The sequence below is a fragment of the Siniperca chuatsi genome, linkage group LG11, assembly GCF_020085105.1.
Source record: "Siniperca chuatsi isolate FFG_IHB_CAS linkage group LG11, ASM2008510v1, whole genome shotgun sequence".
Classification (NCBI taxonomy): Eukaryota; Metazoa; Chordata; class Actinopteri; order Centrarchiformes; family Sinipercidae; genus Siniperca; species Siniperca chuatsi.
This window is the reverse complement of record NC_058052.1, coordinates 11,405,164-11,633,182: the sequence shown is the minus strand read 5'-3', so window position 1 is coordinate 11,633,182 and position 228,019 is coordinate 11,405,164. Positions and strand designations below refer to the sequence as shown.

At 40.5% G+C, this 228,019-nt stretch overlaps 10 protein-coding genes and 1 long non-coding RNA gene across 33 annotated transcripts; 8 read left to right on the top strand and 3 right to left on the bottom strand.

Moving 5' to 3' along the window:
- Positions 1–4,359: 4,359 nt before the first annotated feature.
- sft2d1 (SFT2 domain containing 1) lies at positions 4,360–17,149 on the top strand. Its single transcript, XM_044212990.1, has 8 exons — positions 4,360–4,667; positions 5,419–5,505; positions 6,637–6,719; positions 9,575–9,656; positions 10,110–10,145; positions 10,245–10,303; positions 13,191–13,220; positions 15,520–17,149. The coding sequence occupies exons 1-8, from the start codon at positions 4,602–4,604 to the stop codon at positions 15,557–15,559; spliced, it is 483 nt and encodes a 160-aa protein (XP_044068925.1). The 5' UTR covers positions 4,360–4,601; the 3' UTR covers positions 15,560–17,149.
- A 1,258-nt stretch (positions 17,150–18,407) lies between these two features.
- Positions 18,408–20,105, top strand: prr18 (proline rich 18). Its single transcript, XM_044212989.1, has one exon. It carries the CDS (start codon positions 18,618–18,620, stop codon positions 19,383–19,385), a length of 768 nt encoding a protein of 255 aa, XP_044068924.1. The 5' UTR covers positions 18,408–18,617; the 3' UTR covers positions 19,386–20,105.
- A 143-nt stretch (positions 20,106–20,248) lies between these two features.
- Positions 20,249–33,675, top strand: si:ch211-130h14.4. 5 transcript variants are annotated; one of them, XM_044212984.1, is made up of 14 exons: positions 20,249–20,924; positions 21,071–21,180; positions 22,987–23,106; positions 23,383–23,538; positions 25,894–25,974; positions 26,122–26,260; positions 26,355–26,463; positions 29,542–29,638; positions 31,917–31,988; positions 32,092–32,195; positions 32,398–32,458; positions 32,734–32,873; positions 32,980–33,082; positions 33,160–33,675. In XM_044212984.1, exons 2-14 carry the CDS (start codon positions 21,094–21,096, stop codon positions 33,214–33,216), a joined length of 1,326 nt encoding a protein of 441 aa, XP_044068919.1. In that variant the 5' UTR covers positions 20,249–20,924; positions 21,071–21,093; the 3' UTR covers positions 33,217–33,675. The 5 variants fall into 5 exon arrangements, with proteins under 5 accessions (XP_044068919.1, XP_044068917.1, XP_044068918.1 ...); XM_044212982.1 differs by having other exon boundaries at positions 21,046–21,180; XM_044212983.1 differs by having other exon boundaries at positions 20,249–21,180; positions 32,986–33,082.
- A 562-nt stretch (positions 33,676–34,237) lies between these two features.
- tbxtb (T-box transcription factor Tb) lies at positions 34,238–38,516 on the top strand. Of its 2 annotated transcripts, none has more exons than XM_044212987.1 (8): positions 34,238–34,588; positions 34,716–34,980; positions 35,128–35,262; positions 35,428–35,489; positions 35,567–35,649; positions 35,771–35,947; positions 36,296–36,425; positions 37,504–38,516. In XM_044212987.1, exons 1-8 carry the CDS (start codon positions 34,383–34,385, stop codon positions 37,772–37,774), a joined length of 1,329 nt encoding a protein of 442 aa, XP_044068922.1. In that variant the 5' UTR covers positions 34,238–34,382; the 3' UTR covers positions 37,775–38,516. The 2 variants fall into 2 exon arrangements, with proteins under 2 accessions (XP_044068922.1, XP_044068923.1); XM_044212988.1 differs by having other exon boundaries at positions 34,239–34,588; positions 35,588–35,649.
- A 4,724-nt stretch (positions 38,517–43,240) lies between these two features.
- Positions 43,241–43,786, bottom strand: LOC122884951. Its single transcript, XR_006380012.1, has 2 exons — positions 43,647–43,786; positions 43,241–43,522 (listed from the first exon to the last, which is right to left on the bottom strand). It is a non-coding gene; the product is annotated as an uncharacterized LOC122884951 (long non-coding RNA).
- pde10a (phosphodiesterase 10A) lies at positions 43,518–99,856 on the top strand. Of its 6 annotated transcripts, none has more exons than XM_044215478.1 (22): positions 43,518–43,779; positions 74,825–74,956; positions 84,570–84,598; positions 85,810–85,933; positions 86,819–86,868; positions 86,986–87,126; positions 87,498–87,653; positions 88,553–88,603; positions 89,137–89,195; positions 89,502–89,553; positions 90,131–90,273; positions 90,550–90,642; positions 90,973–91,159; positions 92,149–92,291; positions 92,577–92,660; positions 92,755–92,905; positions 93,041–93,196; positions 94,052–94,221; positions 94,340–94,451; positions 94,658–94,738; positions 95,869–95,957; positions 97,346–99,856. In XM_044215478.1, exons 1-22 carry the CDS (start codon positions 43,707–43,709, stop codon positions 97,443–97,445), a joined length of 2,376 nt encoding a protein of 791 aa, XP_044071413.1. In that variant the 5' UTR covers positions 43,518–43,706; the 3' UTR covers positions 97,446–99,856. The 6 variants fall into 6 exon arrangements, with proteins under 6 accessions (XP_044071413.1, XP_044071412.1, XP_044071414.1 ...); XM_044215477.1 differs by having other exon boundaries at positions 43,647–43,779; positions 94,049–94,221; XM_044215479.1 differs by lacking the exon at positions 43,518–43,779 and adding an exon at positions 63,562–63,992 and having other exon boundaries at positions 94,049–94,221.
- Positions 99,857–103,016: 3,160 nt separating this feature from the next.
- On the top strand, positions 103,017–107,356 carry LOC122884947 (uncharacterized protein C6orf118-like). Of its 5 annotated transcripts, XM_044215489.1 has the most exons (11): positions 103,017–103,138; positions 103,633–103,865; positions 104,061–104,267; positions 104,478–104,600; positions 105,385–105,444; positions 105,903–106,027; positions 106,132–106,193; positions 106,468–106,652; positions 106,868–106,921; positions 107,046–107,107; positions 107,203–107,356. In XM_044215489.1, the coding sequence occupies exons 2-11, from the start codon at positions 103,635–103,637 to the stop codon at positions 107,243–107,245; spliced, it is 1,152 nt and encodes a 383-aa protein (XP_044071424.1). In that variant the 5' UTR covers positions 103,017–103,138; positions 103,633–103,634; the 3' UTR covers positions 107,246–107,356. The 5 variants fall into 5 exon arrangements, with proteins under 5 accessions (XP_044071424.1, XP_044071422.1, XP_044071419.1 ...); XM_044215487.1 differs by having other exon boundaries at positions 103,633–104,267; positions 104,478–104,552; XM_044215484.1 differs by having other exon boundaries at positions 103,633–104,267.
- Positions 107,357–108,738: 1,382 nt separating this feature from the next.
- pla2g12b (phospholipase A2, group XIIB) lies at positions 108,739–111,984 on the top strand. Of its 5 annotated transcripts, none has more exons than XM_044215493.1 (4): positions 108,934–109,554; positions 110,108–110,196; positions 110,342–110,507; positions 110,646–111,984. In XM_044215493.1, the coding sequence occupies exons 1-4, from the start codon at positions 109,104–109,106 to the stop codon at positions 110,762–110,764; spliced, it is 825 nt and encodes a 274-aa protein (XP_044071428.1). In that variant the 5' UTR covers positions 108,934–109,103; the 3' UTR covers positions 110,765–111,984. The 5 variants fall into 5 exon arrangements, with proteins under 5 accessions (XP_044071430.1, XP_044071431.1, XP_044071428.1 ...); XM_044215494.1 differs by having other exon boundaries at positions 108,947–109,554; positions 110,108–110,184; XM_044215497.1 differs by lacking the exon at positions 110,108–110,196 and having other exon boundaries at positions 109,422–109,554.
- On the bottom strand, positions 110,824–121,881 carry oit3 (oncoprotein induced transcript 3). The gene is made up of 9 exons (XM_044215483.1): positions 121,728–121,881; positions 118,506–118,880; positions 118,279–118,389; positions 115,985–116,107; positions 115,752–115,874; positions 114,355–114,515; positions 113,751–114,163; positions 112,400–112,499; positions 110,824–112,253 (listed from the first exon to the last, which is right to left on the bottom strand). Exons 1-9 carry the CDS (start codon positions 121,783–121,785, stop codon positions 112,095–112,097), a joined length of 1,623 nt encoding a protein of 540 aa, XP_044071418.1. The 5' UTR covers positions 121,786–121,881; the 3' UTR covers positions 110,824–112,094.
- Positions 121,882–123,803: 1,922 nt separating this feature from the next.
- mcu (mitochondrial calcium uniporter) lies at positions 123,804–178,597 on the bottom strand. 3 transcript variants are annotated; one of them, XM_044215491.1, is made up of 9 exons: positions 178,406–178,597; positions 155,419–155,529; positions 132,544–132,607; positions 130,524–130,694; positions 130,077–130,181; positions 129,738–129,898; positions 128,903–129,106; positions 128,020–128,136; positions 123,804–127,826 (listed from the first exon to the last, which is right to left on the bottom strand). In XM_044215491.1, the coding sequence occupies exons 1-9, from the start codon at positions 178,520–178,522 to the stop codon at positions 127,746–127,748; spliced, it is 1,131 nt and encodes a 376-aa protein (XP_044071426.1). In that variant the 5' UTR covers positions 178,523–178,597; the 3' UTR covers positions 123,804–127,745. The 3 variants fall into 3 exon arrangements, with proteins under 3 accessions (XP_044071426.1, XP_044071425.1, XP_044071427.1); XM_044215490.1 differs by having other exon boundaries at positions 155,419–155,532; positions 178,406–178,595; XM_044215492.1 differs by lacking the exon at positions 155,419–155,529 and having other exon boundaries at positions 178,406–178,596.
- An 11,136-nt stretch (positions 178,598–189,733) lies between these two features.
- Positions 189,734–224,714, top strand: micu1 (mitochondrial calcium uptake 1). 3 transcript variants are annotated; one of them, XM_044213994.1, is made up of 14 exons: positions 189,739–189,983; positions 195,472–195,636; positions 197,811–198,006; positions 201,062–201,224; positions 203,958–204,001; positions 207,663–207,674; positions 214,314–214,319; positions 215,093–215,207; positions 217,400–217,482; positions 217,994–218,194; positions 219,762–219,899; positions 221,403–221,511; positions 223,559–223,648; positions 223,846–224,714. In XM_044213994.1, coding segments are annotated over exons 1-14 (1,485 nt in total). In that variant the 5' UTR covers positions 189,739–189,981; the 3' UTR covers positions 224,007–224,714. The 3 variants fall into 3 exon arrangements, with proteins under 3 accessions (XP_044069932.1, XP_044069929.1, XP_044069931.1); XM_044213996.1 differs by lacking the exon at positions 207,663–207,674 and having other exon boundaries at positions 189,741–189,983; XM_044213997.1 differs by lacking the exons at positions 207,663–207,674; positions 214,314–214,319 and having other exon boundaries at positions 189,734–189,983.
- Positions 224,715–228,019: the final 3,305 nt, after the last annotated feature.

Here is a 228,019-nt window from a genome sequence, read left to right as displayed (position 1 = left end):
AGCATCCTCCTTTGATGAAGAGGATTGTCGGAACAATTTGTAATTGTTGTGTTTTCAGTAGCCGGCCACCCTTGTGTTTGCTAACTCTTGTGTATGTAATTTCTGTGTATTTAAGTGTAATTAAAATGAAGATTTCTAATGGCATACACATAAAAAGCCAAGTCAATGACTTTGTCCCTCGGGAGAACAGTGTGACCCATAGTCAAAAGCCTCACATAACTGTATCTCCTTTGGCACCAGTAATGTTCTTGATAAAGGCAAGGCAACATTATGTAGCCTTGACACATGACACAGGTTTTTATCACAAGTTATGCTGAAAGATTATATTCCATTCTGAAATTGAAAACATGGCACTTAGGCCTACTGGATTGATGAAAACCTCATGTAAAAACAAGGCTTTTGCAAACTTTAGACATAAAACCTTGAGGCATTATCCGATCCGTGTCTGTGAAAAAATTTAATTTTTAAAAATATTTTAAATTAATTACTTAATTTAAAATATTTGTAAGATGTTTTACTTTTTTCCCTTCAAAAAGTCCTTAAAATAATTGTTTGACATCCAGTATATTTTGTATAGGTTATATAATGCTAAAATTATGCTTGGAATTAGTCAAAACACTCTCTGCACAAGATAAGCTAGTAAAACTACCAAGCAAGGTCATGTCAGGAAGACAAGAGCTAAGTAGCCTACTGTACTGACAGTGCTGCCAACTGTTTATTGCCTTGTTGTTATATTTCCACTAGATGGCGACAAAGCAACAGAAAACCAACAGCAGGGAGCATAATATCAAAGTTGGGTGTGTGAAACAAGTAAATAAGCTAAAACAAGCAAAGAAACACTTAAAGAACGATTTTCAGACCACTGATACAGATTACTTATTTGCCTGCTCAAGCTTTAAAAGATTTAGTAGGCTATAAAAAGGTATATATATTTAATATGTACATACTCCTCATACTTAATGCAACCACAAGGGGGCACAAGCCAGTGTATTCTTGTGCCAGTCCCAAGTCTGGATAAATGCAGAGGGTTGTGTCAGGAAGGGCATCCAACGTAAAACACATGCCAAATTAAAAATGCGAATAGTGAAAATGACTTCCATACCGGATCGGTTAGGGCCTGGGTTAACAACGATCGCCACCGGTGCTGTTGACCTACAGGGTACGGGTGGAAATTGGACTACTGTTGGTCAAAGACGAAGAAGGAGAAGAGGAAGGTGTGTTCATAGGCAGAGAGAGAAGAGGAAAGCTAAGAATGTAGGACTGACAGTAGGGACTTTGAATGTTGGGACTATGACAGGGAAGGCTAGAGAGTTCATTGACATGATGCAGAGAAGGAAGGTGGACATACTGTGCGTCCAGGAGACCAGGTGGAAAGGTAGCAAGGCTAGAAGCTTAGGAGCAGGGTTCAAGTTGTTCTACCATGGGTCAGATAGGAAGAGAAACGGAGTAGGAGTTATCCTGAAAGAGGAGTTTGTGAGGAATGTTCTAGAGGTGAAAAGAGTATCAAACAGGTTGATGAGTCTGAAGCTGGAAATTGAAGGGGTGATGTTCATTGTTGTGAGTGGTTATGCCCCACAGGTAGGATGTGAGTTAGAAGAGAAGGAGAAATTCTGGAGTGAGTTAGATGAAGTGATGCAGAGCATCCCCAGAGGTGAGAGAGTGGTGATTGGTGCAGATTTCAATGGGCATGTAGGTGAAGGAAACAGAGGTGATGAGAATGTGATGGGCAGGTTTGGGCTTCAGGACAGGAACGCAGAAGGACAGATGGTGGTAGACTTTGCAGGAGGATGGAAATGGCTGTAGTGAACACTTTCTTCCAGAAGAGGCAGGAACATAGGGTGACATATAAGAGCGGAGGTAGAAGCACTCAGGTGGACTACATCTTGTGTAGACATTGTAATCTGAAAGAGACCAGTGACTGTAAAGTAGTGGTAGGGGAGAGTGTAGCCAGACAACACAGGATGGTAGTGTGTCTCTGGTGGTGAGGAAGATGAAGAGGACAAAGGCAGAGCAGAGGACGAAGTGGTGGAAGTTGAAAAAGGAAGAATGTCGTGTAGTCTTCAGGGAGGAGCTGAGACAGACTCTGGGTGGTCAGGAAGTGCTCCCAGATGACTGGACCACTACAGCTAATGTGATCAGGGAGACAGGTAGGAGGGTACTAGGTGTGTCATCTGGAAAGAGGAAAGTGGACAAGGAGACTTGGTGGTGGAACGAGGAAGTTCAGGAGTGTATGCAGAGAAAGAGGTTAGCTAAGAAGAAGTGGGACACTGAGAGGACTGAAGAGAGTAGACAGGAGTACAGGGAGATGCAGCGTAAGGTGAAGGTAGAGGTGGCAAAGGCCAAACAAAGAGCATATGAGGACTTGTATGCTAGGTTGGACACTAAAGAGGGAGAGGTGGATTTGTACAGGTTGGCCAGACATAGAGATAGAGATGGGAAGGATGTGCAGCAGGTTAGGGTGATTAAATATAAGGATGGAAATGTATTGACAGGTGCCAGGAGTGTGATGGGAAGATGGAAGGAGTACTTTGAAGAGTTGATGAATGAGGAAAATGAAAGGGAACGAAGAGTAGAAGAGGTGACTGGTGTGGAGCAGGAAGTAGCAAAGATTAGCAAGAGTGAAGTGAGGAGGACGTTGAAGAGGATGAAGAGTGGAAAGGCAGTTGGTCCTGATGACATACCTGTGGAGGTATGGAAGTGTCTAGGAGAGGTGGCAGTAGAGTTTCTGACTAGTTTGTTTAACAAGATCTTGGAGAGTGAGAGGATGCCCGAGGAATGGAGGAGAAGTGTACTGGTGCCAATTTTTAAGAACAAGGGAGATGTGCAGAGCTGTGGCAACTACAGAGGAATAAAGCTGATGAGCCATACAATGAAGTTGTGGGAAAGAGTAGTGGAAGCTAGGCTAATGGGCAGAGGTGAGCATTTGTGAGCAGCAATATGGTTTCATGCCTAGAAATAGTACAACAGATGCAGTATTTGCTTTGAGGATGCTGATGGAGAAGTACAGAGAAGGTCATAGGGAGTTGCATTGTGTCGTCGTAGATTTAGAGAAAGTGTGTGACAGGGTGCCGAGAGAGGAGCTGTGGTATTGCATGAGGAAGTCTGGAGTGGCAGAGAAGTATGTTGGATGTGGTGCAGGACATGTATGACAGCTGTAAGACCGTGGTGAGGTGTGCTGTAGGTGTGACAGAGGAGTTCAAGGTGGAGGTGGGTCTGCATCAAGGATCGGCTCTGAGCCCCTTCTTGTTTGCTCTGGTGATGGACAGGCTGACAGATGAGGTTAGACAGGAATCTCCATGGACTATGATGTTTGCGGATGACATTGTGATTTGTAGTGAGAGCAGGGAGCAGGTGGGGGAAAATCTAGAGAGATGAAGGTCTGCTCTGGAAAACAGAGGAATGAAGCTTAGCCGCAGTAAGACAGAATACATGTGTCAATGAGAGGGACCCAGGTGGAATGGTGAGGTTACAGGGAGCAGAGGTGAAGAAGGTGCAGGACTTTAAGTACTTAGGGTCAACGGTTCAGAGCAATGGAGACTGTGGAAAAGAGGTGAAGAGGCAAGTGCAAGCAGGTTGGAACTAGTGGAGAAAAGTGTCAGGTGTGTTGTGTGATAAAAGAGTATCAGCAAGAATGAAAGGAAAGGTGTTCAAGACGGTGGTGAGACCAGCGATGTTGTACAGCTTAGAGACAGTGGCACTGAAGAAAAGAGAAGAGGCAGAGCTGGAGGTAGCAGAGCTTAAGATGTCGAGGTCCTCTTTGGGAGTGACGAGGATGGACAGGATCAGGAATGAGTACATCAGAGGGACAGCTCATGTTAGATGTTTTGGAGATAAAGTCTGAGAGGCCAGATTGAGGTGGTTTGGACATGTTCAGAGGAGAGACTGTGAATATATTGGTAGAAGGATGCTGAGGTTGGAGCTGCCAGGCAGGAGGTCTAGAGGAAGACCAAAGAGGAGATTTATGGATGTAGTGAGAGAGGACATGAAGTTAATTGGTGTGAGTGAAGAGGATGCAGAGGACAGGGTTAGATGGAGGCACATGATTCGCTGTGGCGACCCCTGAAAGGGAACAGCCGAAAGGAAAAGAAGAAGAGATACTCATCATACTTATATCAATTAGTGTCTACCTGCTTAGTTTTTTTAAAATAGTTTTTAGTTTTTCCTTTCAACCCCTACTTTGAATTAAATATTGTAAGGCCCCAACATCCAATCACACCCGAAATGCCATCACATTGTCAAGACAGTCCGAAAAAAGTGCAAATTGTTGGTTATTTGGCTCGTTCGCAGTACGTTTTGCAATGCCATTATTTCCGATAGCACTGAAAGGCAGCAACAGTTCCGAGGAAGTGGGGTTGGTGAAGCCTTCACACGCTGATCTGCGGTCGGTTATTCAAACACGTCTCCAGCGATTAGGCCCAACATTGGCTGCGGACAAACCGATTCTAAGTCAGCACAGTAAGCACCGTTCAGGAAGCCAGGAAGTCAAACTTGGGCACTACACTGCGATCAAAACTTGTAGACATAAAAAGCAGACGTACAGTTTCAAATAACGAAATCCGGACTTCCTTTTTTCTGACTACTTTGCTAGCTAGCCTCCAGCGATGGACAAACTTCGTCGTGTGTTAAGCGGCCAAGAGGAAAATGAAGAGTTGGGTCTCACTGCACAGGTAGCTACTGTATGACAGTAACGTATACGCTCCTAATGCTAACGTTGTGTAACTTGATAAAATTCAATAACAGAATAGCACTGTGCTGGTTTCGTTTCCTGTCTGAGACTCAACGTTGCTGTACAGATACCTCATATTAATATGAATGTGGTTTTATTTTCTTAAGAGTTAAGTTAGTATTAGCTAGCTGTTAGTACAAATGGCAGTTTACGCTAGGTTAGCTCTGTAGCCTTCGCTAGACGTTAGCTTACCAAACAGTTTCATAATCGTGTTTCTTTTCGGTGTCTTTTTTTTAGCCCCGTTTCAAGCAAGCTATCATTTTCTTCTGTCGGCATTTATTTCAACTGTATTTGTTTTTTTATTTATACTTTTTACACGCGTTCACGATGAGGAGGAAATGAGGTAAGGTGCTGACTTGAATCCTGTGTGTTTTTACTTGATGGTAACATTACTTTTTCCACTCTGGTAAACCACAGTCTCCCATCCTTTTAGTTCGGCACCTCTTTACAGATTCTACTTTACAGTTTGGTTGTATTGGTTAATTTGCCTAAGTTCAGTGTACTGAGTAATGTTCTGTGCCTTTAACTTAGACCTGTCCTGTGTGTGTTTTGTGTTTTTAAGATAATACTGTGGCTGGATGTTATCTGCTTCGCTCCAGCCAACATGGTTAAATCATCAGTAGGAAAACCAGTGGGTCATTTCTGTAGGTCATTAGGTTTGTCTTGTGACATCCTCCCATTGTTCTCACCAGGTCCTTGATGCCAGCTCTCTCAGCTACAGCACCAGGGTGAAATGGTTTGTCATATGCTTCGCTGGAGGCATCCTGTGTTCAATACTCGTGAGTGTCTCTGCCTTTTACGTTGAAAAGGCAGCTTTTATGTTCTGTCTGACTTTATACTGACAGTAGGAATTCAGAGAAAGCAGAGCATACATAACCGTGTCAGTAGTGTTAGCAATGGTCCAAGTTAGTTTTCCTTGTGCTGTGTTTGGTTTGTAGGCACTATAAAACTCTCAAGTTAACATGGCTCAGCACTATTGCCATCAGGACAAATTCCTGTTCTCTTGGACTTGCAGATTAAAGTGATTGACACATGTCAATTACTTAATTAACGCATAAAGGGTGCTTGATGTCAGGAAACAGCTGAAAGTTTCAGTTTGTAGTGTGTAGTTTGCAGTTCAAATGACAGGACGTCTTGTCACAGGCGACACTTGCTGACAACACTTTGAAGCCACAGCATAGTGATAATTCACACTGACAAAGCCCCAACACAATCTCAAAGTGTAGGGCTGGGTGAAGAAATTCACAGAGTTGGGAGATTTCTGCGCATCTGTCAACAAACAACACATAATCTAAAGTATCTTAATGTCACTTCCATTCATATATTTAAAAACACCTACCTTTTACCCCTAAGCCACGGGGGCATCCCACGCTCATTTTTCTGTAGAAATACGCAGTGTAAATAATTTGCTCCTTCCATGAGATGCAGTTATTAGCTGCAGGTTATTTGAATGTCCTTACAGCCCTCAATAAATTACAGTGCTTAACATTAGTTGCTGCATCTTCTTAAAAGATTCATTCATAACTGTGTTCTCTAAATGTCACACCTCCCATGGTGAAATGCATATTCTGTCTTCTTCACTGAAAGTGATCCAAATAGTGAACATGTATGTAGATTATAATACCACCTAAGCAGAGATTCTTAAACAAAGCTTTATGGTATTTTGGCACTAGGGGGAGCCCATTATGTTTCATTAAAACCATAGGACAGCCCACTGAATTCCTTGTTTTTTTTGTTTGTTTGGTTTTTCCAAGAAAAAAATAACATAAGATATAAGCCTTCAATCTTTTAAAGTCCGGGATTCATTTAGCTGCTTGGTAAGACTATTTTCTGTTGTCTTTTACCCCTCAATTAAAGTGTGGCAACATTATTCTGTGTAGCTGAGAGAGACTATTTTACTGTTTTTACAGGGTACAGCACTGCTCTTCCTTCCAAACGGAATCAAGCTTTTCGCCGTCTTCTACACACTAGGGAATGTCGCAGCTCTTGCCAGGTAAACCTCTTCAGTCCAACTGAATTTGGCAGGGCAGAGAATTGTAAGGCCGTGATATATTTCTCCAACTCGTTCTCATTCCCAGGTCGTCAAATACTGACATTTTGTCACGCTCCTTGGCATCTCATACAGATGCACAAAGTACCCTTTAGCGTCTGTACGAGACGCACCGGACTTTCAATTAACTCCACTGTAAAACCACTTGACAGGCTCATACACTGAAATGATTTTGCCTTGATGATTGCCACACTCTTTTACAGTCATCATTTGCACAGCTACACATTTCTCCAAGGTTTGCCTCTATGCTGTTTTATAAAGAAAACACATCAAGTACTGTAGTCATGCCTGTCAATCTTCCCTCTGTGCACTCATCACCTGTGGCTCAGAGTTTGGAGCACAGTGCCTGAGCAACCATGAGATGATATCATTCTGATTTATTGACGATAAACAGTGGTGACTACTGGTTCTGCTCCAGATTATAGGATTATCTAAAATGATAATTTCCATTATTTAATCAGATTAGCTTTAGTATAATTATAGATTTTTACTACTATTTAAATGGTAGAAAAGGTTTCAGTTGTAGTCATCTGGACACTGTTTTCAGAATCAAGACGTTTCGGCTCCCATCGGGAAGTCATTCTCAATGTTATGTTTTCAATGTCAATTCTCAATACTATTTAAATGAACAAAAACAGAACTTAGTAAACCTAAGCATAAAATCTGCTTAGTAAAAAGGTGGAGTGAGAATGATCTAACCTGCAGATGCAACTTTGTTTGGGAAGCAGACAGTTAATCACCACATGCATGACAAAAATGGTTTAGGCAGCCTTACCTGTAAATAAGGGTTTGCACAATTTGATGCAACAGAGCACGCATTCTAATCGCAATGGGTTAATATTGCACCAAATTAAGTTTATTTAATTGTGATCTTGATTATTATGCCATTCATTCTGCAGCTTATTTGTATGTCTCTTGAAAGTCAGTAGGAAATGATTAGGGATAAAGAGATAATTGTCAGTGGGAGCAGACTAGGTGTCTGTGCCTAACTGTTTGTTTTCCTCTCTGTCTCTCCAAGAAGACCAGACATTAGTGTTTGCTCTCATTATTATTTGCCAACCTAAGTTTTGTGTGACAATATATTGAGTAAATGATGTCTCCTCTGTATAGGAGCATACAAGATTAATTCCTTCCCTATAGTTTATAGTTCTGGCAATCTTAATGTAATGGTTAAGTAAGATTAGAATTTTATTTTTTCTAGATATAAGCGGCCTACTGGATTTTACAACATTATGGATTATTTAATCCAGACAATCCCAAGGTCTAAATCTAATCATGTCTTTGACATCTTTGATAGACAGTGAACCATTGATGAGGGTTTTTTCAGACAGGGCAGTCTCTATTTTCAGGTATCATATGTCCAGAAGGTTTAGATGTGTCAAGAAACTAGGTCACCTTCTGCTTTCATAGCTCAGGTTACTGATTTAAAGAAAGAGAGTGTCATATTTTAAGGAGCTTAAACCAGTCTTCATCTGTATGTGACTTTGACTGCAAGAAGACTGCACGGAGACCGTTGGTTCCTTCACTTCACCCACAGTAGGAACGTTATGTCAAAAATAGGAGTCATTGTCATAATGGGTCACATTCAAGTGAAACAATAAACATATCTCTAACATGCATTAGGTTTTTTTTTCTGTCAATAATATAACCCACTTTCAACAAGCAGTACAAGTGTTTGGCTTGGCTAGCTGACAACTTTCACTGTTTAAGTCACATTTATAGACAGATTATCTAGACATTGGACAATACAGCATTAGTTTCATATCAGTAACGGCATTAACAATGGTGTCATCCTCCTCCCCAATCAGCAGTAGCAGCGTGTGCATGGTTATCATTAGTGACTCTGTCACATTGAGCAGTTGAAGAAAAGCATCCATCCCTCTCAGCAGACCAGTAGAAAGAACCTGCGTCAACACAGACTGCTCTCGTGTCTCATCTAACAGATGTGACATTACGCAGACTCCCTCTACCCACTCAGCTCTGCTGAGCCCAGAGCTGCATGCCTCGTCAGCGGGGGAAAGCCTTTGTCTTGTTACATTTACTTACGTCACGCATGCATCATGTAGGAGGTTTTAAATGTGTCATCATGGTGTTGGGCATGAAATATTTACCCCCTAATAATTGCAACATGTCGTGTAAATTTGATAATGGTGGCCACACAATTCTGATGTCACACAGAAGACATTTGTTTGTGTGTATGTACACAAATATGAAGACTATTCTAAAATCCACCTAGACCAAGAGTATTCAATTTCTGATGTTAAAATTATGGAATAGACACACATTTCCGATTTATAATATTGAATATATATGGAGGCATTAGCTGAACAGACAAAGAAAAGAGTGCCACTGTAAATGGGGGTGCCCTGGTATCTCACATGGTAGAGTGCACGCCCCATGTAGGCTGAGTCCTTACTGCAGCAGCCCGGGTTCGAATCCAAACCGTGGCCCTTTGCTGCATGTCACCCCCCCTATTTCTCCCACATTTCGTGTCTCTCTTCAGCTGTTCCTATCAAATAAAGGCAAAAGCCCCAAAAATTGTAATTACTAAATAAATAATAATAAAAAAAACTCAAAAAAGGTTTCAACACATATACACAAAGTCTTGGTTGCACTGTTTAATTGGTGATCCATGGAAAGAGCAATGAAAATACACCACAGTGATGAATGCTTAGCACCTGATATGAAGGCAAAACATGATCACAATAATTTAATGGATTAACATTTTAAACAGGTTAATGTGCCTTTTTACTGATATTTAAAAAGTATAACTTGTCTGTTTCTTTTTTGTTCTACAGCACCTGCTTCCTTATGGGACCACTAAAACAGCTGAAACGCATGTTTGAACCAACAAGACTGATAGCCACCATTGTTATGCTGGTAAATGTTATATGTTTTACTGTTATTTTGGACCTTAAGTTGATCCAGATGCTTCATTGGATATTTGTGTTTCATCTTACTGTATATTGGAAAGTAGTCCATACCTTGTTACAGTAGGTGTTAGAAGCTATTTTCTTTCTGAATCCTCCTTGACCTGAGGCCACAGTGCACTTACATGCCATCTTCTTCTGCCTACTCTCGAGGGTGTTATAGGTGTGTAGCCTTCTGACTTTTTCAATCAAAGATATGGTACTCCTCACCTTGTCATCTTAAAGGATTGCAAAGATAAAGTAACCATTGTTACACCATTGATATTTTCTGTTCGCAGATTTAGTGTCTGTTTGGTTTTAATTTTACATTCCCTGTGAAATACTGAAAGAAATCAAGTGTCAGATATCAAACGTCATTCTGCAAGCATACAAGAAGATAATCAATCTTTTCCTCTCCCGCCAGCTTTGTCTCGTCTTAACGCTTTGTGCAGTGTTCTGGGTAAGTAGATAATACATAGTTACAGCCAGCTACAGTCTTTATTGTTTTAGTGCAGTGTTTTCAACTATTATAATAACCGTTTTGTGTTTTATTTTACAGTGGCATAAAAAAGGGCTGGCTATCATTTTCTGTATTCTGCAGTTTTTGGCAATGACATGGTAAGTGTGACCTGAGAGTCTCATCCATCTCTCCACTGTAGTACAGTTGGCAATTAATTTACTCATCACTAACACCTACTCAGATGAAGCCGTCCGCCCATGATAGAGAACTTTGCTCCAGCTGCTTTGGCGTTGAGTTGAGTTAATCACGCTGTTAATGCTTTAAGATGACTGACTTACTGCTATTGGCACGTGCACAGCTGAATCTATAAATGGTTAAACTTACATGGTCATTGTCACACTGCACATTCAACCACACTATAGCTGAATTTTTTTCCATTGTTTCAGAGCAACATATCTTATCAGGATAGTTCAAGCTTAGACTACTATAAAGAGTAAATGTCATGCCATATAAGTGTCATATAATGATAATAATGCACATATAATGCAATATGAAAACTTTGATCAGATTGATTTGCCCTAGTTTCAGTGACATATGCTTGACATACATGTTGAGTCAGCCATGCTGTAAGAAGACTGGTAGGCTGCCAGGCATCATGGTAGGTCAGTATATTTTTGGCCTGTAGAGGAAGAGGTAGTGCCAGGATCAGTGTGGACTTAGTAGACGTAGAGGCAGACAGGTATTATCTATATTATATACACACAAGACAAAGTGTCTTCCAGCGGTCTCTGGGGTCACTAGTACTACTAAAATAGGTGACTGGTCCCAACAGAATACATGGCACCTCAGGGTCTTTAATTAGTTTGATACGTTTTTTTATAAAGTATGTAAAATAAAGACCTGTCTTCCACTTATTGTATGGAAGGTATAGTATGTTAAGCTATGTAAGTGCTTAATGTCTACTCTTCGATTAATTTACAAGATTTTATTACAGTATCCAAAGGGTTATTTGTCATTTCATCTGCTTTACTACACTTGTGTGCCCTCATATCATTTCCCATTTCTGTTTTTTACACTGCCTAGTTTAACGTAAACATGGTTTTGCCATGATATTTGTGTTCATTAGGGCTGAACCATTTGATTTGTTGATCAAGTAGTCTACAGAAAATTGAACAGTTTTGATAAGTCATTTATGAAGAAAAACAGTCTGTTTTCTGCTTTTCTCAGTTGTATAATATTGTAAGTCAAATATCTTTGGGTTTTGGACTGTTGGTCTGACAAAACAGGACATCAGAAATACTTTATTGATCCCTGAGGGGAAACTCTTTTGCTACATCACCTTTGGCTCTGGGAAATTGTGATGGGCATTTTTTTCTATTTTCTCATAAGAGTAAACAATTGATAGATTAAATGTAAAAATATTAGACTGAATCCTTAATGTAAAAATTGTTCGCTGCAGTCTTAGTGTTCATGCTAGTTTTAAATTCAGAGTCTTAAATTTGTTTTTCTGATAACTCAGACTAGCTGATTTAAGAAAAGAGTACATATAGTCATAAGGTCAGTGGGGTTAAGTTCCAACATAGCAGTGAATAATAAGACCCTGTGAGTGATGTGTATGGGCATGTCAGGACTTGTATGTTCATTAATTTGAACATATTTGCACAGTAGTAACAAAAGACTTTCAGTGTGTGAATGTGCATGGAAACTCAAACCCCCTAGCAACTCAGGAGGAAGGGAATGGACAATTTCAGTGCATCACTGAGCAGAACTGTGTCAGCCTCATAACTACACTGCTTTTGCACCTACATGTACATTCACTTCCGCTCTGCCTGCGTTTTCAGAGGCATCACCATGGCAACTACAAGTCACACATCTCGAGCTCATTCTTAACAGACTGGGGGCACAGTGCACTCCCACGCAGGCACTCAGACGTCTGTGTGAAGGTGGTTCTGTAATAAGGCACCAGCACTGACCCACACACAGAGGTGGGCAAAGGCCAGTCCTCAGGCTGAATTCTGTGAAGTGACCATATGACACCGACTCAATATAGAGCGTGGCAGGCTGTAGGAAGTTTAATAACAACGCAGCCCTGATAGCTTTTAACTTTCTTAATTTACTTATTTAGTTTTGACACTTAAAACATTCACTTGAAAAATGTGTACAGTTCGTAGAGCAATTGTTACGGCTCTGCTTAACAGGACAGACGAGGGTTTCCTGCTAACTGGTGGTCAAATAAGATGGCGGTCGTGCTCAGGCCTGGGCTACAGTTAATCATTCAACTGCTGTACCAGATTCCTCACATATTTTAAATATATTAGGTGTTTGATCAGGGGCTTTTTGTGCTAAACTTCAGCTTTAATCATTTCCAGTACAGGATGTCATTTGTTGTACTTACTTACCAATCTGTCTAGAATCATTAGTGCAAAGATTACAGTGTATCCAATTCATTCACAATTACGTTGCTAAATCCCCTTGCTGAGCGACATCAAAGACCTTTCAGTCCAATGATTGCTACTTGGTGTGGAGCATTTAAACACATATTTTACATTTTGATGTGTTTCTCATCAAAAAGCCATTATTATACTGCTATTAAGTCCTAAATCTATTTTAGGTCATGTGTTCTTTGTGGTGTTTTTTTTTATGCTTTTAATCTTTAATTTCTTAGACGTCACATCATTACAAACGTACAGATCCTGTGTGCAGTAATTTACATGACATCTTCAACTGTCTATGTTAATGGTGAAACTCTTAAAAAATGACGACTTGTTTCAAATATTTCACTGATGTGGTTGTACACAAATTCCAACTTTGAAGCCATCTGAGGGGAAACCAACGGGAAACATCCCATTCATTACATAATATGAAATACATTCTAATAGTAATATTTTTTTAAATATCTTTCTTCAGCTTGTGTTTAGTTTGACTTGCTCAGTCTCATAATGTTAATACTTTCTTCTATGTATTTAGTGTCTTCTTCTACAGTCAGTAACTTGTCATTAACATAAACGGTCATTGTCCTGATTATTTTTTATTTTTCTGTTTCAGGTATAGCATCTCTTACATTCCATTTGCCAGGTAAGACAACATGATTATATGATTTATGTTTTGTCTGCATTGACCTTAAATTGATGTACATCTGTCCTTTGTTATGTTCAGTTGTATGTGTTGCTTACTGAGTTCAGTCTATCTATAAGTGCACACCTCTCACTTCAGCCACTTCTGAGTAACCAGGTGCTGTCAAAAGAGACCTTAAATACATTTTCAGCTACCATTTATATCTGAATACTGCCCTGTCTACAAATGACACTGTTCTGCCACACACAACAAACTGGATGGAATACTATGACTGACCCTTCAATGAAAACATGTTTTCATTTACCTCTAAACCCTGTTTGCCTCCACCATATGGCTGTAATCCCCCCTACGACTAGTGCAGGCACTTAGTGTCAAACAAATGGCGGCTTGTTGTTCCACACTCCCCTCTGCTTTAACCCTGTGACGTTATTTGCTTCATCCATAATATCTAAATGAAATCATTTCTTGTGGAATAATGCTCTTTCAGCCAGATTTACCAAAATATTTCTCCCCCAATGTAGCTTTTACATTACTTGAGATGAGCTTATGTTAAGCTTTTAGGGTTAAAGCACAATGCAAAATTTCGATTAGATCTCTTGCATAAAAGATGATACAAATCTCATAGTCACATAATAGTCTTTCTCACAGGTTACTAGCTTTGTCTTTATTGTAGATAACGCACAATATAACAGTACAGAAAATACTCCCCTATACTCAAACGTTTTCATCTCAAATAGTCCCATATGGTGTACCACCTCAGTGCTTTCCCCAAGCCAAGCATGAGGTGTGACGTTGTTTTGTCAGTCCAGCTGTAAGCAGGGTTATGTCTCATTTGGTGAGGTCCAGAGCCCCCATGCAGCCCCCCCACTAAGTGCCTTGTGTATTTGAGCGACCCTATAATCCATCCTGACAGCTGAGAGACGTCCTATAGCCACCCTGAGTTCCCCCTCCCCCAACCCAAATGCTAACAACAATACAAGGCTGAGACAAAGACCTTTTCCCGTGACACCCTTCCAAAAACCAAATTCCTGTGGAGAAATGCAAATTTGACTGCTAGTTTTTGGACTGACTATTGAAATCCTGATGATCACATATTTATTTCTTACTCCTTTGTTATTATATATATCTATTTTTGTCAGCACATCCTTGTCTTCTCTCCTTAAGCTTCTTACTTAAATCCATTTTTCATTTAATTTAGATTTGATCATTTAGCTCTCTGTTGTTTGCCATGTTGTTACGGAGCAGCAGCCTATTTTGATCACATACCTCTATCCCTCTGAGTGACACATTAAAAAGCATTAGACTGCAGTCTCTCCCTATTCCGGTGTGTGGTCAAACAAACTGATGCCTTTCTAGCCACAACACCACATGGCCAATGGACTTGATCCTTTAATGTATTTTACCTTGCTGCCTATTTATAACCTCTCACGCCTGCCAACTGAGGTACTAAAAGCTGCTGCATGTGCACTCCCCACAGTGCTTTAAGGCTACTGTTGCTCTGATATTTAATCAGAAATGGGGGGAAGTCTCTGAGACTGATCATTTATTCATGAAGATTTTGGGGAAGCAAAAATAGCATCAAGCCTCAAGTGAATATATAAAAACAAACCTCAGGCTGTATTGAGGAAGAATGTGAGGATTCTGGTGTTGAGTGTTTTGTGTTTATACACCAGAGGAACGAACCAGAGCATTTGAAGGAGCAAGTCTCCTCTCTGTCCACCAACTCCCCCTCCTCCCTCTCAGACTACTTATGATCCTCCTTTCTCCTTTTAACCTTGACGGGTTTCACACCTCCTCCACCGAAATTTGACTGTGGCTGCAGGCGAAGTCTGCATAGCAACACACGGATGGCAAGAGTAAACGGTGTGAGGGGAAACGGAGCAGGCAGCGACGATCTGTGGTTACCATAGTGATCACTCGTATTGCATCATCCCTCAACATAGGGTACCTGGAGAAAAGGGAGCCCCCATCACTCTGAACATGTGGCGCTTCCCCGCCAAAACACACTCACTTATTCATGACGAGCCCCACCCAAATCATCGTAACAAAGGATGGAAGTGCTTTTTTGTCGCTTTTAAATATTGTACGCATGACAGAAGTTTGCCTCCGCTGTATTTATTTTTTCCTGGATAATTTTAGAATAACACTCAAGCAACATTCCTTCATTCCTTTTTCTTCTATTTCTTTTCTTCGTTTAATTTTTTATAATGCTGGCTGTTATTTATTTATTTATTTATTATGTTATTTAGATATTTATGTTATTTAGACACTTTCTTTCTTCTGTTTGTTTTTCCTACAGGGATGCTGTGATGAAATGCTTCACAACCTGTCTGAGTTAGGACTCCTACAATTTAATGTGAAGACTGGTCCTAATATGCAAACTGAAAGAACAGTGGCTCTGTAAAATATACATCTATGTTGTTTATACACTATATCTCCAGATTTTTTCTATGGCTTTTTCATACTGTGAATTCTCGCTTTTTAAGTCTAGCTGAAGGTCTATAACTATAATCAGATTATAACACTTATCACTCTTTTGCTTTTGATGTGAGAGACATGAGTGCTTTTAATGTTTAATATATTTAAAGATATTCCTATGTTTTCAGAGGATTTTATACCATTTAAGTGCAGGGAGACTATTTTGACTTTGCTATACATTGTAATTTACAACACGAGTGCCTTTATTTTTTATATATATATATATATATATATATATATATATCTCAACAGTGTGAGATTCCATTTTCTTCTGGATTTTTAAATAGTGCTCTGACTTCTTACACACAAACATTATTAATACACACTGTCTTTCTGTTTTCTCTCTGCATGAGGCACTTATGTATAAATTTTATTTATGATTATTTTCCCTTAGGCAATTGAGGAATCGCTGTATGTTATCCACAGCTCTTTTGAGGTTTTTCCAGAGATTTAAAAAGCTTTTCCAGAGATTTAAAAAGCAGCTAAAAAGAGCTGTTAGTCTTCGATGTGTATTTGAACACACCTGCCCCCCGCAGCTCATCAAATTACATTAAAATCGCTTCTCCTTTTTAAATTAGATTTCCTGCCAGATGTAGCAGAGATCCAGTTAATTACGCTTTTCTGAGTGTTGCGGTTTTGACATGACCTAATAACCCAGTATAGCTTGCACCAGGTTCCCTGTATTGCTTCGGCATGATGGCATAGCCTTTGAGGATGCGGTTGTCATGACAACCTCCTCCTGAAGATTCATAACCTCAGCCTTCCCCCATCTGTGGTGCAGTTGTTCACATTATCCTGATGAGGAGGTGTGTGTTTTTTATTTTATAGAACACCTTGGACTGGCAGTCTCTCCCCAGATTTTAGTTTAAAGTGAAAAAACTATTTTAAAACCATTTGTGCATCAATAGCCACATAGAGAAAGTCCCCTGTTTCCCTATGTATTAGCTGCAGGATTTGCTCAAGGTTTAACAATCATGCCTCCAGGTTTTCTTTCTACTTGATGCTACTAAATAACAGCATTTCACTTCCTGCTGTGCAGCCCCCACATAGTTTGATTAGACGCTTGTATAATGTGGCGGTGGATTAGCATGGACAAAATCTCCCCTCAGTACTACTTTTTAAACTAACTTCGCAGAGACCCAGCAAATCCTTAAGCAATTAATCTTGGGGATAGAATAATTCTGTTGAATGAAGGCAGTGTGGTTGTTTTTGTGATCGGTTTTCTTTGCCCACCATTTTTGGATTACGTCCAAAGTTTGAGGATGAAGGGGGAAGCACCCTGACCTCAGCAATCTGTTAGAGTTTCCCGACTGTTTCCTCTTCATTACATCTAATCCATTGTTATGTCAGAGAGACGAGGGATCCCACGCCACAACAACCACTGAAATTAAACAAGTCTGTGTGTCCAGTTCATCGTGTAAAAATGAATAAATAACTTGGCCTGTGCTGTCCCGGGTTGTCTCCTTGCCATTTTTTTTATTCCAAGAGTGAGTCAGTGGACTGTTGGCCTAAATTGATTTTTGGTTTTGTTGGAAGAATACGTTAAAATATTCAGCTACAGAAACACAACTCTAGTCTCATTGTATAGAAACACAAAACATGCTTGAAAGTATAAACAGTCATGAGCCTAATGTTACACATATATTCAATGTTATTTCCTGTTTTTAAAGCAATTAATTTGTACATTATAATGTAAGCTATTTCTAAAACTTACACTTAAATTCTACTAATGGTAATCACTAGAGCAACTAAATAATAATCAGTTGAATGACTCTGGTAAAATGTTTGTGCTGTAAAATCTAAACATCCTCAGGCAATATCAAATAAACAGTGTAAAAACTATAGATTTGGAAGCAAGTATTGATTTCCTCTTATATCCTACACTGAGGGAAACAAAATCACATTGAATAAATTGTGGAACTGTCTGGGTGAAAGTGCAGATATCAGCAGAAAGGAAGAGAAATCAATATTGTGGACCATTTGTATATTCCCCCAGATGTCTTTCATAGCCTACAGGGCTCAAAGAACAACAACCGACCATATACATCAGTTAATTTGACTTTTGAGACTATATTGACTGACTGAAAGGATAAAATCCAACTGCATATCATTGTGTCAATGACATGTTTTGTTAGTTCAAGGACAGACAGGGACCACCAAGAACCAAACGGTATTATTACCACGTGTAATGTGTAGGGAGGTATGTTCACATCTCTAAGACTACTGAAGAATGTGAGTTACAGATGGGAAATGTACATTTTGTGTGTTTCTCAACTTGTCGTGGTCCAGACATGTTTACAGGCTCTGTAAACAAGTGTTTAAGTGCTTAGTTAAATGCTGAGTTTTTTCTGCTTCATTTCCAATTCATTTGTCTAATTATTAAAAATAGGGGGAAATGGGTCACATTTGAGAAAACCAGATAAACCCACACCTGTGGCTACTTGCAAGTTAAAAATATATCCATCTGGTCAATATACCACAATTCCTTAAAGATTGTTGATATTTTTAGCCTATCTATTAAACAGTTTGAGTATGTGTGTGTGTGAACTGGTCCAATGCCAGCAGAGAGGCGCTGTGAGAAAAGATGAGGGGAACATGAGGTGGATGTGGCTCATCGCTTGAGGAAGTTATTGGAAATGAAGAAATGACATCACCACAGTTTTTTCGTGGCTTTGTTTGGTGCTTCTCCTGACCACGCCTTCCTGCCAGCTCGATCATAAAGCAGCCAGGCTGTGTGTGTGTGTATGTGTGTACCAGTTGAACTCCGGTTAGTGTGGACAACAGGTGTACTACAGCCTCTCTCCACCTCGCTGTTGGATAATGCCCGCAGAGCGCCGCTCGTCGCTTTGCGCAGGGCTTCCTCATCTGCACTTTGGACATTTGCACGTTTTTATATCCTGATCACTTCCAGCCACAAAAATGCCTTTTCCGCCCATCAGCCTCCACCAGCGGATCTCCTCTCCTGGCAGGGAACTATTCGGGAAAAAGAAAGCCAACGGAGTGCCTCCTCAGTCTGAGCTCACCAGCAAATCCGGCAGAGAGAAAGGGGGGTCCGATAAGGAGAAGCAGTCCACTTCTTGGGCATCGGCGAATTTAAGGAATTTGGGGCGAAAAGCCCAGCAAGAGAAGAGTAAAAGCTCAGCTCAGAAGGCGGGTGCCGGTCAGGAGACCCAGGGAAAGGGCTCCTGGCTGACGGTGACCAAACCTCAGGACTCATCCGAAGGAGTCAGGCGCTCCAGCTCCATGGACTCCACCAGACACCTCCACGGCAAAGAGGAAGGGAAGAAGGAGATTCAGTTTACCCTCAGTCTCACCCCTGAAGCCATTCTTGTCATCCAAAAACGAAATCTAGAAAAGCAGATGATGGCAAAGCAACAGAAGTGTTGCGCCTCCGCGGACTTTCGGCACAGGCGAGTTTTTCCATCCAAAAAGGCGCACGGAGTGTCCAAGGGCTGCGCTCCTGTCGCCAAAGTGGAAAGCGCAGAGCAGGACATCACCGCCATCGTTAAAATATCTCTTTTGAATGATCAATACAAGTACGATGATGTGGAGTATGAAGAAGAGGATGGAGACGTGGATGAGACTGTTGTGAGGAAATGTAAAGAGTGGCTCAAAGGGGTCGAAAACGCCGCTGCTTTGGGAAAAGTCGACAAACTTTCTGCACTCCCGCACCTTAAAGGCTGCTGACACCTGACTTTTGATCTTTCACTTTTAGACAGCAGCCTGACGAGAGGATGGACTCGTGAAAAGTGTGCACCGATGTAGGCTTGCTGCAATGGCATCGTATTCTTAATTAATTTGAGTCTTGTAAATTAAACGTTTGTAAATGAGGGGAGAACATCCACTTGTGTCCCGAAGAATGTCAGTTTGTTTGGGAATTATTTACTAAAACACTAAAAAAAAAGACACTTATTCAAGATAATAAAAATAGATGAGTAAATTGCATTGGGAATTTCACTCGCCTCAACAAAAATAAGATTTTAAAGCTTAATTGCAGCCTGTGGTTCATCCAACAGTGTTTCTTATGGTTCACAGGGACGTGGCTTTGTGAGTTTAATGCCTATCCAATGTTTTGTTGAGGTTTGAACTGAATACCTTAATATTCTCGTCCTTTGCACGTGGTTTTTGTTTTCAGTGGGGCGCCTGTGGACTGGCAGAGGGGTTTGCGTAAAGGGACGCGAAACCATTCCTTTGTGTTGGAGAACAAAACGCTGTCAACGGATTTATATGCTCCTGCTGCTGAAACCAAACTGGACCGTTTATGTTTCCTCTAATAAGAGGGTTATATCCTTTGTAGGGATTTATCAGTGATGTACAGTATTTAATATTTACTAAATATTTGTACTGTCAAACGTTTTCTCAGCTGATGATTTTATGCTATTTGAAGTAAAATGTTTTTTTAAATGATGCAAGTGTCACTGACCCTTTAAAATCTTTTCTGTTGTGCCGCTTGAATCATTCTGTTACATGACGCTGATTGCATTTAGGTTTCTCTTACACCAGTTCCCAGACGCTACATGTATTTTAAAGGCTCTTTGTTGCCACTGTAGCTACCTGGGGCAATTTGGGCATTAGTGTTCTAAGCTTCTTAGATTTCCTGTTAAGCAGGGTTGACCAGTGTACTGTAGGGCCCAGGTGCATGACCCCCCCACCAGGAAATTACCTCCTGTCTGCTTCACTTCTGTCATATCAAACAAAACAATGCATGTGGCTACTAGATAAGATAAATAATGTTGGTACCAAAATCTGGGAGATATTTTCACCAAAAGTGAAAATTTGAGCTGAGAGCTTAATCCTGACATTTTCATATGGTACTCACTGAGCTACAAAGAAGCATGTTTTTATAATGAACTTCAAGTGAGAGAAATTGAGGGCTTAGAAACAAACCAGTTTGACTGTTTTCAGCAAAAAACAACAACAACAACAAAACATTAGAGTAAATAAGAAATAAAGCCTTAAAGACACTTCTTTGTTAGTCCACTTCAGTTGCCTTCAGTTTATTGTATTTATCGTTAAACCAGTCAAGGGAAACTTTGAACTCCATGCAGGGTCACAAACATATTTAAAATGTGTGTATTTGTGTGTACAATGTGGAGGTTTTGTATTGTTCTGGGTAACTTGGTAACCAGAGTTTTACTCAGAGCATGGTGCACTTTAAAGCTACAAGTTGGACAGAGGAGTTTAAGACATTACAGTGTGTTTGAAAAGCTCACACGCCAACAACTGGTAAGCTATTTTTGAAAAAAGACTTCTACTTAGATCCTCGGGTAACATTGTCGTTTGATATTGATGCCAAATAATTTTCACATCAGCAGTGTGGATTCCTACGTTTCTTTTTTTTTTTCAGTGATCCATGCCTGTTTTCTCTAAAGGTTACCTCAATAGTGGATCTTCCATGAGATCTAAGTGCAAAGACCTTCATCAATCAAGCACTCTGCCCTCTGTTCCGGATGCACTCTTATTACCTGTTGCTGTCAGAAAGGTATTTTAAATAACCCACTCATCAGCACTGAGTTTCATATATTATTCTGCTGTTATCCTCTTAAATGGCATTTTATTCAGGAATGGATAAACATAGAGTAATTGATCAGGTGTCAAATATGTGTCCTAGTACAAGTTTTTATTGTGGTACAGTACAGGACATTACAGTTTTCTTCCTTTCGTCAAGTAAGTAAACAAACAAGCTGCTAGAATAAAGCAGTTTGTCCTAAATAGATGTTCCCACTCAGTGTCACAAAGTGGTTTTATTGTGGCATGCAGACTGAGATCGTGGCTGAGCCAGTACAGTGTGTACCAAGACCCGTTCGGTTCTCCATGGCCCCTGTGATGATATTATCTGCTGGCTCGGTGACTGAAAGTTGTGTAATCCTCCTCTATTGTGTCATTTCAATTGTGGCCTTGTTTATGTGCCTCTCTCTGGTATTCATTGCTGTCTGATTTAGGCCTGAAGCCAAGCTATTTGTGACTGTGTCTGTCCTGGGGGTGAGAACTGTGTTATTATGTCTGAAAAAGCTCAAATACTTGTATTCAATAGGAAAAAGTAGAATTTAAAGGAGCAGGAGCTGGCAACAGTTGAGACGTCGGCTTGGTTACTAGTGGAAACTCGTTCTCCAAACTTCCCTTCAAGGTCTTTTTCATTTGGAGTTGTTAACTCCACCACCCCATGCTGTAGGTCTCTCTTTTCAGCTCTTTTAATCCTCTGCCACAAACTGTCTCTGTGTACACCTCCAGCATCTAATGTCTTTATTTTCTATTTTTGTCTGCAATGTCTCAGTTTCTGATCAGCCAATTCCATCTGCCCTTCTCTTTTTGGAATTAAAAAAAAAAGAAAAACAAGGCTGCAGGCTTCTGTCCACCTCACTGCAGTATCATGATCGCTGTCTAGCAGAGTGACGCGGTACAGCAGGACAGCTGCATTATCCTCCACTGATTTATAGTGGCAGGGAGCGCAGATGGATGCTGCCTTCGCCCCGTCACTGACACTTTGCACACAGCAGTGAGAGCAAAGAACTGCAGGTCCCTTTGCTCTGCCACGACAGTATTACTGTAGCAACGGAACTGATAAATCTTGCGTTTCCAGCAGCTTTTGTGAGAAAAGACAAAGCAGACACTTCCTGAGCAGACTCAGCCCATAAACTTTAGTAATGCGGTCATTCAGTGGCAGCCTGTTAAGGACAAGGCATTTCCCAGGATCAGGGCAACCTCAGAGAGAAGACTCAGATCAGAGTCCTCACATAAAAGCTCAAGCATGTTTTATTCTTCAGTTGAGGGTTATATAAGGAAGCATTTAGCTCCATGTTTTTATGTGGAGTTAATGTTTTGGCATGCATGCTATTACCCCCATTAGCCTTGCATTTTTTGGTGACATGCTCCACGTTTTGCATTTCTTTTCATCTTTTCTTTTCTCTTTATACTCTTAGTGGTCTTTGCTGGGACAAGTCAACATTTGCCTCAAGATGCAATAGTCCTCAAAACCACCCTCTGCGACATCTGTTGGGTATCAGTCTTCATCAGGATTAAATAACAACACGGTTGCCCAATGATATGCTTAGGGCAGATCACAGCCTTACAAAATTAGGTGAAATAAGGTGAGGGCTTTGAAGGTGGGGAGGTGGGCATATTCCTCCTGCGTATCTTTTGGGCATTGCATGAACACAATGTCAGATCGTTGTGTGGGAGGTTGCTCTTGGCAGAGAGGGATTACCAAAAATGCATTCTTTTTTTAATCTTCAGGCAAGCTGACTGATTCACTCCCACAGCATCTAAATTGAGTTTTTACTGTTGATAGGCAGGGGATGAAGTCAAAACCGAGCCCCGGAGGAGGAAGGCAATTCAAGACGGCAGCCCAGACCCAGACCCAGACCTAGACCAAGAGGCCAAGGCCCGGCGTCAGGCTCAGCTGGAGCAGGTTGATAAATACTAATGCTATAAGACACTTTCATATTCACTAAAACACTTATTCTGCTGCCAGTCATCAGCAGAGGAGGCACAAAAATGCAGCGAGAGAGCAGCGTACAAAGAAATATCCACTGATCTGTGATCAGTAATCAATAATCTCATCATCTCCTTATCTGTAGTCAATACTGACACACTTCTCTCTGCCTCCATACTCAGGTGGTGCTTCCCTTTAGCTCACTTCCCTTCAGCTGGGGGGGGTCCTTCATTTTCTTTGTTTATCCTTCAGCGCCATCTAGAGGCCTACAGGAACATGCACCGTCTCCGAGATGCTCTCCATCACCGCTATGCTGCCCTGCTCAAAGACAAAGTCCACTCACAGAGATTACTGCTGCAGCAGAGAAATGACACAGCCAGAGCAAAGTCAGAGAATCAAACTAAGCAGGTAAATCATTACATCTTGATGATTTGCAGAGGTCATAATCTGTCTGACATTCACATTTAATGGTTTCAAATGAAAGATAAGCTTTTCTTTCTTTGTAGTAATCTTATTGATTACATATTATATTCTTTACTATATTAAACTCTTAAGATTAGATACCTTAATCGTTGCTGTCCCTGATATCCCTCAGCCATGTTGAGCTCAGCCTGCAGAGTGTTATCACACCATTACTATCTACTACAACTTGTGGGGGCAAACATCTGCTTTTGGTTTTAGGTTTAATAATTTGCAATCAACCAAAATACCAAAAACCATCTGACATTAAATTAATTGGGGTCTGGGGCCCCTGGGGAGTGGCCTGGTTGGTTATCCAGTTTTATCTATACTACCTGTTCTTCTCTCTGACACACACTACACCAGCAATTACGTTCATCCATGGGACAGTTTTTTCAGCATTTTTCATTGTGGGGCCATTTTACAGGCACATTGGAAATGCAGGCCTGTATGTTTTCAATATGTTTTGTTTATTTCTTTTAATTAATTTAAGAATAAAATTGTTTTTTTTTTGGGCGGGGGGACTTTATCTTAGGACAGATGTACCATTCTGTACCATTAGTAAGTGAGGCCTAACAGACTTAAAGGAGCTGATGTTAATACTCATGTGGCATAAAGTGACTCTTATGCAAAGGTATGCACAATAAACAGTGGTCGACTTCATTTATGGTTGAATTTAAGTACTGTTGTTGCCGTAGAAAAACAAAATGGCATCAGCACATAATTTCTGTCAGACTGCCACCTATTTGTGTGTTTGAAAAACAAATCTGTTATTACACAGGCTAAAGGTTTGGAATTATGACTGTGTTTGAATTTACGCAGTAACTTCAGCTTCAGCTAGTCCGGGGGCCAAGTATTTCGTTGGAGGGCCGGATTTGGCCCACAGGCCACTATTTGCCTACCACTGCACTACACTTTGTCTGGGCTCAAATACACAACCCTGCAAATCAAAGCCTCTCTGTTTTGACTACAACACCTTCACTTTCTCTTTTACTCCTCAAGTGACATGCATGTCATTAAAACAATTAAAACAGCTGCAGTTAACAACTTAATCCTGTGAGTCTTTATGTCCTGCACAGTATAGGCAGTATAGTAGGTTAACACTTGATGAATGTGACTTCAGTAGCAACTATTGTATGAACCTCCTTTAGTCAGATGTTAACTTACTACAGATGAAACAAATAATAACCAATCGTTTTTGGTTCATCCTACGGAAGTAAAGAAAGGCTGTAATAATTAGAATTTTATAAGCAACAGAATACCTAATTGTGAAATTTAATCACCAGTGAATTTATAACACTGAAATATTTTTTCGCGCCCACCCTAGTTTCTCCTACACGCTTGGAAGGGGAGGGTGATGCAAGCAGTATTCAAATGGTTGCAAACTGCAATTTCACTGCTAGATCCCACTAAATCCTACACACTGGACCTTTAAGATTACTTAAAGTCAAAATTTTTAAATGGCACCACTTGAAAGCACCCTCTGGAAATTTGAAAGAGAGGAATTCAAACCACAAAAATTCAGATAAAATAATATTCAAGTAAAATACTGTATGTCAATGCTGTGAATTCAGTGGTATTTAAATATCAACAATAAGTGTTTGGTAATGGTGAGATTTCACAGTTACATATTTAGTTATTTATAAGATTCAAATGAACATGGCCTTTTTTTACTTCCATAAATTCTTTCACTTTTAAAAAAATAATTGAATTTCCTGTTGTGTGTATAAGTCTCTTTCTACTGTAGCTGCTGTGATTGACTTTGATTTTGACTGTCTTGTCTCTGTTCTGACTGGGTGTGAAAAGAGCAATAAGCTTGAGAGTGCCTACAAAGAGGGGGTCTAACATGAGAGAGATCCTGTCTTATCTTCCCCTCCTGTAAAAGCTGAGTTTCTTTAGGAGGATGTAATTGTCCGCTCTAATGACTTGCACTTGGTGGGGGGACAAAGAGAGCACAATAAAGAACTTTAGAGGCCCTCCAGTTGGAATCCTTTGCTTCAAATTGCTGAGCAAATGAAACTACCCGTTGTTTCCCCGGCTCGGATCGAGAGGCTCTGTCATAGACACAGAGGTGAGGCAGAACCAAAGCAGGCAAAGGCAAGAACACCTGCTGGGGCCTAATTGGTCCTTGCTGCAGTTAATGGCTTCCTGTGGCTGCGTGTTTACTTCTCATTTGTTCTGTGTGCTCTGTTTCCCAGCCCCTGAAACAAGGGAGGTTCACTTTGAATCTCTATTCCCACAACTCTCTGTCTCTGTTCTTCTCGGAGTGTCTGTCTGCCTCCTTCTCATTTCTTCTTTACTCAGAAACAAAAGAAGTTGGCCTTCTCCAAGCTGCAGCACAATGACTCATACCTGAGGTCCCTCCCCAAAACCAGCTATTACCTGGTAGGTTTTGTCCCAGCACCGAAAGTATGCTTGCACCAAAAAATGTGAAAAGGACACATGACTTTAATCCGTTCTGTCATTGATTTATATTTCATCCCTCACTGTGACATTCATTAAAGTGTTCTGTCACTTTATCTCTTTTCACAGATCTTTGACCTCCAGAAGCAGTTAGCTGAGCGTGGACATCTGAAAACCCACCATGACTTGGAGAACTTTTATAGGTCAATCAAATATAGCCATCACCCATCACAGCTACATAAAAGTCTGGAGGCTGTCAGGAAAAGGAGTTACGTTACAGTTTGATATACAAACTGTCTTTCTAGATCTATTTTTGAGAAACCATAGATGTGACTTTGTATTTATGTATGTAATGTTAACAGTGCTGGAAAGCAGATGTGCAGCTGATTTGATGACCCAATACAAGACATCAGAAAAACATCCCTGCACTGCTGAAGATAGAGGACATGACAACGACATTTCTCATTCCAGGTGGAGACTACCTACACTGTAATATGTCTGTGTTTGTTTTAGATTTTCTTGAGTATTGACCACTTTGTCTCTTTATTCTGGATGCTTGTCCAGTGCTAGAAGTTACTTTGTGGCTTGTTCTCACTCATCTTTCTCTTTAAGTCACAACCAAAAGACCTGTTTCATTCGTTTCATTTTTTTCAAATTACCATTATCTCTGCTGCTGTTGATTATGAAACCTGTAATATTCAGTACTTATAAAGTAATAGTTTGATATTTTGTAAAGTAAGCTTATTCGCTCTCTTTCCGAGTGTTAAATGAGAAGATTGATACCACTCTCACATTTGTCCATTAAATATAAGGCTACAGCCAGAAGCCAGTTAGCTTAGCATAGCATAAAGAAGTTATATTGAGTGAAAGTGAAAAAACGAGTTTTCTGGGGTTTATGTGCTGGACTATAAGCTAAGGTAACTTAGATTTATTGTACAGACATGAGAGTGGTGTCAATCTTCTCACCTCACGCTAACTCTCCGCAAGAATGCACTATTGCTTTAAAGTGACACAATGTATAAGTCTTAAGTTCATTTTAGTTAGCAGCATAAAATATTCATCTGGCACCAAAATGTTTGTCAAATAAATTGGAAGACTCACAGTATATTCTGTATATCTGAGGACCTAAATGTCTGAGGTTTTATGTGTCAAAGATACAGCTGGTGTTGATGGTGAGCCTGCAGGGAGATGGGACTCAGCTGCAGAGGCCTCTGGTCTAAAACTGTTAGCACTCTGGATCTCTGTTTGCGCTGCTTTTAAGAACAAACACTGACTCCATTGGAGGCTTGTTTAGCATGGAGCCTCCTGGAGGAGAAAGCTGATTACTCACGTAGAAGTGAGATGACCAAACACAATCTGACCCTGCTGTTGTGGAGACTCACCTCCTCGGATGGTTGCTTTGACTCTGACAAACATCATCCAGGGGAAAATGTCATAATTATGTCCGCTACAAAAGAGATATAGCAATTGGGCCAGTGGTGTCACTTCATGCCAGCACTGCGAGCAGATGTTGAACTGTTTGGAGAGTTTCTTCTCATTTAAAGTTTTATGGGCTTCCAGGCAAACAGCGCTCCATTTACCAAAAAGTGGCAGAGATAATCTGAGAGTTTGTGTTTCCACTCATCACTAGTTATACAAGAATTTTCCCTGTTATCAAAAATAAGTTAACTACATATGCTTTAGTTTTCAGAAACTTTGAAGATTTTGCTTACACTTCAGTTGACACTGAAGTGTCAACTGAAGACTGAATGTCTTTCACTTTATACACTTGAACTGACACTAATTTCTTTCAGGACTTCCACTTCAACTGACACTTCTATCTAAATTTTTCACCTAATATCAACTGACATTTCATCTCCTTTCAGCACTTTCACTTCAACTGACACTTCAACTTCACATAGTACTTACACTTAAATTGACACTTCAACTTCATCCAAACTGAACTGAAACCTCAGCTTCTTTCAGCACATTCATTTTAACTGCTATTTTAACTTCTTTCAGAAATTGTAGTTCAACTGCCACTTTAACTACAACTTCAACTATTTCAGTATTTCAACTATTTCAAATGTTTCAACTCCTACATTTTAACAGCGAAAACTCTTAAAAGCTTCTCTTTCTTCCCTTTTTCCCATTGTGAGGGCTTTCCGCCATTGTCTCTTCTTATCATAACACACAACAACTGGCAATTAACTTAAGCGCTGTAAATTCCACTACAAATTTCACAAATTATACTGCACTACTGTTTTTACTTTTATTCTAAAGAAAGTAATCTCCAAGGCATGTTGTTCAGATCCACTTGCTCATATCACCCTCAGTGTCCTTTGTGTTTACATGCTGTGAATGTATAACAGAACAGTGTTGGCCACTGTCAGCCTTGTTGTTAATTAGGGCTGAACTCTGTTTAGAAGGAGCATGTATGATGTAGTACGAAGCTGCCACCGTGAAACAGCACATTGGCTTGGGGACATTAGGAGCTTGGTAAGAAGATGAGTGAAGGCTTGCGCTGACAAGTCCTCCATCAGTGTGAAATCTCACCGCTCCACAGACAAACATGGCGAGACAGCGCACCACCATTCCCCCCAACCCAGCTGTGCCATAGGCACATTCCCCACATCCATAAGAAATACCCAAAATAAAAGCAATTAGAGCTGAAGCCAAAATATGCAGTCGGCAAAGTCCTTGTTTATGTTTTAAGTAATGAGCCAATTCATCCAATCTGTCCTGCTTTGTGGCTATTTATATATTTATTATTAGCTGCTATGATTTATTGGACAGTTGAGGCAGTAATTTGCTATCTTTGTGGCCATCTGGTCATCGTCTCTTCAACATGTTGAATTTCAAGTATGCATGACAAGTCTGCAAAATTAGATTGACCAGAACATACCATGTCTATTACTCTAAATTGACTTCAATGAGTGGAAAATGTACATAAGACAACGCTGGTCTAGTTGCCTCTTATTTTGTAGGATCCTGCTAGGCAACATTTTCTTTTCATATTCAAGCTTCAACCGTGTCACCTGTCAACATGTCAGCACTAATATTGTATATATATGAGTGCACAGGTCCACATCCTCATTCCTCCACCTGCATCCTGTGCAACTCATGGGGTTTGTATAGATCTGTTACCTGCTGCACTGTCTTGTGAGTAAACGCTGCCTTGCTCAGGAGTCCTCCCTGGAGCCAGTTTGCACTCAGCAGCCAAAGTGTGTTGTCACCCGAGTGCGCAGTGTTATTGGGTGTGAGCTGCACCACACTATGGCTAATCTTGAGAAGTAGCACACCATTAGGAATATATTAACAACCCGACATTTTGTGTGCAGGTCACACATCACAGTAGCAAGCAAGTTGACCAGACAATGAAGATGTTTTTGCACATTTGTAAAAGGTTGACACAGTTTTCTTCAATCATTATGGTTAAAGGTTAAAGTAGGATTTCCTGTAGATTGCCTTTTGTTCTTCCAGCTGTAAAATTGACTGATGCGTGTGTGTGTGTGTGTGTGTGTGTGTGTGTGTGTGTGTGTGTGTGTGTGTGTGTGTGTGTGTGTGTAGGTTTTTAGAGCGAGGGTCTGGTTCAGGGGAGAGTTTGGCGGAGCTGATCTTCGGTGGCAGCCAGGAAAAGGATGAAATTGAGCAAATGTTTCCCAAGGTTAGTGTCAAAACCACAGGGGCAGTAATCCCACTTAACAAGGGCAGTCAGAGGTAAACACACCTGGAGCAGTGATCACCCAACTGCCTCCTCAAACCAACACGCATAAACCCACACTGATAGAATACACTCCGCAGTAATATATATTACTGTGGGCTTAATAATACATTTTCATTCTCTTTGTGTCAAGCTTTCTCAATTTTCTCCCACCATGTGTAAGTAACATCGAACACTTAAAAAACAAAATATTAAAGGAATAGTTTGACATTTTCTGAAATACGCCTATTTGCTTTCTTGTAGAGCGTTAGATAAGAAGATTGATACCACTCTCATGTTTTTTTGCTAAATATGTAGCTGGAACCAGCAACTGGTTAGCTTAGCTTAGCATAAAGACTGGAACCAGGGGAAATCACTAGCCTGGCTAAAAAATACACCAGTGGAAGACCAGCACCTCTAAAGTTCACTAATTGACATGTGTCAAGAAAAACTCCCACCATGCCTAACCTTAACGCAAAGAACAGACAGAAGACTTGTTAAAGATTATTGATTAAATTATGACATTTTGGAGAAGGCAGAAAATTAATATTAAGTGATAGAGGCATAGAGAGCCTTATTTCCAATCTTTACAGTGATACCACAGATTAGGCCAGAGGCTGGTAAAGAGACTCAGAGAAAAAGTGAGAACATTGGAGATGTGGTTATGCTCAGGTGCTGAGGTGAGCATATACAGACAAGCATGCAGGACTCATTTTTCTCTCACCTCTGTGTCAAAATGGGTTTGAGCAAACAGAGGACGAGTCTGGCTGGAGGGAGAGCAGGGGAAGGCAAACAGTGGTCAGACAAGACTGGTCAAAGCCAGCAGGCATGCAGGAGCATTACTCACTCGCAGCTCTGTACTGACTCTCAGATCCTCCACTGCCGGAGAGGTCTGTCAAACCTATATACACCCTTAGGGCGTCAATCCAGGGTTCAGGCTTTGGGTGTTTGTGAGGCACCTACAATACATACTGTATCTGTGGGAACTGTGGTGACATCAGGAGACCACAACCACCAGACTTGTTGTATCATTCCAATAAGTGAAGTATTTTAGTTATATTTAGTTATAGTTCTCTGAATTATCGTTTAGTTGTCCTGAGGCAGGCTGTCTATTCACCTAAAAGTGAAATAATAAATTGAAGGATAAAAGTCTCTGATGTGCCACCAGTCTGCTGCTCTACTTTCTTGTTTACCTCACAACTCTCATTTTTTAAGTCATATTTTGTTTTTTGTTTAATCAAATTACATTATATTGTCATGTTTTCCAAGTATTTAATCAACTACATTTATGCGATAAATTAATGAGACCGAATTAAAGGACAATACCAATGTTTCTGCATCTTTTAGCCCATTTACTACAAATTATGTATAGTTTATATGACTGCCAACTGTTTTCCAAAGTGCTTTAGATATTTCAATGTGTTTTTTCACAACTTGAAGGTTGCCACATGGCTTCCATTTATTTCAATATAAAAATCAGCTAGCAGAGACTTGTTTGTCTTTGGTATTAAATCACAATGAACATCATAGACACTCCTATTATACCCAAAGGTATTTTGTTGTTGAATAGAAGTTTAGATTTTACAAATCAATCTACACTCATAAACTACATCATGCAACAATGCAGAGCTATAAGTACAATTAAAGCTGTTGACAGTATGTTGACAGTAACATCATAACTTCAGCAAGTTTGTGTCTCGTAACTTTTCATACCCTACTGGGTCAAACAGAAACCAGTAGTGGCCTGGAAGGTGAGAATATCAGAATAAAAAATCCAGTACACAACATGTTATAAATAAAATGACTTAGTAGTAAATGGATGAAAACATACAAAAACACTATTGTGGTCCTTTAAGCTTTAAAAAAGAATCAAAGCAAAGTGAATACAGACTTGAATGTATTCTCTGAGGTTTATTTGATGTTCACCTGCATTTTATCCTTTGATGATAAGGGGATTGGCCTGGGGGAATCTAAATAGTACCATATACATTAATTCACAGTGCTGCAGTCCCACATCAGGAAGTGGCTTAGTGTGACAGTTAGCGCTGGGTGGGGTGTTAGAGGAGAAGAGAGAGGCGCCAAATGGGACACTGGGACTGTGGGAAATGACACTGGCTATGACACCTCTGACTTTTACACCGCGGTTACCTCAGCTCGTATACACGGGGATGTTTCTTTTTAAATTACAAAATGATTAATGGACAAGGAAATGATAGATGAATGTAATATGTGCCACCCACAGATTAAAGCCCCCACATTTGCAACCCTACAGCCTAACTTTATGAGGAACTTCCAGAGCAAGATGTCTGATTTGGTAGGTCAGCCATTAATATTGCTTCTTGTAGTTACAGAGTGTGGTAGCCCAGCACAGAAAAACAGAGGGAATTGCTCATGTTTACTGCTTTCTCTCAAACCAGATTATCCCTGAGATCCCTGAGAAGAGCAGGAAAGCAGAGATTTACTTGAGACGGCTGAGACAAATGCATGATCTTTGTTTAACCAACATGGCTTTTTCCCAAAGGTTGGTAATTCAGCAAACAGGCAGACACATAAAGGAAATGATACACTGACATGGATAATTTAACCTTTTTCTATAAAGTCAGATTTTGTTTTAAGTAACATTCAGAACTAATGAGGACACAAGAGATCAGAAGGAGTCTTTCAAGTGCTCTGTAAACTAAGTGGGGTTTGTTTTTCTCTGCTTGCTGTGAACTCTGGTCCAGACTACTGGACAGGGAGACAGACTCACTGTGCTGGCAGGAGGAGCGAAGCGACCAAGATTTGGTTAGTAACACAAACCAGCCACAACACAACACAACACAACACCACAGAGCTCTATGGAAGCTAACACGTAGCTGTCACACACTATCTGCCTTTAACGTTTATTTTTTCTTTAGAAGACACCATGGCAACAGGTCACACCGAATAAAATTACCAGCATACAGTAGTTATTTGTGAGCATGACACTGCTGCGCTATATGTTTGGTTGTAAATCAGTTCATATGTTTCATGAATTGAGTTATCAGTGAGAATTTTTTTCCGTTCTTGTTCTTCCATAGGTGCTTCCAGGCATTGACTCGAAACAAAGGAAGACGAGCCAAACCAACCAGCCACCTCTCTGCTCTCCGAAACAGCCAAGAACTGTCCAGAATGACCGACCTTCATGTCCCCAACAGCTGAGCAGAATGACCTCGGCCAGGTGTGTGAAAACAAACATTCATAACTTTATTTTTTAAATTTGTTTGTTGGAGACAAAAGACTGATTGTCATTCGGCATTGTGTGTGTGTGGGTGTTTTCTTGGCAGCCACAGGCACTTTGAGACTCTGGTTTGGGACACAGCAGTGTGCTGCCGTAAAACACCTGATCCCTTATCCATTGAAGATGTGTGTCAACAAAAGCATGTAGAGGTAAAATTTCTCAGATTTAATTCATTTTTGTAAAGCTTGTAATGTTTTTTTAATATAATATTCTGTTCTCTCTTTAGATATTTGACCGGGGGTTTACACTATGGAGAAACTACACAGAAAACACAGATCACTGAAGATATCACCACCACACCATCTCTTTATGTGGAATATGTGCAATTATTATTGTGTCAATTACCTGTAATGTACATTTTATGGATTCATTAATGTGTCTCATCTGTGACAAATACATTTTACTACCTTCTTTTACATTACAACCATGTGTTTTGTCCCTGTTACACTGGTTAACTACTATTATATACTTTTATACTGTCATAACAATACTACATAACAACTATTCTATATTATATTTTAGTAATATTAAATTATTTTAATATATCATATGTGATTTTAGTTATATATACATTAAAGTCCTTATACATGTGTAGGGTTTCTGAAATACAAGTTAAGTTAAACTATTTGAACTGAGATAAGAACTGATGTGTGATGATGATGATGAAGATTAACAGCCAGCAGTTTGTTCTTTTAAGTGACACTTCAAAAGTTTGTAATAAAATTATTATGGGTGATTATTATGGGTGTGGTTGTTACATATGAGTGTAATTTTTCCTCTTAGCATGTTAGCATGTATTTATGTATTCATTCATTCATTCATTCATAATATTAGAAGAAGTTCTTTCATCCCCTAGTTGGCACAGTGTTACCCCACTAACACAGGACTGAAAAGGGTTTCAGGTGTCTTGAAAATGTCCTGAAAACAGTCCCAGTCAGAACAATGTATCAACATTTAAAGCATTTATCATAAAAATTGGGCAACATTTCACATTAAAAGTTCAATAAATCAGAAACAAATCTGGAACAAAATCTGAGCCTTCTGGGTCCGGAGACCAACCGTGGTCAGCCTGCAGAGGTTTGGTTTCTGCAGGTGCGGCTTTGATCTAAGTGTCAATATTTACAGGTTGATGTAATAAAGTAGGTTAAACTGCTTTATTCAAAACGCTGCCATCCTGAGGACCTCAATGATATGGCCGCTCCCAGCCAATCGGTGACAAGCCCGCAAAGATCAAAGAGGAGATGAGCCAACCATCTCTGCTCCAAACACCCATCCCGAGATGGAGCTTCTCTTCAGCCTATATATTTGGGAGCTGCTCATGGCTGTTCTGCGTCCTGAGATAACTGAGACACAAGAAGAAGACAGAGATTCTGGAGCAGATTTCGTTTTGGGTTTTTTTCCAATAAGACCTGTGATCACAACTATTCAGCCCTGGAGCTGTTAGATAGGATGGCCACAGGCGCCGGCGAGTGTCCCGGGAAGGCCAGTCAGCACCGGGTGGACCACCTCCTCAGTGCCGTGGAGAGTGAGCTGCAGGCCGGCAGCGAGAAGGGCGACCCCACGGAGAAGGAATTGAAAGTCTCCCTAGATGAGAGCGAGCTTTGGCAAAAATTTAAGGATCTTACAAATGAAATGATAGTTACAAAGAATGGCAGGTGAGCTTAAATTCACACAAACAGTATGTAATATGAGATAGATGGATATATTGTATATATATATATATATACAATACAGCACTTTTAAATATGAATACAATTATTTGTATCATTCTTTATTATCAAGGCGCATGTTTCCGGTGCTGAAAGTGAACGTGTCTGGATTGGACCCGAACGCCATGTATTCTTTTCTGCTGGACTTCTTATCTGCGGACAACCACAGGTGGAAATATGTGAACGGGGAGTGGATCCCTGGTGGCAAACCTGAACCTCAAACTCCCAGCTGTGTGTACATACATCCGGACTCTCCAAACTTCGGGGCGCACTGGATGAAAGCTCCCGTCTCCTTTAGTAAAGTCAAACTCACCAATAAACTCAACGGAGGAGGTCAGGTAAGGAGATTTAGCACTTTCTTCAGATTAAAAACAGTTCAGTCTCTTCCGTGTTCTTTACTAAATTCTATGCTTTAAATTTCAAAATAAAATACATAAGTCAGGCATATGAAATGACCATCTTCGTGTTGATCTGTTGTTTTTCAGATAATGTTAAATTCCTTACACAAGTACGAGCCACGCATCCATATAGTGCGGGTTGGAGGTCCCAGGAGGATGATCACCAGCCACTCTTTCCCAGAGACGCAGTTCATTGCAGTAACAGCATACCAAAACGAAGAGGTTGGCAATCAAATATTTTAAGATTAAAAAACGTATTAAAAACGAATGACACTAAAATTAACGTAACAATAATGTTTCTTGTATGCGCGCAAAATGCGTGCGTAATTTACGCACAGCACTTACGCACAGCTTTTAATTATTTTTTGTTGTTGTTTATGTTTTCAGATAACTGCTCTTAAAATAAAGTACAACCCTTTTGCCAAGGCCTTCCTAGATGCAAAGGAGAGGTAAGAATACACATTGTTTTCACAAGAACATTTTATTGATGTCTATGTGTAAAAGTTCAGTTTAACATTATGTCAAGTATATCATCAATCATTTTCAGAAGCGATAACAAAGACATAAGAGAAGATGCCAATGAAAACCAGCAGTCAACTTACTCTCAATGTAAGTATTGTATATATATATACATATATATTTCATTTATTCATCACATTTCATCTCACACTTTCTAAGCTATATGGTGCTCATATGGTTTCATCATGTCTTTTCTCATCTGGGGAGCCAGTAGGTGGTTGGTTTATTCCAGGCACAGGCTCTCTCTGCCCTCCTGCCAGTCCTCACAGCCAGTTTGGGAGTCCCATCTCCCTCTCGCCGTCCCATGGCTGTGAGCGCTACTCCACCCTGAGGAACCACCGCTCTGCCCCTTACAGCAGTCCGTACGCCCATCGGACCAACTCGCCCAGTGAGTGTCCTCCTCCACCTTTTACTTTCATACATCCAGGACCACTTCCTCCCTGGCTATTAACAAGAAACTCAAACAAATGTTGCTGAGCGTGGAATGTCTTGCATTCCTCTGGCTTTTGTGTGAGTGGAGCCACAGAGCTATAAATGGTTGAGCTTCAGACGAGGAATGTATGGAGAGAATATTCACACCTTTAACTCATACTGATATCAGAGGGACAGGAAGTCTTGAATCATACTGAGAAAACAACAGGTTTAGTGATACATATTTTGCTTTCTGACAAATATGTTTGAAACAACTAGTGACCAGTGTACCTACTAAACCCCAGTGCCTCTGTTTTTGTTGCAGTCAGTTACTCCGATAACTCAGCCTGTCTGTCGCTGCTCTCAAGCCACGATAACTGGTCCAGTCTACAGATGCCAACACACTCCAGCATGATGCCCATGACCCACAATTCCACGTCTGGTACCAACTCTAGGTTTGTGTAGTTCCTCTTTTTTTATTATTGCATCAACTCAACACATTACAGTACAACTCACAAAGACAAAGAAGTTGATTGAGACAGAGAAAGGAACTAAATTAGAAAAAAAACTTAGGATGCTTTGAATCTTAGGTGCACAGTTCTCGCATAGCTTGTGCAAGCAGTGTCCATTTCTCCATGAATATTTCCCTTTTCAACTTTTTTTTAAATTGCAGAACAGGAACAGAACAACTGTGAAAAGTTACAGGTAACAGGGCATTAGGAGATTTAGGTATCACAGGTGCAAGTTGCGATGGAATAATAAGTTAAACATAAGATAAATATACAAGCGGTAAACTCGATAATTATGGTGAGAAAAGAAAAGACGAGCCATCAGGTAAAATAAAGCTTGGTTATATATTAGATGTTTGTGGGGGGGAAAGAACTATAAGAGGCCAATAGTTTTATGCATGTCTTGTTTTTAAGCAGAGTTGAGTAAGAAATCTATTTATGCTTAAAGAATGAGTGACATTTGGTACACCTTTCAGCTTTGCTTGCGTAAAAAACATTTTGCCATCAGAATAAAACAAATTAACCATGTACTGTATCTCTGAGGCTAAAGTAGTATGAAGAATTTACTTTGGAAAACAAAAAAATGACTGAGATCGTCCCAAATTTCAAAGTTTCCTCACAAGTAAACAGCAGATGAATAAGGGTTTCATCATTTCTTATTTCTGCTGTGAACTTCATGTCATAAAACATCTTAACGCTTTCTCTCCAGGAGACCACGATCCTTTTTTTTTTTTTGCTGTTGAATTTAAAATCCTTAAGAGAGCATGAATCAACTTATTGTCTGAAATGTTTTTGTGTATTTCTTCTTAATTCTCCATCTTGTCTTTTTCGCTGCACTTTATGCAAACATTGGCTTAACATTCTCTATCTAATGTACTGTAACTCATTAATATATCTCACAAACTCAACACACTTTTTAATTAGTCATTAATGGACAGCATTTTTTAACTTTTGCATGAGTAGCATTAATAAAACATCCTAAGAAGAGATGAGTAAGAAGTTTTCTATCCGTGTCTCTGCACAGTCAGTACACCAGCCTGTGGTCTGTGAGTAACTCGCCCCTGAGTCCCGTGTCCCAGAATGGGGGGATAAACAACAGCCTGAGCTCCCAGTTCCTTCGAGGGTCCAGCAGCCACTACCCCAGCCTGTCTCACTCAGTCACAGTGCCCTCCTCTGGCTCTCCCATGTATGACAGCGGCTCAGCCACAGAAGTGCACGACATGGCTCAGTACGACACCTCTCCACACGGGCGATTACCTTCAGCCTGGACTCCTGTGACACCTCCGTCCCTCTGATGGAAGTGTCTCTGCAAGCTTGGAGAAAGACGGCCATGAAATATTGTCTGCAGGATGTTTCATCTGCTGTAACTTAAAGGAACAATCAACCCCAAATTTAATAGATTTTTATTTGTTTCCAAATCAAATTTCACAGGCAAAAGACTGTTTTCAGTTAAGTTCTTCACAATCCAAAAATGTTTCACTTTCCGATTGGTAGAAGCAACACTTTGAGTTCTTGAACTAACCCTTTAAAGATGTATTTTGGTCTCAATAAATTACCTACAGTTTCTATGTTTTTAACTTTTAAACCACAAAATGAATATTTTTATTTTTCTTTTGGGTTGATTTTTCCCTTAAGCTCATCAAATATTTTTGGAAAAACATATTTATAGTTTGTGAACTAAAATCCATTTTAACCTGCTTATATTAAGCATAACTCCATGATATTCACAGCAATAAGCACATGAAATGTACAGCTGGAACATGTTCAATGATAAACATTGTTTATAGTGTAAATGACAAAGTAATTGAGGTTTACCTTGTAAATAGATAAATGAGGCTTTTTATACCACAATGACGCCGTTTGAGATTTTATGTTCCAGATTGTTTTTAAAATGAAATGAAAAGGGGGATCTAATGTCGATACTCTGCTATGCAGATGACACACAACTTTCCATATCATTAAAAAAACATGTTGAGGTCTCTCAAAAGGCTGTTTTTGAGTCCATATACCTGACATTAAAAACTTGAATCTGCTTTACTTCCTGTTGCTCATTGCACACTACACTGCATTCATGTTGTTGTTTAAGTTGTCCAAATTCATCCACCTTAGTCACAGTAGAGGAAAACTACTTTCACAGTTCTTTTTCCATTACCATCGTGACTCCACAATGAGAAATTCATGTGATCACATGAAGCACCACATGTGATTTAATTCACTGATAAGTGGGATGAAACCAGAATTCTGGCCTATTTATTTCAGTGTCTGGCTATGGACTATCCTCCAGTGGCCATTTTTTAAATTATAATTTGCATAAGTGGTTCACAAAGTCTGGTCCAGGGACGTCCAGGGTTGCTTTAGATTAATGGAGGTCCCCAGCAACATGAGGGACAGTTTGAGTTGAGTGTTCTTTAGTTCCTTGGGAGATAAAATTGGGTCAGTGGTCTAATTGCAGTCTCATTAGCGGCTCTTGATTGAATTTCCATCATTTGTACAGAACTCTCTTGTTTAGTCGAAAGCACCTGTTTTGTTTATCAACCTACCTCCCAAAGATATTGAAGGCCCACTCTTAAAGATTCTCTAAAACTCATCTTATAATACCAATTGCTGCCTTCCAATGCTTGTTTGTTGGTTTTGTCTCTCTTTGAAATGAACATTCACTCAGCTGTTTGTGATTAAATGAGCTGTACTGGTGACGCCTCTCTCTGGCAGATGCTGAAAAGAACAAAACAAATAGAACATAACCAGAAAATGCACTTTAAGCTAAAATTAACTTGATTTTCCTAAAACAACACACTGCCTTCATCCTGTATGGTCTTAACATTCCTTATATCACACTTGAAATATAATTCTGTGTTCCTATTTTTCATTTCATCATAGGCTATTCCTATTTTTTTGTGACATTACCCTCAAAATCTGCAGTAAAAGTGTCAGCTAACTCTGTGCATCCTCCTGCTCCCTTTTTGAGCGTAGAGAAGGAGTATTTTGCACACATGGGTGAGGAATTACATCTGTGTACATCTGAAGGAGGGAGTTTGACTGCTGGGACTGTATAGACTGTGTGTGGATGTCAGGGTGAGAAACCCCAGAGATCAACACTCAATTTTAGCCCTCTCACCATGTTTCCATTCACATCTCCCTGACATGAGGGCAGTTTTCTCCTAAAGGATATTGATGACACAACTTTTGTCATACTCAGTTTAACCACCTGAGCTCTAAAATTCTTAATATACTTACATATCTTTTAATATATCTATTATTACTTGAAGCCCTTAGTCAGTGATAAATAAGATTAACTGTGTTTTCATTTGCAAAACAACTTCCTATTTATTAAAATTACAGAACTGTTCCATCCCCCTTTAAGTATGCATAGAGCTTTTTAGCACCAACCTGTCATAGTACAAGCCCAGGCATGCATTTTGTTAATTAGGTGTGAAAAATGTATTAAGTCTTGTTAGTACTGGTATGACTCGAAAATGAAATTAGGACATACTTCACTGTGTTTTTTCGTGTTTGACCTACGTTATTGAACTGAAACCTTTGACATGTATTTAAAGGTTTTCTAAATAAAAATGGATTCACAAAAATATTTTACATCATTTACTAAAAAATAGTTTTATTATAACTTGTGACCAACAACATATTCACAACTCAAAAGGTATGACCTTTTCTTAATCCTGATACCGTATCTTTAACTGTAAGGGTGGACTGCTCATTTTGTAAAGCTGTTGTAAGCAAGATAACTACAGATCTCACTTAGTTGGATAGCAGCTGCATCATTGAGTAAACTACCAAAACCAACGAGATACATCTGAAATACTCACCACTTCCTGTATGGACACCCACCACTTTGGATCTGGGCCACCACATTACTGTATATTTTTATATATTGTGTACATTTGCATTTGCACCGTATTGCACCTTGATGATTGTTTTACTCTACTTTGTACTGCAACTGCTGCACAACAATTTGCCTTGGGATAAATAAAGTTCTATCTTATCATATCTTACATTTGCAATATCAAATGAGAAGCTTCCCTAATTTTGGCCTCAGAAGTTATACCAAGCTTGCTGTCACAGCAGTAGAAAAGAATCAGACCACCATAGGAATTTCTTGCCCTTAGGTGAGTCTACAGTTCCTGCCTCCTTCACTACAACTGGCCATGTTAAACACAACCATTGCCCTAATCCTAAATTTAGCCACCTATAAACTACACCTAAACATAACCATATGTTTAACTCAATTCAGGGCAAGGTAGTCTCTGAACCCATCAGACCAGCTTCCCATCTTTTCCTGATGTTTTGCTACTACACAGGCGTTGGCTGTCAATTAACTTTTCAATAGATTGCAAAACCACATGCATGTTAGCTCAAAGTGTTGCCCTCAAGCTCAGGGCAATAATCCAAGTCCTGTTTGGTGTCCCAGCTGGTCTTAAAGCACAGAACAAGCATTGTCCTATTAAATGTTATGAAAAGAAAATCTGTCAGCGTATTGTTTTACGTTTCGGCTCAAACCACAGCCAAGTAAGATATGGTTTTGTCATTTCTTGCAAGATTTCATTCACTTCCAGTTGTGCAGGAGATTGTTTTGCAAAATTATGACCTTTTTTTTCATCTTTTTTATTATTATTTTGGTTTGTATTTGCACTTAATTAAGCTGCATATAGGTGATTTCTTTACACAGTTACACAGAGAAAACTCAACAACATTAATATGTGCAGAGTATACGGTATTTGAATACTAAGACACAGAGTGACACAAAGTGCAGAGCAGTTGAGCTGAGAAAGTGTAAATAAAGGCATTATGGCTGAAGTGAGGCCAGAAAACAGACACAAGAGCCCATTCAGCCCAGAAGATCAAGGTCAGTGTGTAAAGACATCATGACATCCTCCCCCTTGTACAGGCAGCAACCACGGTCTGACAGGAAGGAACAGACATCTAATCCGCTAAATCAGTAACACAACTGACTGCTTTACTCATGTCTCTGAGCATCTCACTGTCAACCCAGCGGATGTGTCTGTCTGTAAGGTTAATGTGTCACCATGTTTGTTTACTATTGGCTGTTTGTCTGTGTAGAGAGATATTTTAACTGAGTATTAATGCATGTCAGTGTCAAATATATCGATACAAACAAGGTGGATTACCTCTCTGGTGAAAACACCAAACAAAGGGGGACTACTTTCTTTGTTTTATCCATAAATAAATGTAGGATCTTTATAGGTTTATGTCCATTGCTGTTGTAAACTATAGCAAATGTAACAGAAAAATTGAAGGAAAAAGCATCATCACCATATTGTGAGTCAATTAGTATGTCCTATGTCCTTTTCTTATTATATGAAATAATATTTAAAGCAAGAAAAGATAATGGGACGTCTATCAAAAAAATCTAAAAAGCCATGAAGGCAGGGTATTTCTCTAAGCCTAATAATCCCATTATGATCCCAATGAAAAAAAAGCTCTGTCAAAGCAGGGAGCATTGACGCAAGCATGTCTTGACGTCAGTAGCTGCAGTGAATGAGGGATGGGGGGGGGGGGCGGAGAGAGGGAACGAGAGAGAGAGAGAGAAAGGCGTGTTTGCCTTCAGAAAATACCACGAAATACCAGCGTCATTGCAGCTGTAGCTTTTTGCAAGAAACCCGCCGCGGATGTGCGCATAGACGCACAAAAAACAACCCCATCTTTTTTAATTTCAGAGCTATTCGCCCTGACATAACAGTGACACATTTTGGAGAAACAGTATAGTTGCTGCACTGGAAATCTAAACCAGATGTAGTAAATGGAATATGATCCCCTGACCAGGGAGTGTTCATAAATAAATCACCATATGAGAGAGAATGAAGAGAGAGAGGAGGGAGGAGGGGGGGGGCTCAACTGGTGTCAGGCACCTATCTGTGACTCTCCTGAAAGGAAAAAGAATGTGTGAAAGTAGAAGTCAGTGATAATCTGAGAAAGTCTGTGCAGTTTAACTAACTAACTGGATATCTCTTAAAACTCCCCAAGCAAACACACACACTCCTCTGTTGCTGTAGTGTAACAGGAGTGCTGATTTTTCATTCTCCGGCATTCAGAGCCGATTCGACCGGAGGGGAAAACTACCATCAAGCAATTTGTAAAGCCAGACTGGTGGCGTCATTGCCTCCTCTATAGTACGCGCAACACCACGACTCTCCTGCTGCATTTATTCTCAGCTTATTCTCAAGTTGCTCTGTGGCTCCCGCACACTGAAGTGAAAGCAAAGCTGTTCGTCCAAGACTGGTCCTCATAACACAATGCGTGTTTGTTCGATTTTTGTTACTCTGGCACTTGGATTAGGAGGTTTCGCGCAAGAAGTGTCACAGACAAATAGAGTGTTTTCTACTCGTCGCTGGATTGATGGTGTTGTAAAAGAGAAGGTATTGTACCGCGCACTCCCCCTACACTACTTCTGTAGTACAGTGTCTCCAATTTTACGCTGGGGAGGAATCCTCTCCCCCTTCACAGATGTTGCCGGAGAGCATTTTCTACCCGAAACTTAGTGCGCAGCTCAAATGTTGCCAAGGGGACACATGCTTTGGTGTAATTTAGCGGGCAGACCACGTCCAGATAATCTCCGTTTACATTGGCCTATAGTACTCTTCAAGATACCCAAGATTTCCCGTTGTGTCGGCTGTGCGTCATCCATGCCTGATTAGACTTGTAGTCTGACGTCGCCGGGTACCATTCAAGCAAGACACCTCATACAATGTTGAAAATCTAAATTGACTTAAAAAAAACACCATCCGGACTGACGAAAACCACTTTTATTATTAAGACGTGGATCAACAAGTTGCCTCCAGTGCGAAATTTCTTTCTGAGCGGGCTTCAAGCATAATCCGCAACGCACGTGATCGACAAATCACTTCAGCCGCAAATATTTCTCATTTGTCCAGAGAAATAAGTCCCGGATCCTCCGTGGAGACACATCTTGTCCGATTACGGCGGGAATCAGGAGGGGACCGGCTCCATGCCTCGCTGCGTCTCCAGATGCTCGGCTGGCCACCACATGGTAACTTTGCGCACACAGCACGCTGGAAAGAGGACATACAGAGAAGGAATCTGAATGAATGAGACTGAGATTTATTCGCATTTCTCTTCTCGCTTCCCACAGACTGTTGTATGTGTTGTGTATCCCGCTGGTTGAAGGTGTCTCACGTTATCAGCAGATATCGATTCAGCGGTGGATAGATCCATCACTCGAATAGGGAACAGCAAATGTCGAAGAAACGCAAAAGTCCTGACGACCAGGACTTTGAGGAATCTCCGCCTGCAGGATGCAGCGACCAAGGTAGGAGTCATGCTCAGAAATGACAATCTGAAAGTTGAACCGTTGCTAGAGTGCAGGTATGTGATATCCTCAGGGACTGTTTGATGGATTCCTGTATCTTCTGATATTTCCACAGAGCATTTTTGAGTAGGAACCACGGGTTTATTGCAAAGTCAGAGGCACCAAGACTTGGTCATACCCTCAGAATGCACAGCCACTATAGATAATGTATTAACTCTATGAATGCATGCAGTATTAAACCTGTATAGTGACATGACCATTTTGCCATGCAATGCAAGTATTTTGATCCCTAGAAAACAATCTTGTGTTGCTGCTGATTACTTTTTATAATCTCTCATCAGTTCCCAGTGGATCACATTTCTGTGACATTAGGTTTGGTTGCAGAACAGACTTTCATGTTCAGCTACAGAAGGAAGTATAAGAAATGCAAACTGTGGCATCATCAGAGTTATAGAGGCTGAACTCAGCTTGGTTGGTAGTATGGCTGTCATCACTCAGGCAGAGAAGGACCTGTTGATTCAGAAAGTGGATTATATATATATATATATATATATATATATATATATATATATATATATATATATATATATATAAAGTATAATGGTGATTCACCTAGATTAATATTTCCAGTCCCGTTGAAGGTGGGGTTGATTTATTGGTATGCATTGTATGAGTTCAGAGGGATAATCATAGCTGGATCTATCATCATGGTATCCCTGGCGTGCACCCAGGGGCCCAGCATGCTAATGGGCCCTTTTATGTGCACAGAGAAAATAAAAATAAACTGTTGCTAAATGCTGTGGATACAAATGGCAACCCAGCAGCACAGAACAACCGCTCCATGAACATTTCCACTGGTAAATTCAACAAAACACATTTTCTTTAAATAAAAGAAGAGCCATGATTGGCTCCAGGGGTGGGTTTAGACACTTGAATTTAAGACTTTGGCACAGTTTTAAAGAAGAGGGGCACATTTGTAAATTAGTACAAATGTGTTAAGACTCAAATTTTAAGCCCTGGATCTTGGTAATAATAAACTGTACATTATTAATTGTTACATTGTTTATTCAGTGTAATAAATGAGTGCCAAATAAACAACTCTTTGTGTCTCTGTGCTCGTTTTGTGTCTCTTTGTGGTCGTTTTGCGTCACTTAGTTGTCGTTTTGTGTCTCGGTGTCACTTTGTGGTCATTTTGTGTCTCTTTGTGGTCATATTGTGTCTCTTTGTTGTCGTTTTGCATCACTTTGTGGTTGTTTGTGTCTCTTTGTAGTTGTTTTGTGTCACTACACATACTGTAACAAACTGTGTTGTTACAGGTCAGGTCCCTTTCAGATTAAACACCCGGGGGAATGTGGAAGTCTTAATCCAGTCATGGGGATGATCACAGGGACTTAATAAAAAATGAAAATGTGGGCAAATTGTTGCAGGATCATTGGATAGCAAAAAAAAGCCAGTATAAACAAAAATCAGTCCTGTTCTTGTCCTGTCCTGTTATGCTTTACTTTCCTCAAGGTGACTGTGATCTGTGACCTGTGTGGTTGAAAACACTGGTTCACCTCATCCTTTAGTTGGAAATTCAAGCAATCCTCTTTTTAAAGAGGCAGCTTTTGAAATACCTCGATCGGCAGTGTGGCTGTTATTATGCTGGCAAACACATGACAGCAGTTGTAAGTTCAAGGCCAAGAACAGCATCACCTTCAAGCAGAGAGTCGTGCTTGCTTGCACGAATAGTGCTGTGGCAATGGAAATGGCTTACATGAGGACTAGACATGTGTGGTGTTTCCTTTGCATCACATTATTCAAGTTTAAAATTCATGATCACATATGATCATGAAGCTGCATAATACTTTTCCCTAATTAAACATGTAAGCACCATTTCACTTGGTTTGTCTTTTACTTTATATCTCTTTTTAAAGACTAAATCACATTCATTTTATATCTGAAACTTACTGAATTTACTCTTGTTTCGTGCTACATGACACCTTCGAAATGCTCACTTACCTCGTTTTTTGTAACTTGAAAATATTGATCCTTTAAGACCTCAATATAAACTCATAGATGCAGTGCAGGACTTACTGTAATCATTATGGCTTCCTTAGGCCTGCAGACTTGTTTGTTTGTACTGAAGATGTGACCTGTTTGCATCACAGTCTTTGGCTCTGTATCTTTTTGGGCCCACGCCCAACAGAGAGTTTCCCTTGGCTAACACAGAAGGAGAGCCGGGCGCTTCCTTCCCCGACTGTGCCTGGCATCTGTGACTACTTAGGGGGTACACACCCACTGAACCCCTCCCACTCAAGATTTTGCCATCCTGCAGGATGGCAGCAATACATTGTACAGTACGGTGTCAAAGCAAATCCATCCATCCATCCATTTTCTACCGCTTGGTCCCCGTTAGGGGGTCGCGGGTGACTGGAGCCTATCCCAGTGACTTCGGGCCTTAGGCAGGGCACACCCTGGACAGTGGCCAACTCGTCGCAGGGCGAACACACTCCTTATTGGGAGGCAGGAGCTGTAGCCGCTCTGCCACCGTGCACCCCTCAAAGCAAATCTAGATTTTTAAACCAAGTTAAAATAGAACTGTAGGCTTTTTGTACACAATAAGGAGTGATTTGTGAAGGAACCAGAGAATATACTGTAACTGCTTACAAAATCCTTTTTTTGTAAAAATCAGGCAGACGTGCATAATCTTTTGCTTATCTATAGTGCATCTGCATCTGCATTCAGTCAGCTAAATGCTTTAAACAAAACCAAAACAAACAAAAAACAAAAATTAAATTAAAGTTAAACCGTTTTTTGATGCCATCATTTGTCCAAACTAAATGGTTGCCGTTACAAAAAGCAGAAAAATACAATAAAGCCATGATAGATTTGTGCATCATGAACAGAATCTGAGAACCAGCACCAGTCACTATGGTGCCGTCACTGTCGCTGCTCCATTCACTGTCGCCTCTGAATGCTCAAGCTCGTATTTTCTCATGGAGATCGTTTTTGTTCGCTCAGATATCCACTGTGAGGCCAGGAGGGGAGGTGTAGAAACAGGGCCATTGAGAATCATATCAAGACCACAAAGCGTTTTTTGTCTTGCCTCTTGGTGTGCAGTCTGGACCTGTCGATTACAGGGCCACTCCTGGGTGCCCCCTTCAGCCCCCCACCCACCAACTGCCACCACAGCTGGTCAACAGCCTTCAGCTGTGCAAATAATCAGCTCTCTTCCATTACTGTAAGACACCAGAGCAAAGCTAGGCATGAACCTTGATGTCTGAATGTATTGCTAATTTGAATAGTTTTTTTCCCATTGTTCCTGGTGAAGTGGCAATGTTAGAAAGTCGAGCAGTAACAAGCATTAAGGTAATAAAGAATGTATATAGAATATATACTATAATATACTGTAAATATGAAGAAATATTGAGATTTCCAGCAGTAGAAAATAAAGCCATCCTACAAATAAGAATAAAAAGATACAAGAGGTAACTTATATATTTGTTCTTAACTAAAATGCATGGCTAAATTAAAACAGCACTAGTGGGTGCGGCAGAACAACCTGCAAACACAACATTGACACATTATCACCGTATAAAGTTGTTATGGAACAAACATGTTAACAAACAGTTTCCTATTTGCACATCCAGCCGTTACACAGTAACATTATCATTCATTTGTAATCATGTTTCTGGCCACCCAATGAATGTAAGACAAATATGCACTCTCCTTTTAGCTCTGTTTTGGTCTCCGCCAACTCCTGAGAAAAATATCTGGCTCTTTAGCTGCAAAATGCTCCACTTTCTTCACCAGTTGGACGCTAACTTTATCTTTATTAGTGCTTTTTTTGCTGATTTTAGCTGCCTGCTGCTGATGAAAACAACTCTGAGGAGAGCGGTGAGAGTGAACCAAAACAGTTAAGTCGCAAAATCAAAACAATGAGCTGAAAGATACTAAAGTGCTTCATAGGGAACTGCAGAGTTTGGTGTTAATTCTTGATCGAGCAACCCCTTTCACATTACAAATTGTAATTTAATCGATTGTTAATATAAAATATTATGAAATATTAATAAATATAACACCTTTCACACTGCTTTATTAACAGGTCAATAAGACCAGCAGAATTGTTTTTAAAAAGGGAATTTATCTCATCTTTGTAATCTTTGTTTTCACGCATCAGAACCTTTAGTTGCCATTTATAATACATACCGATAAAATAAACAGACAGCTCAAAGCAAATCTCCACTGTAACAATGATGGTACTCCCACCTCATTAACAATACATCAAGAAGAACATTACAAAATGGCCTCCACTCGCAGGAACAAAAAGGCCCTGTTCCTATGAGACAGGAGATCAACACGGTCAAGGCCAGTTAGAGTTTGTCTTTCATTTTGAATTCAGACTGTTGAAAGAATACTTCCAGATCTTGTGGATTGGTTTGTCCTCATAGATTAAACTGAGGGGCAGCTCGGCGTCACACACCGCATGGCTTTCCAGCGGTGCACCATGTGTGTCTCTTTAGCATGGCTTTGTGCCCATGTTGCTGACAGACTGTGGAAGTGCAGCAGAGGCTTGCAGGGCTGTTTGCCACTCTTGTGACGACACAGAGCACTTAGTGTATAAACCACATGCAACCTCACACACATTCAAACACACATATCCTCATGAATATTCTTATCCATGTCCTTCTGTGGGACTATGTTGAACAGCAGCTTCAGTCTATGAGGGCCGTAGCTGCAGACTGTCTTGAACAAGCCTAACTTGTACAAGAATACCACTTAGTGGTCTTTATGTGTATTGCAGGTCACAATAGTGTACACAAATGTTTGCATGAGGAAAGAATAAAACATTTCTTCATTTAATCATATTTGTTACATTTTTAAATTTATACCAAATGTTGACTTTTGACCTCTCTTTAATTTGACAATACTTATCATCACTCCATCAGTGTCCACAAACAGACAGACAGACACTAGGTGGGGCTAAAGTATAAAGATGAAATGCAGGGAGCCTCGTCAGAGAAATTCACCATGGTGCACACAACCAGTAACTCTGGATTAACATATTTCTTTTTTTTTAATTATTATTATTATTTGCAGACTTGGTAATAACTGCTGAAAGTTTCCACAAAATTATAGATTGATGCGATCCTCTAATGTCAAAAGAGGTTTCAATATCACAGTTTTTTTTCTGAACTAGCAGAAGGCAGAAAAATAATTCCATTTTATTTTTTAAGTGAAGTCATTGTTGTTACATTACACTGAGGTTATTGATTTTTAATTTCACAATTTCAATTTGACTGCAGTGCTGAACATGGTTAAGTCTTCTCATTACAACTGTGGATAGAACAACTGGATTATTATTATAAGATACAATAAATCAGTAAAAATGTTACAGCTCTTGAAATATGGGGCATAAATATTGGGCTATAGTTTCAAGTTGAAGTGTAAGTAAGGGACAAGGTGTGCGTGTGTGTGTGTGTGTGTGTGTGTACGTCAGTGTGTATAGGTCATGAATGGATTGTGTCCATGTGTTATCAGTAAACAGGCAGACCTGGCGTCTGGCCGCTCGGCCGTCTTGGCCTGTTCTGATGTCTGCAGTGCAGATAGATTGACAGGCCTGTACGTCAGCACCCATATTTCTCACCTATGATTCATACTGACTTTGTTTGGCTCCTGATGAGGGCTGCAGGCAGCCAGCTACCACTCGTCCCCCCAGCCACTCCCCGAATGATTTGTGCTCAATATGAAGCTTTCTCTCTCTCTTTTTCTCTTTTTAAAAGCATTTCTTTTATGACGGACAAAATTGATTTATATCAACTCATAGAAATAAACGATAAAGTCAGCTACATTTCATTGACTCTGTTTTATTCTTGTATCAGTCACTGTGTTTTCTCCCCATGTAGCTTCTGTTAACACTGAATGGAACCAAAAAAAATAAAAGATAAAAAAATTAAATTTAAGCATTTGATTATTTATTATTTTCATATGAGAAACACAATGTTTGTGTGTGTTGTATAACAATGCAATTAAGTTGTGCTAATTACATATTTGTTAAAGAACTGAATTGTACTTTGCACAGCTCTTGCCCAGTTTTACTCATATTGTTAAAATAACGTTGTTGTTCTCTGTCCATATGACATAAAACACATCAACAGGCTGTGTGACATCACTCAGCTGTAAGTAACGATCCGACTGTGTGTTTGCTGGTTAAAAGGCTTCCGTTTGGCCAGGATGTTGTTAGCATGTTAGCTCAGAGATCAGCACGCGTGTGTTCAGCCAGCAGAGTGGTAGCATCTATATAGCACTGAGGGAGGGTGTTTGCCTTTTGTAAAGCCAGTAGTAACTCATCGTTGTGTGTGTGTGTGTGTGTGTGTGTGTGTGTGTGTGTGTGTGTGTGTGTGTGTGTGTGTGTGTGTGTGAGGTAGAGAGCAGAGTGATGGTTTGATGGGGAGCTGATTAGGTCATGGCTCATGTCTTCTTGCTTGCGTCATCACCTATAGGATGTGACTCCTGCCAGCAGAGCTGCAGCTGCTGCTCTCATTGTTGTAACAGTGTCAGAAGCACACAAAAAAGCAGTCTGAATCATGTTTTAGCTGACATATTGATTAAAAAAAATCATCACACCAGCAGATCTGAGGTGAAAAGCAAAATTTCCCTGAAGAAAAAAATTATTGATCATTAGCTGGAACAATAGAATTAATATTTTTACATTTTCATTACAATATTTGAGACTATCTGTTTGTTTTTTATACATGATCGCACGTGACTGCACTCATGTGCACATCTGTAGAGACACATTTGACCTCCTGTTTAGCCTGCAGTTTTACAAGATTGCACAGTGAAGCGTTTTACATGGCTAAGTGACGTCAGCAAAGCCAATGAGCACTGTTTGGGTTTTTTCTTTCCCCTCTACAGACCTCTGACCACATGCTCATCATCATAGTCATCCTGTAGAATTACGGATGTGATAATCTAGGTCAGAAGTGGTGCCAACAGAAACACTGCCCGCTAATCTAAATAACCAGGATTTGAGAGATGCGCGTGTGTGTGTGTGTGTTTTGGGCTATGTGTGTGAGAGAAAAAATTATAAAATATATGTTTTTGTGAATTTATTTCTGCATTTGTGAAAGATATAAGGCTGTTTACTTAATTTTTTTTTTTATAATTTTTTTTTACCAAATACTCCAGTAAATCTGCATTTTGGGGGGAAAATCTCTAATTAATCAGTTAATGTTTAATTACACTTCAGAGCCAATCCTCAGATATACTACTTAATACTATAATAATATAGCATAAATAGAACGAATAATATAATCTGGACCGGTTACTTTATTAGCAGAGCATCCTTTGATACTGACACAAGACAGCCATTTGGTTCCTCTGGAAATATTGGCACTTGCATCAGCTATCAGGCTATATGCTGCATTTGCTTAAATACATAAACATTAGCTTGATGGTGAACAGCTTGATGTTATATAAAGTGCAAAGAATAGTGTATGGAAAACTGTTGCTTTATGAGAAAATGTGTTTTTCAGCACTATATTTTTTTTCAGAAATGTGAATTCAGAGTAAAAATACACATCTGCTGGTGTTAATTTAATTGTCATTGAATGGTGCGGTATATGTCTGTAATGCACATAAATAAAATTTTACAGCGTGTGTGTGACAAACGTTCATGCAGGCATAATTTGTGCCAGCTCTGTGACGTAGAGGACATGAGGCCCAGGCGGGTGCTGTGAGTGGCAGTAACAGCGTCTCCTGCTCGAGCCTGCCCCATCTCTGACTTCATTGGCTCCAGCTCTGACGCAGATACACCCACCACCACCCCTCCCTCCCCCTGCACACTTCTTTCATCACGTTTTTTTTCACCCATTTAAAAAAAAAATATTTTTTTGATTCATGTGCTTTCTGCAGATCCTTTCAATGCAGTGCTCCACATAGCTCCACATCACATATCTGCACCACCTGTCCGCTCTGAACGTGCTTTCTCTGTTTTCTCTCATGCATTGATGGAAACCTTATCAACATTTCTTTCATTTATTTCTCGCCATATTATCCACGTTAATCCTCTTTTGAATTTAATTGTGCAGCAGGTCTGAATCACAGTGAGCCACTGAGACCATTAGAGGTGTTATACGGTCACATCAAATTTGTCAACATGTGGCACACAAGCAGAAGACAGCTTCCACTGTTTCAGTCAACTGCTGCATTAAAACTGTTGAAATGTACAATGAAATATGCTCATCATGGATCACGTCATTACATTTTCTCCACCGGCTGCACAGTGTGGTTTAGTTAAGCGCAATCATGTAGTGAACAAGCTTTAAATAAACAAAATATTGGAGAAAGATAATATTTTTTTTGTAGGGACTGTGTTAATTTTGTAGCTTTTTTCAGGGTGCATTTGTCTCATTTACAATTTTTCCAATTGACAAACTAATAAAATAAAACATTTTAAATTGAAATAACTAAAAGCATACAATCCAACTAAAACTTTACTTAGTGGTGTCTCCTTAATATGAAGAAACCCCATTGCAGTAGATTAAAAAGCCAGGTCGCTAGGTCTAAAGGACTGTATTTTTACAATGTACAAGCCATTTATGATACCATTTGGCACAGTTGTAGCACAGTTGTCCACATTGTCTGTTAACAGTGTGTCTGATGCTCTGATTTTAGGCAGAGGAATTCTGGTAGTGCTCTGAATTTATTAACGCTTCATTTTGCAGTCAGAGTAAGCTCTGCTGCTCAGAGTGCTGCCTTACAAACCTACATCGCTAATGTTTGGATGCTTTTTTTACTGTCTAGAGTGACCTTCTTCAGGTTGCAGTGATGCACAAGAATACCCATCAGCTCCCAGAGGTGCTTCAGTTTGGCAATTAGCGTGAAATGAAACATTTATTTTTTATTAGAGATGTCATTCTTTTGGTGCTACACAGTACAGTAATTACTAGGTTACAGTAGTAACATTTCACCACTCATTGTTGAATTGAAAGAAATTGTAGAAATTATAACTTATAAGTGATATATTGCCTGATGTCAGTTATAGGCTGCTTTTATTTGCTTTTTTCCCTACCCTTTCACATCTAAGATTTCTTTTTCAAACCAGTTTACTTCTCAAAACACAAATAAATACTGTTTAACACTGCAATTAGACCTAAACAACTACATTCTGTATGGTAGGAATAATGGCATGTAAACTTTTATTCAAATAACTAAAAGATCAATATTATGACAGGTAAAACGCTCTAAATTAGATGGCTTGAGATATCAGAAATGTTAGTTATATTACAGACATACAACAATAAATAATTTTTTGAATGATCAGTCTTTTACATTGGAGCACTATAACACTAGTCTTTTTTGGTTTTACACCTTTGCCCTTTTCTTTACCATTTATTTTCCTCTTTTTCTCTGAATGTAGAATAGCCATTTTCTTTGCCCTGCAGTCTTTGTTACTATTAAATCCCACTGTTGGTCTTGGGAGAGTGTAGACAGCCATGTGCTTCCAACAGTTCACATGGAACGGCTTCTTTTATCTTGTTTTTTTTTTTTTTTTTTTGTAGCTCTGGCCATCAATTCTCTTGGTCACGATAACATTGTACTCACCAAGTTAATTGCTGCAGTCTGGGCAGAAGTCTTACTGAGCAACAACCATGAGTAGTCTCTTGCCCTGTCAGACTTCACTATAGCAATGTCACCACATTCCTAGGTCTTAGTAGTGACTTTGGTGACTTACGGGTGCCAAGTCCAACCAGTAAGAGTAGCTAAAGCAGTGAAAAGGACATGCTCATTCACATTCATTGATCATTGAGTCATTTTCGAGGGATTATATTGTGTAATGACCACAAGTGTCAAGATGCTACTGGACCTGTGCTAAAATACTTGATTTAATATCAAAGTTCTTTTAAAGTGGGTTAAGTTAGATGTGGGCACCACATCTGCACATCTGCTTTCTTGATTAGTACATTTGGTGCCAGAAGCAAAGATATCATATGTGGTAATTTTGCAAGAGGAGTATTGTTGCTGTTGTTTTTTGCTTGGGCTTGACTGACTGAACCATTGTTGCTTTGATCAGATAATTGTCAGACTTGACTCAACTTCCATTACCCACCAAACAGCTACAAAGTCCAACTGTACAGGATCCATTTAGTTTAGCTTATCAATAGAATACATTAGTGTCACGTTACAGCTGTTCAGAAAGATCTGTTTAACAATCTGTCTCCGAAAGATGTACATGTGGAAGAGAGACTAATGAGACAGTGTCTAGCCTGAATTAGTCTCTGGTCTTTACTGTATATGGCCTGCACCAAATTGGGTTGGATTATCCAGTTAGTCAGTTCAATCAGTCTGCATTAGGGTGACACAGGAGTGAAATTTCACTCCTGCCCCGTCCCAATCCCATGACAGAGTAAAAAAATATTCTGTTCCTTCCCAATCCTGGAAGAATGATCCCATCCCATTCCCATGTTGTGTTGGGGTTTTTTAGGCTGGGGTAGTCTTTAGGAAATGCAATTATTTTGATTTGATGTTTGATTCACCACCACTGGCACCTTACATTTCGCAAAAGAAGTGATTTACAACCTGTTGACACCTGTTTTACAAGTGTATCTCTGAAGGACATTCGTCCCCGAGTCAGTGGTGTATTAGCAAGTACAAAAGCACTGTGTACTTTGTTTTGATAAGTGCTCTATAAATAAAGTTTTATTATTATTATTATTATTATTATTATTATTTGATAACTACTTTACACGTCTTATAAACAACATACAGAGTTTTAACACCGTCACCCTCAGAACTGGTTTAAAACTTCAGACTTGCCCGAAAGCTCTGTCAGTGTGATCCATGGATCATTGTACTTTACTCTGCGTAAGAGTAAGACAGGAGCAAAAAATAATTTAAAAAAGACAATAGAATGACTAGCATTATGTTCAAAATAAAGAAAATAGTGTTTATTCATATTAGAACCGTATACTTATATATAAAAAGCGACCTATTGTTATTATGATTCTCGTCCCGCCCGCTCCCGTTGACTTTTTTTCCTGTCCTGTCCCAGTCATGTGATGAATAGTGAAACTGACTCCCACATCCCACAGGAATCCCATGACCCACAGGATTCCCAAAAAAATGTCAGCCTCTAGTCTGCATGTTGCCCGCTGAGACAGTCATGCAATTTCATCATTCCTTGTCCTTAAACTCTGGAGCACCATTGGCTGATAGAGGGTTCAGCTCTGCCACTGGGGCAACACAGCTCTTAGCAAGAGGCTTGTCATACTGGAGATGCTGGATGTGTCTTCCTTTGCCTGCTGCAAAAGAATCTCCATTTTTGTTATGTGTCTAAGGTATCTGCAGAGGAAGCAGAGCAGACAGCAAAATCCTATATCACATAATACACCATAATGGAAAGAACAGGACTGTGTTTCAAATAAGATCATTTAATCAGCTCCACCCCATATGAAAGTTAGGACCATCATCCTGCTCAGGTTCTCTGAACGTGCTGTTACTGTCAGTGAGTCCATAACAGGCAACCCTCACCAGACCAGGCCTGTTTCCTGTTGACAAACCAGTGCTGCACCTCTTCTGGAGGGACATGCAGACAGCTGAAAAGCAAAGTTTTATTAGTGGACACTTGCTCCTGGGGACACAACGTGTAATCCCTGCTGTGTAATCTACACAGTGCTTTCACTGATGTGACAATGCTGGCAAAAAAGTCTGCCTGTCTTTAATGGTTCCGTTGCACTGGACTCTTAATTTCCTGTCCCCATGTTCCACGCATGAAAGGAAGTCATCCAAGATACAGCCGAGTCAGTACTTGTGGCAGCTGTGCAGGCCACAAACTGGGGGTTTAGGACTATAAATCTACTGAGAAGATGCTCCATTCTCAAGCTCATATGGACTCATGGTCCCCATATGGTAGACTTTACTCTGGTTCATCTGCAGCTGGACAAACCAGCTACTAGAGAATGGATTATTTTGGCCTATTTCTCATCAGTTCCTCACCGGTTGAATAGAAAATCATTCTGGTTGAACTCAACAAGTGTTTCGCACTTTAGCAGGGGACATAGGAGAAAGAGGTTAAGTTAACTGAGACCAACCTCTACTTGCTGTACTCACTCTCCTCTCTCCTCACTGCAGTCAAAATCATCACAAATGCTAAACCTCTTGGATATGCATGGACAGTTATAGTGGACCCAGATCAGATCCCTTTGACACTTTTTTAAGGGACTTGTTTGTACTTACCCTGGACTAGATGGACAAACCAGGACAGTGGCTGTCCAGGTAACCTGACTGATGCACCTTCCGCATCCCCCTGCCGATAAAGATCATGGTCATGATTTTGATAATCCAACACCCTCTGGATGAACTTTCTCACCAATTTCAGCAGAAGTGGAAGGCTGTGAATGGCATTGTGGTGACATCACACCAATTCATATGCACCCAGACAGGCTGAGTAAGGAATAATCTCAGGAGACATGTGATGCAGAGAAATGCCTTCCCACCATTGCATTCATGCAACAGCGACAAAGGATTGATTTAGCTAACAAGCTACAAGCTAATGATGGGAATACTTTAGCACACTGGCAGCACAAAAATAGCGAGCAGATATAGATTTTTGATTATCTCATGTAAAAAGGTAAAATTCCAAATATACAGTATAAAACCTTCTACAAAGTATTTTCACTGTAAAACCTCAGTGTATTTTACGACATTAACTAATTTGTATACTTCTATTTATGATAACTGTATTCAAAATATGACAACATTTAATTTCATATTCATCCCCTGCTATTTTTCTTCTTGCTTTTGTGACATCTAAACACACACACATAAACATACAAGTTGATACTCTTTCAATGTAATGATCCATAGGTATTTCTACCCATACAGGCCAAGATCAAATTAGACATTTTTTTATTGGTGTAGGATTATTTTTTTTTTTTACAAGAACACAGCAAAGACCACAGTAACACAGACTGTATTTGGTCACAGACAAACAAACTATGTTACATAATTTGCCATAGACAATCTCAGAAAAGGTGAGAGGAGGAGAACGAGAGAGAACAATGAGATTAATGGCTCTGATGTCCCAGTGATGTCTTAGAAGAAGAAGAAAAAAACAGAAAGAGGTTCAGAACATTGAGCGGTAAACAAAGATGTCATCTTTTCTCCCGGGACTGTGAGGATGTCTGAGCGAGCAACAAACCTTTCCTCTGGGTATGTCTAATATACTACAGTCTGACAGCAGTTATTCAAATCGGCAATTATTAAGATGACAGAGGGCAGGTAACGATGTGCTGTGATTTGTATTTCCATTTACTTAAATTATGCACCTAGCTCACATTTGTCCTAATGGATCACAGTGCAATGACGTCCATTGACGTCACATTTCAGATGATCCGCATTGCAGTCGCATGCAAATTTGTGCATGCCAGGCTTTGTGTAAATGTGGAACTTCTTCTTTTTTTTATTATTGCATTTTCCGACAAATAAGAGTAAACAGAGGCAGTAAAATGCTCATTGGTTGTTGAACTAGTTGCGAGCCAAGCTGTGAAGATGTGCATAACTCCCTCAGCCCCCCAGGGACCCTGTATTTTCATGGGCCTGCCTCTGACGTCAATGCTCCGGCTGTCCTGTGGATTGTCAGAACAGACTATTCAGTTGGGGGGAGGGGGCTGGAAGTCTCTGTGGTGTGTGTCTGCCGCATGTGATGTGTGTGTGTGTGTGTGTGTGTGTGTGTGTGTGTGTGTGTGTGTGTGTGTGTGTGTGTGTGTGTGTGTGTGTACCTACGTAGATGTAAGTATGCTCCTGTGTGTACATGTGTTCATGTTTGCGTGTGCTTGCATGTGATCTGTAAATGTTTCACTTACATCTGGGGCGTGTGTGTGTGTGTGTGTGTGTGCAGCGTGCAAAAAGCTTGTACAGTGCCTTGAATCAGAAATGTGCTTAAGTGGATGAGGTCTGTAATGTGGGGGTAGGGGGTAAGGCTGTGTGTGAACAAGCGCACACACATCTGAAGATGTGCAGCTCTTATGTTGGGAGACAGAGGCCGTAGTCATCAGGAGGATGTTTGCTAAAAACAGCCGAGAGGGGAGAACAGTTAAGCGTGGCTGCCGGCCACTTCACTCTTCAGTCAGCTGTTGATCCCCCAGCAGACAATTGCAAAGCTGCTCTTTCACCAAACAGCCATAGGAACCTGTATGTGACACACACATCCCATATTAAGACAGATGAGATTACAACTTCTTTCATCATCACCTTTTTGATTTCCATAAATTTCCCTGTAACACACATGCTATCCATTCACAGATGGATATGGGATTTGGTGGCAGGATAATGTTGACAGAGAAAAGAGTGCGCACTGCCTGTCTAAATTGATACAGATCAAGCTGGAGAGAGCCCTGGCGGACATTTTTGAGGTTTTCTTGGGTCTGTGGTGCTTAGTTCCTTTATTCCAACTGTATCCAAATAAATAAAAAGATACTGTGACGCAGATTTAGCCACAAAATCCATCTGTTGACCTGTCTGTCTGCCTATGATCTATCCTCTCTACTGTAAATATATTTTTCTTACATTATCCTCAGTGCTGCACAATCAACCTGGACCAGTGGTGGAATATTACAAAGTACTCAGTAGTATTTACTCAAGTACTATACTTAAGTACGGAGGGAAATATTGTACTGTTTACTCCAATTATTTGAGAGCTATAGTAATTAGTTACTCACATATTAAGGTTTTACATACAAAACATATGATGAGCTTATGAAATATTTTTACTTAAATAAGGCATCCTAATACTTCTTCCACCACTGCCCAGGACAGTATCTTTATCAGAATATTTATGTCCGGAGGAACACACTAAATTGTGGAGAAGCTTTACAATTAATATACAGAATGTTATATTGTGATTAGAATATTACTGCCATTGAAATTAAAAGTAATAGGAAATGTATTTATCAAAATCTTAAAATGTCATGGTCACAGTAGCAAGTTGATCAACTAGTTCTTTACTTGCCCACCAGAGATGCCAGGCGGCTCCCTAACAACCAACCATGTGCCCCTAACAAAGTGCTTTGTACACTTAAAATAGTACAGGAAACATCTGACAGCTCAAGATTTGCTGGGATCATTCTGTTGCTTTTGTATCTTTTTCTAGCACAAGACTCCTGTGTCTCATATACTATACATATTCAAACAGAACACATACCATTTTTAATTGTGTGCAAAGGCAAAAAATACAGCTTTCTGTGTAGATAAAAGCATTCATTTAGTACAAGTCATGTTTGGCTTTTATTTTTTCTGAGAATTTGTGTCAGTGGTTTAGGTATATTTCATACCAAGTGGACTAATCTAAACACAGTTGAAATATCTGCATGATTTGACAGGTCAAGCTGGTCAGTTATAAATATATACATAATATATATATATATATATATATATATATATATATATATATTTATATTATAAAACATAAAAACGGTTGCTCTGCCGCCTCAGAGAACCGTGGATCAGAAGGGTTCACTGGTCAGTCACAGAGAGTTCAGGCATCCCTTGTGATCTACCGCATTTCCCTATAAGTTCCTCATCCATAACCGTCTCACATAAGCTCATAAACTTCCAGTTTGCAGGGAACGCTTTAAAGCATTTGTTTTCTATCTAAATTTCCGTGCATAAGCTACTTGATGTGCAGGGAGGATACACAGAGGTGAGCCCTGAAGGAGCTGACAGAGCTCTCTGAGCTTCATCAAGTCAGAGCTTCGTCTCATTAGCTGCTATTTTTGTTGTTGTTATATTTGACAACTATTTTACAATCTCCTTTATTTATTCTCAGAAATTCAGAATAAAATATCATTAATGTTAATAGGATTAAAGCCATGAAAATACGAGTTTTTATGCAGATTTTTCAGATCAAAATGTTATCTAAAAGATGTGTGTCTATCCTCAAATAAAAGGCTGACAGTGTGTTGCATGTTAATTGTTTCATTTCATCTAAATGGCTGCATTTATTTGGCTCTCCCTTCAGCATCACCTGCATTCAACCTCCCAAATTCCTGGGCAACAGAAAATATTATTAGATTAGTATTTTAAATGAACAGATGCAATACAAGTACACCTAAAAAGAATCAAAAGACATACATCATACATGTGAAACAAACTAGTGTTACTGTAAGATGCAGGTTGTTTCTTCATTTAAGGGCTTTTCTCGTTGGGCTAAAATGGAAGGAAAAGCTGCCAGAATGTGTCAGAGAGAATCCATTATGTTATATGTGACCTCTGAATGGACCAGCTGCTTGAGTGTAGGAATGCCAGTGATTGATAGCGCACATGCTGACGTAACCCGCCACAGCTCCCACACCTCTCTCTCTCTCTGTCTCTCTCTCTCGATATGATAAGTATGTAATGCTGCAGCTGTGAGGGAGTCTGGCACACTTTACGCTGTATCATGTTGCCGACTCAGAGCTGTTTAGGTGCCCTGTGAGCACTGATAACGCAAGCACACATCTACAAAGGTTGTAGAGATAGGGAGCTCACTTCATTTGGAACCTGATGTGGGATCCTCACTTAAACTATTCACACAGAAAGAAAAACAGATTAGCTATTTAAACAGGAATAATTTACATGCATGTTGATTCTTGTTGACATTTTGTGCATTTAATCTGAACCAAGATCTTTAAGTTTGCTGTATATTATGTGTAGTTTTTTGATGTATGGCACAAAATTAGTTCCATGTCAGGATTGTTATGCTCTACCAATGTCCTGTAAATGAATTATGTGTCTCCTTTCTACATGGATATTATTAGTGGAAATATAAACATCAGTGGTGATGCATTCCTTGGCTAGCTTTAAGGCAAAAACTGTGCAGTTAACAGGAACTAAATGTGGCCTTAAAGATGTCAGAGAAAGCTGAAACTGACACAGGAAATCCTTTGACCAACACTTGAAATTGAAAATAATAAATAAAAATAAATAAAATAGCATTGGGGTAATTCTGTGGTTTAATATCTTAATTGTGCCATTTTCTTTAATCCTTGTAGAAGCCAAATGATTGTTCAGCATTCTTATAATTGTGCATCTGTGTATTCAGCTTCTTTTGTTTTTTCTCCAGATTGTCTCTCCAGTCAGTGCAGAATGTAAAATGTTCATCTGGTTGACCTAAATTGGAGGTTAATTTGATTAGTTTTGTTATTATCACTATGGGACTGGATATTATTATTATTATAGGATTATAACTCCACAATTCTAGTGAGCATGTCTAAACATTTCATTTGCACTGCAGTCTTTGCAGTTATTTGCTAAAGAAATGGACTACATTGATTTATTTTATCATGCCAATTCAAGGCGATATTTACAATTATAATTTATGTAAATGTACGATTGAGTTCGCCTGGTGAAATAAATCAATTGAATACATTCCTTTAGTACATGCAAGTCTCTGCAGATATTTGAAGTCAGGAGCTGAAATATCAGCAAAAGGCAGAAACACCAGTCTTATTTACTTCAGACAAAAGAACCTCATGTAAAATCTCGAGCTAGATAAGACACGAATTAGACCTTGGTACGATCGATGTTTAGACTGTCCCTGCTTGCTCGCTCACTCTCACACATGCACACATTGTTTATGTGTTTTATGTACATTAAATAAGCTTTTCTTATGCTGCAACCAATGAAAGTGTGTCTTTAATGTGTGACTTTTTTTTTTTTTAATTAATGGTTGTCTTGTTGCCTGGCTTTAAATGAAAGGCTGATCTGAAAGAAGGTGCTTGTTGGACACATGCTATTCATAAAATTTGTTTTGGTGATACCCAGCCAAACTCACAGACAGATCCCTGTTTTTAACTCACTCTCTGCTGAGGAGGCCAGAGGTCAGGGTCGGCTCTGGCACCTCAAGAGCAGGAAGGAATTCAGTGCCTTGCTAAAGGGCACGAAGGTGAGACAGAAAGATGCACCTTTTCAGTCATTATATGCAATCAGGAAACAGTAGTGTGTCTCCGGAGAGAGAAATGTGGACATGTGGCTCGGCCCTGTCACTGCCCAATCCGCACCGGAAACCCAATTTGTTCTATGCATGTGGGGAAATGCGACTACTTCCTATCGGGAGTATGTCGAAGCAATTTACAGCAGTTTCTGGGATTTAAATAAATCCGTACCGGCGGGTTTCCGGGAGAGGAAAATCGGGAAAGGAAAATACACTACAAAACAATACAGATAACAATACAGGGAGTAATAAAGAAAAAATAAAATAAAATAACCAAAAACACAAGCAGAAATAAAACTGTACAATGTAAAAAGATACATAATACAGAAATCAAGAGAAATAAATAAATACAACTTTAAAAAAGTGAATAGGCAATATTGCAAACCAACTTAAAGGTGGGGTATGCGATTCTGTAGAAATCTAATACAATGACAAATACCATGATATATAGGGAACAGTGACCCTGCAAATAATGTAACTAACGTTAGCTAGGTTGTGGGTTAGCAAACTGTTGCTACAGTTGCTGCCACTAAGCTAACAGCCAGAGAGGACGAGACAGTTTCCCAGAGCAGCACAGCAGCTCCAGACAGCGATACTCACAACTCTCCTGCTGCTATAGCTAACAGCACAACAACAGCATATCCTGGCAAACTAGAAAATAAGCTAAATGTCCGTGGGCAAGTAACTTACTGATCCTTAACAGTTTTATTTCAGACCATAGCAGTAAGCTCCGCTGTGCTTGAGCTTCAGAAATGCTCAAGTTTACTTAAAATGCTTTACTGCACTACTTGGTCAATAAAAGAGCTAAGCTACTGAAAAGATAGCCCACCACTTGTGTTTTTTGAATGACGTGGCTGATATTAGCCAACATAAAAGCACAGAAAGGTAGCACGACTGCTCTTGTTTTATTAACATTGATTGTGAAAAGATGTTTAACTAAAATTACGTGGTGATCAATACAGAAATAAAAGGAATATGATGACACAAGGCCGCTGAAAGGATCTTTTTTGTTTGTTTGTTGATGTCACATCAAACAAAAAATCCTGCACTTGTGGAATGGATGTGTCCTAAAAAATGGATCTGTCGTAAAAGAGGCTAAATTCTGCACATGCGCTGTGCACAGTAGACCTACTACAGGGCACGCCTACTACATGGTATGCTCTCTAAACGGTCGCTGTTTGGTTAGGTTTAGGTACCAAAACTACTTCTTTAGGTTTAGGAAAAGATCATGGTCTGGGTTAACATAAGTAGGTTACATTAATCCAGGAAGTTATCTCAGGGGATGTTTCATGTGTTTCATGTAGTCTGCGAGACTGCAGATAGACCCTTCTCTTTTATGCAGCCAAATTCAGGAACAGGAACAGCACTTCAGCAGCGTCAAGAGTGCGCTTTCCAGACGCGTCAAATACGCAAAAACAAGGACGACTTACCCTTAAAATAAATGTGTTCGTTTGTAGAAAAAAAAAGTTGATGGATGAATGCAATATTTGGAAATATTGATAAACACTTAATTTTTTAGAAGATGACACACATTTTTAAGCGCTCTGTCATGGCGTTTGGTGTATGTGAATGTTTGCATTAATATCTCACATCAAAAATGTGCATAAAGGCCCATTTAGCCATAAGCACCAGGACTGTACATCTGTTTAAAGGAAATTCCTGAAAAATATCGTGTATTCTACTTAAATTGTTAATAAAATAGCATTATGTTCATATCAGTATAAGGCACCCTAAACACAGCGTTGAGCATTGTTGGCTTTTATTTTGAAAATTAGAGAGGAAGTCGTGCTTGATGGTTGTGGCTCACTTGACACGGGCGCGCTCCTTTCTCTCTCCCCCGTGTGCGTGTGTGTTTACTCCCATTCTCTGTGTCTGTGCGTCGTCGTCTCCGCTCCCCCAGTCTGCTGCTGCACAACCACAACGGAGCCACCACGCCGAGGAGGCGGGCCGACTGTAGCTACACCTCGGCCAGCGGTGCTGGGTCATAGCGCTGGTGGAGGGGTTGGGGGGGTGGGGGGCAGCACACTGCTCTTCTTGCTCTTCCTAAACCGTGCACAGCCTGGAGCATTGAGGACACCATCACCTCAACGCGTACTGAAACAGTTTTGTTTTTTGCCCAGACGCACCAACTTGCAGCTGCAGAGGCGCGCTTTTCTCCGTGGCTCCTCTCTCCTTTTGCGCTCACAGTCCGAAATGGAAGATGGTCCGTCTTCAACAAGCTGTTTCAGAAGGTTAACGGACTGTTTCCTGGGTGCAAGTAGGTATTTTTTGACTAACACTGTTAAATTATAGAACAAAAATCATCGCTGAAATTTACGCAAAAATACGCTTTGACTTCCAGTAACAGCAGTATAAATCGCGAACCGCTTCTGCAGGCGTACGTTATTTACCCCTGAGTCTACCCAACTTTATGAATGACAGATTGATAGCTGATCTAGATGGGTGGGGACTTCATCGGAGGGGGACCTGGCAGGACTGTAATTCGGAAAATGTAGCGTGTGTCTCTACAGCCCTTTTTAATAAAATATATAGAGCGGGCTGATGAATCCCATCTCGGATTTGAGTTGGTCCGGTCTGCCATGGAGGGGACCGTCAGCAGTGCTGCTGCTGCAGTGAGACATGGCATCAGAAAGCGAAGCGAAGTGTACTTGCGCCGGAGTGAGGAGAGAAAGTGTAAATACTGCTCACTCCTCAAGTACAATACATCTCAAAAATATTCCTGTAGAAATGTGAATTCAGTGTTAATATTCCTATAGAAATGTGTATATTGTTTTAATTACAGGCCTACTCACTACTATTTTTCATATTTATTGTAATACTCATAAGCTATAGCTACTAATATTAACATAAAATTCAGAAAATTCTTATCCCGTAGCTGTGAGAAATGTTTAGTGTCCTACTAAAAATTATGATGGCTTTTATGTCAGCTTTTATTTTCCCAGCACAATATGATGTCAGAGAGTTTAACATGATTTTTATTGATAAAATAATTAAATATATTGAGAAATTGGTGCCAGCATAAGACAAAATTTACAGAAAGTTTAGTGAATGCATTTGCAGTTTTTTCTGTCATATAATAATATCATCTATATTCGCCTATAATATACTTATATTTCCTTAGTGTGTCTGTGCTACTCAGTTGTTAATTTACAGTCCCTTGTTGCATATTTTATCATTTTATCTGGTTTTGTATCTTTGTAAAATTGCTGTGGGAACTTCTACTTTAGGAATTATTGTAATTTATCGTTTCTGTGATCGTCATTTAACACTCTCTGTGTGCCACATGAATAACAGTGGTTCCAGTTATTTCAGTGGCACCTCAAGTGACCTTTAGTGGCAACCCTGTAATAACAAGTTAGCAGTTTGGGGCCTGGGATACTGAGTGATGCCAAAGTACACACATAGCAGTAAACTGCAGTCATGGAATGTATTACTGAGGTACAGTATTTAGGTATCCCGCCCCTCATACTGACCACAAAAGGACAAGAATTTCAGATTTCACACTTTTTGAATTTACAAAACAACAGTAGATGTTGGTGGCTGCTACATCTACTGTAGGATGAGCTGAAACGTCTTATACTATTTTTTAATACTATAAACAAGTAATTCACAAATACGTTGACCTGAGAAAAAAAGTTCATCATCGACTGTCTGCTTCCACTTTTGCTATAATTGTCATTATGCGTGAGTATCATAGCTCACATTTATGCTGCTCTTTCTTTTTCAAATGTTGTACAGCTGTCAAATAATCTGGGTTAAATGTAGGATTAACTTGACACACTGTTTCCCTTCTCACTGCATGTTTCCCGTGTGACTGGTTTGAGATCAGGGAATAATTTGATTAACAGTCACAAAAACACATGAACATACAGTATATATTTCTGAACTGAAGTCATCATCTGTGCCGCATGTTTTTATAGCGCTGTTTACATAGATTGCTTTCTACAAATATTAGACATGTGATCACTTTAAATGTATCCGACACATAGGAGTGGAGGTGGTAAAAAGTGCTGTTTTGTTTTGTGGCAACTGCTGGCAGGTTTATCCTCCTATCATTGCTTGTCCTTTCTGAAATGGGACTGGTTGCTGGACTGTCCAGCAAATCCAGTCTTTCCCTGGAAAGACAGACTCCAGTTTGTAAAGACAACATATCTGGTTCATTCACTGCCTTGTTGCTCCTATAATTCTAAGCAGTGAGTTAGTCCTGGGATATTATAGCTGATTGTAACCTCACGCTGTGGGAACATATACATGCACGTGTGTTTGTGCGCGTTGTTTGTGGATATTTCTGGACAGTGTCGGAGGTCAATCTGGGTCAGCCCTAATGTGATCTCTCAGGCATTTTTAATCCCAATTGGTTGTCGACGAATTGCTTAACTCAGTGAAGAAGGCTGCATTGTCAGGCAGGAAGTGCTCACGCTGGACATTTCCTCTCTCTCTCTCACAGTGAGGACTTCTCTTAGCATGCTCCCTGAATATATAAAACATATAGTGCGTGATATGATTGGAATATAAAAATTAAAGCTTGATTGAAATTTGAATGGCTAAATAATTCCAGACTGGGCTGCACGCATGCCAAATAGCCTCTCTTTGTGATTTGTCTGCAGTGTTTATTTAAACTCTCAGGAAATTCAAGCAAAAGAAAATTAGCTTGTTATGCAGTTTGAACCTTTTTTTTACATCAAGATCTGTGCAGGACTGGATCAGCGCCAGGGCACAGTGCGCAATCTGAGCGGCGAAACAGATGACATTCTCCTCAAGGCGTCCGTTGACCTCCTCGTCAGCTTGTCGTGGGTTGGTATCTGAGGGGATGGGAAAAGGCCACATGCATGTAGATTTCTTTACAACTTGTCCTCGTGTCAAGGCTCATAAAAGAACACGGCACTGGAGAAGATGCAAGGATCTGTGGTTCTCATTACCGGGTCCCCACTGGCCCCTCTGCAGAGCGGCTGCAGAGTTCAGCATCTGTCCAGATGTGGAGCGGGGAACATGACCCCTGATCACTGATGTTGCCCTGGGGGTACAGCGCTACATCAAACCACTGGTTTGGGCGAGATGCTGACTCCAAGGCAGCAACTGCAGGTTTACTGTCGCTATCAGCGCTGTTGTAGGCTGTGTGTTTTACCACCTCTGGCTGTCGTTCAGTTTCCTTTCACTGAAGGAAATGCGCAAGAAAGTTTAGAGTTTATAACTTTTAGTTGAAAGTAAAGGTTAACCTGCTGTGTGTAACTGCAGTCAGAGTGTTACCGCTTGCCTGTGACCACACTATTAGGCTGTGGATCAAGGGACATGCCTTATCTACATCTCACTTTGCCATTTATAGCCCTGACTCTTTACGTCTAAGGCCCTGGACCATGGAAGCGGAAATAATGCAAATTACATTTCCATGGAAATCTCTCTCTCTCTCTCTCTCTCTGTGTGTGTGAGTGTGAGGTGTGAGCTTGCATGTTTGTGCAGCGGTGTTTGTTTTCGCCATGTGGGGGCGTGTCTCTGGAAGTGATGGGACTGCAGTTAAAGTCCAGGGTGAAACTGCATCTTCATTTGACACCTTTTCACTGACTGGTGTATTGATTTAGCTGCATCGGTCACCTCACCCTTTGCTGCTGTGGAATGTAGGGGGTGTGTGTATATGTGTGTGTGTGTGTGTGTTCACCTGCATATGGACACACACATACCCAGGTTCACAGGCTCGATGAATAAATGTGAGCAGTGGGGAGAGGAGTCAAAGCGTTTTCATCTTCAGTGTTCGCTCTTTTTTTCCCCTCTCACTGAATGTCAGTGTTGGGCGCTGTGCTCCATCCCTCCCATAGATAAGATAAGAACCACATGCTCTTCCCACCTTCTGGCAAGGGAGTCCCAGGCGGACCTGCTGACGCACGCACCCTGCAGACCCCCCCCTTTCCTGCCTCAGCCTCAAGTCAGGAAAGTGAAAAGTAGTACCTTGGCAGCCTGCCCTTGACTCTCTGCCAGAAGGAGTGCGCTTCAAGAGAAGTGGTCTTTTCCCTTTTTCTCTCATGTGCATTTTTCATCTATGTGTTGCAAACGAGGAACATCTTGCTCACTAAACATCGGCACTGCCGGGGTCGGCCTCTGCTGCTGACATTGCCGTTCGACATCGTCTGACACGAGCGCTGCAGACACACGGTCACTTCTGTTCAGGCGCTATCACACAGATAGCTTACTGCTACATGGGAAATAGAGATGAGGGATGAACATAGGGTGGAGCCGGTTGTTGTTTTTAGCAGCTCTTAAAATGTTCCTTTATCTGCATATGTGAGTTTATTGTTTCAATTAAAGCAATACTTTCCTTCGGCAGTCCCTCCAGGAATTTGGAGTCTTACATAGGAAGAATTAAAACATTCAATCAATCCTCATATTTGATAGAGCTTGCACTTACGTCTATCCTTGCAGTATTTCAGCAAAAACAAAAACTGCTACCTGTTCTTGCCTTGAAGAAGGTCTCTGACCGAAAGCTTGTTAATTTAAAAGATTTTTGCGCAGATTTGAGTGTGTGGATGCTTTTTTTTCATTGAGTTTGATAGTCTATAGCTCCAGCACCTCAGCTAAGTCTGATACCAGGTGAGCGGTGTTTGTTTCTCTAGCAAAAACAAAAACAAAATATTGCTAATGTATCCATTAATAACCCTTTTCTGCATAAAACACGATTAATAAATAACTACCAGGTCAAATGAAGACACACCTCACCCTCAACTACAGTAACCACCTTCCCTCCAACTGAGTCAATGCCTGATCAACTTTCTCTCAGCTGAGAAGCCTTGTTAAACAGCCCTTACCCTCAGGTTGTGCAATGTCTATTGTTGGGAAAGAGTTGTGCATGAGTTAACCTGACAGGCTATATTCAGGGCTCAAGGTTTGTGAAATATGTTCAACTTCGTAGCTAGCTCATGAACCGCTCACGTTTATTTATCAAATATTTTTATAACTTTTGAAGACAACTTTTATTAGATGTAATTACTTGTTACGATTGTCATGGATTTCTTTTACTAATCGTAGTCTTCCAGCTAAAAAGCTAATTTTAGATATTTGAATGTAAAAACACCCCCGCAGTTTATGAAGAAATTACACAAAAATGTTGCACATTGCAGCATAAACTTTAAGAGCTGCTGCAAATGAAATGCTTTTGGGCTCCAATGATTACAGTAGACAACAGTTTTGATCATCCATTACTGTAATTGTTTAAAGAGTAACTCAACACCAGGCAGAAGTGTGCTCTGTTGCACCTGTAACCACACCCAACACTGATGTCACGGTGTCCTGTTGTCCTGGTGTACGTTTGTATATCACTGCAACAATGTGAGAAGTTTTGTACTGTCACAAAACAGACAAAACAAACACCAAACCAAACCAAAAAATCATTTGACAGATTAATCAATGATAAAAATCATCATTTCACTTAAATTAAAGTGAGATCCTTATGGGACTGCTTTGGGTAAGAAGCATAACTTGTGATATGTGGATGAGTTTTCTCTCATCACAGAAACCTTTAATGAGAGATTCCGATTTTAAAATAGAATCCTTCAATTTAAAAAAGCCCAACGTCCAGCGCAATCACCATGTCTGTTCCTCAGCTCTCAGATGAAGACTGAAGTGATGACATAAAGCGTGGTGTTGCATCAAAACTGTGACAGAGAAAGGCTGTGCAGGCTTAAATCAAGCAAAATGTAAATGGTAAAATAAGGACAGAGATGTCAATGCAGAGAGAGAAATGAGGCCTTGCTTTACAGGGGTCTCTTTTCTTTGCCTATCCTCTGAAGGAGGTGTAGCGTCATAAATACTCTGGGGCTTTCCATTGATAAATGTTGACCTGCAAAGTGTCTTATTGTGACTTGTGACTCATATATGATACCTTACCACAACTGACTCGGTATCAGGTTTCAATACTGATGCTTGTTTCAATATGTTTCAATACTTTAAAGTTGCTATACTAATACAAAGCATGACAAAATATTTATTGAATGCGCATTTTGTTATACGATGGAATGAATTACTTACAGTTTACAGCATCTCTACAAGCCATTTACTTTTCCATATAAAATCAGACCATGCCTAATTGATTTCCTTAATAAAAATGCTCATAAACATGAATTGTAGCTCCCAACAATTAACAGTTTTGAAGCTTTTCGGGATGTTTTGATGCCTGAAATTCCTTATTAATACCCCAAACTGGTGCTGACACAATACAGATACCCAGCCCATGCCGTCTATTAAAAGCATTCCCCGTCAAACAGGAGCGTGTTCATACTGAAATTTGGATGTGAGACCCAGACATACTGTGACTGGTTTGGCCTTCCTTTCCCAGTCCCAGGGCGTGGTGTGCTGTAGTCAAGATAAGTGTTATGCAACGATACCTCACTGCATGAACTCAGGCTTCAGTTTTTACACAGGAAGCCCGAGTCTGAGTCAGGCACCAAAATCTCTGCCAACTGGGCTTCAGCCACTCACAAACATGCTGCACAACAAACTGCTTCCCGCCTATATGTTTGTCTGAATGAGCAACTTTGTTTTGACTCAAACTCATTTAAGCACAGAGGTGGGAAGTAACTAAGTACATTTAATCAAGTACTGTATTTAAGTACAATTTTAAGGTACTTGTACTTTACATGAGTATTTCTATTTTATGCTATACTTCTACTCCACTACATTTTTAGAGGGAAATATTGTACTTTTTGCTCAACTACATAAAAAACACGATACATGTATGAAATACAACACATTGTGAAAGACTGAAGCCGTGGTTCCCAACTTTTTTTGTTTGTGACCCCTCACAAAAAGTAGTGTCTAGTGGGGACCCCTTGTCACGATTTAGATGTCGAGAGAGAGTTCCCTTTAAACTTCTCAGATGGTTTCATTTAAAAAACAGTTAGAGGCCCAAAGAAGTAAAATTATCCAATATATCACAAAAAACAGCAAAGATTAGAGAAAGGTCCAAATTATGAATGCAAATTAGTTTTTTCCTACCTCATTAATCATCTTACAACCTCCCAGATTTATCTTGTGACCACTGGAGGGGGCCTCACCCTTAAGTTGGGAACCACTGGACTAAACAACCTAACTGTATATAAAGTAGATATTATAGCTCCATCTCCACAACAGCAACAGTAAAATGCTACTTCTGCATCAATACAACAGTGTTAACAAACTAATAATGTCGTATATAATAATAACAGTGACGGGATATTTTTCTGCAGAGCAAGTACTTTTACTTTTGATACTTTAAGTACATTTTGTTGATAATACTTCTGTAGGATTTGAATGCAATCCTCTGCTGCAGCCATTGCACAGCCTACAGTACACAGACAATTTAATGTTGTAAACATGGGAAGACCTAACTCCTCTAGCAAAAGGTTTATTGACTGGCTCAAGAATTTTAAAATGTGACAAATCTAAAAAGAGCCTGTTAGATGATGACTTGAACTTATTTTGTTTTTACATTGTGATGTGTTTATGTTCGACGTGTCAGACATTGTGTTTATTAGAATCAAATCAAAACCATTTTGTGCTTATCTTGATGACGCCATTGTCTTTAACAGCATTGGCCCCAGTGCGAAGGAAAATTTCACTGAGGTTTGACTAAATAAAAGAAAAAAACTCGGGTCAAACCAGTGACCAAGCCATTGCTTCTGCCACAGCAGTCTCTCTCTCCTGATTGAGTGAGCACATGTGGTTCCCAGTGGGGTTAACCATTCTGGACCACAACATGTGGGACAGATCTGGCTGCACCTTTGATTAGACGTCGTAGTCACAGGCCCAGGACACTGACGCATATCCCACAGCTCTGAGTGTCACTGCGGTCACATTAGGTTGAGCCGGGGCTCGAAGGATTTCAGAAGGAATCAGAGGGAAAGTCTGTAAGGTCGGCAGAAAGTAGCAGATTTGTTCAGAAAAAAGTGCATCAATCACCATCAAGCTGCAATATAGTGGCTGTTGGGTCATTCCTCTGGCTTCTTTTTCCACTTTACATTTACATTTTTTCCAATAACCAGTGATTTCTTCTTAAACTGATACAGATAAATACATTTAATGTGTCTAGCTGCCACCAGTGGAATTGACCTGAACTAAGTGTGATGCTTAGAGCAGATGCAGACATTGCTTTATTAGTATCTGTTTTAAACTGCCTGCACTCACTGAAAGAAATGTCTATGTCTGTCTAATTTATTTCAACAAAATATGTAACATTGATATAACACTTTCAAACATCTTTGCTCCATCATTTACTGCAGAGCAAGTCGATCCCTGAAGTCTTTCCTGTCATGTGCTCTGCCTTCCTTTAATACATCATAATATTGTATTACATTGTCATATGTCTTCACTGTAAGCAATCAATGCATCGTCATAACATAGTTTTATAGGATATGTCTGGTCTGATGTAGGTTATTTCTCTGTGCAATAGCGCTCCATTGTTGCACAAAAACTATTACAAACACATCACTGAGCCACACTGTTGCACTGGGTGACATGTTCCTTCATTACAATGAACATGGACACTGTAGTTCAGTTTGAGTCAATCCCAGAAACACCATCCTGCTGCCTGAAATAATCACTGGAGCACCAATTGTGTATTAATCCACAACTGAAAATAGTCCCGAACAAATGCACTCTTAACTCCTGTTTGAATAATGTTTGATAAAAACTACAGTGCCCAGCTGTTTTATTTTTATGAAAGCGTATATTTGTAACCTGTTTTTAGATTTATGTCTTCAGTAAGAACAAATGGGCCTTGGAGCTGACAGCCACAGGCAGGTTGGGGAAGTCGAAAAGTATTGAAAGAGACATTGCTGGTTTTGGTCTTTTTATGTGACTTGTTCACAATAACAAAAATATAGAATATGGGCAACCTTATCGTTTAAGCAATTGTTGGCCTGATAGATACCAGATATATTGTGCTCCCTACTTATGATGTTAGTACAAAATTTGAATTTGGTCATACGTTCATTTCACATTCTTCTTAGCCAAAGCAAAGGTTAAGGGTTGAGTTAGGGGTCAGAAATAAAGAGTGGCTGTTCTAAAGAGCCATGGTTTGCTTTTTCTTTGCCAATAAGGCTTCACAAATTCTCCTTTTTTACAAATTATTTTTGCTAGTGTGAGCTAGTAATTTTAAGTACAGGGTTGTGCCCAGAACACAATTTCATCAACCATTATATGCCCACTGCAAAATTCGAATCACTGCAGTTTGTTTTTGCCCCATGGAAATAGGACATTTGACTATATTTGTTCATGTGCACACATATGATAGCTAAATAATTTTTAGAGCCTGTCGACACAAAACTTGTATTCATAAATTGATACAGCGTCCTTGTTTTTAGTGTCACTAATCACAGTGCCTTCTTTGTATTTCAAGTAGGACAAAGTCGTAAGGGTTTTTTGCAGCGCTCCCAATTTACTCCTCTTTGTGTGTCTTTCTGTCCCCTGCAGCTCCCTTCACCCCCCCTTAACTTTCTCTGATTTATTAAGCCGTATTCTGCCGATGTGCGTCAGAGCTGGCCAGGAGTCTCGTGAGGCGTTCCGCTCCTGAAGATCTGTGTCTCGTGTCTGGACAGCATCAGACCGCAGCGTCCTCCACCCCCCAAACTTACCCCTACCTCTGTTTGCCTTATTTGCCTGCAACCACAAGCCTGCTCAACCTACACACACACAAACCCACACACACACACACACACACACACAGTGAGCAGATGATCCATTGTAACAGAAGATCAAATGATTTGTTCTGGGGGAATAGATCAAAGGTCGTAGATAGCTGCTCAGACTGTTTACCAGAGTCAGGAGCACTTTGATTCTAAAATTAAATTCAAATTAAAAGTAGAAGTTATTCCTCAAATCCAAGTTTTAAACACTTTTTATAGACGTACAAGAGTTACCTGCAGCTGAAGTGGATGCTTCTAGCTCCTGCATCTGGTTTTATTTTGTCATCTGGCACAACAGTCGGGTGAGTTTGTGCCACCTTCCACGTACAGTTCTGTTGTCCACAAGTCTGTAGCCAATCACTACCCTGATATCATACAGGATTTCAGACAGACACCCCACTTAGTAATATTTTCATGGAGAGTGTGTGTATGTTTTTGTGTCTGACGGCAGAACACATGCCTTCCAGCTGCATGTCCTCCTGTGATTCATGCTTGAAGGGAGTCTACACAGATGCTGCTGATAACCAGACATTTCGTGAGAAAGCAGTATTAAAAAAAAAAAAACGATCAGGGCTGTCTGAATACAGCAGCCTTCTTTCTACTGTTATCTGATAACAGATACATTTACGGTGTACCATGCCATAAAATATAAATTTAGCACTGGCATAGGATTTGTTTTTCTTCTCCAGGTAAAATTATTTTTGCATTTCATGCAGCGTTGAGTTCGCAGTCTCATGACGTTACAAGTCTTTGTTTTAAACACAGTCCATTTGCATGAGTGACCTAAACATGATGGTTTCCTAATGCATCATGACGGCTCTCGGACGCCAGCGGGTGTATTTAAAACAACTTTCCCTTAACGATGGTCTGGCAAATGGCTTTTTTCCCTGACAACAAAGACAGTAAACAGCAGCACTTAGCGAGCTCTCAAGAACCTAATTGCCTATTAAGCACAATCGAGTCCTCCTTTATCCTGCTGCCTCTGTTGGGGGCTCCTATCCCTGGAGACACAGATTTACAGTAAACATAAGTGAGCTAGCCCGGCTATCTGAGAGCTTTAGCTGGGACCTAGGCGCTGCTGCTGCCACTCTCTCCCCTCACAGTAAAGAAAAAGAAATGACCTTTGGCTGTTTCTAGCCTGTGCATTTGTTTGGGTGACTGTCAGGAACACTGTGGGCCTTTGGCAGCGTGTTATATGATATTTATGATGTTATGACGTTTAAAGAGTTTCCCCTCAGGGATCAATAAAGTATTTCTGATTCTGATTTTGTTCTTTCCATCCTCTTATATACTTACTATACTACTTACTATATACTTTTCTAGCATTTCCATGATTTTGTGCAACATCTCCCAGCGTTGTTTTTTTATTTTTACACTTTGCTTAGTCATGAATAGAGTTGTGTAGTGCGTGACCTAAAAGACGTTTTGTTTCTATGCTCTTTAGGCTTGACAGATGAGAAAGTGAAGGCCTACCTCTCGCTGCACCCGCAGATGCTGGACGACTTTGTGCTGGAGAGTGTGAGTGCAGAGACGTTGGACAGATGGCTGAAGAAGAAGACCAGCAGCAGGCCTGCAGGTATACCCACTCCCACGCACACACATACACAAACATGGAAACACACACACGCACACATGCTGCAGCTCTCTGGATCACTGTGACATAATGATTGGATCAGCGGATTTCAGTATATTGACGCACAGTTGTAATTTCTGCAATATTTTTCTTTGGTTAAATGTTTGTACTTTTTAGCTCACATAATCCCATATGAGTTCCCGACTAGTCAACCACAAATACAGGCTGCCCTGAATATCTGCAGCCACGTCAGTCGTTTGCTTTTATTGCGCTGAAAAATAAAACCTTTTCTCTTAAAGACCAAGGGATAACCAGAGCCGAGCCGAGTGTGCCTCTGTGGGTTGTATTTATTATCCCGGCCATTTGCAATACAAATCACTCATCTTCACATGTGTCTCCTTTAATCGTCAGTGTGTGTGATAGACAGAAGAAAGGGAGAGGGAACGGGCATGTCGGGTGTTTACGGGTCATTAGATGTGTTTGAGCGGGCCGAGTTGAGTCTGTGCCGTGTGCTCCATACACAGCGGACTGCTTCTCAGACCAACCGCATCCATCAAGGGCCCACAGGGCTGGCACTCTGCCCAGTCGAGCTGCTGACGTCAGAGGCGACCTCCAGAGACATGCAGCCGGCTGAGGGGGCCCAGGGAGGGTAGAGAGATGAAGATGGGGATTGTGCTGGCTCAGGGTGTGGGTGTGTTGAAGTGAAGGGGGAAACTGGCGGAGGATGAATTTGTCACATTTTGATCTCTCAAATCTGAGCCTACATTTGAAACAGTTTCCTGTATACAGTATATATGTGTATGTGTCTGTGTGTGTGTGTGTGTGTGTTTAGGTTGAAAGGTACCAAATAGAGGCCCTAATGTTAATCATTCTTGCAGGCGCCAAGTAGGAATAACTAATTTCACCCATGTAGTTCAAGTCAGAGCAGATGAAGCCTGTAGAAAGCCGAAAGCTGATTCACAAAACTTAATCACAGAGCAGAAAGGCGAAATACTTTCGGCTTATGTTTCTGTCTTTTTCATCATATTTATCATATGAGTCATGAAACTAAATTCCCTCAGTGCAAAGGTCAAGTTTTATCAGCTCTTAATTGAAAACTCCAGTTTTCCCATGCTTTTTGAAGACTCAATAATTTAAAGAACCACACGAACCATTTTGTTTACTACAAATTACTTATACTTAACATGACTGCTTTTTTCAAAGCAGGTTTTAGCATTTAAGATTTTAAATTTGTGTTTACCTCCCTTCTATTGAGCCACTGGTTTCCATTTATTTCAGGAAAATCAACTTGTAGGGACTTAAAACTGGTAGCCCACCACAGTGAACAAAGTCAAAGTTATCATTGCACAGAGACTCAGAAGTCTGCACTGCGTTACTGCACAGCCATAACATAAAACTGACAAAAAACAAAAGCAGACATGATGTTCATTATGACGGATCACATGTTTCAAGCAAGTTTAAAATTTCAAAGTTGATTCCCATTTTGTCTGGAAATGCATGCTAACCTCCTGGAAGGGAGAAAAAGTCTGAAGTGCTATGCCATGTTTTGGAAAGTGGTCAACAGTAATGCAAACTATATGACTGATCCCCTGATAGGTGTAAAGCTCCAGGTAAAATGGTTACACAGTGGAGCATCAGAAACAATACAGCACAGCACCCGTGAGCAACATCAAGTAATTGAACGGATATAAGAGTAAATCACATTTTTAGCTTGTCAACAATGTTTTTTATGTGATGACAGAATATCAGGGACATACTGCAGCTTTTGCCACGTTGTAATGAACAGCTACAACACTTGTACATCTAGTTATAAACAGCATTTGCCAAATTTGCCCACCTGCATACCTCTAGTTCTGATAAAGCACCATCACTTACTGATGAATGTAGGTCATATGTAGGTATCTAATATGCTGCGCTCAAAAAATGCCTGTCAGTGAATAGCTGATGGTGCCCATAATAATTATAATAATAATCCTAATATATACAATAGATATTACACAAACGAATCTCAGACCAAACTGTTGGTGATTGAGTTGCATTATGGGTGTTATCCTTTTTTTTAATCCTGTTTTATCCATTGTGAGTCCGACAGTGTTATAGGAGTACAATGCTAAATCGGTGGAGTACTCTTTTAAAGGTACCCCATGGAGTTTTCTTCTAAACAAACAAGGTTGTATTTACAGTATATTCAGTGTTTCCCACTAAAAAGTAATGTTTGTTTGCGTCCTTGACGTCTAACAAACATGTTGAATGCATTCCCTTCCTCAACCTTACATTGACTTGATGTTGAGTGTTAGTGTATATATATTAAAAAATACAGTAACAGCGACCTACAGTAGCCGTTTTGACCATTATGTAAAATATTATTAAAATTACATAGTATATGTAGTCTGTTTTGACCACCCAAGACTCACACTGGGCTTGCTGAGTTGGTCTTGTTAGATTACTTCACAAAATGCAGGTATTGAACAATGTTCAGCCACTAGCTCCGTGCAGCTGGGCTCTTTAGCTGTGCATGAGGCGACCAGACTCAGAGTGAAAACATCAATAATCAGCCATGTCTCTCTCCGAGGTTGATTTTTACATCGCATCAGTAATATCACTCTAAGTCCACTTCCTCTGTTAGACCACTGTGAGCAGACACTTAGGCACCACTCTGAAGCCTCTCTGTGTCTCCCTCTCAGTGGCTGTATCCACTCAAATGACAAGCACTGTCTAATTTCTGGTCCATCACACAGGCTGAATGGTCTCTGTGTTGGGATGATGGCTGGAATCTGACTTGTAGATTTATTTGACACATTTCTCCCCTTGTTTTAAAGAAGCAGGACTTTTCCTGTTTATATTTGTACTGATAAAAGTAGCTAATTTATTCTAAAGATGTATTTCTATGTCCATTTTTGAATGACACTTTTTAGAGATCAAATTGATCTTATATTGTTTATGAGTGCAGCAGCAGCAGGACCTGTCATCATGTGATCATCACTGAGATAACCACTGCTTCCTGGAAGCAGTCCCTGCAGCCAGTCCCGTTCTCACTTATCATGTGATGTGCTACATTGGATTACATAAATCAGTTTGTCTGTACGCATACACGCAAGTGTGTGTGAGTGTGTGTTTGTGCAAAGGTTGTGTTACAGCCGGTAATTCCAGAAAAAGCTTCACATTTGCACACTTGTTATTGCATTGAATCTGCTGTGTGGTAATATTACAAATGTGCCTTGTCACAATAACTGAATTATAGGTTTCTTGTATTGTTCTCTTGTTTATTACTTTGCTTCCTACAGTTGGATTTATGTATCAATATTAGGCTTCAGCTTTCAAGGCATATGTTGGTGCGTCACAACAGAGAGATACAGCAGCCTGTTAGTGAACACAGTGAGCAGAACACGATTTCCCAAAACCCCCGCTTATGTCATTTGACCATCTCACCTCTCTAGACCACTGCCCCACTGGCAATATTTACTTCACACCATACACTGTCATGGGGTAATTAATAAATCCCAAACCCTCTCATCCAGAGGCCCCTCATTACTCATCTGTGCCTTCTGCAATGTATACACACACACACACATGCACAGTGTATATGTAACAACTGTGTCAGGCGTTTTAGCTTCTGCTCATACAAACAGAGTTGTGGGTGAAGGCTGGATAAAGTCTGCATTGTGTTAAAGTATTTATTGTAGTAGTTATTGTTGCTATAATTGTAACAATGTACAATGATAATTTTTTTGTATTTTCATGCTTCCTTTGTGGATGTACACTTTTTACATTTTGTGTTTCATTCATATTTCCTCATTCCCTAAATTTGTGAACAAGGATGAGCCGTTCAGATACAGTATAATGTGTCAAAATGACATTATATCTGAACTAGGTCTGCAACTAACTTATTTTCATTGCTAATTAATCTGTTCACTATTTTCTTCGATTAATCATGTCAGAAAAATCACCATTTTGTGTTTTCAGAGCCCAGGTCACAGCTTTAGATGACTTGTTTTGTCCAAACAACAGCCCAAATTCTTAACATATGCAATTTAATGCCCCTTATATTTGAGAGGCTAGAAGACATTTTGAATTTTTGGCTGATAGATAACTTAAGTGATCAATAACCACATTTTTCCGTCAATAAATCGGCTAATCACTGCAGCACCAATCTGAACAAAATCAGTATTGTCAGTAATACTGTCAGTATTCATGACGAGAACATCATTCACAAATTTGAAGTGAATGAGAACTCTGAGTGAGTCTGCAGCCTTTCTGGCCCGGGCTCCAGAGGGCAAGAGTTAGGCCAAGCTGTTAAGCAGCTGATACTGTTTCTCAGATGTGTTTAGACGGCAGTCGCAAGCAGACAAAGATGTGCTTGTGTAGCAGAACCTCATACCGCCACTGTGATAAGAGAGCTGTCTCACCTGCAGGGCTTTCCATCAGGAGGGAGGAGGAGGCCCCCTACACAGCGCTCAGTGGATCCTGTTTGAAACACTGGGAAGAAAACATTCTAGATTTGTCTGAAATTATATAAAAGAATTAGATGCCAAACAAAGTTTTTGTTAAAAAGTAAACATCTTTGCTCACATTAAAGTATCTTCTGAATGCCAGAAAATATATTTCTCAAAGTTGTTGATAATTGTCTGATAAACTGAAAATAAACTACCTGACAGTTAGTTAATCCTCTCTTTAAACAGGATTTAAAGAGTGGCCTGCATACAGATTAACATGAGCAGTAAAAAAGCTGTGTGGAGATGTGGGAGCATGGCACAGAAGAAGACAACTGCTGCTTTTGGCAGCTGCACGTCCTCCATGAGCAGGTTGATGCAGGACGACCACTAGGTCGACAATGTTGACCGCTGAGTCACTACTAGCTGGCCGTCCTGGCGGCAGATCAATAAAGCACCCATCAAGTATCGTGCACATTAGATTAAGCTGACTGAGGGATTTTTCCCCAGTGAAAGGTCTTAGCGCGGGACTGCTGATGTGTTCTGGGTGCTTCTTCAAATCATTTAGCACCATGTCTCATCAGCTGTTCACCAGAGACATTTGTGCTTGTATGTGAACTGCAGGCTTTGTGTGTTGGTGTGTATGTGCTTGGGTATGCGTCTCTCTTCTTTGACAGCGGTTTCCAGAAATCAAAAGAGATAAGACTGCATGATTATGATACAAATTATTATAATTTAATATTATTATAATTAATTATAATTATAAAGATTTTTTAGCTACATTATATATCTATATTAATCATTATTTGTTCCAATTTCAGTTTATTGTTATTATAAATGTTATCATTATTATTATTTATTAATTGCACTTTGGTACCTTAAAAGATTTAAAATGCCACTTCTTTTCATGCAGTATTTATGGAATCAATTCATCACTTTATGAATTTAAGTACTTGTCAGCTGTAACAGCAGTAGATCTAGTTTTCATTCTTGCAACCATATCACGCCACTGTAATGTAGAAAGTGCAATGTGAATATGAAAAAGATACACAAAAAAGGGTATGCAAACTTGTCACAGCGGGTCCAGAGCAAACATTGATTAAACTGATGAGTAGTTATTGGTTGAACCCACACAGAAATCCACAACAACAGTGGGGGGGGGGGCTGCTCAAATGCTGCTACACAAATGTCCCACACTGACGCAAGAGCTTTCATTACATCCCATGAAATCAATATGCGCAAATAATTTGCACAGATATTCTTGTGTGGTGTAAAAGGGCTTTTACCCTCTTGCTGTTATTGTGGTGATGGAACTAGAATAAAATTTTACATCCAGACTTAGGAGAGGGTTTGTCCTGTCTGACGTCACGCTCATCCATTTATTTTAACTTTGCTGTTTGTTCTGTTTTTCCAAAAATGGTCCGTGAGAGTGTTTTCTCTTTCCAGCCACAGCTGCCTGCTCCTCTGTCTTAACTGTTACATTGGTGCAAGATGCACATTAATATTCTTGGTCTTGAGCAATGAGAACAACTAATGTACCACAACAGGACTTTCTGTGAAAGTAAGAATATAATAAACAACTTAATATTTTAAAACATTTGCTAATAGCATGCACAAAAACAAAGGAAACAACAACCATGCAGCCTTCTCATTCTGTTGACAAAATATGTGAATGTTGTTATTCTTAACATTTTATGTAGGATGGCAGACAGAATCCACACATACAGTACTGTATGAGTTGATCATATAAACCAAACCTTCAAAAGGAGCCATACGCACTAAACACTGGTTAGTGAGAGTAAGTCAGAGTAGCACGTATCCAGAACTGATACCTGCCAACTTAAAGCTAAACATCCCAGTGCTGCACACCTGACAAACATTTGAGGTTGGTTGTTCCAGTTCAGGAAACGTTTGAATGGAGTGATGAAGTTACTAGAAGAGGTCTGTTCAGCCTCTGCTGGTTTCAAGAGTTGCTAGACAGTTGTGTTTAGTGTTCACTGCTTAGTGAGCAGGCAGTATATTTTCGAAGAACATGTCGGCCCTCTCTTCCTGTGTTTACTACTGGTCTCTGTCCTTGTGCTAATGGCTGACCACATCGTGTGGTGCCAAAAAACACAGAGACATGCACACACACTTGTACACATACCTTCCCTCTCTGCCCTAGTGGTAGCTGTATCCTTAGGGTCAATCCCCAGACATATACCTGATGAAACAAAGATGTTTTTGTTGCAAAACAGGACAGGCTAACTGTCAGTTTTATATATTTTGGAGCCTATTTTATGTTATAGGTGCTGGCTGTACAAAATGGAACAGTCTACACATTTTCTCACCCACTTACTTTTCGTCAGCAAGAAACAAGAGCATAGCCAAACATACAATACATACAGTATATTCAAGCTATTTTCTGGTTTCTAGGAAAACCAGGAATATGCGAGCCATGCTGGACCTGCACCTGCTGAACGTGTGCATGGCCCTGCATGTTTATTTTAAAGAAACTACTGGAACTGGGCAAAGCAGGCAACTGGTTCATTTGCTTGCAGTGGTTCCCAGGCAGGTTTTGCATTTCACCACACAGGGTATAGCCTGCAACCATTTCCTCCAGGCCATACTTTAAGTATTTGGGGGACCCACAAGCCCTGGCAGAGGGAATACCTCTGGGAATGGGATCTTGTGTAGGACTGAGGGATGTGATATTGATTTATGATATATATTAATAATAATATTTGTCTTTTAATATGTAAAACAAGAGCTTAACACATCATGTTAATGTTAAACATTTTTGTAGAATCATTTTGTTGCACATCATTTTATAACAAGATAACATCATATGATCATCATCATCATCACCATACTATTTTACTGATATGATATGATGTATCAGTGTTGGCACTACAATGCCTTGAAACTGAATTTTCCCTCGAAGGATTAAAAAAGTATACCTTCTTCGTTTCTTCATGTCAAGAGGTGGCTCTTCGGCACACCAACAAGGACTGCACCACCTTATTTAAAAAAGGCACCAAGATCTAATATCATTCATTGTGGATAACACTAATAGTAATAGCATGTTATATGTTTGCAGTTTCTGCAGTTGCATCACCTGACGACCTGGGTGTTTGTGTTTTTGTCTACTTGCATTTGGTTTTGAACTGTCAGTCCTGACCTATCTGCCCCCCTCCCCTCCAGTAAGCGAGAGAGGTGCAATGCCGCTTGTCCCTTCGACAGCCAAGCTTGATACATCAACGATAAGCAAATAAAAATAGTCATGCAGTTAAAGTGAATTAAATGTGGCAACTGTCATTTGTCTGTTATTCATATTTCCTGTTAAATGTTAATGTGTTGAATTTAGGGTATGATTAGGTTTAATCCAAAAATCAGTCAATGACTCTATCATAGTGTTTGTGTTAAAATGGGTGGTGTTAAGCTGCTCTCTAGTATATATAAATGTTACTTTCTAACAGGTAATAGGCCTACTGTATTTGTAATTTGTCCTTCAAAGAGGTTCATGTCAGAATATTCTTGGCCTCAACAAGTCATAAAAAAAGATTCTGTCTGTATTTTTCCATTATTCAAAGGGGTTTGAAGTCTTTTTCAAGTGCAGCTCTCTGTCCTCTGATTGACGTCATGCCCGGCCAGGGGTTCACTCTAAAATAGCTCTCATGGCTAAGTTAGGAAACTCATAGCATACTGGAGGAATGTTTAAAACAACAAACAATGTAGCTGGCTGTAATTTCTTTCTTCACATGTTCAAAAGAGGACCAGCTCAAGTCAGCACTTCAGTAGAGCCAGCTTTTTGCATGGTTTGATAACATGAAAAGTTACCAAAGAGCAGTTACTGTTCTCGTGTGCTGTTGATGCATGTGTAACGAAGAACCGCTTGAGCTGTGTGAATGGTTTTATCTTCATCCCAAGTAGCACTCCGAGACCCCACTCCCAGACTATAAGTCCAGAAACTGTTATGATTGGCTGATGCTTTCATTATTATCACATACTTGAGTGTCTACGTCCAAAGACGATAGTCGTATGTCTACTGTCTCTCCAACAGCCTGAAATCACACCAGGAATTTGCACTCGAGGCCACACAATTTTGCACTTGTCAAGTTAAATTAATACCTCTTAATTCTGTTTTAAAAGGAACATACTTTAAGTAAATGTCTCCCTGCATCAAAGTTAGATGAAAAATGCTTCCATAACTTCTAAATAATGTATATTAATGCATTAAACACTGCATATTTTTTGCATTTGCTCTTTTACCATTCACCTGACTACTGTTGAGAGGACAACATATGGTTTTGCTTACTTGCTGCTTCTGGTGTTGTGCCTTTGTAATCCATTGGTGCACGAAAGCACTGCAGAGTATCCACCCAACCTTCAGACAGCCAGGTCAGACTTCTGTGTGGCTCACCCTGTTGCTTTTCAGCTTTTTAATGCAGACAATGTTGATTGTGCTTGTGTGCTCTTTTTCAGCAATGACTGCCCTTACATTTGCATAGTTACACAGACTAGGCTCCCACCATTTAACCATTTAATTAAGTATTTTGCTCAGTGGCACATCGGCAGGGGCTGTAAGAATGGAGTTTTCACAGACAGTCTAGCATCAACTCACTTCCTGCTTTAATTGCTACGCCAGCTTATTAACACAAACAACGCTCATATCAAATCCTATTCACTAACCGATATTAATTAACAGCCACTGTGGCCACATATGATAATTAATTGTAAATGCCAAAACATTGTGTAACAGCTGGTAGAAGAGTCCTCAAGTCTGCAAACAGACTCAGTGATGTCAGCTGCAATGTCTATCTCAAGTTTGCTAACATTAGCTAACATTAGCCGCCATAAGCTATACCAGACCAAGTAAGCTAGCGGCAACATTCCTTCCAAGTATATTGAATACTGCAAGTATTTTATTACTCATGAATTAAAGTTTAAATTTGTATGTATTTTATCTTTAAGTTATATCGTCTCGCTTTAAGCTGTCTACTTGTAACTCTATCTACTCTGTAACCCCTACAGAACTAGCCAGCTAGCTAGCTACAATGTAGTGGCACAGCAAAAAAGTCAACGTTTGTACACAACCTGATTCTTCATGTCTCATCCACCTGTTAAGAATACCAGATCTGATCCTAAAACAGAATCTTCACTTTTTTTCAAGTTGTTTTTTAACATTGTGATTTTTCTCTTTACAGATGACACGTCCGCTAAAGAAGTCAGCAGGGTAGGTTTTTGCTTAATTTTATATGTACATATTTATGTGACACATGAAGCTTCACTTTATAGTTTCACGCATTGTAGATAATTTATGCCTTTATTACCTTGCCCCCTAATTCCCAAAGCTAACCTTAGTGACTAATTGAGTTCTTAGAATGGACACTGTGGCTGAATTCAAGGACAGCACAGAACTCAATACTGTCCTTCAATAACTGCAAAATGTCCTGGTGTACTTAATTAAGATGCAGATTAACTATGCTCTTTGACAACAGTTTTGTTTGTCCTTGTGCTTACTTTCTTTAGAACAGTGCCATTGTGACTTTGTCTCATTGACTTGAAAAATATAAAAAGCATGAAAGAGTTTACAACATACCTGTGCACTCTTTGGTAGGATGCAAGTGATGCTTGTGATGTTAACACTGGACTTGTGCAGAAATGGCCAGGTTCTGTGAGTCTTAAGGTCAGCATCACATAGATAATTAACAAGAATAATGAATGTTTTGCTGCATTGGACACTCGTCACGTATGACACAGTCGGCAAGAAAGTTATGGGAAAGAGTAGATCCCCTGTGCTCCACATACGTATGTTCACGCCTTTGTCATCTTGACACCATCATGCCCCTGGGAGGCCGGGTGTCAGTACGAGCAGCAGGGCCCTGGAGCCGGGTAGAAGGGACTTCACACACATACACACAGAAAACAAAAACGAGGGCCACTCGACCCCTCAGTGCGTCATCTATACGTCTGTGCAAACAGGATGTGGGAGGATAGAAGGCGTCCTGTGGGGGAGGCTTTCTAGAGCGCCACTCTCCCTGCCGTCCTGTCCTCTCTGCAGGCGCAGAAAGAGACGGCTCTCTGGCTCCGTACAAGGCAGGAGGTCTGCCTCTTACATAACCACACGTTTAAGCTCAGGCTGAGCAGCAGAGCCTACGAGGGCTCTAATCAGAGCTGTGGGGGGAGTGTAAGGGTGGGGCGGAGGGTGATGAATGGCTCTGTCTTTGTGAATGGCAGGAAGATAATCCCCTTTCATTCAAAAAATAAAAATCTTCTCATTTGAGTTAGTATCTAGCTGCTGCAGTAACATTAGACTGGGTGCAGTACAGAATGCAGGTTGTTGTCACGTTTTTTCTTTGTCGTAACACTTGCTAAATTTTGAAATTCAATATCAGTGTTTATGTGAGGCTGTGGAGTTGCAATTTCCGTGTGTCTTGCGTCCAGCAGTACCAGGACTCAAATATGCAGGGTGTGGTGTACGAACTCAACAGCTACATGGAGCAGCGTCTGGACACTGGAGGAGACAACAAACTCCTGCTCTATGAGTTGTGCAACATCATCAAAACAGGTAAAAGTAGATCCCGCTTAATGATCACTGAGAACATACAATTTTTGTTTTGGAGAAAAAAACTGATAATGACAAGTGTTTGTATAAACATCTTTCTATGAGACAGGGGCCAAATCCTCTAAATACTTTTGCTGAAAATTTGTTTTAAGAGGAGGATTTGCTGTGATGAATAACCCAAGAAGAGAGTTTTGTAAATTTTAGTGTACTTTTCTGACACCAACTGAATTGCCCACTGTGGTGAACCCCACCCATATGCTGCTCCAATAAGAAAAATAAATACATAAAATAAGCAGTAAGCATTCATAAATGAATAGTTCCCAGATCAAACAATCTGTATGATTTTAGAATGTTTCTTAATGGGGGCCAACAATTGAGACAAGTCCAGGACTTCATCATTCTAACCCTGTCAAAGTCTGATATATTGCATTTTATAAATATATTAGCATGTCATCAAAGAGTCAAACCAAGGATCATTTCACCCAAACCACACTAGTCATTAACTTCTTGATCATCTGTGTATTCACTGATGCTCCACCGGTCTCTCTGTTGTCACATTGTATGATAACATGACCTATATATCAGTGTGAAAAGGGACTGGAAAAGAGGACTGGGAATGAGATGAACTGGATGGCAGTCAAAACCCTCGGTCAGAGTGCCCTCGTTGTTATGTGGGACATTGTTAATAGATTGTTATTAGATTGCAACTGGACTGTTGTCACCTTGTCACACTTTACCTTTCAGGTATACCTGTCATTTATTGTGGGACACATCTATATGAGAGAATGTAACATGGACATACACTGACAGCTAATGTCAGTTGTTACTGGACTGGATTAAAGCACTTGCACTACACACACGTGACCTGCGTGTCTCTTATTTCTACAGCAACAAAAGCCGATGGATTTGCACTTTACTTCTTGGGAGAATGCAACAATGTAAGTGCAGAGGACATTTGCTGGATACATTTTATACACTAATGCAGTTGTGTGCATGTATTTTACTTTTTTTTCATTTCTGTTTCCCTCTCGGTTCTTGTCTATGCTTATCAATAGAGTTTATGTATGTTCACTCCAACGGGGGCCAAGGATGGCCCTCCAAGCCTCATCCCCTCCGGCCCCATTGCATTTGGGACAACCATTGCCGCTCATGTTGCCAAGACTCGCAAAACACTGCTAGTAGAGGACATCATGGGGGTAAGGCTGTTGTCTTGCAACCAGTACAGATTTAGCCATGATAGAAGAACTCTTAGAACACTGCATAGCTGTGATGTTTGATTACAGATCTCTTTTTGCCCTCTATATATGTTTAATTTAATCATCCATGCTCATCACCACCTGGTACCTGCACTCAGCACTGTCAAGCTAAAAATATAAATATACTTTTTTCTATTTGAATTCATGGGTACTTGAAATTCTTTAAGCACATACGCATGTGGCAGACATTCTGACATTTATCACACTATAGCTGGTGTAGAGTGGCAAACACAGCTTCAAAGACAGAAATGTTTGCCCTGCTACACTGACCTCTATTGTTAAACTCCTGTGCACTGACCTGTGTGTTGCAGGACGAGCGCTTCCCCGACGGCACAGGGCAGGACTCAGGGATCCATGTTCACTCTGTCCTGTGCCTCCCCATCCTCACTGCCATCGGGGACCTCATTGCCATTCTGGAGCTGCATCGGCACTGGGGCAAGGAGCCCTTCAACCTCAGCCACCAGGAGGTCAGTCTGACCCAGACAAAACACACCAAGAGTGGAAGGCTGGAGCAAGGCTCACAGAACTACAGTTAGCCTGGTATTCACCTTAATCTGGATCTGTTTAAGATCTCTATTAGATTTGTGGGCTTCAGTTGATTGTGAAAATATTTAATAATGCTGTATTTTTGTCTCCAAGGACTTTCTACTAGGTGCTAATGAAATAGATTCTGTAAAATGGCAGTGCAATGAACTAATTACTTACAGTAACATACAGGTTGCTCAAGCAAGTATAGTCACAGTGAATAAGCTTTAAAGATTCACATTCAGAAGAAAGATTTAAAACTTTCCATGAACAAACCATTTGTTGACAGCATATTTAAAATTACCTTTGTCCTTTTTTTAATATCTCAGATATTTTAGCATCTTATATATTTGAAAACAGCTATTGGAAAGGAGGTGAAAGTGAACCAAAACATTAAAGTTGCAGGCTGTAAAACCAAAACAATGAACTGAAAGACGCTAAAACTCTGTAGAGCTGAGGGGAATGGCAGAGTCGCATGATAATTCTCTGTGGTTTGTCACTAAGAGCGACCACTTTAACATTAAATACAGTCATTTGACCCATTTTTCATATAAGCATATGTATTAGTGAAGCTTTAATTTTGCATTGCTTAAATTTTAATCCATAATATTAAACATGCAGACTCAGTAGTGTTACCTGTGTGAGTCTGCGTCCCCAGAGTGGCTCTGAATCTGTAGGCTAACTGGCTCTTCTGTGATTATGAGACTGATGTGCAGAACAGATAATTATATTGAAATATACAGTACAAAAGAGGAAATGTGATAAGAACTGATTAAACCTTGAAAATGTGTGATAACTTGTGTTGACTGTGATGGGAGCTGAGGTTCACTTTCTTTTCCAGGTTGCAACAGCTAATTTAGCATGGGCATCAGTTGCCATTCATCAAGTACAGGTGAGCAAACTTCCACAGAGGACTGATTTGAATATAAAATTGCACATTGTAGCAGACATACTATGCTGTAACACTTCATTAAAGACTTTTCTGGGAACAAGGTGAAACCGTCCCACTTATTATGATCTTGGTTGACTTTGTTTGTTCTGGTTCTGCACTGGTGTTTTTTAATGGGGAAATCCACTGTGTACAGGAACTGGGTTGTCACTGGGCCCAGTCCAATCAACTAAGCCGTAGATTCAACAAACAGCTCCCCGAGGACATCATTACACCCCAGTGCTGTTTTTATACGAACAGTTAGCCAACACCTCAGAGAAGCAGCGTCCCACTGCAGCACTGGCCACAGTGGACCTCTGAGCCTCAGCGAGCAGTGCAACACTGTTGTTACTGAAACTCTTGAAGGTGGCCCACAGCCAAGTGTGTAGACAGCAAGTTGGTTTGTTTACAGTACATGCAGGATGCTGTATGTGTTCTGTGAGAAATGTGTGATATGTGTGAGTGCCAGGTCATGACCTATTTTTCTTTGTTTCTAGGTGTGCAGAGGCCTCGCCAAACAAACTGAGCTCAATGACTTCCTACTAGATGTGTCAAAGTAAGAGCTGCTGTTGGGACAGTTTACCTAACACTGAGTTAATGCTGATGAAAACATTTTAAAAGTGTATCTACGGCATGTTCTTATTTTAGTCTAAGTATAACAAAATTAAGATATGGGGTTTAAAGTGAATTAGTGTCTCATCTTTTCTCATGTCAGGTCAATGGTTAAATACAACGTTTTGCTAACACAGTAGAAGAAATTACTGCATTTTAGCCAATTTAGCTTTCATGTCTTGAATGTGAACGTCATCAGAGCTTCCCATTTGTCAAACATCTCAATGCGCCATTTCTTCTTTTCGCACAGAACATACTTTGATAACATTGTGGCAATAGATTCTCTACTTGAACATATTATGGTGAGTGTGATTTCTGCATGTATGTGTTCATTCACATTGTCTTCAAGGCTACACATCCTGGAAGTGTGTGTTAGATTATGTGTGTAGAGTAGTAATGTTGCTGTAATACAGATACACACAGGACATCTCGATACCTGAGGGGCACTGCTAATATTTCTTGACAATACTTGCTTGTTGGCATTAATAATATATAATAATAATAATAATTATAATTATTCGGTATCAGCATAATAAATTGATAGACATGCTTAAAAACATGTTTAGACTTGGCTCAACCTAAAATAGGAGTCTTCAGCTTGCAATATTTTTTCCACTTTGCAAATCTAAAGCAAATGTGATCTGGATGAGTGTAAAACATGATTTTTCTGTTTCTTTTACTAAAACCCTCCTCTCTGTTTGTATGTATTTTGTTGCCTGACTGTGGTTTCATCTCAGGTCATTCAAGTCATCTGGTTCAAACACTGAAATGAACTTTAATGACCTGTTGTTATACTGTGTGTGTTTTAATTCTCCACATTTAACTGTTCCATCCAAAAGAAGCAATTAAAACTGCAGTGTCCCTGGTGCTTTTTTGCAGATATATGCAAAAAACCTGGTGAATGCGGATAGGTGCGCACTCTTCCAGGTAGATCACAACAACAAAGAACTGTACTCTGACCTGTTCGATATTGGGGAAGAGAAAGAAGGCAAACCTGTCTTTAGGAAAACCAAAGAAATTAGGTGTGTAAGATTTACCCTTTTCTCTTACAGTGTGCAAAATAGTATACTCATTTAATTTTGATAGTGTCTGTGTTCTTCTTTGATATAAATAAGTCTCATAGTTTTCAGTTTATACAGATTTTCATTGAAAAATACTAGTTTATTTTGAAGGAGTAGAACATGGATTTTCATATTATTGATTTATTATTGATTTTTAAAGCAGATTTTCACCCATCTACCCAGCACCAGCAGTCCACAAACCTAACTCTTGTCCTCTCCTCTCCTCTCTCCCTTTAGGTTTTCTATAGACAAGGGAATAGCTGGCCAAGTGGCTCAGACAGGGGAAGTCTTAAATATCCCAGATGCCTATGCAGACCCACGGTTCAACCGGTAAACTCCAACAGACTCTACGATAATCCATTTTTACTTGTCTTTTCCGTTATATATCATTATCAACAATCTAATTAACCTTCTTGAAGTTGTGCTATGACACATCCTAGACAATTTTTCTTTAGTTGACTTTGCTTATTCTCCTGTATTTAGGATAAAAATACTGTAGTCATACTCCTACTCATTGTAAAGGCCTTCAGTGTAAACCAGAAGTTAAGACGTAAACATGCTGCTCTTCTTCTGTATGGTTCACATTATAAACTCATTTAAACGAACTCTGTGATGAATGTCAAACTGTTGTCTCATATGTTTGTATGTCTTCCTTAACAGAGAGGTGGACCTCAAAACCGGTTACACCACGCGGAACATCCTGTGCATGCCCATCGTGAGCAGGGGGAGCGTTATAGGTGTGGTGCAGATGGTGAACAAGCTAAGCGGAAGTGCCTTCACTAAAACAGATGAGAACAACTTTAAGATGTTTGCTGTCTTTTGTGCTCTGGCCTTACATTGTGCAAATGTGAGTAAACTGAATTAGTCTTCAAATATTTAAACGACTAACAGATCTTCTCCAACAGCAAAAACATTCTCTTTATATCTGTCTGCACAAGCCTGCTCTTTATCTTTTGCAGTGTAGGTAGATTACGTGAAGATTATATAACACTTCATGGCCATGACTACTCAGTTCTGATTGGTTTCTTTTCAGATAACTGCACCTTTGACGTAGTGGCCTCATCACCGTCCTAAATTCATACTTATAGCTGGAAGGCTTGTTTCAGCTGTTACTAGGCTGCGGGTTTCCCTATTTCTCAGAGTAGTCATTTCATTTTTCTGCCCAAGGTTGACAAAGATTGTGCAAACAGCTTCTATTTAAAGTGCGCATTGCCCCAAAATGTGAATAAAATCAATTTTTGGCAGTGATGATTATCCCTTACATGGAACACACAGACGTTTCATGAATCATGCTAACTCTGGAAGCTTGCGTTGTGTGGTCTGTCTGTCAGAGCCTCTCCTCTCTGTGGGGCCTGACTCACCATCATCTCGTGCGACAAACTTACGCAGGAGCAGCGTCACAAAGTTGGTTTTAAAATTGATGAGGCATGTTAATATTTTAAGACAAGCAGTCTGCATCCGTCCACTGACAGGATTTATGTTTAGCTGTAATTTATGCCTCACGTCTCTAGGAAACTCACTTCGGCCAGCATCTGATTTATGGTGATTTATGGTGAAAGGTGTGAGGCTTGGCGCATGTACCTGACTGTCTTATTCCTGCCTGCCTGTCTGGGAAGGGGACAGGGATAAAAACCAGATGTGGAGACGCACAGATAAAATATGATGCAGGACTTTTGCGGTTAACTTAACTTTGTCTGACCCTTTTGGAAATTCCAACAGTGATACCTAAAGAATTCAACAGAAGATGGTATTTATAGCACTGGAGTGTTCAGTTTCTCTCTTGACATTTTAAATACTAATTCCTGTTCTGTGATTTCCCTGTGTATCTCTCTGCAGATGTACCACCGGATCCGGCACTCTGAATGCATTTACAGAGTGACGATGGAAAAACTGTCTTATCACAGCATCTGCACATCGGAAGAATGGAAGACCCTTACCCAGCTCAACCTACCTGCACCCATTTATAAAGAGATCGAAATGTGAGTGCCCCTTTCAGGTTCAGATTCAAAGCTGGTTTTGGTCACTATCTCTGCTCGTGACCCTGAATGTAGTTGGTCTATAGCCACTTGTCTCTGAAAGGAATGGCGACAGAGTCCAGACCTGAATGAAGAAGCTGTGATGTGGTGGGGGAGGGGGGCATACACAGTGCAGGAAGGGACAGTCAGTTTAACACACCCAAACCTCAGAAGTCCCCTCATCTGTCCCTCTGTGTGCTGTAGATGCTAATTTAAGACTCTCCTCCCATCACTTCCTCCCTTCCGCAGGTTCCACTTTGACATTAATCCCTTTGAGGAGATCTGGCCTGCTGTCTTTATCTACATGGTTCATAGCTCCTGTGGAAAGACCAGGTAAGGTGTTACTGGGCCATGACGATGTCAGTGTCAGTTCTTCATCAAAGCTTGGAATGATTAATTGTTAAGCATACTTTCTTTCCGTCTGTAGCTTTGAGCTGGAGAAGCTGTGTCGGTTCACCATGTCTGTACGGAAGAATTACCGGCGTGTGCCCTACCACAACTGGAAGCACGCAGTGACGGTGGCACACTGTATGTACGCCATCCTGCAGAAAACCACTGGGATGTTCACAGAGCTAGAGGTTTGCTCCTTACTGGGTCTGGGTTTTACTGCTTCCTGACAAAAAGAAATTCAATTTGAAAACAAGATTAGCATCTGGGGGTCCTTTTTGATTTCAAGATTTTTTTTTTTCCTGTCTTCGTACTCTGGTTTACAGAAGAAGGGTCTGTTGATAGCCTGCCTGTGCCATGATCTGGACCATCGGGGGTACAGCAACACATACCTGCAAAAGTTTGACCATCCGCTGGCTGCTCTGTACTCCACCTCGACCATGGAACAACACCACTTCTCTCAGACTGTCTCCATCCTACAGGTAGAGCTCCACTATGCAGAACTTACTGTACAATTAAAGTCAACATTTTTTTATTTATTGTCTTTTAAATTCTAATGATGAAATGATGTGTTTTGCATAACATGTTTTGACCTTTTCATTATGTATGCATATCTCTGACTTGCTTAAAGACGTGCAGACGGTGGGCAAAAGAACGGGAATACCACATGCAAAAGAATCACCGAAATTACAAAATAATTCAGCGTACAGCAGCAAAGGGAAGATGTCAAAAATGATGTCATATGTGGACAAACTTCATCAGCAAAGCAGAAAGCGCATCACAATTTGAAGCCTACCAATAAAGATAGATGGCCACGTAAAACATAGTTGCCAGACACTGCAAAACGATGCCCTCAGATTTTGCCAAAACACCTAGCTTCAAATACTCATATTGACCATAGAGCAGACTTTTAGAGACTAAAACTGCTTAGATAAAAATCAACCCGAATTTAATTACATTTTTAGTTTTTAATTTGTTCAATAGCTGTTTTTTCTGTGTAAGAGAAGCACTTAGTCTTCACATTTATAAAAACATTTTTACTTTCTTCGAATTTGCATGCATGCATCCTGTAACTGTATACTTTAATTAACATATAATTTATTGAAAACTAATGCTTACATGCACACACACTCACACACACTGTCAATTACAGATCCATTGAAAGGATCATAGTTTAGTTCTGAGTGCCCTCTTGTGTCCAGGATCTGCTGGCAGGTCGTGAACCTGAGATGGCCTGAGATGAACGTGAGATTACAACCTGTTGTAGTCTAGCTGAGCTGAACGCCTCATAAGTGGAGCTTTTGCTTTTTTATTGATCTCTTTGTTTCTCATAGCTGGAAGGGCACAATATTTTCTCCAACCTGAATTCCAGCGAGTACGAGCAGGTGCTGGAGATCATCCGGAAGGCCATCATCGCCACAGACCTCGCCCTGTATTTCAACAACCACCAGCAGCTGACGGAGCTGCTGACCTCACGTGCGCTTGACTTGAACAACCACACACACAGGTCAGGTCAGGATCATACCAGGTCTCATAGCGTCACACAGAGAAACGTGGACCTGGTGCACATAAACAGCACATTGAGTTTCTCCACGCGGCTATAACAAGACTTTGCTCCCCTCCAGGGACCGTGTGATTGGTCTGATGATGACAGCATGTGACCTGTGTTCTGTCACCAAGAAATGGCAAATCACACGACTCACAGCCAACGACATCTATGCTGAGTTCTGGGCTGAGGTACACTGGGATACTGCTGGAGTTTAAACAGTGTCATGATCGTGCCTCCATTATTACAGTCAGACCTCTATTAGTACTTGTAAATGCTGCCACACTTAGCCGTCCTACAATTTGTAAAGCACAAAACAGTGTCATATAGCGGTCAGAAGGTTTGCCACAGTATGCAAAAATAAAAGGAACTTTCTCTCTTTATTTTGTTCCTTCAGGGAGATGAGATGAAGAAGATTGGGATGCAGCCGATTCCGATGATGGACAGAGACAAGAAGGACGAGGTTCCCCAAGGCCAAGTAATAGCAGCACTTTTACTTATGTGTCTCTAACCGTGCTTACTCTCTACATCACACACACACACACACACTCAAAACATTTTTGCATTCTGATGGTGTAGAATAACCACTAAAGGTTAGTAGTCCTTTTCAAAAGGTTTGAGAAGAAAAAAATAAGGAGAAGAAACCACAAATGCCAGGGCTCAAAAGAGTACGGGAAAATGCTGCTCAAGTAGGATTACCAATAGTTGACTTACTGTGTAAATAATGTCTTGAAATCAAAGATAGATAGTGTCTCTATAGCTTGAGATAAAAATATAATTTAGTTTTAGCATAGCTGTATTTTTACCATTCTCATAGAAATAACATACACCCCTACAGAATGCTACTGTATGGGTATATGCAGTTTAATAAACATTGCAAACTGATAAATAATAAGGGTTAAACTATTCACCAGAACAATGTTTGACCCTGTGTAACCATATACATTTTAACAAATGCTGTGCCTGCCAGGAAATCAAATCAATTAGCTACTATAGTCATTAGAGTAGTTTTAGACAATAATAGCCTGATAAAAATATTGTTATAATAATGTCATAATAGTATAACAATATAATAATTATGTTTTTATTAAGCATAATGACCTTGTAAATGTTTTTTAAATAGTAATACAGGTAAAACAACAAAAAACCCACATTAAGAGAGACTTACTGTCAAGCACCTACGCACCCATAGTCAACCCCACAGGTTCACTTAAGTCTGTTTCGTCTACCCTCTTGCTTTCAATTAAACTGCCATTTTAAATACATGATCTAAAAAAAAATTTTACCCATTGAAACAAATCTTTTGTGGGAATTTCAGAATTTTTGAAGTAGGTTTTAGACCCCAACACACTGGGAACACTGTTTCTCATACCCAAAGGATTAAAGCCTCCCCCAGATACCCCATTTCACAGTCTTTGGTCATAAATAAGCTATTATCAGCACATCACAGACAACAGAGAAAATTAAAATCATGAGATGTGTGTTGCATTTCTGATTGTTCCTTAATGTATGACATTAATTTATCATACTGTTTCTAAAAATGTTAATACAAATGTGCTTCTACTGCCTAATTATATCTGTTTGTTTGTTTTTCTGTCTTTTTTTAAGGTGGGATTCTACAATGCTGTTGCAATTCCATGCTACACGACACTATCAGAGCTTTTCCCTCCATCCAGTCCTCTTTTAGAGGCCTGCAAGTAAGTATTCAAAGCAACAGTTTTAAAGTATAAGGGAAAGTCTCGTCCTCCACTGTGTGCTATGACCAAGAAAGATTTTGAGGTGACAGAGAACGTATCTAGGATATGTGTTTAGGAATAAAAAAATAACTAACTGTATAATTGTAGGTGTTTCTTGTGAAATAGGTCAAAAACACAAAACAATCAAAAAGTTACTTTACATAATATTGTCATGCTGATTCCACATCTGATATGGTCAATAAACGCACTGACAACAGCTTGAAGTGCAGCAAGTGGTGTGTATGCTGGCCTCATCTGACCAGCAGCAGTTGGCCAGACAAATAAGATTAGAAGTAATAAGGAGTGTGTGTGTGTGTGTGTGTGTGTGTGTGTGTGTGTGTGTGTGTGTGTGTGTGTGTGTAGGAGCGTTCCAAACGTTCCACTGAAAATACACACAAAACACACATGCTACTGTGCTGATATTGGATTAAACAAACTTGTGCTATAACTGTCTGACACATTTCAATATAGAATACAGTGTATCTACAGGAAATGGTTGCTCTTGCTAACTTGGTGTATCAGTGTGTGACATTGTGTGTCTGAACATTACATGTCACATTCGATAAGAGTCTAAGAATATATTTATGTGTGTAGTTTATGGTTGTTGAACAGGATCATATTTCACATTTGCCTTCCCTCCTGGGGTAACCCGCTGGTTTTTAAGACGCTATGACCTTGATCTGCAGGGAATGCAAACAAAGTGAGCAGTGTAATATTTAAGCTCCGGCTGTACATCAGCAACAGGCTCTGGGTGGGCAGCAGGCCTAGACCCTGCAGAGTCCGGCTGCTTGTTGTGGGATCTGCCACAGATGTGTATGCTGCATCAGGCTGGCTAATTGAATGGAATGGCAGCAAAGGGCAGCACTCTTTGCACTCGTATGTCAGACTTGATTTCAGCTTATCTTATCTTTTTTTTAAGTTCTGGCTCTCTCTAATAATATTATGTCCATACCATTTGTAACATCAGCCCCATCAATAGCTACAGCGGTACATTTAATTTTCATTCAAACAAGAAAACTGAAAATTGACAGCTGTGGATAAGTAACAAATATACATCTGATAATAGCTTAATCAAATCAAAAGGCAATTATTAGCCTAATATAATTAAAGCAAAAAAACATTAGACAATTTCATCCAGTGTGTTTTTGTTTGATATAACCATCATAAATACTTTTGCCCTTTTTATTGATGAAGTTTTATTCATGCTGACATGACTTTATCCTGTTATTTCAAATTCTAAGCCATGTCTTTGTAGTAAGAAATGAAATGTCTGAGTTAGTAGCACAGCCTTGATTATAAACCCACAACTTGCTGAGTCTCTATCTGATGGAGGTTCTTTATGTTTGCAGGGAGAACCTGGGCCAGTGGGAGAAGATATCACGGGGAGAGGCGGAGGACATAGTGCCCAGCCAGCCTTGTGATTCAGGCCCTGTCAAAGTGGACAACTGACTACCAAAGGGGTTGCTGGCCCACCAAAGGAATACAACCGGAATCCTGCCACGGACCTGGAACTTTGTAGGGGGAAGAACCCACATCCTGTGTTAGCAGGAGACGGATCAGCTAAAGGCAACTTGACTTTGAAAACACACGGTTACCTCATTGGGTGACGGAGGTGTCAACACTGACGGTTTCACCGATCCCAGAGACTGACAGACAGCCGATGGGGAGGGACATCAACCCATCACCCTACATCCACTCAGCTTGGGAATTCATTTGGTAGAATGGACTTGTGCCATTTTGGTTGTGTTATTTTGGCTGTTTTATGTTATTTTAAGATTTTTTTTATTTTTATTTGAGCTGATTCTTTTATGGTCTTGTATTTGCAGAGGCCTTACTCTGAACCTTTCACAGGCTAGAATATGTGAAAACTCGTTGTCGGTTCAGGCTTTTTTGAAATGGTACAGTTTGCCTTTTGTGGTAGGTTTATTGTACATGCACCACTTCAGCAAGGTATTCCCAGACAGAAGGAATGTGTAGAGCAGATGTATGGTGTAATGATGTTAGAATGTTTTTTTATTACTTTTTGAGCAAAAATCCTTTGCAGTACTTGAATAAAGACATACAGCCTATTCTATGTGGAGATGGCAAATCCCCCCGCAGCATATTCTACAAAACATGGATGAACTGTGACGAGAGGAGTTAAATAATGTCGACACATGTGAACACAGTCACAAGAGAGTCACAACGTCTCCCTGAAGTGGACCCCACAGCACTGCCCCCGGCCCCCCCTGGCATTTAGGAACCTGCTGCTTAGTACATCAGCTTTCTTCTGATTAAAAGGATCTGATCCCAGGCCAGCAGTAATAATGTTTGTAGGAGATGCACAAATAGCATCTGTTTCACATGAGGTATAGTAATCCAAGACTGCATACTTTTGAATTTCCACTCAAAACATTTTTCACGCCACTATCACATCATAAATTATTGTACAATGCAATCTGGTTCCTCCTCATTAATCAGTAATCACTTCTACAGCCATGAATAAAACACAAGTAAAATGAGGATACTGCACAAGTTGGCAAAGTGTCTCAGCGGATTATAAAGATTTGTTTGTTTGCAGTGGCACAACAAACTTTGTACATGTTGAATACCTTATGTAATGTCCAGACAGCGCCCTGATTTATTTACATGGTTGAGGCGTGATGAATTATTGAGGTATAAATTAAATAAAAGGGCTGAATAAGTCGTAGCCTATACAGTCTCTTTTTGACATAGACGAGTGTCCTTTCTGGTTTAAAGCTGTAGTATGAAACATTTATGACACTGAACACTTTATCATTTTGCTGTTGATGCCAGGCACAGCAGCTTAACAGAAGTCTCAACAATGGTCGGCTTCATATTTTCCCATTATGTCAAACCTGTTGCTAAAGTGCATCATGTGTCTATCTCTGGGATTGCAACTCAAGAATGTTGGCTGACTTTTTGCAGGTGTGTAACGGAAGTTCCCCTCATATCCACACCCTGTCAAAGGAAATAAATCATCCTCCTTTACGCTGACTGTCCAACATCATGCAAGGGGGTACAAATGAGTTTCCGAGATCTTCCAAAAGACAATAGTTTTGTCTGAAACTATCATTCCAGTGGACATTGTCCCTCCAAGACTGAAATTACCGCTCCAATTATTTGTTTTACGACTGGTACTGTGGCCCTCGCTGGTGTGAATGTACATTTTGATGAATGTTTTGTTGATTGCAGATCCTCGGTGGTGGCAGTTTCCATGATGTGCTCTGTCTTACTTTTCAGAATTGCTTCCAGTAAGCTTCAACCAAGAGCAACAATTAGCATGCACCTAAACTGAAGTTTATATATAATTTTTGCATATACGATAATAGGTGTATACTGTGTACAATCTAGGAGTTAGTTTGTACAGACTGAGATGTATGCTCTGATGGTGCTAAACTGAATGGCAGTTGTGCACTTTCTGACTGGGTGTGTACACTGTGTGTTTGTGTGTGTGCATGTGTGTGCGTTAGAAAGAGAGAAAGCTTTTGAACCCCCCCCAACCCCACCTGAGAACATGGTTAAGTCCATGACACTGCACTGTCCCTTCTACTTTTCAGCACCAGTTATATCCCATTGTCTGCACTATGTTTAGCTTATGATCTTTATCATTATTATTGATGATTATTATTATTGCTATTATTACTATTGTTATTTTCTTAATTAGAGTTAAATTTAAATTAACTTATATTTTTTATACAAAGAAAAATGTTGGCCTTTTTGTTTTGTACAAAGTAAACATTAAAATAAACAAAACGGTCTAGACATGTTACTGTTACCCAGAATAATTGCGGAATGTCTCAACTGTAAATGTAAGAGCAGTAGCCCAAATGACTTTTATTAAATACCTGAAAAATACACTTCTGTGCCAGATCATTCTTTATTTCATGTTTGGATTACCTATTACCTATTTATTTGCATTTATTCCACTCTTAATGCATACTATTTTATCAATAGATCTGCAGAGTCAGTGACAGTGTTGGGTGACAATGCATCACTCCTGATTGGTCGGCATGTTAGTGCACTTAATCAGGTCCATTTGTTTAACTATCCCAGAGATCGGGGGCCAGGGTCAATTGGTAATGCATTTTATGAAAGTCGCAGTTGTATGCCTCTGCCAACCAGTCAAGTTGCAGTTTACATCCATGTCTGTCCAGACTCATATAATATATGTAGTGAATAATTTGAAGGAATTGAATAAAAGGTATAAAGTCTATTTTTTGGCTAAATAGAAGTTATCACTGTATTGATGATACGTATGTATGGTTCCAGTGAATATACATTGTTGAACTGATTAATGAATTATCATACATGTATTGGCTAAGCAGGTACACGTGTACTTGATTACTATGTAAAGATGGATTGTTATAGAGTATAGCTACACAAAATGTGGTGCTTTTGTTTCCTCCTGGCATTTTTAGATGCCTCTCTATGGGCTGTAGGTGGAATTCACTCACTCACTGGATCACGATTAGCTAGACGCACTCCAATTCTTTCTTAAATTATGGCTAAAAACCTATTTTTAGGTCAATGATCTTGACCTTTGAGTTACAAGTGTCACATATTTAGTGTCAATTCAACTCTTGAGTTATGGCCAAAAATGTGTTTTGTGACATCACACTGACCTTGACCTTTGACCTTTGACCACCAAATTCTAACCAGTTCATCCTTGAGTCCAAGTGGACGTTTGTGCCAAATTTCCTGAGATATCGCATTCACAAGAATGGGACGGACGTGAGGTCACAGTGACCTTGACCTTTGACCACCAAATTCTAATCACAGACGGACAGACAGACAGACAGACAGACAGACAGACAACCCGAAAAAATGGCATCTTCAAAATTACTGGCAATGGTGAGAACATAATTTCTAGCTGGACAAACTGAGACGACTGCGGCCTACTGGACATACTGAGTAATGTCTCACCACCCCATTAAAATTACACAATAATGTAAAATAATCTAAGAAATTTGTACCATGACATTGGCCCTATTTTTAGCCTGCATTATTAGTACTTAATATACATTAAACGGTCAAACATTTCACCATTCTTACCTATCTCAAATCATATTTTCTGGTAGGTACAATTTTATAGTCCATTCATTATTGCCTTTTGAGCTGTTCCTGCTGCCATCTTGTACCATCCTATGATCAATGGAAATACACTGGGGAAAAAAAGACGATTTTCTCAGAAATCCCTGCTGTACTGTATGTCTAAGTTTCAAATTTTCATTTGGTGGCATGCTTGGATCTGTTGTTTGGGGTGGCATGGAAAGTGTGTTTAGCAGTGTATATGGGGCGATATTATTGTCTTTGAATATAGAATATCATGAATGAAAATCTATTTTTTAACCCTCAATAAGCATTTTATATGATACTATTAATTACAGACAATTCCGAAATAGCAGCTCTTCAATAAATACTTGCTCAGTGGAGTTACATCTTTTTATCTGAAGGCATTCAAGCCACAGAGGTGATTCTTTTTGTATTTACATTTTATTACTTTGAAAATATTAAATTACCAATGGAACAATAAGTCATCTATGTCATCTAAGTCATCTCTTTTAGCTCTATAGGTTCTAAAGTCATAATCACTGACCCTGTAAGGAGATATTATCAAATTTGTTATGTAATGCATAAATCTGGAAATTAATCTTTCCTTTTCACTGTCATCAGCAATGCATCCTCAAACTTCTGGCAAGTAAACTTCTGGGAGCTTCTTCCATCCTCCGCTGGATTATTTTATTTAACATCATTACATCAAATGTTAATGGCGGACACAAGGATGCAGATGAATGTAAACTCCATTGTATGGCCCTAACTGTTTCAAAGAAGCATAGCATGTTAGACTGTCTCTTCCCTCATACTCAGCTTTGCCATCTGGGTGCTTTCCTATTCTGGCAGTTCCAGCCCTGAGGCAGAGTTTCACTCTCCTTCTCCTCCTCCCTCTCTTTTGCTCTGTAGACTAATCTCACCAATTTGTGTTTGCTTGCACACAATAACCCAATTATTGTGAATAACCAGATTAAGATAATAGTTTGGTTAAAGCATTTACAGCAGTTTTGCAGTAACCAGAGTTCCCCAAAAACCAAAGTTTACACGATTTGTCTGGTAATTGGGTTACTGTGTGCAAGGATTTGTGGCAGCCCACAGGAAACATTTGAGTGTCACAACATAAGAACACCTGAGGAAATAGGGGGAATATGTTGGAGTCCATTGTTTTCCACAGTAAAGAATTTACAGAGCACAGCTCTGTTATTTGCAGGGTTAGAAACCACCTTTCAACCAGGTCACATAGTTTTTGTTTCTGGCACATGACTAAATTCAAAACACTCGTGCCCAGTCAAATGATGAAGTGTTCACCTAGGGGTGTTTGTATGGCATAAAAATTCTGATAATGAGCTTAAACATTGTATTTAGGCTGTCATAGGACTCCCCAAAAGAAAAGAAAAGAAAAGAATAAAACTGTTACCTGATTAGATGAATCCAGCTGCCTGAACTTCATACCTGCTATCACCCACACATATCTTCTCTGGCCTGATGGGTAATAAAAACTTATTTCTCTTTTTGATGCTCGTTTCTTTGTTTTATGTTTATTGACAGTTTGCAAGAAAAAAAAAACCCAGAGGAAGGAAAACATGGAAACTAAATAACTAACTTTATCAGACAGTGATACTAGCCTTTTCTCTTTCACTTGTGTAATCACTTGTAATGACTGATATCTTCATTTCAAATACCTAAACAACAAGTTATTATCAGAAATCATTTTATGAATAGGTCTCAACTGTTTTGCAGTGACTTAGCTTTGAGCTTAGCAAGCTAACGTTAATTCCTGAATATGTCAGTGTTTATCATTATAATGCCTGGATTTCCAAAAACATGAACTTCCGCGCACAATGTGACAAAAACTTTTCATGGTCGAGTACTGTCTGCACTGTACTTCATCTATTTGCCTAATTATGTACAAATGAGCTGTAGCACCTCAAAGCTCATGGGTGCGATTATTATCAAGACACTGAAGGCAACACAAGCATCACGCGCTTTGGTCTCCTTGGCAACCGAGTAAAGCGCAGACTGTTGTGGCCATGAAGAAAGTTTGTTTTTTTGTCGTGATTCCGCACAAAAGTACAATTAGTTAACAGGTGAGGTTATTATTTAGGGTTTCTGTATGTCTGTTTTGTTCACATGCTTCAAATGCTTAATAGCAATAAATTAAAGTAATGCAAAAGGAAAAATACTAAGAACTGTTGGCTCTTTGCTAGGTTCCTCATAGTTGTGGCAACCTAGCTAACTTTATTTGATTTGTCTGGATTTACAAAATAAATAATAGTTTTATGTTGCTTTACCTCAGTTAGTTTTCACAAAACAACGACAATTCTTATTCAGACACCAACATTGCTGAGTTCATTGTTATTCACCTATTTCATGCCGTTTAATTGTGAAGCTCTTTGGATAAACGTGCTATATAAATTAACGCAGTTTGTTTAATCTCATTTTTGGTTAAATTATTTAATGGGAACATCACAGTTCTGCTGCATAGTACAGGAAATGTATTGTACTTGAGGTGAGGTTAAGGTGATTGCACCTTGTGTGTCTTTTAACAAACTTTACAATAATAAGTTTTGTGCCTTCATAGCCATGTCCAGCAGCTGTAAGTCAAAGCCTAGGTGCTTTGGGAGCGACATCCACAGACTGCTGCTGGCTGCTGAAGCTGGTCAGAAGGCTGATATCCTGACCTACTCCTCAGGTCATCTGGGGCCCCGCAGCCTGACCCAGAGTCAGCCTCACAGGGAGACAAAGCAGTCTTTTTGGAGGATGTCTCAGAGTCAAGAAGAAACCCCTTTGACACTCCAGCAGACACGGACAAAGGTACCGACCTATGTAAAGAAGAAAGAAATGAAAGAGTCTCCCTCTGAGTTCTCCACTGGTACAGCTTTAATAGAGTCTGAAGTCTTGAGGTCAGGACAAGCTCACACCACTGATTGCTCATCACATGCAGACAGAAGAGAAGATATAAGTCTACCTAAGATACTTTATTGTTCCTCAAACTCTTTGCCGGTACAGCCAAGAGCCTTTTCCCAGAAAAAGTCTAACTCTTCATCTGATCCAGAGGGGAAACAGCAAGTTTGCTCCACCCACTCTGACCAGGAAGGCCCGAATAATGAGGGCCAGCTAAAAACAAAACAACGGTTTGGCAGGCAAGTCATAGCCAAGCAGGACCTCTGGGCTGGAATAAATGTTGCTGAAATGCATGAGAGGAAACTACAAAAGGTGAGAATGGTCAAACAAACCATAACATCACACATTCGTTTTGTAATTGCACTTTTCTGAATTTTCAGGCTTTCTAATATTTCCATTTTTCATGAGATGGCAATTCTGAAATGCCTCGTGCAGAAGGTTTATGAATAAAGACATGCACAGACTCTCACGCACATCTTAACTTGCTAACATTGTGTGTGTGTGTGTCCCTGTCATACCCAGGAGCTAAAGAAGCTGTCAGCGCAAAGCTGGCCCAGCAGAGACCGCCTTGTGGTGTTCAGTGACGTCTTTGATGATGTATGTGAAGGCTCGCCAGTATTTGGACGCATCCTGAGGGAAATTAAGGTTTTTCCATTTCCTCTGTACCCACTAGCACATTTTTAGCATGTGCCGTCAGACGTATTAGAGCCAAGAGAGAGTGAGTCCCTGGTGTAGCAAGCGGAAGTAGAGCAACCACTGAAACCTGGTCATGATACGCCAGGGAGCAGGTCATTAGAGGGCAACGGTTGGATCGGTGCTCATTCATGAGAAATGTCTTAGGGTCATGCAAGTTCCGTTTTTGCACACAATAGCTTTGCTCACACTGTCAGTAAAACTGCTTTGCATTTATATTTTTGCATTGCAGTATTAGTGTTTGAGCATTTTGCACATGACCAAAATTGAAATTAAATTAAATTGATAATTGCTTGACATTCATTTGTTGCAATGTGAAGACAGTGAGGTTGACATCATGTAGCAGAAATCTTGTTATTGTTTAACAGCATAAAACTACAGGAATTAGTACTACACAAACACACTATGTACATATAATTTAACAGTGGCTAAAATATCACAGTAAATTGGAAAAAAAAAATATTGTTTGTTAATATTATCACCTAACATAGCTGGATATTTTATACACAACATCTGTACCCTGGCAGTCGTGTTCATGACTCATGATGTCTACAGTTCCCATCATCAGCTGTAATGCAGTGAAGCTTGTGTTGATTAAAATAAAGCCATGTGAAAAGCCCTCGAGCAGTAAATTGAAGTATATGATTATTTCCACAATTTCAGTAAAGTTTTGATTGATCTACCAAAAAAACAGCAAAATTCATAGATAGAAATAATGTTTCCTTTTTTCTTCCAGACAGATTATGATTTGTATGTCAACCACATGATGGCTTCCCAATCATCACTGCATGACATGGTAAAGCACACTGCCCATAATGTATTCATTATAGATGTAAATAAGAAGAAGAAGACCTAATATGTAACTGGATTTTTTAAAATGCAAAATCATTGTAATGTAACAAATCTGCACCTCACAGTTCAAAGGGTCAAAGGTCACAGGGCCTGTCATTTATTTTCATGGTAATTTTAGGCTACATATCCAATAGGAACTGAACTCAGGACTGCTGGCAATGGGATCTTTTTTCAATGGAAAGAGTATAACTTCATGTATTTCTGACATAGCTGAATATGTTTATGGGGCCCAGAGAGTTGCATATTACAGATAATGAAACTTTCCACAGAAGAGGATGGAGCCTCAAATAGTTTTGCAATAGTCACAAAATAAGCATTTCTCTCTCCTCTTTTGAATTTGTGGCTAACAATATCTTTTAAAAAGTATTTTATCTTTTTGTTGTTGTTGTTGTTATGTTACAGTCGCAGAATACTTCACATGAAGATCTTGGCAATGGCAAAGTAAGGGAAATGGAGTTGGAAGATGCTGAAAAAGAGGTTTGCAGGCTGGAGCAGGAGGCCAGAAGAGCTCTAGAGGAGAATATACGGTACTGCAAGGATCTTTCTAACAAAAAAAGTATGCATATTTATATACTGTACATTCTCATTAGTTTAAGCAAGTTTGTTCTCTTTTTTTTTTTTTTAACCTCAGAGTCCGAAATGAATTACAGAATGTTCCAGCTATCATAAACCCAGAGGACATTGACATGAAGAGTAAGTCTCAAGACTACATTGGTATATCTAATAACTGGTAAACCACAACAAAGCATTTGCTGCAGGGCAACAGCTGATGCTAAATTTAAAATCTCTGGTGTGGACAGACTGAACAAACAATCACTTTGTCATGACAACAGGCATAAAGAGAGTTTTGTAGTTTCAGTGAGTCAGCTGTGACTTTAAAATCCCTGCAGGTGTGAGTATGTACAAGAACTGATACATCATTTGCCACTATAGTGCGTTCATGTTAGGCTCTTTTGTGTTTGGACAGATGCATCTCTGTCAAGGCTGCAGGACAGAGGGACTGCCATCGGCTGCACCAACTGTGTCCAATCCAAGAGGCTTCAGGTGTTGAACACGTGGAGGGAGATACAACAGCTGGAGGAGGAGATTAAGGAGAAGCTGGTGTCCACTGTTACAACCACAGCCAATGAAAGACGCATCAAGGACCTAAAGGTGTTGTCTGCTTATCCTCACATATTTTCTGCCACTTGAGCCCTGTTCCACACAAGCTTATGAACGGCACAGCTTCACTTTTACATCATAGTGATCATCCATTTTGCCTTTGCTCTCTTTCAGAAATTAAATTAAAGCAGGAAGTGTGACTGGTGATTGCTAAAACTGCATATGGCTGCAGTTTTTAATTAGCATTTTTTTCTGTTTGCTTCCAGACAGAGATAATGAGACTGATAGCCTCAAATGACCGTCTGAAGACCACCAACAAGGCAAGGGACTTTGACCTTTTTCCTACCATATCATCATGTTATTGAAGTATTACAATATATTAAATGCATGTCCTGCTATGCGACAGTGGGTCATGTGATTTTTACTCTGTATTTTTCCCTCAAGGATCTGAGAAACAATATCAACATGGTGCTGAACAGAGAGAAAGCAAGCAAAGCCATAAGACGGTACATATTATATTGAACATACTGTATATGTAACACTTGACTAGGAGACTTGTGACTCCATCTTACTTACTGCTGCTTTCCTGTTTTAACACTAGGATGTTGTGGGACGAAGCACATTGTGATCTACAAACAGAGTGAATAGCTTCATCAGCAAGTAAAATAGAGGATCATTCCTTGAGATGGACGTTTCAAAGTCAGACAGTAAACGCTAGATAAAGTGCAATGTGCAATAAAATGAAGGAATAAGTATTTAATGGAGTCACATTTTTAACAACCAGCAATATGACCTTATCCTTGTCGTAGCACTTACACTTACACAGAATAAATATCTTTACCAGAAATAACACTGATCATATCTTAAAAGTTCCACCAGTATCACAATAACACAATGTAAAAATACTCCATTACAAGTCCTGCATTTAAAGTTAAGTAAAAGTACAGAAATATTAACAGTAAAATGTGCATAAGATTCAAAAGTAAAAGCACTCATTGTGCAGACTGGCCCCTTTAAGAGTGTTATTTTATAATATATATTTTACTATTGGATTATTGTTACTGATGTAACATTCTATCAGTATTTTGATGTAGTTGGTTGAGGTTAAGCAACTATTAGCTACTTTATATACTGTTGGATAGTTTAATCTATAATAATGTATTCTTTTTTAAAGATGCTTATGTGTACTACTTGTACAATATCTGTCAAAATGATATAGTGTAAATATAGAGTAAAAAGTACAATATCTGTCTCTGAAATGTGGTGAAGTAAAAAGTAGCATCAAATTAAAATACTCAAGTACAACTAGTACTAGTACCTCACAATTGTACTTAAATACAGCTGTGAGTAATTGTATTTAGTTAGTTTGTTCTACTGTTAACAGCAAACATTCACTTTAAATTGTGAAAGTGCTTTGGGTGCAGTGGCACCAGGTTTCGGTTGCCAGTCATCCAGCCGTTAAAGAACTGCAGTGAATTTGACACTTAACGTATGTTGTTTTAGTGGCCCACGGCAGTCCAATTAGTATTTGTCAATATGAACAACTTCCACCTTAAGGCTAAAATCAAATAAGTTGTGGTGTTTGTATAGCCCGGAGCTACTCAAATGTTGATGAATTGGAAAGAGAACTGTTTCAAAGCAGAAAAAAAGCCTGGATATTACACAGCCATCTTTTTCTGATTTATTCTGTATGGAGCTGCGCATGAACATGATACCATAGAAGATTAGGAGGATAACAAGCCCTTCTCTCATTTCTGGCTACAGGAGACAATAGTAAGTATTCATTTGTACTCACAAAATAAAGGATAGGAAGAAAAACCCTGCAACCCCATAACATAATTCACAACTAGTGTCATCAAAACAGACCTCTGTTGTTGGACAGGGACACTAAAAAAGGACAAAAAATCAATTTCCACAGCATTGGCAGCACATTACTCTTCAAACACAAGAGGGCAGCAGAGACATGCCAAATGAATAAGATCCGTTTGACTGTGCTTATTCAGTGCTGAAGTGTCAGTCTGTGACCTTTATCAAAACAGGGAAGATCATTTGAAGTTTATGATGTCTTGATAAAGGTCACAGATTTGAAATGCCAGCATTAGATGTGGCAAGTGTTTAAGTGAATACGAAGAAGGTTTTCCTCTAAGCTCAAGTTCCATGTGACTTTTGAGTCATAAACGTCCCATTATAACTTTGTAGATAAAACTGTGATGAAATTGCTCATTTGATGTGTTCAAGAATCACAGAGAATGAGAAGATTAGAGGAATTATCGAAGCTTTCTTTGGATTGATGTGGAGATGACCTTTACCCCTAACATGAGAGAGTGCCTTGCTGTCGGCTAGAACCTAGTCACAGGTCAAAGTCTGCTCTCTGGTTGGCAGAACCAGTAGGAGCAGAGTGTGTTTTTGTCCCTCACTGTCTACGCTCCTCTCACCCTGTTAACAACACCTCGCCTTAGGGAGAGCTTCCTCTGCTTGGATTGTCACCAGATCAACACCATAATGCTTCGGACTGTGGTCCTGCTCCTCCTCTGCTTGTCCACAGGCATTTGTGCTACTTTAGGCCACTACCAGACTCAAGCAAAGGAGGAGGAGGAGGTTCCTGCTGTGGACTCAGCTGATGAACCAGCAGCTAACTCCCTTTTTGGTGACAATCTACTAGCTAAAATACTTGCAGCAGATAGCCCAGCAGCTGACAAACCTGAAGTGGATGTCCCTGTAGCAGATGGTGTAACAGCCGAGGAGCAACCTTCTTCTGTGGAAGAGGAGGGGAATGACATCAGACCAGTCCAGACAAACCAGTCCCTGAACAGACCCTTGGCACATGAAGATGATAACAGTTGGAGCCTCAACTCTATTAGAAATAGTTTTCAGACTGTGCACGGATACTTTGACTCCATGGTGGAGCTGGTGGGGGGACACAATGGTGTGTGTCAGTACCGCTGCAGATATGGTAAGAGCGAATCTCTTGAATTAACATAATATTGTTTTACTGAAAACCAAAGGTCTTTTAGTTTCCTGGAGGTGGGACTCAGGGGGCTCAGAGATAGCTAGATAGTCAGAGTTGTTGTTGAGCTGTTTTCAGAGGTGCAAACTTTTCATCAGTGCACCTGGTCCACAGTAGGTTTTCAAATGATTATTATGTTGTCCACATCCAATATTCTGTTTGTTTTTTTAGCACACTTTAACTTTCAAATCGATCCCTCTGCTGTCAGTTTATCAGCTACGTATTTCTTGATCCAAGATAGAGTGCTAGGCCCTCAGGCTGCTGATAATGAAACCTGAATACAGTGTGGTTATCAGTCTGGGTGGTAGATGTTCCTACAGTTACACAATCAATACAAATGTTCTCAAATAGATGTCACGTCTTATCTGTGAAACGACACACACTCTAGAGATATACTGTAGATCCTTGACTAGGAGCACATGATTACATTAGTTTGTTAAAGTGCCTTCACTTTAGTTCAAGAATTAAATGGACCTTCTCTGGGGGGGGGGGGTTTCAGGAGAACCTCCTCAACCTCGTCCCGGCTACCAGCTCCCAGAACCAAATGGCTGCAGTTCCTCTCTGGTGGGATTCCAGGTGAATGCCGCTGTAGGTGGCCTGTTCATAGCACCAACAGCCCAGAACTACATCATTAATCCCACATGATGGAGCTAACCACAATCATAATGGCTGGGAATGCTAGTTTCTGTATTAGTAAACTGTACTGACCCAATACAGTTCTTTCTTTTGACAGCTTGACCTGGGGATCCCTGCTATGACAAAGTGCTGTAACCAGCTTGACGTCTGCTATGACACTTGCGGGAGAAGCAAGTACGACTGTGACTCCAAGTTTCGCTCATGTCTGCATGGCATCTGCTCTGACCTTAATAAGAGTCTCGGCTTTGTGTCGAAGGTACAAGGTGAGATATTTACTTTAGTCCCCTTTTCTTGGCTGTGTACTAAAATATAGAATGGTATGAATATGACCACCAGGAACGTCTCACATACTTGTTACTCTGCCTCCCTCATCTCTCTGTTTCTCTGTCTTTTCTTCTCAGCCTGTGAATCGGTGGCAGACACTCTCTACAACACAGTGTGGACTCTTGGTTGTAGACCTTACATGAACAGCCAGAGGGCAGCATGTGTCTGCGAGGGAGAGGAGAGGGATGAACTGTGACACAGAACACTATGGAACAACTCCTGGATGCTTTCACACACAAATAACAGAAACATGAGTATTTCCACAGATTATACTGTATATTTATAGGCTTTTTGTCAAAGAGGACATACTTCACAAGAGCCATCTCAAGATTCAGAGCCTAGGAGGTAAAAAAGACATAAATGGGGAATGCAAATGAATAGTTTCTCAGATTTTATTCATAGGCAGTACTAACAAATATTAGGTATCTGATCATGACTTTCAGAATCCTAATTAATAGCTTATGCATGTTATACTCTCCATTCACTATGACTCCATTACCATAAATTACTTTAATGACTCCAAACAAAGTGCCGATGGGAAGGATATTGTAGTTGGATTAATTTCCTCTGGATAGAAAAACAATTACTATGGCGCACATGGTTCGTTGTGTGCTGCTATTTATCAAGAAGAAGTCTGCTCAAACCTTAAGCCAGTGTCATGTAAATGTAATGCCTATTACAGCTACTATGTTAATGTTTCATGTAAGTTATTTGCCAGTTATTTGTTATTTCTTTATGAATAAATGCATGACTAATTGCCGTTTAACTGACATGATTAATTCTAGATTAATTGTCAGAGTGATGAAGCATATGCATATTTTCCATGGCACACTAACATCTCTTTTCCACCACACTGGAATGTGTGACTTGCTCATCCATCAGCCATCGATTACACTGAGCCAATGAGTCATCTATGGATGTTCCACATGTATTTTTTTTAAGTTTTTTAAGTGTGAAATACAAATATATATACAGATACATTTTCTAAATCCATTAAATCTTTAAGCTGTGATCAAGCCTGAGAAATGCCTGAAAGTTAAATGGTAAATGGACTGTACTTGTATTGCGCCTTTCTAGTCTTCCGACCACTCAAAGCGCTTAAAGTGTGACCTAGAAAAACATCCTTCTTGCTGTAGATGTTAGAAATGAACTGTGGCCTGCCGAGTGATTTCTAATAGAAATGTCATTCACTTTAATGTCAGTAAATTGTGCTGCCAGGCAAAGACACACCAACTTGGATGTATTAACCAGAATTCAAGTGATCTACGCCACTGGAACTTACATAGGAGTAAAGAAGAGTGTATATACTGTACATCTGCACATCTTTTATATGTATATGAGGGACAGCAGAACAGACTGCTCCATGCATACCTGTTTGGTGTTTTAATTGCCAAATAAACTGAAATGGTCAGTTCATCTTTTACTCTAAATGTTACTCTGCAAATATATTATAATCCTGGCTTGTGCTGCTGGCATGTTCTCATGGTGTTTTTCTGGCTGTTTGTGTTATTGGCTTTATGCTAGCATTATGGCTCAGGCAAGATGAAGATGGGGCCTCCGCTCAGTGTGTGCTGCTCCTGAGGTTCACCAGTCCGAACCTCTCGGCGGACACGTCCTCGACAACGCTGAGCACAGCGGGAGTCTCCTGCCCCACATACTAACACCTGGCAGTGGAGGAACACTTGCTGTAAACAGAGGAGACAAGCTTGTTTTAAGCAGAGATAGAGAAGAACACCATCACAGTGCTAATTCTGTCTATGAATACAGTCCTTACAGTATAGTGCTACACACATACTTGCCAGCTTGCTCCCAGCATGTTTCTTTTACTCACTTGGTTGTCCTTGCCAATGAACTTGAAGACAGGGACCTGGTAGTGCTTAGAGAGCTGGTCCTTTGATGAGTACTGTGTCACAGTTTCATCAGAGATACACCTAAATAGGAAGCCAAATAGAGTCATACATGCGGTTGATATCTTAACACAGTTCTCAGTGATCCATATATATTTCTATGAACCCACTTCATCAAGGTTAGCTGCCCCAAGGCCCTGAAACACTGTTGTATCTTTAATAGGAAATCGTGAAAATAGATTATAGCCCTGCCCTGTTGGTGTCTATAGAGTAGCAAGAGAAAATCTCACATTGAATTCAGAGGAGAAATGGTTTGCCAAAAGTAAGTGTTCCCCAGATAATAAGGCTGATCTGTGATGTTTTTGATTTTTCTACTGATTCTTTTCAAAATATTCTTGTTTTCTTTCCACATTAGTGGCATTTTCAATTGACATTTCCTTGAAGGAGTAGAGATTTCCTGTCCTATAACTGTCAAGCAACTGATGCTTAGTGGAAACATGGCAGCTGGGTCTGATACTGTCGACATGTATCATAAGGACTATTAATGTTGCAGGACCAAATGCAGTTCTGGTAATAATGAGACAATATTAAAAAAAGACCATGAGCAAGACACTTCAAAGGGTCAGTTCACCCAAATTACAACAAAAGCAGTTTACTTCTAGCAGTATCTATCCATGCATATACAGTACCATGCACAAATTTAATTTTCAGTGCTGTGAGCACCACAAACAAAGTTACCACCACTGTAATGGGGTGAAGAGAGACGGAGACAGATATCTTAAAACTTGGGCAATAAAACCTATTTACATGACTACATACCACTAGAGTACAGTACAGTATGAGAAAATATGTTCACTGATCATCTGTGTTTTGATTAATCTTTATTTCTTTGGTGCTATGTGATCATTGCTATACCACTCTTTACTACTATCACATCTTTGTCTTTGACTGGCTTTGGCTGTGTAGAGTTTCTATAAAGACCACTTTTTCTTTTTGGGTTAAGGTTAGTGGGCAACAGTGGGTGAAAATCCTCTACTTACCATAAACAAACGTTGTTATTTTAGGTACTACAAAACACATCACTCTCTGTGTAGCAGAGAATTATTCTCGGAAGACATACCTGACACCTGCAAATGTATAAGTTATCACAAACTGGGTATAGCTGATATAGCTTGAATCCTTGTAATATATCTTTTAGCATTAGAGGGTAGCAAAACAGAAACCTGTTCCCTATGAAAAAAATAATGGATCACCTAGGGCCTTTGCAATAAGTGTGCTATGTCATGTAGCACAAGATGTGACATTAAACCTGATAAAAGCTTCCACACTATTCACCCGTCTTCGATGAGGTAATACTTGAGGGCCTGGTCAGCTTTGGGCCCTGGTGTGGCAAAGCAGCTCTCCACCAGTGCAGAGAGGCCCTCCACTCTCTCCTTTGGCTCCACCCCGAAGAACAGGGAGTCGTGCAGGCGTAGCTGGGGCGGCGTGCGGTATGGCTCCGAGAACTCTGCGTTTTTGAAGAGCTCCAGGGAGAAGGGGAAGACTCCTTCGCTGTGGCCTGCCAACTCGAGGGCTGAGCTGCGCAGACTTGCCTGGTATCCGTCCGACACGCTGTATTCCCTGGGGAACTCACAGGTGACTGGGAGCACCAACTTGCTTGTGCGGACTATCAAGTCACTGTTGCTGCCTGGGCTGCTCCTAGGAAGGCCTGTCACCAGGTTGGTGCCCACAATCTTGTCATCTGTCACCTGGGGGTCAACATTCAGTTTACAGTACTTTAATAGCTTTTTGCAATCGGTGACAACCTCACACAACCCACTTTTAAGGCACAGCTCTTTAATATAGTGATATGATAATGAAATATTTCTCCAAGCCCTAAGCCCCCAAGACTAAACCCTGAGCACATTCAGTCTAAAAGTTTCAACCCAGTGCCTCTGACCTCCACCACTGTACCGCAGGTCTTGAGGCTGAAGCTGAGGTTGATGTGTGTGCCATTGGAGACACCTCGACAAGACGAGTTGGACAGGGAGAGCTCCAATCCTCCTACAAGGTCCTTAGGAACTGACACAATAATAGAGCTGGAATCACACTGGACTGGCACTGCAGGAAAAATATGACATATTATTATGGTCCCATAAAATGGCACAAATCCTGAAACAGTGCATGGATGCTACGACAAAGAGCAGGATAAAATCATCTCACAGTCATGTGATTGGATGAAAACATACCACACAATCTGTTTGTTGTCTAAATACATACAAAACAGTAAAAGCAAGATACTGTGGCAGTAAAGGAAGATCTGGAATTTTTTTTTTTTGTGTTTTGTTGACAGAATTATGACAGCATCATTACTAAAAAGATCAATCAGTTACTTGATCAGTTAATGATTTCAGTTATTTCTTAAGCAAACATGTCAACATTCATCGGCTCCAGCTGTGATGGTAAGTTACTTTTTTTCCTCTGTTTTAAATGATTATAATTTAGAAATTTGAAAAGAGCTCAAATGATTAGTCATTTAATCGATCAGTCAATCAAACTGGAAACTATTTTGACAATCAATTCATTGCAATTTTTCAGCAAAAATGCCAAATATTTTCCAGCATTTGCTTGATTTATGTGATGGTTCACTACATATCTTTGAGTTTTGTCCCATCGGTCAGACAAAACAAGACACTTGAAGACATCATCTTGGATTTTGGGGAATTGTGATGGACAAATTCTCTGAAATGTTGTAGATCACATAATTGATTGATTATTGAGAAAGTAATCAACATTAATTTATTGATGATGGAAATAATCAATGGTCGCAACTCTAAATTTGAATATCTTTTGGTTTTAGACTGTCAGTTGGAAAGAACATGTAATTTAAGGACGTCAACTTGTACTGATGTGCACTTTTCACTTTTTTTCTGACAGATTATATAATAAATCTGTTATCTACAGATTAAGCCATACTAAAAATAATCATTAGTTGCAGTCTTATACCATCAAAAAAGACACTCAGGTAAATGGTCTGAAAGCAACATGTTTTCGCTAGGATTGTCTCATTTCCCAAACAAAAAGTATTTAGAGAAGTATTGGCCATTCATGTTATCCACTGCTAATGTGATTAAGGACACATAAATAACCCTGCACTGAAAAGGTAAAAATATCAGTTAGGGCCTGAAGAAATGCATTTTGGTCAAACCTCCACTATCTAGAAAATCTTTTCAGATAAATGGAAGTGTGCATCTCTGTGTCAGGTTGCCTTGCTGTCTGATTTATTATCTAACTTATTATCTAACTTTCTTTTTCACATACGCACACACACACACACACACACACAGAGATACACACCCTGACATGTGCGTTTATCCTTTCCCAGCTCCAGCCCTCTGGGACAGTGGCACTGATAGGAGTCCAGCAGTGAGGAGCAGCCATGGCTGCAGCCTCCATTGTTAACATGACAGCCTGCTATCTCTGCATGAGGCAACACAGAGAAAAGGAAAAGATGAAGAACAGCGTGTGGTTCCCCGGTTTAATTATCTCTTTGACTGGTGTGTCTTATGAATATCAGAACATGGATCTACCTCTGCAGTTGTGTCTATCCTCGTCCAGCACACGGCCCGGCCCACACTCACAGCGCCTGGAGCCTTTGGTGTTCACACACACCTCCGCACATCCACCGTTGCCCTTCTCACATTCATTCACATCTGAACACGGGACACACATCACACCTGGGTCAGATATTATTCAGATATTATTCATTCAGATGAGTCTTGTTTTAATCGACTGAGTACCAGATGGGTGGAGTTTATCACCTCAAGGCAATTCACTCAGTGTTCCAGGGAATAGGATGATAAATCGACATTAAAACTGCGTTTATAATACTGAGAGGACTGGTAAAGAAATAATGGGGGATAAAATAAAAGGAGGGACAAAAGAGAGAGTGCAAGAATGTGAGTGAGGATGGAGAAATGAAGAAGTCATTTCTGAGACAGGGAAAGCCAGATTTGGTTGATGAATAATGAGATAATGGCAGTTTTCATGCTGGCTAGGTTCCCACTGCATACCTGTCACCCATCATTAGGTGTACCCTTTTGTGTATCACACACACACACACACACACATACACACACATACACACACACACACACACAAACACACACCTTGAGTAGAGTCAGCAAATACAAAATACAATCTTTCAATCTTTCTGTCACTATCGCTGCTTCCTTCATCAGGCTTTGCACTCATCCTTCCTATTTTATGATCAATCTTATCATTTAGTAAGATAGATCATATAGTAATAAGTCTGTTGGTATGGATTTGTAATATTTATATCCTGTTTACTGTACTCAGGATAAGTTCATAGAAACCAGATAAGGTGGCTGGGACAGCAGTCACAGGGCCGTGGTACACCGGAGCAGTGTTTCTGAACCATGGGTACTGGAACCTCAGGGGAGTACATGGAAAGATTGTGGAGTAGCTATCTTGATAAAATAGAATTTCCGATTTGATTAAAAAAAAATGTATCCACATATTGATTAAGAGTGTGTGAAAGTTAGCAAGTGAGCAGAGAAGTTGAAACAGCGAGCTAAAAGTAAAAGAAAAATGGTTAAATTAACCAAAAGTAATGGATACATTGTGAAAATGGATAAAGGTATTGGATAAACATTTGAAAGCGTTAGTTTAAAGTAGAGGAAAATGGTTGAAATAGTTAGCTAAAATAATAAATGATTTAAAGAGATAGCTAAAAGTATCAACAGTTGAAATAGACAGCCAAAAGTAATGTATAACAGTAAAAACAGTTAACTAAAAGTATTGGATAAATGGTTGGAGAAGCACAAATGCAAACATTGCTGGTTTAAATGTCAAGACAATGGATGGAGCGAATGGATGTTTTAGATGCAGTTGAAAGCTCCAGAAAAGCTACACCGAAAGCAATATTTGTAAGCTCCAGAATATTAAAAAAATCAAATCAATGCTATCAACCAGAGATCTGGAATTACTAATCCATACCCTATTTTGTTTCACGTCTTGACTAATGCAATGCTCTTTTCTCCTGTCTCAGCCAAGCAGCCCTGTTCCGTCTGCAACTTGCGCAAAAGGCTGCAGCCAGGCTGCTTACCAAAACCAACCACAGATCCCACATCAAACCAATCCTCGCATCCCTTCATTGACTCCCTGTCAAGTATAGAATTGATTTTAAGATATTGCTCATCACATACAAGGCCGAACATGGTCTTGCCCCTTCATACATTTACAAACTTTTGCATCCCTATTCTACCTCCAGACCACACAGATCATCTGACCAAGGTCTCTTGTTTATACCCCGCACCCCACCCAATTAATTAATTTTGCTGGATATTGCCAGATATGTTTGTTGTTTATTTTTGCATCTATATCATGCGCAGCACTTTGTAACTTTGTTTTAAAAGCTGCTATATAAATAAAACTTTACTTACTTACTTTGCTACTGTTACTTGACAATAACAATAAGGTTGAAACTAATATAATCCAGTTGGACCTTCAGTTTAAATAATTTTTTGTCAAACTACTGTTTAAGGTCAAGACTGAACTTGAGAAACAGCTTGATCCTATTGGCTTGTGTTGTCTTTGCAGGTTCTGCCCCATATTCAGAATATGCCATTAAGTCAAGTAAACATGGATATTCTGAATAAGAATAGCATAAAAACAGTTAATCCAGAAATATGAATGTATTTCTCAAAACAATGGGTCAACATACTGCAAATCCAGTCAGATTGATTTATCTTGTTATTGTTTTTGAGAAACCTCTTCCAGCCTATCTGTCTTCCATGTTCTCTTGCTAATCATTGTCACAACTTATCTGTTCCCTCTCTTCCTCCCTCTCTGTCTGTCTCACCCAGGCATGTTTGTCTGTCTGGTCCCAGGACAGTTCCAGGTGCACAGCGACAGCCAGACTCGGGACATTTGGGACCTGTGCAGTCCACCTCATCACAGATATCATAGAAATCTGTGCAACACACACACACATAAACATATCAACACAACAATAGACAAGAAAATGAACAGTAACTTGGTTATAGGATTAAAAAATTGACTTTTTACATATCAGACATGCTCACTCACGGCCACAGTAAACATGGAAGCAGACTGAGGGTCTGGGCAGGCGATAGACGAAGTACCCTCCAGTACAGGCCTTCACATCTACACTGGCGTTCCAGTGGCAGCAGTTGTCACTGAAGCTGGCACAGACAGGCAGAGTGACGATGCCTTCGTGGGGTTGAGGGTGGCTGCCATTGAGCCAGATGGGAGCATGGGTGCCACAGTGATTCTCAGAGATGCAGAAGGTGGGCATGGCATCCCCAGCCATGCCAGTAAAGCGGTACCATTCTCCAGACACGTGGCTGTCACACAGGGGCACGCCAGATGACTGGTTGATGTGGTAATCCGTGTTCCTCCAGGGTTCATTCAGGCTGATGTAGGCAGAGCATGGGTCCAGGGCTGAGGCATGTGGGTGGGGTGGCAAAGACGAACAAGACTTAGTTGCATATGCATGGAAAAAGATGAACATGATGTAAATGTGTGTTTCAAGGAGAATGAGCCAGAGAGAAAGGAGTTTGGGCTGGATATTATATATAGAGTCTGAAAGGGCAGTGGTGGAAAGAAACTATTACTATACTAAGTACTGAAGTACTTTACTTGAGTATTTCAGTTTTAATCTACTTTTATTTGTAGTCCAATATTGTACTTTTTTACTTTGCTACATTTATTGAAAAGCTCTAGTTACTTTTCATTTTAAGACTACATACAAAACATACAATAGGTTTACAAAATATGATGCCTACAGTAGGTTACATTACCCATCAGTATATGGAGTTGTTAAAATTAGACACCTACATGTTAATGCTACCGATGCATCAAATTTTGAATGCAAGACTTTTTATTTTATACTGTGATATTGCTATTTTTACTTAAGTATTAGATCTCAATACTTCCTCCACTGTTAAAGGGTCAGTTCACCCAAATTATGAAAAGAAAACATATTTGCTCACTTTATTCTTGTACAGACATTTTTTACCAGGTTTTGAGATTTTAATACAATGGAGGTGAAATCAATATTGTTTCTGGTGCTCACAGCATTGAAAAATTACATTTAAAAAAGCCAACCATGAACCACAATGCCTGTTTGAGTCCGTTGGGAACCTTTATTGCAAGTCCTTCCCCTTATGTCTCTCCTCTCATTTCTCATCTCTCTAGAGACAACTCTCAAAGAAACAACAAAAATTCAAAACAGGGTCCTGCCCCTGTTACTCTGAATAATCCACAGACCTCACTCAATAGTTTTGATGGGGACTATTTCTTCAGTAGAAAGTAGTGCCAGTGAAAACCGAAATCTCATAAACCGAAACTATCTGCATAGCTGGATACCACTAGTTTTTTGTAACTTTGGTGAAGTGACCCTTTTGCATTGATGTTGATTCCATTAGTTACTTTGGGAAAGGTTCAGATTTCTGCTCAGTCCACAGACAAGCACTATATCTTTTACCCCGCCCCATGTACTGTACATCTATACTGGTCACTTGAGAAACTTGTTACCTTGAATCAAACCTTTGGACGGTAAAGATAAACTGCAACACAGAGTCAATTCTAATTGAACTAAAAGCCAACAAGCCATTGACAAGGAACCCTTTACCCAACGAGTTCTGTCAGTGGTGAGTCACTACAGCAAGCTTTGCAGAATCAGGAGAACAACTCAATGAGTAAACAAAGTGCAGCAAAACAATCAATATTCTCTCCCCGTCTTCATGCCGTCTCAACAGTGTAATTAAGAGGTAGACGTAAAACAAAAGGAAAAGAAGAAGACATGAAGGATGATGGGAGTGGGAAAAGTGGGCAAGAGAAAGAATAAGTGTTAATCACTGAGAATTGGCAGGGATGAAGAAACAGCAGGAGGCTGATCAGCCCGGCAGTAAAGCATCTTCAGTGACAGGCCAGAGTCAGCAAACATGACAGCTGGCAACCAGCACATAACGCTTTACTGGAGCAGTACCCGCCACTATAACCAAATTCTAGGCTTTCCATTTAGTTAGATTGTGCTACATAAAATATCTATGTTTACGCTTTCCTGTACCTTAAAGGAAAAGGGCTATCTGTGTGACACCTAATGGAGGCCAAGGTTGACCAGAGGTTTAAAGTAACGACAACATTAAATTAACTGACTGCACCTTATTTCCTGGAAGTTATAAAAAAATATTTGTGTGAGATGGGAATAATTTCATGACCATAAATCATGTCACCGCACACATCATTTTCTCCCTCCATGCACTAATGGACAGTCCATCTTGTCACTACCTGCTGCTCCGATAAAAGCAGAGGGATGAATTCATGGCCGGGGCCCATTGACAGCATAAACGACCAGTTTTGGAGCCGTACGACTGACCAACTTCAAGCCCGAGCAGCACAGAAGGGGCAGAGGACATGTGGGTGTATGTTAATGGGAGTGTTAAATCTTCCAGATGGGGCTTGAATACCTTAATATGGCTATTAAGGGAATGTGGAGCCACGCCTGACCTGAATCAGACTCCAGCCTCTTTTCTGTACAGATGAAGATGAAGACCCACAGTAAACAGTGTCCAACTGCATTGTTCTTCATATTATATCTTATATATTTTTTGTTAAAGTATAAAGCTAGCAATATTCTATATTTTTCTTACTGTCTACAAATCCCATGAAAAAAACAAAGCCAACAATGATTTGATCCTACTAACCCAGTACTGTCCAAAAACCATTAAAAACACATAAATGAGCTGCAGAGCGGTAGTGGGTGACATGTTGCTCCATAACAATGAATGTGGGCACTGTAGTTAATTTTGAGTCTATCCCACATACACCAACCTGCTGCTGTAAATACTCACTAAAGCATCAAATGTGTGTTAATCCACTGCTGAAAATAGTCTCCAAGAAATACACTATTTACCCAGGCTTGAGTAACATTTGCTGAAAGCTACAGCGCCCAGTTATTGTAGAAAATTACTAAGCCTTTTTTTTTAAATGAAAGTATATTTGTGACCCGAAGATTTACATCTTCAGTAGAAATAAATAGGCCTTGGAGACAAATAGTTTAGGGATGTCCAAAAGTTTTGAAAGATTCACTAACACATTGTTGGTTTTGGTCTTATCATGGGATTTATTGACAATAAGACAAATATAGAATAATGTCAGCCTTATCTTTTAATCAAGAGTAAAAAAGCACCACACAAACTCATTGCTGTACAATAATTTAAATATAATCTTAATATAGGAGATACCTGTTTGTTTGGGTGAAAACATAACAAATGTTACACTCACCTACACCTGCAACCACAAGAACCTCCTGCAGCAGACTGGTAATCACCAAAAACATCATGATGTGTCTTCTCAGTGTTGGATAGTCCAGGCTCAGGCCTGACTGTGTAGCTCTTCTGGTTCATCCTTAGGGGAAGCCTGTCTTTAATAGACGCCTCTTATCTGTATGTCTCATACTGTCATGTCTCTGTCTCACCTTGACTCGTTGACCTTCTGCTCCCCAAGTCCAGTGACAGGACCATCCTCCCATTGTTTCAGACTGTTCAGTCTTCACACTCGACCTTAAACTACCCCCAAACACAACATTTTTCTTTGCTGTCACGCTGAGAAAAAGTGTGATTGTGGCTTTTGATACTTTTACATGTCTTAAATCTTTTCTTTCTCATCCTTCCTGATTTAAAGGGTGCAGGAAAACGAGCAATGATCTAATCTGCAGCAGCATTAAACCAATCTGATTAATCTGCTTAGTGTCATGCTGAAGCATCTTTTACTTCGAGGCGACAGCGAGGTTTGCAGACTCAGGATTTACCGTAGACCCTCTCTGAGAACACACTGTGCCAGTAGAGTGAATATGTTCTCATTTAGCTCATTACTTGACCACCAGTGCAGGCCAGAAAATGTCTAAAGCTTGGCCCTTTTCATTTAGAAAGCACCCAAACCAACCTGATGCTGGCAGTTTTTGTTTCTCATATGTAATTAAATCAACAGAGATATAAATCCACAAGGCTGTTAGAAGAAATAAGGTGGAACAATCATTCTGCTTTCGCGATTACTCCTGGAAATATGACACTGTTAGCCCTCCTGGCCACAAGTCTCTATGGCACAGGTAGATTCACTCAGCACTTTATTATACTACCGCATAACCACACTGTGTACAGGAAAGCCATACAGTGTGCATAGCTTTAATGGCCCCCTTATTTTCCTCTAAATTTCAGCTTAGTTTAGTTTTCAGAGATTGGACTTTTGAGTAAACTCTCTAGTTATATTTACAATGTTTCGGGTGGTTTTAGGTTGATAATTGTGTTTGATTTTAGTGATTTTACTGCTGTGCAATGTGTTGCAGTATCAGGTTAAAATATACTGTATATTGTGCCTGTATTTTTACCCATGCTATTATACCTTTCAAATACTTTTTTTTTGATGGATTTGTTATGTATACATATTTTGGAGTGGATATTTATGCGTTTTTTGTTTCATTTGCTTAATACTTGAATATAATGTGTACAAATGCTATTTACAGCTGAAAAAGGAAAAAGAAAGTAATTGTATAAAAAAGTATATTTTGTACAGTTCTTGATGAAAACTAAATAAAAATTCAGTTAAAAAACAAAACAATTGGATGGATTTGTACACATTTTGTACAGACATTCATGGTGCCCATAGGTTGAAGCCTAATCACTTTGGTGATCCCCATACTTTTCCTCTAACAACCTTTTTGGCTTTTAGTGAAATGTCTCAACAACTATTGAATGAAGTGTCATGAAATTTGGTGCAGATGTTCATGTCGCCCTCAGGTTTAAATGCAATAACATTGCTGATCCCTTAACTTTTTTGACTGCCATCATTAGGTCAAAGTTTCTTTGGTTTATAACCAAATACCTGCAAAACTAAGGACATTCCCATCAGCACCAGCTGCACTTTGGGTTCAGTGCTAATTAGAAAATGTTTCCATGCTAAACTAAGATGGCAATTATGGCAATTAAGATTATACCTGCTAAACATCTATACGTTAGCATGCTGACGTTAGCATTTAGCTGAAAGCATTGCTGTGCCAGAACCTCACAGAGCCGCTAGCATAGTACTCTCAGCATACTTGAGAACAATTATTTCTTCCCTGTTCCAATGATCAACAGACCATCGTAAATGTGGGGCTTCGTGTACCTATTGTATACGGACAGTTTATCGCCACAGGTCTATCTCATAGGATGTCCTGTACAGGAAGAGCTGGAGGCCAAGGAGAGCCGGAGGAGGTGGTAAAGACCTTGAAAAGCTGCTTCTTGTAAATTTCTGTAATATGTTCATTAATCACCAAGTCTTCACTTCCAAAGAGAACAACAAAAACCTCAACTGGACCACTGGTTCCAAAAACTGGATAAGGATTTTATTGATAATTGAATTACATATCTCTTTTATACATATTTCATAAATGATACAGGATTTTACATTTTCTTTTTTGCCAACATTACAGCATCATATGTCAACAGAAGGAAAAAAAAGTAAATAAAATAAGAGGTCAGAATGGAGAACAAGATCATTTCAATCCTATATTCTGCTTCACTCGTCAGGCATTGTAAATGCACACAAACTAGGTACTCAAAACATAACACACATTCAAAACAGAATAATAATGTGATTTTGGAGAAAAAAGGCTGAGGCAGGATGAAAATGACAGGAGAGAGGGACGAGAATGGGAGGTGTTCCCCGATAAGCTAACAGAGTACGCCTGACACTTTTCCTTTGGACTCAAATCCAGGACGTTAGTAACTGAGGTCAAGAGGTCTCCTCTTTTATAGGTGCACTGAGGATGGAGGTTGTTTTTCCATTTATTGGGGAGTATAGATGCACACTGAGGGTAAGGTGAAGATGGGAGTGGGGTTTTGATGGGGTTTGAGCAGTTGGTTGGCTGGGATTTAAGTCAGATTTGGCAGGGCAGATTCTAAAGAAGCAGCCCTGTCCACTGCCCCTTTATAACTAGGAATCTCTACAAACAACGTTCTTAAATTATCTTTGCAGGTTTTTTTTTTTGATAAATCATCTTTTTTATTTTCACATAATTTCTCATGTAAACATACATTCATGCAACACCCTCTTTATAATAAAGTTTCCCCATATTTGATATATTTTTGCTTTTAAAAAATAAACTAGGAAAAGAACAAAGGCAATAAACGGTGGATGGCATGATAAAAAGGAGGAGGTGATGATGGAGAGAAGTGTAGAAACAGCAGAGGGGAGGATTGGACTGCAGACAGAGGCCTCAACTATCTCACCTCCCACAGTACATCTCCAAGGAAACACCGTCGTCACTGTGTGTGTGTGTGTGTGTGTGTGTGTGTGTGTGTGTGTGTGTGTGTGTGTGTGTGTGTGTCATTCTGTGTGTAAATTGGCCTATTCAGGAAAAACAAGTTTAAAGCTAATGACTGCTATGAAGTGGGATGTGGGCGGAATTTATTTTTTACCGCTATTGACAAGGCAGTGATTAGGGTCAAAGGTTTCATGAATATGGTGATCTGAACTTTTCCCCCAGCGCACTCACACTTGTCAACACATGTGTTCACAGGCACACAGCAAGATTAATTCCCACCACATTCAAATTTAACCCTCCTTTATGTGAAGGTGTCATTCCAAATAAGAGATTAACTTTCACAATGACCTCATCATTGCTGTTTACCAAATTGCTACATTGTCTTTACTGTTAACATCATCAATCATCCAAAAGGCACCATTTCCCTTGGAGATACAACACACACACAGTAACAGATTAGACCAAATCCTGCCTTGAGATCTGCAGGGCTAACTTTTGATTTGACCTAAAATCATGCATTTTAATAGAAAATCTGCAGTTAAACACAAGGATCTCTTCAGTAGGATTCAGCCAACTGTCCACACGAGACACACAAGCAGGAGATGATCTTGAATTAGATGTGCAGGGATGTCATGTCATTGTGCTTCCCCTCTGCAGAGGTGCTCTACAGCAGTTCAGAGTGAAAATAACTGGCTTTTGAGACGTAACTGGGGCCGGAGAAAGGGCCACCAATCCTCACCCTGAACAGAAAACTAAGTGAAGCTGACAAAGGTTTATTCAGTGACTATCCCAAAAAAATGGACAACAAAAACATATGGCTTCTATAACCTTTGATTTAACCAATCGGGGGGATGAGAGACTTCAGCTAGATGCGGCAAAGAAAAGTGTCCAATTAAGTACAAAATTGCAATAATGCTCCTACACATTCACAAATTTCTACTGAGGGCATACCACAGCATGCAGTCTACCCTGCCTTGCCATCGAGGGAGCAGGGGGGCATTACAGCAACAGTGGGAGGAGAAAACTCTGCCTTTATTTCAGGATGAAAAAAGCCTCTGTGAATTGATGCCATGACACTTCTTTTTTTTTTTTTTTTTTAGATGTAGCCTTTTCTTATTTTGTCTAAAAGCTTCATGAGGAAGAATTCTAAAAAAAATCAGACACTGAAATGCACATCACATGCTGCTAAGCATAAGGCCAGGTCATTGAAAATGGTCATTTTACACCTCCAACAACAGTGCTTTCAATTGGAAAAGGAAACAAATATATTGGGATATAGGGATATTAAACTACAGGCAATTTACTCAAATTCTGCTGCTCCTGTATACTGCGGCTTTACTTTTCTTTTTTAAAGCCATTCAGTTCATCAGATATATTAAACTGTAACATGCCTGTAGGTTTGTCTGAGGCAATGTTCCTTCATTATGTTAAACATTTCCGCAGCTATCTCTGTATTCATGAAATTATCATAGAGGCCAAGCATGGCATTATCCACGTCGATATTCTGTTTTGCTCAAAAACAATCGATTCCAATCAAAGCCATTTTCACCCCGATTTGGCTTCAACATTTCCCCCCCGCCTTTGTTGGCCATGCACAGGAGCCTTACGTCCAACCTGGACGTAGTTACCGTGAACTATACTGTGTGTGTTTATCATGAAAAGATATGAAATAGTTAGTCCAAGGTAGTAAATGCATACAGTATAATGCTCTTTGTGTGTGTGCGTATGTGACAACGTGTGCGTTGGACTGTTGGGGTGGGGGGAGGGTTTCTTCATTTCAGGAGATCTTCAGAGGATGTAAATGAGTTTCTGATGAAATGATGTTTATAAGAGAGTTCCTCCCCCCACTGACAAAAACTAGCCTCTGGTCATCTGTTTATTTGATTGTATACATATATATATTTATATTCTTTTCATAACAAATATACTATGGCTTTCAAAATAAAAAGTGCCAAAATATTTTTTTTGGAATAAAAGAACACACAGTGATGTTGTTGTCGGTTGTACTCTCATACTTGCGCAGACAGACCGGGCCGCTACAGGACATCAACAGGAAGAGGAAACGAAGCATCGTCATGCCTATATCCTGCGAGTCGAGACAGGTTCCTGACAAAGGTCACACTGGGAGGGACAGCTGTCCGTCACCTGGAGAAGGCGTGGCCCAGGAAGGGAGAGGCAGCAGAGTTCAGCCACAGGAAGACGAAGGTCCCCCTGATGGTGCGACTGTCAGGACTTCCTTGTAAACTTTAACGTGTGGGATAGAAACTCTCCCTGGAGTCTGCCCCAACCAAGAGTAGGTGTGTGTGTTGACAGTTTGACTGCTAGAAGAAGCAGGACTACACTGCTGTGTCGACCCGCAGAGTGGGCAGGGTCGGTGTCCCAGTGTGCCCTGAAAGTCCCACACACACACACACACACACACACACAGACAGAGACAGACAGACAGACAGACACACAGACACACAGACAGACACACACACACACACACACACACACACACACACACACTGCCCCTCTGCATGTCCTCTGTTCTGGAGTGTCTAGAGTTGTGATAATTCCTGTTTGCCCCCTGGAGTTCCCTGCAGGCTGTCCCTCCGAAGACTTGAGGCATATCCATAGTGCCCAGTTTCATTCCATCATCATCACTGTCCTTTTCATCATCCTCACCATCCTTCGGCTGTGAGAGTTTTTTAGTTCCCGGTATTCTCACCATCACCATCGTCTTCGTCTTTTAGCGGTTTTCACTTGCAATTCCAACTGGAGTTTTCAGTCAGGAAAGTAAAAAGAAAAAAAGAAAAAAACCCAGAAAAAACTAACTCCCACAGTCAAAAAAGGGATGGGATTATTTGGTGTGGGAGGGATGGGGCAGGGACAGGGGAGGGAGGAGTCTAGGGAAATAGTTAGGGGTAAAAGGGGGAGGGAGAAGGGTGTTGGATGGCAGGAGGGAAGACGGAAAAGGAGGTTGTAGGAGCTGAGAGGGGAGGGAGTCACTCTTCCCATCAATTTTTACTGGCGGTGAGCTGCTGAACTGGGAGCTGGAGCTGGAGCGGGTCCCGAAGACGCTTCAGATCCAACTCCACCTGGAGAGGGTGGATAAGGAGAGAGAGAGGCAGGGTGGTGAGAAGAAAGTGTGTGTGGGGAATGGTACGAAACTAGGTCTAGGTACAGCCATTACAAATCCAAGTATTGAACTGTGAAATGTGTGAATCCCCGGTGTTACTGCAGTGCTCATTTTACATCACAAAACATCCGGCTTTCACCAAGCGACTGTACCTCAGCGATATCATCCTTCAGCTTGTTGTACTTCTCAATGTCGAAGCGTGTCCTTTTCACCCCCTTGTGGAAGAACAGCAGATACTGTCTGTCTCTAGCGTCGGGGTAAACATACTCCTGCAGGTCATAAAGAGACACAGACGGAGCACTTTGAATGAGAAGCCAGTTCATCAGATATCCTCCATGTTCTGCTTTCTAGTCCCTGGGGTGCCGATTCACACTAGCGAGAAATCCAACATCAGATGGACACTAAATCTAGTAGTAATTTATAAATACTGGATTCAATTCCGAAGGGCAACGGTGTGACCAGATCAGCCTTTTAAATAGCTAAAAATATTAAAATTTTGTGCAGGGTGTTGCAAAGGGAAGATAACCATCAGCTTATAATACACATGATATTAAAAAGGAAAATTTCCCTAAAATAATCAACGATGTGTTACATTATTTGGCACAAAAAAAGCACCAAAAGCACGACCACTGTGCCCATTAGAGGGATGGTTATTAATATGATTAATCTTTCACGATCAGCTAATCATTTAGTCACAAATTGTCAGAAAACTGTGAAAATCACAAATTCCCTGAGTCCAAGGTAATATCTTCAGATTACTTATTTTCTCTGGCCAACAGTCCGAAACCAAAAGATAATCAATTTACAATAATATAAAACAGGGAAAAGCAGAAAATTCTCACATTTGAGAAGCCTGCGCCACAGACACTTTGTTCTTTTTCTTTAATAAATGACTTAAATGATTAATTGATTATCAAAATTGTTCAGCCCTAACCCAAACAGCAGCAGAAGATGTTTTACACTAAAACTTTACTTCAGTTCATTAATTTCTGCGCATGCATTTATGTATATTTATTGTGTTTTGTTGCGTCTTACCTGCCGTGTAAGCACGAAGTAGGCGTACATGGCCATGGCTGTGCCATAAGTGATAAAGTAGGTGACAGGCTCCATGATATCCCAGGAATACTCCCACCAGGTGAGCCTGGCCAGGATGCCAAACTGGGTGGCCATGTACGCCATGCCGCCCCACAGCACCCAGGTGGTACGCCGCTCTGCCTTCTTACTCAACTCCTCCCTCACCTACAAAAAAGTCAAGAAGAAATCAGACAGTCAGCCAGTTCAAACAGAACGAAGGAAGCGAATATGTATTAAGAATCTAGTGAGGAAGAAGGGCAATCACATTATTGATTTTCAGCACAAAAAAGTATACAGGCCGAGAGCAGCTGTGAAGTTTTTTAGACCCTTGTTTCCAGATTAAGAAGTAATTATCATGAGATTAACTGTTGCGTTGTCTGATCACTTGCTGTGATCACACATCATCTCATTACTGAGATAACAAATTCATGGTTTCCCAATTCGACAGCCCCTTACCCATGACCAAGGTGGCAATCAGTCATTTTTAATTGCTGAGTGGAAACAAGGCCTGATATTTTAAACTAATGATACAATAAAATAAATATCTGGGGATAAAAGGATTATAAACAGGCCTTCAAAATTCTGAGCAACTACAGCTCCTCTTGGCTTCCTTGGAAAAGTATGCAAGAACATGCAAATTATTTAATTGCAAGGTCACATATATGTTACTGTTTCAACACTTGGTTGGCTAGAGAAAACCTTGCAGTGATTTGTGTGTCTAGGCTAAGAGCAGCAATGAACTTATAAACCAATAGCAAAAATGTCAATATTGTCAAACGTGTTAAGAAAGTTAGACCTTTTCCAAGGGGCGGAGTTGAGAGTTGAGGTCCTCCAGTCGTCCAATCAGCTCACGTTCTTTGCCGAGTTGGTGTTCCTCGATGCGCAGGGTGGTGTAGAGTTGCTGCACCAGAAACTTGACATCATTCAGCCTTTCTGCCTCCTCATGGGGGAGCAGCTCTGAAGCACACACACACACACACACACATATGCAAACACATAAATAAAGACAGGCTTTAATATGATCCACTTGTTGGCAATAAAACCAATTCTTCCTCTTACTGGCAGTGACCTGAACTGTGAGGAAATGACTCAGAGCAAACAGTACAGGCTCTGCCTTTTCTTTGCCAGTCCTCACCTCTCCTTGGTGGCCGGACGAGGTGTGTGGTGTCATTAATGACAAGCTTGAAATCATCCAGCAGCAAGATGTCTATGCCTGTGGAGGAGGCCACCCTCGCTCCATCTGGAGAGAGAGACAAATAGGAAGGGAGGCGGTAAGAGAGATGGAGTGAGCCACTTCAAACACCCTTGACATCTCTTGATAATCAGGCTTGTTGCTGTGTGATTATCATGAGAGGTAAAAGCAGATGCACTTACACACTAAGAGTAAGATTTCAAGGACCAGTTGTTCCTGTATAATGAACCCTCTGTTCAGAGTGAGGGCTGAAAAATCATTTCATGGTGCATGCAGTGGCAAAGCCACAGTTAAACTTAACAGCAAAATACAAGAACATGTAAATGTATAACCCGCTGGGGTAAATGGATACAGTGTGTTTGTACAGTATTCTTGTGTTTGTGGACATACCCGTGGAGTAGATGGCTACCCGGTCAATGCCTCTGTCCTCTGCCTGGAGCTGTTGCAGGAAAACTCCTACACAGTCGCTGAGAGGCTTGAGGGTGAACTGACAGCGCTCTCGCCTGGATGGCAAACTGACTGAGATCACCGGCAGTCCGTTCTGATACGCCACTGTCACCTCTGTGAGGGGGTTGCAGGCAAGAAAACTACAGTCAGACAAATGTCACACATGCAGAAAATGTAAAATGACACCCTAAGGTCTTAACTGAACCATGGAAATGAGCTTTCGTGTACTCTGCTCCCTCTGATTGAAGTTATTGAAAATCTAATCAGGGTGCATAAGGAGCAGAATATTGCTTGTTAACATATACAGAACGGTGAATTACTTAGTCTTACTGATTTATTAACTGTCTGTTTGGAACTTTAATGCTTCTAACTTGACCGTGTCTTCTGGATACCACAAACTAACCCAACATTGTCTACGACAACTCCACAACACACTGCAGAGTCTGAAATTATCTGACAGGATCTCACTGCTGTAAACACCACATACAGTATCTGCAACAAGGGAGGTTAAAACAGCAACTAATTCAAGAGTTATTTGTAAATCCTATGTGAATTCTGATTGTACTCCTCCATAAACTACTATTGGCCTGTTAACAACACATGACTAAATCTCATCCATCAGTCTGCTCACACGCATGCAAGAAAATATGTGCAGGCACACGGAAATACACTGACTGCTGTTTTGCCAAAAATAAGCCCACTTCTGACTGTCAGGCCCTGAAGATCAATACAGTATAATATTGCCAACCTTTCCCTCACACAACTGTTATGTCGATTCGCTGATGCCAACTATTGATATTTCATATTCCCATAGAAAGATTAAAAATACCTCTAAATGATGCTTGTGTGGTGGGACTGACAAATCACAAAGACCTTGAGGTACACACTGCAATTTATTCATTCCTTGAAAGGTTTTGGCAAAAAATAAGAAAAATGGAATGAATTGGTGCACCTGGCTCTAACTCCAAACACTATTTTGAAGTTCATGGCGATTTAGTGTGTTGCAGTGTTTAGTGTGTGCTCTCATCTGTACTTGCTGTTTTGTAGCACTGCTATAAGAATTGTCATTTTCGTCCCAAACAGCTGAGCCACTGTTCTGTTTGGTGACACTTTGTTTTTCTAGCATACGAATAATGGTCTGTAACCCAGCTCTATTGGTCCGTAACCAACTGCTGGTTATAATGAGCCTGTATAGCTTATACCATTATCATGTTGAGTGGCCCCTAACAACAGAGCCATGAATCAACGCAGAGGGCTGTAAGCGGAGGTGATCTGAGCTGCCTTGCTGCTGCTGCACCCAACAGCCTCTGCCTCCTGCTCGGGACCACTGCAGTGAATCAGCAGATCTCTGCTTGGGCTCACACCAAGGAGTGAAGGATCATCAGCTGGCACAGGCAGCACCGGCCAGCTCAGTTTCAAGAGTGCCTTGACTGTGTTCAAAGACACAGAGGTGCAGACATTTTATTTCACACCCACTTCTTCATTACGGCGACAATTTCAAACCTTGCCCCAAGTATCTGAGCTGTTCTCCTCCTGCACCTGTTCCCATTGTCCTCCACTATCCTTTCATCACAGGCACATAGCTAAAAGTGTGAGGATTGTCTGTTTATCTCTGCTCCAATCCTACAACTATTAAAGCCCACTTTAAAATCAAATCAGCATGTTCTGCAATGCTGCTGCCTTATCCTCTCAGCCCCCCTAACTTTCTCTTTCTCCCTCTGTTGACGCTCTCCATCTCTCCCGCCTCTCACACAGACGAGCAGATGCTGGAGACAGATTCCATATTAATGACTGCTCGCTGTTAACTCCAAATGAGCCTCTGCTGTCTGATCAATGCAGAATTCCTCTAGGTGCAGAACTCATTTGTCTCGGACGGGGAGCAGAGGCTGGATTTGGGAAATCCTTGATACAGCTCATATAGTCAGAAATAAAATGAATGAACTGAGGGGAGGTGAGGACTTACCTTGTGGAGCAGCCGAGGAACACAACAGTCTCTGGCCATGCCATGAGGGGGCGCCCCTCCAAACCTGCAGACAGGAAGAAAAAGGGCAACAACCTGGTTATTCCACTTGTACACAGCTTTCTCTTATCTAACGCTTCCATTCTTTTAAGTAACTGGAGGTGCTGTGAGCCACTATGTGACACTCAGCAACATGACACTATAACAACAATAATAATAATAATAATCTTTATTTATATAGCACTTTCCTTAACAATCTTACTAAGTGCTTTACAAAAGGAAATAAAACCAGACAAGGCAGATAAAATGAGAATAAGGCCAAAGGACAAAAGCATAGAGGAAGTAAAGACAATAAAATTAGTGGCACACTACTCCATTCTAGGCCATTTATTTCTCTAATTGTTTAATTGCAAGACTGACTAAGTATGTTGTTACAAAATGGCTTCCTCTGTTCTAGATTTTAGAAATGTTCCCAAATGCAGACTGGAGCCACACCCAAGAAGCGCAGATTAACAGATCTAACTGCAGCTTCCCAGTCATGGAAATATTCTACAATGAGATGACGCATAAACACACACACGCAGCCTCTCACATCAAAATACACCAGTATCCAGACACAGAAACCACCACTTGGAGGAAAACACCACAGTGGGAGACACAGAAAGAAGGCAGCCAAATGCAGCCTGAATAACAACAATGTGGTTCAGTATGAATTCTCCACTTGTGTCACAGACTGGAGTGAGTGAGTGAGGGAGGGAGAGAGGGGGAGGAAGAGGGTGGGGAGGGAGACGAACAGAGGAGCAGAGCTTGGGGAAACCCTCGTTTTTTCTGTTGCTACTGTATACTGTTAGCCCATAAAAGTAGGAGTGTCCATATGCGCTGCATTTGTTTCGAATTACAGAGCTCGTCATGTTTTCTGCTGAGCCGCAATCGAGCCTTTTAAAGGCATGAGACGGGCTGTCAGATCTCCTCACAGTTACACAGAGCGAATGGGGGTGAGGATGAGACATTGGAAATCAAGCAAGAAAGAGTGCCAAGGGGCAAAAACAGAACTTTTCTAATTAAATTTATAGTTACGTGTACACGCGCAAACAAAATATGCCTCTGCTGCACCACAAAAAAAGGCTCTGTTTCTCTGCCGACTGGCCCTCATATTTAATAACTGATGCCTAGAGTCATGTGGTTTGTGACATGGTAGGCTTTATATTAATGTGTCCACTGGATATGCATATACAGTATGTTCTCCTGAATCACACATTCATTAATCCTTCAATTTCTGGAGGCACAGGACATCTTTCAAACAGACCTGACTGCATGGCACTCAGCATCCAGCAGGCCTCAGTCTGATGCATTCACTCTGTAACTTTTGTAATATAAGATTTACAATATGCACACAATGTCTGACCTGAACCACAACAGCAGAGATTCAAAGCTCTCACAACCTCTCTTTTATAACTTCACACTGACAGTTATGGAGTGAAAAGATATCTCAGAGGAGAACAGGTGTGTATATTTGTGTGCATTTATTTGTATATGCTGTCACTGCAAACAGACGCTTTCTGGATCTGAAGCATTGACCTAAACACAAGCACTGTGGACACCTATCTACCCATCATAGCATTTCTATGTTGGACAGCCAGCAAATGGTTGACTTCAGAGAAGACATTCAGCTAACTCTGTGATACAGGCCACAACAGAGAAAGCAGAATGCAATCATTTTTTCCACTGTACGCCTCATGAGAGGGCCCAGTGACACAGCATGAGACTTGGGGAATATAGTGGCTCATGTTTCATAGGTCTGGGTCAGATTTCTCTAGTATTTTTCAGAACTGTTTATGGTTTGTTCTGTCTTACACAGGTGAGGGTTGACACAGAGTACAGGCAGCCAGTGTCAAAAACAATCACACAAAGTTCAAATTTGGAGATTTTCAAAATCTTTTCAGTCAGCTTTACGGTAACTGACAGTTGTCTGAACTTTACTGCCACACTCCTTCTCCATGCCGGTTAAAACAAACACAGCAAAATTGGAAAATGTTTTTTGAGCGAGGACAGGGCCAGCAGTGGGACTACCTGTAATCCCAGCATCAACCTGACAAACACAGCCGCCAATCAAGAGCTCCTGATTAAATGTCCCGGCTGTCAATCAGGGAACATGACTGCCAATCACATCTCTGCAGCTGTGTAATCCATCTTCCAGTAAGACAGTCCAAACAAGTCAGACCACTGCAAGTACAAGTAGTGACGATATGGAAGGGATACATGTTTAGATTAACACAAACAATGACAGTTACCCACCACTCGCCACCCTGAAAATTGTTGTGGATTGTCAATAGCTGATCATGCCTGACATTAATTAGCGATGACGCGTTAACCAGTCTGTCGTCAGCTCTGGATCTCGACTGCTGCGAGAGATTGTCCTCACCAGGCATGCAATGCAACACTGACTATCCACCATTCAGAGGTTCAGTGAGGGTCGACAGATGGAGGCCTTGCTGTTCACTATTCTGGTGTTGCTTTCTAGCTAGACTCCCTAGCGAAAATAAAAACTTATCTAGAAAACTGAACTTACTTTTCTATTTTTGAATGATGAAGAACAAGTTGAAGAAGTCTGAAAACATTTATGTAAAGTAAATGCAGCAGTGATGCAGGACTTGTGCAAAGAGTTCCACTGTAAACTGAGCACCACCACAGGGGTCAGAGGGGTGTATGCATGTGTGTGTGTCAACGCATCAGGACTGTAAAACTCTTGTTTTTTGACACCACCAGGCCAAAGATGCCTGAATGCTGCGGTACCTCCATGGTGAAGTTTGTGTGTGTGTGTCCTAAATGAGAATACTGATTATTGTCCCGTGGTACCAAGTAGAGCCCAAACAGTGATTAGGCTGCTGATCAGATGACATGCTGAGAAAGGCGTTTTGGCTGGTCTGGAGTAACTGCACAGTCTGCAGAGAGCGGTCCAGCTACAGCTTTGCTCTTTCATTAATTTTAGCTGCTTGAAGCCAGGAGGAAAGATTTCACAGAGATACCCACAACATCACCAGCACCGACCTGCGCACACGGACAAAGGGCAGCACCACAAACATATGCAAATATGGCGCTGGCATGTGTGTGTAGATCCATCTGTCATGACATGTACGTGTGAATGTACCTCTGTGTGTTTGCAGGTGGCGTGTGTGTATGTGTGTCCACCCGTCTGTTCGCCAGCCCGTTTGCCAGCGGTAGTTGCAGAGCGACTGAGCGAAGCCCCCCCCTTTCCCCTCCCTCGGCACACAGCCACTGAAACGCTGCCTGAAATATTTAACAGTGTAGCAGCAGTCAATAGCACAGCAACCTTGGAATCAATGTCACATGGCTAAGAGCGGGAGAGAAAGAAAGAAAGAGGCATCGAAGATGACTGGGACAATGGATGGATAAGCTGGAAGAAAGAAAGAGGTGTGGAGGGATGGAGAAAGAATGCCAGGATAAATGGAGGAGCAGCAGGGGAGCGATAGAGATAAATGAAGGCTGGAGTAAAATGATGTGAGTCATGGGTGTGCTTGCTTTTCTAACCATGTGCTGCATATACTGTACCCTGCAGCAGACAATCCCTCCCCACTGAAACATGACTATAGTGTGTGTGTAGCAGGGATGGTGGCTAGAAAGAGAGTGGAGGAAGGGATGAAGGGAAACAGAGGAAGGCAGGGAGAGGAAAAAGAGGAAGGAAGATAAAAAGAGAAAGCCATGAGTGTGAGGAAAAGCAGAGGGAGGGAGGAGAGGAGCAGTAGACTTGCTGGTAAGAGAGGAGGGAAGGATGGATGAAGGAGGGGGGGAGACTGCTGATCACTGCAGTAAAGGAATCCCTTGTCTAGAAAGGGGGGTTGCCCCTCGACTTCACCCTCCCTCCCTCCCTCCCTCCTCCATCCCTGTCTTACTCACACTGAATCCTGATGTGTTGGTTTTGATCTTCTCTTAAATCTCATCTGCACTGCGCTGTAACTGTAATGTGCGATGTAATGTTTGAATTTTCCTTCAGTTAAAAAAAAAAAAACACTCCTCAATTTAAAATATCGCTTTCAGCAAGCAGGGACTCAATAGATTATAAAGTATACATTGTGGGAGATGAAAATAAATTTGATATACTAAGGACAATATAAGGCTTCTTAGCAGCAGCCCAGGCTGTGTGCTATTCATACTGAGTCCTTCCCTGCTCTCACATAACGTAGCAACATGTGCAAAAGGTATATATAGATATATTGATATATACATAATGATCTGCAGTAAAGATTGAAAGACTGTAACAACCTCACAAAGAGGTGCCAGTTTTCGGGGGGGGGGATACACGACACATTCATACTGTATAAACCCGGGAGGGAATCGACTCACAACCTTTGAGTGAAACTGCTGCAGCTCTGCCTACTATTAATATCTCCCCTATGTGCAACCGTTTCCCTTTGCTGTGCTGAAATCCAACAATATAATGACATTCCTGTTCTCATTTCAGTCCAAATTATGTATGTGGAGAAATTTGCAAGATTTATTATTGTCCTCCTCCTTCGGCACAGTCACACAGATTCATAAACTGCTAGCAGAGCTGCTTTGAGGGTGGACTGAAATTACTGCCAGTGTTGTTCAGCCAAAGACAAACTAAAGAAACTGGGTTATTTTAAGTTCTGTGCAAGTGACAAAATGCACGATGTCTTATTATGTTAATTTTCTTTTTGACTACACAACCAACCACTGTGCATACAGTACATCAGTGGTTCCCAACCTTTTTGTCAGACGTCCCCCCACAGCCCTTTCAGATGAACTCCAGTACCCCTTCAGTTACACCACCTGTCATGTTCCAAATGTGTTCATTTGAGCAATAATGTTCTCATACATAAGAACTGTCAATATTTGGTCAAGTTTGCATTTGCACTACTATCATGGAGTGGCTGAAGCTGGACGTTTCAACCATTTATCCATTTGCTAACTATTTTCTATCTATCCATAACCTTTAGCTAACTATTTCAACTGTTAATCCATTACTTCTATCTATTTCAACTGTTTATACATTTCTTTTAGCTAACTAGTTCCCACTCACTATCATGGAATTTTTTCACATTAGTTGAGCTACTCTAGAATCTTTCCACGTACCCTCTGGTAACGGCAGTAGCACCCCCTGGGGGTATTAGTACCCATGGCTGGGAATCACAGCAGTACATACATGGGTTGCTGCTTCTTTTAGCTTTGTTGTTATGGCTGGATCTGAACACAAAATAACACAGCAGTTTAAAAATCTCTTCTTCCTCAGAACACATCCTGTTATCTCCAGACACACCACAGTGAAATTCTGGGTGCGGAGCATGGGATAGTGTGTGTCTGTCTGTGTAAGTGACACCAGCACTGAGGAATAATGTTGCTGACATAATTTCCATTTCATGGTGCCCTTCTGAGGGAGTGGAAACCTCTGTCATTTATCTACACAATGACCCCATCCATCTATGTGGTAATGTGCTGTCCTGGGCCGTTGCTACGGACCAGATAACGTGGGTAGTCAGACAAAGTCATTCATGAAACCATTCATGGATACACAGGCTCATATACACCTCACACATGTCAATAGATCATACTCTACATTCATTCTAGGCATCACTGCCCACATGCATCTATTATTTGTATTTTTTAATTTTGTATTTATACAGAATTACACAATACAAATACATCACTGTTTATATAAAAATATTACCATATAAAGAATAAAGACATTAGACAGACAAGACAGGACTAAACAAACCGGGGTAAGAGGACAAACTGTACATTGTGTTTTCTTGTAGTAGTAGTAGTAAATAAATGACTAAAGAAAAAACAACACAAAAAGTAAAATAAAAAAAAATGTAAAGAATTTCACACATGCATCTTTTAATATTATGCCTGCTTATCAGACATGCTTAAAATCTTTTTTTTAATTTCCAATTCCTCCTACTGGTAGAAGTCATAACGTAAGATTTACAATCAGAGCTGGGATCAATTTCCCAGTGGCCCAGTCGTTTAAGATAAAAGGTCAAGGAGAGGTGCGGTGCTCCAGCATGCTACTATGACAAACAAAGCTGGGAGAGGAGCGCATTGTCAAGGTGGGGTCAGTGGCAGGTCACTGTATGTCGAACGACCATACACGCTGGGATAGATCAATATGGAGGTAGGTAGTGAAAGCACCCTGCCTTCATCCAAGAGGCTGGATGCAAAAGTAGAAAGACCAAAGGCATCAACTATGTCACTGCGAGTCAAAGCATAGCAGAGGGGTGAATCTGTAACCACGTCCAGTACACATGATCCTCCTGCTTTTTAAGGGAGCAAGAAACTCTGTTATATAACTGAACAGAGTTTACAGTACATCACCAATAATCAGCTGTGACACCCTGCTGACTCAACTTTAAGGACTATTTCCATGTGGATTGTTAGAGCAGACGAATGAGGTTTAGGAGCTATTATATTGGAAATACATTGCGTCTACAAGCTCATCAGCTGCTGGAAGGAATGTGTGTGGACGATGCTCTCATTCATTAACCCAGAGAGATGTCTGAGAGGTTTTTTTGTATCCTTGTGTTTCTAGCTTTATTACTTTTTTATAGCACATTAAGAAACTGCTGACTGTGACGGTTTAAAAACTCTCTTGCTCTCATTTCCAGTGATGTGCAGTATTTCTTATTTCGAGTCTAAGAAATAATTAAATATCAGCTAAATTATATGAAAGCACCATTTGTTAGATTTTTATTTTATTACTTTAGACTCAAGCATGCTATTTACTACCTAACAAAGAAAGCAACTTAGAAATTGCACAATCAGACTTTTTCTCAAACACCCGTTTGGATTCTTGTCTTGACAACTGAACATGGCTTTTGAGTTGACGAATCAGAACTGAACGCACAAACTCTTAGCTGGGACATTCTTAATTCATCCCTACCAAGACGCTAATGATTTTTAATCATCACCAATCAATCTTTATATAATTTTTTTGTTTTATTGATTAACTGTTTAGTGTGTGAAATATCAGAAAATTGTGAAAATGTCCAAAATTGTTTGTCAGACAATTTACAATGACATGAAAGAAAGAAAAGCAGCAAATTCCCACACTTGATTTGATATATTAATAAATGGCGACTGACTATCAAATTGTTATTGATTTATTTTTTGTTGACTGACAAACTGATTAATTGACTAAATGCAGTATTTGGCCTGAAGCCCCTCACACTGAGGGGAAAAAGTATTAAACAGGACAAAATAATTGCTGGCTCACATCTTCTAAGTTATACAGCTGATATGTAAAGGTCACATTGTGGCGTTGCAGTAAAGCTGATGTGTCCAGTTTTCTATCTCATGGCTGTGCTGCATGCCACCTCCTCTCTATTCTGCTCCGGGGGCGATGTCCTGCCCACTCAGCTCCTTGCAGCCCACACCTCCCCACTGTGGAGTTAACAAGTTGAAAAGCACAGCTGCGCCCGTTCCAAGGCACTCACAATCCCTTGCACACACACACCCACCCACATTGTCCGTCCTCTCAGAAATACAGACAAAAGCACATATACACCTAGATAAGGCGGGAACTCTGCAATTGCTACAGAAGAAAGTGGATTTGAGAACAGTGTGACAGTAATCACTATCATTTTTTCCACCTCAGCACCGACGAGCTTATGTAAGTAAAGAAAATGCTGCCTTTTCTCTCAGCTGTGTTCCTCGTCTGGTAAAAAGCCATTAACAGATATGAAATCTGCAGTCACATTGTTGAACACCAAAGTATTAAGTAATCTCCACTTACATGCTGAGAGGGAAACGTGACAAAGCACAGCAACTGACCTCTCCACTGCAATGCAGAAGTTGATAGTGAAAACAACCTTCCCCTGATTAGGCTATTTCAAACATCAAAACCCCACACCAGTTACAGCACGATATAAATAATTCCAGCTTAATCTTTCATTCCATTTCAATGAATTGCCTTTCAGACCCTGGACATGCTTTGATTAATGAATACCAGCTCACAGCTTGCTTAATCCATGGTATAAGATCTCAAATGTGAATTAATCTGTTTCTATGACCTGTGTGGGCTACTTCAGAAGGACAAGTTGGACCCTCAGACCCACACCAAACCTGACACCAGCCCTCTGCCCCTCCCTGGGACCAACAACACTAGAATCTCATGCATTATTAAACAGCGGTGCAGGCTTTCACGCCTGAGCTTAGAAGACCGCCAGCACTCGGCCATTGTGCTTCACAGCTCTGCTCCTCAAAGGATTCAATCCAGCTGAGGAGCAACATCTACGTTTTCTAACTTCCTCGGGTCACTTTTGAGATCAGAGCAGTGCAGAAATGTTAATTTCAGTGTAGGTCATGCCATACTCAGCCCCTTACCTACAGTAGCAGACTAGATGAAAGAACTTCTCCTTGCTCTCCTTTTATTTTTTCTTCCTCCCTCTCTTCTTCACTTCTTCTAGCTTTATCTCCCCCCCCCCAAAAAAAAGAATTAAAGAATCCTACTGACATTCATAGACATGTATCTAAGGAATGCATGAAAATCCAGCAAACTCACTGACTACACTGGCGGTGTGGAGGCCTGTAGCTCCTTCACATTACTTGTATCACACACCAATCAATGCTGCTGAATAACCACTGTCTCCTTCTTATTATCCTCCCATTCTTTCTCTTCCTACCACCACCACCACTAGTGTACCGACAAGCCTTGCTATCCATCTATACTTCCCCCCATTATAGTTATCCTCTTTGCAAGCACACCTCTGAGAGCAGAGCTACATTTTGCACCAACATCTCCCATTGTTTTTGGATTTATTAATTATAGTGGAAGATAAAACACAAAATAAAGTACCTCCCATTTGTTCTCTCCAAGACAGCGCAGTGGTCCTCTGTGACCACTACACCGCTTGTTCCTGCTGAAGCTGTTTTAGGCAAACGGAGAAACTGCGATACTCTACCGAGGTTTATACAAAAGTTGGCCTCAGGAAAGTCTATGATTTCTAGGTGTGAGATATAATGGGTCCATTAAAGAGGCACAAAACACAACATTTCAAAGAAATCCTGTGGCAAAAACACTCCCTCCAGGATTCAAAGTTCATGATGACTTTTATTAAAACCCACAGTGAATAAAATATTATGTTCAGAGAACATGTATTAGTACTAGGTCATCACCAATTTATTTCTCATCTGTGATGCTGAAGGGTGCAAGATGCTCCACTTTTCCCTCAGCTGCTTAATCTCTTGCCTTGCTCTCATAATCTGACCCCCAAGATATGTTTCGGCAGAGAGCCAGATACACAAACTTTGTACCTTGTAACTCATCTAATCATAGTAAATTAACAGATTTATTAACATCTTACTGTTTAGGTCACAATTCAGGTACATAATGTTGTACACTCCAGGTTATTAAAATTACATTACTGAACTGTTTAGTTGATTAATTGATTCATTATTTGACAGAAAATGTATTGGCAAGAATTTTGATTATTGCTTAAAGTCATTTATCATGGGTTTTGGGCTGTTGGACAATCAAAACAAGCAATTTAAATATGTCACTTTGGCCTCTGGGAAATTTCTTCTGACATGATAGACCAGGGGTTTTCACAGTCTGACACTTTGATCCCAGTCTGACACCTGCACCACCTCCCTCCGTGCTCTGAGTTTTGGAACTAAAAGTTCCCATAATGATTTGGGGGATGTATAATGTTGCAGTGGATTCAGTGAGTTACTCTGTGGGCTATAATTTAAGATAGTTTTTTTTGTTTTGTTTACATTTTGGCTAATTGGCGCCATTAAAGTATGCAGAATGAGTTATTAGCAGTTCCTGTTTGCAATGTACCCATGGATGTACAGAGAACTATCAGCGGATTTCCTTGATATGAAAGAAAATTTGAAAACACTCAGGCAAGTTCTGAAGTTATGAGGAGCGTCATTTTCTATGATTTCTAACAGAATGTATGGACCTTTATTCGCAATAAATAACATAGATAATTATATCCTCATGTCCATGTGTTGAAAATTGACTGCGACATGACTCCAAGAAGAAGTACGATTTTCGGGCGCTAAGAGTTGCAGCGCCAACTGTTGACCATAGTGATAAGCGGGCCAAACTACAATGTCCCGTTGTATCTTTGCAGTCTCTACCTCTCCTGTGCCCCGCTGGCGAGAGCACCTCACAGTTTGAAAACCTTGGTTAGTAAGTAAGTAATCAGTAGATGAATCCATAATAAAACTAATTGCTGGTAACAGCCCTAAATGCACGTTTGCTATGCTACATCCTTTCCATACCTTCTCATAAAAGTTTTGAAGAGTTATACGAATGGCAATCAACAGTGTTCACCTTCCAATTAATCTTAAATCATGAGTATTTGAAAAGGTATAAGAGCTTTTCATTGGGCTTGTTCAGTTGAGACACTGACTAATTAAATGTCAGCTAAAACTCAACCGTGAAAATGTCAGATTTAAATTTCAAGGCAGCCAGGTGGCTATTAATCTATTCTGGGGCTGCTGGGTTTTGTTTTGTTTTTGGCCCTTCTTCTCAGCCTTGTAGCGAGCAATGAGGTGAAATGGAATTTGCAGTACTGTTTCTCTGCAAACCAACACTAGGTTAAAGAAGAGAATTGTGACACTCTGCTTTAAGACTACAGAATGGATGGAAGAGAAGGATAAAATGTACATGGCAAATTGATAAATCACGGGATCATCATGGCTCTGTGTTCACAATTTAAGCAAAGACATAATTATATCATTTGTAGGAATTTCCTTTCATATAAAAACTATTAGGCTAATACATTCTCTCCCTGCATACTGGAGACCATAAGAGGATCAGAGGTAGTTATAATAACCTGCACACTGTTAGTTCATATGACTACCATAAATGGTCAAAAAGCAGCAAGTAGTTTCACCAATATTCCTGACCCTGGATGCTTGTGTCTCTGCTCTCTGAGAGCGTGTGAGGCAATATTCAGGGCAGCAGCTGTTATTTATGGAGACGCGGGCCTGGGAATGCTCCTTTTGAGGTACTTTGACAGTGCTCTCCCTCTCTGAGCGTCTTTCCTATGGCCCTCCACGCCTTGAACACGATTCTATTGCCCAGAATATCAATGCTTGATCAGTGATCAACTGTCAATCTGCAGCATTAGCTGCCTAGCCTCATCAGTGGATGGTCCATGGAGAGGACAAGAAAGTCTGGAAAGCTGAATCCACAGAATTCTAATTCTCTGCCCTCTTGTCTGTGTCAGCGAGTCTGTCTGAGTTTCACTCTGCTGCGGTCCGCATGGACATATGGCATGTAGACATGCCAGAGCTAGAACTGGGCTAATGAATGCCACTCAGGCACAGACTGGTCCAGACACTGTTGAAGGAGCTGAGGGGACACTGCAGCACAACAACTGACTCACACGGAGCATAGTAACACACAGCTCTCCTCGAGGACATTTATGGTAGCAAGAGCTTTGATTTATGGCCTTAATTTTTTTTTTTACTACGATGATGACTTTCTAGTTTTGAGCTACAAGAAGTAGTCAACATGACACAAAAATGATCAAATAAATTTGTCAGGATGGATTTTTTCCCCAGGATGTATGCATGACTAGTCCCAATTTACCAACTTTCAGCACAGCACTTCCATTGCTTAACCCCTCTGCTAGGCGTTTAGGAGTTTCAGTGAGGAACCATAACGTACAAGAAGGCAAACTCTACCTGCCTGAACAATGGTTTCTGTGGCGGTCAGTCATTGTTTTACATCTATGCCTCTTCTATATGCCTTAATGATAAAGAAAACAATGTTTCCCCTCAGAGAATATAAAAATTACAACTGAACAAGTGCTGTTTGTTTGAAATGGAGTGGAAAGTGTAGGAATGTTTGACATCTTGAGCCAAGTGTGTGACAGAAAAAATATTCTTCCACAGCAGCATTAAATCAATATTTACAGATCTGTGTCACACAGTAGTTGTAATAAGTATGCATGGCACCTGGCTGTCAGTGTAGAGTAACTTGACTTAAGACTAGTCTTGACTTAAGACCTCAACTTCAAATACTGACTGACATACAAAACTCCAATTTCTTTAAGAGGAATTTATGCCTGCAGCATAAACACAGTTTGAGACAAACCAAAGCAGGACATGTGAAACAGCTGTAGTCTGTGCAACTGAAATCCTTTACATGTGCTACATCATCAGAGAACTAAGCACATTGTGAAGCACATTGTATTGCTGAATTTTGCATGAAATGTACAAGATAAATAAAGTTTTATTATTATTATCAAGTAAAAGTAAAAGCGGCATTTACAATTTGCACATGTGATAAAATCAATAAATTATTTGAGGAAGTCATCTAGGGTGATGTAAAACAGTAATAATACATGATAATAAAATGAATTAACAAATTTCTATAAAATCAACACAGAATATCATATGCAGTATAGTATTGTATTAATTTTAGTGAAATATTTTCTTCTACTCTAGGGTGCATGGCTAACTTCAGGTCCAGTCACACCAGCATTAAAAATGGTGAAATCAATTAATTTGGATTTGCTTTGATCATTGGATTTGCCCCCAGGTGGGAAGTAAATCTGTACAAATCTTTTGTGTCAAATTAAACTTAAACAGGCACAAATTAACACCATAGACCACCAGAAAACCGTATTGCCAGTGCTGACCTTTGAGCTGGAGAGTCCAAAACAGAGGAAGCTAGTCGAATGTTCAAATGTGATTGAATATATATTGAAATTACTGTAAATAATGCTGACTATTGGTGGAAGACTATTCAGAGAATAATTATCAGATATACTGTATTCTTAAAAAGACAGTAAGTCTAGGATTTTTTTTTGTTGGGTCTTATTTGTCTGATTGTTAATAACAACAAAAGCTTTGCTCCAGGCCATACACAACAAGCATCAAATATTCACAGGGCCTGTGCCGTGGGGCCGTGTGGGGAGCAGCCCGCTCTCACACAGACTTTGGACAGTTTACAGAAAGTGGGCCAGAGTCTGGGAACTGTCTATCATTCTGCCCACCTGCATGGCCGGGGGAATGGAAGTCACAGCACTCAAATAAGCAGACAGCCCCGGCTTTCAGATCTCACAGGGTTCCAGGCGGCTTTTCTTACCCTCTTGCATGCCTGTTATGTGACAGTCCCTGCTCCACGAGCTCTGGGAGTCATGACAAATACACCACCCTGACTCACAGACCACACAAGGGGCAGGAGAACTGACAGTATTGAACAGCGTCTAATGAAGTCAGTGGATATTTTAATGCTGGATCAGACTGCATGGCTGATGACGACTTTGTTAAAGATTGTCCCAATCCTCTTCATCTTGCCTCTAGCTCTTCCTCCCATCTCTGCCCTTTCATCTCCCCTAAATGACATCATGACCTAAAATTAAAGTGAGCTAGTCAGCCTCCCTAATGCTCTGACAAAAACTCTGTCTCCGTATCTCTCTGTCCTCGTGCTCCCATTCACAGTATCTTAATCCTCATCATCAGAATGCCGCTCATTGTGCCGCCTTTCCTCCTTGATTCCTTCCTGTTTGAATATGATTTAATTCTCCATCTTTCTCAAGGGCCTCCTCCACCACTGGACCCCCCACTGCTATTGTTCCTGCCTATCTCTCCCTCACTGCAGGATTCAGTCTAGCTTGGATGTTGGCGAATGAGCTCACGCAAGGGCACCCAAGTATATCCATCATCTTGCCTCCCACAACGGGCTAACTGCTGCAGCTCTGCTTGCTTCCCATTCTTAGTTCCAAGATAATTCAAGTGATTCAGGTACCTTGAAGCAAAACATCTTACTTTTTTGTAACAGATGTTAATAATATGTATGTTAAGTTGATCTCCAAGGGCTACTATTAGTACAAATTAGAGGTTTAACAGCTTCAGGGCGATCACTGTCTCTGAGAGCAGTGCCTTAGGGCGCCACCTCTGGCAAGCTGCCAGACATAGCATGACCCCAGCATGATCACTGGTGTTAACTGGAACAAAGAAATTCCTTTGATACCGCAATACACTTAAACGCTTAAAACATAAATTTTTTAGCAACTATTTGGTGATATGGATTTCATTTTTGGGGTTATTTCATTGTTTGTTGTATTTTGCATCTCCAACCGCAGAAGATATGTCACACAATACCTTCAGCATAACTACAGTGAGTTTAGTACAACCAATATTTTTTGCTGTAAATATCAGCTGTAAATGTCATCTTTTCTCATCAGCTGTCTGGGAGGCACACTTGTATTACAGGAATTACCTGCTCCCAGTGCACACCACCAGGAAATTCTTGTGTTAAGATTATTGGAAAGGAGGCTTGCCCTTTAACAATATAACAAGGCCTTTAATCCAAGAGAATGTGAGCAATAGAAAAAACTGATTAATAAAGCAGCTGTGTGTGGAATATGCAGTCCATTACAATATAAAGAACACAGAAAAAATGGACTAGGTAAAGTAAATTGAAATGAAAAACTAAACATTCTAAAGATAAATACAAGAAGTTAAGATGCAAATTAAAATCTAATAGTAGACTATACTTTGTTGAGACTGTTTTAAATGTATCATATTGAAATGATAATCACGTTACATTACCATCTTTGCCAATTTGCAAACTCAGAGAGAAAACAGAGATGGAGGGAAGAACCCAGGGCTGATTTAGTGAGTAAGCAAGTAGGTGAGTGACTAAGCCCAGCCGGATATGCTGATAATGTTATGGAACACACCTAGAATTGGAGAGGTATTACTTTAAAATTGCTTTAGTGCTATTTGTTTATTTATTAAATCATTTTGTGCACCACCCAAAAAATTATATTCCATATTCATATAACCTTTTATATTATTCTTGTGTTCCAGTGAACGCCACATTGGCTAGTACATGTACCAAAACACATACAGGAAATTCATTTTAGCTAAAAAACGTCTTTGTTGATAACCAAAATTAAGCTTTTGATATTCTTAGGCCTTTATTGTAAATTAGTACATGTAATACTGCATCTTTCAGACTAATTAACATTGACTGATACAACAGTACTAATACTGTTAATGTTGTATTTAATGAGATGTCATAAGAAGTTTCATGTTTATCTGCAAGGCTGTGAATTTCTGAATATCTGCACAGAATTTACAGGCATGTTTCCAGCACCAGTTTTTGGCTAAAGCATCGGGTTGCATTAACTCCACATGCTGTCGACCAAGATTCAACCACATGCTGGTTGTATTTCTGCAGTGCATGACTCCATCATGACAATGTTTACAAACAGCTTTAGTCATTAAACTTCTGTTCATCTTTTTATACTATGACCATATAGTGTCATTGATACAACCTGGGCGTGTGGTGCTGGAAAGTAAATCTCCATTGCTGCATCATCATAATCATCCATCCTAAAAATGTAAAAATCTAATTTCTTAACTGTCTTGACTTTCCCCCATCCCTACTGAACACCACAGATTGGCGATAAGTGTAAGAGTACACGAGGGAAGACAAGTCAATGCACCAGGTGGCAGTTTATCAGGAATCCCTGCTTGTTCTTTTAAGACTAGAATAAATTTTTAAACAGTGATGATGACTCTGATGAGTTAAGGGAAGGTTACAATCAATGAAAGTTTAAGGTGTCAAACATCAATGGGTTTGTTCAAAGAGATAACTGAGGCTCATCCTGAAAGGAAATCTGCTTTCTTCTTGAAAATTCTTCATATTGACTGAAATTCACTGAGAAGTTCAGTTCAGACAAACATGCAGACAGAAAGATTACCAGCGTTTAAAATCAGTGAGGAAAATGAACAATCTGATGTATCTGCAGAAAAAGATTTCTTGACAATTACACATTTGTTATAAACTAGACTCTTAAAACTGACTTTTGTGATAAAGGATTGTAGTGATCGAAAATCAATATACAAATTTTAGTAGAGATTGTCTTACATAAAGTTAAACTGTAGGTGTTCTGAAACCTAACTTTCAGAGTGGTGATATTTCATTTGCAAGTCACACAATCCTCTTCCCACCCCCATCCTTTATATCACAACTTCACTGGCTTGTTTAACAATATTTAGCAATATCCAGGCTGCCTTTATTTGCCTTCACCCTGCAGACCTACTGTCTGAAATGTAAACCGAAATAAGAATCTGAATATAAACAAAGATCTCCTTTAGCTGCAATTTTATTTGTGCAATATATACACAGAGACACACACACACATAGCTCAATAATGTAATTAGACACTGATGATATCTCAGCCTTACAGGTAGTTTTAAGCTTTGCTAAGCCGACCACTATCCGTGTGTCATGATGAAATAATCAATTTGATTTGAGGGCAACAAACCCAATGACACAAGAATTTCTCATTGCACTTCTTGACATGGAGTAGTTTGGAAATATTAGACTGATTTGAGCTTTTTGTTTTTCTCATATCAGCTGACAAATGACACTTGAAATCTGATAACAACTGTGATGACTGGTCTCACTTTGTATTGCCACTCAAAACACACACAATTATATAAGAATGGACTTAGCAACATCCTAATTAACTGCTGAGTAAATTGAAGCTGAACAAGTCTGCTGGTGCCTTCTAGATGTTCAGGTGGAGAGGAGGATTATACATGTTTGCAGTGTGTGAACTTTAGAAAATCCATCTGTTAACAGCAGTGGTGCAACTTTGTAAACTAAAGAGATGCAAGCAAACACATATAGAACCTGGTCACACAAGTGTGACAACTGCGTTCTTCCTCATGTTTCTCCTTGCCTTTTCCCTTTCCCTGCAAACCACAAAAGATAAAGAAAATAAAAAAGCTTTGAAACTACAGATTTAGCTCATTTCTTCCTTCTGCCCCACTGGGAGAGTCAGGGCTGTACAGAACAATCAGGAGAGGCCTTCAGCACAAGCAGTCCCATCAATCTTTTGTGAGTTTGTTAACTCAGATTATTGGCCCCTGCTTGAGCCTTTGAGGTAAACTGTACACACCTTTACATACAGGCTCTCTACTGTATATTCATTGGACACAACACTGCCAGTGAGGAGAGGGTCAAATAGGTAGATCTTTCAGAGGGACTGGAACATTTCTCTACTGTCATTTTTAATTGTAAATTAGATAAACAAACATTTAGGCTAGTCTCTAATAAAAACATTTCTGGGATTAGGAAGGGCAAGGAAATGTTTTGCAACGCAGATGTAGTGACTTATGAGGGTGTGTTTGTGTGTGGCACGGTAATAATAACAGCCATTTAGGTCTACAGTCACCTTCAAAAGGTGCAGCTAAGATCGGAGAAAGGGCAGTCAGTCTAAATCAGGGCTTTTCAAAGTCTGACACTGTGCCCCCCCCCCAAACAAAATCAAGAGAACTGCGCCCCCTGTATATGAATGTATAGAGGAGAGCTTTTAGTGTAATATATTGATGGTACAATATCAAAAAAAGTTCACATTAATGAGTTTTGTCACACCTATTACTATTCTTTTTCTTACTTCTCTTTGAGGAATAATCATGTTCAAGGTTTTGGAACTACAGTTCCTATAATTTGGGGGTTTTGGGGGACGTAAACAGGAAGTAGAATATTTTCATGGAGTCAGTGAGTTAGCTGTGGGCTACAACTTGAGCCCCATTTTTTTTTAGCCTATATTTGTTTACATTTTGGAAAATTGGCACCATTGAAAGTATGCCGAATTACCTATTAGCAGTTCCTCTTTGCAATATACCCTATGTATGTACAGACAACGATCACTAAACATAAAAACGTGATGATTCTCAGGCAAGTTCTGGAGTTATATGGATTGTCTTTTTTCCTACAATTTCTAAGTGGATTTATGGACATCCCCGGGAGGTGTAAGTCACACTGAATCGAAAAATATGTGTATCACGTTTGCGTGTTAAGATGTGACTGAGTAAGGACTCAGAGAAGGAGTACGTTTTTGACACAAATTGCAGCAATTCACCTCCCACAGTCTCATGTTTCTCACTTCGCGCCTTCCCTTCCACTCTCCTGTGAACCCCTGGGAAGGTGCGCCACACACTTTGAAAACCTCTGGTCTAAATTAATGAAAACTGAGGAAACTCTGGAAGTATGCCGTATAAAGGAAGAATGATTGTTCGTTTGGTGGATATATGATCCATCAAGAGCATCGACAACTTGACTTTTCTGCATGATTTTTCTCCTAAACTCCTTGGTGACATACAACTAAAAATAAGTCAGGTTTTAAAATGAGTGTTGATTGCAAACACTTTGTGACAACATTCCAACTAAATCCCTCTCTGAACCCGGCTGGCTGGGTGATGAGCTACAAGTTTGGACTAGCCACTCCACACAGTTTATGGTCAATCAGAGTAAATGGACGGTATGGCAGAAACTCTTCCTGACTTGATGCCATAAAAGAAGAGGACGCGATGGAACCGTGCACACACAGAAAGAGAGATGCACTCTTAAAAACAGTTAAAAGGAGCTTAACTTGTGCTTCAGAATAAAAGAGTTTGTTTGAGGAGAAAAGGGTGTTAGCTCAGGCAGTTCAATGTATCATTTAAATAAAGACAAACTGTTTTCATGGCTCTCTTCATAATACACCTGCCTACCGGAAGAAAAAGCAGCCATTGTTTTCAGTAACTGGCCATTTCCCAACTCCTCACCACACCGATGCAAGCCTGCAGATTGAGCTTTCTGCATAACGCGGCTCATTCTGTTCTTGAACTACACCAACCTGCCAGAGATTGGACAATGTGTGATTGCCCAAGTCAGTGTTGATTACTGACAAAAATCATCCTACAAAGAGAAAGGAAAGAGCCATAAACACTTGAACTGACTGAACAATGTCATTCTTTTACTGATCAATGTCTTCCCTGCCTTCATAACAAGACAGGGCAGATGCTTTTTCAGGAAGAGATCCTTTTGACGTAGACAAGGCTTGGTGAAAACATAAGTGAGGTCTTTAAGTGCCTGTCAAGTGTGACTTGCTCAAGAGCTCTGCAGACTGCAGTCACAATGCCACCTCCCCTGCCCTACCCTCCAGCAATTTTTTCCTCATTTTATTGAACATTATCCTGTTCCTTCTATCTTATCTTCAATCCATCCACCAATGTACCCTGCAATTTATTCTTGCATACTATAAGACTTTTACTAACATGGCTGCATGAATTGGCTAGATTCCAGTCAGGAAACAACATTCCTCATTTAGATTTCTCTCTTCATGTGTCGCTGTGACATTTGACAACTTGTCCAAATTGCCACAGTTCCCATCTGTAGGAGCTGAGTCGCAGATGGGTCGAGAGGTCCATGCGTGAATAGTGCTGCTGAGAATTGGTGTGTGTGTGTAGCTGTGACCCATCAGGCCTCGTGTGAAGCTGCAGCTAAACTGATGGATGCCAAGGAACGACAGAGGGAGGAGGGGGGGAGCACTGGCTTAGCCAAGTAAGAGACAAGCGTCTGTACTGCAGCAATGCAGGAGCGAGGGAGAGGGATGTCAATGAAATGAAAAAATAAAAATAAAAAGAAGTGTTTACTGAAAACAAAGCAGTTCACAAATGCCAGACGGCACAGCAGGCATGGTTAGAGACGACGTTTGCAAGGCTAACAAGTTACGCAACCTGATTTTTATTCTACTAGAGTTTCTGTACGGTGTCACCGTTCTGCTGATGTATCCTCCTTCTACTGCAGTTATGACAATCACATCCTCAGCCCTACCAAGCAGAGAGAACATGCCCTGGCAAGGCAAACACTCCCTGCTGAGCCTCCCATGTCTCCTCCCTCCCCTGCCCTTTGAACAAACAGCTCTCCCTCTGGAGGCTACATGGCAGGGAGAGGGACACTCGGGACTATCGACCAGCTCCCTCTCAGCTCTGTTGTTTCACACCGTCGTGAAGGCCTTGCTAGGACAACACACGGATGATGTTTTTACATCCCAGCACAATATAAGTAATGTATACATTTCCTCTGTTCTCATTCACCGACCCTCCCCCAATGCCTTGCCGAGCGGCCCGCTCCAGTAAAAAACAGTCCGAGGGAAGCCTCGGCTCATTTTTCACTGTACACCCCCCCCCCCTTTGTACAAACCCGTGCCTGCCTTCTCCATTTCATATAGCCCAATGACACATAAATACGAATGCACCAACACAAACAAAGCACACTGTACATACACTCGCTCCCATGCACGTAACCCCACACACACACACATGCGTGCATACAGAAAGAAGAGGAGACGAGCTAATGCACTGCTATCCACAGCAGAAGGATTGCGAGCACTCAAGGAACAAATATCCTGTTCTCATCATAAAATTTTCATCCCGTCCGAGCCTGTTGGTGGGCCAAGCGCATTTCCTGGTGAAAAATATACACACTTAACCTTGAGCTGATCTTTTTAACATAATGCATCTGCTTTATTGGATTCTAGCTGGACATTACTCACAGGAATACCAAGTGCAAAGAGTTGTGGTCTGGAGAAGAGATGAAGGACAAAGTGGCTACGCTGAGAAGTCCTTCATGAAGGCTCTCATGTTCTATTAGAAGGACAGCTGATATGACACGTTGTGCTGAGAACATTGTGACAGTGTTATACTAATCCTCAAGTGATATCATGTAGGAACCAACTATAAACACATGCAGACTGACATGCATTACAGCAGCTCACCCCGAGGTTCATTTAGTAACTGCTATGAGACACTCAATCATATCACATGATCATCTTCAGCAGGTGGAGTGTTCACAGTTGTGATGGAATTGGAAATGGAAAAAACAACTTGAAAGAACTTGACTTTCAAAGATCATTCTTGACCTTTGATCAATTTTTAAGGCAACATTGATAACAGGTCCTTCAAGTGCTCAGAAAAAGTGGAATGTTGAACATGTACATGTTGAATATGTACATTTTACAATTTTGATATACTGAAAATATGAACGTTAACATTTTAATATTTATAATACATATATTTCAAATGTTTCTATCTTTGAAATTTTATCCTTTGTTTCTTTTTTCTAATCCTTATTTGTTACTATTTGTTATTATTTTCAACTAATGATTAATTGTTGCACATTAGCCTTTTAGCGCATCATCTAGAGTATGCCACCCCTGCATTTCACTGCACATATTGAAAATATGAGTATGTGAAAAATAAGTCTTTGAAACTTGAAAACAATTGGCAAACTCCATCTGCTGATGAAGATGATGTGATATGATCAAAAGCTCCCCAAGAGGCTACTAAACAGACCTTGTCAACTGCTGTTTCCAAGGTCAGAAATTAACTATGAAACTCAACTTAGTTAATTTAAAAAATCTGTTGTATTGTTTAGGCCAAGCATGTCACTTTCACGAATACTATAGATTCTGGGTGAGATCTATGACGACATGCATGATTTGTCAATATCACTGTGTTCTTTTAAACCTGTTATATACCACACAAACCTTCAAACAAGTGACACTAGCTATGTGGAAAACAACAGACATTACAATATGTTCAACAATTTGTTGCAACTGTTACCTTAACACAACACTGCAAAAAAAACCAACAAATAAATCAAACTCACAATGTGATCCAAAAACAGATGGCAATAGTCAATTAAATTTATTTTTTTAACTGAGGAAGAAATTAATTTGGTATTGATGTCACGCTACTGAGCCCAGCAAGAGACACATACACTGTAACACAGACTCATTCATTATTTTGTCAGATAACAAATGTCTAAATACCCATGAGTACCAGACAGTGGAAAGTGTATTAAATGTCTGCAAGTCAGTTAATTATAACTTACGTGACTCTAATTTGACTGTGTTGAAAAAGGGGCGAAAAACGTCCTCATGTGGCACTAACCATTATTTGCAATATTTTTTTTACACACAACTATTAAGTTTCTGTTTCACACACACAGCAGTGCTGTGCGATCATATTTTCCTTCTTTCTTCCTCTCCTAGAAGGAAGAATTGGATAAATTTGCTTTCACATCAAAGCCACATGTCACCGAAACAGCTTGTTCTCCACTGTTACATGGCACATTGCATTTGCAAAACTTGCTGGTGTATATAATCCAAATACATAGGCTACTTGTGCTGATTTGCAGGCTGTATTAAGGTTTGATGAAACTGGCTTCATATGGCAGCACACACTGCTTCATGTCAACAACACTGAATCAAGGTAATGACACCCCAGTGGAGAGGCTGCTTTGAACAGTGGGATTTTTGAATACATTTGAATAGATTTCTTCTGGTAATGGCTTTATCAAAAGGCTGCCACCCAGTGACCTCATCAACCTTCAAAGGATTCTCCCCTAAACAGGCATTGCATGCTAATCACTAGTACACTGAAAATAATAGAAACAACAACAGATTACTCCTAGTCAAAACAGGTGGTGAAGGATTATTGGGATTTAGATCACAGGAGTTTTAGTAGTCACTATCTATCCAAAAATACATCTAGACTGAGGCTGCCAACAGAAAATATTTTGCATTTAATGTGGGGTTTAGCAGAGTTTTATTCTTTCAGCATTTAAAAGATCACAAGGGAATAAAACGAACCATTGCTACTGAAATTCTTAGGGCAGTTGGCAGCTTCTTAATGCAGAATGACGCAGGTTATGCTGACTGCCAATATCCCATTGGCCAATATTGATCTGATATCTAAAACAATCTGAAATATTGGCCCCATAATGACACAACAATCTTCTGACTGACCTTTCCAAATGACTTTGAAAACTGCAATGTGAAGGCATCAGAAAGGGCTGACGATGCTGATGCTACTGCAGCTGCTGTCAATATATTAAGAAGCTCTGGATTCATGTGCTGTCCACATCAATGAGCCAGACAGATGCACACAGCTGATGTAATAGATATGGATTTTCTCTAGAACCCGTATGGCACAGAAATCATGAATGTCTAAAATGAGACGATCTGTTGTTTTCAATTCCTTTTTAATACACACGTCCATGCATGCAGACACACTAACCTGTGAAGACAGGGCAGTGGGAGGCTGAGTGAAGAGTGTGGAGTGGGCTGCTGACCGTAGGCCATGTGCTCTCCTGACAGTCTGACGGGTGAAAGGAGCAGACAGTACCTCCTGCTGAGGAAAAGACACAAACAGACCAAAATATCAAGTTGGGGAGCATCATCGTTAGCTCAAAGTGGAAACAAAGTGTTTGGGGTAATCACAGTACAAATGGAAAATAGCAAACCTCATGCTATTTCCAAAACTGCCACCATCAGGACCTACAGTGCGCTACGATGCTCTAGAAAGAGGCTTAAAATAATGAGGTGTGAAAGTGGTAGTGGTGTTTTATTTTCGATTCCCGTCACAGGCTGGGGTCATTTCCTTTATGCTGAAATTCAAACAAACTGTGTGGTCGGAGTTGTGCATGCAAAAGACAGTAGAACTATCATGTGAAACTTCCTGTATACGCTGAGGAAAGTGTGTGAGGCAGCCTCTGTCAATCAGAGATGAAAGAGCTGACCAGCCTGCAGCTGTGAGCTTGTTTGGGTAAAGAGAGAGATTTTCAACTGTGTGTGTGTGGTGTGTGGTGTGTGTGTGTGTGTGTGTGTGTGTGTGTGTGTGTGTGTGTGTGTGTGTATGTAGGTAGGTGTATGACAGAGGGTCACGGTAGACTGGAATGACTAAAATACTTTCACCTTCAAGTTAGTGTACACACTCAGATGTTCCCTGCCTCCCAGCACTGAGAAAGATTAGATGGAGATAAAGTGGTATACTCTTCCATTATAAATACTGAGAGCACCTTGACAGCACACAGTGAACAACAACTAGTGCTACCCATTAACTACTCACATTAGACCCATGTATGTGGACTCGTTTAGCCTCTGGGGGGGTCTGATCACAGACACTTTTACAATACAAGCTGCTCAGTACTTTAACACTCCACAAACCTGCTCTTGGCGTTCTACGGTAAGCAATAACAACCAGAAAGGTCAGGCATGACGATTACATTTTCAAAACCATCCACCATCACCAGTACATTTAAAAGGCAACGCTGTCAAAAAATTAAACAGTTTAGGACCTGATTTACTCATTGAGTTTGAAAATGTGTGGAGGGCAGCAGGTGCAAACAATAAAACATGCAATTTTTTGCACCTGCATTAAAATAAAATTTTTGCAAGGAGTGCTTTTTAACCACCTAACCATACTTGAGCTAAAATCACACACGATTGAAGAGTTTGTCTTAATTTGTTTCTCAAAAACCTGTATATTGTGTATTTGTCAACTGTTCATAATTGAAATACAGATCTCTTTGCACCAGTGTTTACAAACACACACAGAACGTGATTAAATGTATAATGTAGAGGACTAGGTTGACATTTTGAGAAATAGCCTACTCTTATTTACTTTCTTGCTGAGAGTTAGATGAGAGAATCGCTCTCATGTCTGTATGCTAAATATGAATGTGTTGTGACAGAGCTACCCACAAAGCCGCAATGCTGCCAGTAAATGTATATGTATATGTAAATGTATACATTAATTAATCAATAGTAATCACTGAAACAGCCTATAATAAGAAGGCTGGCACGAGAAGCCTTGGTGTAGCAGTAATTCTCTAATGACATATCTGCTGTGTCCTTTCCACTATCAGAGCTCCAATCTATGAATGGTGTCTGCTTAATACCTTCTCTCTCTACATGTTATTACACACACAATTACCTTTCCTTTAATGACTATCAGCCTTGGTAAATTACATTTGACAAGCAAGGACAGAGCTTGCATTATGCCCCTTTGAGTTTTTGCCAGTGGTAACAAGTTTAAATATATCTTTACACAAAGAACACTTTGGTAAATTAGGTCTCTAGATTCTCTCAGATAAATATATTCCATAGAAGACTAAACTGTGAATTTACTTCTCAGCACGCAGGCCTGCAAAGGCTCAGGACCAGTCAAGCTCAAACATTAGCTACCCTGGAGAGGTGCTGTGATAACCAGCATTGATGACATTGTTTTTCCTGCAGCTCTCAGTTTCCACATCTGCAAACAAGCAGAATTCATTCTTGAAACGATTGTTGAGGACAGTTAATGAAACACACTTTCCATTGTTCATAACTGTGTTTGACGTAGACTTTTCAACACAAACTGGAGCGTTCAAAGACTTTTAAGAGACTTTCAAACACAGTGGCCTCAACATAAAGATAGGCAATGGACCCTGGTACTAAGATAGCATGTTGCAGCAGGATTATTGCCTCCTCCTTATCAATGACAAGTCAGGCACACAGCATCAACTCATAGGAGGGGCCTGTATTCGAGACTCCAGCGACTATAAAAAGTGTCCATGAACTGCCAAAAGAGTCTCTTACTGTGGAGGAGGACGGTGTGACGTGGGATATTTACTGAAGCTAGGTCTGTGCCAAGCAACCAAACTGACTCATTTTCATTCTGGAAGTGAATTCAAGCTGCGGCAATACAGTTACAGAATAATATGGCTGTTTGGGTCAATAAGCTCCCGTTCAAAAACACTACAGGTTTTACTTATTGTACAATAACTGTGAGCATATGTGAACAAATTAAACACCACAACATGAATAAGAAATCACACAATGATATCTGCTAATACTGCATGTCATGTCATAAATCTAATCCTGTTTTGGGTTTTTTGCAGAATTACATGTATATTCAAATAATATTCAAATAAAATTCATTAATACATTTTAGAATCTTTTTGAAAGATTTGACAATAATTTAATATTATCAGGGCTTAACTCAAGGCCACTAAACAAAATAATGGGATCTCTCCACAGACTGTGGAAAACACAGTACAAACCATTGTTCTGAACAATCAAGTCACTTCTGTTTACTTGATATTACACTGTAAGAGTCACCATTTTGCATTTGATGCCTTTGACAGATTGTCTTTAAAGGCTGTCTTGCCCAAGCAACCGGCCAATTTACTGTTATACAGTAGAACTGTCATCCAGCTATCACCAGTTAATGATAGATGTCTGCATTTACTGTAGCTTAGTTAGTTGCAGAAGTAGAATATACAATAATGAATTATGCATATTCCTACATTTTGAATGGGGACATTTGAGCCAATCCTACTCTCATCGACCCTCCAACACTTCAGACACATACATTAATGTGCAACAGGACTGAAATGTATGTCACTATATAAAAAGTTACAAAACACAACAAAGATTCAAAGCCAAAGCTGGAAGTTAAAAATTATGCTTTACAAGCAATTATTAATTCCAACGTGCATTAATGAAATTTAAAATGTGACAAAATGTTCTTCTGAAAATAGAAAGTAGAAAGAAGTTGCTGTGACTTCTCTGCACCACCTGGCCTGCAGCCCAGCGAGGCCCATCTATTTCTGTTGATTAGATTGCCACAGAGGACAACAGCTGCTCTCTCTAGATACCCCCTACAACACACTGAGTAGAATCATACAGAATGCATACACACTCAAACCACTTTATTCTCTTGATACAAAAAGGCACCAGCTGGTTAAGTCCTTAAAGACAACGCCTTTTCTTTGTGTATATAACACAATAAGTCACAACAGGTGAGGAGACGGACTGCTTACAAAGCAGTAACTCAAATACAGCTAAAAAGGAAAACATCCCATATAGTTAACCAGCCAGCAGAAAACTACATTTTCAAGCTTTTACTGCTGACTAGAGTGCTGAGAAGTGTAGTTTTGAATAGCTGGGCAGTAGACTGCAAAGTCAAAGTGTAGGATGAAGGCCAATTCAGTCCTTGCATGTCAGTAATATCACATTAAACTTCCATTACCAATTGTCAATTTCACTTCATTTGAATCAATGAAAAAAATCTGAGATGAGGGCAAAGATTCACAGACCTGGAACCAGGATAGCATGTCAACAAAAATGTCTTAGAAATGTTATTCTTTTCTCTTAATATTGTGCTCCAAAACAGTGCTCTGCCATTGAAAGACAACGGGTTTTCAATGAGAAATTGTCTTTTTCAATTACAAAAAGTAAGAATTTAACAGAAAAAAAGTATATTTTGTGATATATATTGATATTCAATGATACGACAACCAGGAGCCCACTGATATTTACAACATATAACCGTAGAATTACTCCAAAATAGGACAGAGGTATTGTTGCAGTTTCAAGCTTCCGGTTAAACAACTGCAACAATACCTCTGTGCTTAGTAACCTAACTCTACTCTTATATAAAGATCCAAAACATTGTGTAAACTTTGTTATTATCATGATGGCATTCTCAGTTATGCTGCCCAGCACTAGAGAAGAGCATCCTGAAGACACTGCTAGGAAAAATGTATGTATTCAGAGACAAGTAACGCATTTTTTTCATTTTAGATGATATAGCACGTATCAAATGTTCAGCCACATCACGTGTGACACATTCAGGATAGAAACATGCTTCATACCTTGTCACAGTGAGAAAATAAGCGACCGTAAGCGACGTATTGATTTACTGATTGACTTATGGCACGGCCTGTTAGGAGCTTGCTGCTGCTCGGGGACCAACCTCCACCGATAACAGACACGTCAAACCTAAACTCTTCTCAGGTAACTCCAATCATACCAACTCTTTATCCGTCATGCTTCACATGTTGCCAGTCTGCTGTGTTTGACACCTGAGCGCTGCCTGATCCGCAGCAACACACACACTGGAGTGTTTACATGAGCTCCGAGCCAGGGCCAGAGTCCAGCATTTTGTCACCTCTGAACATTCCCCATGCCTGAAGTGACGTGATCCTCAGCAGCTTTAATTACTGGAAAGGACTCATCAGCAAGCAGCCAGAAGACTCAGATGTCCCCTTCTGCAAGATATCTCACAGCTCAGATTGGCTAATGGTTAATCTTAGATGTCACAGATGCTAAATCAAGTGGGCCTCCGTGTAAGATTAGCCTCAACAATTTAATTTTGAAAATAATTCCCTACATGGAATCAGTTGGTAATGTCTTGTATACCCTTGACAAGTCTGCTGATCAAGTCACCGCAGGGTGAAATTCCAACAAATAAAAGCACCAACTCAAGTCTCAATATACGAGAGAGGGGAGGGAGTAGGAATATCAAGCACCTGATGCCCACTTTACAAGCAGCCAAACATCCAAAATCTTCCCAGTTTGAGAAATAACCTGACAGAGGGGTCAGGCAGGTGTCACAATATGGCGCGTGTGTGTTTGCTTTCACGCAGCAGATCATATGAGCCCAGTGGATGGGGAAGCTGCTGAGAGATAATTAATGAGAGACAAATTAATAGGCATACTACTTGTTCCCAGTTAAGTGAGTTAACCAGTACAGCAGATGGTAAATGGAAGGCATCCTACAGAGGAAAAGAGCTGGCACAGATGCAATGATCCACTATTGTCCTTGTGTGTTCAAATGCACATAGCTATTGAATATTGCATGTTGAGCATATACAGAGAATGACATGTAGAGTCTGTTGTCTCTATGTCTTATGTTTTCTCTTTGAAGTCCTGTTGTCAGCAGGCACTGCAAAACTGCAACTCTTCAAAGACTCTGCACCAAAGTGACCAACATTTATTGTACAATGTAAGTGATTCACATTCTGATCCGGCCACCTCTCCCCAGTCCCCCATCTTCCTCTCTCAGTTCTTGTTCCTGCCTTGCTCATTCACTCTCTCTGCATATCGCTCACTAGTAGGAGAAAGGGAGTCAGCCCCAGGGAGATGGGGGAGGAGAAGGAGGGGAGGCTGCAGGCAATCACTGGCCATCGAGAAGGGAGATGAAGACAGTGAGATAGGAGAGGGGCAGAGGAGAGGTAAATTAAATTTCCAACACATTAAGCACACCCTGTTAACCAGTGCCTGCACATGCAGGTTAAAGAGGGGTGGGGGGATGCTGAGTGACCGCTGTCCAATGAAAGTCTTTTATAGCTAAGGAGAACTGATCCAGTTACAGGGGTTCCCTGGATGTTCCTTGATGATAGGCAGATTTATAAAGACAGGAGCTCAAGGATAGATAGAAACCTGACTGGATAAGCTGAGGGGATGTGAAGGACTAACCACATCATAGAACCTTTCAGGTTCCCAGTGAACCCAACTGTCGGCCTCTTCTCTCAAGAACATGTAGACATTTGTGTGTATGTACATGATGTGTGTGGTTGTGTGAGCTTTGCTGCAGGGCTGGACAAAGACATGACCGGAGCCACGCTGCAGGGTTCCTGCAAACCAATATAAACCAAACAGAAGGGGAGAGGGCTGCACGGTCAGTGTCTGCCTTTACCATTTATCACCTGAGAAACACTCACCCACACACACGTACCTGATGCAAACACGTACCTGATGCAAACACTTTACCATTTATCACCTGAGAAACACTCACCCACACACACGTACCTGATGCAAACACGTACTACCCCTCTGCCATCTATTCACCGTTCATGCGGGATACACACATATACGGAAACAGGGTCATGAAGGCGGAGTGTGCAGAGAGTGAGGTTGACAGCTTAGCGTCCCCTGCTGCAGCAGAGATGAATGGGCGGGCTGAAAACTGCCTTCATTCATAATGGAATACGGCAACAAAGCAGCTTCATCCCCAGGTGTCTCTGGGACTATAAGAGCCGGAGAACAGACAAAGAAAGGAAAGCAGGGGGAGACTATAGGACAGAATGTTAGGGCTGTGTAGGCAGCACAAAGGCTGATAGATGCTAGAAAAAAAAGTCCTACATCAACCATAAAAATATTTTTCTGATTTATTGCCCCAGGTGTTATCCAAATAAAGCTAAGAAGGGCAGAGAGAGCAACACCATAACGTCGCTGGAATTGTTGGAAAGCCAGAATGACCTGGAACTGTCAGAACAAACATTGCTGACTTTATCACACTCTTAAAGACATTGCTGTTCCATCTAGCTTTTAAAGGGGGGACTTAAAGGTCCTGTAAAGAAGAATGAACTGAATATGAAATGGTAAGGAAGGACAAAAAGGATTTAGAAGGAGACTGCAGTGACAAGGTTAGAGCCAATGGACAGAGGGGGAACCAAAAATGTTGTATGGAGTGTGCTGTTCGCTTTATCTCATACAAAAGACATGCGCACATCCTCCGAGCCATGGAGATAGAGCTGATGATCAGCAGTACACAGAGTAGAAGCGTGGGCGTGAGGGGGAGGAAGCACAGGCACATGAGAGGGAGAGAGATGGAGTGAAAATCATCAGCATCAAAGAGGAGAGGAGGGACTGTGCAAGAGAAGATTCTGTCTGAGTGTGTGTCTCTGCATGTCTGCAGGTCTCTCTGTGTGTGTAATCATTACAAAGCACTCATTCTTAGCATCAGTGAAAGCCACAAATAGGAAGAACCACCTACTGACACAACAATATATGGATAGCTGCGTTAAATGTATGATATTGGAGCAGAAAAGGGCACATTTAGGAAAGGGCACATTTAATTTACACAATTAGGTATAAAATCGAGTAACAGCCAAATGGTGTATATATTTAGTAAAATATGGCGTACACTCAGTATTGGTGGGTTCCCAAACTAAGTGGCCCTGATTCTACACAGCCAGCAGAAAAAGCTAGGAGGGTCTTTTCAAGTGTTTACACATTGTGGGTCTCAGAATAGGAAGTAGTTGCTTACAAGAGTCAGCTGCTGCATGAGCACATACAGCAACTGCACACTGTGTCTCTGCAAGGATACAACCAATCAGCACAGATCCTTTGTCCAGTAACCCTACTTTATTTGGCCTCCTGATGAAGAGCCTGAAGACTTCACAGCACTGCAGTACAGCCTGTACTGTAACTCTACTCAACCACATCAATCAAATTTTTATGGACCTGTCATTTGTCTCAGGCTTATACACGATAGGGTTAACTGGTTCCTCTTAGGACAAGTTTCTATGTACAAGACATTGCTATATTAGAAGCATAGGAGTGATTCTTCCCCATTGTTGCCTATCTATCCAGGTCCTTTTACTAACAGCAACACATCATGCAAACACACAGAAAGATAACCTGTCAAATTTAAATACAACTGTTTACCAGATTGTTCTGTCTGTATTACATACCTGAACTATACATGTATAATTACAGTAAATGCAGGGAACGATTTTCAATGTAGCAGCAGCACTAACTCTACCTTTCTGTGAAATACATTTAACTGGCTCTAGTCTGTGATCATCGGCTGTGAAATTCAAAACGCAGTGTCTTTCAAATATACTGTTAAGACCACGTGGGTGACATCTCCACCAATGTTTTGACTGTTAACAGCACATGTTAAACTGCTTTCCCAATCCAGCAACCTTTTTAAATCAGGATTTAGAATGTTTATTGGCTGATTAAGAATCACATTTACACTTTAAAGTTTCAAGTTAACTGATTTTGTGGGTTGAGGGCTACAGGATTACACACCACTTCCACCCACACCACCTAAATGAAGGGCTTGTCCTCTCACCTACAGTATGTTCTTCTTAAACCGGCTCATTATAGCACACTGTGGGCTGTGAGCATTGTGAGGTGAGCTTGTATGTCATTTCCACTGCACCAACACATCAGGAAGTTACTGCGCTGACCTGCAATATTATGGCCCTGCTTAAGAACTACTGTATGTTAGATATTATTACACACATCAAACGTTTTCCATCAGCAAACCACTGCAAGGCATTTATTGTAAAGCAGCTAGTGAAAGACCACCGCCGCCATGCTCCCATCACAGGTCCTGACCACGGTTGCCTGTGACACAACACAGGTATCACAATCATATCAACATTTCACCTATCTTTGTTTTTCATTACAGCAGCAGCTTCATAGCTTTTGCGCCACCAGAATCTGGGAAACACAGTAGCCATTATTCTGATCAATGAATTCCAGTCTGTTTTAATGAGGCTATGTGAGGGAACAGACTGCTGAACCTGACCTACTCAGACACTCCCACTGCCTTAGACATACAAAATGTATTTTGTTGTGTAGGAAGATGTCAGTTGAACACAGGGCTCAAACTGAGTCATGAACCAAATGGCAATAAAGCAAAAGACAGCAGAACAAGTGTTTTTCCCTGTGGGTTTTTGGGACAGTTGCAAAATAAGATACAAAAATTGAGCAGCAGCAACTCTCTTCAAATTAATGATTTATATTCAATTTTGCATCAAAGGAAATATACCGTTGAAAGAAAGCCTCATAGGCAATTCAATAATTCAAGACTGGAATGAAAACTGCCACTGCCTGTGCATCGTAGCGTTACATTTATTCCAAAAAGGCGACTGAATGCAAGGAAGTGAAGAGTGCGGGTCAGTGCAGTAGCCCAATAGCTGAGCTGTGAAGAAGGCCTTTCTACTAAGTACATGCCTGCACAGAGACATGTTGTACTGTATCCTGCTGGATGAGATGATAGAATAGAGAAGCAGAGAGCAGGAGACAATGAGATGGATAACCTTCAATTCTCTGTTGGAAAAAGGACATTTTCAGTGTGCAAAATGTTACCCAGGCAACAGCAGCAGCAGGACTTTTGAAAAGCTCCAGGAACCTGTATATTTACTTCTCTCGTCGCCTCAAAATCAGCCTCTGTTAGGCACATGTACTTTATGGCATTGATTTTTGGCAAAGAGAATTTCCCACGTCTTCTTAATGCCAGTGTGAAACACCTGGAATTACAAGATAGCTCAGTACAAACTTTAGGAACGCTGCCTATGGCTGAAAACAAAAAAGCACTTTAATTGAGTTGCTATTACCTATATAAAAAAGAGAAACTCCTAACCTCCTCATCAACTCCCGCATCCTCCCCCTCTCACCTCTCCATTCGCCTCCTGTTTTCTCCCTCCATCCCTTTTCCTTCCCATTCAGTTCATGTCCAGGTTGGGATTTCCTCAAGCCTCCCCAAAGGACCCGGGTCAGTAAAGGCTCTGGCTTTGCGAGTTGAAAGCTCAGTGGGAGGTACATCACTGATCCGCTCTGATGCTAAGCTCAGCTCTTCTGCCTCCTTACTGCTTAACTATTTTCTCTGGGAAAACAACAGCCAGGTTGATACTAGGTAACTGTCTGGCTGAATGACAAGTATTTGATCTCCATGCAGCGGCTGTATGGAGGAATAACTCTGAAACCGTTCTCTGACATGCAGATAATTGTCTTCTCCCTGCGTATAACAGAGAAGTTATGGGGCTCTGCTGCAGATGGGCAACACAGCAAGTGAAACATCACAAAAGAGACACAAAAAACAGGGTCACAGACATGCGTATCAGCTGCGTTTTTCCATATGCACAGTGGAAACACAGCACTTTTTTTTCCCTCAAATGCTACAGGAATGGTGAACAGCCCCACCCACCCTTAGATTAATATCCCAGAGACAACAGTTAAACTATGTTGCCCACATTAACAGAACAAGGAAACAACTGTAGCAAAAACATTAAAATAATTTAATATAACTGCCAAATGCTGGACATGTGGCCACTTTTAAATATCTTAAGAGCAACATAATGGAGCACAGTTATAATGAGGCAGACAGTGGGTCATGAGATTCCATTCTCAAACGCTCCTACTTTCAGAGACTGGTCTATAAAAATAAACATTTCAATTTGTGTTTGTGAGTCTGTCCACACAAGATATTTTGCATGCATGAGGGGAAGGAGCAGTGCTGTATTCGCTTTGCATACTGTCTGTGCGTGTGTGGTATTAAGCGAGGCAGAGTGATGTAAACTTCACGAGCACAATGGTTTGCAGGAGCCTATTACATGTTGTTTCCCAAGCAAAATGGGGATGCTGCTGCTGCAGTATTTGGAGTTGACTCAGACCTCTGCAACCAGCAGAGAGGCACAAGCTTGTTTTAATTTGGCTGTCCCAGACTGCTATGGCAACACTGTCCTGACAACTAGATAGGGAATGCAAATACATACTTTTAGCAAAACTAGCCCAAAATCCTGTCCACCATAATGGCTCTCTGATCGCAAAGCCAAAGTCCAATGAAGACTGTCTCCATGGAAATGCATTCTCCAACAAAGTCTCCTCTCTACCATCGCCTCAATCCTATTTATAGAATGGTGGAGCACTAGCTAGCTGGCAACAGATGAGTAACAGCACTGTGAGAATGGAAATGTCTAGTATCTTCACCTCTTTATGCTGCCTGTCTTTTTGCTCACAGCTTCATTTCAAATCAAAGGGTTTGAACGAGCGTTCACACAAAACAGCTGACTGACAATCCCAAGTCTCACAAGAGAAAGCAGGTTTGACGTGTGTTAAGTTGTGAGAAGCTTGTGTGTGTTTCAGGCTGGCGCAAGGCCTGCAGGGTATGTGCACACATCCATGCCAGACAGCAGTGTGAAGACAGCGGGCGGCTCGGTCATCGCTAACCTTCGCTGGCAGAAGGTCGTGGGACTCTGCGGCCCGTTGCCTCTTGACTTCCGTGTGTGGAATGAGGATGAGAAAACCACAGGTTTTCGAGGTCAACAGCTTCTTCCTCAATCTCCATCGAGAAAAGAATGTGAGGCAAGTATGTGTATGCATGGGCAAAAAAATGAATAAATAAAGATAGATATTTCTCATTTCTCTCGCGGGTCTGTCATAAAACGACGAGCCGGACTAGCATAGCTGTAGCACACCTGCAGCACAGCCTCAGCCTCCTAAGTGAGCAACAAAAAGACCTCCATCACAGTAACAGTCACAGTCTAAAAACACTGTCAGAGCTCAAGGGAAAAGTCCTCCCTAATCATGCCTACATGAATGTCATGCTTATTAATACCACACTGCAGTTGCACCATAAAGATGAGCTCCTACAAACAGCGTGGCGTTAACTCAATGACCGAGAACAACAATTATGGCTGTCGGCTTTCATTAACAAAGACACTCAGTCTCAATGACCGCTAACGAGACAACAAGCCGCCGTTGTTTTATTCAAACACTACCATATATCTGTAGTGCTGCTGCTGTTACTATTGCATATCCTTTCTTAAATTGATGCCCTGATTTCGCTGTGATTTAAGAGTTAAGTGCTCTTTTAAATCCAAATGAACAAAAGCCGTCACCGTCACGTCAGAGACCTCATCAACAAAGGCTTATTGCAACACAGTTATTTAAATAAGCAATATACTTACTGCCCTGCTTCCCGGAGGTGCCTTTGAGCAGAGACAAGATTGTATCTCTCACATATCGTCCCCTCTAAGTCCTTACAGGTTTTCACATACAAGAAGACAGAACACCACATTAAAAGGCAGGGCAGTGTTTTACAATAGGCCGTGATGGATTGGCCTGTTCTAAAGTTGGGTCAAATGAGAACTGTAAAAGAACTGTAAAAGATTTATTCTATAATGAGGTAGTGATCCCTTTAATACTGTATCTCTGGTTGTATTAGGTCACAGTGGTGAATGTTGCAAACCAATGGGCAATTTTGACATAATTTACACTATATTACAATATATACTGTATCTCAATATCACAATATTACGGAAGCCCTGAGAGGCAAGTGAGAAAAAAAAATCTGGTGATCCATTTTCTAAATCTGATCTAAATTGTTTTCTCTCCTGTTTATGACTTAACAGGTGAAAAAAAAGGTTTTGCCAGGATGATCTTACTAGTTAAAAGTTTTGGCAGATAAAAAAACAGATGAAAAAACACAAACAAGTTTTTGTTGTTGTAATACTCATTTCAGCCACAAGAGGCTGAAGTGCACCACTACCCCATGTTCCAAATAGGACTAAAAGCATTCATGTTTTCTTCCAAGTGAGTTTTAATTTCTCCATGTACTCTAAACACAAGGTACATATATTGTGTGTTAGCAAGTTACTGTCATGTCTTTCTTTTGGCTAGAGATGCATTTTAATCGGCGCTTCACCTGGACCACAAATCAAATATACCGCAGTACAGTCAGTCAACAGTAATACCACATTAATACTGTCCTGCCTCCTATATAGTCAAAACTGTGATATGATAATGTGATCCATTGTGATCCATATTTGCACAATATCCTTCTAATAGGATTATCTGTTCAAAACCTCCAGTCCACACAGAAATACGTAATACCATTAAAATGACTGGTTGGTCTGAATGAGGTTCCAAAGTGCTGAGGCAGCAAAAGACAGCCTTAACCCCCACCACCTACTATTATTAGCCTATATTTACTATACCATATTTTACCCTTCCCCACCTCTTCTCATGGCCATACAACCTCAGCTCAGCGCTGTGAAACAGGCATGCTTATTCCATGTATGTCTCCAGCCATTGATCCACTTGTGCTGATAGAGGAGTTAATTAAAAGAGACAAGGCTCAAAGCTCAGACCACTGATTCATTTAAAACTAGCACTTAAGTAGTCAGAGGATAGGCTTCCTGTCAACAGGAAATCTGTTAGAATCTTCGCCTGGCAGAGGCGAAAAAACTATACATGCACAGCGAAAAACAAACTCTAAAAAACATGAGCTTGGGTTATGATTGAGCTTGTCGTGACCTCTGCAATACATGTTTGACTTGTCTCTCTGGTCCAGCTAATCATTACAAATAAAACAATAGGACTTGAGGGGTTAGGGTCCATTGTTGGACAGCGGTGTGCATCTTTGTTTGTTTTCTCCATGGTGAATCCCCTGTGTGTGCTTGTGTCTACCATGGCACTGCTACAATCTGGGTAATTACAGTGCAAACAAACTGGGCGCCAGGCTGAACAGAGAGTCTTGCTTTCTGGGGGCTCATTGACTCCCTGGATGAGTCTGATCAATCTCAGCTCTTGACTTCTGGTTGTTTAATGAGGTTGTCACAAGCATCATTCAGAAAACACAGACAGCTCATTTCAGGCAAAGAGCATGCTGATGTTGGCGAAGAGGGGCAAAACAGGGATTGTGAAGTTTTGTGGGTGAGCATAAACGGGCCTTGAAGCTCCTGGAGACACAACAAGGGAGTGAACAGAGCCTGTTTCACTCCAGTGTACTATTTTGTTTGTGGGTGGCAGATATCCCTTTTCCTGTCAGGGGACCTTTCAGACCACATGTTGACTCTGAGCAGCTGCCAGGCAACCACTTGTTCCTGTGTGCCTTCTGAGATACCCAGTTATTCAATGTTTAAAGGACCCCTCCACTTGAAAAGATAGATTCTATATCCATAATGTTTCTTGTAATGCACACTATAGAATGGGAGCAGGATCAATTGATAGTGTTATAAAGTGACTGTCCACATAATTTACTACTCAAAAAGTGGATAAACAGTTAAGTTACTCTTTAAAAGGTAGCCTGTGGAGTTGTCCTGTAAACTAAGAAAAGTTCCGTTTACATTCAGGTCTAACATGTATGAATTTGTTTCCTTCCTCATAAAACATTTGAAAAGCCGATTTTTAAAATATTTTACCATGTTTGTTAGCGAGCAGTCTTCTTCTTCCCTGCCTTGGACAGTGAAGTAGCATGAAACCATAGCTAAGAATGTTTATCATGTGCATTTTTGTGTGTGCACAAAATATAAACAAAATGGGGCCTGCTGATAAAAACATAACTCCTTCATTAGTGGTCAAAAACTCTACAGAGTAATTTCTAGAAATTAGAAGTTGTGGAGACAATAATACTCTTTTAGTAATTCTACCTCTTTCGGATTTGCACTTTAAGGAAATCTGCACACTTCTTTGATTTGCTCTTGGCACAAAGTGTGGAGCAGTAGTATGTATGCAAGTTTACACAAGCTCTATTACAACGGCCGAAACTAATGCGTGCCAACCACCCTGGGTAAAAAGGAGCAAAGTGAGCCAATGCTAAAAAGAAACAACAAACATCAGCCTGCTTGGCACCATGCCTCACTAAGCCACCGTGGAGAGAGAATTCCTCTCAAGTCAACACACACTCCCACCAGCCACAATGACCTCAACGCAAGGATGATGTCACAGCTCTCCATACATCCTGTTTAACCATGACCAGCAAAGCACTCATTTCCCTGGTAATCTAACACCAGTATGTTTCACCACGCAGACAAACTCTGAAATGCATGCAGATTTCCTTCCAGCAGAGCAGCCTTGTCCGTCCACCTCACCTCAGAGATCAACTGGCTTTATCAGAGGAGACATTGGCCCATACTCTCAAATCACCGGGACAAAAAAGGTGTAACGAACTTGAAAATGTCAAGTCCTCTTGCTGTTAACCCAGTGCATCGATCCAGCAGGAACAAAAGGACTACTTATGAGCTTGGGGGCATCCAAGCGATTAGAGTGCCATTAGCATGTTTAAGTTGGCAGGGGTTCCCCTTTGAAAGTGAACTTTAGTCATTTGTACACTTTATTTCCCTTTCAAGGTTCATCTCCAATATCTGCAATTCGTGTTGTATTCTATTTTGGTTCAACTATAACCTAATGGAGCAGAACTGTGTCCTTAAATGCCCAGTAATGTACTTATTCCTCCAACAGAGTTTCTAAGTGACTTGTATGCATGCATAAATAATTTACAGAGCAAGTATACTCAAATCAGTTGTCAGGGATGTTAAATGCTCATGCTTCACCGTCCTACATGATAGATCTCATTTAGACGTATGCTTCTAAAAACGGCACTCATATTTTGGAGGGTGCTGATATTCACAGCTATTCTGAAGTTGGCAGCAGCAGCATTTTTTCCTATGTATCTACTAATTTAAAACAGGGTAATTGTCTTCTGAGTAAAATTCCAATTTTGAAGCTAACTGTAATTTAGACAGATGCAATAATCCTTTCAGTTCTGCTAGCAGTGAGAGGCGAAGCTATAACGAGAAGCAGCCAATCTCGCCCAGTTCCTCTTCAGTGAAAGAGGTGAGCCTGAGGCCGAGGGAATCCTCACCTCACACAATCCCAACATTCCTCTGAACAACTTCACAGCCATTACTCCATCAGTAAAACAGGACTCATTCATACATAATGTTGCCAATTAAGAGCTGCCTCACTGTTGACAGCTAAGCCAGCTTCTTCTCTCCTGCTGCCTGTCTGACAGTAATGATTCTCCTCTTGCTGCCCTGCCCTCATATGACTGTTTTCTGCTTTTCACTGCACAATTGTAACTTATGGATCTGTCAGATTCAATATACCATATTGTTTTCAATTCAATAAAGCAGCCCAGTGTAGTGGGAGCATGGCAGAAATCCTGGGCAAAATATGTTTAGAGAATACAGCTCTATCATGGGGCTGATATGAGAACCTGTACACACAAATAATCTGATTACTATTTTTACTCATTAGGATAAAAATCTAATCTTGACTCAATGTGCCTGCTTTCCCCATGTATGTATATCTGCAGCTCAGAGATCTTTAAATGGGAGGGCCATACTTTAATTGTCACTACCCACTTTCAATGTCCCCGCGCTCAGCCAGCATCTGCCTACTCTGCCGTTTGTATTAATTCACCATGAACTTGTACAAACAAGGGTATAAACAATCAATACTTCCTAAAGGAGAGGTCAACCCCACCCACTTTCTGCGCTAATTACCTGCATATTGGAAAGTCTTGATATTTTGGAGGGGAAAGTTCAATCAAATTTAACTCTGCAAAGCAAACAAGGTGGGATCAAAATGCGACAGGAAATGCATCTTATCCCCTTTCTCACTGAAACGAGTGAGCAGGGAATTCTGGTGCGACGGCACCTTGAGAGGAGCCAGCACACCTCCAACAAAAGACAGGCAGACAACCACACGAGTACACTCCGTGTGTCCATACCGGACTCTCTTCCCCTTCACACTGTTCCTACATTGTACTTTTGTTGTTCCTGTATAATTTTCAACTTGCCAAGGTTTTATGTAAATCAAGATGTAAAAATGTAATAAATGAATAAAACATCCTTTTCAAGTCCAAAAAAGCCCACAACACAAACATTTCATACAGTATCTAAACTGCAGATTGAATACTCAGAACATGACCACACACAGCATTATATTAAACTGTTCAGACATTGGCAGCCGAGTTGCAATACTTTGTACTGCAATACTTATTTGCAGTACTTGTCTAGGTGTGGGGGAGACAAACATAGACCCAAACATAATGACAGCAGAACACCTCAATCTGGAAATGCTTGCACGTGACTGTCGCACATTCTTTGACGGATGTGGGCACGGCATACCTCCATACAAGCTAGATCTGCCCAGTCTAATTTACACTGCTCATTTGGACCCAGCATTGCCACAGATTAGTTTTGCTGTCACAATAATGAGCCCAATCTCATATCTAATAGCATAAAAGGCCGGACTGCTGATGACCTTCAGGTTCTAGCAGCAGCCTCACCTGCACTCCTGGCAGAGGGCGGCACCAGCCCGACGATGAGAGTGGGGGTAACCAAGCATTGCTTCCATCCGTCATCACATTACCCACGTCGGCCTAGTTTAATGTCTCTTTCAGACTTGACTGGAGACACGCTGGGCCACACAGAAACATGGGAAGCAGCTAATTAGTCTATGCCAACAGCAGTGGTTCACCAGTCATTTACCACTTCAAGGGTGAAATCCCTTCCAGAGTACTAATGAAGACTTTGTCCATCAGAATAGTCTCATCCATTACAATGCTACAGAAGATTACAGAAGCATGTGGGTTAATTATAACTGTACTGTATATACAAACAAGGAGACTTCAGTAAGTGTCTATTACTGAACATTTTCACCTTCCAGGACAGTTCTTTTGACCACAGGGCCAACAGCTGGTGAGCGTAAGAAAGGTTACAGTGCCGACCAGGTGTGTTGTATTGTGATGGACTCAGAGACCACAGGGAAATTAGAAGAAGAAAGCACAAGGGAGACAGGACAGGACATGAACTAGCATATGTCTAGAGATCTACTCTAGACAAGAGAGTAGAAGCAAAGAGTGGGAAGCAAAGAGAGAGGTTTTCTCCCTATGCCCATAAATAAGCTGAAAAGATGTTGTTTAGAAAAACCCTGCAGTCATGTAGTGACAAACCACAGCTGTTCATGGGGCATTAAAATACCTGGGTAAAAACACTTGCAGTTGAAACTGTTTTGCATGTTGTTCCTGAAGCAGTACTTGAAGCAATTAACAAAAACATTAAAAACATCAAGAAGTGCCATGAGATGTTGTAATGTGATCAGCACTATACAATATCCAACATATGCAATATAATGACCCACTTTATTCAATGACATGTTGAAACATTATAGGAATGTTATCACTTCAGTTGCTACAGCCTTTTATTTGCACTGTGTTTTTCACCAGGAAATAACCCAGCACAATCTCAAGCTTTAGTTCAACCATGTCACAGACCTGTCAATATAATTGTAATGGAAACAGTGAGAAGGATGATGGAAACGCCGTAGAAAAATGTCAAAAAAAGGGTGCAGCTGAACAAATGCACCACTCTTAGTTTCAGTGCAGAACGCCTGCCAGGTCAGCCATACAGCTCCCGGACCTTAACAGACATTACTCTACTGGCTACTGCTCGCCAGGGCGATCGCCACTTGAGCTGAAAGGAACTCTGTCAGAAACACGGCCACTATAGCCATCAGCATTTCATCACTGTACCAAGATGTCAACACACACTTGTTATTTTGTTTGATGGTAAGACAGTCCGTGATGTTTTCACTACATTGCCATGAGATGCCAGCAAAGGCAAAGGCAGAGTCTCACTGGCAAAAATGAGACGTGGGGTCTGTTCGCCCTTAAGTTTGAGTGAGTGAGTGAGTGAGTGAGTGAGTATGCATCTACATACTGGCATGGTTCATGAGTTACCCAGTCTCATTAAGGCCAAGTAACCAGTTATACAGTTATATTCTATTATATGGAAATCCTTTTCTGTCATTGTTGCATATTTTGCAAGCACCTGTTTTTTCTCACAATACTATTTTTCCACTGTTTTTTGGAATTAGGAATGACAAGAATAGCAGATTACACAACATCAGACCACTATTGTATTATTCAGAGCAGTCAACACTAACAATATCTCTCAGTATTTTATCTTTCAATATATTGTGTTGCTCATTTAGTCCACCTTTCACCTTACCGTTTACCCTGATCCCGTGCCCCAACACAAACAAATGAGAGCAAACAGCAGTACTAAAAAGAGACACACACATAATGCTGGAGCAACATGGCCTCCCAATACAAACAACACAAACACATAGGGGTCACAGCTTGTGACAAATTCAAGATTTTACTAGGCACTTAAGTCCTCCAGAAGGGCAAATACATCAAGGGAAATGCAGTAAATCTGTTTCTAGAAATTGGTCTAACTAAGATAGGTTGCCACTGAAGCAGAGCGAGTTAACATGCCTGCCTTGCGATACAAGATTGGTTGTCTCTGCTCTATATCCTGTTCATTGCGCTACAGCCCACTATCTAAAACATATTCAAACACTGAAGAAGTAGGCAGTCAGTAGTGGACTGAACTTTTCAGTTGTTCAACTTAGTGGTGGTATAGATATGAAACTGGCTTAAAGCCCAGTTACACTGTGATGTTTCTGAATACATTTCTGAATGATTATTGGCCCAACACCAGTTAGCCAGTTAATGTGCAAGTTAGTGATGTTTCATTCAACCGTCTTAATAGCAATAGTCTATACACTATTTCTATTGTAGAGTGTTATATTGCTCTTATCTTATTTTGTCATGCTGACAACTTGATGGCTCCCAGCCCAGAGACAGGGTCCTCTTTTATATGATCCTTGCCCAAATGTCTTTATTATTTTTATTTTTTACAAGGGGTTCTTTTGGAGTTTTTCCTTATCCATACGGCTTCACATGGCTTCACTGAATTAGTTCTTCATGTCTTTTACTGTAAAGCAAAAAAGTACTTCATACAGCAGTTTATTCATACTGTATAGCCAGTCTGGTACAGGTGCTACTTTACCCAAGCCAGCTTATACTGTATGCTAATGTGGGAAGTGTAAGACCAGTAGCAGGAACATGGCATGGTATGTGGACTGAATGGAATAACCAGTCAATAAATCAATCATTTTGTAACCATACTTTTGACTGACTGAAATTCTATCCTATCACTTTACCTCATATAGCCTAGCAAAAGTGTATGAAACCCGGCAGGAAAACTCAGATCAATTTTTTGACCCACTAAAGAAAACCCTCTAAATTGCACTTCATGCCCATTAAAATTGTCCTCAGTGTACAGAAAGAAACCCAATATCAATGAAAAGATGGAACAGTACAGCTGCGCTCACCAAAGATTATTACGATTCCTCACCAGCAGAGGTAGCAGACATGATATGATAAGCTCTGAGAACAGACATGCAGGTTGTCATCATAAACCTCTAGTGTCATAAACAGCCAATCCAGCACCGAAATGCCATCAATTATTTTCCATACAGGAGAGGGCCATACACCTGTCAATCATCAGACTCCAAAGTGACGAATGAAATCCCTAATTAGCCTTGAACACAAAAATTACAGCTAATGTGACATTCCATTCATCATTTCATGTCAAAATGTTTGGTCCTCCAATACAATACGCCTATTTCCACTCTCAGTCATACATGTAAATGTGAGATCATAAATGGAGTAAGAAACCAATTTGTCCATAAAGGGCAGGATTTATTAATGAAACTGACTGTGTGGACGGGTTGATCAATCATTCAACCATCTTATCACCTTTCTAGCAGACCATAGCTACAAGCTGACAGTCACTCTCTTATCACACTAATCCGGATAACTTCAGCACTGAGCCCGTGAAGGCAGCAGGGATAAATTAGTTTACTCCTACACTGATTGGATTAAAGGCCAGGAGCGGGCCTCGACCCCCTGGCTCCAAACACTACAGCCACCAACTGCTCAGCTTTAATGAACATGTTGGCTTAAGTGGAAATAAATACCTAAAAAAAATAACATGATTTGATTTCTCTTTTACTCCCAAGTTCACCATGAAACCCCGGATTTTAGACACAGCATATGGAAATATTAACTCAATGTGCTCATGCTATAGAAAACCCCACTTCAACCTGTGATTTATAACCCTTTTACTAGGACTGTTTATTTGCAATGACTCAACTCCCCTGCCACACTTCAAGACAGCAGCATTTTATATGACAGCTGACTCAGTAGTAATCCTGTGCAAGTTAAATGTGAGCGTTAGAGCCCATAGTCTGCTTTGCATCCCTGGGGAGATGGACCATCATAACTGCACCGCGTTATAGAAGCAGCAGTCAGGGCAGTTAGTCTGCTCACTGCTTGATATTGAGCTCCAGACAGCAAATTTGCGTCTTTTGAGGAACACATCCCGCTACATGCTTAATGGCACTAGGTGTATGTGTCCCACTGCCGTATAAGTATGTGTCCCACTGCCGCTTTATAGACACAAGTCTAGAAACAGAGATTTCCCACACTGTGGTGAAGGACTCACAAATGAATACAGAAGCTTGGCTGTCACAGAGTGACAAGCCCGCGTTAGGAGCTGCAGCAGTAACGCTTTGATGGACGAAGACACAATATGACAGGCAAACAACACTACAAACTGAGCAGACTGAAATAAAATGAAAACTTATTAGGGCCAAGTCTGTTGAGACACAGTGAGCTGCAACTCCCTCTGTTAAATCACATAAGGTTTAAATAGGCCTACTTATTTTAGAAGAGGGGAGAATATTACCTCTCCACGGGTGTGAATGTGTTCTATTGTAATAGTTCACAGTGGGCGACAGCACCAGGGGACGGTGTGAAGACGTGGACCAAGCGAGTCTATTCTGACAGCTACTTAACCTCCAGGCCGGTCTGTTTCACAGGAGAGTCTCATTTAATTTCACAAGGCCTGTGGCAAGTGTGCTAGTGTTGGTATAAGGGAGGAGCAAGACAGGAAAAACATGAGAAAAGAGGGAAAGGGTAGTCACAAGTCAAGTAGATATTAAGAAAAAGACAGACAGAAAGGGAGTGAGATGTGTGGCAAAAGAAGACTCACAAAATATCACAGCAGCATTAGTAGCTACAGTGAAGGGGGCGTTCTCCCCTGAGCTGCAATGACTTCCTCATTCTTTCGTATTCAAGTCCATCCTGTGCCTCACCTCCCTCCTCAGGCAGATGCTGTAAAGGCACAGAGTTTCAGCAGAGGGAGTGGGTCACAGAGGCAGGAACAAGATGTGCAACTATTGCACTGTAGTGACAAGTTTCGTAATCGCACTTATCTTCCTTACTTTATGAGCATTTTTGAGGCTGCATCTATTGCTACAGTGGCTATGTAAAGGACCTGCATCAGCTTACAGGAAAACTCAGGATCCCCCAGCTGAATGGGGAAACACCCGCAGGGAGGGGAGAAACAGCAGGCCAGCTGGAGAGTCTGACATCATCCAAGTGTGGGCTTCCATGTTTCTATTAAGTCTCATATGTGTGTGTGTGTGCATGAATAAACAGTGTGAGTATCTCTCACTCACACACACACACACACACACACACACGAGCAACTATAGTTTTCCTCTCTAGCTTTGGGCAGACATCCATTATTCTGAGTTTCTGCTGGTGCACCACCACACACAGGCGCTGCAGTTCACACACCATGTAGAAGCAGGGAGATGAGGGGAAATATCGGTCAACCAAACCTTCCCGAAGCTGCAGCCTAAGAGCTGCTCACAGCAAACATCCTTATTGCAACAGCACCAAAATAAGACACCCAACCCCCGGCCGTCGGTAATCAAACCAACCCCAACATTTATTGCAGAAATAAACCCTTCAACGGGATCGCAATCCAGTTCACACACAACAATGAGAACGGCACTGGCTGAAAAAAATACGCCTGCAAAGTTGAAGGACACGGGGGGAAACGTGAGATGTGGGGCATTAAGAGAAAGCAGGGCAGAGTGTCTGAAGGCTAGTTAACGTTACAGTAGACGGCGGGGCAGCGCCACTGGGGTGTTGGTGGGCTTCAGCAAGCGCTCCGAAAAAACTGCATTGCCTCTGTCAAAGCTCTACGTCCCACTGCGGGTTAAAATAACCACACGACACCGGGTGGGGGTACACATCATGACTCATCATGTGCCTCACCTTTCCGTGAAGCGCAATCTGAAGAAAAGACATGAACGGAAAATCTTGAAGCTAGTTAGCTTTACTTCCTTAGCCAGCCCAGCCGCCACCGCCGCTTTCTCTCCGGTCCAGCCTGCCTGCCCGGTCCTACACCTCTCCCTGTGCGCACAGATGTCCTGGGACTTACCGGTCTTATGTGCTGATGATGTCGCTGTGAAGAGACAACAAGTGCGGGGAGGCTGCCGGCCACCGCTCCGCTGCTCCGGGACAACAGGAGTACTGATCTGCACACTTTCGCAGCCATCTCTGTAGTGAAACCTCGCCGGGAAGGACACTGCTGCGGGCGGACCGAGACGCACCGAAGGGAAGAGGGAGGGTGGTGGGCGGGTTGCGGGGCTGGACTACGACTTCATACACATGCCCAGTGTTGCACCAGTATGCAAAGATACAATACTTCTGTGCTGGCTAATTCTAAACATGAACAGACGGCACGGCATATGTCGCAACAACAAAAACACCCATCACTCAGTTACTCCATCGAAGGTCACAAAAGTGCGATTATCATATAATAAATGTATTACAGGTGTGTACAAATGTACCAGGAAACCTAATCCTGTGATAGGACAGAGGTGTATTTGAAAGGGGACCAGCTAAATGAGTAAACGTGTAATTTCACTGCATTTCAGTTCACTAGAAATTATCTCAAACACAGTGAGTGAAAAATCACAGCTTCCTCTCTCCACTATCTCCATTACAATCTCTATTAACATTATCTCAGTGGAAGAATACTGCAAGATGAATGTGGTGAGCCATACAGGTGTGTGGTAGATATTATAGTCACACAACAGGAGATACAAACACAAGTCTCTACTTGATTATTATAGTGATTTAGAACCCAAAAAAATCATGCAGCATTGCATTCCTTGGCATTACAACTACAGTCAAAGTTTCCTGACCTCTTTTTATTGTTTGTTTCTTGCTTTTGTTGTTGCATGATTAAAACAAATTATAATGGGTATAGGTATGCGGTACAGGAGACGGTGTCCATACTTGTCTGTAGCTGTATGTATATACCCACTTGCTCAAGCATTACTACAACAAAACTTGGCACTTATAGAGCTGACTCACACTTTAAAGGTTTCCAGCTATCTTGAAAGAGACAGACACAATATAACTTGTCTAAATGTCTCTGTTTTAGGCTACGTCTTGACAGACATGCTGTCACTGGCCACACCATCTATTCCCTTATAACTGTGTCTAATATTAGCTTGTCCTTCAGTCACTCTTGTGACTGTGTTCCAAAAGAGCAGCCTACAGGACCAAATCTAATTGAACTGATCTTTGGTGACTTTTAAACAGCATGGGCTACTTCCTTTAATGCTTTTCATAGCTACTATCCCCAAATGGCAGAACATGAGGGCAAGCAGTAAAGTATGAGGCGTTTTGTTTGCTCCAGAATCACTCAACCACTGCAAATGTAGGTAATAGGAGTGCTAATTGGTCAGTTTGGTCAATGAATGTCAAGGAGACTCCCCTCAGTGAAATATAACATGTTCTCCTTAATCTTTGAACAAGCCTGTCATTTAATACCGTCTGCCACACCTGTATTGGTCAAGGAAGAAACCAGATAACATACGGTAACTCTTGAGTTGTTAATATACAAGAGCAAACACATTTTTGTAACTTTCACTGTAGTAATTCATATGATAACATGGCTTCATATCATGGCTCAAACTTTAGAGAATAAGAAATAGATAGATAAGACAAAAAGCAAATAGAGATTTGGTTATTTTGTTGTTGACTGTGCTTGTCTTCTGATTGTTTGTGAAATACAGTAGTAATATGTCATTGCTCCAGAACTCATCCAAGTTCCTTTTGTATTTCTTCAGGTGCGGTGCATCAGGCTGTGTGGGCGATGCAATTTAAATGCAAATTCTCAGCCATGGACAAAGACCTGCTCAAGGCCTCGAGGCTGCATCGATTCACAAAGCTTCAAATCTGTGTGTGATACCAAATACTACCAGTCACTGGTTCACATAAACCTTTACAGTACTGCTGTAACTGTACCACAACAGTATGCATTTGCACATGGTGTGTAAACAAAAGAAGCTGCAGTAATGTGAAAAACACCTGCAGGTAATAGATTTCATCAAGTCGTTTAAGTTGTGTGAGATTGTGCATGATTATGTTTATTACACAAAGCAGTGTAATCAGCTCGTAAGAAGAAGCTATACAAAGGGTGATTACCAACACTTGTATACTTATATCAGACGTCAATATCTGAGTTCATTGGATCCTAATGTGAGCTACAGTATATGCTACATGATTACAGTCATTGGATTTATCTTATCTGCTCAATATCTACTCATCATACTACTTTTCATATGTATGTTTAACATGGTTCATGAAAAACTAAAAGTAATTACACAAAAGTACACGGAGAATCTATCAACATACATATAAAATATGAAATCAGCAATTTCCCACTATAAGGATAGATAGTGACAGTGCAGATACAAAACAACAAGGTTAAGTACTGGTGGCACCACTGCTCTTAACTGTTGTTAGTACTTAGATACATCTCAGAGCGGTCGCTCTGAACTGAAAAAAACAATTAGAGTCCAAAGTTATTTTGGGACATTTCAAATTGTGCCTCATAAATTCCAGTTTCAAACGCATTAATGTTCTGAATTCAAGGATTCAATATGAGCATGACAAATTCAAAAAATCTAGAGTTAAGTAATTCTAATATAATATCTGCTGACACTAAACGTTTTTCACAGCTGTCCACCAACTGTAAAAAAACAAAAAAACAAAAAAAAACTCTTTAAGAGAGACAGAACTGCTTTTAAAAATGCTCTGCACCCATATCTCAAGGTCAGAGATGGATGAAATGAGCAGAGTACAAAAAGAGGTGCATATGCATGCCTGTGAGCATATATTTGTTGTGTGTGTGTGTGTGTGTGTGTGTGTGTCTGACCATGACTGAAATGTCACCTAGCAGCATGAAAGAGCCCCTCCCATGGTTATACAAAAAAGACAACACCCAAAGCAAGCGTGGGTGTGTAACTTCATTGCACCACCAATCGGGCACTACATAATGTAAACGCAGACCTAATTAGGCAGTGTATGCTGCGCTTCTTGCTTACTCTTACACATATGACGGCTCACAGACACCACACAGCAATATGACTGCTGAAACTGGAGCCTGCTTTTGTCTGCAGGGCTTCACCTGAGGCATCCTTTACCATTATACAGAGTTACAGCTTGTGGATCAAATTTCACCATAGTTTTCATTCTACAAAGCAGCTCAGATGGGACTTGTCTTGGGTGAACAGTAGTAGTGCTGTAGTCTCTGTAAAGCCAGCGCTCCCCTATGGACTTCCAAGTGTGTTCTTAATGTAGCACTCAAGAGTGAGACACCCTCTTAAACTAAACACAAGTCACAGTAATAGTAACACAGTCGTTATGTACTAAAAACAGTTGCGCTGAGGAGGCTCTTCTGCAGGCTTGTCTTATCTCCTGCAATGCCACAATAGCAGGATGGGTGGAATCGGCATACAACGCTATTGTATAGATTGCTGTTGCATTGTAGCATAAAGGCTACAAGGTAAACAGTTACCTTATATGCTTAAAGTCAGAGAGTGGAAACTTGAGTAAGAGGAAGACATGTTGTTTCATTTAAGGTTTACACAACTGTTAGCTGATCCTTAAGGCCTTCTAATAGGCCAGGACACTGAACCCTACACCATGACCAGACACCTCGGACATGGTGACAGATCTAAAAACACTTTGGCCATGAGCTATTTAGCAGCTATTCCTTTCCAACTTGTGCAGACCATTTATTTGTATATGTATTTGGCATGACATGTGTGTGAACAAAATGAATGGCTTTGAATAAGAGAAATATGCACTGCCGTTGTGAACACCTAGGCCATGCTGAGATTATTACTGTTGTGAAGCTATTCAAATTCAATATGAAATTTCAATAGTTGACAATTACATATTGTGGGGTTCTTGTGATAAATTGCTTGCATTAATGAACCCTGCACTGAAGGGCTGCAGGCACAGTTAAGTAGCCTCCCTTATTAAAAAAGGGAGGAAGAGAGTAAGAGAGAGAGAGAAGAAGGAGGTATTGAAAAGCACTTTAACAAAAGCTGGTGGGAAAAGACAAAGAGATTATTATGGATAATAATTTGTAATAGAGAGGGTAACCAGAGATATTAATTGCAATGTGTGTATTTGATATTATAGTGCTGTTCTATTAAGACAAAGATTACCTCAACTTCACTGAAACTTTATTGAAAACAGTAACTCCTGTGTATTGGCTGAACTGCAGATGCCCCCTGACCTTTTTGACCTCAGGTCCATTTGACAGAATGCTCAGATTCATTAAATCATATTCTCCTTACTTATCATGAATCCTCAAAGGAGAAACATTTGGCTACATTTCCATTCATTCATAGCTTATGAATCAATCTAGAGCTATTAAACTTCCTGGCATTATACATCGCACCCAACAAAGTGTCACAAGAATTTGATGATCTGATACAGCAAAGTAATGCAGGATTGGTGCATTTACATCCTGTAGCTTAAGAGAAGTAAATCTACCAAAGCAGGATGACATGGAAATGTTTTTATAAAGAGCATGATAAACAGTGAACGGTACGATACACGCAGAAGAGGAGTCTCAGACACACTGTGAGCAAAAGAAGGTATGTGGCTGTTTCCAACATTCCTCCTCCTGCCTTTAGGACAGAAATATGCATTTTCTGGTCTAACTGGTCTAAATGCATGTGTCAACTTATTAACTGTCCAGCATTCTCTAAATGTTTCTTGTCAGTGGCAATTGGTGAAAAATCATTAGGCCAGAAAGAGAGGTTTTTGCCTTTAAACAGAGCAATTGTGATAGACTACTTTTGAGTTTAGGAATATGAGTATGAATAAGAGATAATATAAGTGCTATAAGAAACATACAACTATAAATTGATTACATTGTGTTGATGTCTAGAGGTGGAGATAAACTATTCTGACATTCTTAAACACCAGTTGGGTCAACTGGTGTTTGGACTTTGGACAGTCACTACTGTGTAGCATTGTATTCTATCTATCTTTGCTTTATTCATAACCTCATTAACATTGATGTACAGTTACATCAGGCAGAAATTTGACCTGCACCTTCCTTGGATGTGACAAGCCCCTGCAACCTGCAGTCTTCTATGACACATCCCCAATTGACTCAGCAGCTCCCTAGCTTTTTATCTTTCACATTATGCATTCATTCCAGCCAATATGCATTCAAGGCAACAATTATAACTGGCAGACTGCGAAGAGGCAAGTCATTTACTTCTGATGCATTTTTATGCCGGAGCTCTGTCAAGGCATGCACGACTGACAGCAGAGACTCCCTATCTCCCAGTTCAATTCAGTAATGTTATTGAAATGAATGGCTTTAAAAAAAAAATCAGAAATAGAATTGCCAAAGCTGTATTCAAGGTGTATATACATTCACCGATCACTTTATTAGGTACACCTTGCTAGTACCGGGTGGGACCCCATTTTATCTTCAGAACTGCCTTAATTCTTTGAGGCATAGATTCAACAAGGTGCTGGAAACATTCCTGCTGGAAGTGGCCATTAGAAGATGGGTACACATAAAGGGATGGACATGGTCAGCAACAATACTCAGGTAGGCTGTGGCGTTTAAACGACGCTCAGTTGGTACTAAGAGGCCCAAAATGTGCCAAGAAAATACCCCCCACACCATTACACCACTACCACCAGCCTGAACCGTTGATACAAGGCAGGATGGATCCATGCTTTTCATGTTGTTTACACCAAATTCTGACCCTACCATCTGAATGTTGCAGCAGACATCGAGACTCATCAGACCAGGAAATGTTTTTCCAATCTTTTATTGTCCAATTTTGGGGAGCCCATGCCTATTGTAGCCTCAGTTTCCTGTTCTTAGCTGACAGGAGTGACACCCGGTGTGGTCTTCTGCTGCTGTAGCCCATCTGCTTCAAGGTTCAACGTGTTGTGCGTTCAGAGATGCTCGTCTGCATACCTCGGTTGTAACGAGTGGTTATTTGTAAGTAAGTAAAACTTTCTTAACACAGGTTACATAGTGCTTTACATCATTATCAAGCACAAACACAAAAGCGCAAAGCGCATACAAGAGAAAAAAAATTAAAAAATACATACAAACGCAATGCACATACAGCCACAGAAAACATACAGCAATCAGACACCACCCAGAGCACACCCTTGGAGTCAGTGGAGACAGTCAACAGACTCAGCCGATCTGGGGGGGAGGGGCGTTGTTCCAAAGTCTGGGTGCTAGTACAGCAAAAGAGCTTTTGGTTTTATGTTTGGCACGCAGTATAGCCAACAGGTTTTGGTTGGATGACCTAAGTGGCTGCTTGGTGGTGTAAGGGCTTAGTAGATTGGAAATGTAGACAGGAGCTAAGCCATGTAGTGCCTTATAAGTGACTAAAATAAAATAAAATAATCAATTCTGAACTTCACTGGCAGCCAGTGCAGCGAGGCTAAAATAAGAGTGATGTGAGATCTATGGCCAGTCCTAGCTAATAGCCTAGCTGCTGCATTTTATACAAGCTGAAGATGTGCGAAGGCAGCTTGACTAAGGCAAGTGAAGAGAGCATCGCAGAAGTTGAGATGGGAAAAAATGAAGGCGTGATTGATATGTTCTAAATCAAAAGCCGATAATAATGGTCTATTTTTGCAATGTTTCTGAGTTGAAAAAACAGACCGAACCAATTTGTTGACATGGTTTTCGATTTTTAATCGAGGGAGAGGTGAGGGACAGGATTATAATAGTGAGTACAGTAGGACCAATGACAGGTAGGACCTCTTTAAAGAATTTGGAGGGTAAAATATCAAGTTGGCAGGAGGACAGGCGCAGATGAGAAATGATCTCTACGAGGTTGTGCATGGTAATAGGGGCAAATTGGGTTAGATAGATCAGAAGAGGAGAGCAGGGGCACAATGTTGGATGGAACTGGTGCTGTTGATTTTGTTGACAAAAAATTATAAATACAATTCACAATCTTCAGTTGAGGTGGCAGAGACAGCAGCGGGAGCAGGTTGTACAAGCTGATTGATTATGCTAAACAGAGCCCAGGGACTGTGTAATTCTGAGAAATAAGCTGTTCTTACAACCTTTTTTCCCATTTTTTGATTGAGCAAAGTCAGAAGCTCTTCCATGTGTAGAAAATGAACATTAAGTTTAGTCTTTTTCCATGTGCGCTTAGCCCTCCTGCAGTCTTGCTTACAGCTTACAGAAAATTCAGAAAATTCTGCTAAAAAACTATTATTTAGTTTCAGAGGGGGGTTCATTGAAATACAGCAGCCAGGGTTCTGACAGTTGACTTTAAACATAAGCATTTCAAAGCTCTGAAAGTTAACGATAGGCCTGTGTTTACAGTTAAAATGATTACTGTAAGCAACAGCAAGGCCTCCACCAGGGCCTGTGCACCTCGGGGTGACTGAATGGCAGCAAAGTTTATTCATTCAAACCATATTGAGATGCTAAATATTCTATACGTGAACCTGTGCTATACCATCCGTTTCTAATCATACTTATCCTATTTAATTTGTGATTTGATCTGAAAAAATACTATATAAATACTATGGCATTTAGTAAAAGTATAAAGGCCCTTTATGCTATCATCATCTTTGTCTCACAGTTTGTGTGCGAGTCAGTTTGATCACCTTTTTCATTCTGACTTAAGTTTATAGTCAATAATAGGATAACCAGATTGGATTGATTTAGATTAATATGCTTTTAGGGAACAATGGTCATTTTTTCAACATTGAAAAAGTTTTTTTCTTCATATTGGTAGCTGTTTTGCCTTTTGATGATGACCAAATTAAGATAATATTTTGCTGACCTATATAGCATTTAACTCTCATTTATGGTGAGACACTGTGTTGAATGGGATTATGCCATGTAGCTAATTGATGTGATTACATAAAATGCGTGATGGACATTTGATTTTGTGCTACATGCGCAGTAATTGCATCCACAGCAGTGGTGGTACCGGAGCCCATTTGAATTGCTTAATGCGGTGGTAAGATTCGAGGGGGAAGGGGGAGTAAAGAAAGTCGATCCACTTAAGCTAACAAAAATCATTAGAGGGCAACTTCGGGAGGTGAAACATGCAAGACTTTTAGGCGGTGGAAACTTGCTAATAGGATGTAAGACTGAAGTGCAGGTGGAAAAGGCAAAGAAGATAATTAGTGTTGGGAAAGTATCCAGGACTGTAAGAGTTGGAGAACAGAGGTTCAGTGGTGGCAAGGGAGTGATTTCTGGGGTTCCCCTCAGTTTTAATATGAGTGAACTAGTGGAGAACCTGAGGGTGAGGAATAGTTCAGTAAAGAGTGTGAAAAGAATGACAAGGGGAGTAGAGAAAAAGGATACTGAAACCATCTTGATAGAGTTTGAAGAAAAGGTGCTTCCAAACGAGGTGTATTTTGGATTTCTGAGATATAATATAAGAGAATACACACCAAAACCTATGAGGTGTTTCAACTGTAAGGAGTTGCGGTAGGTATGGTGGGGAACATGAGTATGGAAAATGTGGAGCGGGAGTGAGTCCAAAGTGCTGTAATTGTGGAGGTAATAACAGCGTATCTTATTGTGTGTGGCGTGAGGTGTTGAAAAAAGAGGTGGAGGTGCAACAGATAAGGGTGAAGGAAAAAGTCTAATATGTTGAGGCAGTTAAGTTGGCAGGACAGAAAAAAACAGAATAAGGGTGGAGGATATAACCGAGAGCAAGTGGCAGCAAAAGAACAGCAAGAAGTAGAAGAAGAATGCATGGAAAGAGGAAAAGAAACTGGTGACCTTTATAGCAGGAGTGATAAATGCAACATATGAGATAAAATCTAAAACTGAAATGATTGAGGTTATTGTGAAAGCTGCAGAACACCATTTAAACATGATGGTTTTAAAATGGGAAGAAGTAAACGATGAGCTCAGGATACAGTCAAGAGACAGCATGTGTGGGTTGATAATACTAATAATGTTAATTCTTCAATGGAATGCGAGAAGCCTGATTGCTAATGGTCAAGATTTCAAGCAGTTTATAGTTCAAAGGAGAGAAAAACCAGACATTGTATGTCTTCAAGAGTCCTGGTTACCTCTATAAGTTACCTTTATTTTGTTTTGCATGGTTATGAGGCAGTGAGGCGAGACAGGAGAGATGGGGGAGGAGGAGGATGTGCCACTTTTGTAAACCAAGGCATTCCTTACTGGAGTGCTAGGTATAGGAAGTGAACAAGAGTATGTAGTAGTTAATGTGTGGACTGAAAGGAAAGAGTTGGTGACTGTGAATTATTATCATCCGTGTAAAAGACTAGAGTTAAGCAAGCTTGAGGAGACAGGAAGGCAAAATAGGCAAAACAGTAACATTGTTTAGTGTGGTGATTTTAATGGACACAACACATTATGGGGGAGTGACAGAACAGACCCTAATGGTCATGTAATAGAAGAGTTGCTCGATGAGAAGAATTTAGTATGCTTAAATGATAACAGTTACACAAGAATGGATGGTAACACAGGTAAAGAATCTGTGCTTGATCTTACATTAGTGTCAAACACCATTGCATCAGTATGTGATTGGACAGTGTATCAAGAAGGAACTATAGGGAGTGATCATTACCCAGTCTGGTGCAAGATAAAGAAATAAATCAGATTAATGAAGGGATGAACATAGAAACACTTGACAGCTAAATAAAGCAAGGCATTATATTGGCTGCATTAGAATCAATTTCTAAAAGTAAAGGCAATATAAAGAAGAAAGTAGTACCGTGGTGGGATGATAAGTGTAAAGAAGCAGTGAGAAAAAGAAATCAGGAATTTAAACTAGTCAAGAGAACTCATCATTTTCAACATATGATGCAGTAGAAGAGGCAGAGAGAGAACAAAATCTAAAACCATGGAGGCTTTGGGTAGAAAAGGTAATATTGGTGGTGGGCAAAATGTCCCTTTCTGCATGGGAGAATTAAGAAAGGGACTAAACAAAACAGGAAAGACTGCACCTGGTAAATATGTTATAGTATATTAAAACATTTAAGTGTAGAAATGATTGCTGCTGTATAACAAAGTGTGGGATGAGAGAAGAATGCCAGAGAGCTGGAAAGAGGCGATAATTATTCCAATAAGGAAACCTGGAAGAGATGCCAGCAGACCGGGCAACTGCAGACCAATTGCCTTGACATCACATGTCTGTAAATGAATAGAATGTATGATAAATGACAGGTTAATGTACAGTATTACTTGTAAAATAGTATAAATAATATGGTATGGTGGCTACATATCAAAGTGGATTCAGGAAAGGAAGGAGTACTACGGATCCAGTGTTGTGTCTAGAAGATGAAATAAGGAAAGCTCAAGTTAATAAAGAGACAGTGGTTGCAGTGTTTTTGATGTTGAGAAAGCCTATGACATGTTATGGAAAGACAGGCTTCTAATCAAACTACATTTAATGGGAATCAGAGGAAAAATGTTCAAATGGGTTATGAACTTTCTAGAAGGAAGAACTATTCAGGTGACTATAGGGTCAGAGTTATCAAGCCAATATGTTGTAGAAAACGGGACGCCTCAGGGGAGTGTAGTAAGTCCAACATTATTTTCCATTATGATAAATGATATATTTCTAAATATTCCAATGGATATGGGGAGACCGCTGTTTGCAGGGGCTTTGTGGAAAGAAAATGGAGAAATGCTGAACACATAGTTAGGAAAATGCAGGAGGAATTAATCAAGTTGAAAAGTGGGGAACAAAATGGGGATTAAAATTTTCAGTGGAAAAACAAAAGCTATGTTCTTCACAAGAAAGAAACTCAGGGATTGTAATTTGAAATTGTATGGAAATAAATTAGAGAGTTGAGTTTTTGCTTTTTGGGAGTGTATTACTGAGATTAACATGGAGAGAGCATATTAGATATGTAGATAATAAATGTAAAAAAAGTGATAAATGTCATGAGGTGTCTTGTAGGATTGGAGTGGGGAGCGGATTTTGCATCTCTAAAATATATTCATGTAGCCTTAATAAGATTAGACTATGGAAGTATCATATGGGTCAGCAGCAAAATCTGTGCTAGCACACCTGGACATTATAGAAGCTCCAGCTCTAAGAGCGTTTAGGAGCAGTTAGACCTTCCCCAGTGTGTGCACTCCAAGTTGAGGCAGGTGAAATGCCACTGGGGTCATGTCAGAAACTCCTGGTGGCCAACTACTGGTCAACCTAAGGGGGCATGGAGATAGCCATCCAACAAAAAGGGTACTGCAGACATGTTGGGAGAAGGAGCGGACACATAAAGAAAGCTTTGGCTGGACAGGAGAGCAAATAGCAAACCATATGGGAGTATATGATAAAGAGTTTTGTGAAACTGCGGTGTGGCCTATTAGACCTGTCTGGGAATTAGAAAATCCATGAGTAGATCTGGAATCACTTAAGATTAAGCACAGTAAGAATGTGGAGACAGTGTTGGCAGTAATGCGGTCGTAAACCTCGAAGAAGAAGAAGAGAAAAGAAAAGAGCCCGTCTTAACTGCATGGGGCGGGGTGCGGAGAATAGATGTTGCCTCATCCCGCCGCCGTCCGCACGGTTGTCGGTGAACACGGAACTGCTATTAGAGCTGCGCTCCATCTCTGCAGACACAAGAGGGAAAGGCGTACTTTGAAACGCCAAAGACATTAATATCATTTTGGACTGACTGGCGTTTGTGTTGCCACTGATGTGAGTAACCGTGCCGCTTCTTCGCTAAAACAGCTCTCTAACGAAGCACTGAGCCGATGAAATAGCAGCTTCCTGAGCTAACAGTAGACATTTGTCCCAACGTTAACTGTTAGCTTGCTAGCTAGCTAGCGTTAGCTGCCCTGCGAAACAATTATCTGACTGCTGGACTCGATAGCTAAGCATGTCACGTTAACAGTAGCAAGTGATACAAAATTAGGACTGACGTGTAATGCTGGTATTACTGGTTAGCAGACAGCTAACCGCTAACGTTACAATACTGCAGGTTGTTGTCAACGAGGTCAACTTACGGCTAAAAACAAAAAATTGGGAATTGGGGTCCTTGTGTAACATGAGAACAACTTTGGGGGTTCAGGTTTCCGCTCTGATATGTCAAACATAAACGTGTTTTTTTACCCCTGCATATTTGTTAATTAACGATAGCAAGCTGTTGACGTCAAAGACCCCGACTCACCGGTGGGGACCATGTAGTCTTATTAGCCACACCCCACATGAAAAGGGAATGTTTTGTGTCCTTGGTGCTCATTTGAGAAGTTTTTTGGTAACGTTATATTGTTAGTTATAAAGGTGACAGTTGGAAGAGGTGTGATCATTCGCAGACAGGCTAATGTTGTGCTAACTTCTGCCGAAAGTAAACTTTTTCTCATTTTACTTGGGAACGTTATTAACCTTGCAGGTGAACCCATGGGTGTCTCTGGACCCCAGTTTTTGGAAATTGTGGGGTCTGGGCAAACTGAGCTGTCAGCTCTGCCATTACACAATAATCATGTTGGTTTACCAATTTGTGGCACCTTTGCTAAAATTTTGTACCAGCCTAAACTCCCTTTTGCCAATTCACCTGCAGTACACACAGTCTTACCACTTGTGTTTATTAACTTGATATTCCAGTTGGGCAGTGAGAAATGTTGTTTGTCTGTCCAGTGTATTTGGTCTTATTCTGATAAACCTTCAGGTAATAATCCCAAATAATGGATAAATGAACATTGCTCACATTTTTAAAAATACTTTTGTCAACTTTAATTAATCAATCAACTTGTAAGAAAGTTGTCATCAAGCAGACCTGCCTAATGATCTATGCAATGTCTGAAAGTTTCCAAATTGGTGACTATTGTTTTCATGAGACACTGAGGGTAGAAGATAGACATGCAAACGCCTGTGCTCCTGGTACTCCTGACAATTATCCCCTCTCTCTGTTTATATTTACCGCTCAGAGGCAGAAAACATCCCTGAGCAACAGAGGAACTGCAAAGTTTAGCGTCTTAAAACTGCCAAGTTTACTATTGTTTGAGAGGAATGCATCACTAGTTTCAACTGAGGGCATAAAACATACATTTTTAGTGCCTCATGCTGTTGAGCTGACACTGTCCACTCATATTCTTTCCCTTTTTAGTTTTTTTAGGATGCGATGATCCAAGTACTGTATCAAGTAGTGTTCACACCAAATATATTCTCTGCAATCAATGTTTCTCTTATGGGCAGCTCAGCATATCACTGTTAGGTGGCGGAGAATGTTGATGACCAAGAGTGATATTGATTTACCAGGTCAGTTCCAGGTCTCAGTGTACCTTGTCACCAGATTGAAAGGGCTGAATGTGATTCTGGATTGTGCTGTGGGACTGGCTGGACTGACTGATTTTTAAAATGAGGAAAATGAATGTCTTTAAACACTTGTGACTTGTCCTGTGCTTTATTCTATCAGGTAGGCAGCATTGGATTTAAAATATAGTCCTACTTGGCTGGGGTTTGGTGTAGGATATGCTTTGTAGGGTTCAGCGATTTTGGACAATAATTGAACATTTATCTTGATAACAATGAATGAAAAACTATGATCAAGGGAACCTGAGAACTATAAGTCTGCATCATATAAACTGTTGGATGATGTTTTAAATATGGCAAAGTGTTAGCATTATTATTAGCACTTCTAATGTTTAGACCTGGGTATCGCCGCTGATTTCCCAAATCTATTCGATTCTGATTCACAAGGTCGTTTCGATTCAATATTGATTTGGTTAGGGACATTTCAGTAACAATACCAATTTTGCTTGGATATGAAAGAGATTCTCAGAGAACTAATGCTGTAAATTGTACAAGGAACCCTCTAACCTGGTGCATTATTAAAAATATGAATGTTTACATTAAGAATTCAGCCGCCCTAGTGTTTCCCCAACCATTATATTATAAATAAATATATAGATATTAAGAAAAAAAACTTGACATTTAAGGTAGAAATAATGTCCCTTAATCATCAAGTATTGCATTTCTAAATGTTGTGGTGTTATTTTCATGTTTAAAGGAAAAAAAGAGATTGTTTGATGACTGTTCACTCAGTCAGTCAGAGGTCTGAGAGAAGCTGTATACCTGAATGGCAGATTTTCATTCGACTCTCAAAACCTCCGTGATACATGTCAATTAGCATAATATGTTGTAGAAGTTTTGTGTTTTTTACGCTTTAACATCGCGTGGTTATGTATCAACATTTATAAGCACTGTTTCCATCGTCTTGCGTTTGGCGCATCTATGGGCTGTTTATAGCTCAGAAAGAGTTAATCAAGCTGGCAGCACAACACGTGAAAGCAGCCACATCTGTAAAATTTCCCTTAAGTATTCGAGTATTGCACTCTTGGTAGCCTTCCGATCCGCCGGCTGCAGCTCGGGGGAAAGCGACTACATCCCAGTATCATACATCAAAGAAATACTGGCAAACACCAGATTCTGACGTGGGTGTTGTTTCTTCCTCTCTTTTTAGCTACCTAGCTAATGTCAATCTGCTTGTCACAGAAACAAAACCCACCCGCAGCGTTTTTCTCTCTCGCCGCACAAGCGCTTCATTCAAGCGCGTCTCTGCCAGAAAAAAAACACTATAGCTTATGGACACAAAGATCGATCTCTGATTTTATTCATCGAGAAGATCGATTTGAATCGGAAAATCAAATTTAAAAATAATAATAAATTAAACCCAGCCCTTATAACTTATAATGTTGCACCTTGCTTCATGGATGTAGAACAAAGGCAAGAAAAGGTGGATGATGATGACTTGATGTTAAATGCAGGTTGTTGTCTTTTAGGGGCGAGTCTTTCAGAACCACCTTGAGAAAACTTTTACCAAATTGAACATGTCCATCAGTAACCCTTAAAATCACTATTGATATTTTTTCTGTTCATTTCCCAGCTGTGAAAAAATAGAATAATGTACTGTTCACCTTGCTAAAACCTGGATGGTCAAGAGCTCCAACACACTTAGACTGATGCCTCATTATTGCTTGCTTTTCCTAAATCTCCCTAAGCCATTGTCCACTGCAGGTGTGTGTTCCTGCATTTGTAACTTTTTGAATGTAAGGTGAGAGATGTCTCTACCAAAGGTAGTGGTTACCATATTTAAACACACTTGTATTAAGACGGTGTAGTCCCTCATTCGTCCAGGAGTGTTCTATCGTAGAAAAGGTTTCAGTCGTAGTCATCTGGACACTGTTTTCAGAATCAAGACGTTTCGGCTCCCATCCGGAAGTCATTCTCAATTGTGAATAAATGGGACGGGAACTAGAAATTTAAGCTACTCTGCGTTACATAAGCCCTGCCCTCAGGAAGGAATCTACCTGAGTATCTGTTAATAGCTAGTTTCACCTGAAACTGACCTAATTGTTTCCAAGATGGCCCAGTAATCAGGCCTGTTGTTTTCTGGCTGCACCTACCTCATCACTGTTAAGTAGTTATTACACACTTGTAATAACAAGGTCCTCTTCAGTACTCTGCGAAGATTGATTGTACAGATGGGGGTTGTAGCTGTAGTGTGGCTCACTGCTTTTCATTCAAGATAAACACATTCACATTCCCAGTGTCCCCTCCCTGACCAAAAAGTTCTGACAGGTTGATGAGAAGAAAGAGAGCATCTGTGTGTCTCAGCTGTAAAAATCTATTTTCTGTACAAGCTCCAAGCAACTGGGGATTTCACAGATCATGGGTAACTCTCACTTTGAAAATGATTAATTTCAACTCGGTTGACATATTTCAAAGGCCCAGGAAGACATTAATTACACTAGCCTAAATGGGCAGTCCTCAGCTAGCAGCACAGAGTTAAATAGATCAAGAAAAACAGTTCTGTGTTTTGTGTTTGTCCCTCTGCGTCTTGTATATTTAGGCTTGTCTGGCATGTGTGTGTACATATTTGTGTCATGCTTCATCATAAACATAAAACCTCTAAATACATTTCAAGCAGATCTGATATAGGTATCAACAAATTCTCTCAGGTCAGCATTTGAGAAATGATTAATAAATTATAGTCTCAATTCTTTATTTTGTTATTTACAGATATGGATATTTGTTCATGTTGTTTGGTACTTAATTAACATTACATTACACAACATTCATTTGGCAGATGCTTTTTCTCAAAGCGACTTACATTGAGTGTATTCAAACCATAAAGGAGCAAGAGCTAGACATCATCCAAAATTGGAAGTGTATCCCTTTTAAACAAATACTTGAAAGCATGTTCAGTAGTACAGGGCAAGTGCTTAAAGATTATTTTTTTTGTACCATCATCTGTTATTAAAGTTGTTCTGTTGCACTGATTAGGTTTTTAGTCTCACTGGTATGTATAATATCTTTGGCACCAGTCTTTTAGCATCAGGCTATCTTCAGCTCCACAGAAACGGTGTGCATGCATGCTTGCTGTTCCCCTCAGTCCCCACTGTCATGGGCTGCTGAACACTCCAATTAGCATATGCCATGTCTTCTTTTATCTTTCTGCTGAATCAGTTTGACATTCGGTGTCTGAATTGTTAATAGGATATCGACAGGTGGCAGCTTCAGGCCTCAGTGGGATGAACTCCTCTGTCCTGTCCTTTGTGCACACACGGGAGCTACAGATGCACACCAGTAGTCCCTTGCTTAATTGTTAATCATCTTTCCGTGACACTGATGAATTAAGCAACAGTCTGGTTGAAAATGAATTTCTGGAGCTTAGCTACACTGGTGGCAATTAGTTTTATCCTTGCTTTCTGTTTATTAATTGAGGTGTGTGAGGATTCCAGGACATTTATGCATTGACTGTTGAATGAACTGTTGAGTTTTGCCTGCAGTGCAGTATGAAGACAGATCCCATAAGTGCACTGCTGTTGTTCTAAGCTTTGCCTCTTGAGATGAGTGTTAATTTGTTTTTTGGTTAAATTCTTTCATATCCTTACCTAAGACTTCTTATGACTGGAGAAAGAATGTTCTTAGCAGTGTGCCCGCTTCTACGTGGCATTCTGATCAAATAAATATATTGTGTAGTTTGAAACAGTTGTATCCTCTTATTTGTCAGTATTTGCAATAACAGAAGCAGATCTATGCCATCTATTATTCCTTTTTTTTTTCCTGTCACATGCCGGACAAAATGCCCTAAAACTAAATTGTAGAGCATCCTCTAATTTTTGAACAGTACAGTCCTATGCAGGCCCTGTCTCACCACGTCTGTATTCTTTTCTCTCTGCAGGATGTTCCGCTTGCGGGCGTTGTCCGCAGTTTCGGTGGGGCTAGCACAGTTGTCCCGGCGCTACCACACTGGAGCAGTGCGAGGGTCTGGCCGAAGGAGGCTGATGCTGGCAGCCCTGGCTGGGGTGACTGGTGTGTCTGCTAGTGCTGGGCTGCTCTGGAAAAGGTAGGACTGGGCCCATTAATAACTTGTGTGCTTCTATGTACTACTGAGAAAGTAATAATGGCCTTCAGATACTTCAGTTGAATTCAATTTAAAAATACTTTATTTGTCCCTTATGGGGCAATTTGAAGCAAGCTGGTTTGCAAACATAAAAACTAGGGCTGCCCCCGATTTTCTTAGTCGACTAGTAGTCATTAGTTCAAGCCATTAGTCGACTAGTCGTCAAACGTTTATAATATTACATTAATTATTTAAATTTATATTTCTGGGTCATCAGAAAATGCTTTGAGTTCCAGGGCTGAGAAAGAATGTTACTTGTAACAATGTTAACACATCACAGAGAAATACAAAACCGTAATAATGAGCCTTTAAAATAAAAATTTTACAAGGGGCACGAAGCGAGACGCCTGTTGTTAATGGTAAAAGCGGTAATGATTCTGAATATATCAACTGTAGAAAGAGGGTAGCCATTTGGCTTACTTCGAGCACACTCACACCAAGCCATGGATGTAGTAAAATGCCTTTGTTAATTAGGACATTTCACAGTATTCTGATTCTGAATATGTTGGAATAACAAGCAAGGAGACTGAACATTTTGTTAATTTATTTCAACACAGTATAACATCACACAAGTTTTGTTGTTCAAAACATAGAATAAATAACTTATCAGTACAATGGAAGATGTATAACGTTACTTACAAATGAACTTGCTACAAACTCACTCCTCTACTGCTTCACACCTCACGCTGTGTGTTCGTCGTCCCTGGAGGCAGAGTCCTGGTCAGAGCTGCTGTAAATCACCTCGTTACTGTATTCCCTGTCGTCAAATGACCTTCATCGGTTTCGGAGGCTGTGTTCGGCCCCGGTTTCGTAGGAGGTTGCTAAGCCCAGTTCTGGTGCTCATTCTGGCCCCGCTCCCTGGCAATATGCCCCACTGGGTCCTCTGCCACGGGCCTGAAAACTTCTCCTCCCGGCGGTCCAAAGCTCCTATGCTAGCGGTGTAAGTAAACCAAGACTTCCTTGGTACTAGGAGCTTCTAGTCCAGGCAGAGTCAGCTAATAGGACTGCTAAGTTAGCTAACTAGCTAATGGCAGCTAATACAGTTAGCAGCAGTGCGCAGGTAAGTGACTTCCTGGGTTACAAGAGAAAATGTCCATGTTTCAACAATCACGAATGCAGTTTGAGCGTTGTTTTTTCATTTATTCTTTTATTTTATTTATTTATTTTTTCAGCAACTACCCCAAAAACTTGGTCGACTAAGACTCTTCTCATCGACTAACAGTTTAGTCAACTATTGGGGGCAGCCCTAATAAAAACACACAAAGAATTCAACTTTGGAGTTGCTTTGGAGTGCCTCGTCTTGCGTCTTTCTCTAGACAATTGCTTCTCTTCATACCATGACTTGTAAGCTCTTCTATCTGGCATGGGCCCCATTAAATGAACAGACCTTGATCTACGTTAGTAGATTAGGATTTGTTTGCAGTGCAGTATTCGATAGCAGTTTGACTTTTGAGCACATGCCAAATTTGATTCCCCAGCATTACACAACTATTGGGGAAACCACCCCATGAAGTTGCTTACCTGCATTTTTGTTGACATTCCAAGTCACCACCCCAAGGGTGTCACAAAGTTTTTATGGCTAGCCATTACTAAGTAGGTGTGTAGTTAAGGCAAAGCGGTGGAGAGTGCGTTGACGTGAAAGCTCTATGGGGACAGAATGACTGTGCTGCAGGAGGCAGAGTGATGGATGATGCCTCAGGGCATTTGAGGCTGATGGGACGAGACTGTTCCAGGCCTTCACCCCAGGCTTCATTCTCCTTGTGTCTCATTAAACTGAATTATTCAACCTGCCCCAGACAAATCCAGCTATTTATTATTATTATTCCAATTTTCAATTTAGTCAGAAAAATGGTCAAGTGGGACTTTGCCATGGTAAACCTCTACGCTGTGTACAGACAAGCAAAACACAATGTAGCACATAATCTCTCTCATTCCCTTTCTCTGTTTTAACTCTGTTTAGCATCATAGCAACAGTACATACTTAGCTGCAAAACATAGTCAGCTACATACTTCCTCGATTCTACTTGAGACCAGAGCAAAACACAAAGACATTTTGCAAAACTTAACCTTCTTGATAGATGGCATAAAAATGTCCCTGTTTCTTTGTTGAAAACTAGAGCATATGCAGATGCAGGGCCATCCGTTCGACACTCTGAGCAACCAGGCGGAGAGGGACCTGATTTCGTGAGGGATACAGATTCTGAGACAGAGTCAGAGAAATCAGTGGAGGCCAGCAGTGGAGACGAAGACGCAAAGGATGAAGGTGTTGAGGGGAAAAAAAAGAAGCCACGCTCTGGATTCCGTGACCGCAAGGTAATCAAAAAACAATAAACATTCTATGGAATGCTATTTTATTCAATATTGAATGTTAAATAAATAAATACATAAATATGCCTATGAAATTAATAAATGAGTCAATATAGTTCAGTAAATAAATAGGTTTTTATTTCATAATGCACATGTATTTATTTCATGGAACTATTTCATAATGCCACATTTCCATTTGTTATATTCAAATGAAGGGAGCGTGGTTATCTCACAGAGCTGCAAGACTCCTCAGAGTCAGTCGACTGAGGCCGTGTGATGTTGCCGAGTGATGTTACAGAGGTGGTTTTCTTGCGGGGTTTGGCTCCTGGCAGCTTGCTCTGCCTCAACTCTCGGTGACTTATAGAGTTTCCTGATGTACAGATAACTTTACTTGTTACTAAAAAGTAACTGCTGAATGCCACTAATGTTAGCTGCCGTTAGCTAGTTAGCTGTGACGCTAGCTTTCCTATTAGCTGACTCTGCCTGGACTGGGAGCTCGGAGCACCTGGGGAGTGTTAGTGTTTATGCCTTTAGCACAGGAGCTTTGGACCGCCAGAAGGAGGAGGTTTTCAGTCCCTGGGCGGTGGGACATACCGCCATAACCGAGCTTAGCATCACGGCCAACTGAGCTAACTTAATGTTAGCTATTTAGCAGCTACCATTAGCACCAGTTAGCAGTTAACGTTACTCTAGTAAAAAGTAAAGCTGTCTGTACATCAGGAAATGGCATAAATCACTGAGAGTTGAGGCAGAGCAGGGTGCCAGGAGCCAAGCCCCGCAAGAAAACCACCTGGTACTTAGCTACTGTTGTCAAACTGCAAACTGGCCTCCATCTTCTCTTGAGGCTGTGTCCGGTCTTGCAGCTCTGTGAGATAACCACCACCAACGTAAATGTGGCATTATGAAATAAAAGTCCCATGAAATAAATGAATGTGGCATCATGAAATAACACTATGAAATAAATAAATGTGGCATTATGAAATAAAAATCCAGTGAAATAAAAACCTATTTATTTATTTAATATTGAATAAAATGGCTGTAACATTCAGCCGTCCAGTCAGTCCAGTATTTAATTCACCCCTAGAATGGTGTTTTGAAAGCCCTTCCAATCAATGCCATATGCAAACACCAGTATATTTTGACAGAATATTGTACGGAGACACACAAAGGAAATGAGCATGCATTGCTGCTGTCATAAAGAAATGCACCACCCGTAAGATTTGATTGCTGTTAATTAGGCAGCCGGTGACAAAGGAGCAGCAGCAGAAGGAGAACAGAGGGTCTTTGATACAATGCCAAATAAGCAAAGTTTGTAGCTCTGCATATTATTGTTGGAGGACCAGGGAGAAGGAAGGAGCAAGACCTTTGAACAACAGATACATTTTTTTCAAAGGAAATGTGATGCAATGGATGTAAAAATTGCACAATCACTCTTGCGTCAGCAGCAGTCGTAGTCTGCTGAAAGCATATAGATGTCTAGGGAGCAAACTATTCTTGTGAATCCCAGTACCGCAGGATTCACTAGTGTGTTGGTAAAAATAGGTTGTTTGTGCCAGCTCACTCACGTTGTCAAATAAAGAGTCTAGGTTTGACCAAGTGTACTGTCCAACGTAAATTCTGTGTGTATACGTGTGCAAATGTCCGTGCATGTCCATCAGTGCTTCAGGCTGAGACTACCCTTGAAATGGTCGAATGTTGATGGAGTTTTACAGTATGTGTGGTGGGAAATACTTACACACGTCTTTAGGACATTTATTTTGAGTTTTAGGTCCTTCCATATATTTTTTTTCTTTACTTTTTTTCAAAGGCAATAGGGACTTTCTGAATGATATCGTTTCAAATGCAAAATTATGCAGCAGGAGGGAATTTTCACTCTAATATGTGTTTAAAATTCAGTGCTTTCACCCTCTTACTTTTAAACTGATTTACCACTCTTGTCTCAGATGTTGCACAACAACCTTTGAAAATCTGAGGACAAAATGAATAAATAACTGGTGTGACTTGAATTTTTTTTTTTTTTATGGAAAAGAGAGCATAAATGGCTGAAAGCTCTAAAGAACAGGCTTGAGTCTCCATTATTGTGGGTGATATTGAGATCAGTAGCCTGTAAATCTGAGGAGATGATAGCGTATCCTGGGCTTTCCATCAGTCAGGCTCTCTGGCTTTTCCACATGACTGTCCTATAACCTCTCATCCATACACTGATGGTTGCCTCTTCTGGGGGACATGCTCCTGGTGATTTCCCTAAAGACCAATAAGGTCTGCTAAAGAGGGGGAACCAACACGGAAGCATGTAATCATCATCAGACTCAACAAGAGAATCTAGTTTGAGCAAAGTCTGTATATCTCTCTCATTCTTTCTGTTATCAAATTGAAGTGGATAACAGCCTCAAAAAGTTGAAACTGTAAAATGTATTTTACTTTTCCCACAGGCAGTTTGTCTAGTGTACACAATCATTCAGCGTCACATAAAATAACCGCCTGTGTGGGTTACAGCTGAGCACAGCTCCCAAACAGTCACCACTCTGTCAATTTCTGTTTGAATCTCTGCTGAAAAGCAGATGGCAGTGTCAAGACAAACATTGACGTGGCTAATATGTGTATCAGAGCTGAATAAATTTAGTTTTTTGTATTTTCCAAAATGTTGGACTTTGGTATATCAGTGATGCAATGCTGTTAGCCTTATGTGTGGTTGTTGCAGCTTTATGTGGCTGTGGTAGTTCTGAATGTATCCCCTCATGTTAACCTGTCAGTCAGACCGATCCTGAAAACACTATTTCCTCTTTTGATTATGTGGTAGTTGAGTCAGGAGGTTAATATACCTCCCCATCAGGACTGACAGCTTGTTTTCCTGCCGCCACCTGCTTCTTTATTCTGGTCACTCCTTCACCCTGTCCACACTCTCTTAACTCCCCATCAGATTATTTACCTTGCTATACACAGGATTGGAATATTACTGGATCTATGATTTGGTTGATGTTTAGAGTTAGATTAGAGTGGTGCTCATGCCTGATGTGTGAAATGTCATGTCATTAATTGGCGCTTCCTGTCTGGTTGGCAGGTGATGGAGTATGAGAACAGGATAAGAGCCTACTCAACACCAGACAAGATTTTCCGCTACTTTGCCACGCTGAAGGTCATTGGCGAGCACGGAGATACTGAGGTCTACATGACGCCCCAGGACTTCATACGCTCCATCACACCTAACGAGAAGCAGCCTGAGAGTGAGTCTCCTCTCTTTCCTTCCACCACCTGTGCCACTTGCTTCATCAGTGGCTTCTTTACACCCACTGGCATGCTCCAATTATTTTTCATGATTTTCACTCTGTTTTTCTTTATTCTTTGAGTCTGGTTCTGTAGATTCAAGTAAATGTTTAAGCTGATTCTGCTCCTCATCCAAGATTTTTAAAATACACCCTGGCGTGTGTCACAGTACATGTGACATTCAGGTAGTTTATCGTCATCACTATTCCAGTTAGCGTTGCTGAGATCATATCGCTCCACTGGTAGAGCATTACCCAACACAGCCCCTCGTCCAGCTATAGGAACACTTAGCACAGGCTTGGCAGTTCAGGACTCATGATAGTTAATGGTATAACGATCCCCCTGACCGTGTTCACAAGTATGAAGGGATGCGGGGAGGGGGCAGAGTGACAGGGCTGTCCGATCACGCTGAGTTGAGGGAATCACAGCACGGCAGTTGGTGTATCAATTACCAGGTTCAAACCAGAGCAGATCTCAGGCGTCACACATGGAGCCAGTGAGAGATATTTGATCTTCAGCCATGGGAGTGTTGGGAAGGCAGTGAGCTTAATTTGGCATAGACATGTTTCAGCACCACTCGCGTCGTTATCTGTCATTATCCGGTTATTCAACACTAAAATTCAGTAAGATATGTGTGACATTTTATTGTATGGGAGTATATTAGCCTCTATCACAGACTTGCGGTTGAATATTCAGTGTGTATTACATCCTGTGCATTCATTCACAGTAAAGGAGGTAAGCCTGCAGTTAGCACTTAATAAGGAGTTAGCTGGGCCTGTCACGTCTGCCCTGCCTTTCCTGCTCACCTCAGCACTTCCATCTGTTAACCATGCTCAAGACTTGGCCTAGCTTGGCCCCCATTGGCCTTCCATTCTTAGACCCAGTACATCTCCTCCCCACTTCATGATTCCCCAGCTCTTCTTATCTTTATCCTGTTTTTACCCCTTCCAAACTGAAATTAAACTAATGATGAGCTGAGCTCTGTTGAGTAAGAGAAGGTTAAAAAAAGCAGATGAAAAAGCCAAGAGAAACTGCAGTTTACTTCATAGTCATTTCGCTCTCTTCTCAAAGCCCCCAACCTAAGTGTGGTTAACCAACAGATTCCCTGGTCAATTAAAAATAATAATGGTTTGATAAATTAGTCTGCTTCTGTTGTTTTAATGCTCAGCAGATTTTCTGGCCCATAGATGATGAATAACCCATGGACCTCATAAAAAATGTATAAGATAGTTTTAGCCCCCCCTTTTTATTTTGAATTGTCCGTTTGGACAGGTTCTGGACTTTGTCCAAGTTCATAGGCTGGATCCTCAGAAGGACAAGGTACACTTAGCATCCCCAAATCTGACAGTCCAGCCTCACAAAGACCAATACTCCTGGTGCTTCAGGTGGTCCTTATCAACTCGTTAAGTTAAAATGTGAATTTTCTGACTTGGGTGTTAACAAACAGATTGTGGAATAGTAAGGGCTGCTGGATAGACCAGTTGTGTCCTTTCAAATGTGGGTAAAAAGAGGCTGCCTTTTCCAGGGGCATTTGAAACAGCCTTTGAAATGGGATAGACCTTGTTGGCCCGGCATTTGGTCTAGAGATGTGTGCTTAAGCTCAGCAATCCAGCCCCTGAATTGGGAATCTCTGTTGATTTAGGGAACTGACCTGAAGTTAAAATATTATTGACTAAGCAAAAGAAGAAGGCAGTAGGCTATTTGCAGAGGTCTTTGGTGATTAGTAGGTCTGTAATGCTAATGAAGCCAACTTCAAACAAAATTCCGATGTTCACTTAATTAGTGTTAAATTTAATGAGATTATACTCTAACCATTGCCCACAAAGTTAATCTGATTTGAGACAGGTTCAGGAGGCTACTAGTCTTTCTTTACGCATGTTTCATTGAACAGATGAGAACTGCTGTCTCACACAAGAGTTTAGAAAATAATCACCCCAGCAATGTGTATTAGTTTGAATTACATTAGTTTGGAGGTAGGATTGTCATTTCTGCGCAAAAATTCACAACTCATGTTTGAAGTATATTTGAATAAGTTTAGTAAAAAGTGGGGAAAATCATATTTCATATCATCCTTGCAGGGAGCAGAATTGTAGTCAGCTACAATATGAATTAATGCTTTTTGCATAGAAAGACATGACACAAATAAAGCTACAGTACGACTGACAGGACAAAAGACCAGTGCACAGTGACTCATTTTACTACTCATTTTCATCTGATCCATATGTGCGCTTCATTGAAATCATTATTCATTGTGTAAGCATGATATAGTGACATTGATTTCTGATTAACCCAAAGACCTTGAGATACATAATAATATACCTTAAAGAATATAAACACTGGCAAGCATACTATTGATCTTAGTGTGCGCTTCTGACCTGGATCTATAAAATAAACCTTGACTGAGAACTTGATCCTAACTGATAATCAGAAGAGTCAAAGCTGAATGCTGATAATTGTTTATTTTAAAGAATTTGCAAAATGGAAATGGGTTGTTAATGACTATTATTAATCTCGAGCACATGTCAGTGATTGCCAGAGGTTCGGTAATGACACCAAGTAAATACATTTGCTCTGCTTCATGCTAGGCATAAATCTTGATGCCCCATCTGTGTAGATAGTCTCTCATCTCGTTTGTTATAATATTTGTCTCCTAATCTTTATGTCTATTTATTTTCTCTCTCTGTCTTTTTCAGGTCTAGGCCTGGATCAGTTCATTGTGAAGCGCTATGATGGGAAGGTAAGAAATGGGCGTCTTGGTAGTAAACGGTCAAGTTAGCAATCAGCAGCAGGGAGGTTTTAGAATTGTCTTAGATATGTTTCATCCCTGGTTCATAAATTCAGTTTGAAGTAACTGTTGTTGGATTTCATAAATACACTGTAAACTAAATGAGTATTGGATTTCCCCAGAAAGCTGTTTTCTAATAACATATAATTAGAGCTTATTTCTTTTCCCACTACACAACTTGCCTGTCTACCAGAGGGGTTTATTCCCTAGAATGGCCAATGTCAATAATGACTTAATGAATCACTTCATCCAAAATACAAAAAAATAAATTTCTCACTTACCCCAATTACCCATGGTGGTGTCCAAGATAATTTCAGTTTTAAACTTCTGCCACTACCCCAATACAACAGAGGTGAATAGAAATGTGCTTGTGTGCCTTAAAGCACAGTAACATGTCTTTGCAGAAACAATATTCCCGTTACTCTGAATAATCCACAGACCTCCCTCTTCAGTAGTTTACTTTTTTCTGTAGAAAGTAAGTAGTTCTAGGTAAAAATCAACATTCAATAAAAATGTTAAAATCAATATATGCTTTTTATCTTTTCAAAATTGTCAGAAGTCCCTTAACTTTTAAATATTTATCCTATTTTCATACAGAAATGTTAAGCAAAAGACTTGATAAATGAGGTTTTGTAATCCCCAGAATACAGTAAGGGTTTTATCTGTTATTGCCTTGGATTTTAAATATGCAAACCCAGAGAAGGAATTAAAAGTGAGGTTGTGAAAAGTATGGTCTTAATTCAGTGCAGTAGGGTGGGAATTGTTAATTAAATGAAGTGAAAATTAAGTCAGAAATATTATCTCTCAAAGAAAACAAATCCATGTAAATCGACTTATAAGTGGGCTTAATTTATCAACGCATTGATAACTTTTTGTGTATCCTTCCATGTAAATTAACTGAAATTGTTTAGCAAATTTTATGAAGTATCTATTTCATCTTTTTTAAATGTCTTCTGCTGAACCCCAGTACTTATGAATGTGATAGTATATAATACCACGACAAAATCCTTAATATGAAATGCAGTATAAATCAAAGAACTGCAACATTCATTCATCTTTCACGCTGAAATGACATTTAAGAAAGTGGATAAATAGAACTGGAATGATGTATAAATTGAGGTGATAACTCAATGTCACAGAAATAAACAAATGCTCCTCAGGGGCAGTGAGGTTACGACACCATAAAAGATGACATATGGAAAGAGATAGCAGAGAAAATAGAAAACGTCATTACTTTTTGTCAGCAAAGAGTGCAGAAATTAATAAGAAAAAATCTAAATAAAACTGTTAGAAACTCTATGATGCTATGAGAATGTTAGCTGGCATTTCTGGGTCCACTTTGTTGTCTGTTGGTGTATTTGACCTATTTCTGTTGATATCTGGCAAAATGTGCACAAGCTGGTGTCACACTGAGATACTTCCATTGCAGGTACAAGTTTGTTTGTTTGTTTGTTTGTTTATTTATATATAAAATATAGTTTTATATTCATCCACAGTCAATATTTTGAAAATTTGGTCTCAAAATTAAAGTGAAAGGATGTTGTTTTTCACAGTCCATACCCTGTATACTGTGTTTTCTTTTGTCTTTGCTTTTGCTCCTGTTTTGCTGTCTGCTTCTCAACCGTCGACTCATATTATTTTCCAAACACAGTAATTGAGACTAAAGCAGATAATCAGAATATCTTGCTTTCCAAATATTGTTTGAGCTCTAAAAGTTCTGAAAAAGAAGAAATATATTGTTTTCAACCATTGCAGGGATCCGAAAACTATCTGCCTTCAATCTCAAAGCATTCAGTTAGTTAAAGTTCAGAAAAGATAGGCTTTTTAAGTAGTAGCTCCACACAAAATCATTAAAAGGGACATGTACAAAGCAGGCCTGCCCAGTCTATACCAGCACCTGAACTTTGGACTGGCTAGCTGTTTAGAGGCCATCAATATAAATCACCAACGTCATTATTTTCATTACTGCTTTCCTTGAAATTGATTTGTGACCATTACTGCCCTCTCACTGACCCCAGGGAGCATCTCTCACACCCAGTAGGCAACCATCATCATTCATTTAGTATTAGCTAATCATCAGTGTGATGATTGTAGTTTCTAACCTCATTACAAAATCCATCAGCCCCCATGCTAGTATGATGAAGTCTGTACCTCATCTCCATGTTGTAGTCAGATGAAAAACACCAAGTCAGTGAGGCTAAAGAAAGAACTCTTTGTCACAACTTCCCCCTTTTACTGTCTTCTGCAACTCAGTAGTGATTTCAGAACTTTGATTCACCCATATTTCAAAAGCATATTAACCAAAGAGCTTAGGCTATACATGAATCAAAAGTAAATTTGAAATTCTGTGCCGTCCTAAAATCAATATGGAACACTCTTCATTTATGGCCCTTGTCTGCTTATGTAAATGTCGTCCCTATCTCCAGGCCTCGTGTTTTCTTTATTTGCCTGGCAAATCTCATGGATACTGTATTTAGCTTTTGTTGTCCACTGAGATTTTCCAGCCATGGCCAGAGTGGCTCCCCTCCCTCCTTGGCTCTGCCCAACCTTTTTTTGTCCAGAGACATGTGCCTCCTCCTCATTGGCTTAATGGGCACCCCTAGCTTCTTGGAGGAGGAAAAATCCCTTACTGTGTCCTGTCAAGATGCCATGAAATGTGGTTCACATGCAACTTAAAACTGCATTGAATTAGACCTAGATGAAATGGCTACGGCAAGTATAGTGGCGCAATATCTGTAGTGTGTAAATCATGAAGTTTATGGAGGGTGTGGTAAAGTACAAGGGGAGTGTTTCAGCTGCAGGTTGGGTGGTAAACTGCGATGAAGGTCGATGGCAGACAGGTGTGCAGTATTGTGTGAGAGTAACATGAGAGCTCTCTTAAAAGACCTCTGTGTCTCATTACTCGTGGTTTTGTTTAAAAATAGCCAAGCCAGCTGAGATTTGGCACATACATACTGTTTGGCCGCAGTTAAGTGGAAAAGTGTTTAAAAGTGTATGTGTTTATAAACCTCTCACTACATCCCCCTCCCCACCACTTCCTGCTGACACTTATTTGTTCTGTATGTGAACATTACATGCCCTAAATGGTTGTTTAACAACTGCTGTTCATATTGACTCACCCTGTTTGTTTTATTTTTGTTTTCCTGTCCAGAAGAACACAGTTATTTTAGAAGCCTTTAAATGGGATTGCTTGTGTTTGCTCAACCAATTGTTTCATTGCACCTTTCTCTGCTGTTAATTCACTACATCGCTTTGTTTTCTTCTCCTACTCTCATCATGTGGACATGCTTTCAGCTGTCCTAATCTTATGTTGATGTGACCTTACGTTGCCATTGTTAACTGATGATTATTCTCTCGTGCTCTTATCAGCCGTCCGCTCTCATTCACGTAACAAGTAATCCCTCCATTTTCTCTCTCTTCCCTTCCTCGTGAATAACCATCATCCTCAACTCCCCGTCTCCCAAAATCCCCACTTTTTCTCTGTCTCCTCCCCCCAATCATTTCATCTACTGATCCCCATTCTCTACCCACAAAATCCCCATCCCTCCTCCTCCCCTCCTCTTCTGTCTCCCTCCCTCCCTCCCCATCCCGTTCTGCCCCTCCCTCTCTGCAGGACTTCTGGCAGGTATGGGGTGTGTGCCGAGCAGCATGTGTTCACTTGAATGAAAAACTGCACTTTGTAGTCACTACCTACTCCCTCCCTCTCATTTATACTTTTTCCTCATCATCTTCTTATGTCTCTCTCTTCTTTTGTTCTATCTTTCAATTACTCACTCTCACACTCCTCTGTTGTAAAATGGAGGGCATAGCTATACACTGCTGTTAGTCCAGGGGAACAGCTAAGTAAGTAGTTTTTCTGTATTTACCACATCTCCGCTTCAGCAAGTGTGAAACCAGAGTTGTGGCCTCAGTTAAGTTTACGACCACTGTGGAGGACAGCAGCCAAACTGAATTAAAGTATATTTTCTAACAAGAAATCAGTAGACTGGTAATAAAATGTTGAATTCACATGTAGCTTTTCTCTCACAGGGTATATGTGCTGCAGGTGTTGTACACAGCCTGAAGGGGGAAGTCAAACAGTATGAGGAAAGAAGTAGAATAAAGTACCACTGCTGTATTTTCTCATATAATAAAGCAGATTATATATATTATATATTGTACTTATGTTGCTAACCAGGGGTTAGGTCTGTTTAATTATCAACCATTTTTAAGATGGTTGATGTTTTGAGTACAGCTTCTCTTATTGCCTGTGGTAAATCGCCATGGTATAAGCACAATAATACACTCTGAGATGTCCTAATATGGAAAATAACATATTTGGTGGAGGAAATGGCACTCTGCTTGTTGTCGTGGTGTTCTTCCCCTCTGCCTTATCTGTGAATTTCATATACCAGGACACTTATGTCGCTTATATCACTTACATGAATGTGTATGAGCTTGCTCATTTTAGAATTTACTTGCTCCTAGTTTTCAGCAATGCTCGAAAATGTTTCACCATTGGACAAACCTTTTGTGATTCAGATGTTCTGATTTATATTGATAAGTGTAGATAAATGAGCCTTGACCTATAAGCTTTATCTACTAAATGATTTGGCCTTTTAGCAGGTCTGAATGCCTCTGTCAGTCAGGATGACGTGAAGATAAGAAAAGTGCAGCAAAGGGCAGGTTACAACCTGTACACCATATAATGATGGGGAGTGTCAGAAACTGAAGTAGGCACGCACCCCATTGTGTATGCGCTTGTATCAAATATGCAAACTCAAACTGTATTGTATTGGACATTGTATTGGAGACCTCCCCGGTGCCCTTTGTATAGTTTGTTGGAGACAGCTGTGTGCCATGCCCTCCCTACTGAATTATTGAAAGTGAAGACTTTACACTTTGCCTCTACAGGGATTATTAAACACTGCAGCACTGCTATATAATTTGCACACTAGTCAGTGCCCCAAAGTAAAGTTCACATACATCTATAGTCGAATTGTAAGGAGAATGTCAAGTCTTACAAAGCTGAGATGCAAAGAGCTGTTAAAATGAGTAATTTTTAAGGAACTTGTATTAGGTATTATGTCAAATCATAGCACTGCTGTTCCCCTGCACTCCCTCTGCCTTGCTTTATAAACACACCTTTTCTCGTCATCCTTCCATCTCTTCAAAGAAATATCAACTCTAGCTTTCCACATGCTTTGGCCCTCTAGCCTTTTTCCCAGCATGCACTGCTCTATTGCCTGTGTCTCACAGAGAAAGTAGTTGGTGGTGGCGCCCCCTCTCTGCGCATGGTGGCATCACAGGGTGGTTTTGGACCCAGGAAATGGCTCTGTTAGCTAATGTCAAGGCTGTATCGATGTGCTTGATAGCCTTCACAAATCCGTCCTCTGGATTGTCCGGATGTCAGTGCTGCATGATTTCTGTAGAGCATGGTTTAGAGTCACTGAAGGCAGGACTTGGTCTGTTCATCTAAAATGTATCCAAACTGTTCCTACATGCTGTGGTCCTCTCTGTATGTAAAGCCACAGCATCTGCCGTGTGACCTGCTACGACTGAGAGCGGACACCTGTCACTCAGAAGGAGTGCGGAGGGGGCTGCTCCAATGGAAACAAGCCTCTTGTCACACCAACTGTTGTTCACTCATTCTGATTTCACAGGAAGCTCCCAGGGGCCGCTGTTTGGACTGTCATCACTCTATATCTATATCTTTTCACACTGTCTTCAATTCTCACATGCTTTCTTTGCCCTTTCTGTCAATGTTGGTCTCTATAAAAGCTCACACAAACACAGTCACACACACTTAGTTTTTCTCTCTCTTTCTCCATCTCTTTTCCCTCTCCTAATCTGCAGTAGGTTGGGTTGTCTGTACACCTGGTCAGCTAATTCGGTCCCCCCTCTCCTCTTGTGAGACAGCTGCCATTCCTCAGCGACCAAAATTTGTTTATTGAGCGTTCCACATCAGGGTCCATTATTCTGATTGTGCTTCCAGAATAATTATGAGTTATTAACAGTACACCTGCTCTGCAGTTACCCCTGGGACTAGAGGTGGAAAGCTAATACATTAATGTTCTCTCCACCCACACACCTGCACACCCACCCACAGACTGTGGTGTTTTGGTCCCAAGGTATCATCATAAACAAGGAGAAAATGTTCACTCTTGAGCACTCGGATGGTCAAGGATGAATTTTGGTTATGCGTGTATGCTTTCTGTGGTGTACAAGCCAGTGTACCTAGTATAGAATCAGGTAGTATGTGTGGTTTTCTTTTGGGATTTGGATGGAGACCGTGCCCTAGTTGCAGCACAGAGCAAGTGCACTTACACACTTTCAGAGAGCTTTCAGCCACCATTCAGAAATGTCAGGCTCAGACCCGGTTTAACTTTACCCTCAAGCAGGTCATTCTGAATCCCCTGAAACTCACGTCTTTCATTGTACCTGCCAAAGTGACATTAACCCCAGAGTTACCACATCACACAAACGCGGTATAAAGGTACTGATCTGCATTTGTCTCGCCCTCCCTCTCTGTCACTTACTATGCGCTGTGCGTCTGTCACACTATACGTGCCTCTCTTTTTAAAAATCAGCATATCCCCACTGGTGTAGGGCTCCAGGACACCAAGTTCTATCGAGACTCACCTGTACAAAAGATGAGAGGTCGCTCAGGGACAGGCATCACTCAAGCGCGCACACACTCACCACACACATTAATGCATAGACAACATGAGTGGGGGCAGATTGCTTCTCTTTGCAGCTTGAGCTTTTCATCTTCAGTGGCAGTTCTCAGCCAAGACCCATAAATTCATCTTTGTTGTGGCACTCAGAGGAGACCGCGCACACAACAGTCCATATGACATTATCTGAGAAAAGTCATTTTGCCTTTAGTTTGCTAATTAATATTTTAAAAGCTTTAATACAAACTATGTGGCTTATATCCAGTTTCACTTTCATCATCCACTTCCCTTGTTTCCTCTCTCCTGTTATCAGGGTGTCTGCAGCTGCAGTGTTGGAAAGGGTCACAGATCTACTCAGTAACAAAGCACTGCAGCCTGTACAGTGGTAAACTGCTATCAGCTCCTAAGCCTGTGCATGGCCACACAAAGTGCTGGTGGAGCAATGTGAATAACAAGAGTGAAGCTAGCAGAAAATGGATGGGTGACACATGACATTACATATTATGTCATAGATATTATTTTTAGTATCCAAATGTCCATGTTAGAGGACTGCAGTATAGTGTGTTGAATTATGTCTCTATCTCAGTTACAGTCACTTCAACAGCTGCCTGTTTTCTTTTATTATGACATGATGATGCTGGATGTCAGAAATGTATGCCTTCTCATCAGCGCAGCTGTGATATAATTGAACCCATCAAAGCAACAGTGCCATGTGGTTGATTTGATCATTTAAAGTTGTTAGATTCTATATTTGTTTGAAAGTAAAAGAAAGCTAACAAATAGAGTTAATTTATTAAAGCTTTGATCATTTGTTGAGTTTTCTACAGTCAGCGATAGTTGATAAAAGCTAAGGATATACAAAAATGTGTTGCTACAAGTATATACAGTAATTCATAAGTTTTGGATTTTACAATGAAATACAAGAATGACCTAAAGACCTTCTTTATGCAGTCAAAGTATGTCATTTTTCAATGGTGTGCTTAGAAAGTGTTTCTTAGCCACTCATGTGAAATGAACAGAAAGCGATTCATTCCCTTTGCATGCATGCATCTGGCTGTATGTGTCTCATTTGTTGGACTCTTTAAGCTTGGGCCAAGGCAGCTATCGGACTGCTCTGTAGCCTGGTGCACTGGAGAGATTAGCCCTAACCAAACCCTTAACCCCCTCTCTCTCTCTCTCTCTCTCTCTCTCTCTCTCTCTCTCTCTCTCTCTCTCTCTCTCTCTCTCTCTCTCTCTCTCTCTCTCTCTCTCTCTCTCTCTCTCTCTCTCTCTCTCTCTCTCTCTCTCTCTCTCTCTCTCTCTCTCTCTACATTTGACTTCCCCGCCGCCAGCGCCATCTAGCCTGCAGCTCTGTCAGCACTGTGTTTCTGCCTCAGCTCACAGGCTAGTTGGATCGTTCAGTCCGTCATCTGGACACAGCCCTGTGGACTTGGCCATAGCGTAGCTGACACATACAGACACGTATGAACGCATGAGCAGGCTCAAGGCAGAAATTTAAAAAGAAATCATGCTCACACATACACGCTGACTGACAAAGCGTTAGCTGTTAATTAACTTGAGTGCTGCAGCAATTAGGTTTACAGTCATTTGAAGATCTGTGCTTTGGGAAAAATCTAGGATGAGTGTTAAATACTGACTCCAATGTAGTTGGGATCCTTTTAGTGAAAGCAGCAGCATGTTTTATAGGCATAATGTCCTCTGGGGGGATGAATCAAAACTGATGAAAGACTAAACTCATGAGACACAGAGTCTGTCACATCGCCTAATAGGTATCTCTTGCAGATAAAAGTTTTACCATTTATCTGAATTATATCTGCATTTTTGTACTGTTGAGTGGCTTGTTGCTGGAGCACCCAATAATGTACAACTTCAGTGGGAAGCTGAGGCTTTCCCAAGTGTCAGAAATGGGGATGGATGAAGGGGACGATGGGACATGATCTTACAGCAGCGCCACAAGCTCCATGGAAAATGCTTAAAAGGCAAGATGAAACCCACAGCACAGCTTGACATACACACTGCCATACCTCTGTGTCTGCTTGAGAAGTGCATAGTGTTACATCATACATTTGCTGGAGAGATGTACATTGTGATAGCACATTGTGTATGTGAGAGAGAGCAAGAGAGTGAAAGCTATATTGTCAGCTCAGCAGGGAAGTCTGTGGATACGAAAAGAGAGAATCATATTCTTCTCTGACTGGGACACAGTCTGCATCAGAGTAGACTAAAAGCTCTGTGTTTATTGGTTAATATGCCTATGCACACTCCGATCTCTTATCAGTTGAATATGCTATTTGGTTCTACTCTTTGGCCATTATCTTTGGACATCTTTCCTTGAATGTCATTTTGACTATTCTGCGGGGTGTTTTTGTCCTCGATTCAGGACACGCTGAAAAAAGTGAGTTATTATGCCTAATGTGCTCTGTGCCTCTGTTCTGATCATTATAATGAGGCCCAGTGTGTTTATGTCTCTCATGTGTGTAGTTGTGTAGCTTTCTGTGTGGGCATGAGTATGTGCTTGCCCATTGAAACACACACTTGTGCAGCTGTGTGTGTGTTCTGTTTTGTGGACTGACATTAGGACTTTGGCTCACCTCAGGCCCACAGGGCTTTCTCTATGTGTCATTGTTCCAAACTCAGGGGCCAATACAAACCTCTTTCATTCTCACTCACTTTCTCTTTTTACTCTTTCTTCTTTCTATATGTTCATACCTGTCCCTTTCTAGTATTCTTTCACATTTATACACATGCAAACACCTGAAAGACTTCAACTCTTATGGCACCAAGAGTTAAAAATTTTGCCTTTTGTTACCTCTGTCTGTTTCTCTCAACCTAGCAGCACTGCTCCAAAAATAATGTTTTTTCTCTCTCACCTCCCCCTCTCTCCCACTCCCTTCTCCCCTTATACTGTAAATGTAGATACCATCAATAATAAATGTTACAGTAGAAACCATTACTTTCTATATTTGCATCACTGACGTATAAGAGTCAAGATAGACACAAATTGGGTATAGTGATTTATTTTATAAGCTTATACCAATTGTTTTTAGCAGCCTTTATACAGTCTGTATCTAATGAGGAGGGAGTTGGTTCATGGGGAAAGAATTTGAATTCTGTTATGTTATGCTATTAAGGGGGATGCCACCAAATTTTAGTATTCCGATATGTTTTCCCCAATTAATTTAAGTCTATGTCCACTCAGCATACAGCTCTGGTGACAATACTTATGAAAGATAGAAAAAGGAGACAGCCAAAGGGTATAAAAAGATTGTTATTACAGCCTAGTTAGTGGCGCGGCATCATTTTGTATTTTGGGGAAGTCACAGTCTTTGCTTGATTCTTTCTAGTTTTGGCAGGCATTGCTGTTCATGCATGCACATTTTAATTACAGACTGCAGAGTCTGCACGACATATTCTGAATTCTATATTTGAGTGGTATCCCCCAATTATCTTGTTTTGAGCAAGCTGTTTTCTGTGCGTGTGTGTGTGACAATATGAATGCACATGTTTGTCTTTGTCATTCAAGGCCCTGCTAAAGACAGCAGAGGCCACACTGTTCTCTAACAGTTGTTTCTCCTCCTTCCTCCTCCTCTGAATTGGACCTCTTACAGACGGAGGTAACTCCACATGGGCTCAGCGTGGCCCAGCCCCCCTCCCCCTCCCAAGGCATGCTCTGTCTGTCTGTCCACTCTGTTTGGTGGAGCGTCCTACTTGTGGGACACTGTCTTTCAAGTCTCTATCACTGTGTCTAGTGTGCATGTGATTAGGTCTCACTGTCATGCAATGCTGTGAATATACACATGCTAACAGAAAAACGTCAGTTAACTGTGCGTGCGTGTGTGTGTGTGTGTGTGTGTGTGTGTGTGAAAGAGAGAGGTAAAGTCACTTTGTTTTTAATGATTAATACATTTGGGTTGTGTTTCAGATATGGTTAATCAATAGTTTGTGTTTGTGCTTCAGTCTCTTGTGATGTTTTCCCTCTTTTTATATCTATTTCACACTGTGAGTACAGCCTCTGGTGGATAATGGGTTTTGTACTCGGACTGACCACAGACTAATTATTCGTCACTACCACCCTCTCCTTCCTGTACGGCTTCATGTGTATGCAGCATTTGCATGACTGTTATTGTGATAAACCGTCTATCCATTGTCATCCTTATGCACCAGGGCTATTTTTAATGTGTGTGTCTGTGTGTGGAAGTACAGTATATGTGTACATTTCTGTGTGTGTGCAAGCCAGTCTCTCGATTGAGCTTCACTCTCAGACACACACACTTGCTTGCACACACACACAAAGCCACACCTGGAACAGCTGTAAGGCTTGTTCTCAATTATGTGAAATGTTTTTAATATAACGTCTTCCTGTTTTTGTCCTCGCCTGGATGAGCAGAAGATCGCCCAGGAGAGGGAGAAGTTTGCAGATGAGGACAGCATTTTTTTCACACTGGGAGAATGTGGCCTTATCTCCTTCTCTGACTACATCTTCCTCACCACTGTGCTGTCCAGTAAGTACATTGTTGAACTGTACAGACATCCTATTCAATCCCACATCCTTAAAATCTTACACACTGATCATAAATCAAATTCCGAGAAGATCTCTTCTGTGTCTTCTCTGCTCTCTGCTTTCTTACTGCGTCAGTTAAGGCAGAAAGTGAAAAGGAGAGAAATTTTCCAATATGATATTATTAGCCAGGTGACAAAGCTGGCTGCCTGTTCAGTATGATCTGCAGTTCTGTCAAAGTTAATAACGTGTGTCTACCAAGCTAGCTGCCTTGGAGATGTTGCGTGTCACAGAATCAGTTTGTTTTAGCTGGATCTAGCATTGGTAGTGGATACAGGGAGTCAATTTCACATTAATGCCTCCTTTCTGAATGTGTCAAAGATCATGGTAATGAAAATGAAGCTCTGACTCCTTCCTCTAGTAAACTTTTATCCCAGCTTAGCTCGGCCATTTATTATAATCTGTTCTTATGTAGAAGGTCTCCGGGGAAGTTTTCAAGGACAAGTCATTTTTAAGCAGACAGGGCAGGATGCCTTATGGTTGGTTTCAATCCATTTAACACGGCCACAAAAATAGTACAAAGGAGGACATTGGTTCATGCCTCATAGTGGTGCATATTTACTGCTTTTATACAGTCTGAGTCCTTTGTCAGATGAAACAAGATTAATCTTTAATATTGCCTTTGAAGTTGGGTTGTTAAAACAATAAATGGTTATAGTAGTAAAAAATTAAGCATTGAAAAGAATTTAACAAATAGAAGTTATATGTGTGTAAATATTATAGTTTTGTCTGAATTTCATCCGATGAACAGTGTAGGAATTATAGCCCTTGTACACATAGTCCCACAACACAACAAAGGATAGGTCACTGTCCAAAAACAGGCAGCGCTGTGTAGAAACTGTACTATGTATAGTCACTATGTAACATGCGTCATAATGCACGAATTGAGCAGTTTCCACAAGTACACCTAAATATTAAATTAAAATAACGTTAGATACCCTCCAGGCAGTCAATGGGCATAAAGTATTTACTGGGATGTAGAGATAGTGCACAGTTAAAACGTTACCTATGAAAGATAAATTAGTTACAAATTAATAACTTACCACTCTGAAACGTCTTGCTCTAGTCTCGCTTGTGAAGCTGGTTCAGGTTGTTCTGCTTGTGTTTCAGTATCAGACTCGGCTGAACCGAAGCCATAGTTACCGGTTGAAGCGGCTTTGTTTTGGATCACACTACCTTGCTGGTCAGGACCCGACCGACTCTGCTTCTGATTGGCTAGTAGTCCTTACCTAGGTACTGCATGTGTAACTCCCAACAAAGATCGAATAGAAGTAACATGCCTCACTCGGTAGCTAAAACGGAGCGTTCAAGACACAGGGTGAAATGAGGTGCTACAGAAATGTGCAGTATGAGAAAAAATATGGTGTTTTTTGAAATGCAAACCTATTCTAAACTATGAATCTGAAAATGAGCATAATATGACCACTTTAATAAAGCAAAGACATAATGAATGCAGAATATGTTTGATGTGAAAAACCTTACATATAAAGGCATAAATGGTTAAGTGAATTTATGAATGCTATATTTGAGATGTAAATATGTGTAGCATTATGGAGTACTGGAGTTGATAGAATTTAATATCTGAAGTTATAGCCTGTATATCCGATATGCAAAATGTGCATTGCACTTACATTATTTTACAGGGGGGCCGTATGCAGCTACTGAAATTATGCAGATTGTATTGTGTATTGTTCACATTAATTAAAGGGTGCTAACACTGTGAACAGAGCCTTGTTATCATACTGTTCTGAAAACAAATGTCACTGACTCTGGTCTTGTGGCCATTAAAGTGAAGTCGGCGTTATTAGGAGAGTTACAGAAAATGCCTTTTGCAGAAAGTGTACAGATTGGGGGAAAAACAGTACAGCAAGTACAAATTCAGATGTCATTAATGCAAATTTAGTATTCCAGATTAGCTCATATAGACAGTGGCTCCGCTGTTGGCAGAGGGTGGGGCTGATTGTGAAGCAATCATTGTGCTGTCTAAAGTGCCCCATGTTGCACCACTGGGGGGATAAGATGAAAGCTGAAGATGTTGCACACGTGTCAGTATTGAACTCTTTAGCGTGGGTCGATCCAGAGTGACGTGTTGTTTTCATATTGTTGTTGTATTGATTTGTGTCCTGTGATGTCCAGCTCCCCAGAGGAACTTTGAGATTGCCTTCAAGATGTTTGATCTGAACGGTGATGGAGAGGTGGATCTTGAGGAGTTTGACCAGGTTAGACTGTGATCAGCCGCACATCTTGCATACAGCAGTCACACACAGACATACATGAAACAAACATATTGAAGAAGTCACAAGGTTGAAACAGCCAGCCCACATGCTTGGACTGTGCTTTAATATCTACAGTAGCCCCCTATTGCATTATAGTAGCCAGTAACACACACTGACAGGCAATAAAGGTAAGACCCTGCATTGATGTGCACCACTGTGACATTTTCTCAGAGGGAATAGAGTGCTGTGCTGTGCACTCTGTGATATCAGTATCTCTACCACAGGATCTGATAGGGTTTATGATATAGGTTTTTAAAGTTACACCTCATTATGTGAGATAATGAAAAAGTCCTTTTTTAATTTAACTGCTTTGTAATATGAAGCGACCAAGAAAATGGCTCTCTGTTTTAAATCAAGCTAATCTTACACAAACCTCATAGGCTTTTTATTGTTGGCAGTTGTCTGATTAAATTATTTTTATAACAATTTTTACATGGGACCCCTACATCCTTAGGTCCAGAGCATCATTCGTTCCCAGACCAGTATGGGCATGAGACACCGCGACCGCTCCACCACAGGAAACACCCTGAAGACAGCCGGCTGCAGCTCTGCTCTCACCACCTACTTCTTTGGAGAAGACCTGAAGGGAAAACTCACCATCGGCAGCTTTTTGGAGTTTCAGAGGAAACTGCAGCACGATGTGCTCAAACTAGAGGTAATGAAAGAGGAAAGTGATTGAGTGGAGGAAGAGAACATTATACTGAGAATATTCATCTACTGGTTTACTGCACTATTGTGTGCCGTCATAATGAATTAATTTGAATGTTACAGCTTTGCTGTAATCTTAAATCTTAGTCTCCTCTGCACCTATTCAGGGAATACACATGAAAATTTACAGCTTCTTAAGTTATAGGAAGTAAACATTACTGTCCCTGTTACTTAGTCATTTAGTGACATTTAGTCCAAGCAAACAAATTAACCAAAACATGTTCAAGAGGCAAGGGAGAAACAAAGAGGCAGTGACAGATGAGCGTTACGCGCAACACAAAGGGGGGGGCAGAGTATGACAGATGCGCTGTGTGGATTGTCTGTCAGCATTGTCACTCTCTCAAAGCTGTGAGAGAGAGTTAAATATAAAAGCCAGCTTATGTCTCCTCAGACTGACACCAGACCCCCTCCCCTGCCTCTACAGTAACTGTGTGAAAAGTGTTGTTGAGCTTATGGTTATTCTAATCTATTGAATTAGCGTGGATAGTGGAACTGATACACTGAACCATAATGGACGTAGTCATCTGAAGCTAAGAATAGGACTCGAGTCGGAGCATCTGCCAGGAAGAAATCGCTATCTGTCAGGTCTTAATGATACCACAATGCTCAGAGGGGGAAATCATAACGCCACAGATAAGGTTGACACTAACATGGGCAATCCAATCCATACGGAGCTTTATAGCGAGTTTCAGCTCATTGTTTAGTTGTTTGCTCCGTAACTTTACTGTTTTGGTTCACTCTCACCGCTCTCATAGTGTCTTCTTCGGCTGCAGCGGGCAGCTGTTTTCAGTGAAAAACACTGTACACTATCTGCTCAGCACCAAAAGGCAGACAGTTAGAGACTAGCTGGTGAACATAGCGGAGCATTTAGCAACTAAAGGGCCAGATATTTCCCTCAGACGTTGGTGGAGACCAAAAACAGAGCTAAAGGAGAGTGAATATTGGACATTCATCAGGAGGCCGGAAACATGACTCCAAATGAATAATAATGTTACTCCTTAACTGCTGGATTATATAAGCAACTGTTATGTCAATGTTGTGTACAAAGCTTGTGGCCAAAAAAACCCCCACAAACAAATCAGTAGTTGCAGGTTTAATGTGACTTGACTTCATAAAAGGTAGATCCCCCACAGGTGCATGAATGTTTAGGTCACCCCTGAAATCTTCACTCCAGGCTTATTTTGTCTTAGTCATAAGTTGCCTCTCACAAGTGCGACAAATTAACATTTTGAGATGTCGGCACGTTCAGAGAGAAAGGAGGGAGGGAGCCGTTTGGCTGTCGGAACAGCCTCAGACATAAATCGACTGGATTGACCTGACAGCCAAGGCCCACTGCTGTTAAGCCATGCTCTAGAGGAACATTGTTTTAAAAAAAAAAAAAAAAAAAAATGCACATTCAGATTTAATGTCACCAATGCCTGTTTCTCATCTCCCCATGCCCTGCTCCTCCTATTAATTTGTTTGTCCCTCTGCATAGCACTCACTCTTCCCGTTTCTGTCTTTCCCCCCTGCAGTTTGAGAGGAACGATCCTGTGAACGGCAGAATCACCGAGAGACAGTTTGGGGGTATGCTGCTGGCCTATAGTGGCGTCCAGTCTCGTAAACTCAAGCAGATGCAGAAGGGCTTGAAGAAGATGTTTAAGGATGCACAGGTAGATAAATCTGTGTATTCTTATTCACGATTTCATAGATCTCTGAGATAAGTGATTGGTACTCTGTGGTTATATATGGTGCTAGATTTGGTGGTGTAAGTGTTTTTAACTAATTGGCCTACATGCAAGGATGTGGGACAGACGGCGTGTGCCTGAGGGAAAAGAAGATTGTGCTGGGACATTGCGAGTGTGTGAGAGAGACGGGATGAGATAATATATCACTGGGAGAGGACAGCACATTCGGAGCTTGACCGACACTTACTCTCTCCAACTCCTCTACCTTCCACTATCTCTGTTTGTGGTGACCAAATACAGAGCAACCATTGCTCAGCAGAAAGGGCATAATTAGTCCTCCATCCCTCTTTGAGCTTCTTAATAAGCCCGTTCTCTGTCAGTGTCTCCACAGCCTCACTCTGATCGTTTCAGGCTTTGTCCTCCTCCTCGTTTGCTCTTCTATCAATCAACTACTCCTTATTCAGTTTAGTTTACTTCAGGCTGGGAAGCTCCATGCAAGGTTTCTTATAAAAAAGAGTTTTGACTTTCCTTTGCCTAGAGATTCTTTCACCAAACACCACCACATTGCTCTAAGCAATAAAATGGTTCCACTGGGACAGACCAGAAAATGCATGAAAAAATATTCAAGATGTAGAGGGCTTGAAGCCAACTTCAGTATATGCCTATATCTCTTTCCTATTTCCAGTGCTTTGCATGATCTTTGGTTTCATATTGGTTCTGCTTCACTGTAATGAGCCCCATCAGTCAACTGACTGAAGTTGCGCCTATGCATATCCTGTCCCCAGAGGTGTCGCAGCAAAATGCGTCCTATTTCAGTTTTTTTTCTTTCTCCCCCAAAGATAGTAAGCTTGACATAGTAGCTTGTTGGTATACATTAAAGCACCACAGATGTCAGACAGAGCTATGATAAGACAAGTTTGATGGTTAAATGCAGTGATTAGCAGAGAAAAGAAAACGGAAAGCAGGGAAGTTGCCGTTCCTCCCAGGCATGAGAAAATGATGAGGGTGGGTGCTGCTAGAGTTGTGTCTCTCTGAGGAATTAAACTGCTGTAAGCATCTCTCTCTCTTTCCCTCTTTCACTGTTTACCCTCTTTTTCCATCCCTCTATCTGTCTCTCAGCGTTGGCATAACCTGTAATGTAAATGAGAAAAGTGTTATTTACTACCTAAGACCAGCTGCTCACTTTTCCTTGCAAATGAGCAGTGTGTGACAGCTGTGTGACTTTGCATCTGTTTATATGTGTACATGTGCATGTGTGATTCTGTTCCCCTGTCCATCCATGGCACACTGTTCATCCATGTGTCTCCTGCTTCTGCCCACATCCTCCAGTCATTTGTGTCACACTGCTGAGCTGCTCCCAAAATGTCATTGTGCAGTCACAGCTATTGTCATGACAATATTTGGCTGATTTTTCACAGGATTGTAGTGCTCTAATCTCACCCAGATGATTGTTGTTGTTTTTTAAATATATTTTCCCGTCTTGTGCAGGGCATCACATTTGAGGAGGTGGAGAATTTCTTTACTTTCCTAAAGAACGTGAATGACGTGGACACAGCCCTGAGTTTCTACCACATGGCTGGAGCCTCCATAGATAAAGGTACACCCACATTCGCCCTTTTCCTCTGACATTCTCTCTTTCCTCCTAATTACTCCCTTTTAGACTTAACTGTTGTCACTTTCATCTTCTCTCTGAGAGTTGTTAACACTCAGCCAGCCAGATCTGCTTCCCACATCTCTTTTTGCCTGGCTTTGCTCCCAAACCTTGTTCAGCCATTTGTCATCTGTTTGTCCATCCATCCATTTATCTACCGCCTCTTCCTCCCGGCCTGCTGGAGAGTGCATGCTTAAATCCATGAACCATGAACACGCACACATGACAGATCACTTCCTACCTGACAGTGCAGACTACTGATGCCTACTGACACATTCCAGCATCATCACTGAGGGAGGGAGAGGAGGGTTGGGAGTGGGCTGACCTGTCATTACATGGTTGCTCTTTCCCTCCTAAGCACCAGGAGGGTGTATTTCACCTGTAAGCTGGTGACTGGAGGGAGGCGGGTAACATCAGTTTTACCAACACTTTCAAAGTACCCAAAAGCAAGACATTAAAATGAATCCTCGTTCGTGTGAAGGCAATTTGAATCTGTGTGGGAATGACAGGACTCCGCCACTAACAATGAAACCTACCATACAAAGACGTAATTACTGAATGTAAATGAATTGAATGGCTTTTGCAGAAAAGATGCTGACCATAAATGGGGGTTTAAGGATTATGTCTTTAATTATCAGACAGAGAGTTGACTGTGATTGACCCTGCATTCTCACCCCTGAAGAATGGGTCTACAATTATTATTCAAGAAGACCAATTACTAAGCGTCAAATCAGTCATTCAATTAGTCTTGTTTCCTTTATCTTCCTCAACACATTCATTTTTACCGAATCCATTCATCTGCCAGATCCTAACAATGAAAGTCAATTTAATGTGAGAGCAGCACAGGCAGCCAGGATCTGTAGATTTTATAATATGGCAATTGTTTGATGAGTCAAATGTTTTCTTCATTTATCGCAGTGATTCAGCCCTTCAATAGGCCTCCATATGTTTTCTGTCAGCATGTCCATTAGTTCTGATTGACTTTAAGGGAGTGCAGGGTCGACCCTGAAGTGCTTGTTTCCAGTGTATGGTTTCAGCTGCATGTCTAAACATTAACAAGCAGTGTGTGTCTGTGTCGGTATGTTTGTGAGTGTGTGTGTGGGGGTGATTGTAAACATCAGGCTGCTGTAGGTCCGTGGAGAGCTGCCAAGCATGCGTCTGCAAGTTATCTCCGTCCTCCCGTCGTCCGTGCAGTGAAACCATCTTCCCAGTCTTCAAGCCTAATGGAGCTCTTCATTTCTCTCATCTCTTTTACATCTTTGTTTCTCTTTTTCCCTTTCTTTCATTTCGCTCTCAAATCCCATGATTTCACACCCTTTTAGTACAGTTTCTCATATGTGGGTGTGTTATCTGGAGCTGCACATTGCCTTTCTTAAAGGTAGAAAAGAAGGCTAATGAGATTCTTGGTGGAGTGATTCAGCTGTTTTTATTCTTTTTTTATCCTGCTATTTGCAGGGAGATTTTGTCAGACATTATTCTTTTTATCCTAGCCCTCTCCTCTTTCTCATCCTCCTCTGTTTCTCTTTCCCTTTGCTCTTCCACTTGTGTGCCCTTTGAAGTTTGATAATCAATAATTCTGGTTAAAACTTTATAGGTTTTGAACATTGTGTTATCTATTTGTTTTTCTGAAATGACCTTGAGGCTTTTTTTTCTCCCCGGTCTCTGTCTCCATTTCCCTCTCTTACTCTGTACACCTCCATCCCCTCCTGCCTTCCACCTTTTCTCATTCCTCTCAGCCTGTCTCATTCTCAGCTGGATGTCCTGATGCTGTCTGCTCCTCCTCTCAGCCCCTTCTTTCTCTTTCTCGCGTCTATCAGATAGTCTCCCCGGTGAATGGGAGCCCTGCCTGCTATCGATCGCAAGCACTTTGACTTGTGCACAATGTCCTCCACATGGGCCATTTATGAGCTGGCTTGTGTGACTTGCACCTCTATTACTCTCTTCCACAAACAGTGAATCTCTCTATCTGTGGTTCCCTCCCTCTGTCTCTCAGTTACCATGAAGCAGGTGGCCCGCACTGTGGCCAAAGTGGAGCTGTCAGACCACGTGTGTGACGTGGTGTTCGCTCTGTTCGACTGTGATGGTAAGTACCTGGCTGGTTCATCATAGCTCTTCTCTGCAGATATATATGGAAATAATGCCTCTGCTGCCAGGTGAAAATCATCAATAAATGGAATTCAGTCTCCTCCTCTTACTTACCCTTCCTCTATTATTTCATCATCTCTCTCCTGTCCATCACCCCTCTTTCCCTCCTCCTCTCTCCCTGTCTGTCTTCCTCAGGGAACGGAGAGCTTAGTAATAAGGAGTTCATAGCCATTATGAAGCAGCGGCTGATGCGTGGGCTGGAGAAACCCAAGGACATGGGCTTCACTCGGCTGGTGCGTGCCATGTGGAAGTGTGCCCAGGATACCGCCTGGGACTTTGCCACACCAAAGACATAATAGAGACAGGAGGGAACGTGTGAGTGGGAGAGAAAGACAGTGTGTGAACAAAGCAACAACACCAGTAGCATCAGAGGCATTCTCCTTCAACAGGTCTCAAGAATTTAAATAGACAATTAATGTAATGAACCCATTAGGACTGCAGCTCCGAGGGGCATCATCAATCATTAACGCATGTCGCTGTAATATAGTGACTGAAAGGCTTCTCTAGCCTGCCTGTCTAAGTCATCATGGGTATTTACATATTTTAAAATATACAAACAAAGTTTGTATGTTTATTTTTGCCATATTCTATAGAGGAATGCAGTGTCAGCAGGTAATTGTGTGACCCCTTTGTCAAACGCTAAAAACTGCACTTTTATATCCGTATTTAACATGGTTTGCTGCAAAAGGCAAGACAAGAAGTGAAATCAATTTTATTTGACTTTCAGCTGTATAAATGCCGCAGTATGTCTGTTCTATACTGACAACAGACCCTTAGTTATTTCTTTGGTGGGACAAAGAGCAGAAGTCTGTACTCTTGTTAGCACCTCTTCATTCGTTACTCCTATCATTTTGTCCCATAAGAGATCAATGATGCTTGTCTCGCTCTACAATGTACTGTTCAAAGTGTGTATTCTTCTAATTATTATTGCTCACTGAAACACTTTATAAAAGATGGATGTTGGAAAGAAATGCTCTATTAAAGATGTTTTTAATCATGTAAAACTGATTAAGCTTTGTTTATGGACGACTGTGTTCTGCTTGACTTGTAAGTTGGATTGTTGTCCTGCCATGTTCTCATTTTCACTCTTTGACTCGGAGAAAAGCACAGTGGGGGATTAGCGAGACTAATCTATGGGGCGCCGAGGAAGTCATTTGTCATGTGTAATGAAACAGGGTGTAACATTTTCAGGCCAAATGCATAGCTGATTGCATGCAGTTCGCTTGGAGTGTGTCAGGAAGAAAAAGATGGTAAATCGTGTGTGTGCAGAAGCAGTCAGCAGTTTTGTATAATTGAAATGGACAGGATGGGCAGTCCTCGACCTCTGCTGCCCATTAAAAGATTGTCCTGCAGCCCCTTCATACACTGTGCTGCATTGGCCTGAAATGAGCTGGCTTGCTCTCTTGCACAAGTTGCGACTGACAGATGGAAGTGGTACTCAGGAGTGATTGCTAGGCAGGAGATTAGGTTGAAGGGCCTCATCAGTATTCCTCACCACTGTTCTTTCCACGGTTTAAGTCTGGCATTACAATAACATGGAACTTAAAATTATTTTTAACAGAACATCATCATCCTCGCTGTTGTATCAACTTTACAACACTCCCCTTTAAACATAAATTTGCTGTCCTGCAAAAACCATGTATTACCAAAACATCGACTTTTCATGAGCTAAGAAAAACAGCCTTCTATCCAGCTTTGTGAAAATAAGATAATCCAATGGGGTTTTAATATAGTTTATTTAGCTTAAGATGTAGGAGAAATTTCTCAACCTATAATAGAACATCCGATCCTTCAGTTTTTCAGGAATCAAAATCACCAAAATTGGAGATACATGGTTTTCCTCCACCGTAACTAGGGCTGCAACTAATCTCTCTTTTTTTTTTTTTGATGAACTAATTAATTGTTTAGTCTGTATAGTGTCAGAAATGCTGTCAAATTGCTTGTTATATCCAAACAAGTCCAAAAACCAAAGAAAATCAATTTACAGGGATATAAAAAGCAGAAAAACCGCAAATCTTCACATTTGAGAAGCTGAAACCAGTGAATGTTAGGATTTTTTTTTTTTGCCAGATACATGACTTAAACAAGTAATGGATTGTTTAAAATGTTGATTCATTTTCTCTTAGCTGACTAATTGATTTTTTTTCGCACTAATAGCAGGAAAGAAAGCAAAACACTGGTTTCTTCTGCTTTCAAATCCTAAAGGCTCACTCCTGTAGCTCGTAGTGGCTTTGTAGTTTGCAACATGCTGCCAGCAAGTTCGCCACCAACTGCATTGATTCTCTCAACAACAGTTGCATCTGCACTGAAAAATTGCCCAGTAACAGTTGGGGGCGCTGCAGTAGGTACAGCTACTGCAGCCCCCCAACAGCTCAGCCATGTAAACCCCAAGCAAGCACGCTCTGTCAAATTTCTCTGCTTGGTGAGCAGTGAAGCAATGCTCAATGGTTTACTGTTGTCAGACTTGGGGAAGGGGGTTATATTTGGAGTGAGTGCAGACCTCCCCCCTAAGCCAGCAGCTCTTTATGTGTAGGCACAGAAATGTACACATTTCACGTACACATGCTGTTTGTCATGTGTGCATAAGAATTAAGCCTTCACTCTGAATGCAGCGAGTGTATGCCTCATTAGGCCATCTGTCATGTATTATTTGCAGTTAATGCAAAAATAATAAACCTTTTTTTTTATTATTATTTTTATTGCACCAATATAAGAACAGAGTTAATTCAGTCAGTTTAATGGTAAATCTAAAGTGTTCAGCCTAAGGATCACTTTGCCCACTTCTCTGTAAGGGGTCTAAAGGAGGGATATGTGGCAAATAATTCTAAAACTGACTGGCAAATAGTTTTAAAGTTGCTAAAATGTGATATTGTCTCTGCAGATTCAACCTGCAATAAGTACACACTGAAAGCAAGAGATTGACTTTCTACCAAGGCTTGTGGAAAGGGAGTTAGAGGAATATAAGTAAAGAAAATCATTCATTTTCTGATACAATCCACCAACATTGCACTACTGTCAAGAACCAGCAGGTTTTACTGACAACATGGAAAGAAAACTACATGTCTTTGCTTTGAAACAGCAGGGAGTGACAGGAGCTGCTAAAATTATTTCAGGTTTACGTCTGCTGTGCTGTAAAATGTTCTGAGGATTCACTTCAAAGCTGGTTGGACTGGCAGGTTTTAGTGGGAAGCATAGCTGAGTGTCATCGACCTAACGGTGAAATGAAATGTGTTTACAGATTAATGAGGCCAAAGATTAGAGTGAGAATTGCGACCTTTTAATTGCTACTTAAAGGATGCGATTAGGATATCTATGATTATACAGAACATTTTATAGAAGAGGTGAACCAGTCCAGATCAGGTACAGTAATACCAGGGCTTACTTAAAACTGAGTGACCGTATCAAAGCTGTTAAAAGAAGTTGGTTACTGAGTGGAGCCTTATCTCTATGCAATGAAGAGCACTAAAACCAAATTAATCTACTGCTGCTGTTTAAAATAAAGACAAACATAAGTGTGAACATTGGAAGAGCCACAAGGGTCTTGGAATTAGGGTTGCAGTTTTCTTCCAGTGAAGATAAGAAAGTGGCCAGAGAGCTTCATCTTATACTTCATAAAAGACAAAGTGTAGAAGGCCTCATTGAGTAACTTGATAGGGCCAGTATTGAAAGGAAGAGCCTAGAATGATCAATACATCAGACTCATCTGGTTTGCAAAGCTGCCAGGTGACAAGCAGCGCTCCTTTATGTGACCAACTCTTATAAAAAGATGTCAGATGCCCTCATTGCTTGGTGAAACATAAAACATCTTGCATTTCTCTGGAGAGGCTTCAATATGAAACTGTAGGGAGGACTCTCCACATGGCCAGTTAAACTGAATATTACCCTGGATTGAAGTTGAGTTAATAGAAAAGAGAGCGAGATAAATATTCCACTCTTGCATCAGTTGGCTTTCCATTTCCACTCACGTTGCATCTTCCCTTTTCATATATTGAAAAGTATGCTGATATACAAAGTAAGGTTGAATTGGTGGGTTTACTGGCAAAAATGGAAACATACAGTATAGTATGGGCTAATGGTCTATATCTGGAGTAAAAGGGCTAGTTAAAGGGACACTCCACCCATTTAACACATGAATATCAGTTCTTGTCAGGGCGAGTACTACCCAGTCAGTGAAAATAACTAATAGCTGTGATAGTGATGTCGTCAGGGTTATCTCTCATTGGGATAATATGAAATGTAGGAGCCAGCCTTTTTGGAGCTTGACCAATAGAAGAGATTCAAAGTCAGGTTATTTTAGCCTCTGCTGCAT

Bases quoted from the DNA above. Each gene is read 5' to 3' on its own strand.
- sft2d1 (XM_044212990.1), top strand. From the start codon at position 4,602: ATGGACAAACTTCGTCGTGTGTTAAGCGGCCAAGAGGAAAATGAAGAG. The intron at 6,720-9,574 runs GTAAACCTCTTC...TTTGTTCTACAG, and splicing joins AATGTCGCAGCTCTTGCCAG to CACCTGCTTCCTTATGGGAC. The intron at 10,304-13,190 runs GTAAGTGTGACC...TTTCTGTTTCAG, and splicing joins CAGTTTTTGGCAATGACATG to GTATAGCATCTCTTACATTC.
- prr18 (XM_044212989.1), top strand. From the start codon at position 18,618: ATGCCTTTTCCGCCCATCAGCCTCCACCAGCGGATCTCCTCTCCTGGC.
- si:ch211-130h14.4 (XM_044212982.1), top strand. From the start codon at position 21,052: ATGCCTGTTTTCTCTAAAGGTTACCTCAATAGTGGATCTTCCATGAGA. The intron at 23,107-23,382 runs GTTGATAAATAC...TTTATCCTTCAG, and splicing joins GTCAGGCTCAGCTGGAGCAG to CGCCATCTAGAGGCCTACAG. The intron at 32,459-32,733 runs GTTAGTAACACA...GTTCTTCCATAG, and splicing joins AGCGAAGCGACCAAGATTTG to GTGCTTCCAGGCATTGACTC.
- tbxtb (XM_044212987.1), top strand. From the start codon at position 34,383: ATGGCCACAGGCGCCGGCGAGTGTCCCGGGAAGGCCAGTCAGCACCGG. The intron at 35,490-35,566 runs GTAAGAATACAC...CATTATGTCAAG, and splicing joins TTCCTAGATGCAAAGGAGAG to TATATCATCAATCATTTTCA. The intron at 35,650-35,770 runs GTAAGTATTGTA...CTGGGGAGCCAG, and splicing joins GCAGTCAACTTACTCTCAAT to TAGGTGGTTGGTTTATTCCA.
- pde10a (XM_044215477.1), top strand. From the start codon at position 43,707: ATGTCGAAGAAACGCAAAAGTCCTGACGACCAGGACTTTGAGGAATCT. The intron at 92,292-92,576 runs GTGAGTGCCCCT...TCCCTTCCGCAG, and splicing joins ATTTATAAAGAGATCGAAAT to GTTCCACTTTGACATTAATC. The intron at 94,222-94,339 runs GTCAGGTCAGGA...GCTCCCCTCCAG, and splicing joins TTGAACAACCACACACACAG to GGACCGTGTGATTGGTCTGA.
- LOC122884947 (XM_044215484.1), top strand. From the start codon at position 103,635: ATGTCCAGCAGCTGTAAGTCAAAGCCTAGGTGCTTTGGGAGCGACATC. The intron at 104,268-104,477 runs GTGAGAATGGTC...TGTCATACCCAG, and splicing joins ATGAGAGGAAACTACAAAAG to GAGCTAAAGAAGCTGTCAGC. The intron at 107,108-107,202 runs GTACATATTATA...TTTTAACACTAG, and splicing joins GCAAGCAAAGCCATAAGACG to GATGTTGTGGGACGAAGCAC.
- pla2g12b (XM_044215493.1), top strand. From the start codon at position 109,104: ATGCTTCGGACTGTGGTCCTGCTCCTCCTCTGCTTGTCCACAGGCATT. The intron at 110,197-110,341 runs GTAGGTGGCCTG...TTCTTTTGACAG, and splicing joins GATTCCAGGTGAATGCCGCT to CTTGACCTGGGGATCCCTGC. The intron at 110,508-110,645 runs GTGAGATATTTA...TTTTCTTCTCAG, and splicing joins CTTTGTGTCGAAGGTACAAG to CCTGTGAATCGGTGGCAGAC.
- oit3 (XM_044215483.1), bottom strand. From the start codon at position 121,785: ATGATGTTTTTGGTGATTACCAGTCTGCTGCAGGAGGTTCTTGTGGTT. The intron at 118,881-121,727 runs GTGAGTGTAACA...CACATGCCTCAG, and splicing joins TCTTGTGGTTGCAGGTGTAG to CCCTGGACCCATGCTCTGCC. The intron at 114,516-115,751 runs GTGTGTATCTCT...TTTTTCCTGCAG, and splicing joins GGATAAACGCACATGTCAGG to TGCCAGTCCAGTGTGATTCC.
- mcu (XM_044215490.1), bottom strand. From the start codon at position 178,522: ATGGCTGCGAAAGTGTGCAGATCAGTACTCCTGTTGTCCCGGAGCAGC. The intron at 128,137-128,902 runs GTAAGACGCAAC...TATGACCTGCAG, and splicing joins ACTTCGTGCTTACACGGCAG to GAGTATGTTTACCCCGACGC. The intron at 127,827-128,019 runs GTACAGTCGCTT...CACCCTCTCCAG, and splicing joins TGAAGGATGATATCGCTGAG to GTGGAGTTGGATCTGAAGCG.
- micu1 (XM_044213994.1), top strand. The intron at 195,637-197,810 runs GTAGGACTGGGC...GTTGAAAACTAG, and splicing joins GCTGGGCTGCTCTGGAAAAG to AGCATATGCAGATGCAGGGC. The intron at 221,512-223,558 runs GTACACCCACAT...TCTGTCTCTCAG, and splicing joins TGGAGCCTCCATAGATAAAG to TTACCATGAAGCAGGTGGCC.